Source organism: Tachyglossus aculeatus, chromosome 7 (assembly GCF_015852505.1).
Source record: "Tachyglossus aculeatus isolate mTacAcu1 chromosome 7, mTacAcu1.pri, whole genome shotgun sequence".
Classification (NCBI taxonomy): Eukaryota; Metazoa; Chordata; class Mammalia; order Monotremata; family Tachyglossidae; genus Tachyglossus; species Tachyglossus aculeatus.
In genome coordinates this window covers 35,455,047-35,687,334 of record NC_052072.1, presented here as the reverse complement: position 1 = coordinate 35,687,334, position 232,288 = coordinate 35,455,047, and the positions used below count along the sequence as shown (strand labels likewise).

At 43.9% G+C, this 232,288-nt stretch overlaps 2 protein-coding genes across 2 annotated transcripts; both read right to left on the bottom strand.

Annotated features, from left to right (window-relative positions):
* Nucleotides 1-20,778: 20,778 nt before the first annotated feature.
* On the bottom strand, nucleotides 20,779-26,102 carry FAM124B (family with sequence similarity 124 member B). Its single transcript, XM_038749826.1, has 2 exons — nucleotides 25,377-26,102; nucleotides 20,779-21,336 (listed from the first exon to the last, which is right to left on the bottom strand). The coding sequence occupies exons 1-2, from the start codon at nucleotides 26,100-26,102 to the stop codon at nucleotides 20,779-20,781; spliced, it is 1,284 nt and encodes a 427-aa protein (XP_038605754.1).
* A 78,735-nt stretch (nucleotides 26,103-104,837) lies between these two features.
* Nucleotides 104,838-220,384, bottom strand: CUL3 (cullin 3). Its single transcript, XM_038748868.1, has 16 exons — nucleotides 220,139-220,384; nucleotides 192,356-192,553; nucleotides 172,522-172,635; nucleotides 141,583-141,743; nucleotides 139,165-139,279; nucleotides 138,286-138,514; nucleotides 130,059-130,204; nucleotides 128,888-129,064; nucleotides 126,776-126,946; nucleotides 124,868-124,975; nucleotides 118,412-118,536; nucleotides 117,877-117,973; nucleotides 114,391-114,525; nucleotides 110,590-110,776; nucleotides 106,086-106,231; nucleotides 104,838-105,318 (listed from the first exon to the last, which is right to left on the bottom strand). The coding sequence occupies exons 1-16, from the start codon at nucleotides 220,202-220,204 to the stop codon at nucleotides 105,187-105,189; spliced, it is 2,307 nt and encodes a 768-aa protein (XP_038604796.1). The 5' UTR covers nucleotides 220,205-220,384; the 3' UTR covers nucleotides 104,838-105,186.
* Between the last annotated feature and the right edge of the window lie 11,904 nt (nucleotides 220,385-232,288).

The following is a 232,288-nucleotide window of genomic DNA, read 5'->3' as shown; positions in this document are numbered from 1 at the left end:
GAAAATATTAGAACACCAGACTAGGATTCTTCGGGAAATGCTGTTTCTGATCAGAAGATGGAGGTAGAGTCTTTTTTAGGAACTGGTTTTGGACGCCGCGTTGGATGATAATTTTGAAAGTTTGCAGACAACAGATGGTGCAGAAAATAAGGGGGGGAAAGGGAGGGAGAAGAGAGAGGGGAGGAAGGAGGTAGAGTTGGGGCTAATTTTGCATTCAAAACTTGAATTGATTGATCAATTCTTTAGATTCTTTGTTTATGGTATTTGCTAAGCACTTACTATGCGCCAGGCACTGTACTAAGCGCCAGGGTAGATACAAGATAACCAGTTTGGACACAGTCCCTGTCCCTCATGGGGCTCACAGTCTTAATCCTCATTTACAGATGAGGCAGCTGAGGCTCAGAGAAGTGAAATGACTTGTCCAAGGTCACAGGGCAGACATGAGAAGCAGCACGGCTCCGTGGAAAGAGCCCGGGCTTTGGAGTCAGCGGTCATGGGTTCAAATCCCGGCTCCGCCAATTGTCAGCTGGGTGACTTTGGTTAAGTCATTTCACTTCTCTGGCCTCAGTTCCCTCATCTGTAAAATGGGGGTTAAGACTGTGAGCCCCCCGTGGGACAACCTGATCACCTTGTAACCTCCCCAGCGCTTGGAACAGTGCTTTGCATATAGTAAGCGCTTAATAAATGCCATCATATTATTATTATTATAAGTGGTGGAGTGGGATTAGAACCCAGGTCCTCTGGCTCCGAAATCCAGGCTCTTCCCACTAAGCCCAAACTTTTAGACTGTGAGCTCGCTGTTGGGTAGGGACTGTCTCTACATGTTGCCAACTTGGACTTCCCAAGCGCTTAGTACAGTGCTATGCACACAGTAAGCGCTCAATAAATATGATTGATTGATTGATTAAGCCACGCTGCTTGTCTTTGGGGCCCCACTGGATGAACGAAGTTGCCCGGAAATGTAAGAAGACTGGTCTCTGTCCTAAAGGAGTTTATAATCGCTCAGGAGGAACTGACATGGAGCATATTCATGAGATTTTAAATAACCTAGGGGTTTTTCTATCCCCTGCAGCTTTCTAGATTGTGAACTAGTGGTGGGCAGGGAATTCATTAATTCATTCATTCAATCGTATTTATTGAGCGCTTACCGTGTGCAGAGCACTGTACTAAGCGCTTGGGAAGTACAAGTTGGGAATGTGTCTTATGTTGTTGTGTTAATAATAATAATAATAATAATAATAATGGCATTTGTTAAGCGCTTACTATGTGCAGAGCACTGTTCTAAGCGCTTGGGAAGTACAAGTTGGGAATGTGTCTATTATGTTGTTGTGTTGTTAATAATAATAATAATAATGGCATTCGTTAAGCGCTTAGTATGTGCAGAGCACTGTTCTAAGCGCTGGGGGGGTTACAAGATGATCAAGTTGTCCCACTTGGGGCTCACAGTCTTAATCCCCATTTTACAGATGAGGTAACTGAGGCTCAGAGAAGTTAAGTGACTTGCCCAAGGTCACAGCAGACATTCACCTCCTCCAGGAGGCCTTCCCAGACTGAGCCCCCTCCTTCCTCTCCCCCTCCTCCCCCTCTCCATCCCCCGCCTTACCTCCTTCCCCTCCCCACAGCACCTGTATATATGTATATGTGTTTGTATATATTTATTACTCTTTATTTTACTTGTACATATCTATTCTATTTATTTTATTTTGTTAATATGTTTGGTTTTGTTCTCTGTCTCCCCCTTCTAGACTGTGAGCCCGCTGTTGGGTAGGGACCGTCTCTCTATGTTGCCAACTTGGACTTCCCAAGCGCTTAGTCCAGTGCTCCGCACACAGTAAGCGCTCAATAAATACGATTGAATGAATGAATGGATGTGGTGGAGTCGGGATTCGAACCCATGACCTCTGACTCCAAAGCCCGGGCTCTTTCCACTGAGCCACGCTGCTCCTCCTTGTTCCCTCCCCAGCACTCTTTGCACACCATAAGCGCCCAATAAAGACGAGTGAACGATTGAATGAATTCTTCCTTACACACTTCTGGGTGAATATTAATTCATTCATTCACTCGAGCGCTTACTGTGTGCAGAGCACTGTACTAAGCGCTTGGGAAGTGCAAATCGGCAACATCTAGAGACGGTCCCTACCCAACAACGGGCTCACAGGCTAGAAAGGGGAGACAGACAACAAAACAAAACAAGTAGACAGATGCATATGGTATTTGCTATCTACTCATCAATTAATCAATCAATCAATCATATTTATTGAGCGCTTACTGTGTGCAGAGCACTGTACTAAGCGCTTGGGAAGGACAAGTTGGCAACATATAGAGACAGTCCCTACCCAACAGTGAGCTGGTGTATCTATGCTTACTTTTTCATTTACTGTGCACTGTTTGCCTCACTGATCTCCCCCATTAGACCCTTAGCTCCGTAATAATCATCAATCGTATTTATTGAGCGCTTACTGTGTGCGGAGCACTGTACTAAGCGCTTGGGAAGTACAAGTTGGCAACACATAGAGACGGTCCCTACCCAACAGTGGGCTCACAGTCTAAAAGTAATAATGATAGTATTTGTTAAGCGCTTACTATGTGCAAAGCACTGTTTTAAGCGCTGGGGCGGTTCCAAGGTGATCAGGTTGTCCCACGGGGGGCTCACAGTTTTCATCCCCATTTTACAAGTGAGGGAACTGAGGCCCAGAGAAGTGAAGTGACTTGCCCAAGGTCACCCAGCTGACAGCTGGCGGAGTCGGGATTTGAACCCATGACCTCTGACTCCAAAGCCTGGGCTCTTTCCACTGAGCCACGCTGCTATGAAGGCTGGGCCTCCCATGAATAGTCTAACGACCTAGTCCAGTGCTCCACACCCAATAAAACTTCACAGTTGCTGCTACTGATGATGCTGCTGATACCAGAGAATCAATCAATCAATCAATCGTATTTATTGAGCGCTTCCTGTGTGCAGAGCACTGTACTAAGCGCTTGGGAAGTCCAAGCTGGCAACATATAGAGACGGTCCCTACCCAACAGTAGGCTCACAGTCTAAAAGGGGGAGACGGAGAACAAAACCAAACATACTAACAAAATAAAATAAATAGAATAGATATGTACAAGTAAAACCCAACCAGTCTAAGTTTCGCAAGCCTGAATAAATAAATAATAAATAATAATGGCATTTATTAAGCGCTTACTAGGTGAAAAGCACTGTCCTAAGCGCTGGGGAGGTTACAAGGCGATCAGGTTGTCCCGACGGGGGTTCACAGTCTTCATCCCCATTTTGCAGATGAGGGAACTGAGGCACAGAGAAGTGAAGTGACTTGCCCAAGGTCACACAGCTGACAATTGGCAGAGCAGGGATTTGAACCCATGACCTCTGACTCCAAAACCCGGGCTCTTTCCACTGAGCCACTGAAGATTTTTTGAATTGCAGTTATGGGGGTTAAGACTGTGAGCCTCACGTGGGACAACCTGATCATCTTGTATCCCCCCAAGCGCTTAGAACAGTGCTTCGCACATAGTAAGCACTTAACAAACTGTTAACAACCTGTATATCAATCAATCAATCGTAATTATTGAGCGCTTACTGTGTGCAGAGCACTGTACTAAATGCTTGGGAAGTACAAGTTGGCAACATATAGAGACAGTCCCTACCCAACAGTGGGTTCACAGTCTAAAAGGGGGAGACAGAGAACAAAACCAAACATACTAACAAAATAAAATAAATAGAATAGATATGTACAAGTAAAATAAATAGAGTAATAAATCTGTACAAACATATATACATATATACAGTTGCTGTGGGGAAGGGAAGGAGGTAAGATGAGAGGGATGGAGAGGGGGACGAGGGGTAGAGGAAGGAAGGGGCTCAGTCAGGGAAGGCCTCCTGGAGGAGGTGAGCTCTCAGTAGGGCCTTGAAGGGAAGTATATATGTTTGTACGTATTTATTGCTCTATTTATTTTATTTGTACATTTTTATTCTATTTATTTTATTTTGTTAATATGTTTTGTCTTGTTGTCCGTCTCCCCCTTCTAGACTGTGAGCCCACTAGTGGGTAGGGACCGTCTCTAGATGTTGCCAACTTCCCAAGCGCTTAGTACAGTGCTCTGCACACAGTAAGCGCTCAATAAATACGATTGAATGAATGAATGTGGGGGGGAAAAACATCAGTTTGACCACCTGGTTAATGTCACTCAGGTGCTTTGCTCAATCGATCAATCATCGTACTCTTTAACGAGCACTTACAGTGTGCAGGGCACTGCATTAAATCCTTGGGACGAGCACTTACTGGGTGCAGGGCACTGTATTAAACCCTTGGGAGTGTGCAATACAACAGAATTGGTACACACTTTCCCTGGCCACAGGAAGCTTATGGTTTAAAGAGGGAGGCAGGCATTGAAATAAATAGTACGGGGCTCTGCACACAGTGAACAAGTAGATACAAGCTCATCAGGTTGGACGCAGTCTCTGTCCCGCATGGGACTCACAGTCTTTTAATCCCTGTTTTACAGAGGTGGAAACTGAAGCACAGAGAAGTGAAGTGACTTGCCCAGGGTCATGCAGCCGACAAGCTGTGGGGCTGGGATTAGAACCCAGGTCCTTCTGAAAGAAAGTGTTTCTCTAAAAGAAAGTGTCACAGAACAGGTGTTCTGTGGGAGCTACGGCTGTGGGAGTGGAGATGGGGCTGCCTTGACCATATGATTCATTCATTCATCCATTCAATAGTATTTATTATTAATTAATAAATTAATTTAGCATCAATTTAATTACCAATTAATTTAGTATTTATTGGGCACTTACTGTGTGCAGAGCACTGTACTAAGCACTTGGGAAGCACAAATCGGCAACCTACAGAGACGGTCCCTCCCCAACAAGAAGCGGTAGTCAAGGCGGGATAGGATAAATAATAATAATAATGCTGGCATTTATTAAGCGCTTACTATGTGCAAAGCACTGTTCTAAGCGCTGGGGAGATTACAAGGCGATCAGGTTGTCCCACGGGGCGGGCTCACAGTCTTCATCCCCACTGTCCAGATGAGGTAACTGAGGCACAGAGAAGTTAAGAGAGTTGCCCAAAGCCACACAGCTAAGGGGCAGAGCAGGGATTAGAACCCGTGACCTCTGACTCCAAAGCCCGGGCTCTTACCAATGAGCCACGCTGCTTCTCTCGAGCCACGCTGCTTCTCTAAAGGGTTGGCAGTTGTACTAGAAAAAAAGTAAAGAGTGGCAATGCTGATTCGCACTCAGCTAGCGATCAGGGCTGATGAGCGCTTAGTCGTCATCATCATCAATCGTATTTATTGAGCGCTTACTATGTGCAGAGCACTGTACTAAGCGCTTGGGAAGTCCAAATTGGCAACATATAGAGACGGTCCCTACCCAACAGTGGGCTCACGGTCTAAAAGGGGGAGACAGAGAACAAAACCCAACATACTAACAAAATAAAATAAATAGGATAGATATGTACAAGTAAAATAAATAAATAAATAGAGTAATAAATATTTACAAACATATATACAGGTGCTGTGGGGAAGGGAAGGAGGTAAGATGGGGGGGATGGAGAGGGGGGACGAGGGGGAGAGGAAGGAAGGGGCTCAGTCTGGGAAGGCCTCCTGGAGGAGGTGAGCTCTCAGCAGGGCCTCACTCCTCGCTTCCTCTTGCTTTAGCCCCCATCCCTGCCACCCCAAAGAGCCCCGGCCTTCCGAGCCGGAGGTCCTGGGTTCAGTCAGTCAGTCGTATTTGTTTTATTAATAAAATATTAATAAATATTAATAATATTTATTAATATTAATAACATAACCATAATGATAATGATGGCATTTATTGAGCGCTTGCTATGTGCCAGGCTCTGTTCTGGGCGCTGGGGAGGTTGCCAGGTGATCGGCTTGTCCCTAGTCCGGTGCTCTGCACACGGTAAGCGCTCAATAAATACGTTTGATGATGAATTAAAGGCTTTTCAATTTGCCTGATGTCATTATATCATGCTGCGCCCACCGTATCCCGCCTCCCTCTCCTTCCCAAAGTTGCAGCTAGATCCTCCTTACTGCCGTCCTGCTCTCACCCTCCCCACCGCGTGGCTCAGTGGAAAGAGCCCGGGCTTTGGAGTCAGAGGTCATGGGTTCGAATCCCGGCTCTGCCAATTGTCAGCTGGGTGACTTTGGGCAAGTCGCTTAACTTCTCTGTGCCTCAGTTACCCCATCTGTAAAATGGGGATTAATACTGGGAGCCTCATGTGGGACAACCTGATCACCTTGTAACCTCCCCAGCGCTTAGAACAGTGTAAGCGCTTAACAAATACCAACATCATCATCATCATCACTCCACTTGCTCCCGGTGGTCTCTGTCAGAAACCACAGGAAGCAGGGCACCCCTCAGCACCAATCAATCGTATTTATTGAGCGCTTACTGTGTGCAGAGCACTGTCCTAAGCGCTTGGGAAGTCCAAGTTGGCAACATATAGAGACGGTCCCTACCCAACAGTGGGCTCACAGTCTAAAAGGGGGAGACAGAGAACAAAACCAAACACACTAACAAAATAAAATAAATAGACTAGGGAACCCACTGGACATCGCAAATTCTCCAGCCGAGCATCCAAGTCTACTCCGCCACCCTAATCAATCAATCAATCAGTCGTATTTATTGAGCGCTTACTGTGTGCAGAGCACTGGACTAAGCGCTTGGGAAGTCCAAGTTGGCAACATATAGAGACGGTCCCTACCCAACAGTGGGCTCACAGTCTAAAAGGGGGAGACAGAGAACAAAACCAAACATACTAACAAAATAAAATAAATAGAATAGGGAACCCACAGGACATCGCAAATTCTCCAGCCGAGCATCCAAGTCTACTCCGCCACCCTAATCAATCAATCGTATTTATTGAGCGCTTACTGTGTGCAGAGCACTGTACTAAGCACTTGGGAAGTCCAAGTTGGCAACATATAGAGACGGTCCCTACCCAACAGTGGGCTCACAGTCTAAAACGGGGAGACAGAGAACAAAACCAAACATACTAACAAAATAAAATAAATAGAATAGGGAACCCACTGGACATTGCAAATTCTCCAGCCGAGCATCCAAGTCTACTCTGCCACCCTAATCAATCAATCAGTCGTATTTATTGAGCGCTTACTGTGTGCAGAGCACTGTACTAAGCGCTTGGGAAGTCCAAGTTGGCAACATATAGAGACGGTCCCTACCCAACAGTGGGCTCACAGTCTAAAAGGGGGAGACAGAGAACAAAACCAAACATACTAACAAAATAAAATAAATAGAATAGGGAACCCACAGGACATCGCAAATTCTCCAGCCGAGCATCCAAGTCTACTCCGCCACCCTAATCAATCAATCGTATTTATTGAGCGCTTACTGTGTGCAGAGCACTGTACTAAGCGCTTGGGAAGTCCAAGTTGGCAACATATAGAGACGGTCCCTACCCAACAGTGGGCTCACAGTCTAAAAGGGGGAGACAGAGAACAAAACCAAACATACTAACAAAATAAAATAAATAGAATAGGGAACCCACTGGACATCGCAAATTCTCCAGCCGAGCATCCAAGTCTACTCCGCCACCCTAATCAATCAATCAATCAGTCGTATTTATTGAGCGCTTACTGTGTGCAGAGCACTGGACTAAGCGCTTGGGAAGTTCAAGTCGGCAACACATAGAGACAGTCCCTACCCAACAGTGGGCTCACAGTCTAAAAGGGGGAGACAGAGAACAAAACCAAACATACTAACAAAATAAAATAAATAGACTAGGGAACCCACTGGACATCGCAAATTCTCCAGCCGAGCATCCAAGTCTACTCCGCCACCCTAATCAATCAATCAATCGTATTTATTGAGTGCTTACTGTGTGCAGAGCACTGTACTAAGCGCTTGGGAAGTACAAGTTGGCAATATATCATCATCATCATCATCAATTGTATTTATTGAGCGCTTACTGTGTGCAGAGCACTGTACTAAGCGTTTGGGAAGTCCAAGTTGGCAACATATAGAGACAGTCCCTACCCAACAGTGGGCTCACAGTCTAAAAGGGGGAGACAGAGAACAAAACCACACATACTAACAAAATAAAATAAATAGAATAGACATGTACAAGTAAAATAAATAAATAAATAGAGTAATAAATATGTACACCCTACCTCCTCTCCCCGCTGGCTCTCCAGAGCGACCTTCCCCCTCGCCCAGTGGAGAGGAGCGCTTTGATCATCACCACCCTTTGGCTGGTTGGGGTGTCTTCACGAAGAACGGGAGCAACACGGACGTGAAAGGAAAGGCTTTGATGTCGGTAGTCATCAGTGGACAAGACTTTCGCCGGTGGGTGAAATACCGAATTCCACATTTACCTAAGGTCGAAGAATGTGGATGTGTTGCGGGAGAGAGAGAGACACATGCCTGCCCGTCTCCCCCACCCCCAAACCACTTCAACCTCCTAACTCTCCTCTTTTTGTAAATTAATCAGTAACTAAGGGGGAGGCAAAGGTTGAGAACCAATCAATCAATCGTATTTATTGAGCGCTTACTATGTGCAGAGCACTGTACTAAGCGCTTGGGAAGTACAAATTGGCAACACATAGAGACAGTCCCTACCCAACAGTGGGCTCACAGTCTAAAAGGGCTCACATCAACCAACATGTCCTAGTTGATAGAGCATGGGCGTGGGACTCAGAAGGACCTGGGTTCTAATCCCGTCTCCGCCACTTGTCTGCTGCGTGACCTTGGGCAAGTCACTTCGCTTCTAGACGGTGAGCCCACTGTTGGGTAGGGACCGTCTCTCTATGTTGCCAACTTGTACTTCCCGAGAGCTTAGTACAGTGCTCTGCACACAGTAGGCGCTTAATAATAATAATAATGATGATGGCATTTATTAAGGGCTTACTATGTGCAAAGCACTGTTCTAAGCGCTGGGGGGAGACAAGGTGATCAGGTTGTCCCACGTGGGGCTCACAGTCTTAATCCCATTTTACAGATGAGGGAACTGAGGCACAGAGAAGTTAAGTGGCTTGCCCAAGGTCCCACAGCTGACAAGTGGCGGAGCCGGGATTCGAACCCATGACCTCTGACTCCAAAGCCCGGGCTCTTTCCACTGAGCCACGCTGCTTCTCCGTATGAGAGAATCAATAAATATGATTGATTGATTGATTGACTGGGGACCTTAGCCATCCTTGATACTATTTATTTTATTTTGTTAGTATGTTTGGTTTTGTTCTCTGTCTCCCCCTTCTAGACTGTGAGCCCACTGTTGGGTAGGGACTGTCCCTATATGTTGCCAACTTGTACTTCCCAAGTGCTTAGTACAGTGCTCTGCACACAGTAAGCGCTCAATAAATACGATTGATTGATACACCTGAATCGCACAGGCTTGCTAAATTCATTCATTCATTCATTCATATTTATTGAGCACTTACTGTGTGCAGAGCACTGTACTAAGCGCTTGGGAAGTCCAAGTTGGAAACATATAGAGACGGTCCCTACCCAACAATGGGCTCACAGTCTAGAAGGGGGAGATGGACAACAAAGCAAAACATGCAGACAGCTCATCTGTAAAATGGGGATGAAGACTGTGAGCCCCCCGTGGGACAAGCTGATCACCTGGCAACCTCCCCAGCGCCCAGAACAGAGCCTGGCACATAGCAAGCGCTCAATAAATGCCATCATTATCATTATGGTTATTAATAAATACGACTGACTGACTGAACCCAGGACCTCCGGCTCGGAAGGCCGGGGCTCTTTGGGGTGGCAGGGATGGGGGCTAAAGCAAGAGGAAGTGAGGAGTGAGGCCCTGCTGAGAGCTCACCTCCTCCAGGAGGCCTTCCCAGACTGAGCCCCTTCCTTCCTCTCCCCCTCGTCCCCCTCTCCATTCCCCCATCTTACCTCCTTCCCTTCCCCACAGCACCTGTATATATGTATAGATGTTTGTACATATTTATTACTCTATTTATTTATTTTACTTGTACATATCTATCCTATTTATTTTATTTTGTCAGTATGTTTGGTTTTGTTCTCTGTCTCCCCCTTTTAGACCGTGAGCCCACTGTTGGGTAGGGACTGTCTCAGTATGTTGCCAATTTGTACTTCCCAAGCGCTTAGTACAGTGCTCAATAAATACGATTGATGATGATGATGATGATGAGCAGCAGTGGCGGTAACGCCTACAGGCCTGGGCTGATCCCTGACCTCACCCCCCAACACAGTTCCTCACATCAGTCGAGAAATTAAAAATGGTTTCTGCACATTTGCAGCAACAGGGGGGCAGCGGGTAGGTCCGGCAGCGGGGACAGTGGCTGCCCCATTCCCTCCGACTCCGTGGAATTGTGGCAACCATCTTAGGAACATCCCAAGCAGTTCTCTTGGCGGGAGGACCAGGAAGGTGCACGATCAATCAATCAATCAATCAATCAATCAATCGTATTTATTGAGCGCTTACTATGTGCAGAGCACTGTACTAAGCGCTTGGGAAGTACAAATTGGCAACACATAGAGACAGTCCCTACCCAACAGTGGGCTCATCGGAAGTCGCGGGGGCTAGAGTCACACGTCCCCTCCGCCAGCCCCTGGGTTACTCCAGCCCTACTTGAGTCACAGTGTTTGATTTTTCTCCCAAAAGGCTCTATTTCGCACTTGCCCATGCTGTAGCTTTCTATTCCGTGGTAGGAAAGTTGAAAGTATTGCAAGCATGGCCTTAACCTCCTCAAGAAAATGTATATATTCCACTTACATTTCTTCCCTGGAGGAGCGGTTATTGGCTCTTCGAGACAAGGTGCCTGAATTTCATCCATTCATTCGAATCCCGACTCCACCACATGTCTGCTGTGTGACTTTGGGCAAGTCACTGAACTTCTCTGGGCCTGTTACCTCATCTGTAAAATGGGGATTAAGACTGTGAGCCCCACGGGGGACAACCTGATCACCCTGTATCCTCCCCAGCGCTTAGAACAGTGCTTTGCACATAGTAAGCGCTTAACAAATGCCAATTATTGTTATTATTATTATATCCTGGGTCTGATGCCAATCATTCCTGGGCAGCGAGTCCAGTAGCTCCTTGGACACCATATCTAAGACGCTAAGGATACCACATATTTCTCCATGGCATTCCCCTCCGCGGCTTCAGCCAACACTATTCCCCTATTTTCACACAAAACATAAAGTGTTGGTTTTGTGGCCAGGGGCCAGTGAAACCAACAACACTAACAGCCCTCATGGAGTGAACTCTGAGCCGTGTTCCTCTTTCCCTGGGCTGATTATTTTGATTTTGTTCTTCTCCCAGCTAGACTTTTCCCTTCTTCTGTCTCTGGGATTTCCCCCGGGGACCCTCAGTGAAAAATTGTGCTGAACGGAATAACTGCCCAGACTTGGTTATTCTTCAGGCTTAATTTAGTGCTGGCAGTGTCACAACTTTGTGCATTAGCAGGGCTCCGTAATGAGAAAGTCAGTCAGTCGACAAGTATTCCTTGGCTGGGTTATGTGGAGCAGAGGGCTTGTGGGCGGTATTTTTTTTTTTCCCTCAGAAAATGTCTATTGTGACCTATATCTGCATGGAGCAAATCTTAAGTTTCCTACCAATAAGAACATAAATAATTTCAGAATGATAAATACTGCCTTTGGGCTAAAAAATGCCCTAGAACAGCGACATTTTCAATGTATTAAGAACAAAAGAAGTATATTTTAGCTCCACTACCATTCATTTCCGGAGAGGAATGTGATGGGGGACGGGGAAGATTGGAAGTTATGAAGTTCAATCAGGCAGACTTTCAGGTCATCAGACGTTAAGCAGGAATGCATAATTATACACAGTTTTTTTTTAAAAAAAATCACATCCACCCAGGTGGAACTCAGTGGTTTCGAGCCAAGCCTGCTGAAACCAAGCCCAAGTTGGTATACCAAGATTCACCATTTCTCTTTGGTTTATGGCTTCTTCCCTGCTGCTTTCAAACATGCCCATGTCTCCACCATCCTAAAAAAAAACACCTCCCTTGATTCCAAGGCTCTGTCCAGTTACCACCCCATCTTTTTCCTACCATTCTTCTACCAACACCTTGAATGAGCTGTCTATAACTGCTGCCTCCACTTCCTCGCCTCCATTTCTGTTCTTCACCCCCTCCCATCTGGGTTCCATCCCCTTCATTCCAAGGAAAAATATTTCATTCATCCATTCACTGAATCGTATTTATCGAGCGCTTACTGTGTGCAGAGCACTGTACTAAGCGCTTGGGAAGTACAAGTTGGCAACATATAGAGACAACGGGCTCACAGTCTAGAAGGGGGGGACGGACAACAAAACATGTGGACGGGTGTCAAGTCGTCAGAACAAATAGAATTAAAGCTAGATGCACATCATTAACAAAATAAATAGAATAGTATGTATGTACAAGTAAAATAAATAGATAGGAGACTGGTAAAATAAATAGGCAAAGCACAGAAATAAGCCCAGAATAATTACAAGAAAATATCAACAAAAGTCCATCCTTGGCTTTAAGGGACTCACCATCTGAATGGTTGAGGGCAGATACGGAACAACAGAGTGAGCGGACACTGAGTGAAATCAAGGTGCAATTCAACTATACAGATATCAAGAATTGAAATGATGATCATCAAAGAGTATTTTCATTCAATCATATTTATTGAGCGCTCACTGTGTGTAAAAGCACCGTACTAAGTGCTTGGGAGAGTACGATGTAACATTGAACAGACAATTTCCCTGCCCACAAAGAGCTTACAGTCTAGAAATGAGCTTACGTTCCAGAGACCAGCGTGGAGTAGACGGTCTTAAGATACCTCACGGCACCAGTTGAACGGTTCTCCATCACTAAGCCCAGAAGAGTTCTCAAAACCCAAATGGCAGTGCAGACCTGCTTTGGGGGCAAGAGGCTGTTCTGTCTGCAGGCTCCCATTCATTCATTGAATCGTATTTACTGAGCGTTTACTGTGTGCAGAGCACTGTACTAAGCACTTGGGAAGTCCAAGTTGGCAACATAGAGAGATGGTCCCTACCCAACAGTGGGCTCACAGTGTAGAAGGCTCCCAGAGCCTGCAGCGTGGCTCAGTGGAAAGAGCACTGGTTTGGGAGTCAGAGGTCATGGGTTCTTATCCGGGCTCTGCCACTTGTCAGCTGTGTGACTTTGGGCAAGTCACTTCACTTCTCTGGGCCTCAGTTTCCTCATCTGTAAAATGGGGATTAAGACTGTGAGCCCCACATGGGACAACATTGATTATCTTGTATCCCCCCCAGTGCTTAGAACAGTGCTTGGCACATAGCAAGCACTTAACAGATACCAACATTATTATTATTATTATTATTATTATTACAGCCCCCTTGGCCTGGGGCTATAGCCACATGGCTCACCCCATTCAACTCTCAGCTCCCCTCTCCCAGCCCCTCAGCACTTATGTACATATCTGCAATTTATTTATTTATATTCAGTGCTTAGAACAGTGCTCGGCACTTAGAACAGTGCTTTGCACATAGTAAGCGCTTAAATACCAACATTATTTATTATTTATATTAATGTCTGTCCCCCCCTCTAGACTGTAAGCTCGCTGTGGGCGGGGAATGTGTCGGTTTATTGTTGTATTGTACTCTCCCAAGTGCTTAGTACAGTGCTCTGCACACAATAAGCACTCAATAAATACAACTGACTGACTGCTGTCGACAGCCCAAGAATTTCAGTCTATTTTAATTTAGATTCAATGTCTCCAAGTCCCCCAAAAATCTGTACCTAATGATAGTAACGTGGCGTAGTGGGCATAGCGGGGCTTGGGAATCAGAAGGTTATGGGTTCTAATTCTGGCTCCACCACTTGTCGGCTGCGTGACCTTGGGCAAGTCACTTCATTTCTTTGTGCCTCGGTTACCTCATCTGTAAAATGGGGATTGAGACTGTGAGCCCCCCATGGGACAAGGACTGTGCCCAACATAATTAGCTAGCATCCACCCCAGCGCTTACTGCAGTGCCTGGCACATAGCAATTGCTTAACAAATACCACAATTATTATTATTATTAATAATTAAAACTGTGGTATTTGGTAAGTGCTTACTACATGCCAAGCACTGTATCAGCCACTAGCCACATGGGGCTTAATATGGGGGAGGGAGAATGGATACTGAATCTCTGTTTTACAGATGAGGGTAGGGACCGTCTCTATACGTTGCCAACTTGTACTTCCCAAGCGCTCAGTACAGTGCTCTGCACACCGTAAGCGCTCAATAAATACGATTGAATGAATGAACTCCCATGTTGCTGTAACTCAATAAAAGACACAGTGAGCGTGGGATCGGGGCTGCTTGTCACTCGTCCCTCTCCCGGGAGGTGAACGGGCAGGTGGCCACTTTCCCTCTTTGCTGCTCTATCTGAACTCACGTCTCCGAGTCATTTTTCCTATCCGCGTCACCACCCTGGGCACGAGAACCCCGCGGCCGATTTACGCCGAGTTAACCTGTTTTGCACCCTGCTTGTCGATAACAGAGGAAACTGAGGCACAGAAAAGTTAAGTGACTTACCCAAGGTCACACAGCCGGCAAGTGGCAGAGCCGGGTTTGGAAGCCAGGCCCTCTGACACCCAGATCTGTCCTCTGGACACTAGATCACGTCGCCCGCTGTTGCTTCTGGATGTAGAGGAAGGTCGGAGAGGTGCAACTGAGGCAGTGGCGATGGGAGTGAATGTCATGTAGATTTCCTCAATTTTGTAGGGTTTACAGGTTTTACCATCAAGGCAGAATCTTCCAATATCCGTGACAATGTTCCGCGATTACAACAGGCCTAAAACATGGATCTCCTTGTGTTGCCGACTTGTACTTCCCAAGCGCTTAGTCCAGTGCTCTGCACACAGTAAGCGCTCAATAAATACGATTGATTGATTGATTGATTGACGACTGTGTTCACTCTCGGAACATGGCGGTAGGGTGGGACAGGAGAGAAAGCGGGCGGCGGGGTGAGGGGGAAGCCTGCATTTGCGACGTAGGACACTTTTTGGTTGCAAAGCCTCAACACAACTTACATGAAAGCATTTGCTTACCCTGACTTGCTACCACTCCCCCGAGTCAATCAATCAATCAATCGTATTTATTGAGCGCTTACTGTGTGCAGAGCACTGTACTAGGCGCTTGGGAAGTACAAGTTGGCAACATATAGAGATAATCCCTACCCAACAGTGGGCTCACACTCTAAAAGGGGGAGAGAGTCATGTTTCAACCCGAGGAAAATTTCAATCTCCATGAAGGAGCCTTCGTTTACCGCATGGCTCTTCTTTAATTTGCCAAACTGCTAATAGTCACCAAGTCAAATTACGGGTTCAGTTACTTCAAATCAAGGAAACCGCAGGGGTGCCCGCTGCAAAAAGAATCTGCCTCACTAATGTAGAGCAAAAACTGGTGAGGGGAAAAATAACTAGGTGATTTACTTACTAATTACTTTGCTCTTCGCACAGACCTGCTCCCAGATTCACCTTCATTTTTTTGCTTTCTGGTTTATCTTTCAGAAGGTAACTTCCTGCAAAAAAAAAAAAAGTCACATGTTCCTGCAGTGTGGGGAAGAAAATTCACGTATCTGCAGGATCCTTTGAAAGTTCTGCTTATTTAGAGCGGCACGTAGTCGGAACGGAGTTCTGGTAGCAGCTTAATTTACATTTCGAGATCACGGGCCTTTCAAAGAAAGCTACGCTGATTCATTATGGTCTGCAGGAGAGAGGTCCTGAATTTTGCAAACACTGAATATGTGCCTGCAACTGTATATGTGCACAAGCAAAGCAGTTTGGGGAATTTACTGTTTTAATTTGATCACCCTTATAGTAGTGAAGGATTTCAGTGCCAGGGTAATACTACTTCTAAAGAGGTGTGGCAGAGTGAAGAGTCAGCTACAAAGGTAGCAGACTCCTGTCTCAATTATTACTTTTATCAGATTTAAGACCACCTAAAAGCATTTTTAGGGTTATACCCTCCAATGTAATTAGAAAGTACTATCAATTTCTCTTTAATACTTCTACCTTTAACTGCTGGGACCCTTTTTTTTTTGCCCTCTGTGACACGGCCTGCCTGGAGGCAGAGGGTTGGATCAAATGACTTTTGAGGTCATTTCCCGTTCCCTCTACTAAAGCTGTGAACCCCTAGTCATGGCTCCACATTTTAGCATCATGTCCCTCTCAACTTGATAGACAGTGTCCTCATAAAGCCCTGTGTGACCTTAGGTGAGTCACTTAACTTCTTTGTGTCTCAGTTACCTCATCTGTAAAATGAGGATTATGACTATGAGCCCCATGTGGGACAGGGACCGTGTCCAACCTGATCAGCTTGTACACGAAGCAGTGTTTAGTTCAGTGCTTGGTTCATAGTAAGCACTTAACAAATACCACAATTATTATTTCCTGCTTTACTGTACTGTAATTGGTAGCTGAATCTCTACTATCATCAATCGTATTTATTGAGCGCTTACTGTGTGCAGAGCACTGTACTAAGCGCTTACTATGTAATGAGAAAATGCTTGTGGGAAGGGGAGGAGTAGAACCTGTGCTATCGAATATTCCCCGGTAAACCCTGGCTATTACCTATTATTCTCATTTATTTCAGTATTTGTTCCTAAGCCTTAAAGAATGCCCCTCTGGGGGATAACTTTGTCACATCGAAGAAACATTCCCTGGGGCTGATGATTCATGTAGCAGGGCTGTCCAAGTTCACAACTTCAGAGTAACTTTATCTCCAACTAAGAGCCAGAAGACACTCAGTAGCAAACAATTTTTCTTATTTCAGGCTTTGAACTTCAAGCTCCTTCCATTCCCCTTCCCCCAGCACACACTCCTATCACCTCCTATTTATTCCTTTTTCCTCCTCTTTCACATTTAGTCATACAGAGATACACGAGGCATCTGTCACACATATACACACAGTTACTCTCCCTTCTGTTAAGATATTTTCTCTATTACATACTCCAACTCTCTGACCCATGTGTCCATGTCAGTCACACAAGCACACACACACAAACACACAACACTGGATGCACTGGGAGACAGCTGCACAACGCTCATGCCGATCCAGGCAAACGAGCCCAGGCTCTCTCACACGCACACAAACACGATTGTGGCTTAGTGGGCCTGGAGCGTTATTGAAGACACATCTCCCCCAAGAAGTCTTCCTTAAGCCCTCTTTTCCTTTTCTTCAACTCCCTTCTGCATCACCCTGTCTCGCTCCTTTTATTTCCAGTCCCCAACACTAGGCACACAACTGCAATTTATTTATTTATATTGATGTATTTCTCCCTCTCTAGACTGTAAGCTCATTGGGGGCAGGGAATGTCTGTTATATTGCTACATTGTACTCTCCCAAGCGCTTAATACGGTGCTCTGCACACAGTCAGCGCTCACTAAATACGATTGACTGAATCGGAGGACCTCGGTTCTAATCCCCGCTCCAGTGACCGTGGGTAAGTTACTTAACTTCTCTGTGCCTCAGTTACCTCATCTGTAAAATGGGGATTCAATCCCTGTTCTCCCTCCCCTTTAGACTGTGAGGTCTTTGTGGGACCTTATCTTGTGTCTACCTCGGCGATTAGTACAGCGCTTGCCACATAGAAAGGGTCTCTGACTCCAAAGCCCGGGCTCTTTCCACTGAGCCACGCTGCTTCTATAGATGTATAGATGTTTGTACGTTGTATGTTTATGTTGCCACCTTGTACTTCCCAAGCGCTTAGTACAGTGCTCTGCACACAGTAAGCGCTTAGTACAGTGCTCTGCACATAGTAAGCACTCAATAAATACGACTGATGATGAGTAAGCGCTCAATAAATACGATTGATGATGAGTAAGCGCTCAATAAATACGATTGAATGAATGAATGAATGAACAAATACTACAGTTATTACCGTTATACTCACTCAGATCTCTCCATGCTTGTCCACAGTGAAACAGCGGTGCCGCTTCTGCTGCCACAGATTCTTCAGGGCTGTTTAATGCTTTCTCCCAGCTGGTATCCCAAATGCCCACCTTCCTCCCCTGCCACCGGAATCCCGCCGGGAGCCTTTGAAGAACCGGAGAGGAGCTTCTGTTTCACCTCACGATGTAGGCCGGACAGGTGATCCCAGCTGAGAGGATTTCCCAGAAGCCGAGCATTTTGATGTTGAGCCAACAGGTGAATGTGCTTGTTTTTTGTTACATCGTATTCTCCCAAGTGCTTAGTACAGTGCTCTGTACAAGGTAAGTGCTCAATAAATGTGATTGAGTGAATGAATGAATGAGGTGGATGTATCTCCTCAGTTCTGCAGGCTCAAACAGAACTTCTGCCTGAAGGGAGCCACAGCGGTGACTCCCCCCGAATCACTCCTACACGGTGAAAAAGCAACATGTGGCTCAGCAGCCGCAAACTGGCCAACCCTAGACTTCAGTGACCCCAGAGGCCTCTGTATGTAGTATTTCTTTACGACCAGATACAACAATGTGAGAGAAAGTGGTCAGATTTTACCCCTCCCATTCGACAGACGGGGAAAGTGCTGCTTAGAGAGGTTCAAGAACACGCTCAGGGACCCGAATCTCAAATCCAGTGAGACTCCAATCTCATCAATCAATCAATCATATTTATTGAGTGCTTACTGTGTGCAGAGCACTGTACTAAGTGCTTGGGAAGTACAAGTTGGCAACATATGGAGACAGGCCCTACCCAACAGGGACCGTCTCTATATGTTGCCAACTTGTACTTCCCAAGCGCTTAGTACAGTGCTCTGCACACAGTAAGCACTCAATAAATACGACTGACTGATTGATTTAGGGTATATATTTAAGCACTTACTATGTCCCAGGAACTTACTTAGCATTGGGGTGGATGCAAGTTAATCAGGATGAGCACAGTCTATGTCCCACATGGAGCTCACAGTCTTGATCTCCATTTTACAGATAAGGTAACTGAGGCACAGAGAAGTGAAGTGACTTGCCCAAGATCCCACAGCAGACAAGTAGCAGAGCCGGGATAAGAGCCCAGGTTCTTCTGACTCCCATTCATGAGTCCCATTCCCATGCTCCATTCATTCAATTGTATTTATTAAGCATTTACTGTGTGTAGAATCAATCAATCAATCAATCGTATTTATTGAGTGCTTACTGTGTGCAGAGCACTGTACTAAGCGCTTGGGAAGTACAAGTTGGCAACACATAAAGACAGTCCCTTCCCAACAGTGGGCTCACAGTCTAAAAGGGGGAGACAGAAAACAAAACCAAACATGCTCACAAAATAAAATAAATAGAATAGATATGTACAAGTAAAATAAATAAATAGAGTAATAAATATGTACAAGCATATATATAGACAGGTGCTGTGGGGAAGGGAAGGAGGTAAGATGGGGGGATGGAGAGGGGGACGAGAGGGAGAGGAAGGAAGGGGCTCAGTGTGGGAAGGCCTCTTGGAGGAGGTGAGCTCTCAGTAGGGCCTTGAAGGGAGGAAGAGAGCTAGCTTGGCTAATATATATTAATATATTAATATATATTTTTGATTCTATTAATTGACTTTGTTCTTTTGCAACGATCATTCTCCCCACCTTCAAAGCCTTATTGAAGGCACCTATCCATGAGGCCTTCCCCTACTAGGACCTTATTTGCTCTTCTCCCTTCTGCATCGCCCTTGCATTTGGATTTGCACCCTTTATTCGCCCTCCCTCAGCCCCACACTACTTATCCATATTTACGTATTTACATTACTGTCTGTCTCACCCTCTCGACTGTAAGCTTGCCGTGGGGAGGACATGTCAACCAATTCTTGGGTACTGTACTCTCCCAAGAGCTTAGTACAGTGCTTTGCACACCGAAAGCCCCCTCGTCCCCCTCTCCATCCCTCCCATCTTACCTCCTTCCCTTCCCCGCAGCACCTGTATATATGTATATATGTTTGTATGTATTTATTACTCCATTTATTTATTTATTTTACTTGTACATATCTGCATCGCCCTTGCATGTGGATTTGCACCCTTTATTCACCCTCCCTCAGCCCCACACTCCTTATCCATATTTACGTATTTACATTACTGTCTGTCTCACCCTCTTGACTGTAAGCTTGCCGTGGGGAGGACATGTCAACCAATTCTTGGGTACTGTACTCTCCCAAGAGCTTAGCACAGTGCTTTGCACACCGAAAGCCCCCTCGTCCCCCTCTCCATCCCTCCCATCTTACCTCCTTCCCTTCCCCGCAGCACCTGTATATATGTATATATGTTTGTATGTATTTATTACTCCATTTATTTATTTATTTTACTTGTACATATCTGCATCGCCCTTGCATTTGGATTTGCACCCTTTATTCGCCCTCCCTCAGCCCCACACTACTTTTCCATATTTACGTATTTACATTACTGTCTGTCTCACCCTCTCGACTGTAAGCTTGCTGTGGGAAAGGAACATGTCAACCAATTCTTGGGTACTGTACTCTTCCAAGAACTTAGTACAGTGCTTTGCACACCGAAAGCCCCCTCGCCCCCCTCTCCATCCCCCATCTTACCTCCTTCCCTTCCCCACAGCACCTGTATATATGTTTGTACATATTTATTACCCTATTTATTTTACTTGTACATATCTATTCTATTTTATTTTGTTAGTATGTTTGGTTTTGTTCTCCGTCTCCCCTTTTTAGACTGTGAGCCCACTGTTGGGTAGGGACCGTCTCTATATGTTGCCAACTTGGACTTCCCAAGCGCTTAGTCCAGTGCTCTGCATACAGTAAGCGCTCAATAAATATGATTGAGTGAGTGCTCTGCATACAGTAAGCGCTCAATAAATACGACTGATTGAAAGCACTCAATAAATACGACGGATTGTGACCCACTATAAGAAGAACTCCTCCTCCTCTTCGTTTCCGCTCGGTGCTTCTGAGAGCTGCAGATGAAATTCCGAGGCCGCTTTCCCTACCCTCCCGTGCCCCTGGTCAGCAAACGACAACGGCAGGCCTCTCGAGGGCAGGCTGCCCTGCACGTCCCGCGGCAACGTGGTCGGGGATGTGCGTCCGCGGCCTGGACCGACGACCGCGAATGCCGTGTCGACATCCACCTCCTCCTCGGGCTCTGGAAACCCGCTTCCCAGGCTGAGGTGGGGGGAGGATCCATCCCTCTGGGGGCCTGCTGCCGGGATGCTCGGGGAGCAAGAGCTGCTTCGTGGGCTGCTGCAGGGGCTTTCGGAAGTCAAGCTGCCCCGCGGTTCCTCGGACGTCGGGGAGCTGGCCTTTCCTCTCATGGACAGGCCTCGCTCCGGCCTTGGCTCGGCCATCCTCTGTGGGAAGCTGAGTGGCCGGGGGGTCTCGCGCAGGACATTCCCGGCCCCCGCGCTGCTCCTTTCCCGGGGAGCGAGCTTATCGTTTCTTCCACCGGCTCCTGGCTTTGCCTGCACCTGTTCGCGAAGGAAAGGACCAGAGTTGAGGCTGTTTTGGCGACTTATAATCAGCACCGAGAACTGAAAAATTCAGGGCCCGACTGGAGCCTACTTCTCCCTCTAAAAGGCAACACCCTCTGGGAAGCGGCAAGGCGCGGGGGATAGAGCGGAGATCTGGGATTCGGAAGGTCATGGGCTCTAATCCAAGCTCCGCCTTGGGCAAGTCACTTCTCTTATCATCATCATCATCATCATCATCAATCGTATTTATTGAGCGCTTACTATGTGCAGAGCACTGTATTAAGCGCTTGGGAGGTACAAATTGGCAACATATAGAGACAGTCCCTACCCCACAGTGGGCTCACAGTCTAAAAGGGGGAGACAGAGAACAAAACCAAACATACTAACAAAATAAAATAAATAGAATAGATATGTACAAATAAATTCAATAGAGTAAAAAAAATATGTACAAACATATATACATATATACAGGTGCTGTGGGGAAGGGAGGGAGATAAGATGGGGGGATGGAGAGGGGGACGAGGGGGAGAGGAGAGGAGAAGGCTGATGCAGTAGTTCAGATGGGATAGGATGAGAGCTTGAATGAGCAGGGTAGCGGTTGGGATGGAGAGGAAAGGGCGGATCTTGGCAATGTTGCGGAGCTGAGACCGGCAGGTTTTGGTCACGGCTTGGATGTGAGGGGTGAAGGAGAGAGCGGAGTCGAGGATGACACCAAGGTTGCGGGCTTGTGAGACGGGAAGGATGGTAGTGCCGTCAACAGAGATGGGAAAGTCAGGGAGAGGGCAAGGTTTGGGAGGGAAGACAAGGAGTTCTCTTATGTTGCCAACTTGTACTTCCCAAGCGCTTAGTACAGTGCTCTGCACACAGTAAGCGCTCAATAAATACGATTGATTGATTGATGGATTCTCTGGGCCTCATCTGTAAAATGTGGATTAAGACTAGACTATGAATCCCATGCGGGGCAGGGACTGTGACCATCGGTTTGCTTGTATTCACCCCAGCGCCTGGCACAGTGCCACAATACCACAATTATTATTAGTTATTGCTCACCACGATGGGATTATTGAATTGGAAGTTGCTGAGAACACTCTGCCTGCGCTCGGTAAATACTGACTGATTAGGACTTGCGTGATGTGCGACAAGGGAGTCACTTTCCCTGGGGGAGGCCACGTGCCCTAATGACAAAGGCACAGGTTTGGGGGGCTAAGAGATCTGGGTTCCAGCTCTGACCATTGTGGGATTTTAGGGATTTTTCCACACACCTCTGCTTCCAAACTGAGAATAAAATGGGACGACGGAGATGAGAACAAAGTACCGGGCCAATTCAAGGTATTATTTTTATCATCACAGCCAGTAGACTGATCTGGGCTTTGCCCAGGGTTAGCAAGAAATAGACAGGAGTTGGAAGTGAGCGCGGGAGACACAAACCACCCTCTCAGTCACGTAAACACTCTCACTCAGTGACCCTCGCCTCCGAAAAGATACACGTTCAACGTCTCCATCCTTCTTGGAGAATAGAGCTGCTAAGGATATCAAACATTCAGGGGCATTTACTGAGCGCTGAGCTAAGCGCTTGGGAGAGTACAATGTAATAGATTAGGCAGATACATTCCCTGCCCATGACGAGCTTACAGTTTAGAGGATAGAAACTAGAGCGGCTGTCCCAGCTCAAGTCTCCTTGGAGTTCCCACCACGGCTTCCCGGTGCTGGCAAAGGAAGAATCCCACACAGCTAGCAACTGTGGCTTCTAATATATCCATACGTGTATATATAATGGCATTTATTAAGCGCTTACTATGGGCAAAGCACTGTTCTAAGCATTGGGGAGGTTACATATTTATTACTCTATTTATTTATTTATTTTACTTGTACATATCTATTCCATTTATTTTATTTTGTTAGTATGTTTGGTTTTGTTCTCTGTCTTCCCCTTTTAGACTGTGAGCCCACTGTTGGGTAGGGACTGTCTCTATATGTTGCCAATTTGTACTTCCCAAGCGCTTAGTACAGTGCTCTGCACATAGTAAGTGCTCAATAAATACGATTGATTGATTGATTGATTACAAGGTGATCAGGTTGTCCCACGTGGGGCTCACAGTCTTAATCCCCATTTTCCAGATGAGGGAACTGAGGCCCAGAGAAGTGAAGTGACTTGCCCAAAGTCACACAGCTGACAAGGGGCAGAGCTGGGATTTGAACCCATGACCCATGACTCCAAAGCCCGGGCTCTTTCCACTGAGCCATGCTGCTTCTCTCGTTGCTGCTTCTCTTTCTGTTACTACCCCACTTCTTGTTGGGGAAGCAGTGTGGCTTAGTGGAAAGAGAGTCAGAGGATCAGGTTCTAACCCTGGTTCCACCACTTGCTTGCTGCGTGAGCCTGGGCAAGTGGCTTAACATCTCTGTGCCTCAGTTTTTTCATCTGTAAAATGGGGCTTCGATCCCTGTCCCCCACCCCCAAAACTAAACTGTGAGGCCCACATGGGAAGAGATTGGGGCTGAGTGGGTTATTTGACATCTGCCCCTGGATTAGTGCAATGCTGGGAACGTAGTATGTGCTTTAAAAATACCATAATTATTATTAATATTATGACTGTTGCCACCATTGCTGCCACGATTGAAAGCTGGAGATAGGCCGGAGTTGCCAGAGGTGACGCGGTTGGCAAAGAAATTCCAGTCAGTGATTTTACAAGGCATGAATGGGACCTATCAATCAATCAATCAATTGTATTTATTGAGCGCTTACTATATATATAGTATATAGTATACTATAGCTTAGTAGCTTAGTATATAGTAGCTTAGTATAGTATAGCTTAGTATATAGTATACTATATACTATAGTAGTATATAGTATAGTAGTAGTAGTAGTATAGTAGTATACTATAGTACTATAGTATACTATAGCTTAGTAGCTTAGTATATAGTAGCTTAGTATAGTATAGCTTAGTATATAGTATACTATATACTATATACCTATATACTGCCCACGTCCGTGTAAGGCCCAAAAAGATAATAACAATAATGATGGCATTTGTTAAGCGCTTACTATGTGCCAAGCACTGTTCTAAGAGCTGGGGGGGGGGATATGAGGTAATCAGGTTGTCCCACGTGGGGCGCACAGTCTTAATCCCCATTTTCTAGATGAGGTAACTGAGGCCCATAGAAGTTAAGTGACTTGCCCAAAGTGACTTGTCACACAGTTGACAAGTGGCGGAGTCATTCATTCATTCATTCAATAGTATTTATTGAGCGCTTACTGTGTGCAGAGCACTGTACTAAGTGCTTGGAAAGTACAAGTTGGCAACATATAGAGACGGTCCCTACCCAACAATGAGTTCAAAGTTTAGAAGGGGGAGACAGACAACAAAACATGTGGACAGGAGTCAAGTCATCAGAATAAATAGAAGTAAAGCTAGATGTGCATCATTAGCAAAATAAATAGAATAGTAAATATGTACAAGTAAAATAAATAGAGTAATAAATCTGTACAAACATATATACAGGTGCTGTGGGGAGGGGAAGGAGGTAGGGTGGGGGGGATGGGGAGGAGAGGAAAAAGGGGGCTCAGTCTGGGAAGGCTTCTTGGAGGAGGTGAGTTCTCAGTAGGGCTTTGAAGGGAGGAAGAGAGCTAGCTTGGAGGATGTGCGGAGGGAGGGCGTTCCGGGCCAGGGGGAGGACGGGGGCCGGGGGTCGACGGCGGGACGGGCGAGAATGAGGCACGGTGAGGAGGTTAGTGACAGAGGAGCGGAGGGTGCGGGCTGGGCTGGAGAAGGAGAGAAGGGAGGTGAAGTAGGAGGGGGCGAGGGGATGGACAGCCTTGAAGCCCAGGGTGAGGAGTTTTTGCCTGATGTGTAGGTTGACTGGTAGCCGCCGGAGATGTTTGAGGAGGGGAGTAACATGCCCAGAGCATTCCTGCACAAAGACGATCCGGGCAGCAGCGTGAAGTCAGGATTAGAACTGACTCTCGGGCTCTCTCCGCTACACCACGACATGGGTGTACGTGTGCCTGTGCTTGTGGAGAAGGAGAGCAAAAGCGATACCTGAAGTAGAATTGTGTTCCCGTCATAGTCTTGAGTTTGCCACCTGGTGCTGCTTATGGGGACACAGGGATTAGGCAGCAGAGGCACCAGCTGGCCAATCTCCTGCACCTTAAACTGCAGGACTGCAGACTCCTTCAGGTCGACAGCCGTCCCCAGGGGCAACTGCTTCAAGGACAACTGGACCGTGAAGGTCCGCGTCGAATGCAGCACGAAGCAGCAGAAGTTGCTCTTCTGCAGGGTGACCGCCTTCCGCAAGATCATCTCGTACAGTCGGACCGCGTCTTCATAGTTGTCAAAGCTACAGTACAAGGTCACCCGCAGGATCTCGGCGCCGTAGTGGACCCGCCTCACCCCCCAGACGGGCATGTGGTTATCCAGGCCGTAGAATTCCTGCCCGGCGGGGGCGGGAGCCCTTCCCGGAGCGCTCCGGGTTTGGTGGTGCTTCCACGGGGGGTGTTGGAAGGAGTCCAGGACCCGGAAGATGCGCTCCGGGCCCAGACCCTCGTGGAGGAACAGCAGAACCGACGTCCCCGGAAACCCCAACCTCTTCGGACGCTGTCTTTCACGGGACGTGACCGGAGCGGCCCGCTCTGACACCAGGAAGAGGCGAATATCGGGAAAAATCCACTCCAAGAGATGATCCAGAGTTCGCTGCAAGGGCAGGGAGTGCCCGGCGTTTGCCAGGAGATGAACGGTCAGGACCAGAGCATCCTGCCTCTCCTCCATCGTAAGACTGCCTTGAAAAGAAAGAGAAGGAAATCAACCAATCGGTTGTATTTATTGAACGCTTTCTGCATGCCTCGTTCTTTTAGACTGTGAGCCCAGTGCTGGGTAGGGACCGTCTCTGTGTGTTGCCAACTTGTACTTCCCGAGTGCTTAGTACAGTGCCCTGCACACAGTAAGCGCTCAATAAATACGACTGATTGATTGATTGCATGCACAGCACTGCGCTAAACACCTAGGAGAGCACAATACAATTACGTCGATAGAGACTACCCCCGTTCACAAGGCACTTACAGACTAGATGGGGAGACAGACATTAAGATACATCAGCAGCGTGGCTCAGTGGAAAGAGCCCGGGCTTGGGAGTTGGCGGTCATGGGTTCTAATCCCGGCACCGCCACATGTCTGCTGTGTGACTGTGGGCAAGTCACTTCACTTCTCTGAGCCTCGGTTACCTCATCTGTAAAATGGGGATTAAGACTGTGAGCCCCACGTGGGACAACCTGATCACCTTGTATCCCCCGCCAGTGCTTAGAACAGTGCTTCACACATAGTGATTAACAAAAGCCATCATTATTATTATTATTATTATTATTAATTGCTTGGAACTGAAACTTTCTGCTATACCTTTCACGTAAAAAACTTTTATTGTCTGCAAGTTCCTGGACCTGATAAGATTTTAGGATATTTATGAAATGGGTACCTAGATAGGTGAGGTTTGCGAAATTGCAATGAATCTAGATGTAGGAATTTTCATTTTCATTATTGTAAAATCTGCCCCAACACAGCATTTGATACTTGGCAAGATCAGTGGGTTCCAACCTGTTGCCTTTCAGGAGGAGCTGAAGCCATCCCAAGAACTTTCAGGGATCAAATCTGGGCCTGTGGATGCCAAATTGCTTCTTCCTTATTTCCCATTTCAAGCCTTACCAAAATTAATGTTTCATAATATGTACTGATAAACAGCATGTGATTTGGGTGGTTTTTCTCCCTCCTTGGTTCTTCTTGCTTCCCTATTTCTCCATTACCTGGTCTGTCCCCCTCTCTCCTGTTCCCTGCCCTGCACAATCACATAGTAAGTGCTTAACAAATGCCATTATTATTATTATTATTATTACAGACGGATATGGACATAAGTGAGATAGCTGTGGGCAAGGAATGTGCCTGTTTGTTGTTGCGCTGCACCCTCCCAAGTGCTTAATTCAGTGCTTTGCAATCAATCAATCAATCAATTGTATTTATTGAGCGCTTACTGTGTGCAGAGCACTGTACTAAGCGCTTGGGAAGTACAAGTTGGCAACATATAGAGACAGTCCCTACCCAACAGTGGGCTCACAGTCTAGAAGGGGGAGACAGAGAACAAAACCAAACGTACTAACAAAATAAAATAAATAGGATAGGTACAAGTAAAATAGAGTAATAAATAAATAGAGTAATAAATGCACACACTAAGCGCTCAATAAATACGACTGGATAAATGCCGAGGCTGGAAGAGGGGTGAATATCAAAGCACTTAAGGGGTACAGACCCAAGCGCATAGGTGAGACAGAAGTGAGGCCAAACAGGGGAAGTTTGAGCACTTACTGTGTGCAAAGTGAGGACTTAGGGAAGGCTTCTTGGAGGAGATGTTACCTCTGCCACCTGTCTGCTGTGTGACCTTGGGCAAGTCACTTAACTTCTCTGAGCCTCAGTTCCCTCACCTGTAAAATGGGGATTAAGCCTGGGAGCCCCACGTGGGACAACCTGATCACCTCGTATCCCCCCCAGCGCTTAGAACGGTGCTTTGCACGTAGTAAGTGCTTAACAAATACCATCATTATTATTATTATTATTATTAGGAGGGTTTTGAGGATAGGAGGAGAGGGGCTCAGAAATGAAGGAGGAGGGAGAAGGAGGGAATTCCAGGTCAGATGGAAGAGAGGGGCTGGGGCTCGGCGGCAAGAAAGAGGAAATGGAGGTTGAAGTTAGAGGCAAGGTGTGTGGGTTGGGTTGTAGAAGTAAATCAGTGAGGTAAGATGGGAAGTAGGAAGCAGCATGGCCTGGTGGGAGGTACCTAGGACTGTGACCAAAGGAAGGGACAGTAGTCTGGCTGCTCCCCCCTTCCACACATCTCTGACCGCGCCAGAGACGAGGGTCCCCAATCACCCCGGCACCCATTTGGGGGAAGCAGCGTGACTCGGTGGAAAGAGCCTGGGCTTTGGAGTCATCATCATCATCATCAATTGTATTTATTGAGCGCTTACTGTGTGCAGAGCACTGTACTAAGCGCTTGGGAAGTACAAATTGGCAACATATAGAGACAGTCCCTACCCAACAGTGGGCTCACAGTCTAAAAGGGGGAGACAGAGAACAAAACCAAACATACCAACGAAATAAAATAGAATAGATATGTACAAGTAAAATAAATAGAGTAATAAATATGTACAAACATATATACATATATACAGGTGCTGTGGGGAGGGGAAGGAGGTAAGATGGGGGGATGGAGAGGGGGACGAGGGGGAGAGGAAGGAAGGGGCTCAGTCTGGGAAGGCCTCCTGGAGGAGGTGAGCTCTCAGTAGGGCCTTGAAGGGAGGAAGAGAGCGAGCTTGGCGGATGGGTGGAGGGAGGGCATTCCAGGCCCGGGGGAGGACGTGGGCCGGGGGTCGATGGCGGGACAGGCGAGAACAAGGCACGGTGAGGAGATTGGAGGCAAAGGAGCGGAGGGTGCGGGCTGGGCTGGAGAAGGACAGAAGGGAAGTGAGGTAGGAGGGGGCGAGGGGATAGACAGCCTGGAAGCCCAGGGTGAGGAGTTTCTGCCTGATACGCAGATTGATTGGTAGCCACTGAGTCAGAGTTCAGGGGTTCAAATCCCGGCTCTGCCACGTGTCAGCTCTGTGAGTTTGGGCGAGTCATTTTACTTCTCTGTGCCTCAGTTACCTCATCTGTAAAATGGGGATTAAGATTGTGAGCCCCACATGGGACAACCTGATCACCTTGTATTCTTCCCAGCACTTAGAACAGGGCGTTGCACATAGAAAGCGGTTAACAAATACCAAGATTATTATTAAATTATTATTTGCCCACCCTCTGCTCCTCATCCACCCGGGGACCTAGAATCGCTCCAGGGTGAGGGACACTGAGCGTCCCGGCTCCTCCCCGTCTCGGCAGAGGCCGAGGATCATGCCGGAGAGGAAGGCCTCCGACCACCCACTCAGAAAGGCAGGGGCCATCAGCTGAGGCAGGGCGAGGGTCTCTGCCACCCTGCCACCACAGGATCATCATCATCATCAATCGTATTTATTGAGTGCTTACTGTGTGCAGAGCACTGTACTAAGCACTTGGGAAGTACAAGTTGGCAACATATAGAGACAGTCCCTACCCAACAGTGGGCTCACAGTCTAAAAGGCTCCAGAGGGAAGGGAAGTCCAGCCCTCCAGCCCCTCTCCTCACACGGAAGGCTTGGGATCACGCCTGAGGGAAGGGTCTGTTCATGGGTGCCTGAGGACTAAGCAAAGGGGAAGGTCATAATAATAATAATGATGATGGCATTTATTAAGCGCTTGCTATGTGCAAAGCACTGTTCTAAGCGCTAGGGAGATTACAAGTTGTCCCCCGGGGGGCTCACGGTCTTAATCCCCATGATTCAGATGAGGTAACTGAGGCCCAGAGAAGTTAAGTGACTTGCCCGAAGTCACCCAGCTAATTGTCGGAGTCTGGATTTGAACCCATGACCTCTGACTCCAGAGAACATGCTCTTTCCACTGAGCCACGCTGCTTCTCTCCCCCCAGCCCTGCCCACTGGAGGCCTGGGACTACCCAGAGGAAAGAGACCCCTGCCCCATGGACACTGCAGACCACCTCCTTCTTGAGACTTTATCCAACCGTGGCTTCTCTATCACTGTCCTCTCTTGGTTCTCTTCCTATCTCTGACCTATGTTGCCAATTTGTACTTCCCAAGCGCTTAGTACAGTGCTCTGCACACAGTAAGCGCTCAATAAATACGATTGATGATGATGACCCCTCCTTCTCTGTTTCTTTTGCTAGCTCCTCCTCTGCCTCCCACCCTCTAACAGTGGGAGGTCCCTCAGGGCTCAGTTCTCTGTCCCCTTTTATTCTCCATCTACATCCACTCCCTTGGAGAACTCATTTGCTCCCATGACTTAATAATAATAATAATAATAATAATGGCATTTATTAAGCGCTTACTATGTGCAAAGCACTGTTCTAAGCACTGGGGGGGGGGTTACAAGGTGATCAGGTTGTCCCATGGGGGGCTCACAGTCTTCATCCCCATTTTACAGATGAGGGAACTGAGGCACTGAGAAGTGAAGTGACTTGCCCAAAGTCACACAGCTGACAATTGGCGGAGCCGGGATTTGAACCCATGACTTCTGACTCCAAAGCCCGGGCTCCTTCCACTTAGCCACGCTGCTTCTCCAACTACCAACTTCAGGCCTTCCCAGACTGAGCCCCCTTCTTCCTCTCCCTCCCCTTACCTCCTTCCCCTCCCCACAGCACCTGTATATATGTATAGATATTTATATGTATTTATTACTCTATTTATGTATTTAATTTGTACATATTTATTCTATTTATTTTATTTTGTTAATATGTTTTGTTCTCTGTCTCCCCCTTCTAGACCGTGAGCCCACTGTTGGGTAGGGACCGTCTCTATATGTTGCCAACTTGGACTTCCCAAGTGCTTAGTACAGTGCTCTGCACACAGTAAGTTCTCAATAAATATGATTGAATGAACGAGTGAATGAACTTCAACTACCATCTCTATGCAGATGACTTCCAAATCTCCATCTCCAGCCCTGACCTCTCTCGCAATTCTTCCTGCCTTTAGGACATCTCCACCTGGATGTTCCGCCAACACCTCAAACTAAACACATCCCAAACTGAACTCCTTATCTTCCCTACCTACCTATTCTTCCTGTCACTATAGATAATTCCGTTAATCCTCCCTACCTGATCAACCCATAACTTTGGGGTTGGCCTCCACTCCGCTCTCATTCCACCCATATATTCAATCTTTCACCAAATCTGACTGGTTCTGCATTTACAACAATGGTAAAATCGCACTTTCCTCTCAACGAAACTGCTACCATGCTGATCCAAGCAATTATCCTATCCCGCCTTGCCAATTCCATCTGCCTTGTCGCTGACCTCCCGTTCTCGGGTCTCCCCCAACTCTGGTCCACTCTCCTGCAAGGATCATTTTTCTGAAAAAACGTTCAGTCCATGTCCCCTCTCCTCAAACACCTTCAGTGGATGCCTATCCACCTCCACACCAAACAAAATCTCCTTGCCATCGGCATTAAAGCTCTCAATTAGCTTGCCCCATCCTATCTCACCTCACTGATCTACTACAGTCCAGCCCGCACACTTCACTCCTTTAGTGCCAGCTTATTTACCGTGCCCTGCTCTCATCTATATTATCACCGATCCCTTTCCCACATCCTCCCTGGAACTGGAACTCCCTCCCCCTCCATATAGGCCAGACCACACGCTCCCCAGCTTCAAAGCATTACTGAGGTCACGTCTCCTTCCCCGATTAAGTCCTTTTTCCCCCAGCTCGGACTCCCTTCTCATCATCTATGCACTTGGACCTATGATCTATGGGCATTTGATATTTGCCCCACCCTCAAGCCCACACCACTTATGCATACATCTTTAAACTATATTTTATGAATTATTTGTATTGACGCCTGTCTCCCCTTCTAGACTGTAAACTCATTAAGGGCAGGGAACGTGCCTAATTCTGTTGTACTTTTCCAAGCACTTAGTCGAGTGCTCTGCATATAGTAAGCACTTAGTAAACTCTCACCCCTTAACAGCCATCTTCAAAAGTTCACTCTCCAATGGCTTCTTCCCCAGTGCCTTCAAACATGCCCACGCCTCCCCTATCCTAAAAAAAACCCTACCTCGATCCCACAGCTCCCTCCAGTTATCGCCCCATCTCTCTCCTACCTTTCCTCCCCAAACTCCTTGAACGAGCCATCTACACCCGCTGTCTCAAATTCCTCTCCTCCAACTCTCTCCTGGGCCCCCTCCAATCTGGCTTCCGTTCCCTTCACTCCACTGAAACCGCCCTCTCAAAGGTCACCAATGATCTCTTTCTTGCCAAATCCAACGGCTCCTACTCCATCCTAATCCTCCTCGACCTCTCAGCTGCTTTCAACACTGTGGACCACCCCCTTCTCCTCGATACCTCATCCAACCTTGGCTTCAGTGACTCTGTCCTTTCCTGGTTCTCCTCTTATCTCTCTGGCCATTCATTCTCAGTCTCCTTCACGGGCTCCTCCTCTCCCTATCTCACAAGGTTCAGTTCTTGGCTTCACTTCCCTCTTCTGCAAAATGAGGATTCAATACTTACATTCTCCTACTTAGAATCGAAGTGCCATGTGGAACCTGATTATCTTTTACCTACCCCAGCACTTTGTATGGTGCTTGGCACATAGCAAGTCTTTAGCAAATACTATTATTATTATTTCTACCAACTCTGTCATACCGAACTTTCCTAAGCACTGATTACAGTGCTCTGCACACAGTAAACACTCAATAAATAACACTGATCAGGCAACTGATTGCCCATTCCTCTCTGCATCCAGCAGAAACTCCTCACCATTGGCTTTAAGACACTAAACCACTCTTCTCTCACTCCACTCCAGTTCACACTTTCCATTTCTCTAAAGTGAACATACCCACTGCACTTTGTTTCCATCTTTTCCGCCACAATCCTCTTGCGTGTGCCCTCCCTCCTTCCTGGTGTTTCCTTCCACTTCAAAATCAACAGACCACAGACCTTTTTGCCATTTTCAAAGCCCTTCTGCAATCACATCTCCTCTGGGAGACCTTTCCTGTCTCTCATATCTCCTACTTACATCCCCCCTACTACCTGTTCAGCATTTCTGCACCACTTAAAAAATACTCCCAACCTCCTGCACACTAGTGCATCTTCCATAGGTTATTACTTAAGCATTAACTCATCTACGGTTCTCCGAATTCCTTCTTCCTCCTCTCTGTAATTTATTTCCGTGTCTGTCTACTCAGATTATCAATTTGAAGGTAGTGTATTGTACTATTATACCTTCTCAAGCAGGTGATCAAGAAATACTACTGATTGACGGCCAGGAAAACGCACGTAGATCGAGAACAGAAGGGGACCAAGAACTGACCCTTGAGGAACCCCTACAGTAAGGGGATGGGACGGGGAGGAGGAGCCCGCAAAAGAGACTGAGAATGAATGACCAGAGAGATAAGAGGAGAACCAGGAGAGGATGGAGTCTGTGAAGCCAATGTCGGATAGCGTGTTGAGGAGAAGGGGGTGGTCCACAGTGTCGAAGGCAGCTGAGAGGTCGAGGAGGATTAGGACAGAGTAGGAGCCATTGGATTTGGCAAGCAGGAGGTCATTGGTGACCTTTGAGAGGGCAGTTTCCGTGGAATGAAGGGGACAGAAGCCAGACTGGAGGGGGTCGAGGAGAGAGTTGTTGTTGAGGAATTCTAGGCAGCGCGTGTAGATGACTCGTTCGAGGAGTTTGGAAAGGAATGGTAGGAGGGAGATGGGGCAATAACTAGAAGGTAAAGTGGGGTCAAGAGGGTTTTTTTAGGATGGGAGAGACATGGGCATGTTTGAAGGCAGAGGGGAAGGAGCCAGTGGAGAGTGAGCGGTTGAAGACAGAAGTTAAGGAGGGGAGAAGGGACGGAGCGAGAGATTTCATGAGAATCACCTCGTCTCACTGCCTAGCTTTGGTAGGTTTATATAGTTCCCCTGTGATGCACTATTAGTATGACATAGTAAGCTTGGGTTTAATTGGGGTTCTGAAAACAAAAATGTAGAGTACAGCATATAAAAATGAGCCCATTGACTCTGACTCAGACAGCCAGCTCCCTTTCGTGGCGTCAAGCAGGTCAGGATCCTTATTGAGCACCCTCAGGGAGCAGAACACGCCCCTCAACGGGGGAGTGTTTACTGGATGCCCATGGCAGCCCAACGTCATTCATCAGTTCCCTCATCTGTCAAATGGGGAGGAAGACTGTGAGTCCCCCGTGGGACAACGCTTGTAACCTCCCCAGCGCTTAGAACAGTGCTTGGCACATAGTGAGCGCTTAATAAATGCTACCATCATTATTATTATTATAATAGTCCCTGTCCCACATGGAACTCACAGTATTAAGTCCCATTTTACAAGAGGAGGCAACTGAGGCACAGAGAAGTGATGGAACTTGCCCAAGATCACACAGCAGACAGGTGGTGGAGCTAGAATGAGAACCCAGGTCCTTCTGACTCCTAAGCCTGTGCTCTGTTCCCTAGGCCAAGCTGCTTCTCCTAAGAGCTTAGTACAGAGCTCTGCACAAAGTATGGGATCAATCAATACCATTGATTGATCGGTTCCCAATTGCAGGCTTATAACCTGGCTTCCCTGCCTCCTTGGGGGTGGTGGGGAGAAGAGAGGGAGGGAGGGAGGGATACAACACCTGTCTCCATGTTTTGTTTTGTTGTCTGTCTCCCCCTTCTAGACCGGGAGCCCATTGTTGGGTAGGGACCGTCGCTATATGTTGCCAACTTGGACTTCCCAAGCACTTAGTACAGCGCTCTGCACACAGTAAGCGCTCAATAAATACGACTGAATGAATGAATGAATCTGGGCAATAGCTCCTTGTAGGGAGGGAACGTGTTTACCAACTCCGTTATTTTGTACTCTCCCAATGGGTAGTACAGTGCTCTGCACACAGTAAGCACTCAAATACAGCTGATTGATTGTGCAGGGCAGGGAACAGGAGAGAGGGGGACAGACCAGGTAATGGAGAAATAGGGAAGCAAGAAGAACCGAGGAGGGAAAAAAACACCCCAATCACATGCTGTTTATCAGTACGTATTATCATCAATCGTATTTATTGAGCGCTTACTATGTGCAGAGCACTGTACTAAGCGCTTGGGAAGTACAAATTGGCAACATATAGAGACAGTCCCTACCCAACAGTGGGCTCACAGTCTAAAAGGGGGAGACAGAGAACAAATATTATGAAACATTAATTTTGATTAGGCTTGAAATGGGAAATAAGGAAGAAGCAATTTGGCATCCACAGGCCCAGATTTGATCCCTGAAAGTTCTTGGGATGGCTTCAGCTCCTCCTGAAAGGCAACAGGTTGGAACCCACTGATCTTGCCAAGTATCAAATGCTGTGTTCCGGCAGATTTTACAGTAATGAAAATGAAAATTCTTACATCTAGACTCATTATAATTTTGCAAACCTCACCTACCTAGGTGCCCATTTTATAAATATCCTAAAATCTTATCAGGTCCAGCAACTTGCAGACAATAAAAGATTTTTATGTGAAAGGTGTAGCAGAAAGTTTCAGTTCCAAGCAATTAATAATAATAATAATAATAATGGCATTTGTTAATCACTTACTATGTGTGAAGCACTGTTCTAAGCACTGGGGGGATACAAGGAGATCAGGTTGTCCCATGTGGGGCTCACAGTCTTGCTCTCCATTTTACAGATGAGGTAACTGAGGCTCAGAGAAGTTAAGTGACTTGCCCAAGGTCACACAGCAGACATGTGGCGGTGCCGGGATTAGAACCCATGACCTCTGACTCCCAAGCCTGGGCTCTTTCCAATAAGTCACGCTGCTTCTCAGCCATGCTGCTTCTCTTCTAATAACATTTACTGTTATCTTTTAGACTGTGAGCCCACTGTTGGGTAGGGACTGTCTCTATATGTTGCCAATTTGTACTTCCCAAGCACTTAGTACAGTGCTCTGCACACAGTAAGTGCTCAATAAATACGATTGATGATTTACTGAGCACCTACTTCAGACAGAACACTATATTAAGCACTGGGAGAGTTTAACAGAACCATCACCAGTGGATTTCTTTAAAAAAAAATATTGCATTTGTTAAGCACTTACTGGGTGCCAAGCACTGCACTAAGCGCTGGAGTAGATACGAGATAGTCAGGTCTCACATGGGGCTCACATTCTAAGTAGGAGGGAGAACAGGGTTTGAATCCCCATTTTGCAGATGAGTGAACCGAGACCCAATCAAGTTATGCAACTTGCCCACATAACAGGTTCGTGGCAGAGCCGGGATTAGAACCCAGATCCTCTGATTCCCGGGTCCATGTTCTTTCCACTAGGCCATGCTGCTTCTCTGAGTTAACTCATTTCTCAGTCGAAAGCACTGAGAAATGCAAAAGATTTAAACGTGATTTATTCAGTGGATTGACGGGCACCTGAAATAGCTTTAATTCCATTTGTTCTGACGATTTGGACACCTGTCTACATGTTTTGTTGTCTGTCTCCCCCTTCTAGACTGTGAGCCCGTTGTTGGGTAGGGACCGTCTCTCTATGTTGCCAACTTGTACTTCCCAAGCGCTTAGCACAGTGTTCTGCGTATAGTAAGCGCTCAATAAATATGATTGAATGAATGAATGAGAAGCAGGTGTTCAGAAAAAAAATGACATTTTTGAACACGGCTCCAGCATGTGTTTCAGAAATACTGGTTTAAATCAGCCCCGAGCTTGCAGACAGAGTTTAATGCTCACACTGCAAGAACTTCTTACCCAGCAAATCTTTAAACTGTTAAGGTTTGCTGAGCACTCTGCTGACAGGCCCCGAGAGAGTCTGACAGAGACTAGCAAGTCCAAACCCATCACGCTTAAAGAGCGTGTGGCTTTGCCATCCTCAAACAAACACTCTTCCACTCCCTATCCTCACAAGGTTTGAAACCCATTTTATTTTCCATTTACACCCAAGCTGCTGTCAGTTGAAGGCCCCGTAAAACTCCTTAGAAAAAATTACGGGCAGGGAAAGTGTCTGCTTATTCTCTTCCACTGTCCTCTCCCAAGAGCGGAGAACGGTGCTCCGCACGTAGTAAATGCTCAATAAATACCACCAACTGATTGATAAAAGGCAGCTATCTCCTCTAAAGGTCAGTCTTGTAAAATACAGTTTCCATTTCTGAATTAAACAATCAGGGAGATTCCAATCTGTGAAAGAATAAGAATTTGGTCCTCTGTTGCATGTAATAAAACTCGCCTACGTTTCTAACCTGTTGCAATAATGTGGTCTAACAAGGAGGTGTTTTCAATCAATCAATTAATGACATTTACCTCCTCCACGAGGCCTTCCCTGACTAAGCCCTCATTTCCTCATTTTCCCACTCCCTTCTACATTGCCTTGACTTGCTCCCTTTATTCACCACCCCTAGCACAAAACTGTACATTCGTACATATCTGTAACTATTTCTTTATATTAATGTCTGTCTCCCCCCCTAGCTCGTTGTGGGCAGGGAGTGTGTCTGATATATTGTTGTGCTGTCCTCTCCCAAACGCTTAGTACAGTGCAATGATTGATTTATTAATCAAACACTGTGTGGAAGGTATTTGTATTAAGTGCTTGGGAGAGCATAATACAATAGAGTTGGTAGCCATGATTACTGTCTCCAAGGAGCTAACAATCTAGCGGGGAGTCAGACATTAAAATCAATTACAGTGAGGGAAAGCAGTAGAATATAAGACTTCTGGGGATGGAATGAATATGAAAGTGCTTAGGGATTATGGACCCAAGTGCACAAGCAATACAGAAGGGAGGGAGGGGAGCAGAAAGATTAGTCAGGGAAGGCTTCCTGGAGGAGCTTTGATTTTAGAAGATGTGGAGGGTGGTGGTTTGTCAGTTGTGAAGGGAGAGGGAGGATGTGAGCAAGAGGTGAGTATGAGAGATGAGATCAATGTAGAGTAAAAAGGTTGGTGCTAGAGGAGAGAAGTGGGTGCGATGCGTTGTTTGTGGAGAGGAGCCAAGTTAGGAGGTGGAGTGCTGATTGAATGCCTTAAAGCTGATGGTAAGATGTTTCTGATTCATTCAATCGTATTTATTGAGCGCTTACTGTGTGCAGAGCACTGTACTAAGCGCTTGGGAAGGACAATTCGGCCACAGATAGAGACAATCTCTACCCCACAATGGGCTCCCAGTCTAGAAGGGGAAAACAGACAACAAAACAAAACATGTAGACAGGCATCCACACCATCAGAATAAATAGAATTAGAGATAAATTGGAAAGAGGAGAGGGAGGCGGATGGGAGGGAGAGGAGGGAGAAGACGCGGAGAAAGCCTCTCGGGGGGCGGAGGGGAGGGGGGCAAAGAAACATGATCCACTCCGCAGCCCAGAAACTCACATTCAGCCACGGCTCACCATCTGTCCAGGGAAAAAAAGGGCGGGGGGGGGGGGAAAAACACAGAAAAAAAACAAAACAAAGTCCGATTCGTTCAGCGAGGCTCAAGTTGAAAATGTGTCATCTCTGAAACTTGAAAAGGATGATAATAATGACGATAGTATTTGTTAGGCGCTTACTATGTGCCCAGCCCTGTTCTAAGCACTTGGAGGAAATGTTGGGTGCCAGCTGGTCCAAAGCTCCAGGGCGGCTCAGCGGAGGCTACTGGAGGTTTCTGAGTCAAGACACACGTGGAGAACAGCTTTTTTTAGAAAATGGATCCGGGCAGCAGAGTAAAGCATGGCTTGGAGTGGGGAGAGATTGGAGGCGGGTGAGTCAGAAAGGAGATGCTTCAGTAGTCCAGCTGGAATATTATGACCAGCTTGGTAGCAGTTTGGATGGAGAGGAAGGGGTGGATTCTAGAGGTGAGGTGAAGTTAGAACTGACAGGATTTGGTGATGGATCGAATACGCGGGTTGACAGAGATGATTTGATGACCATGTCAAGGTTATGGGCTTGTGAAACAGGTAGGATGGTGATAATGAACTTCAGGTATGGGAAAGCCGGGAGGAGAAGAGTGTTTAGGTGGGAAGGTGAGGATTTCTTTCTTGGAAGAGTTAAGTGTGAGATATCATCATCATCATCATCAATCGTATTTATTGAGCGCTTACTGTGTGCAGAGCACTGTACTAAGCGCTTGGGAAGTACAAGTTGGCAACATATAGAGACAGTCCCTACCCAACAGCGGGCTTACAGTCTAAAAGGGGGAGACAGAGAACAAAACCAAACATACTAACAAAATAAATAGAATAGATATGTACAAGTAAAATAAATAAATAAATAGAGTAATAAATATGTACAAACATATATACATATATACAGGTGCTGTGGGGAAGGGAAGGAGGTAAGATGGGGGGATGGAGAGGGGGACGAGGGGGAGAGGAAGGAAGGGGCTCAGTCTGGGAAGGCCTCCTGGAGGAGGTGAGCTCTCAGTAGGGCCTTGAAGGGAGGAAGAGAGCTAGCTTGGCGGATGGGCAGAGGGAGGGCATTCCAGGCCCGGGGGATGACGTGGGCCGGGGGTCGATGGCGGGACAGGCGAGAACAAGGTACGGTGAGGAGATTAGCAGCAGAGGAGTGGAGGGTGCGGGGTGGGCTGTAGAGGGAGAGAAGGGAGGTGAGGTAGGAGGGGGCGAGGTGATGGACAGCCTTGAAGCCCAGCGTGAGGAGTTTCTGCCTGATGCGCAGATTGATTGGTAGCCACTGGAGATTTTTGAGGAGGGGAGTAATATGCCCAGAGCGTTTCTGGACAAAGATAATCCGGGCAGCAGCATGAAGTATGGATTGAAGTGGGGAGAGACACGAGGATGGGAGATCAGAGAGAAGGCTGATGCAGTAGTCCAGACGGGATAGGATGAGAGCTTGAATAAGCAGGGTAGCGGTATGGATGGAGAGGAAAGGGCGGATCTTGGCAATGTTGCGGAGCTGAGACTGGCAGGTTTTGGTGACGGCTTGGATGTGAGGGGTGAATGAGAGAGCGGAGTCGAGGATGACACCAAGGTTGCGGGCTTGTGAGACGGGAAGGATGGTAGTGCCGTCAACAGAGATGGGAAAGTCAGGGAGAGGGCAGGGTTTGGGAGGGAAGACAAGGAGTTCAGTCTTCGACATGTTGAGCTTTAGGTGGCGGGCAGACGTCCAGATGGAGATGTCCTGAAGGCAGGAGGAGATGCGAGCCTGGAGAGAGGGGGAGAGAGCAGGGGCAGAGATGTAGATCTGGGTGTCATCAGCGTAGAGATGATAGTTGAAGCCGTGGGCGCGAATGAGGTCACCAAGGGAGTGCGTGTAGATCGAGAACAGAAGGGGACCAAGCACTGAACCTTGGGGAACCCCCACAGTAAGAGGATGGGAGGGGGAGGAGGAGCCTGCAAAAGAGACTGAGAAAGAACGACCGGAGAGATAAGAGGAGAACCAGGAGAGGACGGAGTCTGTGAAGCCAAGGTCAGATAGCGTGTTGAGGAGAAGGGGGTGGTCCACAGTGTCGAAGGCAGCTGAGAGGTCGAGGAGGATTAGGACAGAGTATGAGCCGTTGGATTTGGCAAGCAGGAGGTCATTGGTGACCTTTGAGGGCAGTTTCCGTCACGATCTCGTCACGACTCCATTAACTACTATGGTAGCTCAAGCTGCAGTCCAGTGAGACAGGCTGCAGAGGAGGAGGCCTCTGCTTCCCATAAAGAAGAGCTGAAGATGGTCTTTGGAATGGACTTAAACTTTCGGGTAGCGTCTTGCCTTGCCTCTGCCGCCCCTCACCTCAGACTTTGCTCAGGCATCCAAGAGTCTCCCTGGGCCCCAAATCTACAGAGGAGCTGTTGAGGGACTTTGAACCGGCTGAAGACAACTGAGCAGGTGTGGGACAGGGTCACGCCAGGGCCGTTGGGTGGGGAAAGGGCAGGTGTCCAATGATAAGAAGTTAATTGGCGTGGGGCTGCTGTGCAGGGGATAGCCCCCTACCCCTGCAGGAAGCTAGTCTAGCTGTTCTATGCGAACAGGGGCAGGGGTAGAGTGGGGAAGACTCAACCAGAGTCTCTGACCCACAGGCCTCACCTGGCAATGCTGGCAGGGTAGGGTTGGGGAAATATGGGGAGAAAAGGTGGCACAGGTTTTGCAGGGAGGGTGGGAGGGTAGTGTCAATTGTGGCTTCTTCAAAATAGCTGTACCTCAGCATCCTCTATTTCCAGCCGCAGAAGGGATGGAAGGCTGAATTAGAATGGGGCCATGTCCAGCAAAGGTGGCTGAGGGGCCTTAATCTACTAGCCTTCGAGAAGCTGGGGAGGAAGCAGCAACCATGGACAGCTTTGCTGTGGGGCTGTTTCCTAGGGAGAAGGAGCAGTAGCCTGGCTGGCAGAGTCCCTCAAAGCTAGTAGCCGCTACCCACATTAACAGGAAAAGGTGGGTGGGGCTGCCTCCCTCTGCCTAGCCCACAGAAAGAGATGCTTCCAAGGTCGGCAAGAGACCCAAGTTTAAGGCTGAGGGCTTCTCGGTCCCAAAGGGAGAGATGGGACCCTAAGTGAAGGACGGCAGCAGCCCACCGGCCGCTCTTGGACCTGGCCCCCCATCTGCCAGGAAGGGCAGACCCAAGGCTCCCTGTGCCCATTGCCACCACTCAGCCATCCCTCAGATGCCCAGGCTGCGCTGTTCAGCGCCGAAGCAAGGCACAAGGTGGAGGAGGCAGAAGGAAATCCGATGTTTTGGTTTTTCTTTAATTTACACGTGCACACGGACAACGCAGGCTCCGAGGTTTGGAGGCAGCAGTTTCTGGGATCTGGGGCCTCGGGTGACAGCCCCTCACTCCCAGGTAGCACATGTATCGCTGGGATGGGGACGACAGCTGTGGGGGCCAGAAGGGCGAGGGGGCTAAGGGGGTGGGGGGCTGCTCCACTCGTCCACGCTGCTCCAAGGAAGCCCTACAAACCAGCGATTCAGTGTTTCAACCACCTGTGTAGATTGCTTGGGTCTCTGCTTCTCGCCTCTCTCCATGTAGTGGGAGGTGGGGGGGAGGGAGAAGAGGGAGCAGGGAGGGGAGGAGAAAGAGGATGTGTGCTGGAACTGGGAAGTTCTGCATGTGCTTGGCTCCCCCAACAGTGGGGCGGCTAGAGGAACAGAGGGAGGGAGGGAGGGTCGAGTAGAGGTTTTGATGGAAGGCTGAAACTCCTGGCGGGCTCAATGGTGGCTCTGTGCTGCTCAATGGGTTCGGCGAGTGACCCCTTTCACTGCTGCTTGGACTTCAGGGAGAGTCTCTGCATGGTCTTATATAGGACACCAAAGTGCTGGACTGCAAGGTAGATATCAGTGGGACATCAGAGTAGAGATGTCCCGAAGGCAGAAGAATATGTGAGACTGCAGAGAAGGAGTGAGGTAAGGGCTGGAGATACAAATTTGGGAATCATCCACACAGAGATGATAGTTGAGGCCATGGGAGTGAGTGAATTCTCCAAGGAGGTAGGTTTAGTTGGAGAATAGAAAGGGAGCCAGAACTGTATCTTAAGGGGCTCCCACAGTTAGGAGGCGGGAGGCAGTAGGGAGGGAACGTTTCTACCAGCTCTCTTATTATATACTCTCCCAAACGTTTAAAACAGTATTCTGCACACAATAAGTGCTCAATAAATATGATTGTTTGAGCCAGCAAGAGAGACTGAGAAGGAGCGGCCAGAGAGATCAAAAGATATTCAGGAGAGGACGGCATCAGTGAAGGTTAGACAGCAATGCGTCTACCCAGCACTTAGAACAGTGCTTTGCGCATAGTAAGTGCTTAAAAAATACCATCATCATTATTATTATTACCAACTCTAGTTTATTCTCCAGTAGAGCTTAGAACAGTGCTCTGATGGACTTGTGTGGCCATTATAATAATAATGATGGCATTTATTAAGCACTTACTATGTGCAAAGCACCATTCTAAGCGCTGAATGGCAGTTGTTTTTGAGCTGCTTCTTGCTGGGCTCCCTGATGAGGCAAGAATTGCAGGTAGCCAAGCAAAAAGCCCAGGAGGAATGGAAAAAGAGAAATTCCTCCTCCTGCTGTTAATTCTTTGGCATTTTTGCCTCTGTTGAGAACAGCAAAGGAAGCCCCTGCTATGAATGTCACTGCCCTCTGCCTCAGGGGGTGTGTGTGCGTGTTTATTTTTTTTAAATGGTATTTTTTAAGCACTATGTGCCAGGCACTGTAGTAAGTGCTAGGGTAGACACAAGATAATCTGGTTGGATGCAGTCCCTGTCCCACGTGGGGCTCACAGTTCTTCCTCCCCATTTTACAGATGAGGTAACTGAGGCACGGATAAGTAAATTGTCTTGCCCTAGGGCTCACAGCAGACAGGTGGCTGAGTCAGAATTAGAAACCATATCCTATGAGTCCCAGGCCCTTTCCACTAGGCCGTTCTGCTTCTCTGATTTTGGGTGGGGGCGACGGGATAGGAAGAGGAAGAGAGAGGAAGAATGTTGGGGGTCTGGTGTGACAGAGAGGTACTTCTGGTGAATTCCTGAGATGACAAGCATTAAGTTTCTTAAAAAAAAAGTTGAAAACCCCTAATCTAGCATATCAAAGTCCAGAACTCGTTAGCTCATCAATCAACAGAGCTCACAAGCTCTAGTCTCCGCTTAAGGAATCAATTAATGGTATTTATTGAGCGCTTAATATTTGCAGAGCACTGAACTATGCACTTGGGAGAGTACAACCCAACAGAGTTGTTTTTTTTTAAAGGTACTTGTTAAGCTCTTACTATGTGCAAAGCACTGTTCTAAGTGCTGGGGGGACACAAGGTGATCAGGTTGTCCCACGTGGGGCTCACAGCCTTCATCCTCTTTTTGCAGATGAGGTAACTGAGGCACAGAGCAGTGAAGTGACTTGCCCAAAGTCACACAGCTGACAAGTGGCGGAGCCGGCATTAGAACCCAAGACCTCTGACTCCCAAGCCCGGGCTCTTTCCACTGAGCCACGCTGCTTCTCAGAGTTGGTAGATGTGTTCCCTAACCACACCGAGCTTACAGTCTAGACGGACAGACAGACATTAATGTAAATTAAATAATTTATAATATATAATTTAAAGGTATTTACATATAAGCGCTGTGGGGTTGAGGCTGGGGAGAATATCTAATAATAATAATAATAATGGCATTTATTAAGCGCTTAGTATGTGCAAAGCACTGTTCTAAGCGCTGGGGAGGTTACAAGGTGATCAGGTTGTCCCACGGGGGGCTCACAGTCTTAATCTCCATTGCACAGACGCCCGAAGGTCACAGATCCAAGCGATCAGACACTCAACAGCTAGTAAGCCAGCTGCTTTCCCTGCTCTTCTGTTTCCGAGGCTATAAAACAGGAATGACTTTAAAAGCTTCTAGAACTTCTTTAATATAATTACCCACCTACTCCTGATTGGGGTGAGAGAAGTCACAAAGTCAAGGCCATACTGTGGCTCTGCGCTGGAGGAGTCCTTTCCTGATGCTCAAATAATAATAATAATAATGATGGCATTTATTAAGCGCTTACTATGTGCAAAGCACTGTTCTAAGCGCTGGGAAGGTTACAAGGTGATCAGGTTGTCCCACGGGGGGCTCACAGTCTTAATCTCCATTGCACAGATGCCCGAAGGTCACAGATCCAAGCGATCAGACACTCAACAGCTAGTAAGCCAGCTTTCTCTTCTGTTTCCCAGGCTATAAAACAGGAATGACTTTAAAAGCTCCTAGAACTTCTTTAATATAATTACCCACCTGCTCCTGACTGGGGTGAGAGAAGTCACAAAGTCAGGGCCATACTGTGGCTCTGCGCCGGAGGAGTCCTTTCCTGATGCTCAAATAATAATAATAATAATGATGGCATTTATTAAGCGCTTACTATGTACAAAGCACTGTTCTAAGCGCTGCGGAGGTTACAAGGTGATGAGGTTGTCCCCCGGGGTCTCACCGTCTTCAACCCCATTTTACAGATGAGGTAACGGAGGCACAGAGAAGTGAAGTGACTTGCCCAAAGTCACACAGCTGACAAGTGGCAGAGCCGGGATTTGAACCCACGACCTCTGACTCCAAAGCCCAGGCTCTTCCGCCTGAGCCACGCTGCTTGGGAAGGTTTCAAACTTAGTTTCTAGAACGGTGAGGAGAGAGGGAACTTACGATTTTGTGCCAATGAGTTACATACTCTATAAATAACCAGATTCACTGACGAGTTTCAAGAGAAGCAGCGTGGCCTAAAGGATAGAGAACGGGCCTGGGAGTGAGTTGGACCTGGGTTCTCATCCTAGCTCCACCACTCGTCTGCTGTGTGACCTTGGGCAAGTCACAACTTCTCTGGACCTCGGCTACCTCATCTATAAAACGGGGATTAAGACTGTGAGCCCCAAGTGGAACGTGGATTGTGTCCACCCTGATTAGTACAGTGCCTGGCACACAGTAAACACTTAAATGCCATAAAAAAGGGAACTGTCAAATAGATTAAAATAATACATAGCTCAGGCAAGGCACCTATCCCTTTAAGACCACTCCTTCGCCAGAGAGAAAAAGGTGACACATAATTTGTCAGACGACTTGGTCTTCTGGGCTCTTTCCAAACTCAGACTGAAGGTATGGAGTTGCGAGGAAGATGCCCAGGGCAGCTGAGAGAGAGGAAGCAGGCTGAAGCCCAAGATCAGTTTGGCTCGTTTCGGGATTAAAAGCGGGGTTGACCACTACGGCAAAACCTAGAGGATGCGGAGGAGATAATAATAATAATAATAATGGCATTTATTAAGCGCATACTATGTGCACAGCACTGTTCTAAGCGCTGATAATATTAATTGCATTTATTAAGCACTTACTATGTGCAAAGCACTGTTCTAAGTGCTGGGGAGGTTACGAGGTGATCAAGTTGTCCCCCAGGGGGCTCACAATCTTACTCCCCATTTTCCAGATGAGGTAACTGAGGCCCAGAGAAGTGAAGTGACTTACCCAAGGTCACCCAGCTGAGAGTTGGCAGAGCCTGGATTCAAACCCATGACCTCTGACTCCAAAGCCCACGCTCTTTTCCACTGAGCCACGCTGCTTCTCAGCAAGGCCCAGAGAAAAAGCAGCAGGCAAACAGAAGACGTGGAGCTAAGGAAGGCCTAGATGCCATTACCATTTCTGCATTTGTCTATGGTGTTTCTTGTTGCTACTGCCTAGGTCGGTGGAGCTTCTGCTGCTGTAGTAGGTGACTCTCACAGGATTGAGGCAAACACAGCCCTCTGAAGGGGGTTTCAGACAAGATTGGGACTAGAACTATGTCCCTACCCAACAGTGAGCGCCTTCCACCCCCACGCCGAGTGACCAGCCCCCTTGATTTGATCTCTTCAAATCCCCAACTCCTCAAAGCCTCTCCAGGTTTTGCCCCACTCAAAGGGAAAAGTTGGCATCTGTGGCTTACCCTCACGCAGAGACACTGTATCCCGGCAGAGAGCAGAAAAGTGATTTTTCCCCTTTCGTAAAACAACATTTTTCCCCTTTCGTAAAACAACGGACGAGACTCCTTGGATCCCTCTGTGAGTTGGGGTGGCTCATTCTCCCTCCTGGAGTGGGGAAGAGAGTTGGGACTCATTAGATCATCTGCCTTCATAACGATTCTGAGATGGAAGTGGCTAGGTATTAAATGTGGATGAAAGCAGAAGGATTAAAACGTCGTTAGCCATTTATAATTAAAAATTAAGTTTAAATGTTACAGGTGGGCCTCCCAGTTCTCTACGTAGGACAGACTGCTTCCAACCTAGAATAAAAGGCATGGTGGAAAGGCTAGGAGCCAGGTAATAGTAATTGCACTATTTAATAATAGACTGTGAGCCCACTGTTGGGTAGGGACCACCTCTATATGTTGCCAACTTGTGCTTCCCAAGCGCTTAGTACAGTGCTCTGCACACCGTAAGCGCTCAATACGATTGAATGAATGAATAATAATAATGATGATAGCATTTGTTAAGCGCTTACCATGTGCTAAGCGCTGTTCTAAGTGGTAAGGGAGATACAAGGCTATCAGGTTGTCCCATGTGGGGCTCATACTCTTATTCCCCATTTTCCAGATGAGGTAACTGAGGCACAGAGAAGTGACTTGCCCAAAGTCACACAGCTGACGAGTGGTGGTGCTGGGACTAGAACCCATGACTTCTGATTCCCCAGCCCATGCTCTTTCCACTAAAGCCACACTGCTTCTCTGAATTTGTTAAGCATTTTCTATGTGCCAAGTATTGTTCTAAGCGGTAAGGGAGATACAAGGCTATCAGGTTGTCCCATGTGGGGCTCGTACTCTTATTCCCCATTTTTCAGATGAGGTAACTGAGGCACAGAGAAGTGACTTGCCCAAAGTCACACAGCTGACGAGTGGCGGTGCTGGGACTAGAACCCATGACTTCTGATTCCCCAGCCCATGCTCTTTCCACTAAAGCCACACTGCTTCTCTGAATTTGTTAAGCATTTTCTATGTGCCAAGTATTGTACTACACGCTGAGGTAGCTATAGTAATAATAATAATAATGGCATTTATTAAACGCTTACTATGTGCAAAGCGCTGTTCTAAACGCTGGGGAGATTACAAGGTGATCAGATTGTCCCATGGGGGCTCACAGTCTTAATCCCCATTTTCCAGATGAGGTAACTGAGGCACAGAGAAGTGAAATGACTTGCCCAAAGTCACCCAGCAGACAATTGGCAGAGCTGGGATTTGAACCCATGACCTCTGACTCCAAAGCCCGGGCTCTTTCCACTGAGCCATGCTGCTTCTACTGTGTGCCAAGCACTGTTTTAAAAGCTGGGGTAGATACAAGGTCATCAGGTTGTCCCACGTGGGGCTCACGGTCTTCATCCCCATTTTACAGATGAGGAAACTGAGGCCCAGAGAAGTGAAGTGACTTGCCCAAAGTCACACAGCGGACAATTGGCGGATCTGGGATACGAGGTAACCAGACCTCACATGGGGACCTCAATCTAAATAGGAGGGAGAACAGGTATTGAGTCCCCATTTTGCAGATGAGGGAACTGAGGGACAGAAAAGTTGGGACTTGCCCATGGTTGCACAGCAGCTAAATAATAATAATAATGATCATCATCATCATCATCAATCGTATTTATTGAGCGCTTACTATGTGCAGAGCACTGTACTAAGCGCTTGGGAAGTACAAATTGGCAACAAATAGAGACAGTCCCTACCCGACAGTGGGCTCACAGTCTAAAAGGGGGAGACAGAGAACAAAACCAAACATACCAACAAAATAAAATAAATAGATATGTACAAATAAAATAAATAAATAGAGTAAAAAATATGTACAAACATATATACATATATACAGGTATATATGATGGCATTTATTAAGCGCTTACTATGTGCAAAGCACTGTTCTAAGCGCTGGGGAGGGTACAAGGTGATTAGGTTGCCCCACGGGGGGCTCACAGTCTTAATCCCCATTTCACAGATGAGGTAACTGAGGCACAGAGAAGTGAAGTGACTTGCCCAAAGTCACACAGCTGACAACTGGTGGACCTGGGATTTGAGCCCCTGACCCCTGGCTCCAAAGCCCGGGCTCTTTCCACTAAGCCACGCTGCTTCTAAATGGTGAAGGCGGCATTTGAACTCAGGTCCTCTGAGTCCCAGGCCCGTGCTCCTTCCACTAGGTCACGCTGCTTTCCAAGTAAATCAATCCATCAATCGATGGCGCTTTTTGAGTACGTACTGCGTGGACAGAACTGTACTAAGCGCTTGGGAGAGTGCGATGCAAGAGAGCTGGTAGACCTGATCCCTGCCCACAGGGAGCTTACCTTCTACAGGGGATCCATCTGTGAGTCCCATCACCCTGTATCAGAGGGGAGGGCCAGGGGATATGGATTAACAGAAATCTCAGTAACCAATGGAAGAGTCCTAGTGTTGGGGCAGCGTGGCTCAGAGAAGCAGCGTGGCTCAATGGAAAGAGCCCGGGCTTGGGAGTCAGAGGTCATGGGTTCAAATCCCGGCTCTGCCCATAGTCAGCTGTGTGGCTTTGGGCAAGTCACTTCACTCCTCTGGGCCTCAGTTCCCTCGTCTGTAAAGTGGGGATGAAGGAGGCCTTCCCAGACTGAGCCCCTTCCTTCCTCTCCCCCTCGTCCCCCTCTCCATCCCCCCCATCTTACCTCCTTCCCTTCCCCACAGCACCTGTATATATGTTTGTACAGATTTATAACTCTATTTTACTTGTACATATCTATTCTATTTATTTTATTCTGTTAATATGTTTTGTTTTGTTCTCTGTCTCCCCCTTCTAGACTGCGAGCCCACTGTTGGGTAGGGACTGTCTCTATATGTTGCCAACTTGTACTTCCCAAGTGCTTAGTACAGTGCTCTACACACAGTAAGTGCTCAATAAATGATTGACTGATTGATTGAAGGCTGTGAGCCCCACGTGGGACAACCTGATCACCTTGTATCTTCCCCAGTGCTTAGAACCGTGCTTTGCACATAGTAAGCGCATAACAAATGCCATTATTATTATTATTATGAGAGATTGGGACTCATGCCATTCTATATGTTGCCAGCTTGTATTTCCCAAGCGCTTAGTACAGTGCTCTGCACACAGTAAGCGCTCAATAAATACGATTGATTGATTGATTCTTTAGGCTAAGGAGCTTAAGTTTGTCCACCTGAACGCTCGTGCCGTCACCCAGAGTTTTTTCAAGGAGAATTCGGAAACAATTTTTCGAAATCAAGACAGAGATTATTTTCTTATTTTAAATAAATCCACCTCCCCAGGGTGAGGAATGGGTTCATTCCTTCCTTTCTCTCCCGCCTCTCCGGGCTCCAGGCACCCCGCCTGGAAATTTTCAGGCCAACAGGGAGATGAGACTAATGCCATAGCCACCTGTTAGCCACAGCCCAAATAAATTCATTGTTTGCAGCTACAAGCTTCTGAGATCCAAGCGAAAGCTTCAAGAACAGATAAGCTGAAGGAGGAAATTACGAAGGTCATTCAGAGGAACTATTGTCTCAACTGGTGTTTTAGAAATAGCCTCGCTAAAGAAGTCACACCACCACCATTATTCAGCACATTACAAGAGAAGCAGCATGGCTCGGTGGAAATAATAATAATAATAATGATGGCATTTATTAAGCGCTTACTATGTGCAAGAGCACGGGCTTGGGAGTCAGAGGTCATGGGTTCGAATCCAGGCTCCATCACTCGTCAGCTCTGTGACCTTGGGCAAGCCACTTAACTTCTCTGTGCCTCAGCTACCTCATCTGTAAAATGGGGGTGAAGACTGTGAGCGCCCCGTGGGACAACCCGATCACACTGTAACCTCCCCAGTGCTTAGAACAGTGCTTTGCACCTAGTAAGCGCTTAATAAATGCCATCATTAGTGAGAATTATAATAATAATAGTGATAATAACCAATGCACAGGTCTTACTAAATGAGTAATAATAATGTTGGTATTTGTTAAGCGCTCAGCGGAAAGAGCCCGGCCTTTGGAGTCAGAGGTCCTGGGTTCAAATCCCGCCTCCTTCACTTGTCAGCTGTGGGACTTTGGGCAAGTCACGTCTCTGGGCCTCAGTTCTCTCATCTGGAAAATAGGGATTAAAACTGAGCCACCCGTGGGACAATCTGATCACCTTTTCATTCATTCATTCAATCGTATTTATTGAGCGCTTACTGTGGGCAGAGCACTGTACTAAGCGCTTGGGAAGTACAAGTCGGCAACATATAGAGACGGTCCCTACCCAACAACGGGCTCCCAGTCTAGAAGGGGGAGGCTGATGACAAAACAAAACGGCGCTTAGAACAGTGCTTTGCATATAGTAAGCGCTTAATAATGCCATTATTATTATTATTATTACTACAAGAGCTAAAACGGGTGTCTAGGGGAGTGATTTTAGAAGACACAAAAAATGCTTACCAAAAAACTTCTTAGTGCACATCCCCAGAACCATCCTCAATACAGTTAGGCTCTTTCCTCCAATGGTTCTTTGGGTTCCCTCTCAGGATCCTGAAAATCCAGATCCCAATTCCAAAGGGATATTAATTAATCTGTCTGCTGCAATAAAGCTGAGAGGACTGTTCATTCATTCATTCATTCAATCGTATTTATTGAGCGCTTACTATGTGCACAGCACTGTACTAAGCGCTTGGGAAGTACAAGTTGGCAACGTATAGCGACGGTCCCTCCCCAACAGCGGGCTCCCAGTCTAGAAGGGGGAGACAGACAACGAAACAAAACATATTAACAAAATAAAATAAATAGAATAAATATGTACAAGTAAAATACAGTAATAAATATGTACAAACCTATATACATATATATATATATTCATTCATTCATATTTAGTGGGGCAAAGCACAAGCCCCCACCTTCCTCTCACCCTCCTCCCCATAATAATAATAATAATGATGGTGTTCGTTAAGTGCTTACTATGTGCAAAGACTGTTCTGTACATCAGAGCTGCCTACTTGCCTATTTGGAACACCAGTTGAGCGACAGTAATCTAATATTCCCCAGCTGGGGATAAGGGAGGAGGACCAGGGCTGGAAGAGGAAGGAAGAGGGAAATGGGAAGAAAGAAGCAGCCTCCGGTAGCAGGAGAAAAGCAGCCTGGAAAAAGGCAACAGGAGGAGAACGGCCTGTGACGGGGTTGGTCAGGGTGTGAAATGGGAGCTCGGTTTTAAATAATAGTAAAAAGGGGAGGTTTTAGAAACTGTTGCCAGAGAAGGAGTGTGACAGTGGATGGGGCGAGGGCCTGACAGTCGGAAAGACCTGGGTTCTAATCCCCGCTCCGCCGCTTGTCTGCTGGGTGAACTTGGCCAAGTGACTTCACCTCTCTGTACCTCGGTTACCTCTCATCTGTAAAGCAGGGATTAAGACTGTAAGCCCCTTGTGGGACATGGACTGCGTCCAATATGGCTAGCTTGCATCTTCCCCGGCATTTGGTCTAGTGTGCCTGGCACAAGCACCTAATAACTGGAAGCAAGCCAGCCCACAAAAAACCTTAGCACATAGTAAGCACTTAATAAATACCTGAAAACAAGCCAACAAAAATCCTTAGCCTCTCTCTCGATGCATTCATTCATTCAATCATATTTATTGAGCGCTTACTGTGTGTGATTGGTAGTAGTACTCTTAGTGGCTTGGGAGTCAGAGGACGAGGGTCCTAATCCCGCCCCTGCCACACATCTGCTGTGTGACCTTGGGCAAGTTACTAACTTCTCTGTGCCTCAGTTACCCCATCTGTAAAATGGGGATTAAAAGTGTGAGCCCCACGTGGGACAACGTGATTACCCTGTGTCTACCCCAGTGCTTGGCACTTAGTAAACGCTTACCAAATACCATAGTTACTATTATTATACATCAAGACAACCTCAATGGCAGCAAAGGCATTTCTAACCAAAGTAGAACCAGGGAAATAGTCACAGGGAAATGCAGAAGCAGAGAAGCAGAGGCCCGGGAGACAGAAGGACCTGGGTTCTAATCCTGACTCTGCCACTTGTCTGCTGCGTGACCTTGGGTAAGTCACAACTTCTCTGTGCCTCAGTTTCCACATCTATAAAATCATCATCATCATCATCAATCGTATTTATTGAGCGCTTACTACGTGCAGCGCACTGTACTAAGCGCTTGGGAAGTACAAATTGGCAACATATAGAGACGGTCCCTACCCAACAGTGGGCTCACAGTCTAAAAGGGGGAGACAGAGAACAAAACCAAACATACTAACAAAATAAAATAAATAGAATAGACATGTACAAATAAAATAGAGTAATAAATATGTACAAACATATGTATACATATGTATAAAATGGGGATGAAGACTGTGAGCCCCATGTGGGATAGACACTGTGTTCAACCCGATTTGCTTGCATCAAGCCCAGGGCTTAATACAGTGACTGGCACATAGTAAGTACTTAAAAAAATAAAAATAAAAAGCAGAAGGATAGACTTAGCAGTTAGTTCCTTCCAAGATTGTTTGTCTCCCTCTTTTCCCTCCAGCTCCTGCTGAGGACGGCTCTCCAGCCTCAGATGTCCAGCTCAGATCCTATCCGGTTGGATCTTGGGTCAGGGTAATAAGCGAAAATATAGCGGTGATGTGAATTTAGGACATCTCTACCCCATTATTTTTCCTCCTGTTTCCACTCTTTATCAATCATTTCTGTAAGTCTTCCCCCTTAGGCTGTAAACTCTTTGAAGTCAGAGGACATATGTTTTGAGTCTGTTTTGCTCTCCCAAGCATTTAGTACAGTCCTCTTCACTCTGTAAGTGCTCGATAAATACCACCGACCGATCAATCAATCAATCAATCAATCGTATTAATTGAGCGCTTACTGTGTGCACAGCACTGGACTAAGCGCTTGGGAAGTACAAGTTGGCAACATATTAAGACAGTCCCTACCCAACAGTGGGCTCACAGTCTAGAAGGGGGGAGACAGAGAACAAAACCAAACATATTAACAAAATAAAATAAATAGAATAGATATGTACAAGTAAAATAAATAGAGTAATAAATATGTACAAACATATATACATATATGTATATATATCAATCAATCGTATTTATTGAGCGCTTACTGTGTGCACAGCACTGGACTAAGCGCTTGGGAAGTACAAGTTGGCAACATATAAAGACAGTCCCTACCCAACAGTGGGCTCACAGTCTAGAAGGGGGGAGACAGAGAACAAAACCAAACATATTAACAAAATAAAATAAATAGAATAGATATGTACAAGTAAAATAGAGTAATAAATATGTACAAACATATATACATATATGTATATATATCAATCATATTTATTAAATAAATAAATAGAGTAATAAATATGTACAAACATATATACATATATGTATATATAGCAATCAATCAATCGTATTTATTGAGCACTTACTGTGTGCAGAGCACTGTACTAAGGACCGATAACTCATAAAGCTGACTGGTACTCTGCAAAATATGGGGGGAAAAAGTGCATGAAGTTCAGGCAAAGAAAGCAACTGCCCCTTTGGCAAAAAAACAATGATTAGATTGAGGCTGCCTGATAAAACGTGAAAATTGATCTTATTTAGATTACATTCCACTGCAGCAAAATAACTGTAGAAGGCTGGGTCTACGGACAGAGTAGGGGGAGGGAGGTAAACCTAAAGGCAGGTTGAAAAGATGCGGGAAATTTCACCGGCACTCACGACTACTGACTCGACGGCCAGAAAAGTTAGGGAGACTTGATATTAGTACTCTTTAACAACAATTTAGGAGATCAGGCAGATAGGGTTTTGGTTTGGTTTGTTTTCATCACCATCATCATCAATCGTATTTATTGAGCGCTTACTGTGTGCAGAGCACTGTACTAAGTGCTTGGGAAGTACAAATTGGCAACACATAGAGACAGTTCCCTACCCAACAGTGGGCTCACAGTCTAAAAGGGGGAGACAAAACCAAACATACTAACAAAATAAAATAAATAGAATAGATATGTACAAGTAAAATAGAGTAATAAATATGTACAAACATATATACATATATATAGGTGCTGTGGGGAAGGGAAGGAGGTAAGATGGGGGGATGGAGAGGGGGACGAGGGGGAGAGGAAGGAAGGGGCTCAGTCTGGGAAGGCCTCCTAGAGGAGGTGAGCTCTCAGTGTCCTCATATGTCTCATGGTTGGCTCAGGAGTCTCACCAAACAACTGTTGCTGCCCAGAGAACTGGGTGAATTACCTTCGCCCTTTCACCAGCGCTTAGAACAGTGCTTTGCACATAGTAAGCGCTTAATAAATGCCATCATCATCTTGGCATCAACCAGTCTGGACTCAGAACCCTCCCTCTCTTTCACTCCCCTCTATCCCCAAGGGTAGCTAGCGACAGATCATAATATCATCATCATCGTATTTATTGAGCGCTTCCTGTGTGCAGAGCACTGTACTAAGCGCTTGGGAAGTACAAACTGGCAACATACAGAGACAGTCCCTGCCCAACAGCGGGCTCACAGTCTAAAAGGGGGAGACAGAGAACAAAACCATACATACTAACAAAATAAAATAAATATAAATAATATAATAAATAATATAATATAATAATATGACACCAGGAGCTGGAAAACTTCAAAATGCAGATCGTCAATCAGGCAAACATTCTGAATAAGAAATTGGGTGAAAGATTTGGACACGGATTTCCCCTCCTTCCCCCCCACCCCAACAATAGCCCTTGCTACTCCTCCAAAGCCACTCCTAAAGGGGAACTTTAATCCAAACAAATCTCCAATAATCCTTTGTGGGTCCAAGCCCCCATTTCTAATTTTCTCGTGATTAAAAAAAGGAACCAAAAAGTATGAAAAAAAGGTTTCGTTGAAAATGACCGCCCCACAAAAGAATGCTCATTGTCTGGCAGTTCCACGTACTGAAAAAATAATCACATGAAAGTTCACCTCCCGCATTGTTCAGAGCCTTCCTCTGAGGAAGAACTCGGTTTCAAAATTGACGTGGCTCGTTCCTGTAGTAATTACTCGCTTCCTCTGGAGTCAGGGCTGGCAGCTATTTTGTTAGTATGTTTGGTTATGTTCTCTGTCTCCCCCTTCTAGACTGTGAGCCCACTGTTGGGTAGGGACCGTCTCTATATGTTGCCAACTTGGACTTCCCAAGCGCTTAGTACAGTGCTCTGCACACAGTAAGCGCTCAATAAATACGATTGATGATTGATTGATTGTCTCCCCCTTATAGACTGTGAGCCCACTGTTGGGTAGGGACCGTCTCTATATGTTGCCAACTTGTACTTCCCAAGCGCTTAGGCCAGTGCTCTGCACACAGTAAGCGCTCAATAAATACAATTGATTGACTGATTGATTGACTTAGGGCAGCTATTTTGTTAGTATGCTTGGTTTTGTTCTCTGTCTCCCCCTTCTAGACTGTGAGCCCACTGTTGGGTAGGGACCGTCTCTATATGTTGCCAATTTGGACTTCCCAAGCGCTTAGTACAGTGCTCTGCACACAGTAAGCGCTCAATAAATACGATTGATTGATTGATTGACTTAGGGCAGCTATTTTGTTAGTATGTTTGGTTTTGTTGTCTGTCTCCCCCTTCTAGACTGTGAGCCCGCTGTTGGGTAGGGACCGTCTCTATATGTTGCCGACTTGTACTTCCCAAGCGCTTAGTACAGTGCTCTGCACACAGTAAGCGCTCAATAAATATGATTGATTGACTGATTGATTGACTTAGGGCAGCTATTTTGTTAGTATGTTTGGTTTTGTTCTCTGTCTCCCCCCTTCTAGACTGTGAGCCCACTGTTGGGTAGGGACCGTCTCTATATGTTGCCAACTTGTACTTCCCAAGCGCTTAGTACAGTGCTCTGCACACAGTAAGCGCTCAATAAATACGATCGATTGATTGATTGATTGTCTCCCCCTTATAGACTGTGAGCCCACTGTTGGGTAGGGACCGTCTCTATATGTTGCCAACTTGTACTTCCCAAGCGCTTAGGCCAGTGCTCTGCACACAGTAAGCGCTCAATAAATACAATTGATTGACTGATTGATTGACTTAGGGCAGCTATTTTGTTAGTATGTTTGGTTTTGTTCTCTGTCTCCCCCTTCTAGACTGTGAGCCCACTGTTGGGTAGGGACCGTCTCTATATGTTGCCAATTTGGACTTCCCAAGCGCTTAGTACAGTGCTCTGCACACAGTAAGCGCTCAATAAATACGATTGATTGATTGATTGACTTAGGGCAGCTATTTTGTTAGTATGTTTGGTTTTGTTGTCTGTCTCCCCCTTCTAGACTGTGAGCCCGCTGTTGGGTAGGGACCGTCTCTATATGTTGCCGACTTGTACTTCCCAAGCGCTTAGTACAGTGCTCTGCACACAGTAAGCGCTCAATAAATATGATTGATTGACTGATTGATTGACTTAGGGCAGCTATTTTGTTAGTATGTTTGGTTTTGTTCTCTGTCTCCCCCTTCTAGACTGTGAGCCCACTGTTGGGTAGGGACTGTCTCTAGATGTTGCCAACTGGTACTTCCCAAGCGCTTAGTACAGTGCTCTGCACACAGTAAGCGCTCAATAAATACGATTGATTGACTTAGGGCAGCTATTTTGTTAGTATGTTTGGTTTTGTTCTCTATCTCCCCCTTCTAGACTGTGAGCCCACTGTTGGGTAGGGACCATCTCTATATGTTGCCAATTTGTACTTCCCAAGCGCTTTGTCCAGTGCTCTGCACACAGTAAGTGCTCAATAAATATGACTGATTGACTGATTGATTGACTTAGGGCAGCTATTTTGTTAGTATGTTTGGTTTTGTGCTCTGTCTCCCCCTTCTAGACTGTGAGCCCACTGTTGGGTAGGGACTGTCTCTATATGTTGCCAACTTGTACTTCCCAAGCGCTTAGTCCAGTGCTCTGCACACAGTAAGCGCTCAATAAATACGATTGATTGATTGATTGACTTAGGGGAAACCACCATTTCACAGAGGGTGAAAGCGGGGAATTACTTGAGGCTGGTTCAGTTCTAGTCCTTAAGATGCAAAGGGAGGAAAGGGCAGTCTGCCCCGGCTTGGCGGCCCCTAAAACCAGCCCTAACTGGAGCCGGAGGAACAATCGGCAGCTAAAAACTCTGAATTCCTGAAGCACGGAAAGGAACGACTCCGAAATACGAAATTCAGCAATCTTTGTTGGAGCTGAAGAAATCGCCAGCTCCATCCAGGGTAAAGAGTAAGGAGCGAAAAGGAACAGAGGCGCAGAAACCCGAGAGAAGAATAGCGTCGTAGAACATTGGATAAGTGTCCCGTTGTTGGGTGGGGACCGTCTCTATATGTGGCCTTGTACTTCTCAAGCGCTTAGTACAGTGCTCTGCACACAGTAAGCCCTCAATAAATACGACTGAATGAATATATTTATACATACATGCATAAATACATCCATCCACATATACAGGTGCCATACTTACACCTTCGTTGAGGCTTTACTGTCTAGCTGAGAAGCAGCGTGGCTCAGTGGAAAGAGCCCGGGCTTTGGAGTCCGAGGTCATGGGTTCGAATCCCGGCTCCGCCAACTGTCAGCTGTGTGACTGTGGGCAAGTCACTTCACTGGGCCTCAGTTCCCTCATCTGTAAAATGGGGATGAAGACTGTGAGCCCCCCGTGGGACAGCCTGATCACCCTGTAACCCCCCAGCGCTTAGAACAGTGCTTTGCACGTAGTAAGCGCTTAGTAAATGCTATCATTATTATTATTATTAGCTCTATGCTCTAATCAATCAATCATGGTACATATCTATTCTATTTATTTTACTTTGTTAGTATGTTTGTTAGTGTGTTTGGTTTTGTTCTCTGTCTCCCCCTTTTAGACTGTGAGCCCACTGTTGGGTAGGGACTGTCTCTATATGTTGCCAATTTGTACTTCCCAAGCGCTTAGTACAGTGCTCTGCACATAGTAAGCACTCAATAAATACGATTGATTGATTGATGGTATTTACTGAGCACTTTCTGGTGCACTGGAGCACTGACAGTACAATAGAGGAGGTAAACACTATCTCTACCCACCAGGAGCTTACAGACTAGAAGGAGTCTAGTCTCTAATTAGATTTCTAATTCCCGCTCTGCAGTGTAACCTTGGGAAAGTCACTCAACTTCTCAGTTGCCTCATCTGCCAAATGGGGATTGAGCACCAGTCCTCCTCGCTACCTGGACTGAGCCCTATAGGGGACAGGGACAGGTTCCCACCTGATTTTAGACTGTGAGCCCAATGTTGGGTAGGGACTGTCTCTATATGTTGCCAATTTGTACTTCCCAAGTGCTTAGTACAGTGCTCTGCACATAGTAAGCGCTCAATAAATATGATTGATTGATTGACTTGGATTTATTCCAGCCCTTAGAACAGTGCACTTACATGCCATTTAAAAAAAAAAACTAGACTGTAATTACAACTGGGAATATAGCCAGCGTACGTGACACCGTAAGGGGGAATGAGACCCGAGGCAGCATCTGTCAGCTGTCCCAGATTTGAACAGTCTGGAATGGTCCGACTTGGATAAACGAACCATTCGGGAAAACCTCCGGGCATTTTCCCGTTGCCCTGTGACCGATGCAGGCTGTACTCGGAGAGTGGAGGGGGCAGCGGCAGTTGGCAGAGCCTCAGTTTCCCGTTCTGTAGCCGTGACGGCCCCGGCCTTGGCCTGCCCTGGCTTCGGGATCGGTGAGCAGCCCTGGACCCGAAGCGACCCTGGGTTGCGTCGGAAAAGGGCAAATCAATCAATCAATCAATTGTATTCACTGAGCGCTTACTGTGTGCAGAGCACTGTACTAAGCGCTTGGGAAGCCCAAGTTGGCAACATATAGAGACGGTCCCTACCCAACAGTGGGCTCACAGTCTAGAAGGGGGAGGCAAATGTTAAGGAAACTCGTGTCCCGCAAAACCTAAACAAGACAGATCTGTGCACAAAACAGCCAACGGGAGGAACGGTCGGATAAGCGGCGTGGCTCACTGGAAAGAGCCCGGGCTTTGGAGTCGGAGGTCCTGGGTTCAAATCCCCGCTCCGCCAACTGTCAGCTGTGTGACTTTGGGCAAGTCACAACTTCTCTGTGCTTCAGTTACCTCATCTGTAAAATGGGGATTAAAACTGCAGGCCCCCCGTGGGACAACCTGATCACCTTGTAACCTCCCCGGCGCTTAGAACAGTGCTTTGCACGTAGTAAGCGCTTAACAAATGCCATCATTATCATAGGGAGGGTAATGTGTATGGTGGGAGAGGGGTGATGGGTTAGCAAGGGGTTACGTGTCCATATGTTTCTCCCTCCTTAAGCAGGGGAGGTTGAGGTGGGAAAAGAGGAGGGAAATAGAGACGGCTTGTAACCACTACCCAAGGACTTGCAGCTGCAACTGCCCAGGAAGCTACAATCAATCAATCATATTTATTGAGCACTTACTGTGTGCAGAGCACTGTACTAAGCACTTGGGAAGTACAAGTTGAAGAAGTTGAAGTTCAGACCCACAGTAACTAGATAGGCCAGTGTTGCCATCACCAACCAAGCGTGGCTCAGTGGAAAGAGCCCGGGCTTTGGAGTCAGAGGTCATGGGTTCGAATCCCGCCTCCCCCACACGTCTGCTGTGTGACCTTGGGCAAGTCACTTAACTTCTCTGAGCCTCAGTTCCCTCTTCTGTAAAATGGGGATTAAGACTGTGAGCCCCACGTGGGACAAACTGATCATCTTGTATCCCCCCCAGCGCTTAGAACAGTGCTTTGCACAAAGTAAGCACTTAAATGCCATCATTATTATTATTATTAAGTCAACTGGCCCCTCCTAGGCAGAGGGGCCAAGGGGATGTGGTGGAGGAAGCAGAGATGTGTACTGCCCTCTCCCCACTGCTCCTCCACTTCTCTCCCATTGCCCCCTTAGCCTCTGCTCTTCAATCAATCACATCACCTGTATATATGTTTGTACATATTTATTACTCTATTTATTTTACTTGTACATATTTATTCTACTTATTTTATTTTGTTAATATGTTTTCTTTTGTTCTCTGTCTCCCCCTTCTAGACAGTGAGCCCACTGTTGGGTAGGGACCGTCTCTAGATGTTGCCAACTTGGACTTCCCAAGCGCTTAGTAAGTGCTCTGCACACCGTAAGCGCTCAATAAATACGATTGAATGAATCTATCGAGTGCTTACTGTGTGAAGAGCACTGTACTGAGCGCTTGGGAGAATACACTATAACAGAGTTGGCAGTCACGTTCCCACCTTACTTCCCCCAACTTACACCTCTGCCCGCCCTCAACCCCCAGTTTTCCCAATCCCTTTTAACCCTTAAACTTTTTCCTCTAACTACCACCTCCTCTGTCCTACCCCCTTTTATAGCTCATGGCACCCAATAAATGCTCAATAACTACCACTGATTGATTGATTCCAGTGCTTAGAACAGTGCTTGGCATATAGTAAGCACCTAATGAATACCACCATCATCATCCTTTGGGCCAGCCTCCATCCCACCCAAGGCTCCAAACCATTCACTTTACTTCCAGCCCTGCTTACAACCTAATAATAATAATAATAATGGCATTTATCAAGCGCTTACTATGTGCAAAGCACTGTTCTAAGCGCTGGGGAGGTTACAAGGTGATCAGGTTGTCCCACCGGGGGCTCACAGTCTTCATCCCCATTTTACAGATGAGGTAACTGAGGCCCAGAGAAGTTAAGTGACTTGCCCAAAGTCACACAGCTGACAATTGGCAGAGCCGGGACTTAATCTCTTTACTTCTTGTCTTGTCTCATGCCGTCAAGTCGTTTCCGATCCACAGCGCCCATATGGACACATCTCTCCCAGAACGCCTCGCTCTCATCATCATCAATCATATTTATTGAGCGCTTACTATGTGCAGAGCACTGTACTAAGCGCTTGGGAAGTACAGATTGGCAACATATAGAGACGGTCCCTACCCAACAGTGGGCTCACGCTGGTAGCGTATCCGTAGAGTTTTCTTGGTAAAAAAAATATGGAAGTGGTTTACCATTGCCTCCCGGTTATAATCCTATTTGAAACTTTTGCTTGTCCATGCTATATAGTCCGCCCCAAATCTCATCTGGGTTCAAAATCAACTGAATTTCTACCACATTCTCTAGAACTGCACTACTGTGAACTGTTTCTACGGACTTCAAACGCGCTAGCTCTACCTGAAGGATTTAATTTTCGGTTTTTATTAGATGGTTCTTAGTCCCTCGAATATCCCCCAAAATAAAAGTTCATCATCGCAAGTTAGAATTTGTTTTCTGAATCTAAAATCTCAGTTTCCTGGATCAATCAATCAATCAATCGTATTTATTGAGCGCTTACTATATGCAGAGCACTGTACTAAGCGCTTGGGAAGTACAAATTGGCAACACATAGAGACAGTCCCTACCCAACAGTGGGCTCACAGTCTAAAAGGGGGAGACAGAGAACAGAACCAAACATACCAACAAAATAGGATAAATAGGATAGAAATGTACAAGTAAAATAAATAAATAAATAAATAAATAGAGTAATAAATATGTACAACCATATATACATATATACAGGTGCTGTGGGGAAGGGAAGGAGGTAAGATGGGGGGATGGAGAGGGGGACGAGGGGGAGAGGAAGGAAGGGGCTCAGGATATGGTGCAAGCTCCACACCAATTGTTCCTAACAATTAGAGTACTTCAGTTTCCTAATTTGAGGCATCGTTTGTGGTAACAGGAGTTTCCAGTGATTTCCTGGTTCTTTCCCTATCAAAGCTGGACAGCAAATAGCGCAAAAAAGACGTGAAAAATAAATTCATTTTTGAAGCCTGGACCAAAGGAGTTTTCATTTTATGCTTGTGTAATTCTGGGTGGATTCTCTGGAATTTCGTTTCTTCTTAATCCACTTGAATTATAATCATCCAGTTGATTATAACATTCATTCATTCAATCAATCGTATTTATCGAGCGCTTTCTGTGTGCAGAGCACTGTACTAAGTGCTTGCAAAATACAAATCGGCAACAAATAGAGACGGTCCCTACCCAACAACGGGCTCACAGTCTAGAAGGGGGAGACAGACAACAAAACAAAACAACTTGGTATACAATGCCGTTCCCCACTGCCTCGATTCTATTGCAAATTAAACTCTTTTAATTTCTTTTTCTTAATTTCCATTAAGAAATGGTTCATTTCCTGCAATTCTACTGTAAATTAAACTCTTCTAAATTCTTTTTCTTAACTTCCATTACTGCCCTGACAATGGTTCATTTCCTGAATAAAAAAGTAAAGAAGTGTATATTTCTTATTTTTCCATGGTTTGATCAGGCTCACACTGCAACACAGTACTTCCATTTGGCCTTTAGGAAACAAGAGTGGTTATTTGTCGGCAATACAGAAAGGTAATGAAAAAATAATCCGCCGTTTTGTGCTTCTGGAGCCACTTTTCCATCTAACCTAAGAAGTTTTCCAATTCCGAACAGTTTGGCCTTACAAGGTTCCGCACAGTAACGGGTCTTCAACTTAACATTTTTGATGAGTCTTCAAACCAATTCCCTCCCTCTCTCCTTAGGAAACTTTAATTGATTTCTCTCATCTGGCATTTGGTTTCACAGTTCCTGATGGAGAATCCTGGGTTCTAATCCTGGCTCCGCCACTTGTCTGCTGTGTGACCTAGGGCAAGCCACTTAACTTCTCTGTGCCTCAGTTACCTCATCGGTCAAATGAGGATTAAGACTGTGAGCCCCAAGTGGGACAACGTGATGACCTTCAGCGCTCAGAACAGTGCCTTGCACATAGTAAGTGCTTAATAAATGCCATTATTATTATTATTATTATTGCATCTACCCCAGTACTTAGAATAGTGCTTGGCACATAGTAAGTGCTTAACAAATACCATTATTATTATTATTATTAAAGAGGTACGGGAAGCTTTAAAAACACACAAGTGGAAATAGAAAATCATCACTGCAGGATTTTTTGTGATTTTTTTTCTAAGTCAAAGGACAAATTTCTCCAATACCCATGTTAAGGAGAAGAAGAAGAAGGGTCACAGTTCCTTCTTGGCACATAATAATGATAATGATGATCAATCGTATTTATTGAGCGCTTACTGTGTGCAGAGCACTGTACTAAGCGCTTGGGAAGTCCAAGTTGGCAACATATAGAGACGGTCCCTACCCAACAGTGGGCTCACAGTCTAAAAGGGGGAGACGGAGAACAAAACCAAACATACTAACAAAATAAAATAAATAGAATGGATATGTACAAGTAAAATAGAGTAATCATCATCATCATCAATCGTATTTATTGAGCACTTACTGTGTGCAGAGCACTGTACTAAGCGCTTGGGAAGTCCAAGTTGGCAACATATCGAGACAGTCCCTACCCAACAGTGGGCTCACAGTCTAAAAGGGGGAGACGGAGAACAAAACCAAACATACTAACAAAATAAAATAAATAGAATAGATATGTACAAGTAAAATAAACAGAGTAATAAATATGTACAAACATATATCTGTTAAGCATTTACTATGTGCCAAGCACTGTTCTAAGTGCTGAGAAGTGCTTAAAAATACCATCATTATTATTCTGAGGAAGAAAAAAAATCACTTTGTCGGTTGTCAGAATGGTTCCAGCGCTTAGAACAGTGCTGGACGCACAGTAAGCGCTTAACAAATACCATCATCATCATCATCATCATCATTATTTCAGGAGGAAGAGGGAAAATGGGAAAAGGCGAATGTCCACTTGAAGATAAAGTGACTTTTTTTCATGAAGAATGAAAGGGGAAGGGCGAAATGAAGCCTCAGTTGCAGAACGCAGAGACCTTCAAACGCCGGTGTGAGGGAATCGTATTCTTTCAATCGTATTTATTGAGCACTTACTGTGCACAGAGCACTGTACTAAGCGCTTGGAAAGTACAATTCGGGAGCAGATATTCTTTCAATCGTATTTATTGAGCACTTTCTGTGCGCAGAGCACTGTACTGAGTGCTTGAAAAGTACAATTCGGGAGCAGATATTCTTTCAGTCGTATTTACTGAGCACTTTCTGTGCGCAGAGCGCTGTACTAAGCGCTTGGAAAGTACAATTCGGGAGCAGATATTCTTTCAATCGTATTTACTGAGCACTTTCTGTGCGCACAGCGCTGTACTAAGCGCTTGGAAAGTACAATTCGGGAGCAGATAGTCTTTCAGTCGTATTTATTGAGCACTTTCTGTGCGCAGAGCGCTGTACTAAGCGCTTGGAAAGTACAATTCGGGAGCAGATATTCTTTCAATCGTATTTACTGAGCACTTTCTGTGCGCAGAGCGCTGTACTAAGCGCTTGGAAAGTACAATTCGGGAGCAGATAGGGACAATCCCTACCCAACAACGGGCTCACAGTCTAGAAGGGGGAGACAGACAACAAAACAAGTAGACAGGCGTCAATACCATCAAAATAAACAGAATTGTAGCTATATACACATCATTAATAACATAAATAGAGTAATAAATAGATACAACTCTACACAAATGCTGTGGGGAAGGGAAGGGGGGTAGGAGGAGGAGAGGGAAAAGGAGGTTCATTTTGGGAAGGCCTCCTGGAGGAGGTGAGCTCTCAGTAGGGATTTATATGTATATATGTATTTATATATATGTATATATATATATACATATATACATATAAATATATATATATATATTTATATGTATATATGTATATATGGTTGTACATATTTATTACTCTATTTATTTATTTATTTATTTTACTTGTACATTTCTATCCTACTTATTTTATTTTGTTGGTATGTTTGGTTCTGTTCTCTGTCTCCCCCTTTTAGACTGTGAGCCCACTGTTGGGTAGGGACTGTCTCTATGTGATGCCAATTTGTACTTCCCAAGCGCTTAGTACAGTGCTCTGCACATAGTAAGCGCTCAATAAATACGATTGATTGATTGATTGATGATTGATTGATTTGAAGGGAGGAAGAGAGCTAGTTTGGAGGATGTGAGGAGGGAGGGAATTCCAGGCCAGGGGGAGGATCATGGAAGATGAGAGAAATGGAGAGAGCTACAGGGATGCAGTCATTTATTCATTCAATCGTAAGAATTGGGTGCTTACTGTGTGCAGAGCACTATACTAAGCGCATGGGAGAGCACACTATAACAGAGTTGGTATTCATTCAATCGTATTTATTGAACCCTCCCCAGAGCACCTGTATATATGTTGTACATATTACGCCATTTATTTTACTTGTACATATTTATTCTATTTATTTTATTTTGTTAATATGTTTTGTTTTGTAGTCTGTCTCCCCCTTCTAGACTGTGAGCCCACGTTGGGTAGGGACCGTCTCTATATGTTGCCAACTTGGACTTCCAAAGCGCTCAGTACAGTGCTCTGCACACAGGAAGCGCTCAATAAATACGATTGAATGAATGAACGCTTACAGTGTGCAGAACACTGTGCTCTGCACACAGGAAGCACTCAATAAATACGATTGAATGAATGAACGCATACAGTGTGCAGAACACTGGACTAAGCGCATGAGAGAGCACAATATAACAGAGTTGGTATTCATTCAGTCGTATTTATCGAACGCTTACTGTGTGCGGTACACTGTACTAAACACATGGGAGAACTCAATATAACAGAGTTGGTATTCATTCATTCACTCAATCGTATTTCATGCTCACGGTGGGCAGAGCACTGTACTAAGCGCATGGGAGAGCACAATATAACAGAGTTGGTATTCATTCATTCAATCGTATGTATTTCGCGCTTACAGTGTGCAGAGCACTGTACTAAGCGCTTGGGAGAGCACGATATAACAGAGCCGTCTCTATATGTTGCCAACTTTACTTCCCAAGCGCTTAGTACGGTGCTCTGCACACAGTAAGCGCTCAATAAATACGACTGAATGAATGAATGAACAGAGTTGATATCATGAATGAATGAACAGAGTTGATATTCATTCATGAATGAATATCAACTCTCATATGGTGCTCTCCCTAGCACATAGTACAGTGCTCTGCACACCATAAGCGCTCAATATGACTGAATGAATATCAACTCTGTTCATTCAGTCGTATTTATTGAGCGCTTACGGTGTGCAGAGCACTGTACTAAGCGCTTGGGAGAGCACGCTATAACAGAGTTGATATTCATTCAATCATATTTATTGAGCGCTTACGGTGTGCAGAGCACTGGACTAAGCGCGTGGGAGAGCACGCTATAACAGAGTTGATATTCATTCATTCAATCGTATTTATTGAGCTGTTACTGAGTGCAGAGCACTGTAGTAAGCGCTTGGGAGAGCCACAATATAACAGAGTTGATATTCATTCATTCAATTGTATTTATTGAGTGCTTACGTTGTGCAGAGCACTGTAGTAAGCGCTTGGGAGAGCCACAATATAACAGAGTTGATATTCATTCATTCAATTGTATTTATTGAGTGCTTACGTTGTGCAGAGCACTGGACTAAGCGCTTGGGAGAGCACGCTATAACAGAGTTGATATTCTTTCATTCATTCAATCGTATTTATTGAGCTGTTACTGAGTGCAGAGCACTGTAGTAAGCGCTTGGGAGAGCCACAATATAACAGAGTTGATATTCATTCATTCAATTGTATTTATTGAGCGCTTACGTTGTGCAGAGCACTGTAGTAAGCGCTTGGGAGAGCCACAATATAACAGAGTTGATATTCATTCATTCAATTGTATTTATTGAGTGCTTACGTTGTGCAGAGCACTGGACTAAGCGCTTGGGAGAGCACGCTATAACAGAGTTGATATTCTTTCATTCATTCAATCGTATTTATTGAGCTGTTACTGAGTGCAGAGGACTGTACTAAGCGCTTGGGAGAGCCACAATATAACAGAGTTGATATTCATTCATTCAATTGTATTTATTGAGCGCTTACGGTGTGCAGAGCACTGGACTAAGCGCTTGGGAGAGCACGATATGAGAGTTGATATTCATTCATTCATTCATTCAATCGCACTTATGGAGCGCTTATGGTGTGCAGAGCACTGGACTAAGCGCTTGGGAGAGCACGCTATAACCGAGTTGATGTTCATTCATTCATTCAATCGTATTTATTGAGCTGTTACTGAGTGCAGAGCACTGGACTAAGCGCTTGGGAGAGCACGATATAACAGAGTTGATATTCATTCATTCAATCGTATTTATGGAGCGCTTACGGTGCGCAGAGCACTGGACTAAGCGGTTGGGAGAGCCACAATATAACAGAGTTGATATTCATTCATTCATTCAATCGTATGTATTGAGCGCTTAGGGTGTGCTGAGCACTGTAGTAAGCGCTTGGGAGAGCACGCTATAACAGTTGGTATTCATTCATTCAATCGTATTTATTGAGCGCTTACGGTGTGCAGAGCACTGGACTAAGCGCTTGGGAGAGCACGATATGAGAGTTGCTATTCATTCAATCGTATTTATTGAGCGCTTACGGTGTGCAGAGCACTGTACTAAGCGCTTGGAATAGCATAATATAACAGAGTTGATATGTATTCATTCACTCAATCGTATTTATTGAGCGCTTACGGTGTGCAGAGCACTGGACCAAGCGCTTGGGAGAGCACGCTATAACAGAGTTGATATTCATTCATTCATTCAATCGTATTTATTGAGCTGTTACTGAGTGCAGAGCACTGTAGTAAGCGCTTGGGAGAGCCACAATATAACAGAGTTGATATTCATTCATTCATTCAATCGTATTTATTGAGCTGTTACTGTGTGCAGAGCACTGGACTAGGCGCTTGGGAGAGCACGCTATAACAGAGTTGATATTCATTCATTCAATCGCATTTATTGAGCGCTTACGCTGTGCAGAGCACTGGACTAAGCGCTTGGGACAGCATGATATGAGAGTTGATATTCATTCACTCAATCGTATTTATTGAGCGCTTACGAGGTGCAGAGCACTGGACTAAGCGCTTGGGAGAGCACGATATGAGAGTTGCTATTCATTCAATCGTATTTATTGAGCGCTGACGGTGTGCAGAGCACTGGACTAAGCGCTTGGGAGAGCACGCTATAACAGAGTTGATATTCATTCATTCATTCAATCGTATTTATTGAGCGCTTTTACGTTTTGCAGAGCACTGTACTAAGCGCTTGGGAGAGCACGATATAACAGAGTTGATATTCATTCATTCATTCATTCAATCGTATTTATTGAGCTGTTACTGAGTGCAGAGCACTGTAGTAAGCGCTTGGGAGAGCACGATATAACAGAGTTGATATTCATTCATTCAGTCGTATTTATTGAGCGCTTACGGTGTGCAGAGCACTGGACTAAGCGCTTGGGAGAGCACGCTATAACAGAGTTGCTGTTCATTCATTCATTCATTCAATCGTATTTATTGAGCGCTTTCGGTGTGCAGAGCACTGGACTAAGCGCTTGGGAGAGCACGATATGAGAGTTGCTATTCATTCAATCGTATTTATTGAGCGCTGACAGTGTGCAGAGCACTGGACTAAGCGCTTGGGAGAGCACGCTATAACAGAGTTGATATTCTTTCATTCATTCAATCGTATTTATTGAGCTGTTACTGAGTGCAGAGCACTGTAGTAAGCGCTTGGGAGAGCCACAATATAACAGAGTTGATATTCATTCATTCAATTGTGTTTATTAAGCGCTTACGGTGTGCAGAGCACTGGACTAAGCGCTTGGGACAGCACGATTTGAGAGTTGACATTCATTCAATTGTATTTATTGAGCATTTACGGTGTGCAGAGCACTGGACTAAGCGGTTGGGAGAGCACGCTATAACAGAGTTGACATTCATTCATTCAATCGTATTTATTGAGCGCTTACGGTGTGCAGAGCACTGGACTAAGCGCGTGGGAGAGCACGCTACAACAGAGTTGATATTCATTCATTCAATCGTATGTATTGAGCGCTTAGGGTGTGCTGAGCACTGTAGTAAGCGCTTGGGAGAGCACGCTATAACAGTTGATATTCATTCATTCAATCGTATTTATTGAGCGCTTACGAGGTGCAGAGCACTGGACTAAGCGCTTGGGAGAGCACGATATGAGAGTTGCTATTCATTCAATCGTATTTATTGAGCGCTTACGGTGTGCAGAGCACTGTACTAAGCGCTTGGAATAGCATAATATAACAGAGTTGATATGTATTCATTCACTCAATCGTATTTATTGAGCGCTTACGGTGTGCAGAGCACTGGACCAAGCGCTTGGGAGAGCACGCTATAACCGAGTTGATGTTCATTCATTCATTCAATCGTATTTATTGAGCTGTTACTGAGTGCAGAGCACTGGACTAAGCGCTTGGGAGAGCCACAATATAACAGAGTTGATATTCATTCATTCAGTCGTATTTATTGAGCGCTTACGGTGTGCAGAGCACTGGACTAGGCGCTTGGGAGAGCACGATATAACAGAGTTGATATTCATTCATTCAATCGTATTTATTGAACGCTTACGGTGTGCAGAGCACTGGACTAAGCGCTTGGGACAGCATGATATGAGAGTTGATATTCATTCACTCAATCGTATTTATTGAGCGCTTACGAGGTGCAGAGCACTGGACTAAGCGCTTGGGAGAGCATGATATGAGAGTTGATATTCATTCACTCAATCGTATTTATTGAGCGCTTACGGTGTGCAGAGCACTGGGCTAAGCGCTTGGGAGAGCACGATATAACCGAGTTGATGTTCATTCATTCATTCAATCGCATTTATGGAGCGCTGACGGTGTGCAGAGCACTGGACTAAGCGCTTGGGAGAGCCACAATATAACAGAGTTGATATTCATTCATTCATTCATTCATTCAATCGTATTTATTGAGCTGTTACTGTGTGCAGAGGACTGTACTAAGCGCTTGGGATAGCACACTATAACAGAGTTGATATTCATTCATTCAATCGTATTTATTGAGCGCTTACGGTGTGCAGAACACTGTACTAAGCGCTTGGGAGAGCACGACATAATAGAGTTGATATTCATTCATTCATTCAATCGTATTTATGGAGCGCTGACGGTGTGCAGAGCACTGGACTAAGCGCTTGGGAGAGCACGCTATAACAGAGTTGATATTCATTCATTCATCCAATCGTATTTATTGAGCTGTTACTGAGTGCAGAGCACTGTAGTAAGCGCTTGGGAGAGCCACAATATAACAGAGTTGATATTCATTCATTCAATCGTATTTATTGAGCACTTACTGTGTGCAGAGCACTGGACTAAGCGCTTGGGATAGCCACAATATAACAGAGTTGACATTCATTCATTCAATCGTATTTATTGAGTGCTTACGGTGTGCAGAGCACTGGGCTAAGCGCTTGGGACAGCACGCTATAACAGAGTTGATATTCATTCATTCATTCATATTTATTGAGCTGTTACTGAGTGCAGAGCACTGGACTAAGCGCTTGGGAGAGCCACAATATAACAGAGTTGATATGCATTCATTCAATCGTATTTATTGAGCTGTTACTGTGTGCAGAGCACTGGACTAAGCGCTTGGGAGAGCACGCTATAACCGAGTTGATATTCATTCATTCATTCAATCGTATTTATTGAGCTGTCACTGAGTGCAGAGCACTGTAGTAAGCGCTTGGGAGAGCACGATATAACAGAGTTGATATTCATTCATTCAGTCGTATTTATTGAGCGCTTACGGTGTGCAGAGCACTGGACTAAGCGCTTGGGACGGCACGCTATGAGAGTTGATATTCATTCAATCGTATTTATTGAGCGCTTACGGTGTGCAGAGCACTGTACTAAGCGCTTCGGAGAGCACGCTATAACCGAGTTGATGTTCATTCATTCATTCAATCGCATTTATGGAGCGCTGACGGTGTGCAGAGCACTGGACTAAGCGCTTGGGAGAAAACGATATAACAGAGTTGATATTCATTCATTCATTCAATCGTATTTATTGAGCTGTCACTGAGTGCAGAGCACTGGACTAAGCGCCTGGGACAGCCACAATATAACAGAGTTGACATTCATTCATTCAATCGTATTTATTGAGCACTTACTGTGCGCAGAGCACTGTAGTAAGCGCCTGGGATAGCCACAATATAACAGAGTTGACATTCATTCATTCAATCGTATTTATTGAGCACTTACTGTGCGCAGAGCACTGTAGTAAGCGCCTGGGATAGCCACAATATAACAGAGTTGACATTCATTCATTCAATCGTATTTATTGAGCGCTTACTGAGTGCAGAGCACTGGACTAAGCGCCTGGGAAGTCCAAATCGGTAACATATAGAGACGGTCCCTGCCCAACAACGGGCTCCCAGTCTCGAAGGGGGAGACAAGCCAACAAAATAAAACCAAATAGGGCAGGCGTCCATACCATCAGAGGAGAGAGAAATCGAGATAAATTGGAAAGAGGAGGGGGAGAGGGAAATCGAGATAAACTGGGAAGAGGAGAGGGAGAGGAGGGAGAAGATGCGGAGAAGAGCCTCCCGAGGGGCGGAGGGCAAAGAAACACGATCCCCTCCGCGGCCCACAGACTCACATTCAGCCCCGGCTCACCATCTGTCCGGGAAAATAAAAAAAAAGGAGGCGGGGGGGAGAATAAAAGAAAAAAAAAAACCCTTAGTCCGATGCGTTCAGCGAGGCTCTAGTTGAAAAACTGTCATGTTGAAGAGTTGAGAAGGATGATCATAATGAGGCTGGTATTGGTTAGGCGCTTACTACGTGCTGGAGGAAACGGTGTGTCCATGCCCGGGAGCCCCGCTCCGACGGACAGACGGGGCAGACACACTGGAGCTCCGCCCCCCTCCACCCACGACGGGCTTCTCATGAGCCGCCTCCAAGCACCGCCCTTCATAAGCCCCGCCTCTCCCGCCCCGACGCGCTCATTGGCTGCCTCCAATCCCCGCCCATTTAGACCACGCCCCTCTCCAGCCCGATGCGCTGCTCATTGGCCGCCACCAAGCCCCGCCCCTCCCGCACCGATGTTCTCATTGGCTGCCTCCAAGCCCCGCCCCTTATAAGCCCCGCCCCTCCCGGACTAAGGAGCGAGTTTGCCGCCTCTAAGCACCGCCCACTTTAGACCACGCCCCTTTCCCCAGCCCGCTGTGCTGCTCGTTGGCCGCCTCCAAGCCCCGCCCCTTATAAGCCCCGCCCCTCCGAACCAACGAGCTCATTGGCTGCCTCCAGGTCACGCCCATTTAGACCACGCCCTCTCCGGCCCGTTGCGCTGCTCATTGGCCGCCTCCAAGTCCCGCCCCTCCTGCCCTGATGTTCTCATTGGCTGCCTCCAAGCCTCGCCCCTTATAAGCCCCGCCCCTCCCGGACTAATGAGCGCGTTGGCCGCCTCTAAGCATCGCCCACTTTAGACCACGCCCCTTTCCAGCAGGAGGCGCTGCTCATTGGCTGCCTCCAAGCCCCGCCCATTTTAGACCACGCCCCTTTCCAGCCCGGTGCGCTGCTCGTTGGCCGCCTCCAAGCCCCGCCCCTCCCTCCCCGATGTTCTCATTGGCTGCCTCCAAGCCACGCCCCTTTATAATCGCCGCCCCTCCCGGCCTAATGAACGCGTCAGTTGCCTCTAAGCCCCGCCCACTTTAGACCGCGCCCCCTTTCAGCCCGAAGTGCTGCTCATTGGCTGCCTCCAGGCCCCGCCCATTTAGACCACGCCCATTTCCAGCCCGGTGCGCTGCTCATTGGCCGCTTCCAAACCCCTCCCCTCGTAAGCCCCGCCCCTCCCGGCCCGATGTGCTCATTGGCTGCCTATAAGTCCCGCCCATTTTAGTCCACGCCCCCATTTCAGCCCGATTCGCTGCTCATTGGCCTCCTCCAAGCCCCGCTCCTTATAAGCCCCGCCTCTGCCGCCCCGATGTGCTCATTGGCTGTCTCTAAAGCCCCGCCCACTTTAGACCACACCCATTCCAGCCCAATGCGCTGCTCATTGGTCGCCTCCAAGCCCCGCCCCGTATAAGCCCCGCCCCTCCTGGCCCGGTGAGCTCATTGGCTGCCTCCAAGCCCCGCCTCCTGCAATACTAATAATGACGGCATTTATTAAGCGCTTACTATGTGCCAAGCACTGTTCTAAGCCCTGGGGAGGTTCCAAGGTGATCAGGTTGTCCCACGGGGGGGGCTCACAGTCTTCATCCCCATTTTACAGATGAGGGAACTGAGGCCCAGAGAAGTGAAGTGACTTGCCCAAAGTCACACAGCTGACAACTGGCAGAGACACGATTTGAACCCATGACCTCTGACTCCAAAGCCCGGGCTCTTTCCACTGAGCCACGCTGCTTCTCTATAATAATGATGGTATTTGTTAAGCGCATACTGTGTAGCAAGCACTGTTCTAAGCGCTGGGGTAGATACAGTAATAATAATAATAATAATAATGGTGGTATTTGTTAAGTGCTTACTGTGTAGCAAGCACTGTTCTAAGCACTGGGGTAGATACAATAATAATAATAATAATAATAATAATAATGGTGGTATTTGTTAAGCGCTTACTGTGTAGCAAGCACTGTTCTAAGAACTGGGGTAGATACAATAATAATAATAATAATAATAATGGCATTTATCAAGTGCTTACTATGTGCAAAGCACTGTTCTAAGCACTGGGGAAGTTACAAGGTGATCAGGTTGTCCCACAGGGGGCTCACAGTCTTAATCCCCATTTTACAGATGAGGTAACTGAGGCCCAGAGATGTGAAATGACTTGCCCAAAGTCTTACAGCTGACAATTGGCAGAGCCGGTATTTGAACCTGCGACTTGGAGGAGATGGGCCTTCAATAAGGCTTTGAAGGGGGTGACCCCCACCTCAGATCTCTATTACGGCAACAGCTTAATCAATCAATGGTATTTACTGAGTATTTCCTGGGTGGGGAGATCTGTGCTACCTGGAAAAGTTGGTTAGAGAAGCAGCGTAGCTTAGTGGAAAGAGCCTAGGGTTGGGAGTCAGAGGTCATGGGTTCGAATCCTGACTCCGCCACTAGTCAGCTGGGTGATGTTAGGCCTTCCCAGACTGTGCCCCCGCCTTCCTCTCCGCCTCCTCATCCCTCCCCATCTTACCTCCTTCCCTTCCCCACAGCACCTGTATATATGTATATATGTTTGTACATGTTTATTACTCTATTTATTTATTTATTTATTTTACTTGTAAATATCTATTCTATTTATTTTATTTTGTTAGTATGTTTGGTTTTGTTCTCTGTCTCCCCCTTTTAGACTGTGAGCCCGTTGTTGGGTAGGGACTGTCTCTATATGTTGCCAACTTGTGCTTCCCAAGCGCTTAGTAGAGTGCTCTGCACACAGTAAGCGCTCAATAAATACAATTGATTGATTGATTGATTGTCTCCCCCTTTTAGACTGTGAGCCCACTGTTGGGTAGAGACCGTCTCTATATGTTGCCAACTTGGACTTCCCAAGCGCTTAGTACAGTGCTCTGCACACAGTAAGCACTCAATAAATACGATTGATTGATTGATTGACTGTCTCCCCCTTTTCGACTGTGAGCCCACTGTTGGGTAGGGACCGTCTCTATATGTTGCCAACTTGTACTTCCCAAGCGCTTAGTACAGTGCTCTGCACACAGTAAGCGCTCAATAAATATGATTGATTGATTGTCTCCCCCTTTTAGGCTGTGAGCCCACTGTTGGGTAGGGACCGTCTCTATATGTTGCCAACTTGGACTTCCCAAGCGCTTAGTACAGTGCTCTGCACACAGTAAGCGCTCAATAAATACGATTGATGAGGATGCCTCAGTTACCTCATCTGTAAAATGGGGATTAAGACTGTGAGCCCCCTGGTTACCTTGTATCCCCCTCGGCGCTTAGAACAGTGCTCGGCACAAAGTGCTGAACAAATGCCATCATCATCATCATCATCATCAATCGTATTTATTGAGTGCTTACTGTGTGCAGACCACTGTACTAAGCGCTTGGGAAGTCCAAGTTGGCAACATATAGAGACGGTCCCTACCCAACAGTGGGCTCACAGTCTATGGTGATCCTCCGGGAGCAGAGGGTTACCAGGTTGCCTAAGGAGGGGTGAACCTTCTAGACTGTGAGCCCGCTGTTGGGTAGGGACCGTCTCTATATGCTGCCGACTTGGACTTCCCAAGCGCTTAGTACAGTGCTCTGCACACACTAAGTGTTTAAAAGTGCTCAATACGATTGAATGAATGAATGAATCTGGGTTCTAATCCCCATTCTGCCACGTAGCTGCTGTGTGACCTCAGGCAAGTCACTTCACTTCTCTGTGCTTCAGGTACCTCATTCATTCGTTCATTCAATGGTATTTATTGAGCGCTTACTGTGTGCAGAACACTGGACTAAGCGCTTGGGAAGTGCAAGTTGGCAACATATAGAGACGGTCCCTACCCAACAACAGGCTCACAGGCTAGAAGGGGGCTGAAGAAATAAAGCTAGATTCATTCATTCATTCATTCAATTGTATTTATTGAGCGCTTACTGTGTGCAGAGCACTGTGCTAAGCACTTGGGAAGTACTAGTTGGCAACATAGAGAGATGGTCCCTACCCAACAACGGGCTCACAGTCTAGAAGGGGGAGACAGATGACAAAACAAAACATGTGGACAGGTGTCAAGTCATCAGAATAAATAGAAATAAAGCTAGATTCATTCATTCATTCATTCAATTGTATTTATTGAGTGCTTACTGTGTGCAGAGCACTGTGCTAAGCGCTTGGGAAGTACAAGTTGGCAACATATAGAGACGGTCCGTACCCAACAACGGGCTCACAGTCTAGAAGGGGGAGACGGACAATAAAACAAAACTTGTGGACAGGTGTCAAGTCATCAGAATAAACAGAAATAAAGCTAGATTCATTCATTAAATCACATTTATTGAGCGCTTACTGTGTGCAGAGCACTGGACTCAGCGCTTGGGAAGTACAAGTTAGCAACATATAGAGACAGTCCCTACCCAACAACGGGCTCACAGGCTAGAAGGGGGAGACAGACGACAAAACAGAACATGTGGACAGGTGTCAAGTCATCAGAATAAATAGAAATAAAGCTAGATTAATTCATTCATTCAATTGTATTTATTGAGCGCTTACTGTGTGCAGAGCACTGTACTAAGCGCTTGGGAAGTACAAGTTGGCGACATATAGAGACGGTCCCCACCCAACACAACGGGCTCCCAGTCTAGAAGGGGGAGACAGACGACAAAACAGAACATGTGGACAGGTGTCAAGTCATCAGAATAAATAGAAATAAAGCTAGATGCACATTATTGACAAAATAAATAGCAAATATGTACAAGTAAAATAGAGTAATAAATCTGTACAAACGTATATACAGGTGCTGTGGGGAGGGGAAGGAGGTAGGGCGGGGGGGATGGGGAGGAGGAGAGGCAAAAGGGGGCTCAGTGTGGGAAGGCCTCCTGGAGGAGGTGAGCTCTCAGTAGGGCTTTGAAGGGAGGAAGAGAGCTAGCTTGGCGGATGTGCGGAGGGAGGGCATTCCAGGCCCGGGGGGAAGACGTGGGCCGGGGATCGACGGCGGGACAGGAGAGAACGAGGTACCGTGAGGGGCTTGAGACTGTGCGCCCCATTTGGGAATGGGACTATGTCCAACCTGATTTGCTTGGATCAACAGGGTTGAATGAGAAAGATAAGTTGAGGTTAATGCCAAGGCTATGGGCTTCTGAAACTGGGTGGATGGTGGTGGTGCCTACAGTGATGGGAAAGTCCTGAGGGGATTTAGGTGGGAAGATGAGGAGTTATGTTTCGGACGTATTAAGTTGGAGGTGTTAGTGGAACACTCAAGTAGAAAGAAATGTAAGGCTGGAACTGAAGGAGGTCAGGACTGGAGAGGTAAATTTGGGAATCAACTGGGTAGAGATGGTAGTCGAAGTCCTCAGAGCTTTACAAAGGAGTGGGCAGAGATGAAGAATTGAAGTTTACCCAGAACTGAGCCTTGAGGGACTCCCACAGAAGTTTAATGGCTCAGCCTGTGAGCCCTACATGGGACAGGAACTGTTTATGACCTAATTAACTTGGACCTACCCCCAGTGCTTTAGAAGAGTGTTGGACACTTAGTAAGTGCTTAACGAATACCATAAAAAAAGTTCCAGGCCAGAGGGAGGATGTGTTCAAGAGGTTGGCGGTGAGACTGATGAGATTGAGGTAAAATGAGAAGATTGGCAATAAAGTGAAGTGTGTAGGCTGGGTGGTAATAGGGGGTAGGTAAGGTAGGAGGGGGAAGATGGATTGAGTGTCTGAAAGTTGAGGGTGAGGAGTTCCTGTTTGATGCCGAGTTGGATGTTCATGGATGGAAGCGTTAGAGGAATGGGGAGATGCAGAATGAGCTTTTTTTAAGAAAAGTGATCCAGGCAGCAGAGTTGAAGAATATATTGGAGAGGGAAGGTACAGGAGGCAGGAAGGACAGCGAGGCAGTTAAGGCAGCTGCACTTCTGAAGGCTGCTGCTGCTGATTATCAATCGTATTTATTGAGCGCTTACTGTGTGCAGAGCACTGTACTAAGTGCTTGGGAAGGACAAATTGGCAACATATAGAGACAGTCCCTACCCAACAGTGGGCTTACAGTCTAAAATAATAATAATAATTGTGGCATATGATAAGCAGTGGCAAACACTGTCCTTAAGTGCTGGGGTAGATACAAGAGAATCAGGTCCCTCATGGAGCTGACAATCTAGGTAGGAGGGAGAACAGATATTGAATTCCCTTTCGCAAATGGAGAAACGGAGACATAAAGAAGTTAAGTGACTTACCCAAAGTCACACAGCAGGTAAGTGGCAGAGACAGAATTAGAAACCAGGCCGCTCCTCTTTCCATTTGGCCACGCTGCCTGCCTTGGCACATTTCGCTGCTGTCTTTGCTCTCCTCCCCTCTCCATAGTCCTTCAATCTTCATCCCCTACATTCATTTATTCATTCAATCGTATTTATTGAGCGCTTACTGTGTGCAGAGCACTGTACTAAGCGCTTGGGAAGTACAAGTTGGCAACATATAGAGACGGTCCCTACCCAACAGCGGGCGAGATGTGACTTTTATAAGGCTTTAAAGGTGGGGAGATTGGTGGTCTGGAGTATATGGACAGGGAGGAAGTTCCAGGGAGTTCCACTGTCACTAGACGTCATCAACTAAATTAACATTAATTTTAAGGACCAAACACTTCCCTGCCGGCCACACTGCACCTTACCCAAAGCTTTCTGGAGCCCCCTTGCCCCTTCTCCATATAGAAAAGGAAATCCAGTGAACCTCAGGGGAGCAGCAGTCATCATCATCATCATCAATCGTATTTATTGAGCGCTTACTATGTGCAGAGCACTGTACTAATCAATCAATCAATCAATCGTATTTATTGAGCGCTTACTATGTGCAGAGCACTGTACTAAGCGCTTGGGAAGTACAAATTGGCAACACACAGAGACAGCCCCTACCCAGCAGTGGGCTCACAGTCTAAAAGGGGGAGACGGAGAACAGAACCAAACATACTAACAAAATAAAATAAATAGGATAGATATGTACAAGTAAAATAAATAAATAAATAAATAGAGTAATAAATATGTACAAACATATATACATATATACAGGTGCTGTGGGGAAGGGAAGGAGGTAAGATGGGGGGGATGGAGAGGGGGACGAGGGGGAAAGGAAGGAAGGGGCTCAGTCTGGGAAGGCCTCCTGGAGAAGGTGAGCTTAGATAAACTAGAAACTCCTATCTACACCCCGTGCTGAAGACAGTGCTTCTTGATGCTATTTGTTAAGTGCTCTTTTATGTGCCAAACACTGTTCTAAGCGCCGGGGTGGGTGTGAGTGAATCAGGTTGGACACAGCCCCCGTCCCGCGTGTGGCTCAGTCTAACCGGGGGGCAAACCAGTAGCGAATCCATTTTCCAGTTGAAGAAACTGAGACCCAGAGAAGTTAGGTGACTTGCCCAAGGTCTCACCCAGCAGGCAGGTGACGGAGCCGAGACTGGGACCCGGGTCCTCGGGCTCCCGGGCCCGTGCTCTTTCCGCTGGGCCATGCTGCTTCTCGCATAGTCAGTCGCTTCCAGGTCTCGTCCTTTGGAGGATGCTACAGCCTCAGCATCGATCCCAGTTTGAAAGTCGAGGAAGCGGTTTTTTTGTTGTCGTTCTAGCGGGAGAAAGCAATAAAAGTGAGAGTGGCAGAGTTGGAATCAGAACTGACAAGTGCGTGTTTGCCTCCTAATTACCTGGTTTGTATTCCCGGGCCCACTTTCTTGGCAGCACTAACCTGGCCTCTGCAAGCACCTGCCTGGCTCTTGCGTCTTTTAGACTGTGAGCCCGCTGTTGGGTAGGGACTGTCTCTATGTGTTGCCAATTTGTACTTCCCAAGCGCTTAGTACAGTGCTCTGCACATAGTAAGCGCTCAATAAATATGATTGATTGATTGATTGATTGCGTGGAGGGAACAGGTGGCTGGGACTCCCCCGGGGGGCCCTCGTGCTAGTTTTCATCGCCACCCCATTGGAAAAGCAACAAAACAAGACCTGCAGCTTTAAGCACCCAATATTTGAAGTCTGAGGTGAGAAGAGGGAAATTCTCTCTCCTCCCCAAGCCCACTAATTAGGGGTTTTCGCGAATCTCAAGATCTCTGAACACTGCACACCTGGAAGGGCCGGCCGGCCCTCGGAGGCTTTTCCTGAGAAACCGCTGCTGTTAACAAGCAGGATAAACCGGAACGTTATATTAAGTTACAAACTTGTCTCCTACAAAGCTTTAGTTATTAAAATAAACCGTAATGACCATGACTACTTTCGAACATAAATACCATATTGGGTCATTCTAGTGAGTCTTCCAGCTCAGAATTCCTCCTCCGACAATGGATGTCCTCTCCCTTTCACTCGCTTATCCCTTCAGGTTCCATCAGCATCATCATCAATCGTATTTATTGAGCGCTTACTATGTTCAGAGCACTGTACTAAGCGCTTGGGAAGTACAAATTGGCAACACATAGAGACAGTCCCTACCCAACGGTGGGCTCACAGTCTAAAAGGGGGAGACAGAGAACAAAACCAAACATACTAACGAAATAAAATAAATATTATAGATATGTACAAATAAAATAGAGTAAAAAAAAATATGTACAAACATATATACATATATACAGGTGCTGTGGGGAATGTGTTCCAGGATTTCAAGACCTCAGACAGCTGGGTTCCCCATTTTTCTCCAGGTTCAGGTGGACACCCCAAGTTTCCTCCCCCTAAATAAAGCACTCTGAGCCCAACAGCTCTCCACTTGCCTCCTCTTCAAGCAGATACTCCTTACCATTTGCTTGGGGGCTTTTTGTCAGGTTTCTAACATAGCAACTCTGTTCTCTTGCCACATTCCAGCTTCCACTCTTAGCTTATCCCAAAGCTCACCTTGTAACTATCTACCTCATTTCACCTTTTCGCTCGAGACTTTCTCCTGCCTGGAGTTCTCTCCCACTCTCCATTCCCCGTCAAACCGGAGCTCATCCCATCTTCACGGTCAGCCCGAATGAAACCCCATCTCGAAGCCTTTCGCAATTCATTTACAGCAATTCCAAAATTGTGTCAACCCTACAGTCACCCTAGCGTGGATGTATTTGAAGCCCATCCTGAGCATTTACGTTCTGGGGCTTATTCAATTATATTCATCTATTTCATCCTGATTTATTTATGCCGTTACAGCCTGGTTCTTCCTCTTGTTCCCACTCTTGGTAAATTTTATGTCTGCCTCTCTCCTCCGTAATATTATTAACTCCTTGAGGGCAGGGACAGCATTTTCAAATTACTGTATTCTCCCAAGTGCTTAGTGCAATGCTTTGTAATCAATCAATGGCATTTATTGAGCACTTTGGGCTTGGAAGATTACAATACAATCAATCAATCGTATTTATTGAGCACTTACTGTGTGCAGAGCACTGTACTAACCTCTTGGGAAGTACAAGTTGGCAACATATAGAGACAGTCTCTACCCAACAGTGGGCTCACAGTCTAAAAGGGGGAGACAGAGAACAAAACCAAACATACTAACAAAATAAAATAAATAAAATAGATATGTACAAGTAAAAAAATAAATAGAGTAATAAATATGTACAAACATATATACATATATACAGGTGCTGTGGGGAAGGGAAGGAGGTAAGATGGGGGGGATGGAGAGGGGGACGAGGGGCAGACATGTCTACAGTTGGCAGACATGATCTCTGCCTTCAGGGAACTTGCCGTCTAGTGGACTAAAAGCACTACAAAATACCACTGACTGATGAACTTCGGTGTGAACAAATGTAAGGGAAAATACGTAGGGAAAAATAGTCAAACTGCAATGATGTGAAACAGAGTCTGTCATGATTCAGCTAATCACCAGTCCAAGAGGTGATGGAAACCCAAAGCACACACTGTTGGACACCGACTGGAAGGACAATCCCAATGAAAGAAGAAGGTGGGATTAGGGGGTGTAAAGAAATTAAAGACAAAAACATTATACTTACGGGGTCAGACCAATGGTCCATTCAGCCCAATATTCTGTCTCTGGCTCAGCTTCCCCTCTCTTCTGTTCCAGACTGATCTCCTTAGGGAAATACCACTCTGATATCAGAAATCTAATGACTATGATGATGATGATAATAATAATAGAGAGTGAGTGGTGAAGAACTCTGAGGACCTCTCCAACCCCAACTCCCAGGACCAAAATTGGGAGAGAGTGATGCAGCCCTCAGGGAGGGCCAGCCCCCAGACCTGGCTTCCCGTGAGCCAAGCAGCTTCTGAAAGTGGCACGGGGAACACCTGCAAGTCCAGCCCATGGTTCCTGTGCTGGGGAAGACACATCGGCATGAGAAGTTTCCCAACTCCCTTTTTCAGAATTGGCCTATTTCCTTGAGAGCCTGAAGCTCCCAGAAGTGGAAGAAGGCCACGTGCAGCCTGCAGGCCATTCATCCATTCATTCAATCGTTTTAATAAAATAATAATAATAATAATAATAATAATGGCATTTGTTAAGCACTTACTACCAGGCAGAAACTCCTCACCCTGGGCTTCCAGGCCGTCCATCCCCTCGCCCCCTCCTACCTCACCTCCCTTCTCTCCTTCTCCAGCCCAGCCCGCACCCTCCGCTCCTCTGCCACTAATCTCCTCACCATACCTCGTTCTCGCCTGTCCCGTCATCGACCCCCGGCCCACGTCCTCCCCCGGACCTGGAATGCCCTCCCTCTGCCCATCCGCCAAGCTAGCTCTCTTCCCCCCTTCAAGGCCCTACTGAGAGCTCACCTCCTCCAGGAGGCCTTCCCACACTGAGCCCCCTCCTTCCTCTCCCCCTCCTCCCCCCGCTCCATCCCCCCATCTTACCTCCTTCCCTTCCCCACAGCACCTGTATATATGTATATATGTTTGTACATATTTATTACTCTATTTATTTATTTATTTTACTTGTACATATCTATTCTATTTATTTTATTTTGTTAGTAAGTTTGGTTTTGTTCTCTGTCTCCCCCTTTTAGACTGTGAGCCCACTGTTGGGTAGGGACTGTCTCTATATGTTGCCAATTTGTACTTCCCAAGTGCTTAGTACAGTGCTCTGCACACAGTAAGCGCTCAATAAATACGATTGATGATGATGATGCAAAGCACTGTTCTAAGCGCTGGGGGGGATACAATGTGATCAAGTTGTCCCACGTGGGGCTCACAGTCTTAATCCCCATTTTTACAGATGAGGTAACTGAGGCTCAGAGAAGTGAAGTGACTTGCCCGAGGTCACACAGCAGACTTGTGGTGGAGCCGGGATTTGAACCCATGACCTCTGACTCCAAAGCCCGTGCTCTTTCCACTGAGCCACACTGCTTTTATTGAGCACGTACTGTGTGCAGAGCACTGTACTAAGCGCTTGGGAAGTACAAGTCGGCAACGTATAGAGACGGTCCCTACCCAACAACGGGCTCACAGTCTAGAAGGGGGAGACAGGGAACAAAACAAAACATGTGGACAGGTGTCAAGTCATCAGACTGGGGATAACACTTAAGCCATAACTTTTTGGTGGCTTGTCAGATTCAAAGTGCATTTTTGCTGGTGACTTTTCCCTTAATAATAATAATGATGGCATTTGTTAAGCGCTTACTATGTGCAAAGCACTGTTCTAAGCGCTTGGTGATACAAGGAGATCAGGTTGTCCCACGTGGGGCTCACAGTCTTAATCCCCATTTTACAGATGAGGTAACTGAAGCACAGAGAAGTGAAGTGACTTGCCCAAAGTCACACAGCTAAGTGGCGGAGTAGTCGTGATTAGAACCCATGACCTCTGACTCCCAAGACCATGCTCTTTCCACTGAGCCATGCTGCTTCTCCTAAGCACAGGCTTTGGAGTCAGAGGTCATGGGTTCAAATCCCAGCTCCACCAATTGTCAGCTGTGTGACTTTGGGCAAGTCACTTATCTTCTCTGGGCCTCAGTTACCTCATCTGTAAAATGGGGATTAAGACTGTGAGCCCCCTGTGGGACAACCTGATCACCTTGTAACCTCCCCAGAGCTTAGAACAGTGTGTTGCACATAGTAAGCACTTAATAAATGCCATTACTATTATCATTATGTTTTAAGCTATGTACATCTAGGAAAATTTTGCCTTCCCTTTTCTGATTCATTGGGCTTTTTAAAAATTAATGGTATCTGTTAAGCACTTAAGAGTTGCCAGGCACTGTACTAAGTGCTGGGGTAGATACAAGTTAGTCAGGTTGGTCACAGTCCCCGTCCCACCTGGGGCTCACAGTCTTAATCCCCATTTTTCACATGCGGTAACTGAGGCACAGAGAAGTTAAGTGTCTTGCCCAGGGTCACACAGCAGACAAGTGGAGGAGGTGGGATTAGAACCCAGATCCTTTTGAGTTTCAGGCCCACGCTCTATCCACTAGGCGAAGATGCTTCTGCTTATCAAATTGTCTCTGGATGTCACAGAACCCTTCCCTATTCTTTCCTTCTCAAACAAAAACGAGGGCGATTTTCACAGCCTTGAGAGCCAGTGGCCATCCTCCCCAAGCCCCTCGGCCCTTAATTTTTTTATATTTAGATTAAAGGGTGTGAAAACTTATTGCAGAAATGGAAAAGAACTCTTCAATGGTTCAAATGGTTTCCAACTTTAGTGAACTGAAAAAAGGAACTCGGCTTTTCGTTAAGATCAGTCATACTACAGATTTTTTTCTCACTTTTCTACAGTCAGTGTTGCTCCTTTCAATGTTTTCTCATCTGTCAAAAAAGTAATTCAACACTGGATGTGTCACAACACTCAACAGTCCCTATCATCTAGAAACACTATGATCGTACATTAATATAACAATTTGATAGCACTTGTCAGGTATAGCTTCTTTAGTGTCACAACTAGCTTTGGGGGAAAAAAAGTGCACGTAAAGGAAGAGAGGTGATTTCTTTAAAGCAGAGTGACTATCCCGTTCGTTTATTCCTGCACACAAAAATCAAACTAAAAATGTTCCCAGTGATCTGACTCTAAAGTGGATGATAGCGTCAGTCGGGGGCTCCCTCCAGATCACGTAATCCTTAGAGAATCCGCTCTGATCCCAGGTCATCCCCGCTCCAAGGCCAGACCTTGGGTTTGGTTTCAGTCTGGGAAAATTGAGAGGTAACGTTCCCTCCATTTATTCAATTGTATTTATTGAGCACTTACGGCTTTTGGGTGAGTACAATACAGCAATAAACAGCGGAGAAAACTATGGGCTCCATAGGCGTCACCCTAGAATGGACTAGAAGACCCGCTCCCGGTTTGATCCCAATTCTGCTCTGGCTTTTTCCATATTGGAAATGATTATCTGGGAATAGACTGGATTCCCAGGGGAGCCTCCAGAGAAGGTAGATTCCACTCTGTATGCTAAATTGGACTCATTGGACTAGTTTGGAACTCAACTGTCTTCTAGGCCTGGTGGGTGGTAGGATTAAGAAGAATATACACCTTTGTCAACTGTTGGTTTCAGGCTGGGGAAACTGAGAGGTAAAGTTCCCTCCATTCATTCAATTGTATTTATTGAGCACTTACGGCTTTTGGGTGAGTACAATACAGCAATAAACAGTGGAGAAAACTATGGGCTCCACAGGAGTCACCCTAGAATGGACTAGAAGACCCGCTCCCGGTTTGATCCCAATTCTGCTCTGGCTTTTTCCATATTGGAAATGATGATCTGGGAATAGACTGGATTCCCAGGGGAGCCTCCAGAGAAGGTAGATTCCACTCTGTATGCTAAATTGGACTCATTGGACTAGTTTGGAACTCAACTGTCTTCTAGGCCTGGTGGGTGGTAGGATTAAGAAGAATATACACCTTTGTCAACTGTTGGTTTCAGGCTGGGGAAACTGAGAGGTAAAGTTCCCTCCATTCATTCAATTGTATTTATTGAGCACTTACGGCTTTTGGGTGAGTACAATACAGCAATAAACAGTGGAGAAAACTATGGGCTCCACAGGAGTCACCCTAGAATGGACTAGAAGACCCGCTCCCGGTTTGATCCCAATTCTGCTCTGGCTTTTTCCATATTAGGAATGATGATCTGGGAATAGACTGGATTCCCAGGGGAGCCTCCAGAGAAGGTAGATTCCACTCTGTATGCTAAACTGCACTCATTGGACTAGTTTGGAACTCAACTGTCTTCTAGGCCTGGTGGGTGTTAGGATTAAGAAGAATGTACACCTTTGTCAACTGTTTGTTTCAGTCTGGGGAAATTGAGAGGTAAAGTTCCCTCCATTCATTCAATTGTATTTATTGAGCACTTATGGCTTTTGGGTGAGTACAACGCAGCGATAAACAGCAGAGAAAACTATGGGCTCCATAGGAGTCACCCTAGAATGGACTAGAAGACCCGCTCCCGGTTTGATCCCAATTCTGCTCTGGCTTTTTCCGTACTGGAAGTGATGATCTGGGAATAGACCAGATTCCCTGGGGAGCCTCCAGAGAAGGTAGATTCCACTCTGTATGCTAAACTGGACTCATTGGACTAGTTTGGAACTCAACTGTCTTCTAGGCCTGGTGGGTGGTAGGATTAAGACAAATATACACCTTTGTCGACTGCTATCACTTATCCTACGAAAAAAAAGCCTGTGCACTTCTTTAAGAGAGAGGGTCTAGAGATGGTAAAGGGCAGGGAGATGCTGAAGTCTCAGAATACCCCAGTGGAAAGAGGGCATAAGAGTTATCCCAATTAAGAGGATTGAGGGGATTATAAATTGAGTCAAATAGTTTCATAATGGAAAAACTCAAGGGGGTACTCTGAGGGGAAAATTGTGAGGAGGAAGGAAGAGGCAGGTCTTTAAGGACTGTGCGAAGGGACAGTAAGTCCTCCACATTTTTTGAAGAAGGAAAAGAAAAAGGAATCCACAAAAATTTGGTTCTACAGGAACCAAGGAGTGTGGTTGACTGGGGCCAGACTCCTTGCGGGAAGTGCATTCAGACTTTAGTTCCCTGGACCCATTTCATTTAGGATCCACATCCCTGGGCCGAACCTGGTCCAACATCAGCTTGAATGAAAAACTGCTATAAGTAGCTGTTCCATTAGAAACGAAGAGATTAAAATAGAACCAAAGCTACAACGACAGATTTGCAAGGCTATTTGTAAAACGAATGAGGTGACAAAATAACGTACATTTATTCAGATGGCAAATTGAAACGGGTACGTGAATCACACGCAAACTACCGTACACCTGGTTGAAATGGAACTAGAACAAGGGAAATACACTTAGCTATTGAAGATAGCAAGTGTGTGTAGGACTGTAAGAGAACTGAAACTATATATATAAGAGTTCTGAAACTAGTTCTGACTTGTTTTTTAGTACCAAGGTAAAGGAGTAGATTGATCAATCAATAGTATTTATTGAATTATTGGGCACTGTACTAAGTGCTTTGGAGAGTATAGTACAATACAGTACTTCTCAACTTCTTTGTGCCTCAGTCACCTCATCTGTAAAATGAGGATTAAGACTCTGAGCCCCACGTGGGACAACCTGATTACCTTGTATCTACCCCAGTGCTTAGAACAGTGCTTGGCACATAGTAAGTGCTTAACAAATACCATAATTATTATTATTATTACAACAGAATTAGGAGAAACAATCCCTGCCCATAATGAGCTTACCAAGACTGAAACCCTACTGAGATCTCACCTTCTCCAGGAGGCCTTCCCAGACTGAGCCCCCTCCTTCCTCTCCCCCTCCTCATCTCCCCCATCTTACCTCCTTCCCTTCCCCACAGCACCTATATATATATATGTTTGTATGGATTTATTACTCTATTTTATTTGTACATATTCTATTTATTTTATTAATCTGTTTTGTTTTGTTCTCTGTCTCCCCCTTCTAGACTGTGCGCCTGCTGTTGGGTAGGGACCGTCTCTATATGTTGCCAACTTGGACTTCCCCAAGTGCTTAGTACAGTGCCCTGCACACAGTAAGCACTCAATAAATACAATTAAATGAATGAATGAATTGAAGCAACAATTCCTGCAGCAATGACTTGATCCCCCCGGAACCCATGCCTCCATTGCTGGGGCCTGGAAGCCCCTGGGGGGCACCTCATGTTCAGGACAGCCTTTCCCTTCCCCCTGAGAACAGGAAACAAAGCTCCATCCCACCACAGCAGTGGTACTTCCCAAGCGCTTAGTACAGTGCTCTGCACACAGTAAGCGCTCAATAAATACGATTGATGATGATGATGGAGAGCAGACAAGGAGCCACCTGTTCAGTTTTAAGAGTTGGAAAATCCGGGGCACATTAGCCAGAAGAATTAGGTCCTCAAGCAAACGGCACATCTCGGAAGAAAGAGCACGGTCCTGGAAGTAGGAAGACCCGGGTTTTCATCCCAGCTTTGCTACTTGGCCTGCTCTGTGAACTTGGGTAAGTCGCTCAACTTCTCTATGCCTCGGTTTCCTCATCTGTAAAATCAAGACTGAATTCCCGTTCTCCCTCCCCCTTCAATTGTGTACCCTGTGTGAGTCAGAAACTGGGTCCAATCTGAATAATTTTTATTAACCCCAGTGCTTAGTAGAGTGCTGGACACATAGTAATGATAATAATAATAATAATTTATAATTATGGTAATGATGATGGCATTTATTAAGCGCTTACTATGTGCAAAGCACTCTTCTAAGCACTGGGGAGGTTACAAGGTGATCGGGTTGTCCCACGGGGGGCTCACAGTCTTAATCCCCGTTTTACAGATGAGGTAACTGAGGCACAGAGAAGTTAAGTGACTTGCCCAAAGTCACATAGCTGGCAGTTGGTGGAGCCGGGATCTGAACCCATGACCTCTGACTCCAGAGCCCGTGCTCTTTCCACTGAGCCACGCTGCTTCTCTAAGAGCACTTCTTTAAGAGAGAGACTTGGTACTTGTTCATTCATTCATTCAATCATATTTATTGAGCGCTTACTGTGAGCAGAGCACTGTACTAAGCGCTTGGGAAGTACAAGTTGGCAACATATAGAGACGGTCCCTACCCAACAGTGGGCTCACAGTCTAGAAGGACTCGTTAAGTGCTTACTATGTGCCAAGCACTGTTCTAAGCATTGGGGCAGATTCGAGATACTCAGGTTGGACCAAGTCCTTGTCCCACATAGGGCTCACACTCTTAATGCTCATTTTACAGATAAGGTAACTGAGAAGTGAAGTGACTCGCCCAAGGTCACACAGCAGGCATGTGGTGGAGCTGGGATTAGAACCCATGACCTTCTGACTCCAGGCCTGTGCTCTATCCACAAAGTCACACTGCTTCTCCTAAGCACTTAATACCAATTATTATTATTGTTGTTGTTAAATTAGCAAGGCAGCACCCCCCAAATTTGCCTCCTCTGAATGTTTAAGCTTACACATTTTTATCGCTGCTACATTTATATTGTTGAATTTTACCTTTCCCCGATAGTTTTCGTTATGTTCTTTTTTCTGCCTCCTCAGCTTAAATTCTAGCGCTCATCTTGCAATGCAAAGGCTTAGTAAAGGTTAGTCATTGCTAATCCCACATTTGTATAAATTCCGAACTGGAATAAACTGGTTAAAATAAGGGCGCGGTCTCACATTGTGTGTAGATGACTCTCAAATTCACCTCAATGGCATTTACTGAGCACTTGATGTGTGCAAAGCATTGTACTAAACATTTGAGAAAGTAGAATGCAACATAGCCAGTAGACACAATCCTCGCCCACAGTGAGTTTACACCTTAACTCTAACCTTCCTCTTCGGCAATCTTGCATTTCCTGCTTTCAGAACATCTCTACAAGGATGACCTGCCATGTCCTTCTAAATTATTTATTTATAATAATAATAACATTAATGGTATTTGTTACGCACTTACTATGTGCCAAGCAATGTTCTAAGTTAATATCCGTCTCCCTCTCTAGACTGTAAGCTCACTGTGGGCAGGGAAATTGTCTGACAACTCTGTTGTATTGTACTCTCCCAAGTGCTTAGTACATTGCTCTGCACTTAGTGAGTGCTCGATGACTCACTCAAAAATATCCTGACGATATTGACGATATATTGACGATATACTGGCGATATACTGACGATATCCTCAAAAATAACGCCTAAAAAAAAAATCTTAATTTTCCCTTCCAAATCCTCTCCTCCGCCTAACTTTCCAGTGACAGTTGACCCCACCACTACCCTCCCTCTCAAACCCATAACTTTGGCATTATCCCTTGATTCAGTGAATGAATGAATGGTATTTACCTGTATATATGTATATACCTGTATATATGTATATATGGTTGTACATATTTATTACTCTATTTATTTATTTATTTTACTTGTACATTTCTATCCTATTTATTTTATTTTGTTGGTATGTTTGGTTCTGTTCTCTGTCTCCCCCTTTTAGACTGTGAGCCCACTGTTGGGTAGGGACTGTCTCTATGTGTTGCCCATTTGTACTTCCCAAGCGCTTAGTACAGTGCTCTGCACATAGTAAGCGCTCAATAAATACGATTGATTGATGATTGATTGATTTACTGTACATCTACTGCGTACAGAGCATTGTAGTAAGTTCTTGGGAGAGCACAACACAGTAGGTTGGCACGTTCCCTGTCCTTGAGCAGCATATAGTTTTCTTTCAACTTGTCAGTCTGTCGCCAAATAATAATAATAATGATGGCATTTGTTAAGCGCTTACCATGTGCAAAGCACTGTTCTAAGCACTGAAGCCAAAGCCCGTTGATACTTCCTCCACGTTTCCAGAATCTCTCCCTGCCGCAAGCTGCCACTTGGCTAGCCCTGGCAGTTCCTATATCCCGACTCGACTATTGTAGCAGCTTCTTGCTGATTTCCCTGTCTCCATTCTCTCATCATCATCATCATCATCATCATCATCAATCGTATTTATTGAGCGCTTACTATGTGCAGAGCACTGTACTAAGTGCTTGGGAAGTACAAATTGTTAACATATAGAGACAGTCCCTACCCAACATTGGGCTCACAGTCTAAAAGGATAATAATAATGGCATTTAGTAAGCGCTTACTATGTGCAAAGCACTGTTCTAAGCGCTGGGGAGGTTACAAAGTGATCAGGTTGTCCCACGTGGGGCTCACAGTCTTAATCCCCATTTAACAGATGAGGTAACTGAGGCCCGGAGAAGTGAAGCGACTTGCCCAAAGTCACCCAGCTGACAATTGGCAGAGCTGGGATTTGAACCCATGACCTCGGACTCCAAAGCCCGCGCTCTTTCCATTGAGCCACGGACAGCGACTGTGTTCAACCCGTCCACACTTCTTCACACCGCTGCCCACACTATTTTAAAAACACTGTTCCGCGCATATCTCCCCGCTCCTCAAAATCTTCCAATGGCCGCTAATCCCTCTCTGCATGAAGCAGAAAGTCCTGGCCATGGTCACTTTGATACTCACCCAAGCCCCACATCATTTATGTAAATATTCTTATACCCTACTATTTCCTGGCTATGTAATTCATTTTAATTCATTCATTCATTCAATCATATTTATTGAGCGCTTACTGTGTGCAGAGCACTGTACTAAGCGCTTGGGAAGTACAAGTTGGCAACATACAGAGACGGTCCCTACCCAACAGCGGGCTCACAGTCTAGAAGGGGGAGACAGAGAACAAAACAAAACATATTAACAAAATAAAATACATAGAATAAGTATGTACAAATAAAATAGAATAATATGTACAAACATATATACATATATACAGGTGCTGTGGGGAGGGGAAGGAGGTAAGGCGGGGGGGATGGGGAGAGGAAGGAGGGGGCTCAGTGTGGGAAGGCCTCCTGGAGGAGGTGAGCTCTCAGTAGGGCTTTGAAGGGAGGAAGAGAGCTAGCTTGGCGGATGAGCAGAGGGAGGGCATTCCAGGCCCGGGGGAGGACGTGGGCCGGGGGTTGATGGCGGGACAGGTGAGAACGAGGCACGGTGAGGAGGTGAGCGGCAGAGGAGCGGAGGGTGCGGGCTGGGCTGGAGAAGGAGAAAAGGGAGGTGAGGTAGGAGGGGGCGAGGTGATGGACAGCCTTGAAGCCCAGGGTGAAGAGTTTTTGCCTGATGCGTAGGTTGATTGGTAGCCACTGGAGTGGCTCTATTTAATGGCATTATTTAATGTCTGTCTCCACCATAGACTGTAAGCTCCCACTGCTGTATTAAATTGTACCTTCCCAAATGCTTAGAACAAGCGCTCAATAAATACCACTCTTTGGCTTTAAGACGCTCAAATGGCTCTCCCATACTGATCCTCACTCCACTTCCACTACACCCCAGCTTGAACACTTCATTCCTAACCAACCTGCTCACCATGTTTTGTTCGCTCCTTCTGCCAACCTCTCTCTCATACCTATTCTCTTGCCTGGAATGCCCTCCCATTTCATATCCGTTAGACCACTACTTTCACCTTCAAAGCCCTTCTGTAATCACATCCCCCTCAGAAGACTTTCCCTGATTAATCTCTCATCCCCACATTCCGCATCGCCCTTCTTCACCGCAACTGCCTCTTCATCACTTACCTGTCACCCAAGCACTTCTTTACTCACACTTGAAACCCTTAAACCCAATTTTTCCCTCATCTGTAATTAGTGCCTGTTTCCTAATTTGTACGTTACTTTGAGGGCAGGAATCACACGTATGTGACTCCTGATTCTATTATACTCTTCTCAAACACTTATTTTAGTACTCTGCACAGAGAAGACACTAAAACACTATTTATTACTATTGATTGATTGCAGTCCTTCAGTGAAAGGAGGAATGAAGTTTTCTCACCTCATGGAGGGGCTGGGAGGCTTCATTTATTTTGGGGAAGTGAATTCTCCCGTCCACACTTCACACTGCTGCCCAGATCACTATATTAAAAACACTGTTTTGTGCATATCTCCCTGCTCCTCAAAATCTTCCAATGGCTGCTAATCCCTCTCTGCATGAAGCAGAAAGTCCTGGCCATGGTCACTTTGCTACTCACCCAAGCCCATCATTTATGTAAATATTCTTATACCCTACTATTTCCTGGGTATGTAATTCATTTTAATGTCTGTCTTCCCCATAGACTGTAAGCTCTACAGTCTTTAAAATTGTCTTCAGCAATTGAATTGCAAGTATTCCCTTCAGATACGGGAGTAGATGTCTGTGCTTAAATATCCAACATACTGCCCTCTAAATATTGGGGAATGAAAGGGTGAAGATTGAGGTACCTCTGGAAGCTGGGTTTGCATTTCCAAGGTAACCAGTTCCCCAAGGTAACAGCAGTAAAGAGAATTATGTGCAAAGCTCAAAGGTTGCCTCGAGACGATGCAGGAGCGACTTGGGGGTGCCAGTTGCAAAGTGACCAGGGGCCCCACTGTGATATAGTGGAAACTGACCATCTAAAAGTTGACCTGTGGCCTCACCCTGATTACCAAACACGCACACTGGCAAAGATGACTGCTTTTACGTTGTAAGACACTGATTTGAATGGTTATGCCAAGTGTTTGTAAAACACAAACACACTGAGCCTGCACAGTAGACTGTGTGGGTGGGAAAGGAAATAATAATAATCATAATGATGGCATTTATTAAGCATTTACTATGTGCAAAGCACTGTTCTAAGCGCTGGGGAGGTGATCAGGTTGTCCCACGGGGGGCTCACAGTCTTAATCCCCATTTTACAGATGAGGGAACCGAGGCACAGGGAAGTTAAGTGACTTACCCAAAGTCTCACAGCTGACAGTTGGTGGAGCCGGGATTTGAACCCATGACTTCTGACTCCAAAGCCTGGGCTCTTTCCACTGAGCCATTCTGCTGACCAATACTACTTGACCTTGCTCACAGCGCTGACGTGAACCACGGGCCAGAAGAATGTGAGCCCAACTGAAGAGGTTGGGAGAGAGTAGTCTGCTAGGGAGCCAGGGAAGAAACTCAACTCTGTACCAACAACCAATAACTACACCCGTCCCACATTCGGATCAAAATCACAGGCATCACTTGCTAACGGAGAAGCGGGAGAGGAGCTGCTTTGGATTCGGAATCCTTTACTGCCGTCGATTCTCAGCAAGAAGTCTATTAACATGAGCTGCCTTATCGCTGAGGCTCCAGGGGCTGCATGGACTACATGATAGTCCATGTTAGATACGGGACTTTTAGACTGTGAGCCCACTGTTGGGTAGGGACTGTCTCTATATGTTGCCAATTTGTACTTCCCAAGCGCTTAGTACAGTGCTCTGCACATAGTAAGAGCTCAATAAATACGATTGATGATGATGATGATGATAATATTTTTTAAGCGCTTCTGTGCCAGGCATTGTACGAAGTGCTGCGGTAGATACAAGCAAATCAGGTTGGATACAGTCCCTGTCCCACATGGGGCTCACGGTCTTAGTCCCCAGATTATAGATAAGGCAACTGAGGCCCAGAGAAATTGTGACTTGCCCAAAGTCACACAGCAGACAAGCGGCAGAACCAGGATGACAACCCAAGTCCTTCCGACCCCCAGGCCCGTGCTCTATATTTGGGCAAGACCTCAACTCTCTTTCATTCCCCAACGTTTAGTGGGAAGTGTGTTAATACTGAAGCCTTTGAGGGGTGAAAACTCTTCAGGGAAGAGTTCTCCCTTCCAACTATCACCCCTCAAAAGGAGCAGCACAGTGGGCAGAATACCCTGTGCAACGTTTACAAATAGGATTGAGTTGTGATTTTTCCAACAGGGCTGTACAGTCTTGTGGCATTTTTCTATTAGAATCGTTCGGCTCTGCTATTTTTTGAATTTCCCCACTTTCACTTTGTTGAAGCTTCTCCGTGTCTGCAGCTTCCCTGTTGCTCTCTTTGGCATTTGAAACCTTGTGGGCCAGGATAATAATAGTAATAATAATGGTATACCTGTATATATGTATATATGTTTGTACATATTTATTACTCATTTATTTTACCTGTACATATCTATTCTATTTATTTTATTTTGTTAGTATGTTTGGTTTTGTTCTCTGTCTCCCCCTTTTAGACTGTGAGCCCACTGTTCGGTAGGGACCGTCTCTATATGTTGCCAACTTGTACTTCCCAAGCGCTTAGTACAGTGCTCTGCACACAGTAAGCGCTCAGTAAATACGATTGATTGATTGATTGGTATTTGTTAAGCGCTTACTATGTGCCAGGCACTGCACTAAGTGCCGGGGTGGGTACAAGCAAATCGGTTGGACACAGCCCCTGTCCCATGTGGGGCTCACAGTCTCAATCATCATTTTAGAGAGGAGGGAACTGAGGCCCAGAGAAGTGAAGTGACTCGCTCAAGGTCACACAGCAGACACGTGGTAGAGCCGGGATTAGAACTCATGACCTTCTGACTCCTAGGCCTGGGCTCTATTGATTCAAACGCAGGATTCACATTCTCGGCGTGGCTCTGCGGAAAGAGCCCGGGCTTTGGAGTCAGAGTTCATGGGTTCAAATCCTGGCTCCGCCAATTGTCAGCTGTGTGACTTTGGGCAAGTCACTTCACTTCTCTGGGCCTCAGTTCCCTCATCTGTAAAATGGGGATGAAGACTGTGAGCTCCCCGTGGGACAACCTGATCACCTTGTGACCTCCCCAGTGCTTAGAACAGTGCATTGCACATAGTAAGCGCTTAATAAATGCCATTATTATTATTATTCTCCCCAGTGGTTAGTTTGGTGCTCCGGTCTCTGTAAGCACTTACTAAATAGGATTCCCTCAAATTGGTCATTGTTACGCATCCATGGTGCAAGTGACTTCACTAGGTTTAGTTCTTTGCCTGGAGGTGGGTGAATAACAATAACGACAGTATCTGGTAAGTGCTTACTTTGCGCCAGACACTGTGCTAAGCGCTGGAGTGGAAACAAGCAGAGGTTGACTCACTATAAGCAAGAACGAATGGACCAAACATCAAAAAGGTCTACCCGAGAAAACAGCTGAGGGCAAGGAACGTCTCTACCAACTCTTTTTAAATGAACTCTTCCAAGCACTTAATACAGTGCTCTGGACATGGTAAGCGGTCAATAAATATAACTGATAGTCGCTATCATCATCATCATCAATCGTATTTATTGAGCGCTTACTATGTGCAGAGCACTGTACTAAGCGCTTGGGAAGTACAAATTGGCAACATATAGAGACAGTCCCTACCCAACAGTGGGCTCACAGTCTAAAAGGGGGAGACAGAGAACAAAACCAAACATACTAACAAAATAAAATAGATATGTACAAATAAATTAAATAAATAGAGTAAAAAAAATATGTACAAACATATATACATATATACAGGTGCTGTGGGGAAGGGAGGGAGGTAAGATGGGGGTATGGAGAGGAGGACGAGGGGGAGAGGAAGGAAGGGGCTCAGTCTGGGGGTTTAGAATAGAAGATATCTTTACAAGCTTTCCAGTTTCAGGAGATTGTGAAGCAAAGAGAACACAAAGTACTTAATAGAAATAAATCACTTGAATACCCTGAGATACTTAAGGGGTCTAAACAAAGAGTCTGAGCTTCAGGACCCTTATCTTGGTTTTGTCCCTAAGTTATTTTAACTGTGCAGATCTTTGAATCCCCCACCACCCCAGCTATCAGTAAGAATTATAATACTGACATTTAATGGGGACAGCTTGAAACATCTGTTTGCGATGTAAGAGCTAATTATCATTCACGGGGAAGTGAAAATGTGGCGCTAGCAGGTATAAAACAATCCGATTTTTATTGCAAAGGACAAATGAAGCAAGCGGCTATTTAAAGTGAAGCAACCTGTCTTAAATTAAGGTGACAACAGTAAACAGCGTTGACAGCCAAAGAGAGGTTTGGTTCAAAAACCAGCTTTGATGACAGCCTACAAATTGGATACGATTGCCTTGAAGACCACAGAATTTTCATATCTTAATTCCAAAAGATCCAAATTTGAGAACTGCTTCGTTAGGGAGCATCTCAAAGGATCCGGTTCTTCAGCAAATCTGCCTCCCCTGCCACCCACAAAAAAAAAGTGAAATAAAAATCAGATTTTCTAGGCTTGTGTAGCTTGGCATGAAGACATTTTCCATTTGCAATGCAGCACTCCCAAGAGATAATGCTGGTTGGAGGGGAAAATCTGGATCTTTTGATGTAGAGCTGAAAGCACAGCTGTACTTCAAGACAGGTTGGGAAATCAAATGCTACTGAACTAGGGCACAGCTAGTGTGGCAGGTGGTGTTCTGCTTTGGAAATGGAAGCAAACAGGACAATATGGACAAGACCTAGAGGAGGGGAGGGATGGGTAGGAATGGAAGACAGACCACAAAGAATGAAAATCTAAACAGGATAGTGAAATAATGAGAAATGAAGTAAAGGTGAAATTTAAACGGAAACATCTCAAAGGACAACAAGGAACGTTTTAAGTTGAAAATGTTTCAATTCACCCGATGCAAAAGGCCATCGAAAACGTCCAGTAAGCGGATCGTCAGTGTACAATGTTTTTAGCCATCATTTTTGAGACACTGTGCCTGGAGTTCTTACTGGTTTACCACGCAGCTACTATCCTGATTGCTCCCAGCCCAGATGTATCTTCCCGCCTCAGCCATCTCTCCTGACCACGACCAAAGCCGTCAGGGACCTTCTCACCTCATGGCTCCCCACCATGTTCACTTCTCCCTGCACTTAGAACAAAAAAAAAATACGGGTGACAATAGTGCAGTCCCTCCTACCCACCAAAACCCCCTGACAACACCCTGAAGATTAATTCCCTGACTTACCCTCAAAAGATTTTACGTATTTAAGTCCTTACTATGTGTCAGGCACTGTACTAAGTTGAATACAGCCCCTGGTCCACGCAGGACTCACAGTCTTAATCCCCATTTTACAGATGGGGTAACCGAGGGGCTGAGAAATTGACTTGGCCCCAAGGTCACACAGCAGTCAAGTGGAGCAGGCTGGATTAGAACCCAGATCCCCCGACTCCCACGCCTGAGCTCTTTCCCCCTTTCAGACTGTGAGCCCACTGTTGGGTAGGGACTGTCTCTGTATGTTGCCAACTTGTACTTCCCAAGCGCTTAGTACAGTGCTCTGCACACAGTAAGCGCTCAATAAATACGATTGATTGATTGATTGATTTCCACTAGGCCACGTTGCTTCTTGTGGCCTAGACTGGGAAGACTGCTTCTGATGTTAGTGATAAAATATTTATTTTTCCCCTGGCCATTCCCCAAAGCACGTGGAAAACAGATGCTTTGCTCCACCTGAGCAATTTAGGCCCTCTTGTAAAGAGCAAGACCATCCTTTCCCCCTTCTAGACTGTGAGCCCGTTGTTGGGTATGGACCATCTGTATATGTTGCCAACTTGTACTTCCCAAGCGCTTAGTACAGTGCTCTGCACACAGTAAGTGCTCAATAAATATGATTGAATGAATGAATGAATCCTGGTTGGGTCTGTTTCTTGATAATTCTTCAAGAATCAAGAAGGATCAGGACAGTCCAGTCAAAAGGGAAGGTACATATGAGATTTGTCTCCCCCTTTTAGACCGTGAGCCCACTGTTGGGTAGGGACTGTCCCTATATGTTGCCAATTTGTACTTCCCAAGCGCTTAGTACAGTGCTCTGCACAGAGTAAGCGCTCAATAAATACGATGATGATGATGATGAGATTCACTCTTCTGGTATTTATTTCTGCCGTACCAAACTTGTAAATCATCTGGCCAGGAGTAATCCTCCTGGGCCTTCTACTGCGGTATATATACTCTTCACTACAAATCGCCAAAGACATGACTTGCCCAGGCTTGATTCAAACCAGTTTCAGGTCCCTTTCTTCATTACTAATCTCATCATCAGGTTCTCTGTGCCACACTTCTTAATGGCAGAAAGTCAAATTATACTAGCTTGCAGAGAAAAACCAAGAAGCTTAAGCAGTATTTGCCATGGAGCTACTACAGTCCACAACACTGCGGTATATATACTCTTCACTACAAATCGCCGAAGAGATGACTTGCCCAGGCTTGATCCAAACCAGTTTCAGGTCCCTTTCTTCATTACTAATCCCATCATCAGGTTCTCCGTGCCACGCTTCTTAATGGCAGAAAGTCAAATTATACTAGCTTGCAGAGAAAAACCAAGAGGCTTAAGCAGTATTTGCCATGGAGCTACTACAGTCCACAACACTGCGGTATATATACTCTTCACTACAAATCGCCAAAGAGATGACTTGCCCAGGCTTCATTCAAACCAGTTTCAGGTCCCTTTCTTCATTACTAATCCCATCATCAGGTTCTCCGTGCCACACTTCTTAACGGCAGAAAGTCAAATTATACTAGCTTTCAGGGAAAAACCAAGAACTTAAGCAGTATTTGCCATGGAGCTACTACAGTCCACAACACTGCGGTATATATACTCTTCACTACAAATCGCCGAAGAGATGACTTGCCCAAGCTTCATTCAAACCAGTTTCAGGTCCCTTTCTTCATTACTAATCCCATCATCAGGTTCTCCGTGCCACACTTCTTAACGGCAGAAAGTCAAATTATACTAGCTTGCAGAGAAAAACCAAGAAGCTTAAGCAGTATTTGCCATGGAGCTACTACAGTCCACAACACTGCGGTATATATACTCTTCACTACAAATCTCCGAAGAGATGACTTGCCCAGGCTTCATTCAAACCAGTTTCAGGTCCCTTTCTTCATTACTAATCCCATCATCAGGTTCTCCGTGCCACACTTCTTAACGGCAAAAAGTCAAATTATACTAGCTTGCGGAGAAAAACCAAGAAGCTTAAGCAGTATTTGCCATGGAGCTACTACAGTCCACAACACTGCGGTATATATACTCTTCACTACAAATCGCCGAAGAGATGACTTGCCCAGGCTTCATTCAAACCAGTTTCAGGTCCCTTTCTTCATTACTAATCCCACCATCAAGTTCTCCGTGCCACACTTCTTAACGGCAGAAAGTCAAATTATACTAGCTTGCGGAGAAAAACCAAGAAGCTTAAGCAGTATTTGCCATGGAGCTACTACAGTCCACAACACTGCGGTATATATACTCTTCACTACAAATCGCCGAAGACATGACTTGCCCAGGCTTGATTCAAACCAGTTTCAGGTCCCTTTCTTCATTACTAATCCCATCATCAGGTTCTCCATGCCACACTTCTTAACGGCAGAAAGTCAAATTATACTAGCTTGCGGAGAAAAACCAAGAGGCTTAAGCAGTATTTGCCATGGAGCTACTACAGTCCACAACACTGCGTTATATATATACTCTTCACTACAAATCGCCGAAGAGATGACTTGCCCAAGCTTCATTCAAACCAGTTTCAGGTCCCTTTCTTCATTACTAATCCCATCATCAGGTTCTCTGTGCCACACTTCTTAACGGCAGAAAGTCAAATCATACTAGCTTTCAGAGAAAAACCAAGAAGACTAAGCAGTATTTGCTATGGAGCTACTATAGTCCACCACTCTAAAGTTCAAAATAAGTGTGTTATTTTGCATTACAGATGCCAAGGCACTTGGATCTTTGAAATTTGGGCTGTAAACGTTAAGATTTAACCATTAGTGCAGCAACAGATGTCTTGTTTAGCGAATACAGTATGACATTGAAAATCCCAACTATCAAAAATCCACCTGTCTATATGTTTTGTTTTGTTGTCTGTCTCCCCCTATTACTCTACTTATTTTACTTGTACATATCTATTCTATTTATTTTATTTTGTTAGTATGTTTGGTTTTGTTCTCTGTCTCCCCCTTTTAGACTGTGAGGCCACTGTTGGGTAGGGACTGACTCTATATGTTGCCGACTTGTACTTCCCAAGCGCTTAGTGCAGTGCCCTGCACACAGTAAGCGCTCAATAAATACGATTGAATGAACAAATGAATGCGGTCTTTCGCCCATCGAACACAAGATTGCACGGGTTGACTGGCATACTTCTTGCCTCAGTGCATCAGTTAGAGCAGGAGGAAGGGAAGCAGGAAGTAACTACACAGTAAGCGCTCAATAAATACGATTGAATGAATGAACTAGAGCACAGCGTAACTAACCTTTTCCTGACCACATTTTGGAGGGCTGAAGTAGCTAACTACATTAACATCAAGTCCTGCCACAACAGGCAGAGGCAGATATTAGAGAAGCAGCATGGCTCAGTGGAAAATCAATCAATCAATCGTATTTATTGAGCGCTTACTGCGTGCAGAGCACTGTACTAAGCGCTTGGGAAGTCCAAGTTGGCAACATATAGAGACAGTCCCTACCCAACAGTGGGCTCACAGTCTAAAAGGGGGAGACAGAGAATCAATCAATCGTATTTAATCAATCAATCAATCGTATTTATTGAGCGCTTACTATGTGCAGAGCACTGTACTAAGCACTTGGGAAGTACAAACTGGCAACACATAGAGACAGTCCCTACCCAACAGTGGGCTCACAGTCTAAGAGAACAAAACCAAACATACTAACAAAATAAATAGAATAGATATGTACAAGTAAAATAATAAATATGGAAAGGGCACGGGCTTCAGAGTCAGAGGTCACGGGTTCAAATCCCAGCTCCGCCAACTGTCAGCTGTGTGACTTTGGGCAAGTCACTTCTCTGTGCCTCAGTTACCTCATCTGTAAAATGGGGATTAAGACTGAGCGCCCCCTGTGGGACAACCTCATCACCTTGTAACCTCCCCAGTGCTTAGAACAGTGCTTTGCATGTAGTAAGCGCTTAATAAATGCCATTATTATTATTATTTTTATTATACCAGCTGCACTCAGTGGGTCTGGAGCCTTTTCCCCAGGCCTGTCAGAAACACAAGAGTTGAGAGTAAATAAGCAGCCTAGGCCTCAATGCATGCACGCAGTGCGTGTGTATTGTGTGCATGTGTGAACACATGTGTGAGTTGAGTTTGGAGATAACTACATACGTAGCCAAAACAATACTCAGAAATCTAGAAAGGGAGTCCTTCTAGAACGGGCCAGATCTCAAGCACTCTAGATTTTGAGAGAATATTGCCTCAGTAATTTAATTTTCCATTTTATAGACTCAAATAATTACCTCAGTTTTTAAAACACAAGCAGAACAGAAGTACTGTACATAACATTTTAATAAGAAGGGATCCAAATTTATTTGAAGTCATTGAGAATCTAAAACTAAAATAAGGCCTTAGGCTTCGTCGAGCCAGTAGAATTACGGACTTACAACTTGGAGACCACATTAAATGCGCATAACATAGGCTAGATCATTTAATGAGTCAGTCTTACTCAAATTCAAAACCGATATGTTCCCTGCAATCACTGAAGTCTCTATAATCTATTGCATATTCTGCATTTCACTATTGATATAATTAAGGAACTCAAAAGAGACAAATCCCACTAGATACAAATATACTGGAGTAGTAAAACACATTACAGAAACCAATTTCAAGAGCAGAAAGAAAAAAGAGTACAGTGTATCTACCTTTGGAAAACCCTTGATTCGGTTGGTAACTTCACGTAAAAACATTAAACCCTCAAATTATCAATAAACTAACTAGTCCAATGCCAGTCTAGCTATTTGGATATTCTGGATAACAGAGTTAGTTACATTTATCGTGTCACTTAAAAGTCGGGTGTCATACAAAATTGAGGATCTGGAAAATATTTTATAATATTTCATTAGACACTTTAGAGAAGAGCTGCGTATTTTCTAGGGTCCATTTTATGTCACTGAACTCCACTCTTCCTTATGGTATATTCATTTGCACCTGTCGCCTCTCAAAATAACCAATTTTTCAGGCCTCCTAAATAGATTTAAAATCTAGGTTCTGCTCTTGGAAAGGTCTGGGCAACTGAGTTTTCTGAGGTAATCCAAGCCCAAGGTTTAACTAGCAGTATTTACCCATGTAATTAGCTTTTGTTTCAATGGCGGGCAGCCTGCTTTCTTCATACTTATTGAAATCTATCGATGATTCCCTGTTGGAGGAAACAAATGTAGCTCTCGCATTCGGCTAGAAGGTGAAATTTGCTTTATAAATGTCTTCTGTCCTCCAGGGCCATTTGTCAGGCCACCTCTGGGTCCCCACCATCTTCCTAATTTGCCCCCTTTCTTCCTGAGTGGCACAAAGGGGTATTATGAGCATGGATGGAATACAGAATGGCAGGTTGGGAAATAAAGGAGCAGAAAAGACAATTGTAGGAACTGCGCAGAACCCTGGAATGGGGTTAAATAGGAAGCAGTAGCTGAACTGGCATGACAAAAACAAAAAAAAATTGTGATGCCTCTAAAATTTCTGGCCCAAATCCACGCAACTTGGAATTCTTTCTAAGATAACTTGCTTATTGTTACATGCCTCCAATGCAAGAACCTTGCACCCAAAGGATGCTCACAATGCCTCATTTTGATGCTATACAAACTTTAGAAAACCACCGGCAAACAGGATGGAAAAAAGGCACAACCATTTCTGATTTGCTTTTCCCCTGTGAACTCCAAGAAATGCAACGGTGGCTCGTTTTACTGCCATGGTAAAAGATAACTGACTCATAAAACCACCAGAAAGATAGTATTAAAATATTTCACAAGTAGACTGATCTTGGACATTTTCTTCTACAAATGAGTTTCCATCTCCATCTAATTATGGTTAGAGAACCTGACTCTGGTGAAGTAAAACTCAGTCGCCTTTATACACACTATATTTAACTGAGAGTGCTAAACTGTAAATGAAAAAAAAAAATACCCTGAAAAATTGAGGGAGGCTAAATGCGTAACTTCTTCCTGAAATTCAAATTACATAAAATGTCAACCTAAAAATTTTCAGCTCTCTCTAGAATACAAAAATTGACCCAAGAAAGGCATTTCAAATCTGGAGGTAGCTGGGGTAGAAATCTCCCCAAGCAGAGATGCACATGCTATTTTTGCCCTCTCGAGTTGTACTTCGGCATGAAAAGTGCAAAATGTTAAGTATACAATGGGACTCAACAAAATGGTTTTAAGTATGTACTGTGCGTGCAAACAAAAATACACCCAATAAGAGAAGGAAAATTATTAGCCAAGACGCATGGGAAAACTATTCGTGGAATTTTTAATCTCAATTAAAATTCAACCGCTAAACTTTACTATAAATAATATGAACAAAACTTATCTTCTGAGACATACATTCTAATAAATGTATCATCTGTACTTAATACTCAATGAAATGTCAGTTACTTGAACTTGTTAGTTACAATCGAGTCTTCCACCCAAACATGAATCGATAGTGGTTTGTACCTATTACGTGTTTGAAACATTGCCCGATGAAAGACAAAACAAAGACAAAAAACGAACGGAAAAATGCTTCAAAGATAAGGGAAAGGAAACCATTGTACTTAATAGGTAAGTTGGGAGAAAAAAAGAACATTTGTGACTATTCCAAGTAGGGGACATCTGAGGAAAACTTCAGCTTAAAGCACATCCTTGAAAAAAATGAAACTTTTCAAAGTATATATATAGGTGGTATATGTCCAGGAATCACTAATTCTGAAACATCATCACACTTATGTAAACAGATTGCTGGCTGTAAAAATGGAAGATTTCATTATAAAGATTAAAGTAATCTTATTTATTGCATTTTTAGACGGCATTGAAAAAGAGTAAATTAATAATGCGCAATGGCTTGCTTCACTTTGTGTCTCAAATGATGTATTTAAGGTGGAAAAATTCTATGGTTGCTAAAAAAAAAAAACAAACCCCAAAGACATTCATGAACTAATTATAGACTGGTGTGCTTTTTAAAGAGGCAGAATTAAGTATAGGGAACTGCCAATCTTGTGCTCTGACACACTTGAATTAGTGGGTATGTGTACACTAAATCCGTTTATTTTCAATTTGTCTACAATAAATGAAATAAAAACAATGCCCTGTACAATTCACTACCAGCAGTGAGTACAACAGCAAAATTATTATACAATTTATACACACTAAAATCTTTTTCTTTTTCTAGAAATAATCCAGAAGAAAGCTAATCAGTATCGCACTTAATTTGGAAGAACTCAAATTACATCAGGAAAGAAACCAAATTGCTGAATTATAATTGAGTTCCAAATCATATGCCTAGAATATCAGTGGCACCTGGAAGAGGGAAGCATGCGAAAATGGGAGTTCTGAAAGTTTGCACATTTATCTAATTGTAAAATTAAATATGACTAGGAAATTTCCCAAGCAGAGCAATATAACTGTGAATCCTGTCTTTTTAAACCTTTTTTTTTTTTAAAAAAAAACCAAGTTATACAATGCGCAAAGTGCTAAGCAACACTACAGAAACACATTTACATCAACACTGAAGACCTGGGGAAATGAAATTCCAACAATTTTTATTTTTTAATGAGCTGTATTTTCTAAATTGGTTTTATTTTTTTTTTTTCCCGTTTTCATACAGTATTGAAAACAAACGCGGCACATTCACATTTTCCCGAGGAGCTGTAAAGATGACCTTTACAGGAGCAATGTTGAAAAGCCTGAAGCTCAATCAAGTGATGTTGAAAACTCTCAAGGGAGTAAAAGGCTTGATCTGAATGGTCTAGAACACGTACTGTAATTTAACAGAAGAGATGGTCGTCTTAATATTTAATGATTTAAAAGAACTTCCCAGTTCATGCGAAGATTATAGTCCAAGAATAAATCAATTTGCCGAACGCATTTTTATGCTACGTAAGTGTACACTTTACGATCCTCAGGTGTTCGTGCCAAATATTCTCGCTCAATAAGTCCTTCAATACGTTTTTTAATAACAACGGGACTTGGTAGGAATCGGGCCTTCAGCTGTTGGGTTACCTAGAATGGTGGGAAAAGACATTTTAAATTACATTACGACGGAATAAAAGCTTACACCACCTCTCCTCCCCCCCAGCTCACAAAGTTAACAGTAACACCTTAGACCGCCTCTCATCCCAGGGCAGTTCCAAGGTAAGGAGGAGGGAATGCCCTTGCCAAAAACTTTCCCGATCACAATGCGGGAAAGTTCGCAGTAGAAAGTTGAGTTACAGGTTCCTTTCTTGGCAAGTCATCCCGTTGAAAAGTCTTCATTTGGTCACCTTCACGATCGGGGTGGAAGCCCTTCCTCTCGAAAGATGTTCTATTTTAGAGGAGACTGGGGTGTGCTACTCTTCGGATACGTGTTTACTCAAGTTAGAACCCCCTGCATTCAGGATCCAAATGCTTTAACTTTTAACTTTATTTTTTTTTTTTAATGGTATCTGTTAAGCGCTTACTGTGTGTCGAACACTGTCAAGCATTCAGGAACCAAATGCTTTAACTTTTAACTTTATTCTTTTTTTTATGGTACCTGTTTAGTGCTTACTGTGTGTCGAACACCGTCGTAAGCGTCGGGGTAGATACAAATTAATTCGGTTGGACACAGTCCCCATCCCACATGGGGCTCCCGATCGAAGCAGGAGGGAGGACAGGAAAACTGAGGCACAGAGCAGTTAACTGACTTGCCTAAGGTCACACAGCAAGCAAATAGCAGGGCCAGAATTAGAACCCAGGTTCTCTGATGCCCAACCCGCGCTCTTTCCGGAGGGCCATGGAATTTCTCTCACCTCTGCTACTAACACGTTGTGCTGCATCTTCTTTCTAGATTTCATTATCCTCACTATTGCGGCCTCAATCTCATGTTTTCTGTCATCATCTACTTTCTGCCTTGTTTCTTTTCTTTCTGGATCCGATTCCCCTTGTTTGGCCGCAACTAAAAAAAAAAATATTGTTCAACACACACAGTTGGATCAGAAAAGGATTTATACATTAAGCTTTAACCACAGAATGTCCATCTTCATTTGCCTTATTCTCGACAAATGGGAATTCAACTTTATAGGTGAACTGTTCACACTTAAGACAGTTGCCACATGTAGCTTAATACAACACAATTTTCATTTCCAGTGACACTGAGTTTTCTGGATAACTAAGGAAAATATCCTTAAATTAAATACTGGGTTCTCAAACAATCTAATTTTTCTTTGGCACTTAGTACAGTGTTCTGCACACAGTAAGTGTTCAATAAATACAAATGATTGATTGAGCTTTAACTGGAGCACCTACTGAATGTTCATTTATTCATTCATTCAATTGTACTTATTGAGAGATTACTGTGTGCAGAGCACTGTACTAAGCGCTTAGGAAGTACAAGTTGGCAACATATAGAGACGGTCCCTACCCAACAGCGGGCTCACAGTCTAGAAGGGGGAGACAGACAGCAAAACAAAACATATTAACAAAATAAAAAGAAGAGTAAATATGTACAAGTAAAATGAATCGAGTAATAAAGCTGTACAAACACATATACAGGTGCTGTGGGGAGGGGAAGGAGGTAGGGCAGGGGGATGGGGAGAGGGAGAGGAAGGAGGGGGCTCTGTGTGGGAAGGCCTCCTGGAGGAGGTGAGCTCTCAGTAGGGCTTTGAAGGGAGGAAGAGAGCTAGCTTGGCGGATGTGCGGAGGGAGGGCATTCCAGGCCCGGGGGAGGGTGTGGGCCGGGGGTCGACGGCGGGACAGGCGAGAGCGAGGTACAGTGCGGAGGTTAGCGGTGGCAGAGGAGCGGAGGGTGTGGGCTGGGCTGGAGAAGGAGAGAAGGGAGGTGGGGTAGCAGGGGGCGAGGTGATGGTGAGCCTTGAAGCCCAGGGTGAGGAGTTTCTGCCTGATGCGCAGACTGACTGGTAGCCTTTGGAGATTTTTGAGGAGGGGAGTAACATGCCCAGAGTGTTTCTGGACAAAGACAATCCGGGCAGCGGTGTGAAGTATGGATTGAAGTGGGGAGAGACATGAGGATGGGAGATCAGAGAGGAGGCTGATGCAGTAACCAGACGGGATAGGATGAGAGCTTGAATGAGCAGGGTAGCGGTTTGGATGGAGAGGAAAGGGCAGATCTTGGCAATGTTGCGGAGCTGAGACCGGCAGGTTTTGGTGACGGATTGGATGTGAGGGGTGAACGAGAGAGCGGAGTCAAGGATGACACCAAGGTTGTGGGCCTGTGAGACGGGAAGGATGGTAGTGCCGTCAACAGTGATGGGAAAGTCAGGAAGAGGGCAGGGTTTGGGAGGGAAGACAAGGAGTTCCGTCTTGGACATGTTGAGTTTTAGGTGGCGGGCAGACATCCAGATGGAGATGCCCTGAAGGCAGGAGAAGATACGAGTCTGGAGCGAGGGAGAGAGCAGGGGCAGAGATGTAGATTTCGGTGTCATCAGCGTAGAGATGATAGTTGAAGCCATGGGAGCGATTGAGTTCACCAAGGGAGTGAGTGTAGATGGAGAACAGAAGGGGACCAAGAACTGACCCTTGAGGAACCCCTACAGTAAGGGGATGGAAGGGGGAGGAGGAGCCCGCAAAAGAGACTGAGAATGAACGGCCGGAGAGATAAGAGGAGAACCAGGAGAGGACAGAGTCTGTGAAGCCAAGGTTGGATAGCATGTTGAGGAGAAGGGGATGGTCCACGGTGTCAAAGGCAGCTGAGAGGTCGAGGAGGATTAGGATAGAGTAGGAGTCGTTGGATTTGGCAAGCAGGAGGTCACTGGTGACCTTTGAGAGGGCAGTTTTGGAGGAATGTAGGGGACGGGACGGAAGCCAGATTGGAGGGGGTAGAGGAGAGAGTTGTTGTTGAGGAATTCGAGGCCGCAGGTGTACACGACTCGTTCGAGGAGTTTGGAAAGGAGTGGTAGGAGGGAGACAGAGCGATAACTAGAAGGTGAGGTGGGGTCAAAAGAGGGTTTTTTTAGGATGGGGGAGACGTGGGCACATTTGAAGGCAGAGGGGAAGGAACCAGTGGAGAGTGAGCGGTTGAAGATGGAAGTTAAGGAGGGGAGGAGGGACGGGGCGAGAGATTTCATAAGATGAAAGGGAATGGGGTCAGAAGCACAGGTGGCCGGAGTAGCACTTGAGAGGAGGGAGAAGAGCTCCTCTGAGGATACTGCTGGGAAGGATAGGAGAGTAGTGGAGAGGGTTGAGAGCAGGGGGGTTGGGGAGGGGGGAAGAGGGACTTTGGGGAGCACAGACCTGATGGAGTTAATTTTACTAATGAAATAGCAGGCCAGATCGTTGGGGGTGAGGGAAGGAGGAGGGGGAGGAATAGGGGGCCTGAGAAAGGAGTTAAATGTACAGAGGAGCTGCCGGGGATGATGGGCATGGGTGTCAATAAGGGAGGAGAAATGGTTTTGTCTGGCAGAGGAGAGGGCAGAGTTAAGGCAGGAAAGGATAAACTTGAAGTGAACGAGGTTGGCCTGGTGTTTAGACTTTCACCAGCAGCGTTCAGCAGCTCGAGCATAAGAGCGAAGGAGGTGGACAGTGGCAGTGATCCAGGGCTGTGGGTTAGTGGTGCGAGAGTGGCGAAGGGAGAGGGGAGCGAGCGAGTCGAGCTGAGTAGAGAGGGTAGAGTTGGGAGCAGTAATCTGATCATCAAGATTGGGCAGAGAGGAAAGGGGGGCGAGGTGGGGTGTGAGGGGCTCAGAAAGATGGATGGGGTCGAGAGAGCGGAGGTCTCTGTGAGGTAGTAATACAGATTTATAGGGGAGAGGAGTGTGAGTGAGGATGCAGGTGAGAAGGTTATGATCAGAGAGAGGGACTTCAGAGTTGGTGAGGGTGGAGATAGTGCAGCGGTAGGAGATGATGAGGTCAAGGGTGTGACCAACATCATGTTACTGAGAAACAAGACTTAGGTGCTTTGCCTTCAAGCCTACAATCTAATGGCGGACAACGAGGGGGAAACAGACGCAAAATTACTTATAGACAGTGAAAGGCTGAGGAAGAACAAGAGCAAGCAGGAAGCACTACAAACACATCAAGTCAAAGCAGCTGAAAAAAGGTCACTGCAAAAAATAAATACAAATAAAAACATACACACGTATCGAAGTGCTGAGGATATGATTAAAGTACAGAAATGTCAATAGTGGGCATCGATCTGATGCAACTGGGACATTATCAATTAAAACCAGGGCAGCCTTCCTAAAGTGGGATTTTCTGACCCCAATATTTACTCGTTCAAATTCACTTTCTCTAAAAGAGGAATAATCCTCACCTCTCCAATCCTCTTTCTTTGTTTAGAAGCATCTCCTCTTCCCTATATTTTAAATTCTATAATTCAAAAATTATGAAAAATTAAGAAACATTTCCTACTGATTCCAATCAAGAGGGAGTAATTTCATAGGATAAGGATGTCACTGTACTGCTACATGGGATTTGTGGTAAACCTTTAATCCAACAATAACACACCAAATGCTCATGGACACAAAATTATGGTTTAATTTATACTACTCCTCAAACTGAGTTAGCATCAGCATGAACAAGGACCCATTTGTGCTTAAGAAATATGCTAGCCAAAATACATAAGCCCCACCATAATTATCTCAATAATTTTAAATATGCTTTATGGGAAGGAGTGAAAATCAACTATTTGCACCCACTGAAATAGAGATTAAAACTTGCTCCAACAATTTTGTCATTGAATTTAAATGTGATGATGGCATCAAAGAAAAAATAATTTTATGAATAGAGAAAATGTAAAATAGTCATGTCAGAGTATATTGCCTAATTCTGAGGACCTGGTAGTTCAGATTATATCACGCAGGCCATAGTAAATGCTGGCTTAGTTTTTCAGTCAAAACTACTTTCTTGGACATGTCAGTTTACTTAATGTCTTCGCTCAATATTTTTCTGCCTCCCATTGCTTTATTTCCTAATTATATGTTAGATTAATAGGACAGTTCCTTTCACCACCCTATTCCTTCACTCATCAGAAGTACATTTGTTGAGTTCTGGTGATAGCTACTGTTAACAAAGGAGTTTTCCCCAATATGCCTAATGGAGTCATTTAAAAACAAAAGTGACACTAAAATTGCATTTGAAAAGAAACGAAAGAAATAAACTAAGGGAACAAGGGAAGTGTTTAGCTTTGCTTCAGGATTTAAGATGGTACCTTAACTATAATTTCTATCATTGATTACTTTGCATCTATTTGCCCTTAAGCCTGATGTATATATACAGCATTAGATCATTGATTTTTACGAAAAATGCAACAGATGAGAAATTTTAAGAAAAAAAAGGGGTAAATATAATTCCAGTTACCTGTTTGAATCTTGACTCTGTGCAGTTTGGATGTGAACTGATCATTAACCGTAAATATATGACCATTTTCTATTTCCTTGGACTTAGGCTCTTTAGTGAGAACCCGCTGTGTTGGTTTACCACACGCGAGGGACTGTAAGGCTCTAACAAGCTCTCTTTCAGGAATATCGGTCTCTTGTTGAATTTCCTGAAAAATCCATCATATTAATATTACATGTTTTGGAAAAGTTTAAGTTAGAGGTCATAGGTGTAGAGAAAGAAAGAATTCTCACTTTCTCAATTTATTACGGAGGACCAGGTGGAAAAGCTTGAATCTAACATTAAAGAAGATTAAAAAAACAAAAAAAACAACACACAGACTATGGAGTGGAATACAAATACCTACTAATTGGATAATTATGAAATGCAGAACAGAAATGCTTGAATGAATTAGTGGGTCCATCAACAGGGAAAAACGAAGAGAGGCATCTTTAAAACCATTCCCATTCCTCAACTTTCTGCACTTTCACCTGAATTCACTTGAAGCAATAAGAAAAGATTTCTTTCTTCCACCTAGTTTTCCAGCTCCTATGTGCTGCTGTACTTTGTCACTGATGTCCATTACAAAACCAGGCACATGTTAAGGAGTTCAGCTTCTTTCTACTCTACACAAATCCTAAAAACTTACACCAAAAGTCTGGTTTATACAATTGACCAGCCCTAACTGTATCACTTTCTAAAAAGCTGAGAATTTGTTGCTAAAACTTAGTTTGTCTTGGATTTGCCTGGTACTTATTAGGAAAGTATTATTCTGGGCAGAAGACCAGCTCTCCAGTGAACTGGGCATTTCTTTTTAATCACTTCAAAACTTCTTCCTCTGGATAGTTAAAATTGCTGGGAAGTCAACCCAGCTAAAGATTAGGCAGTTTTGACAAATGGAATATTTTGAGCCATAGCAAAAACAGGGGCATGAGTTTGTTACTATTTTTCTCTGTGATTTTCTAGGAGCGTTGAGGAAGCAGCATAGCCTAATGGATACAGCATATAGCTGGGGAGTTGGCAGGACCTGGGTTCTAAACCTGGTTCTGCCACTTGCCTGCTGTGTGAGCTTCGGAAAGTCACTTAACTTATCTTTGCTTCAGTTACCTTACTTATAAACCGGGGATTAAGACCGTGAGCCCCTCATTAGCTCTATCTGCCCCAGCACTTAGTTCAGTTTCTGGCACAAAGAAAGCGCTTAAATACGAAAAACAGCAAAAAAAAAAAAAAGAAAAAAAAGAAAGGCATTTTGTTTGGTTGCAACTTTTCTTAAGAATAATAATGGTTTTTGCTAAGGCACCTAAGCAAATAAGATCTTTAGAGAACTGAAAAATATAATTATCAATGAGATCACTTTGATATTATTTATTTCGTTCACAGCCTATGAGACCATGGTGGCTAAAGCTGCAACCAGCCCTAATGAATCCATATGGAAGTGGTGGGATTTCTCCACCAAAAACTATTTTTAAAAAGTTTAATTCTACTCCAACCCCATTTAAATTTTAAAATTCATTTCATTTTGTGACCATTCTCTGTTGACCATACTATATTACAAAGAATTTGTCAGAATGAATACCGAGCAGGTCTCACACCCTTTTCTAAAGCAGAGATGTGAACTCACACTATATAATATATAGGCATAATCGATAATGTACCCGGAATCATTTTATGACTGCTCACCAGATCATCAATACTTTCATGTTTATTACTTATTCATTATTATTAATGATGATAATAATAATAATAATAATGATGGTATTTGTTAAGCACTTACTATGTGTCAGGTACAAGCTAGTCGGGTTGGACACAGTCCCTGTCCCGCACAGAGCTCACAGTTTTAATCACCATTTTACAGATGAGGTAATGGGCACAGAGAAGTGAAGTGACCTGCCCAAGGCCACACAGCAGACAAGTGAAGGAGCTGGGATTAGAACCCATGACTTTCTGGTTCCCAGGCCCATGCTCTAGCCACTACACCATGCTGCTTCTCTATTCATTTCAGACATTAACAAATGAAGGAAAAACACTGTTAAGGAAATAGGCAGCAACAAGTGATTGAAGTTAAAACCTGGGTATTTCAAATCACTAGTAAGGGATAAGCAATTAATCATATGTCTTCTTTCTGTCAAAACACAGAATTAAGAACATACAACCAGCTGGAACTGAAGCATGAATTCTAATTTGAACAAAATTACAACTGTGAGTCTTAGACAATGAGCCCCATTTGAGATAGCGACTGTGTTCAGACCTGAGTATCTTGTATCTAACCCAGAGCTTAGAAGGGTGCCCTGGCACACTGTAAACACTTAAATGCCATTAAAAAAAAAAAAAAAAATCACAATTATTAACAAGGAGGTGTAACATACCTCAAATAACGAAAGGGACATTTTCTCAGGTTTAGGACAAGTATGTACGGAAATACATATACACACACTAAACCCCTTTCAGAAGCATATGGAAATACAACCGCATGTAACATCCAGCTTTTCTTAAAATAAACCCTCATTTGTAACGTTTATGTAAAAGTAATTTCTACGTAGACTGGAAGATATTGAACATAAACTGCCAGCAGTCCCTTCATTAATCATGTAAGTGGTGGTGGTAACAGTCCTGCTATACAGTGAACTAAAATTTTCCTATAATTTACCAAACCTAGCAATTAGAAGCTTGCACCATACAAACAAGACCAAGGCCTTCTGTTTTGACATTTCACCAACCAATCTGGAATAAGACTATAAAAGACTATTTACAGTAGACACAGAGATTAGGTAGCTTGAACTGCAACAAGATGACTCTATCCCTGAATTTTCTGCATAAAATCGGCACGGCATTCTTAATGCATTTTACGGCTGGTACATTTTCATGTGCTCCAGACCCAATTTTGCCCAGGATTTTTAGGTTCAAGAGTTTTTAGACTGGAAAGAAGAATTAAATCCTTGTAAGAACGAGTCAAATGTAAACCAGAGTGAAAAGTTGCAGTCAGCTGCTCGTTATTTCGAGGTAACTAACTTGTGAACTGGAGCCAATAAACTGACCACCAGCACAGCTTTGTGAAGTAAAACTGAGTCAGTTCAAGCATTACTACCGCTTCTAAAAGCTGTAGAAATCAGAGGAAAAATCAGTATCTAGACTGTAAGCTCGTGGTGGCCAGGGAACGTGTCTACCAACTCTTTATGTTGTTCTTTGTACAGCGCTCTGCCCACAGTAAGCACTCCATAAAACGACTGATTGATTCATCCATTGATGTCTAAGGAAAGACTTAGCATGAGACTTTGGGTGATTTTTCAGATGTGACTGGCCTTATAGAATTAAACCACACTCCTTTGGGGGTAAGGACTGCTATGATAAACTCGTTCTATTTTTCAGAATTTTTAGATACAAGAAATTCTCAATTTTCGGGGTCTAGCGGGCTCCTGAGAACCAGATGATGATTCTCACCATGAAGGTTTGAGGGTTTTCGACTCTGGAAGACCCCTGGTTCTGTTTGTTTGGCCCACCCGAGCCAAGAGATATTCAAGGCTCTGAGGCGTGGTTTTTGCACTGGAGTCTGGAGGTGTATTGCCTTCAGCATATCACGTCTTTTGAGAAGGTGCACCAGAGTTGAGGGGTTTGCCTTCAGCCCTTGCATTTAATAAAGGAGTTTTGATATCAGCCTAACGCATACATAAATCGGTGGCTTTAAGTATTTTGGGTTGGGTGTAAAGAGAAAAACCTATCAATTCTATAACATCGGACAAAACACGGCACGCTATTCATTTAAACATGAATAATTGAAATCCATACCTCAAACGTGTATTTTTCTCTGTTATTAAAGAGCATTAGTATAGTCATCTGAAAAGTGGAGACCTGTAGGATGTGTTTCCTTGTATTAGAACCGGTAACTTGGGCTCCTCCAACACCAACTTCTGATCCATCTTCCTGTTAAAATAAAAATGTAACATTTATACCCTACTGCATTTTTGAACATCTGCAATTTTTACTTTCAAACTTTCAAGATTCACAAAACTACAGTACTGTCTACATTAGTTTAGGTGTGTTTTTTAGTTTATTCTTCATTTTAAGACTGAGTCTGATCTTTAGTTTATCTTTTCAAGTCCTCTCAACTATTGGGACAATATTATTTTGCCCTCAACTGCTGAACAGGTGCGAAAATGCTTTATCAGCAGGATGAACCCTGAACCCAAGCTTCTGGGTGTCCAGGACTTGGCTAGTATAGCCAGTCGGCTAGACTCCGAAGACATATTAAACTTAGATTTTCTTCCATACGACCCTTACCGGCATGTGGAAGAAAAGCTCCCACTTGTCTTTTGATGTTCAGTGACAGAAGTTTTTGGTGCATTTATACCTCAAGGTCAACCCACACAATGGACAGGATGGTTGGAAGCAACATGCTGAGTAGAAGCCTTAGATGTTCTAAAGTTTCCTCTTGCGATACTAAAGATGCTTTGATTACAGCTAAAGCGACCAGTTGACTGAGAAGCACTGCCTCTCCATATTCGTAAGCCTCTCTCGTCTGAGGTGCCGCCAGGAGCTTTAGCTGAAGTACTCTTTTTGCTAAAAGTAGACTTTAAATCTCAAACTTCTGCATCGAACCCGCCGCAAACATCACTTAGTTGTGCCCAATGTCGGTTGATGGCTGCCTACTAATAATAATTGCGGTATTTGTTAAGCGCTTACTATGTGCCAGGCACTGTACTACGCGCTGGGGTGGATACATGCAACTGAGTAATGCCCATTTGCTGTTTAAGTTGGAGATTGTGAATGGAGTTCCTTCTTTCAACAGGGAGGCCGGAATGTTACTGCAAAGCTCTTTACGGGTGGCTTTGTCCTCCGGGAGCCTATCATTTAGGCTCCTGATCCTCCTCGACTTCTCAGCTGCATTTGGCACTGTGGACCACCCCCTTTTCCTCAACACACTATCCAACCGTGGATTCACAGACTGTCCTCTCCTGGTTCTCCTCTTATCTCTCCGGCAATTCATTCTCAGTTTCTTTTGCGGGCTCCTCCTCCCCCTCCCATCCCCTTACTGTAGGAGTTCCTCAAGGGTCAGTTCTCGGTCCCCTTCTGTTCTCTATCTACACTCACTCCCTTGGTGACCTCATTCGCTCCCACGGCTTCATCTATCATCTCTAAGCCGATGACACCCAAATCTACATCTCCGCCCCTGCTCTCTCTCCCTCCCGCCAGGCTCGTATCTCCTCCTGCCTTCAGGACATCTCCACCTGGATGTCTGCCCGACCTCTAAAACTCAGCATGTCCAAGACTGAACTCCTTGTCTTCCCTCCCAAACCCTGCCCTCTCCCTGACTTTCCCATCACTGTTGACGGCACTACCACCCTTCCCGTCTCACAGGCCCGCAACCTTGGTGTCATCCTCGACTCCGCTCTCTCGTTCACCCCTCACATCCACTCCGTCACCAAATCCTGCCGGTCTCACCTCCACAGCATCGCCAAGATCCACCCTTTCCTCTCCATCCAAACCGCTAACCCTACTCATTCAATCTATCATCCTATCCCGACTGGATTACTGCATCAGGCTCCTCTCCGATCTCCCATCCTCCTGTCTCTCCCCACTTCAATCCATACTTCACGCTGCTGCCCGGATCGTCTGTGCAGAAACGCTCTGGGCATGTTACTCCCCTCCTCAAAAATCTCCAGTGGCTACCAATCAACCTACGCATCAGGCAGAAACTCCTCACCCTCAGCTTCAAGGCTGTCCATCCATCTCCTCGCCCCCTCCTACGTCTCACCTCCCTTCTCTCCTTCTCCAGCCCAGCCCGCACCCTCCGCTCCTCTGCCACTAATCTCCTCACCGGGCCTCATTCTCGCCTGTCCCGCTGTCGACCCCTGGCCCACGTCCTCCCCCTGGCCTGGAATGCCCTCCCTCTGCCCTTCCGCCAAGCTAGCTCTCTTCCTCCCTTCAAAGCCCTACTGAGAGCTCACCTCCTCCAGGAGGCCTTCCCAGACTGAGCCCCCTCCTTCCTCTCCCCCTACTCTCCCTCCCCATCCCCCGCCTTACCTCCTTCCCCTCCCCACAGCACCTGTATATATGTATATACGTTTGTCCATACTTATTACTCCATTTTACTTGTACATATTTATTCTATTTATTTTATTTGGTTTATATGTTTTGTTTTGTTGTCTGTCTCCCCCTTCTAGGCTCTGAGTCCGCTGTTGGGTAGGGACCGTCTCTATATGTTGCCAACTTGTACTTCCCAAGTGTTTAGTACACTGCTCTGCACACAGTAAGCGCTCAATAAATACGATTGAATGAATGAATTTAATTGTCTTGATGGCTTAGCAGTCATTTTGCGATTAGAGTCAGTCAGTACAAGCTTGGAGCCTATCTGATGATGGTGATCCACCCACACATATGCGCTAACATTTGCCTGACCTGCATATCTTCGAGGTCCTTTGGCAATACTGTGCTAGTTTACATCAGATGCCACTCTTTTTAGATCGTGGGTGGATGTTTTCCTTCTGTCTGTATGTCAGAAATTGGCGTGGTCAATCACAAGGTAGTGCTTGGCACAGTCACTGAGTAAAATTACCACTGTTCTAATTTGCCAATCCTGTGCAGTCCAACAACTTACTTTCCAATTTAAATAATAGAATGCAACCATTAAACAACAATTCAACCAAAATGTTGGCAACCAGGAAAATGAAATGGAAACATATTGCCTTAAGATAATTCACTAATATTTCTCTCCCTGCTCAAAATACACTCGGTTTTTGGCAACCTTTCTTAACGTTCTTTTTCTTAATTTTTTGTTAAGATTTTTATACTGCTCTCAGTTCAAGATAAAGAACAATCCTGTTTTGAGCTCTGCAACCACAAAATAACTAAAACAAATTAATTTTAGCCTTACAATCTAGGATATAAACTAATTACTTTGATAATGAAGATATCATATTCAAGTACTTCCAATTTTTCTACATATTGCAATTTTAATTAATTACATTATTCTGGACATGCCTAAAAAATCCCAGGGAGGATCACTGGCAAAGAATGTGAGATTTTAAAGAAGATGTTGGATAAGGGAATGGGAAGAGAGCCAAATAGTTTATCCCTTTGTTAGCATAATATCTGTCAGGGAAATATTTAAAAAATGGAAATAATCTGCAAATTTTAAGCATCATGTCTACAAGCATTAGCCTTAAAACTTCAGCGTCACAAATTTAACATAAAACACCTTCTAGGTATACTACAATTTTAAGTTATCCATGACAGTATTTAATATGAACAACTGCTTAACTTCTTCACATTTACCTTTTTCACTGGTCCATAAAAAGTGGCATTGAGATCTGCAGAACCCATGTGATGTTGGAGTGTCAGCTGTCGCCCACTGTGTTTGGCTAAATAAAATCTAGAAAATGATAAAAGTTGCTTTTATGTATATAGGTATGCATATTTATCCAGTATTCATGTTTTAAAATTAAATCTACCTTTCTAGTAAATCTCAAAAGGTGGATTTGGCTGTAATTTGACAGTGGGTAACAAACTATAGACTGTCTCACCAAAATACTGTAGATTTTCTCACCTTCCCCTGCTCAAATATCCTTAGAGCACTATAGAATCTTTATTAAAAGGTACTGTATCAAATGTATCCAACAGATATTGCTCAGAGCTGACTGTCACAGCTGTGAGTTACATTTGGGGAAAAAAAGTAGAAAGAGATACGGCTTCAATTGGATAATGTAAACAAAAGAGTAAAAACAGTGAAATCTTGGTAAACTTGTTTCAAGTAAAATCCGAATTTTTTTTTTTTTTTGAATAATGTTCCTGAACTTGGTTCATTATTTACCTCCTAAATATCTCAAAAGCGTGTCTCGGTGCTGGTGGGATGTTGCACTTTGGTGTAGCTGACTGTGTGGGCCAGTATCCTGTTGTGAGGACTCGCACGGTAAGATCTACACCACCTAATGACACCTGCAAAATGAAATCAGGAAGAGAAAGCCCAAAATTTTACACAGGATGTAGTCTATGTTCTACGGAGTGTACTTTTATTATATTTTCAAATGAGCATTAACCTAATCTTTAATACAATCCCCAGCTGTGTCCCCACTTTTGATGGGAAAAGTGACTTTCTTTGAATAATTGCAACAGGAAGCATATGAGGTACATGAAATAATCACAACAAAGCAAACGAAACATTCCTGCTGGGGTGAGAAGGCCAAAACGTACCACCACAGGGATACTTCATTTTAGAAAAGGAATTATGATAGAGTGAAAATGACAATTAAGAAAAAGTCAAAAGACAAGCCCAAAAAAACCCAAACTACTAACACAAAATCTGGAGGCATATCCAATATTAATCAATCATAAAAAATATATTCTACAGAGTAAAGAGACTGACATTGACTAATGGCCAATCGGCAAAGTAAAAGAGGCCAACAAAGGAAAAAATTGTCTTAAAAATGAACAAACAACAATAAACTTGCCTAAATAGCAAAGCCTAAATAAGGACAGGCAACTTCCTTGCCACCCCAAAAGTAGCTGGGTCACAAAAGACTCCAGGTGCAAAAAGATGTAAATTAAAGCCATTATAAGAGAGGGTTGGTTGGTCACTAATCAAACACCCGTATATAGTAGTAATTGTATTTATTAAGAGCTTACTGTGTGCAGAGCACTGTACTAAGCGCTGGGAAAGAAAACACAAGTATGAATTAGACATGGTCCCTATTCTTTGGGGGGGCTCACAATCTGAGCAAAAAGAATCAACGGATTTAACACGTAGATTTTTCAGAGGACACAGTAACATTTTAACCGAGGGTCTTTTTTAAAAACATAGATAAGAATTACCGAAGGCGTCAATGTTCTGTTGGGGTTATAATGGACACAAATCAGGAATCAAGGATTAGGAATAATTGTTCACTTTTCTGAATGAGTCCTCCTCTAGGGATCAGTTCTAGAATTTTTTAAATTCAAAATGCTCATTATTGATCTGGAGGTAATGGAGTAAAATCCACAGATCCACTTGGTGCAGAGGTGCACTTATAAGATTCCGGGGAATTGGCCTAAAGTTGTTTCTGGCGGGCCTGGTATCCAGTGGTACCATAGGAAAGCTGCAAAGATGCAGAACAAGGAATGAAAACTCCAAACTGGAGCTTCAGCTGCCTTTCAGAACGAAATAGCAGACTTTCCCTATAAGCAGCAGCAAGAATGCTTTTTTTCCTACTTCTTCCCTCTTACTCATCTGCCCCCACCCAAGCTTTCAGTACTCTCAACCCACTTAATTCTTCCTTTCAGTCACTGGCTTCAATTGCTCTCATGACTCCCACATTTCACTTTCGTCCTTCCCGCTCAAATCCTCAGTAAAAGACAATGACAAAAGAAAAAAAACAAACGACTAGAAAAACTGCCTGCTGTTAATTTTGGCTCATCTATTATTTCTGAAGGGAGAGATTCCCCCTATCTTTATCTATTTTCTCTCTCCTGACCTTCCTTACTCTGTGACTTCCACTTTATAACCTTGATCCTCCTATCTTCTTCACTCTGCTTGACTCATTTCTCTTCTTCCTCAGAAGACCAATAGGGAGCATTTACCATACTACGAAAACCTCCAGCTTTTGTAACGAAAAAACCTGTTCTTGCTCTTAAAAGAGAGACGATAACTAAGCTTAATTTTCCTCTTCATTTTTTCACAGAAAAATGGTTCAATAAATACAACAGCTTTCAATGCTAGGTTACTTCTAAATTCCTATATACAGTCCCTTTGAAACTTAAGGAAGATTAACCAACACTAAAGACTGGGGATTCCTGCTTGTGCTGCCGGGGAACCAAACGTATTTGGGACTACTAAAAAAAAAGCTCAGTTTATCTGGAAGGCAGACATTCTTGCTTTGCCCCGAACTGTGTAAGAACAGTTTCAGGGGATTTCTAGTCACCCAAATATGGCTAGGGGCTGTGGAAGAATCATCAGGAGTTCCAGTAAAGTTCAGGAGAAAGCACCTTGCTTTCTTCTTAAGATCTGCAGATTGGTGTTCTCCTAAGTGTCTGCACAACCACGGGATACCTAAACATGCTATTTCCTTTTCTGGACAATGTTTCGGAGAACAATGCTCTAAATACCATAAAACTGAGGACGCCAAGAAAAAATCTGACAAGCACATTCAGATTCTGTTCCTTCGAAGTTGAAAACTAATAGCTTGAAAACCCAAAAGCTGCAAGGCTTTCAACCTTCTTCCTAGTCATAGAGGAAATGGTAGATGGAGGATATGGATTAAGCCTTTGAAAAACACAATGCTATTCCTGCTTACAATGAGATAAGTAGGTATTTGGAAACAACTGGTGTTCTCATCAAGGTATTTTTGCTCCACATTTTAACAGCCACTGAGACGGCGTAAGGATAAATCCATAAAACTCATGCAGTGAATAAAGCACCATCCCAAAACTTGATGTCTTTCAGTCAAAATTAGGTAAGTGGAAGCGACGTACAGATCTTTCAATGAGCCAGAAATCACTGAGAAAAAGGATGGGTCTCTATGCTTCAAAATGGGCCACATAAATTTCCGAAAAAAGCTTTTTCCTTGTCTATGCTGCTACTGAGGTTCTGAATCTTAAAAATGACAATAGCATTTGTTAAGCACACCCTTTGTGCCAAGCACTCTGCTGAGTGCTGGGGCAGATTCAATGCAATGAGTTCAGATCCAGTTCCTCCCAGCAAGGGGCTTAGAAAAAGCAATCAAGGCCTGTGATGCCCCAAATCTGTAAGGTTCTCATCACACTAACTGCCAAGAGATACAAAGGCTGGGAAATACCCCAGGCAAAATGATGAAGTCATAAAATATGGAAGTTTCAGTTGGCTCAGCCTCCACACCTGCCTGCCTGGTATCGTAACACTAAGGGCTTATGAGTAATTCCATCAGCACTGGTTTCATCTGGAGAATGGTGCTGCCTAAAGATCCTGGCTATTTCATAAAGACTAGAAACAAAGGAGCACAAGGGAAGGAAATGAAATTTATTGCGCCATTGTGTTTAGGGATCAAGCACTTTAAATAAGACTTCTGAGGAACAGGAGAGGAAAGGTAAGGATTTTTGGAGGTCAGAGAACTTCTACAGGACTGCTCCTTTCTTAAAATATAACTCCTGTTATAGCCATGGGGAACCTTTGGGATCAACGGTCAGAGGTATCTGGCTGCTGGTGAGACTATCTCAGACAGTCAAAATGGGTATTCAGGAGCGAGCCAAAATGGGAGTGTTCTCTCCTTGGCCACTCCTGAAATCAACCAATTAATGGTATTTACCGAGCACTGTGTGCACAGCACTGTACTAACATTGTTGCATTTTCTCGGAAGAATTGAGATCACTAAGTTTGGTCTTAATGTTATTCTGATTGAACACTACACTTTTGACTAAGGTGGCCCTTCAGAGCTAAAGGCACAACAACAGGTTCCTTGGAGGTCGGAACACAACCCAAGCCAAAATCCTGGGGCTTGGGCCAACGCATCGGTAGCAAGTGAAGGCTAATATTTGGCTCAATGCCTTTCTTTAGGCCAAGTCGAATTCCTCGGGGAAGAGTTGGGGAATGTTGAAGAAAATTTACAAATCTGACGCAATGCCCACACAACTCCACAGCAGCACAACTGGGGTTCTTTGGGGTGGCCATGTACACTCTGCATTTCTAAGATCTGATAGTAAATAAATACGATTGATTGATTGATAGGTGACAGCACAGTGGTCCAGGAGAAAGCAATTTCTGAGACGGCACTGACAACGGCAGTTTCCCTGGTGCTCTGGCAGAAATTTTTTCCCCTTTTGAGGACCAACTGGCCCTACACCCTCATGGGTCCCAAATCCCCAGATTAAGAACGTGGAATTTTCTGCACAGGCCGGCCAGCCTCTCTGAAGGTAAGCCCAACGTTCCTGCAACATCACGGTTCGTGGTAGAGGCCCTGCACACAGTAAGCGCTCAATAAATACGATTGATTGATTTTTGAAAACACCACACTTTGCAGCCCAGGCAGGACTGTGCGAAAGACGGACTTGGGCTGGGTTCAAGTCGCGGCCACAAGGATCTGGGCGGGAAATGCCATTATTATTAAGTACCATCTGAAGCACTGGGGAAACTGCCTGGTGTTGAGATGCACTTCAACCAAATGCTGCTTTTGAGGGAACCAGCTCTTGTATACTTTAGAAACAGCCTAAAGTCTCCTGAGGAAGACATGGGAAAGACGGAAAAGAGGTATGGGAAAACAATGATACTAACCTACTGCTCTCCTTTCTGAGCATATTTCTGAGCATATTCCTGCTCCCTTAAGGAGTTTGTATTGTACTCTCCCAAGTGTTTAGTACAGTGCTTTGCACACAGTAAGTGCTCAAAGAATATAACTGACTGATTGAAGGGCCTTTGCTACCTTGGCGAGGGACAGTTTGAGGTCCCTCGGGTTTACGTTAACCTTCTCTGAGGAGCCGGTCTATTGAAGGATGAAGCCTTTTTGGGCAGAGGAACTGTAATGTTCTAGGGAGGTTGGGAGAGGAGTCACAACGGCAGACAACAACAACAACAACAACAACAAATAGCCTGAAGCTCCGGTAGACAGCAAGAAGTGGGAAAGGTGGGTAAACAAACGACAAAAACATAAACAACTCCAGGAAAGTGTAGCTATGTGTGAATACAAAGTACATGCAAGATCTGTTCCTCATCCAAACTCCAGCTAGCTCAGCTAATGGGAATCTACAGTAAATTCTAATTTAGAATCACATCTCTAACTCTTGCAAATTCGAATATAATTTGCATCTTCTATTTACTTTACAAGAAGAGTCCTGGTTAGAAATTTTTTTTAGCAAGTTCGCACTCTTCATTCAGCATTAGCTGTTTTCTTCAAGAAAATCAGATGGCAAAAGAAAGGCTTTCCATGGATAACTTAAGCAATGGATAAATCTTTTTTTTTGGGGGGGGGGGGGGGTACCTAGAAAAGGGATAAAAACATTAGATTGGGGGCCAGGGGAGGAGACAAAATACAGCACCCAAGTTGGACCTGTTCTATCAACTAATTCCCTCTTGCCTCCAGAGTCCAGAAAAAATGAAGCCAGCCCTGGCACCTGTTTGTTCACAGCAATGAGGGCTCTGGAATGAAGGAATTACAGACCACATCCGATGGGGAATAAAGTTGTTAGCAGGCTTGGAGTAAATTAGGAGCTGCACCTAATGAAGGGACAACTGTTCTCGCCCCTCAAAACTGATCTTTTTCCTTTGGGTCCTGTGAAGCTGGGAGAAGCTTGAGCAGCAATGTAAAGGCTTCTGGCTTGGTGGCACTTATGTACATATCCATAATTTATATAATTATATTAACGCCTGCTTCCCCCTCTAGCCTGTAAGCTGGTTGTGGGCAGGGAAGACGTCTACTAACTTTGTTATATTGCACTCTCCCAAATCTTTAGTACAGCACTCTGTACATAGTAAGTGTTCAACAAATATGATTGATTGATAGTTCTCTGGCACCGCTCCTATTTAAAAGTGAAGTACAAAATGTTTTGTTTGGAGCCCCAGAGGCCAATCCAGCCCAGACTGGCCAGATCCCACTTTGATCCACATGCTTGGCTGCTGGAAGTCCAAGGAATAACTGTGAATCTACAAAACTGCTGTTCATGTGAGGTTCATGCTACGACACAGAAGCCTGAACCACTTCAGTGCAGCCCAGGCTCAGCTCTGGTCCTACAGTCCCCTGCACTGTTGCATTATAATCCAGCCAGTGCAAAATGGGGAGACAATCGAGGCATCAGAAATGCACGCAAACCTGACCAAACTTAAGCAGCTTTTATCAGCCCAGTCCCACGGGAGGGGTTCCTTCACGCTTAAAGATGGGTAAAGTGTTTTTTGTTTTTTTTTATGTGGCCTAGAGAAATGAGAACAGACCTGGGAGCCAGAGGACCTGGTCTCTGAACTCAGTTCTGCCACTACTCTGCTGTGTGACCTTGGGCGAGTCACTGAGCAACTCAGTGCCTCAGTTCCCTCATCTGTAAAACGGGGATTAAAAATACCTGCTCTCCCCTCCTTCATACTTTAGAGACCCATGTGAGAAGGGGCTGTGACCGACACAATGATCTTCAAGTTTAACCCGAAGCTTAGTACGGAGCTTGGCACACAGTATGTGCTTAACAGGTATCACCATTATTCTTATTATTATTCCTGTTGAAAAAAAATTTTTTTAAGCACACTGAAAGGGGTTAACGTCCATCATCTCCTTGAATAAAGATATTTTCCAAGAAAGAAGTGTTATTTTAGACTATGAATTAAATGTAAATAAATGTTGCTTACTCCTGTTGCCTGTAGATGTTGCCTGAATTCATCCATTGTTGTGTTTGAGATGCTCATATCCCTGAACATTCCTTCCAGTTTTGATGTAAACTGACATCCACATTCAGTCTGGGGTTAAAAAACAAAACAAAAAAACCACAAAATAACCCAAATAACTCTTATAATGCTTTAAAGAACAAATTCATGAACCCAAGTAGACCATCCATCCTTAAGTGTTAAGAAATTTTTTTTAGCACTAAATGCAGAACGGGATAAATTTTAAGTGTCTTTTCCTTTACATTTTTAGATCACGGAAAAAAAAAAAACTCACTTGCATGAGTAGGGAGAGCATTTATTATCAGAAAGTATAGGGCCAGGAGTCAGGAGACCTGAATTCTAGTACCAGCTCTTCCAAAGGCCTGTTGGGTGACCTTGCATAAATTGCTCAACTGGAAAATGGGGGAAAGGATACCCATTCCCCCTCCTCTTCCCAGCCACACATGCTAAGTTCCACAATTTCGAATGGTTCCTGTTATATAATTTTGTTTCTAATCTTCACTTCCCAGGCCTTCCGACTCCGAGCGTACAGTCAGTTCTCCAAAACATGGAGGTTTAAGAATTTCAGGTTAAGGAAACATACATGTCTTAATCAATGCCACACATCTCTTTCTTCCAACAATACATTGTACAGTACTCAAATATATGCTTGCTTTTGGAAGAACATGCCCTAATTCCCCAACAGCGTTCTATCCAAACAAATACTAAACACACATTACAGGAGAACAGGCTGTATTCACATGCATTATAAAAGGCCTTTTACACTTTGTGTTGATAAATAATTTCCTCCCTGCAGTAGTGCACCAACCCATTTTCATTATTACACTGAAACAGAAATACATTTTCAAAACAAAACCGTATCCACAGGAAATAGTTTCAATGCCATGGAAAGTCTCAGTGAGGAAGATGCTGCGGCTCCATAAACAGTGATGAACATTTTTAGCGCATTAAGGCAACTGGAAAAGGGTTGCCTATATTTCAAAAGGGAATGAGATGGCCAGCTCCCTACTGTGCAAAACCACATGGCAAGGCAGACAGCGCATGGACGGTAATACATATTTTGTCTTCTCTACCTTGGGAAATGAGTCCCAGCTTTTATAGGTATGGCAGAGGCGGCGGCAGCAGCAGCAGCTGAGTCTTCTATTTTTATCTGCTCCCGTTCCTCTGCTTCTCCCTGGGCTTCCTGAATTTTTCGCCTCCGTTGGGAGCCCAGTTAAGAGCAGAGCCGGGGCAGCAGCAGGACAGAATAAAACTCGCTGCCCCAGTCATTGCCTCAAAATCATCACGGGCCCTAGGTTCCAATGAGGGCAGCAGTTTCTATTTTGATGCGCTTCTTCTCTCAGTGTGAGAGCATCACCATAAAGATCTCCGGCTGGCCCTATTCCACTGCCCCAATCTGATCCTCTTCTCTCTTCCCTTTCCCTCCCCGATTTCCATCTCCCTAAAACACCCAATGCTCTCACCTTTTAAACTTTTAGAATCACTTTTAAACTTCTATTTAATAACACAAAACTCTTTGTATAAAATGTAAAAAAACTTCTACATTTCAGATACCAGCCTGAATCCTGGAGGCTTTTGTCTTCACAAAGGAAACAAAACAAAGGGATTTTTACTCAGAACAACCTAAAACCACTTTACTTTCGAACAAAAGGCTGCATTTTAAGAATAAGAAAGCATTTAACTACATATTTCTTCCACTAACAAAATTCAAGTTACCAAAACGTAGAACTAAAATGCCATCTTTTAATAGGAAATTTCATTTGAATGTCAGTCTAGTACCTTGGAATACTAATACAAACAGCAATAATTTAACTGTAATGCCTTCCCTTTAACTTGTGAGGTCTTACTGAACAAAAATCTCGTCTACCTTACCTTTAATTTAGATATCATATTTTTCTCAGAGTCATCAGAAACACTTTTGTTGGTAAGAAGTCTTCTAGCCAGATGTTGTTTATAATAACGTTCAAATACATCCTTCTCTTGCATAAACCTAAATAGGACCATTGCTTTGTCCAATATTGTCTCTACTTCTTGTTCTGTTAACTGCAAAATTAAGTGAAAGATAGTTTAAAAAATCTTTTTATAAGCGATAATATATATTGTTATAATCGTTATGTCGTTATAATCTTTTTATAAATTAAAAAATCATTTTATAAATGAGCTAACGGCTCGTTTATAAAAATCAGCATAACTAGGATCAAGAATAAGTAACATTAATGTATACATGCCTATAAAATAGTTTGGTGACGCATGCCTCAGTCCTCACACCGCACGGCCGCACAAACAGAGGCGTAGTGCAGTGAAGTGGAAAGAGCCCAAGTCGGGAGGAGGAAGAGGAACAGCTGGATTCTAGTCTAAGGAAAAGGCCAATCAGCCTTTCCATGCCTCGGTTTCCTCAATGGCAACAGGGATAATACTTACCTTTACCTAACAGGGATGTTGTGAGGACAAAAAAAAAAAGGGCTAAAAATGTGAATGGACTCTGTGAATAAAACCCAGGTATTTTATAGGGGAGGAGCAAAGGCTCTTGAGCCGAATCTCGATTAACACTGCTTTCCCATTTTTCATGAACTTCTCCATGAACACACACTACTTGATCAGTAGAACTTAGATTGAAAGCAGCTTAGGGGGAAGAACGGGGAAGGTTTCAGGTTCTCTTTCTTGAATTCTTTTTCCGGTATTTAGTACAGTGCTTTGAGTGCGGTAGCTGCTTAATAAATACTATTACCACAGAGAATCGATTACAGTCCATCTCCCAGACTGTAAGCTCGTTGTGGGCAGGGAATGGGGTCTGTTTATTGTATCTTACTCTCTCAAGCACTTAGGTCTGCACACAGTAAATGCTCTATAAACATGATAGAATGAATGAATGAAATAAATGCTCATTTCCTTTTCAATAAACCTCTTTTGTCATTTTGCGAATGACTCCTAGATCCCATTTCTACTGGAGCAGGTGGCAGTCAAGAATATAACACACATTTTTTGAAACGAGTAACAAGGTTTTTTTTTTTTTAATGGCATTTATTAAGCGCTCACTATGTGCAAAGCACTGTTCTAAGCGCTGGGGAGGTTACAAGGAGATCGGGTTGTCCCACGGGGGGCTCACAGTCTTAATCCCCATTTTGCGGATGAGGGAACTGAGGCACAGAGAAGTGAAGCGGCTTGCCTAAAGCCACACAGCTGACAACTGGCAGAGCCGGGATATGAACCCATGACCAACATTGATAGAAATCTAAAATATACTGATCAACTTATTCCTTCCCCCCAAAAAATTGACATTTGGATGTTTTCTTTCTTGCTAAGGAAAATCTAGTTCTCTGTTTGGGTTACTGCTATATTTAAACTGCTACATTACGCGCCATAAATTATTCCGTTCATCTCTCATGCTTCCAAAGACTCCCTCTACCACCTTGGCATAGTTCCGTTATTATGCTCTTAAAAATATGGCATCCCCTTTCTGATCAGCAGAGTTTGACCAATAATACTCCACAACATGAAAGGACTAGAGAAAAGGGCTGAAAGCTGTGACTCCAGGAATGTAACTAAACGGGGAAAAAAAGAATCAGCAGTTAAGCCATCAGTAGTAACTACTGGGTGCCTACTGTGTGCAGAGTAAGCACTTGGGAGAGCACTATACAACGGAGTTGGTATTCATTCATTCATTCAGTCGTATTTATTGAGTGCTTACTGTGTGCAGAGCACTGTAGTAAGTGCTTGGAAAGTACAATTCGGCAACAGATAGAGACAATCCCAGTAGACACACAGTCCCAGTAGACCCATAGTGAGCAGCAGGGGAAAGCGATCCCAGTCCGGGGAACAGTGGGCGATGACCCTCCGGCCCGACCCAAGAGCCTGCTGGAGACGGGTGTAACCTCGAAGGGAAAAAAAATCTTTGTCTAAAGGAAGCTGCGCTCTAATCATGTTAAGTCTGATTTTAACTTTGAGAGATTTAACAGGATAGCTCAACTGCATTCATGTACTTACTCCTTTGACTCCCTTTTTCAGCTTATCATCAATAAATAAGGAGAGGTATTCTGGGGACCTGGAGTTGAGGTTGAGAAAATACTCAAAGTCACCCGCAATTGTCTGTTTGAAGAGCCGGTCATTGTTGAATGATTCCTGAAGAAAGCGATCAAATCTACTCTTCAGATCCAATAAGCCCTAATTGAGGAAAAAGAAAATCGAAGGATCACATAATTTAAATGCTTGTATATATCTACAACAGCTCTAAAAAGCACTTCTTTTTATTCTTGTAAGTCAATTTTTGAGAAAGATGTTCTAACACCACTCAGGAGTGCCAGCTTTTAACTTTCAGGGTGAGGAGGGCAAATTTAGGGCAGTACTTGCAAGGGGGTAGGGGCTGGGCGCCCACGGCGCAATCCCCAAACAAGATTGGGGTCGGGAAGAGAGGCAGGGCCAAGAGTCTATCATCATCAATCGTATTTATTGAGCGCTTACTATGTGCAGAGCACTGTACTAAGCGCTTGGGAAGTACAAATTGGCAACATATAGAGACAGTCCCTACCCAACAGTGGGCTCACTATCCTTGCACAGGGTGCCTTGCACATAGTAAGCACTTAACCAATGCCATAATAATTATTATCATTATTATCCTGACTCCTGCTTCTGGCAACCATGGTTTCTACTGAGCCAGGTGGGGTAACTACCTCCAAAACTGTCGGGGTGAAGCAAATGGCTTTGCCTCCTGATCCCCATTCCATATGGGTGATAACTCTTTAGCACTACTGCTCCTTTCCGCCACTCAGAGGCCCCCAATTTAACCAAAATTTAAACAGAAAACCAAGTCAGAAGCGGTAGTGAGGAAAGTATTTTCTTTTATATAATTTTAAACTGAATAGGAACCCAACAACTGCATGTGCTGTCAAGACAAAATACTTTTAAAATAAACTTCTAAAGATATATTTGCTTTCACAGGGCATTTAATGACCTATTTTTCCATAGCATAGAGCACAACAGAACATCAAAAATGCACGCAATTGGTTTAGCCACTCTCTCTACCGACCTCTTTACCATTAGACCACAGTGAGAGACGGCCAAGAAACTGCTTTTTCCTCTCAAACATGCTCCTTGGGTGTTACCCTCTACGTAAAAGTAAAAAGAAACACTCCAGTGAAAAATGTAAATGCTTACTTACCTGGATATAATCGACAGGATTCTTTCCTTCTCCTTCCTCAGAAACAAGAGCTTTACCTTGTTCCCTCAGGTAGGAGCTCATACACTCACACATTGTTTTCAAACCATTTGGCACCCGGCTAAATAACTTGTACATGCAAGCAAGGTCTAAAATCAGAAAGCATAAAAAAAAATAGCTATATCAAATCTTATGAGAAGCAAAAGGTGTGCAAACGAACTTTACTAAATAGACATTCATGACTGACCCTACAGTGATTCAATTATGTTCTCTTTAAGCATTACTTTAGGGAATGCGCTTGTAAAACTAGAAAAAAAAAATTTAAAAGGTTTGTATATACTGCCCCCTCCAGCCCCCAAAACAGTAACAATCTCTCTCTCCCTCAAAATTATATATTTTTAAAACATTACTGACAGAAAAAGAAAAAAAAAAACTTTAAGGATGCTTTATTTTATATGGTTCTTACAAAAAAGTCAAAGAACAAAGATCCTTTTTAAAAAAACAGAAAGCAAAAACCCACAGTCTCACATGTATCAAATGGTGCCATGCAAAACTATGGAAAAGAAGTGTACTTAGTTTTTAACTTAAACCAAACCCTGTACTACTGACAATCTCACCTAATGCAGGATTCATTCATTCAATCGTATTTATTGAGCGCTTACTGTGTGCAGAGCACTGTACTAAGCACTTGGAAATTACAATTCGGCAACAAAGAGACAATCATTCATTCATTCATTCAATCGTATTTATTGAGCACTTACTGTGTGCAGAGCACTGTACTAAGCACTTGGAAATTACGATTTGGCAACAAAGAGACAATCATTCATTCATTCAATCGTATTTATTGAGCGCTTACTGTGTGCAGAGCACTGTACAAAGCACTTGGAAATTACAATTCGGCAACAAAGAGACAATCATTCATTCAATCGTATTTATTGAGTGCTTACTGTGTGCAGAGCACTGTACTAAGCACTTGAAAACTACAATTCGGCAACAAAGAGACAATCATTCATTCATTAATTCATTCAATCGAATTTATTGAGCGCTTACTGTGTGCAGAGCACTGTACTAAGCACTTGGAAATTACAATTCGGCAACAAAGAGACAATCATTCATTCATTCAATCGTATTTATTGAGCGCTTACTGTGTGCTAAGCACTGTACTAAGCGCTTGGGAAGTACAAGTTGGCAACATCTAGAGACGGTCCCTACCCAACAGCAGGCTCACAGTCTAGAAGTGGGGGAGACGGACAACAAAACAAAGCAAGTAGACAGGCACCTCTGCACACAGTAAGTGCTCAATAAATGATTGAATGAATGAATCAGTATTAATAGAATTATATATACACACATCAAGAATAATATGTACATATATACGTAAGTGCTGTGGGGTGGGGAGGCGGGGGAGAGCAGAGGGAAGGAGTCCAGGTGATTATTTATTTATTTATTTTACCTGTACATATCTATTCTATTTATTTTATTTTGTTAGTATGTTTGGTTTTGTTCTCTGTCTCCCCCTTTTAGACTGTGAGCCCACTGTTGGGTAGGGACCGTCTCTATATGTTGCCAATTTGTACTTCCCAAGCGCTTAGTACAGTGCTCTGCACATAGTAAGCGCTCAATAAATACGATTGATTGATTGATTGATGGGGGGCAGGGAGGAGGAGCAAAGGAAATAGGGGGGTAGGGGGCTCCGTCTGGGAAGGCCTGGGAAGGAGGTGAGCTTTCAGGATGACAGCCCCCGATCCCATTTCTCCTCCCCCTTCCTCATCTCCTCTCTCCTCACCAGCTGAAACTTTCAACAGCCCCCACATACAATATTGCCCCTACCAAAGTTAAATGTACATTATCTATTCTATTTATTTTATTCTGTTAATGTGTTTGGTTTTGTTCTCTGTCTCCCCCTTCTCGGCTGTGAGCCCACTGTTCGGTGGGGACCGTCTCTATATGTTGCCAACTTGGACTTCCCAGGCGCTTAGTACAGTGCTCTGCACACAGTAAGCGCTCAATAAATACGATTGATTGATTGATTGATTGATTGAAATGGGTCTTTGCTGAAGTAGCTGAAGGGGCGGGCTGGGCGGCTCATACAGAATGGGGCAGGAGACAAAAGATGGTAGGGGCAAACCCACGGTGGACTGTGTCTCTAGAAGCTGTCAAATCAATCAGGCCCACATGTGCCAATTTGTACTTCCCAAGCGCTTCGTACAGTGCTCTGCACATAGTAAGCGCTCAATAAATACGATTGATGATGAGGCCTCGGATTTAACCTCTACTTTCCCTATTTTTTTTTTTTTAAGAGGGTGGCCCCATGGGGCAGGACACTGGGATGAGGGAGTGAAGACAAAAGGACGGGGATGGGAGATATGATGATGATGATGGCATTTGTTAAGCGCTTACTATGTGCAAAGCACTGTTCTAAGCGCTGGGGAGGTTACAAGGTACTCAGGTTGTCCCACGGGGGGCTCACAGAAGAGAAGTGACTTGCCCAAAGTCACCCAGCTGACAATTGGCGGAGCCGGAATTTGAACCCATGACCTCTGACTCCAAAGCCCGGGCTCTTTCCATTGAGCCACGCTGCTTCTCTGCCGGGGGCAAAACTTGAAGAGGGATAAGATGTGTTCACAAATGATTCCACATGCTAAACCTGAGAGAGATAAACCACCTACATTTTTGCTTCGGTTGAAATGATATACAAAATCCTCCCACTCTTCTAGTAAAATACTCTCGCTGTTTAAGCTCCGATACATCTCTAAAACAAAATAGCCTAGCTATGGTTCTGCGGCACGTGTACACTTATATACTGCATTCTAATCTGTGAGCTCGCTATGGGCACGGAACGTGTCTGTCAACTCTATTACACTGTACTCTCCCCAAATGCTTAGTGTGTATATATATATATATATATATAATATATATAACAATAAAAACATAAAAAACAATAAAAACTTATACATATGTACAAACATATATACAGGTTATATATATATAATATGTACAAACATATATTACACACACACATATATATATATATATATATATATAACCTGTATATATCTTTGTACATATTTACTACTCTTTATTTTACTTGTACATATTTATTCTATTTAATTTTGTTAATATGTTTTGTTTTGTTGTATGTCTCCCCCTTCTAGACTGTGAGCCCGCTGCTGGGCAGGGACCGTCTCCAGATGTTGCCAACTTGGACTTCCCAAGCACTTAGTCCAGTGCTCTGCACACAGTAAGCGCTCAATAAATACGATTGAATGAATGCATAGTACAGTGGGCTGCACACAACTCGTTGTGTGAAGGTAATGTGTCTGCTTACTGTTGTATTGTACTCTCCCAAGTGCTTAGTACAGTGCTTTGCATACAGTAAGCACTTAATAAATACAACTGAATGAATGAATACGACTGACATACCCCCCCACACCCCAGATACATGTGATAGTCTGTACACCTCTACAGATTTTTTAAAACAATTATTGTTTTCTAAAGGTAATTGTTAAGCACAGAAGCAGCGTGGCTCAGTGGAAAGAGCCCGGGCTTTGGAGTCAGAGGTCATGGGTTCAAATCCCGGCTTCGCCAACTGTCAGCCGTGTGACTTTGGGCAAGTCACGCAACTTTTCTGTGCCTCAGTCACCTCATCTGTAAAATGTGGATTAAGACTGTGAGACCCCATGGGACAACCTGATCACCCTGTAACCTCCCCAGTGCTTAGAACAGTGCTTGGCACATAGTAAATGCTTAATAAATGTCATCATTATTATTATTATTATTATTATTAAGTGTTTACTATGTGCCAGGCACTGCACAAACAGCTAAGGGCAGATACAAGGCAATCAGGTTGGACACAGCCCCTGTCCCACATGTGGCTCACTGTCTTAATCGCCATTTTCCAGATGAGGTAACTGAGGCACAGAGAAGTTAAGTGACTTGTCCAAGGCCACACGGCAGACTGACATCCTGATTAGAATCCAGATCCTTTTGACTCCCAGGCTGTGCCCTAGCCACAGATTATACTGTTTCTACAGCACGGTAGTACAGTTGACCCTCTCCCCCAACCTTCCACACTCTCCTCCTTGGTTCCATGCTGATGACAGGGCCTGGCTGGGACCAGACAGATGGATGACTACAACTTTCCTGTTGCTCACAACACTAGAGAATCACTACTCTCCTGAAACTGAGAACCTGAGACTGCTCCAGTGAGCCAGATGGCTAATTAATTCATTAATGATGGCATTTATTAAGCGCTTACTATGTGCAAAGCACTGTTCTAAGCGCTGGGGAGGTTACAAGGTGATCAGGTTGTCCCACGGGGGGCTCACAGTTTTAACCCCCATTTTACAGATGAGGTAACTGAGGCACAGAGGACTTGCCCAAAGTCACACAGCTGACAACTGGCAGAGCCGGGATTTGAACCCGTGACCTCTGTCTCCAAAGCCCGGGCTCTTTCCACTGAGCCACACTGCTTCTCGTGGTTCGGGCCAGCTGTACCTGATGTTTGGACGAATCATGCTTGGACCCAAGTGTACTATTCCAGTCAGTTTTTCTGCTTCGAAAATATTGTACTGAAAGGAGACGATATAATATCCTCTTGATTATCTGACTGGGAACGTGTCTACCAACCTGTTGTACTGTTCTTTCCCCAGCGTTTAGTATCGTGCTCAATAAATACCGCAAGAAGTGCTCAATGATGATGATGATGGAATCTATTAAGCACTCACTACATGCAAAGCACTGTTCTAAGCACGGGGGAGGATACAAGGTGATTAGGTTGTCCCATCGGGGGCTCACAGTCTTAATCCCCATTTTACAGATGAGGGAACTGATGCACAGAGAAGTGAAGTGACTTGCCCAAAGTCACACAGCAGACAAGCGGCAGAGCCGGGATTTGAATCCATCACCTCTGATTCCAAAGCCCGAGCTCTTTCCACTGAGCCATGCTGCTTCTCCAATAAATACCATGGATTGGTTTAGCTACACTGCAGTTTTTCTGATAAGATCACTATCAAATGAATGTATCTACCCTATTTTTACTTTATAACAACAACAAGAACAGTATTAGTTAAATGCTTTATTACGTGCTAAGCACTAAGAGTCAGATGATGTAATCAGATTGGTCACAGGTGCTGTCCCCAACAGGGCTCACAGATTAAGTGGGAGGGGGCGCAGGTATTTTATTCCCATTTTAAAGGTCAGGAAAGTGTTACACAGCAAACTTAAATGACTTGCCCAAGGTCACACAGCAGGGAAGTGCTGGGGACTCCTGATTCCCTGTCCCATGGGCTCTCCCTAGGCCACGACTAAATCAATAAACTTGCAGAAGAAACGGTTAAGATATCAGCACTTTGAAACTAAAATGGTATACATAACCCAAACTTGGCCCCGATCCATGCTTTTCAATGATCAAAGTTTAGTTTTCTCGTGAGGGATGGTCATCTGGGCCAGCTAAATTGTATAAAGACTTTTCTGTATATCAGAATTGTAACTTCGAAAATCAAGAAAAGAGTACCTATATGTTGCATGTATTTAGAAAATTGTTCACTTATTTCAAAATGGAAAATTGGCTGACAATTTTACAACATTAAAAATTTAAACCCTAGGCAATTTATCTATAAAACAAAACTATGCACTTGGGCAAATTATTAATTTGACATTTTTTTCCCTTCAGGCACTCAGGAACTAGCTTTCCACACTTAAAAAAAAGGTATTTCATGTCCTACATCAATTTATGTATATGAGTTTATGTATATGAGTCCTTCTAGACTGTGAGCCCACTGTCAGGGTAGGGACTGTCTCTATATGTTGCCAGCTTGTACTTCCCAAGCGCTTAGTACAGTGCTCTGCACACAGTAAGCGCTCAATAAATACGATTGATTGATTGATGAGTTAAATCAATTTGTTATATTAAATTTTTCCAGCAAACCAGTAGCAAATTTAATTTGCCCAGGTGTTCTCTGTTGTATTTTTTATTGCCAAAAAGTATGAAAGAACACATCTCACCTTGAAGTAATGCCACCGTACAGAAAAATCAAAATGAGGAGTACACTCTTAAATGACCATTTTTAGTACCCAAAAAGGGCTGATTTTAAATTAATCTAAGCAAGTTTACTTGAAACATTTTGAAAATTGAGACCATTTCGTTACTCCTCAGCACTGCTGGATGGGTAACTGGTGTTACAGCTGCAAGTGCTGAAGGAGTAAAAACTCAGTTGTTTTTGTACTTTTCCCTATGCTCTGTACCCTGAACCTCTCTGTGACAGAATCTCTTTTAGTTCTTGCAACAGTGCCTTAGTTTTTCACACACCAATATGTACCTCTCTAGCCCCAATGTCATTTTTACTTTTTCCTGAAAGGCAGGACTGAAATCATGGGTCTGGGAGGGGAGGGTTTCATAGAGAGAATAGACTGGAAAGCTTATTCGCTCTATAGATCGGAAAGCCTCCATTTTGGGTCTTTTCAACCTCAACTGGAAATTTACAATTCTTCTTTGGACTTCTGTATATATCCACCTGTATTTGATTTCACTGTCTTGTCTCCCCCTCTAGACTGTAACCTACAAACTCTGTTGTATTCTTCGAAGTACTTAATATAGTGATCTGCACACTGTTTAATGGCAGTGTTCACCACTTACTATGTGGCATGCGCTGTACTAAGCGCTGGGATTGATACAATCTGACTAGATTGGATACAGCCTATGTCCCACGTGGGGTTCGTGGTCTTAATCCCTATTTTTCAGATGAGGTAACTGAGGTGGGTGAGTGCTATGCATCGGTATTTTCCCAATAATGTGGTAGAGTTGCCCTGTGCTCTTCAGGCAGTCAATAAAGCGCATGAATTGATTTGGTAAGTCGGTATTGCAAAACATTTTTTTACAGAAGAAATGAATTCATTAAATACTTGTTATCTCTCCCATTCTCTGGCTCAGGACAACCGCAGTTGCAATTTACTAGGTGGGACAGTGCTGCCATTTAATCTCTTTAATCTTTTAATCCCTTCAGTGCCAAATAATCCTAAAGAAACAGGAGCCCTAAGGAAAGGTCTTTCCCCTGCTTTACGATCAATTACTCCAAGAGGATTGGTCAAGATCATGCACACACTAATTTAGTAGGCCACATCTGCAAAACTAAATTGACTGAATTTAAGATTAGTTTACCTTCTATAAATCTCCCTTTAGACAAACTTTTTTTTACAGTTGCTGAAACTGGATACGGATGAAGGCTCACCATCTGCTTTGAAGAATTTAATCAGCTCTCTCCTTCCTATCTACCCGCGCTTCACTTCCACTACAACTCAGCCTGTGCATTTCACTCCTCGAACACCTGTGCCTTAAATTTCATTTCTCTCACCACTGTCCTCTTCTCACACCCTTCCTCCTGCCTGAAACTTCCTACCCCTTCATTTCTGGCAGATCACATCTCTTCTAAAATTACTTCTCCTCTAGGAAGTTTTTCTGACTACTCTTCTCATCTCCCCACCCTATTCTCTCTCCCTTCTGCATCACCTCTGCACTTAAATTCCCCTAGTTAAGACTCATCTCCCTCCAAGAGCATTTATGTGCATATCTGTACTACCCGCCCCTCCCTGCACCCTGCAAAATCCTTCATGGCTGGAGCTGTGTCTAGTTACTCTATTATACCCTCTCAAATGCTTAATACAGTGCTCTGCATGCACTGATAAATATCACTGATTTATTTGTCCATAAAAAGGGGATATGAGGGAAAATGAAGCACTGAACTGCAAAATACACAATTTACACATAAAATCTATGTTCCCCCAAAGTATGTATCTGTACCAGTTCATGCTTACATTATAGCTGAACTGATGATCACCCTCTCCTTATGATCGAATATGGTGCCAGCTTTTGTGGAAGACTAGCACTTCCTGAAAGCCCAGGGAGAAAAAGTTCCTGCCCCAGGAGGGATTACAAACTGCACTGCAATTTCCTTTCCTAGCCTACATTTCCCGATTTCTTACTATAAAATATGCTTCATATTTTAGAAACATCTTATCATGGAGGCCGCTGCTCATTCATTCAATCGTATTTATTGAGCACTTACTGTGTGCAGAGCACTGTACTAAGCACTTGGGAAGTACAAGCTGGCAACATATAGAGTGTTCCCTTTTTGGAAACACTTTTATCTTTACATCAGGTTTTTTCACCAATGTTAAATAGCAAAACTCATTTCGGAGCGTGTGGATTTAATTCTGTCAATCAAAAACTTACCTTCTGTCTTTCCATTTTTCAACATATGTACTAGCCCAGAATTCTCCATTTCTACTATGGTCTTCATATGCTTGGAAATGAGCTCCCTCTCAACCACCTTCACAATTGGCTCTTCTGTTGACTTGTCAAGGCAGTGCATCACCCGTTCTATTTCTTCATTAATTCTAGCTTCTACTTTCTTTATATATACTGAAGCACTGTTTTCGGCTAAAAACTTCTGACTTTCCATCTGTAATTAAGAGATACACATCGTTTACATCTTTCCACCAAATAAGAGAAAAATCTGGCATTTTGCTGTGACCTTAATTTTGGTTTTTACGCTAGGGGTTTTAAACGAACACATTCCTTAAGAATAGGTCATTACTGATTTGCATGGGTTCAGAATAGAGGAATGGCAACAGAACTCCCACTCCTATACTTTACCACTGTACCTGCTCCACTACTAACCTGTATGACTGTACCATCTGTTGAATCAGAAAAACTAAAAATTAAAACAAAAACCTAAAACACCAGGTAGGTAACTACACAGAACTATTTAAGTTCCTTCCTGAACTGCTATATGCTGATAGGCTCAAAGCATTATCATCCCAAAATATTAATTTAAAAAATTCCTAACCTTAGTGAAACAATAATCTCTTCCACCCTTAGTAAAACAATCACTTTTGACCCAGTTTTATATTATAAAATATAGCTCAATGTTGTTTGCAATCACATTTACTGCAAACAAGCAGCTTGTTCAATTGATGCTTTCACTAGCGGAAACATCACAAGTTCCAGTGGCTATTTCTGTACCCAAAATATCTTATTTCTAGATGGATGAACATATATAAACATAAATCCATTCCCTAGCAGAATTTACTTACAGAAAAAATGGCTTACCTGAAAGAATTCTGCAGACATTTCCAAGAAAGGAGCTTCAAAATCTTCTTCATAGACTGATCTTCCTTCAAGACCTAGAATCATTAACATCTGGCAAGCATTTCTTATTGCACCTCTGTCAAGAGAAGATTAACAACTTAAAATACTTTCATACTTTCTTCACAAAAATTTCAGTCTGAGACAAATATACTACGATTTTAATATAAGTGAATTATTTCTTGCAAGTAACCTTTAGAATAGTCTTAGGGGTATATTAGTAAACTTCATTTTTACAAACACACAACTCTATCGGTTGTTTTAAAGTTACACTTGGCCAACATATAATGATAATAATAATAATAATAATACTTGTTAAGCTGTATATGCCAGGCACTACACTAAGTGATGGGGTAGATACAAGCACATCAGGCTGGATACAGTCCCTGTCCCACATAGGGCTCACAGTTTCCATCCCCACCTTACAGACGAGGGAACTGAGGCACAGGGATGTGAAGTGACTTGCCCAAGGTCACACAGCAGACAAGTGGCAGTGCTGGAATCAGAACCATGACCTGACTCCAAGGCCTGCAGGCTACCCAACATATCATGGTGCTTCTCATTAAAATGAGCCACATAATTTGCAGAAAATCTGTCTTCAAAAAAATAGGGGTTATTTAATAATACCCCAACTAATTGATGATGACGTAGCTCTGAATATCTGACAAGTGTAAAAATTTCTCACTCTTCTCCAAATCCCCAGAACAATACCTGCTTTTTGGCACTCCAAGGCCTGCCTAATTAGGACCCCAATCTGTAGAATCTGAATCCATTTGATTGACTGATGATAGTATTTTAGTGCTCAGTACATTCTGAGCACTGCATTAAGTGCTAGGGAAGATACAAATAAATAGTTCACACCCAACAAGACCCAACAAGTCCTGTCCAACAAGACACTCGTATGACAATTTTTTTTATGGTATTTGTTAAGCACTCATTATGTCTCATTCATTCATTCAATCGTATTTATTGAGCGCTTACTGTGTGCAGAGCACTGTACTAAGTGTCAAGCACTGTTCTAAGAGCTGGGATAGATACAGGATAATCAGGTCAGATCCAGCCTGTGTCCCACATGGGGCTCACAGTCTAAGTAAAAGGGAGACCAGGTATTGAATCCCCACTTTGCAGTGGAGGAAAGTGAGGCCCAGAAAAGATTAAGTGTCTTGCCCAAAGCCACACAGCAGGCCAACAATAACCTCTTTCTCGGACTGCAGCGACGGGGCCAACAAAGTTTTGGTTAGGTAGCAATTATTTCCCTTGTTTGAAATCTATCACAGCAGTTTTGAAGTTCTGTGCTCAAAGGAACTAATGGAGAATCCATCATCGATGATCAAATGTGGTTCCTAACTGACCTTTACACAGGAATATTTAGGTCCTCCAAAGGAAAAAAAAAGATCAAGCCATCACTTTCTCAGATAAAACGAAAAAAAAAAGTCTTTAGGGGCAAGTGTATTGGAACTTTTAAAAAAATCAAATGGCTTCTGGACAATCTACCAGAGAACTGCAGTTGAAGTAGCGTGAACTTTATACACCCGCACATCAAACAGCAGCTCTGAAATTTGAGAAATTAATCTTGTAAGTTTCAGGCCACTTGAAGTACAGCACCAAGTGTGGAAATGAACTCAACATGTTAGAAAAATAAGAAATAGACCTGATAAGAGAATGGAAACTTCAAAAATTTTTGGTTGCTTTAAAACCAGTTCAGGCTACCTCCACCAGCTGTCCTCCCAATGGGTATTTTCCAAGAACAAGAATTAATGGATCAGAATAGATAACCTAAATACTCTCAGTCCTCCTAGAATGAGGGTTACACTTGGTTAAGTTTTCTGAATTAAGGAAAACTCATGTTCCGGGACTTGTTTGGTGTCCAAAACGATACACTGGAACATGACTCTTCCTCCCGACACCGTGTCAAGTTGTACCCAGGGACGCGTCGTCAGAAGCAGGTTCCCTAATTCTACTCAAAACACATAGGGAAGACAGCTTCTAGCAGAACTGAACCCATGAAAAATAATTCTAAAAAGGACATGAAGACAACCTTAAAACATCTGCAAATACAGTTAAGAAATATTAAATAGTGGAGGGGGTGAATAAATACATAAATTATTTTGTTGATAAACAATTTTTGCTCTCTTGCTCTCAGAAATACTGAGTATTTTATAAGCAGGCAAACATTTGGGATGGCTGTAAATGGAAAAAATACAATATGGAAAACTATTATTAGACCTGCTAAAATGTATCAGAATTACAATTTACATTTTTCGAGCAAAATGTTTACTGGAGAACTGATTCATTAGATTTCCTGTGAATCTTGGTCTTCCTCAGAGCCTCTTTTTTTTTTTTAAAAGAAGTCATAACATTAAAAAACACAGATGGTCATACCTGTCTACAACTTCTCCTTTTCGCTCTCTTGCGATCATGTCCAACAGAGTTTGCCGTAGGTGATCTCGAATACACCCATAACGCACAACTTGATCTCGAAAAATTATTAAGCCCAAATTGTAGACATTCTCCACGTTATTTTGTTGTACATATACTCGGTCCTGCGATTGAAGGAGAAAAATATGCATAAGTATACATCCTTATATTTTCTAGATGCATTTTATAAGATAATCCATTTTTCAAATTGTCACAGTATAAGCATATTTAAAACTGCAACACCTTTGGGCCAAACACCATTAAGTATTTTTTAGTGAAATTATGAAGTTGTGAAAATATAAGAGCCTTTTTTAAAGCAATTTACTGAGCTCAAAGAAAAGCTACAACATTTTAATAGGACAAATTCAAAAAGTTGTCATGGTCCTGCCCCTGGATACAAAAATTAAACAACTCATTCATTCATTCAATCGTATTTATTGAGCGCTTACTGTGTGCAGAGCACTGTACTAAGCGCATGGGAAGTACAAGTTGGCAACATATAGAGACAGTCCCTACCCAACAGTGGGCTCACAGTCAATCAATCAATCGTATTTATTGAGCGCTTACTGTGTGCAGAGCACTGTACTAAGCGCTTGGGAAGTACAAGTTGGCAACATGTAGAGACAGTCCCTACCCAACAGTGGGCTCACAGTCTAGAAGGGGGAGACAGAGAACAAAACCAAACAGTCCTCTCCTGACCCCAAATCATCATCATCATCAATCGTATTTATTGAGTGCTTATTGTGTGCAGAGCACTGTACTAAACGCTTGGGAATTACAAGTTGGCAACAAATAGAGACAGTCCCTACCCAACAGTGGGCTCACAGTCTAGAAGGGGGAGACAGAGAACAAAACCAAACAGTCCTCTCCTGACCCCAAATGAAACACATACAAAACTCCACAACGGAAGAAAAAGCAAATTCATCCCGCCCATTTTGAGCATCTCCTTCTGCCAAACTGGGTTTTCACCGTGTGCTTGGGCTAGAATAGTGTTAAGGAGCTAGGGAGCACTTGTGAGTTGTGATGAATAATGGTTTCGTGTTTCTATATTTACACCATTTTGGGTCTGCAGCGGAGTTTTTGATTTTGACGACACCAATCTTGAAAGATAGGTAAACTTTGCTTCATTCCTTGCCCCATCCTCTCGCCCCCCGCTCAGTCCTCTTCATCCTGAAGCTCTCTTGTCCTGTCTACCCAGTCCCTCCCATCTCCCCCCAATCTCTCTCTCTCTCTCCCCCGGCCCCACAAACCTTTTTGCTGGGACCCTGTCAAGCCTCAGCCCTCAGGGGCTACAAGGCCAGGGAATTAGAGTGAAATGGAGGGAGGGCCGGCAATGGCAGCACCAGAGGGCTGCCCCTTCAGACAGCCTCCCCCAGGCCACTCACTGTCATCCCAAGACAGGAACCGATGTGGGCAGCAGAGAAATGTAGGAAGGGAAGAAAATGTATGGGGATAGGGAAGTAGAGGACAGTTTTGGGGCCAGGACACAAAACAAAACAAAACAAAACACTGTGCTGACTGGTAACCAATCTGGAACTCTCCTACCCCTCTGTTTACTACACTAGCTCTGCCATAACACCGTGTCAGTGAATAACCAATCCATCACTGGTACTGTCTGAGTGCTAACTGCATGTAAAGTACTGGGGAAGCAGCGTGGCTCAGTGGAAAGAGCCCGGGCTTTGGAGTCAGAGGTCATGGGTTCAAATCCCGGCTCCGCCACTTGTCAGCTGGGTGACTTGGGGCAAGTCACTTCACTTCTCTGCGCCTCAGTTCCCTCATCTGTAAAATGGGGATGAAGACTGTGAGCCCCCTGAGGGACAACCTGATCACCTTGTAACCTCCCCAGCGCTTAGAACAGTGATTGGCACATAGTAAGTGCTTAATAAATGCCATTATTATTATTATTACGGCTCAGCCCATATACTTGGCTCCTCTAGCGCCAATTTTGTCCACTGTGTCCCGATTTTATCTCTCCACCACCCCCTTTCCCATGTCCTCCCTCTGGCCTGGAACTCCCTTCCCCTCCATGTATGCCAGACTACCACGCTCCCCACCCGAAAGCCTTAAGGTCACCTCTCCTCCAAGAAGCCTTCTCCGATTCAGCCCTTTTCCCCCCAGCTCCCTCTCCCTTCTGTGTCACCCTGGCCCTTGCACCTGTAACCTTTGGACAATTGATATTTGCTTCAGCCCCACAGCATATGTGTACAAATCTATAAATTACACATTATAAATTATTTATTTTTAAGGTCTGTCTCCCCATCTGGATTGTATATCTGGGGGGCAGGGGAGAGACGAGCAAGAGATTTAGCACGGTTTAGGGGATAGAGCATGAGCCTGAGAGTCAGAAGGGCGTGGGTTCTAATCCACCACATGTCTGCTGTGTGACCGTGGGTGAGTCACTTCACTTCTCTGGACCTTAGTTACCTCATCTGTAAAATAGGGATTAAGGCGGTGAGGGGCTATGTCCAATCCCCTCAGCCCCTGCAGACTGTGAGCTGGCTGTGGGCAGGGATTGTCACTTTATTACTGTATTGTACTTCCCCAAGCACTTAGAACAGAGCTTTGCACATAGTAAGTGCTTAACAAATACCATCATCATTATTATTAATAAATACAATTGAATGAATGAACTTGTATCTACCTCAGAGCTTAAAACGGTGCTTGGTACATAGTTAAGTGCTTAACAAGTACCATAAATATTATTAATTATTATATTGAGATTATCCCAAAGGAGCTATTCCTCTACCAGCGACAGGGATTGATGAAAAGCCATATATACACAACAGCATCCCTACTGTGATCCATTTGGCTTGAAACCTTTCAACTCGGGGTGGGAGTTGCAGGTAACAGAGAGGCTACATGGACCTTGTCCAATTTTTACTGAGTCTAGCGTATGCCAGGCCAATCTAACTCAATGGGCGAGGCCCAGTCTGGGCAGGGCTGGAAGCACAAATGCAATCACAGGGCAAGGCAAAATAGAGCAAAGTTAACTGAAAAAGAGATGCTAATAGACAAAAGTAGGAACTGCAAAAAAAAAAAATACACAACCCAGCTCTGAAAAAATTCAGAAAAAAACCCTTTCTCCCTCAAATGCACGCATTATACGGTATGGTTTGTTTTATAAGTGTGAAAAAGTTTATGTAAAAAGTAACAGGTGTGTATGGTGAAATTACTTAAGGTCTCAAATAACAGAAACACAAAAGAATAATGATTCTGGTTGCTGTAGTGATTATTGGGATTAAAGTCAAAGAGTCCTGTTGTGAAGAAGGTGAATTTTTTTTAGAACTTTGAATTCGCGAAAGGAACCCAGTTTAGTCAAGAGGAAGGAGGTCATCATGCCAGACAGAGGTAATGGCCAATGCAAAGGCCCGGAGATGAATGTCAAGAGTGTGATGACAACAGTGAATAGATTTGTTTGGCAACAAGGGAGGCAGTAGGCTACATCTAACAGGAAATGTGGGTGGATAGATAAGGGTCAGAGAATTGGAGCAGCTCCTTAAATTCCACTCCCAGGGGTTTTGAGCTGAGTCTAAGCTGCACTTGACAGTGTGAAGCCTGGATATTACTTCACGGAGAGACTGGAGATAGGCTCGTTGTGGGCAGGGGATGTGTTTCCCGACTCTGTGGTAATCAATCAATCAATCGTATTTATTGAGCGCTTACTGTGTGCAGAGCACTGTACTAAGCGCTTGGGAAGTACAAGTCGGCAACATATAGAGACAGTCCCTACCCAACAGTGGGCTCACAGTCTAAAAGGGGGAGATGGAGAACATAACCAAACATACTAACAAAATAAAACAAATAGAATAGATATGTACAAGTAAAATGGAGTAATAAATATATACAAACATATATACATATATACAGGTCATGGGTTCTAATCCCGGCTCTGCCACTTGTCAGCCATGTGACTGAGAAAGTCACTTCATCAACATCATTCGTATTTATTGAGTGCTTACTATGTGCAGAGCACTGTACTAAGCACTTGGGAAGTACAAATTGGCAACACATAGAGACAGTCCCTACCCAACAGTGGGCTCACAGTCTAAAAGGGGGAGACAGAGAACAAAACCAAACATACCAACAAAATAAAATAAATAGGATAGATATGTACTTAACTTCTCTGTGCCTCAGTTACCTCATCTGCAAAATGGGGATTAAGATTGTGAGGTAATGAGCTCTCCGAAGCACTTAGCACAGTGCTCTGCACTCACTATATACAACTATTTGATTGACTGATAGGAGAAGGATTTTAAGAAGGGTTGCAATAATCCTCTATGTACCGAACTAAAGAAAACACAAAGAATCAATGAAGCTGGCAATTTCTCTTGGCTGATTTATTTAAATAGTACAGTAACAACCTCAGTGTTTGTAGTGCTGCAAAAGACCATGGATGTGGTCCCAAAACACAGTCATATTTAACAGAGTTAAATTAGTCACCTAGTAAAAGTGGAGAAATCTGCAGAAGGTGACTTTTTTTTTTATTCGAAGACCACCTGCTGAAAGGGCTGAATTTTCTGCGAACATATGTTAATTTACTTTGAATCTCATTCCTGATTTTCTGCCTCATATACTGGCACAGGCAGCTCAAAGGAGTACAGTACGTTGAAATGACCCCTTCTCCAGACTTTTATAGAAAATAAAATCCTTAAAAAGACTATTTTGGCTGCTGGGATTCAAGTACGGGACTGAAACATATAATTATGGCCTTGTTAATGATTCCAGTAGCACGCCTTTTAGCGCCAAATTGAATTTTCTGGTACTAACTACTGGGGAACTGGCTGACCTCACGAGGGTGGTGGATTTAACTCAAGTAACTCTAAGATATGTGCAGTGCCAGTCTTTGGAGCAACCAGCCACACAAACTGGGGCAACAAAGTCTCGAGTTGCATTGCCCTAAATTATCAACTGATAGTGAGCTCACGGCAGAGTGTAAAACATTTGGCTGTGCGATTCAATACGGAACCCCAAAATGGCAGTTAACAAGATGTGAAGTGCTACTACTTGAAACTTGGCTGGCAAATCTGTATTGTCGCGCAAATCGTTGACAAAATATTTTTCAACACAGTAAGAAGCAAATGTAACCATTCTAAAGAATAAAAAGCTGGTTAAAAGAATATGAAGAAAAGAGTCAGAAGCAATTTCGAAAGTCAAGCATTTTAGGCAAGTGCTTAAGCAAATATACCTGCGTTTGGGCTAAAAACTAGCACCGGCTAGCTTTTATATATAAAAGATGATTTGACCAAGTAGTGGAGAGCCTAAAAAAAGATCGAAATCTTACAAACATTAAGTTTTGCTGTGGAGAGTGTTGATGGCCAGTGAAAAGTAGTGATGTCAACCTGGACACAGCAGTAACCCAAAATGAAAAGTCATTTTCCCTTCTTGAAAAAAGAGTTGGCTGTTTAAGATACCTTTGTCTCACTATCAATCAATCGTATTTAATCACTAGAGAGTTTAGGCTGTGATCACAAAGTAAATAAGAGAAGAGCCTGGGAATCAAAAGGACCTGGGCTCTAATTCCGTTTGACCATTTGTCTGCTGTGTGACCATGGACAAGTCATTTTACTTCTCTGTGCTTCAGTTACCTCATCTGTAAAACAGGGATTACGACTGCGAGGCCCACGTGGAACATGGACCGTGTCCAACCTGCTGGGCTTCTATCTACCCTAGCGCTTAGTACAGTGTCTGGCACATAGTAAGAGTTGAACAAATACCATAAAAAGTAAATTCTACAGGTACCACAACACAGGAGGAAGTTTGACTACTGAAAAAGAGATGGTAGGCAACTCCTGAAATGACTCTCCCGGAATAAACTCACGCAGATGATGATAACCACTGATGGGGATCGAGCAAGACAACTTGGCTGATAGCCTCCAATAGGAATAAGTTAATGTTTCTCCTTGTAGCATCATTTCCATGAAATGCCTCCCCACAATAGCCACACGCTTTGTTTTCATGGGCTAGAAAATCCAACCATTTTTCTTTTCCTTACTCCTTCACCAACTGCTTACACCCCTCTACGTTTACAAGCCATGATTATGGGAGTCAAAACCAGGAGAAAAAAGTGTAGCCTGGCTCCTGATAGTCTGAAGCCCAGCCCGAGCTTGTCTGGGTACAGCTCAATGCTGAACTGGAAGAAATGGTTGTGCACACGGCGTGGAATCGGACATGGTGATTAATTTTTCTGTGTCTCAGTTACGTCATCTGTAAAATGGGGATTGAGAAAGTGAGCCCCATGTGGGATCGAGACTGTGCCCAAACTGATTAGTTTGCACCTACTCCAGCAGTTAGAACAGTGCTTGACACCTACTAAGCTTTTAACATATACTATTATTATTATTTATTATTATTATTATTATTATTACTGCACACAAGTTTCCCTTGATGCAGGGCTCCTGGAGAATACAACTCCCGTGTTTTATGAAAACTGGCTGTATGGCCACGTGAAGCGATAGTGCTACAAAAATACAAGACCACTGAACGAGTCTCATGCTAGCATACAGGTTTTGCCCTAGTAGGACAATATTTTATTCCATTTTTTTTTTTTTGCCCAGAAGCAAAAACTGGCAGGCTTAGTCAAAGAAAGTTTGCATCTGTGTTCCAGTGGGCAGATGTCCAGATTATGTAGTGCCAATCTTAGCACACCTGAGTTACTGTATGGACGAGGGTAATGAATGATTCAAAGTAATCTGTGCCTGGTGCCCAACATGGGTAGTTGTGCCAACTATACAAATGGGTAATTTGCCACAGAGAGGAAGCTGCAATTTGGAAAAAAAAGTGCACTTAAATATGCTATGTCTCAGCCTTCCCAAAAGTCCTCTGGACAACTGGTCAAACCTGTGTAGCACACAAAAGGGCAAGCGTATGAACCAGAGAGACATACTAATTAATCAGTCGTATTTACTGAGCGCTTACTGTGTGCAGAGCACTGAACTAAGCAGTTGGGGAGACTACACTCTAACAGAGTTGGTAGACATGTTCTCTGCCCACGATGACCTTACAGTCTAGAGGGGGAGACAGTTATTAATATGAATAAGTAAATTAAGGATATATTCGTAAGTGCTGTGGGGCTGAAAGAGGGGTGAATAAAGGGAGTAAATCCAACTGCAACTAGTATGAGATTGCACAGCCGTGCAAGGGCTTATGTTCAAACTAAGGGTCAACGCCGCTATGTACTGGCTCCAAGTCTAACTCCTCACATGGCTGAAGTGACCTGTGACTGTAAATATACTAATCATGGCAGGGATTGTCTCTTTATTGCTGAATTGTACTTTCCAAGCACTTAGCACAGTGCTCTGCACACAGTAAAGCACTCAATAAATACGACTGAATGAACTTGCTCTGCACACAGTAAAGCACTCAATAAATACGACTGAATGAACTTCTAGACTGTGAGCACATTGTTGGGTAGGGACCGTCTCTATATGTTGCCAACTTGTACTTCCCAAGCGCTTAGCACAGTGCTCTGCACACAGTAAAGCGCTCAATAAATACAACTGAATGAATACATGTAATACTATGTGAACAATCAAATTGTGCAGAATTACCAATTATTACTATGGTATTCGTCAAGCGCTTACCATGTGCCAAGTACTGTTTAAAGTACTGGGGTAGATATACGTTAATTAGGTCGGTCACAGTCCCTGTCCCACATGGGGCTCATGGTCTAAGCAGGAGGGTGAAGAGACATTAAATCCCTATTTTACAGATGAGGAAACTGAGGCCCAGAGAAGGTAAGTGACTTGACCAAGATCATAGAGCAGGCGACAGGCAGCCTCGGACTCCTAGGTGCGGGCTCTTTTCACTAGGCCACACCGTACTGTATGGGATGTACCAATAAGCACAAACTGTGTCTTTAAGAGGGCTAGCGACTTACAGAAATTTGTGATTCCCGCGTCGATCCTGATGGCTGCCAAATTCTTGCAAGCTGATGAATTTTTGAGCATAGAGTATACAAGCACCTAGTTGATGCCTACTACCATGATGAGAAGCAAGCGTGGCTATGAGAAGCAGCGTGGCTCAGTGGAAAGAGCACGGGCTTTGGAGTCAGAGGCCATGGGTTCGAATCCCAGCTCCGCCACATGTCTGCCGTGTGACCTTGGGCAAGTCACTTTACTTCTCTGAGCCTCAGTTACCTCATCTGTAAAATGGGGATTAAGACTGGGAGCCCCCCTTGGGACAACCTGATCATCTTGTATCCCCCCAGTGCTTAGAACAGTGCTTTGCACATAGTAAGTGCTTAACAAATGCCATTATTATTATTATTATTATTATTATTATTATTATTATTGTTATTACCAGGCTTGTTTTTTTTAAATGGTATTTGTAAAGCACTTTATATGCCATACACGGTACTAAGTGCTGACGTAGATACGAGACAATCGGGTTGGACTGGTTCAACCAATCAATCAATCGTATTTATTGAGCGCTTACTGTGTGCAGAGCATGCACTAAGTGCTTGGGAAGTAGAAGTTGGCAACATATAGAGACGGTCCCTACCCAACAGTGGGCTGACAGTCTAGAAGCAGTCAATGTTTTAGGCTGCAATACAAGGCAGAGAAGTACAGTCAGTTCTCCAACAGTGCAAGGGCTGGCTACATTCTTGACAAAACTCGGCAAAGACTTGAGAGACCTATGCTATTACACATCATCATCATCATCAATCGTAGTTATTGAGTGCTTACTATGTGCAGAGCACTGTAGTAAGCGCTTGGGAAGTACAAATTGGCAACACATAGAGACAGTCCCTACCCAACAGTGGGCTCACAGTCTAAAAGGTCCTCAGTGATGCTGCATACACGTGCACAGTGCTCTCTTGCGATCTCGTGTTGAGCTCTATCCAGGCTCATACGTTACCAGAAGAACAATCTCCACTTCCCCAGCATTCTAGCCAAAATTTATACTGAAAACACGTGGCTCGGAATTAAATGCGGGCAGAAATGTAAAGGCACGGTAAAGACTTTTAAACTTAGATGGCCCTGCTCAGGCCCGACTGCCAACATTTAGAAATGTACCCCCAAAACTAAAAACTGAATGCTTAATTATGGCAAGGAGCAAACCTTAAGTATAATACAGGATATGGCAAGCCTCAAGAATAAGCAACTGAAATGCACAAAGCTACGGGAGCCCTGTATGGTGCAATCTATGAAGATAAACAGACTCAAAAGAAATACAAGACCCTTACGTTCTAATGGGGAAGATAGACATAGAAATATTTACCAACAGTAGAATCAGAATAAACAAACTGAATGTTCAGTCAAAATATACACAAACTCACAAAGACGGAGGATGGGTATAAATATAACCTTAAGTGCAAGGGGTGGTTGTAAATTCAGTCGGGGTGCCGTTACCCTGCATCAGACAAGTTTTTAAAAAATTAACAGTTTGGGGCTTATATCATTATCAGTGATATTTATTGAACGCTTACTATGTGCAGAGCACTGTACTAAGCACTTGGGAGAGTACTACAGAGCTGGTAGACACGTTCCCTGCCCACAACGAGTTTACATTTTCCAGCAACAGATTTAATTTAGCGCTTAGTACAGTCCTCTGCACACAGTAAGCGCTCAATAAATACAATTGAATGTATGAATGAATGAATTTAGGTAACGGTAACCTGATCTGAATTGGTTCAAAACATTTATTTCATTTTATTTTTATAAGATAAATGAAAAGCTCATAAAGTTTTGAGAACTGCCCATTTCCACCACTTTTCCAAAAATCAGTAAGTCTGAAAGAAATACAACCCTTACTTGGGCATCCTTCATTTTGGAAGTATTCTTAAATTGAGATAACTGGATATTAGAAACCTTGAGGGTGTTTTCTCAAAGCTGTTGCAAAAGACTATATTCTCCTTTTCAGTGGCTGGAAATGAGGATACGAAAGGTTATATCTCTCTTGAGCTTTCAAGTATCACTGACCTTTATGCTGTACGCAAATATTATAGAGCTCCCACTAAACACTCATTTGCTCTGCTCTCACTCTCTTCTGCATCACCCCTGCACTTGCATTTACTCTTTACTCACCCCTCCCTCAGCCCTACAGCACTTATGTACATTTCCGCTATTTTTTTATTAACAGTTACGTCGGTCTCCCCCTCTGGACCGCAAGCTGTGATTTCATTCTTTCCTAAGCATCATCATCATCAATCGTATTTATTGAGCGCTTACTATGTGCAGAGCACTGTACTAAGCGCTTTGGAAGTACAAATTGGCAACATATAGAGACAGTCCCTACCCAACAGTGGGCTCACAGTCTAAAAGCACATGCTCTGCACAGAGTAAGCGCTCAATAAATATGATTATTGGATTGATCTTTCCAGAATTGCTAACGAAGCATTGCCACGATGAAAAATTTCTCAAATCTGGCACCTAAATTTTGTTCTCTTCCAAAACTTCCAAATGCTAGAGTTCTCTACAGTCAAAGCAGCATCAACTCGGCACAATATTATTGCGCCTCAAAAGTCTATCACAAATTATTTCCATCAATCAATGGTATTTATTAAGTGCATGGTGTATGCAGAGCACTGTACTAAGTGCTTGGGGAAAGTACAAAACAGTAGGGTTGGTAGACGAGATCTCTGCCCACAAGGTGCTCACAGTCTGCAGGCATCAAAATAAATTACAGATGGGGGAATAGTAGAGTATATGGATATGTACCTATGTGCTGTAAATGTTAAATGGTGGTAGTACACAGCCACATGCGTACGAGTCTTTTGAACAGCATAAACAGTTTGAAATTGTTCTTGTTTGCCAACAAGCAGCATTCAGTAGGGGGTCCGTTCTGCATTTGTGCACTGATCTTGCGGATGACTTTAATGAAATGTGACAAAGTGCACAAAGCGCTGCATCATCAGTACTGCACTGATGCAGATGGGAACATGCTCTCAGACAGGGCTGAAGGACAAGGGAAGCTAACAACCGACTGAAGGCTCATCTCCCCTGCCCTGACTGCCACCTCCCCCGCCTAAAAAAAAAATAAGAATCCCTCCCTTCCATGCTTGAACAAGTAGAAGGGAGTACCCCAGATCCTCGTTACTCAGGATATGCCTCTGCTCCAATAATCAGGATGGTCTGAACTACGGACCATTAGAAGAGCAGCGTGGCTCAGTGGAAAGAGCACGGGCTTGGGAGTCAGGTCATGGATTCAAATCTCAGCTCCGCCACTTGTCAGCTGTGTGACTTTGGGCAAGTCACTTCACTGCTCTGTGCCTCAGTTACCTCATCTGTAAAATGGGGATTAAGACTGTGAGCCCCACATGGGACAACTTGATCACCTTGTATCGTCCCCAGCACTTAGAACAGTGCTTTGCACATAGTAAGCGCCTAACAAATACCAAAATTTATTATTATTATTACAACAGAGTCATCTACTTGGTAGTTCTCCATCACATTTTAAACTGTTTTTTTGTGATGGCAACACTCACAACATAGCCAGCATGAGGATAACGTCTGATAAGGCTTTCTTCTGTGCAATACCTAACTGGCTTTTCCTTCTTACAACTGGAAAACCAATGAAGCCTGATACCTTCTTTTTACTGCAAAGGTTTTCTGCAAAAGTTGACTCAAAAAAATGAAACACACTGAATGGTATTTTACACACAATCAGAGCACTGTTCTTTTTGTACAGGGGAAGTTTGAATATACGTCGGGTAGACAGAACCCATGTGTGTCGAAAACCCTAGGACTTTTCCTCTCCTTTTCGTATCAACTCTAAAGGTGCACTGCCTATTTTTAATCAATTATATATGAAGGAAGAAAATGTAACAAAGTGGATTGAAAGAAAAAGAACCAAATAATAAGTCTCTAGGCATGTGGACCTTCAAACCGTGCCCTGAGAACCCAAGGCTAGAGATATTTACATCGATTAACTGCTGCTACATCCTGTAAGAGAGCCCAAACAGACATTTCACAGAAATACTAGGAATTTTTAACTTGAGACATTTTATAATGAGGAAAAATTCAACTGAATGATACAAGTATTAACAATAACTTTGGGCACATATTGGCTTGTGGAATTTGCTTTGGTGGCAATTACTAAACAGCTTAAATTTAGCGTCTTCACTTTAAGATCTAATAGCAAGAAAGATGACTAAAGAAAACGCCAGTTCAATGTAGTAGCATAATCAAAAGTAAAATTTCAAAGATTTTAGAGCACCAACATTCTTTCCAATTTATGTAAATAAGACGGTATAGTCACATAGAAGAATTGCAAACTTAAGTCCACATAATCCTATAAAATGAAACAAAATGGCATATTTACATTAATAACATATAACTGACTACATGTTTGTGTCTGTATGTACAAATGAGCCAAGAAAAAAAACAAGTTTATGTACATGAGCTTCTATATACTTAACAGTAACACCAGTGTTACTTTTTAATTGCTCGCTTTGTGCCAAGCACTTTACTAAACACTGCAGTAGATACAATAGTCAGATCAGCACCAGTCCGGTCCTACATGGGACTCACAATGCATGCGGAGAGAGAACAGGTATTTATTTCCTACTTTACAGATGAGGAAAGAGGCACAGAAAGGTTGAATGACTTGCCCAAAAGTCACCCAGCAGTGGGGATTGTGCTTCTTCATGACTTTCCAAAAATCTGCGGAGTCTACAAAATGCTGCTAGAGTGTAAAAAACTTCCAAATGCTAGAGTTCTCTACAGTTGTCAAAGCAGCACCAACTCGGCACAATATTATTGCACCTCAAAAGTCTATCACAAATTATTTCCATCAATCAATGGTATTTATTAAGTGCATGGTGTATGCAGAGCACCGTACTAAGTGCTTGGGGAAAGTACAAAACAGTAGGGTTGGTAGACGAGATCTCTGCCCACAAGGCGGTCACAGTCTGCAGACATCAAAATAAATTACAGATGGGGGAATAGTAGAGTATATGGATATGTACCTATGTGCTGTAAATGTTAAATGGTGGTAGTACACAGCCACATGCAGTCGATGACGCTGGGAGGGCGATTAAGGGAAATGACCGCAGAGGCAGGGAAGGCCTCTCGGAGATGTGATTTTAGGAAGGTTTCGAAGTTGGGGAGAGTGGTGGACTGTTGGATATGAAAAGAGAAGGAGTGGTGGACTCTTGGATGTGAAAGGCGGAGTCCTAATCAGTGGTATCTATTGAGCATTTACTCAGTTCCAGAGCACTGTTCTAAGCACTTAGGAGAGTACAATCCAACAGAATTAGTAGACATGTTCCTTGCCCATACTGAGTTTACAGGCACAGGGAAGATGTGGGCAAGGGGAAACTGAAGTACAGAGAGTAGGGACTGTCTCTATGTGGTGCCAACTTGTACTTCCCAAGCGCTTAGTACAGTGCTCTGCACACAGTAAGTGCTCAATAAATGCATAATAATATCATGAATATCATATTCATAATAAATGAATGAATGAGTGAACAACATTTCAATAAATACGACTGAATGAACTGGGGGAGTGGAGGGCGCATACTGGTTTGTAGTAGGAGATTCACGAGGTACGGTAGGAGGGAGAGAGCTGATTGAGTGCCTTTAACGGTTAGGTCATAGAAGTGGATGGGCATCCATTGGAGGCTTTTGAAAAGTGGGGAGACGTGGACTGAACAGTTTTCCTGAAAAATGATTTGGGCAGCAGAGTGAAGTATGGACTGGAAAGGGGAGAGACAGGAAGCAGGGAGGTCAGCAAGGAGGCTGAGGCAGCAGTCAAGGTGGGAATGACAAGTGCTTGGATCGGTATGGTAACAGTTTGGATGAGCGAAATGGGCCAATTCTAGAAATGCTGTGAAGGGAGAACCAATGGGATTTCGTGACAGACTGAATGTGAGGGTTACTTCTAATTATCATTCAAGATGTGCTCCTCTGAAACAAAAATAACATGGTTGAGATAAAAATAAAAATGTTTTACTTCATTTCTTTTTATCTTATTAAATATTTCAGAGATAAACTGTTTGAATTGAAACAGTTTTCTAGTTTATCCTCTATTTATAGAAAGCTTACATACAAAAATATTTCTAAGAATAAGTGGATAAACTGAACAGTGGGGCCTTTAGCCACTCAAAAATACAGTTCGAAGCCCAACAAAAGAAAAGGAAGTCTACAAAACAAATAAATGCTGCAAATTTTAATTAAGGTAAGTATGCAGCACAAGTTTTTCCTTTTAAGAAAGCATGTAAAATGTTGGCAATTTTGGTCAGCTAAAAGAAAAAGAATCAAATGGTTACCTTTAGCATGGCCTAATGGATAGAGTACAGGCCCAGGAGTCAGAAGGACCTGGGTTCTAATTCAGAAGGCCATGTGCCTTCTGTGGGACCTTGGGCAAGTCATTTAACTTCTCCGTACCTCAGTTACCTCATCTGTAAAATGGGGATTAAGTCTGTGAGCCCCACATGGAACATGGACTGCGCCCCACCTGATTACTTTGTATCTACCCCAGCATTTAGAACAGTGTCTTTAGAACAGTGTCTGACATGTAGTAAGTATTTAATGAATACCATAAAAAAGTTATAATTCCTAATAGAGTTTGGGGTCTCTCTGTATATTCACCCTAGCTGTAGAAGTTTTATATTTAGATTTGAATTAGTTTCAAAGAAACTTATACTTCTATGGAAATGATTTTTAACAAAAAACATTTCAATTGAAATCTGACCTGGAACACATTGAAGCAAAGTAATTCAAACTGACAAAATCCCAGAACTAATGATAACGCTAAAATTTAACATAGTAAGAGTTCAGAGAAACTGAACATCCCAAGCATGGCAATTTACTTAAAACAAAATGTGTTTCCACAAGGTAAGTCCATACTTTTAAAAAAAACAAAACCCACAGAAAATATACCACTCACTATAAAAAAATGTCAAAACTCTACTACATGGTCTAAATTCTCATATTTATTCCATTCTAACAATGAACACATTTGCTACAGGGCATAATCATCATCATCATCATCAGTCGTATTTATTGAGTGCTTACTGTGTGCAGAGCACTGTACTAAGCGCTTGGGAAGTACAAGTTGGCAACATATAGAGACAGTCCCTACCCAACAGTGGGCTCACAGTCTAAAAGAATAATAAGAAACTTAAATCCAACTAAAGATACTGGGGTCAGAAAAACAAACAAATCCTCAAACCAAATCCTCTCAACATCTAAAAATCAAGAGATTTAACACCAACACCCTTGTTCAAATACTTTAACAGTATTCAAGGATGGTAAGAACTGTACACTAAATTAGATGCAAAATAAAAACTTTGGGCAACTAGTTATATTTATTGGTGGGAGATCTGCTTTTATACAAATGTATTTGCTTCAACTCATTTGATTAATATTTCAATAACTGTCAAGCATTAAACTACCACAACCTCTTTATCACTTTAGCATCTTTATTAGAGCATCAGCTGTTTCAGGAGTGCCTTCCAATACTGGTTCATTCCGTTTTTTCTACTCAGACAACTCATAATAAAAGCGGTCATTAAAAAAGCTTTGCAAAGGGTGCTTGTTTAAAATAAATGGAAAATCTAATAATGGGTGGCAAACTAAATCTCATTCTGACCACTCAGGCTTTTTAAATGACTACGTGGTGCTTTAGTGTGAGTATTATTAAAATACAAAGAATATTCCTATAATTAAAAACAATGATTGATTTGGGTTAACTGGCCAAGAGTTGTCAAACACAAACTATAATGAAAATTTTACCTCGGAGCTAAAAGTAACAAAACAAAACTATCAATAAACAGCTCTAACGCCACTTAATACAGTTCACTTTCTATCTTTTCAGGCACATGATCAATAATACAAATGGACTTTCAGCCAACAGGTAACAGATCCATGAACACACTTCACTTTAACACTGGGGCTTCTTGACTTTACAGCTGACGGCCTCAGCTTTGAGACGATAAATTCGAAGTGGGCTCGTATAACCAATTGAAGGAGTTCACACAGGAAAGCGACAGCAAGAAGGTAGAAAATTGTAAGCGGCATATTGAGGATTTTGGGCTTCAGGACTGGGGAAACTGGATACCTGCCTCATGGGGACAGGAACTTTCACTGGTCCCAGGTTTGAGGGGTGCTACAACTGAGGGAGTGCTCAGTACTGTCTTCCAAAACAGGGGAGCCTTAGCTAAGGGTTTACCCATTTTCTTGTTCCAAGGGAATGGGGAAAGAGGGGAAATTATTCTCCCCCACTCCTCTGATCGTTATAATAATAGTAATGGCATTTATTAAGCGCTTACTATGTGCAAAGCACTGTTCTAAGTTATGCCAAGATGGGCAATACACTGGTCTAAGCATTCGTCATATCCCATCTTCATCACTGCACCCGCCTCCTCGCTGTCCTCCTTGCCTCCAGCCTCCCCACCTCCAGTCCATACTTCACTTTGCTGATAGGATTATTTTTCTAAAATAGTTATTCTGCCCAAGTCTCCCCGCTCCTCCAAAAGCTTCCAGTGGTTGCTCAACTATTGCTGCATCAAGCCCAAACCGCTCACCATCAGCTTTAAGACATCAGATGTCTGCCACCTACCTACCTTCACTCCTCTCCCACCCACAACCCAGTCTCCACACTTCACGCCTCCAACACCAGCCTACTTACCGTGTGGCTCCGTCTCATTTCTCTTGGCCTCTCTCCTGCCTGGAATACCCCCCAACTTCATATCCGAAAGACTCCCACTCTCCAACTTTAAAGCCCTACCAAAATCATATTGGCTTCAGAAAACCTTTCCGGATTAATCTCTCATCTCCTGGCCCTATCTTCCTATCATTTATACATTTAAGTCTGTACCCCCGCTAAGCACTTTGATACTCACCCCACCCCCAAGGAACTTATACACATCCATTTCTCTGTTCCTTCCCCCGCTCTATTCCTCTCCCCCTGCTAAATTAGAGTTGTGGGCCAGGAACGTGCCCACCAGCACAATTGTACTGTACACTCCCAAGCGCTTAGTACAGAGTTCCGCACACAGTAAGCCCTCAAGTACCACTGATGATGATGATAAAGTCCTTGAGGGTAGGAATTGTGCCTACTTACTCTACTGAACTCTCCCAAGTGTTTAGTCCAGTAGGGACCGTCTCTATATGTTGCCGACTTGTACTTCCCAAGCGCTTAGTACAGTGCTGTGCACACAGTAAGCGCTCAATAAATATGATTGACTGATTGATTGGTCAATAAATAATAATAATAATAATAATAATAATTGGCATTTGTTAAGCACTTACTATGTGCAAAGCACTGTTCTAAGCACTGGGGAGGATACAGGGTGATCAGGTTGTCCCACGTGGGGCTCACAGTCTTAATCCCCATTTTACAGATGAGGTAACTGAGGCCCAGAGAAGTTAAGTGACTTGCCCAAGATCACACAGCAGACATGTGGCGGAGTCGGAATTCGAACCCATGACCTCTGACTCCAAAGCCCGGGCTCTTTCCACTGAGCCATGCTGAGTGGTTGCTAACAAGGGCTCTGTGCCTTTCTACTGTTGTTTTCTGAAGGGGTGGTCGTGTCCGTTCATTTTATAAGAGCCATCCAACAAAAATCACCCAGTGTTAGGCCTCTGAACAATGATCTGCTCCAGGATGATACCACCACGGGTTGGAATGGCGCTAGGCCTCCGATTTCCCAAGATTCCAATGAAACTTTTCTGAATTTATCATAATCTTGAGGAAGAGTGGAAAACGGAGCCTGGAACCACTCCAGATCCCCTAGACGTTCCCAAACCTCATCTCATCCCAGGTTCCTCTTCCTCCCACAGGTCGGCCCAGGCTGAACTTCTAACAAAGAGCATGCGGTAGATTATACCTCAGACTATGAAAAAAATAAAGTTCACAACTAATAAATGCTATAGGAAGTAGCTTCACACTCCGGCACAGCACGTTTGAACCTGCTTTCCCAAGCTCAACATCCAGACAAGTTGCCACCAACAAGTAATAAACTCAAGTGTTTTTATTAAGAGTTCACTTTTAATCATGAAATAAAAACATACTAATGAAGAATTACAATGCAGTCATGGAATGGAAAGGAGAGGACCCATTCGGAGTAAACGCCAATTAAGATGCAAGTTAAACCCATCTCAATAGTCACTGGAATCAAGCATACAGAATTTTCCCCCTCATAAAGAACTGCCTCAACATGTTCTATATTCCTTCATACAGTGGATGTGGAAAGCTTTGTTGCAATTACAGAAAGGGCATAATGAATGCCGCAAGACCACACATATGCAGACTACAATGCACACTTGCTTCCCAAAGTTCACCAAAACAGCCAGTCACCACAAAATTTACTATTGACGGCTGATTATTTTGGGATCACTCTCTGGAAAATGTTAGCAGTAACTTCCAAATCATGATTATAAGTGGTTTTTCAAATGCCACAGGACAGTAAATATTATTTATTAACCCTGGAAACTGAACACTTCAGCCTAACCAGCAAACTAGACTTAGCCAAAAATGCAAAGTTTTGCATTCAGTATTAAATGCTTGGATTTTCATCACATTTTTCAGCACAAATCAAATTTGACTTTAACTATGCTCCTACTATTTAGTGCCTTCAGTTCTGCTTTAATTGCCATAGTCTATAATGATGTCACTCCTGTGATTTTGTTTTTTGTTTTTTTACTAAGAAGCATTTTTTAAAATGTTAGGGTTTCTGGCTTCTTTAAAGCTTGGGGTATAAAGAAATAGTCACGTGAAATACCAGTATTCATGAAAAATAAAATTGTGCCCTAGTGGAAAGAATTGTATTCTTGGCCTTGGAGTCAGTATAATACTGGGGTTCTGCAACTTGCCTGTTATGTAAGCTTGGGTGAGTCACTTAAATTCAGTGTCTCAGCTGTAAAATGGGGATTCAACACTGGTTCCCTCGACTAGACTGTAAGACCCAATTTGGGACAGGTACCATGTCCCATATGATTACCTTGTTTGTAGTAGTGGTAGTAATAGTATTTATTAAGCGTTTACTGCATGTAGAACACTGTATTAAGCACTGAAACATTATACCCAGGACAGAATTAGAGAGTCTCAAATCATCAGGGCTTGTATCTTCTCCAGTGCCTTAGTACAGTGCTTGGCACATAAGTGCTGAACAAACACCACAATTTTTATTACTATGTTCTAGTGGGCAACCACTACACCTGGCAAAGATCCCAGGGACTTGGCTTAGATAATTCCAAAACATTTTTTTAAAGCAAGCAAAGCTGAATGGAGTGGAATCCTAATACCAATAATCCGAATAGCATTGATATGATGCCACAGAAACATACCGATAAAAGACAAATTTTATTTTCAAAAAGGCTCAGGGCAGGCGGTGGAGGCAAACTAAGGGAATTCTGTTACGAGATAAATGTACAGAAACTTCTTGACACCTGTTCTTGCTGAAATTCTTCCCAACCCTTCTGTAAGTGTCTGTGTGGGCTGAAAAAGAAGAGAGTTGGGCAGGGTGGGGGGGGGGGGGGGAAGGGAGGAGAAGGGGAAAGTGAGGTGGATCAAGATGAGATAAGGTGTAGGGAAAGGGTGCTTCAGGTGTCACGTTGAGATACTTTCTAAAAAAGTTAACAAGCCATGACTTGAGGATGTCTTGATTTCCTTCTATTCCCTGACAGGCTGACAGCACATGAGCTGTTATTCAATTCTAGGAAATTGGAAGGAAATTCTGGGAACCCAGAGGAAATAGGTAAAGTAGAAGATCCTTTTCTCAGCTTCTCCAGGCACCAAACTACAGAGGAGGTAGAAAGAATTTCCCAATTTTCCATGATTCCGGTCTCTTCCCTAATCCCCAGCACCTGCCTGAGCATCCGTGCAGCCAGTCAACCAGGACGGATAACATGGGAAGGATGAATTCATGGGGGCCCTGAGATCAACTTTCTCTTTACTCTCAGGTTCAAACTGACCAGACCCTTGAATATATTTATATATAATCAACCAGTAAAACAGATCATTAAGCCCTATATCCTTATCCACAGAGCAAAAGAAAATTAACCATGTTGCATGGAGGAAAAAAGAACTGTTACAGGAAGAGCTGATTTGCTTATACCCTTTGCTTATAATGACGTATGAGAAAATGATCAAATTTGGGTAGGAGATTTTGATTTTAAAATTTCCTGAAGACATACTCCTTGACTGACAGTACTGTTAAATCAACCCTCAACGAAGAGGAGAAACTATCCCCAGAAATAAAGTTTCCAAGGGGGTCCCCCTTTTTTGGGAACCCTTAGGTAAAGCAAATAAATCCTCCCTTCTGGCTACTGAGGGGAAAGAAAGCTTTAAGAAAAGAAAGCACCTGCTGGAAATTGAGCATGCAGAAGGAAGCCCCCCTCCCACAAAGGGTGCTCTTGCATGAAAGACCCTCCTCCTCTGAGGGTCAGGGCCAGGCAGAAACGGGCGATGGGAGTGAAAGACCTGATCACTCGGCCTGACGGAAGAATTGGCGGTATTTTAAAGAAGCCCAAGGTGGCACCCCTGTTGTGAAGGGAGCAGATCTCATGAGATGCTTGTCAGAAGAAGCTGAGGGAGCCAGGGGTCATGTTGCCACTAATGGCAGTCAGTAAGGAGGTTTTGGAGGGCCCATTTAGACTGCTAACCCCATGACGGAAAACCAGGCCTTGTGCGGTAGCATTCTCTGAAATGCTGCCAGTTCCAGACACAATGCTCAAGAAGCAGGCAGAGAGCCAGACATTCAACGCATGCGGGAGGCAATGTTGCAAAGAGGCGGAGTTCCGATATACCAGTAAATGGGGATTTGGGGGACAGGTGGAACTGGTACCTGAGGGATGAGAACTACCTGAATCTAAATGCAATCAGGCCACTGGCACTAAAAGGGGAAAAAGGGGGTAGACCAATGTTTAAACCAAAATAAAGGGATGTGCTGAAAAGCACCGAGACCGAGATTAATGGCCAGGTCCCTCTTTTCACTGCAGGTGGGAAGGTGGAGCAAGAACGCTGTGGGTGGGCTTTGAGGTCTAGGAGGAAGGCAGATTGTTGATTAAAACAGAAAAATTGCCATGCGTGAAAGCCGTCAAAGAGAGGCAAAGCCAAAATATCAACCAACACCAGTTTTAACAGTCTAAAAGGAAATTGGTGAGCTGCAATACGTGGAAGCCAGTAGAATCCTGAGATAAATTTAGCATTCCCAAAACGTGGTGTGGGGAGGAAAAATCAATTGGAAACAGCCTTGTCTGGTTATAAAATTCAAAACTAAAATGCCCCAGCCTCCAACACTGCGAAACCGAAGCTCAGCCTTAAACAACCTGACAGGTGGGTTATTCAAAGTCTACTGTGGCAGACGGACCAGCCTGGCAGGAAATAAACAGGAGAGGAGTTACTCTTCTTGAGAAAAGGCTTCGCAAAGATAGGGTGACCAAAGAGCGAACTGGAACGTAGAAACAGACCCTGGTTCGGAAAAACGCATTTGAGCGGCAAGGAACTACCTTCATTTGGACTGGAATGGTGTGGTCATGCGACCATTTTGATTTTTTTCAGCCACACTAGCATGAATGAACAGGGCCTGATTTGTCATCTCTGAAAATGAAGGACAGCTCTCTCTACATAAGTAAAATAGAGGGACAACAGACATTAATAATAGAAAAATCTTACCAGATAAGGTGAGTACCAATGGAATCTCTGTGGGTAGAAATTCCACACTTGAACAAAAAAAATTGTAGTAGGATTTTTCTTTTAACCACCTGACCAGGAGGAGTAAAGTGAGAAGAAAATGTTAGATAAGATTGGGGAAGCTGAAAAATGAAGGTTGGCAATAATAGTGGGAGTTAACCACATATATTTTGGCTGATTAGAACCAGGAAGAGAAAGTTTGGAAGTATGATACATTACTTTTGGAGCAAACTACCCCTAAGGAAAAGATTAAATACTGGATGAATCTTAGTACTTCAAAGTAGCTGGTGAGGGAGTTTACATGAGAATACCATTCTGTAACAGTAATTACTAATACAATTAAATTTAACATTCTTAAATGTTAGAGAAGGCCAAAAGTAAAATTTAAAAAGACTCCATTTTAGAAAAGATCACTGTAAGGTTGAAAGATGGTTAAAAAAAAACCAGTCAAAAAGTAAAGTGGGAACTACATAAAAGCATCCCCGAGTGGGAAGCAAGAGCTATGCTGGTGGTAGAGTTCCAGGTAAAATGCTTGAATATGAACAAAGAGAGACAAAAAAATCAAACAGAAATTGTGTTTACGCAAGTGGCAAAGATCATTCTAAGTATCCTAATTTTGAAATAGAAAATTACTAATGATGAAAAGGATGCTAATGCTAATCTTAAAATATGCTTCATACTTAGCAAAAGGATGCCAGCCAGAAGTGCCACATGATAACTATGCAAAATGGGTACCAAGGGAAGAAAAGGAGGATCAATGAATTCTTTAGTCCAGCTTCCACTGAAAGATATTAAGTAGAGTCCCCTACCCAAATTGATATGTAGCAGAAATGTTAGACAAACTGGGTCAAACTGTAGTAGTACACAACTTTAATTCAAACTGAAAATTTAGAAAGAAATCCTTGAGGGCAGGAATTGCTTCCTTTACTCTTTCAAACTTAATACAGTGTCCAGCACATAACTAGTGACTGAAGAGATAAAAATAAACTCAGGATGAGTTGGCATTCGCACAAGAGGTCAGAAAGAACTACCAGGGGTAAGCTGTACTCATTCTGGCAATAATGGGTAACCGGCTACTGCTTTACTGGTTGACTGCCAGTATAAGAGCAATTCATCAGAAGGGCTCCAGAAAACACCTAGGGAATTTACCTGGAAAACTAAGATTAGACACAGATAAACACAATTTTTTAAAGCAAAGATAATGCAATTTTTGTAGGGGTAGACTATCATCAATGGAATAAACTGAGCACCTATTATGTAAAGTTACTGTACTAAAGGCTTGGAAGAGTATCAAAGAAGAGATACATTTCTCATCTTTTGGAATCTTGAATCTAATGGGGAACAAACGTTAAGGGGAAAAGGCTACTTTTCAGGAAAAAGAAGTGAAGTAGGTAAGTACTGAAAACAGGGTAAGCACACTGAAATCTTCAAATCTGTTGACATTAAGCTGTCCTGGGTGGAGAAATGCCATAAAGATGACCACAAATGCCAGAAAGACTTAAAGCTGAGGAAGAACTGGACTTCAACATGAACTTTAAAGTAGCCAAGCCAAAAAGGGCAGGCACCACCAGGAAAAATATAGGAAACAAAAGACAATTTTGTCAGAACACAAACCTTTGTACACCCATACTGGGAATACCGCCTGTAACTCTGGTTAGTCACACCACACTCTAGGAATTCTATAATAAAGCTGGAACAGGTACAGAAAATGACAACCAAGAAGATCTTGACAGAGACTCTGAAAGATTAGGACGCTTTAGTCTAGAAAGACAAAAGCTGAGAAGGGCATTGATTAAAGTCTGCAAATTAGAGGTAAGGAAAGGGTGAAAAAGTTACTGCTGTTAGCCAAATCCCTACAATACCATGATTAGGGCACACCAGTCTAAGCTTGAAGGTGACTAATTCACTGCACTGTATTGTCAATCAATTGCTCAATAGCATTAACTGAGTGCTTACTGTGTGCGGCTCTACACTGTACTAAGTGCTGAAAAAAATGCAGTGTGCAGTGGGTAGACAGGATTTCTGCTCTCAAGGAGCCTCTCCAAAGGTCCTACATGATGGACTCATTAAGTGTTAATGAATGAAGGGTGTGGATAAAACCAGATTCATAAACTGGCTTCTATAGGGAAGTTTGGGATGTTAGAGGAAAAGTTAAGATGGCTTAAACACAAAGTGTTTAGACAGATCGATTTGTGGATAGGTCCTTAAAAGAGTATTAGTCGGAGAAGTTTAGGGATATTAGAAGGAAAAGCCCTAACCACTCATTGGTCACACTGGAAAACCAACAAAAAAAAAGAAGGCTGCTCTTGTTTAGCTCTTAATTTGTGGTAATGGAGTCAAGTCTCCTCAAGTCAACCACCATAACCACAAGAAAGTTATAATAAAAGCACTCAAAGTGATTTTTTGATGATGTGATGTAAGGAAAATCAGCTGGACATTGCAACTGTCCCAAAACTTGTGTTGATCACCTGTGATCAATCTGTGATCAGATTAACATGTCCAAATGTACATTACAGTGCTTGACACATAGCGCTTAACAAATACTGTTATTATTGTCATTGTTAACTCATGGAAAGGCATGGACAACTCTATCTAAAAACCCAGTAAGCTAATGGCAGAAAAAAAAATACACTCCTTTGGTCAAGATACTGCACTACTGCACTGTTATACCTACTCTGGTTCTTGAAATCAAAATCATTAACTGAAGTAACTTGATTAGAGCCCTGTGTCAAAGAGTTGAAAAACCAATGCCCTTAAGTCAACTGTCAACAAATCAATAACTTAATGATCACCTGTCACTCCAACTGCCAAGAAAATTAAAATAACAGTGGGTCATCACCTAGACCTACTGAGGCTATGAGATGATTCTGATGTTTGGAAATTCTGATCATCAGAATTTGTTTATGGTTGGGCTTCAGGTGCTTGGTTTTAAGTACTTTCACTCTTACGAATTTGCAAAATTCACCAATTGTGTTAATTAAATTGGATGTCTATAGACACACACAAAATTCAATTGTTTATAGCTTCTAAGCACTCTTACTAGCTTAAGGATACTCCCAGGCAGAAGGTGGTTTTGAGGGCTCAGTTTTTGATCTTACTCCTCAATGAAATGCTTACTTCACCCCTCTCGTATAGCCCTGCCTCACTGAAGGGAGAGTCTGTAGTGAAAAATGACCCAGAGGGAGAGATTACTACTGATTTTCCTCTTCCTCCCATTCACTGTTGTCAAACCTTGCCTCACATAAAAGCAGGAAAACAGGCTAAAATTCAGGAAGATCACTACCCATCTTGGCCTCTCCTCCTGAAAAAGCGGGACCCTGAAGCGGCCAAAGTCAGACCTTTAAAACTGCCCCACTTCAAGCCACAGAGACAGGAATCTCCTAACATCCATTTCCCTTCCTCTACTTCACCCACACTTGCCCAAAGCACAAATCCATCTGTGAATTGTATGTTAAGCCAAGATGCATGCAAAGATAACTCAAGACTGAGGATATTCACTATCAATCAATGCCCTAACATCCATTTCCCTCCCTCTACTTCACCCACACTTGCCCAAAGCACAAATCCATCTGTGAATTGTCTGTTAAGCCAAGATGCATGCAAAGATAACTTGATTAAGGATATTCATTATCAATCAATGGTATTTATTAAGTGCTTACTGTGTGCAGAGCACTGTTATAAGCACTTAGGAGAGTATAGCACAGTTGGCAGACACAATCCCTTCCCAGAAGGACTTTACAGTCTACAGGGGGAGGGAGACATTAAAATAAATTACAGATAAGAGAGTTAGTAGAGTATAGGGATATGTACAAGTGTGCTGTGGGGTTGGGGTAAGTATCAAAAGTGTTTAAGGGGCACACAGCCAAGGACACAATACATTTTGGATTATAGCAATCATAATTAAGGTATTTATTACACAATATATGCCTAAGCACTGTGCTCAGTGCTGGGGAGGTAAAAGAGAAACAAGACACAAAACCCAACCTTTTAAAACTTGCATTAAACTAAGCAAGAACTAGAACATGGTTGAAGTCCTATTCAGAATGCTATGGAAAATCCATGTTTAGTAGTCAGCTGTTTCGGCAAGGACCATAAAATACTTTCTTCCAATAATGTGGCAAGTCAAGCCCAGCCTTGGATGGACAGTGGAAGAATGTTCCTTGATTTCCTAATATCATTCCAGCCAAACTATGCTGGGGAAAGTATGTGCTGTGCTGTGGCAGTACTGAGTGTATGAGTTAATGCAGTTCAATGGAATTAAAAACAAAGATTTTGTTTAGATGGCTAGCCATTTCATGAGTCTATACTCCAGGGATGATGAAGGTTAAAGGAAAGGAGAAGCTGGCTTAATCACCATATAAAATGATTTTTTTGACAACCTCCTTAAAATACCTGCTGTTTCTTATGTTTGCTAATTACAAAAAGGTTTAGGAGGTAGTCACAACCTTGATTTTTCACTCATTACTAATTAGTAGACTGTTTACTGAACTGCATAAAAGGCCATTAATTTCCTCTCAACTGGATGGGGCTGTTAGCGATAAGATGAAAGCATCCTGAAAGAGGAAAAAGAAACCCAAAATAAAAACCAAAAACAATAACCCCCAAGGTACTCTCTGTACTTGTCAGAAAAATCAAGAGAGAAAAAAGGGAAAATTTAAGACCATGCCTAAGAAATGGAAAACAAGGATGGGGGGGGGGGGACGGACCTCCCCCAAACTTACTGTACTTGTTTCTAATTTTTTTTTATAATAATGATTGCATTTATTAAGCCGCTTACTATGTGCAAAGCACTGTTCTAAGCACTGGGGAGGTTATAAGGTGATCAAGTTGTCCGACGGGGGCTCACAGTCTTAATCCCCATTTTACAGATGAGGTAACTGAGGCACAAAGAAGTTAAGTGACTTGCCCAAAGTCACACGGCCGGCAACTGGCAGTGCTGGCATTTGAACCCATGACCTCTGACTCCAAAGCCTGTGCCCTTTTCCACTAAGCCATGCTGCTTCTTCATTCATTCAATCGTATTTATTGCGCGCTTACTGTGTGCAGAGCACTGTACTAAGCGCTTGGGAAGTACAAGTTGGCAACATATAGAGATGGTCGCTACGCAACAGCGGGCTCACAGTCTAGAAGGGGGAGACAGAGAACAAAACAAAACATATTAACAAAATAAAATACATAGAATAAATATGTACAAATAAAATAGAGTAATAAATACGTACAAATATACATATATACAGGTGCTGTGGGGAGGGGAAGGAGGTAAGGCAGGGGGGATGGAGAGGGGGAGGAAGGAGGGGGCTCAGTCTGCATTAGTGGCACTGCACCAGGGCATGAGTTACCTCCAAAACTCTGAGGGTCAGGAGTACTGAGGCCTGGGATAAGTAAGGGGCATTGGACTCCAATTGCCCTTCAGACCCTGAGATGGGAGACACATTTTGGGATGGAAGGAAAGTCCACTAATAATACGAACAATGTCTGAATTTATCAAGGGCTCCCTATATGCCAATCACTGTGGGAAATATAGGATAAGTTGAACCAACACGGCTCCTACCCTACATGGGGCTCACAGTCTAAGAGAGAGGGAGGGTTAGTAGGTATTCAATCCCCATTTTCCAGATGAGGCAACTGAGGTACAGAGGAGTAACTTGCCCAAGGTCACACAGCAGCCAAGTGGTAGAGCTGGATTAGACTCCAGTCCTGTGCTTTTTCTACCAGGCCATACTGCCTCCCACTCTCTCCATGTGGTTTCCTGTTCTCTACACCCTCAGGATTCAGCATGTTTCTCCTATCTAGGAGTTGTGAGGAAAACACTCTACAAATCAGGTTCCTTTCCACAATTTTGGGGGAGCCACTCTCTTCCCAGAACTGCCGAACCGCATCCCTGATAAGATGTAAGCTGAGGAGAGGAAAATTCAACGCAAGCCATGATCCCACTGGCTCTCCGTAACCAGATTCATCCCAGAGGGGTTAGGAGTTGGGAGAGAAAGTGGTGATGAGATAAAATTAGGAAACCTCCACCCCACCACTGCCCCTGATCTGAGATTGGTGCCACAATTAGGGGAAGAACACGTCCGGGATAGTCAAGGATCACGAGCTCCACATCCACCTTCTTCCACTCACAGTTCACTGCTTTTTGGATTCCTTCTCTGCCTGGAAACACCAGTGGTAAGGCAGGAGAGTCACATCCCATTCTTTCCCTTGATACCCAGTATTTTCAGACCACTTCTCTCCCAGGTAGCACTGGGAATGACCGATATGCACACAACACCCAACTTAAAAAATATTATTATTATTATTATTGTATTTGTTAAGCACTTACTATTATCAAATACTGTTTTAAGTGCTGGGGTAGACACAAGGTAATCAGGTTGGATATAGTCCCTGTCCCACATGGGGCTCACAGTCTAAATAGGAAGGAGAACAGGCACTGAATCTCTGTTTTATGGGTAAGGAGGCTAAAGCACTGAGAAGTTAGTAGACTTGCCCAAGATCACAAAGCAGGCAGGTGGTAGGGTCAGGATTAGAACCCAGGTCCTCTGATTCCCAGGCTGGTGCTCATTCCACTGGCCACACTGCTCCTCATAAAACATCTCCTGGAACTTGGTGCTCCCAGGGAGGGGACTATCTGATAGCATCAGGGGAACAGAGCAGGGTATGAGGTCGGGAAAGGGAAAAAGGAAGGGAGCTTTCCTGGACTTAAATGGGGCAGTAATGGCAGAGCTGCTGTGTTAAAATAGGCCGGCTTACTTGAGAATGAATAAACTGCCTACCCCTGCACTGTTTCTTTTACTCTAGATGACCTCTTCCTCAATCCCAAGCCACGACCACCTCTGCTTAGCTATTTTGTTCAGACTAGGGTTGTCAGAGTTTCCAGTTTGCCATCCAAAAGGCAGTTCTATGCTCCTTAATATAAGGTAAACGGTCACCTTGGTTTGAAGGGCAGAAACACAGAAGCGATGGGAGGGGAACAGAGATTTGCTGCATATTATGCTGAGGCATTAGGCTCCGAGCTTGAGCCCTGGGAGGCAGCAAGGAAACCAGATCTTTGTAGGGAATAATTAGGGCAACAAAAGGATGATGGAAGGCAGGGCCGGCTCTACAGTCTAGGAAAATTCAAATTAGGAGTGTCTTTTTTTCCCCTTTCCAACTGCCAATTCTTGCCTCATGTTCTAGTTGCCCTCTGCGTCCCCTTCCTTTTGCCTTGGGTGCCAAAAGGAAAGCGTCCTTGACGCATACAGAAAAGCGTCAAGTGAGACTGTGAAGGAGCAAAGGACAAGATATCTGTCCTTGAAACACCTACAGCATGGCTCAGTGGAAAGAGCACAGGCTTGGGAGTCAGAGATCACGGGTTCGAATCCCAGCTCTGCCACTTAGCAGCCGTATGACCTTGGGCAAGCCACTTAACTTCTCTGTGCCTCAGTTCCCTCATCTGTAAAATGGGGATTAGGACTGTGTGCCCCACGTGGGACAACTTGATCACCTTGTAGCCCCCCAGTGATTACAACAGTGCTTTGCACATAGTAAGCGCTTAACTAATACCATTATTATTACCTCTCCTCTCCCTTTATCTTCTTCCTTTCTGCAGTTTTTGGACGGTCACTATCGCTGGGCGCCTCTCCTTTTCTCACCCCTTTCCTCTAAAAAATTTCAAACACTTTAAGCCGGGTCCCACAGTTGCTCTCCTCGCCTGCTGGAAGAGAGTAACAGGGAAGGGAACACGGGCAAGGAGATGCTGGGAGTCCCTACACTTTTGAATGGACTGAAGTGAGGGGACCGGAAAAACTAGATAGAGCTTCTGGGTTTTAAAAACTCATTCAAGCACCTTTCTTAAATTCTAAAGCCAGCTGCAGGGTGAGCCGGGAGAGAGAAACCTGACAAGCCAGAAGCAGGTGGAGCTGGGTTGGGAGTGTCCACGGTAGCACAAGCATTTGCAGGGGAGGCCTGGGGGGGGAGGACATCTAATTAGAATTACCGTGGTGTCGCAGATATACGCTGTGAGGTTCCCCTATTTGGAATACCCATTTGCCCACAAGATTCAGTCATATTTTCAAGGAAAATAACCTGGCTGTATTATTGGGCATGCCTACGGTACACATTAACTAACCTTAGCAAGTTCTTTCCCCGCCCACCGCTCCCTCCCCCACAAACACGATATTTGTTAAGCACTTATTATGTGCCAGGCACTGTTCTAAGCACTGGGGTAGATACAAGCAAATCAGGTTGGACACAGTCCCTGTCCCATGTGGGGCTCACAGTCTTAATCCCCATTTTACAGATGAGGATACTGAAGCACAGAGAAGTGACTCGCCCAAGGTCACACGGCGGACAAGTGGTGGATCCAGGATTAGAACCCAGGCCCACGCTCTAACCACTACACCACACTGCTCTCCAAAATTTTCTTCAAAAATCCCAGCCTTTTTATAAAGAGTACCTGTTGAGGTAGCAGAGACTGACATATCCTGTCAACAAAATGGCACCTTTAGATAGGAGATTAACCAGATAAAATCATTTACAATGACCCTGATACCTCCATACTAACTGTAATGCCTGGCAGAATGGTCCGGCATATGTCACCTTAGAGTATGCCAGCCAACCACTACCTGGCACGCACAGCAGTCTGGAATTTGCAGGTCTGTACTGTCGATGAATAAAAACCACCTTAAAAGGCACAAACCTACTTTCATAGCATTCTCTGACGATCGATCGCGACTACACCCTTGATCCAAAAAAATGAACAGTACTACTCTACATAAATACAAATTCCCATTAGAGATGGCAGCCACCACACTGTGTCTATAAACACGAGAAAGCCATACAGATTCACATAATAGCCCAAATCATTCCTATAAGGAAAAACCTCCTTTGGAGAAAAGATGACAACAACCACCTGAAGACTCAGTTTCTTCCTGTTTGTCCCTCAGCCAGTCCCACTCACACAAACACACACATACCACATAAAATGCATGAGGTGAAGCACCGACCCTTACCTTTTTGCAAACTTTTTCAAAGCATTTTCCATCTCTGAAGCACAAGTGATAGCAAGAAACAAAGAGGTGAACAACACTTTCAGTCTTCCATTCCGATCATCAAGAAGTAAAATGGCAAAACATGACCAATTTACCATTTGCTTACTGACACGGCCTCTCTATAAGCGTAGTGTTTGGAGATGAAATACTTCTTCATATGCATATTTCACCTTGATTATTTCACAAGTAGACTACCCAGATACATTCAACAGAAAGAGGAGGGTTCCCATTCTAATAACATATGACATAACCTTCACCTCTTGCAGGAAGAAAATGAAAAGCTGCAATTTTTACCTACCATATACATTAGAATGTCTCTAATCATCACCATGGCTGTCTGATGATCATTCCAAGCTTGATTTAGCGTTTGAAGAAAGTTGTTATTCAATGAATTTAGCACATCTTCTCGCACCTGCAATAAAATAGACTAATTTCAGTCTGTGCTCTATTCATTCATTCAATCGTATTTATTGAGCGCTTACTGTGTGTAGAGCACTGTACTAAGTGCTTGGGAAGTACAAGTTGACAACATATAGAGACGGTCCCTACCCAACAGCGGGCTCACAGTCTAGAAGGGGGAGATAGACAACAAACCATATTAACAAAATAAAATAAATAGAATAGTAAATATGTACAAGTAAAATAGAGTAATAAATATGTACAAACATATATACAGGTGCTGTGGGGAGGGGAAGGAGGTAGGGATGTGGGGAGGGGAAGGAGGGTGAGAGGAAGGAGGAGGCTCAGTCTGCTCTATGTACATGAATTATAAGTTAACAGATTTGTCCTAAAGGATCTCACTTGTAATTATTTGGAAAAAAGAACAAAAAAACCTGGACTGGGAGAGAAGAGGTGGAGGGAATGAAGGGGCTGGGTAGATGAAATTAAACCATTCTTTTCACAAACGAGTCGGACAAGTCACTTAACCTCTGTGCCTCAGCTGCCTCAGCTGCAAAATGGGGATTCGATACCTGTCCTCTCCCCTAAACTGTGTGCCCTATGAGAGAACTGATTACCTTTTAACAACCTCACGCTTAGTTTGGTGCTTGGTGTACAGCACTTACCCAACACCACAGTCATCATCAAACAACATCCAGTGATCTCTAATACTATGTTTGTCTTTGCATAGTACAGTCAACTTCACCTCAAATACTTTTGGAATGAAGTTTTAAAATAATCTAAAATTCTCCCTCTCATACAGAATGGAATCAATAAAGAGCAAATTATTTTACACTTATAGCACACTACAAAATTTGAAATTCAAGAAAATGTTGACTAAACAAGTGAATGACTTTGTCAACGCAATATATTGGTTGATTGATTAATTCTGATGAAGTTCAAAGGGCTGGAGCTGAAAGCGCTGGTAGGGGGGTAGACTTTGAGGAAGTGGGAGACCTTTTGATCTACTGTTGGGAAGGATGGAAGGAAGAGTTCAAGAGGGGAAGGAGGAGGGTGGGACTGGAGAGAGGCAACGGATATTTTACGGAGATCAAGCCTGCTTCAATTTTATCCGTGAAATATGTGGCCAGGTCATACAGGTCATGGGACTGGGGAGTCGGGGGGAAGGGGGACTTGAAAAGGGAGTTCAATGTCTGAAAGAGCTGGCACATGCAATGGTAATAGAGAAGAACTGTTGCCAGATGGCGAGGACAGAGCCCAAGCAAGTGAGGAGAGCTTGAGATGGATGAGGTCGGCCTGGTGCCTGGATACTGGTGGTACGAGAGCAACGGAGGGATAGGGGAGTGAAGGAGTTGAGTGGAGAGGGCACTGCCGAAGGGGTGGATTTGTGCTTTAAGAAAAGGTAAGTTGGGCAAGGAAACCAAATGGAGCACGATGACTTCATAATATTGGAAGAGGCTGAAAGATCAGAGGTCTCTGTGGGGACAGACAGACAGATTTGGGGGTGGGTGGGAAGATGGTACGTAAGGAGGTTGTGGTTACAGTGGAATCTCAGAAGTTACGAACGGTATGAAAGTTTGATAATAAAGCCGATACAAAGGTTGTGGTAGAACAGTAAGAATTACTGGTTTTAAAAAGTGTGATTCTAAGACAATAACTAATTTAGGGGAGTCTAAAGGAATTTAGGGGCGGGGAATGTGAGGGCTTTGGAAAACCAAGAACAACTCTGCAAGAGATAAAAAAAGGCACCTTGGAATTCCAGAGCTCTTTTAGAATGGGAAAAACAGATGACAGACCGCCTTCCACATGTGATACTTCAGCATCTTTCTTGGATTAAAATAATCAATGATATTTATTGAGAGCTTATTGCGTGCACAGCACTGTACTAAATGCTTGGGAGAGTTCAATATGTTGGTAAACACATTCCCTGCCCACAAGGAGCTTATGGTCTAGGGGAAAAATGGTATATAAACTAGATAATTGCTGAAGGCAGCACATTTACAAAGAATTGTTGTAGCAAAATAAAATTCCAAACAATATTCAAATGTCAACTCAACCACTTGAGACCAAGTTCAATCCCTAACAATACTCTGTTGAATGAAAAATATCAGTTTTGACCACTCATATTGACAGATTCCACACACATCCACCCAGAATTAAAAAAAAACAAACAAACCCCAAAACTGTGGACTTTTACAAGTACATTCTCATTAGGCAGCCCAGATGAGGAGACATTGTATTGGAGTACTCTAAGCTTGAACACCATTACACATGCACACACAACTATGACGATGATGATAATGGCATTTTTTAAGCGCTTACTATGTGCCAAGTACTGTTTTAAGGACTGGGATAGATAGAAGCTAATACGGTTGTCCCACATGGGGCTCGCAGTCTTAATCCCCATTTTACAGGTGAGGTAACTGAGGCACAGGGAAGTTAAGTGACTCGCCCAGGGTCACACAGCAGACAAGTGGTGGAGCCAGATTTAGAACCCATGTCCTCTGATTCCCAAGCCTCTTGCCACTAGGCAATGCCACCCAACTGCATCCTATCCAGTCAGACTCACCTTGTTGGAAGAACATTCCCTAATTCCTCAGTGGCATTCCTTTCAAAACATGTATTGAACACATGCACTGTGCCCCAACACTGTTGAATACTTCAGCTGAAACATACTGGATGGTCACAGAACAAAAATTTGAGTTGTAACACGGAACTACATATTACTTCGGGAGACAACGTCAGAATTTATACATTTATATTGATGTCTATCTCTTCCTCTAGACTGTAAACTCCTTCTAGGTAGGGAATGTGTTGCACTCCCCCAAATCCCCAGAACATTGTTCAGCACACACTAAGCACTCAACAAAATAGCACTGACTGACTAATGAGGGGAATCAATCAATCAATCGTATTTATTGAGCGCTTACTGTGTGCAGAGCGCTGTACTAAGCACTTGGGAAGTACAAGTTGGCAACATATAGAGACAGTCCCTACCCAACAGTGGGCTCACAGTCTAGAAGGGGGAGATAGAGAACAAAACCAAACATACTAACAAAATAAAATAGAATAGATATGTACAAGTAAAATACAGTAATAAATATGTACAAACATATATACATATATACAGGTGCTGTGGGGAAGGGAAGGAGGTAAGACGGGGGGATGGAAGGGGGACGAGGGGGAGAGGAAAGAGGGGGCTCAGTCTGGGAAGAAAGTCATATTTTATCCATTTAGTATTCCTAAGTATAGGTACAACTTTTCATTTTTAGAATGGGGATGGCGGGGGGGGGGCGGCGAGGGGTTAAGAAGATCCGGGGACTAGTAGAGTATTCAGGTCAAAGACCATTTGGGTCTTTTCTCCAGTCTTGTCAGAGACCTGGGGTGAGCAAGCTTGGGAGTCCAGGCTCAAAAAACTAATCTCCCCCACAGACTGGGTAGCTATGCTCACTCTTAAATCCTTCCAAAGAAAAGTCTGAAACTGGACTACAGCCTATAAAAAGGGGGGAAATTGAAATGTTTTTACACTCTTCAATTATCTGAAGCTTCAGAAAGCCTTTGAACTAAAACCTTAAATGTTAAATGTTAATTTGATAAGAATATTCAAATTACGGTTTCAAAAGATAATCACTAATTTGCCAAATTGTATGTAATGCAACAAACCTTTACTGTAACATATGCTTTTTATTCTTAGCTTATTTCAATTTTCTAATGAAGGAGAGACAAAGGCAGGTACAAACTGGAATGGATTTTAATTGCATCTAAATGTTAACAGCAAGTTGATACACAAGCTTTTTAAATAGAAAGCAACCAAAGCAGAATCATGTTAAGCCCAATCTACTCAAATTCAAGCAACAATTAAATGGGGATTATGAGAAGGCACTAGCTCCTGCCACAAAAATACATTCAATCAATCAATCAATCGTATTTATTGAGTGCTTACTGTGTGCAGAGCACTGTACTAAGCGCTTGGGAAGTACAAGTTGGCAGCATCTATGCTTTCCAAACTCCCAGAAACCATAAAAATGCATTCTAACAGATCTGAGAGGTAGCTCAACTGCTGAGATTTATTATTAACCGACTTCCATGAACTGCTGTATCACAGTACGTTCCAATGCAACACCTGTCATTATTATTAAACCTCAATTTGTGAACACAATTTCTGCATTGCTGGTATTAGAAATACAGACATTGTGAAATGCTATGATCATCTGCGCTCAAGTAATTAAGTATGGATAAATAAAATTACTGGCTCCAAATGTGCTCTTTAAAATACTTAGGTCAGACACAGAACTTAACTATCTTGTATCTATCCCAGTGCTTAGCGGAGTGTTTGGCATGTAGTGAGAACTCAAGAAATGTCATAGTTATCGCCACTGTTGTTATCTCTCCCCCTCTGTGAAGCAGGCTGGAGGGGCAGAAACCTGAAGGGGGCTGGACAGGATGAGTGACTCAGCAAGCCACATATGGCTTTTAGGCTCATAGTCATATAAACATGCTGAATTAACCTTTCAATTTGATGCTAAAAAGATCACCAGGAAGAGGAAGGATCAAAAGCAAGAAGATAATCACTAGAAAGAAATGATGATGTGAAAAATAAAAATAAAAACCACCCAATGATACTAAAATTAAAATGCCTCAAATTCCATCTACAAATAGTTCTAATGGTCCAAAAGGAAAACGATCAACAGCTGTCCTTCCCCTAAAATTTCCACATCTTATGTTAACTTCATCTCCGCTCACCAACTGAAAATCCCATTTGCGACATTTACCAGTTTTTTTCTCCCCTTCCAGTAAACATATACAAGTAACTCCCAAAGTCATCCCCGAATCCTAACTTCCTTTCTCCGCTCATCACCTCATTTCCTTTTACATATAAATTCATTACTGTTTATTCCCACTCTACTGTTTATTCCTCTCCTTAATCCTCTATTGACATTTTCAGCTTCACATTTCCATAGACACTGCCTTTGAAAGGTGACATGTCCTCGAGGCCAAACTAAAAAGCCTCAGCTCAGCTCCATTTTTAAGCTTCATTTTTTAGCAATCAATATCATCATGGAGTACCTTCTCCAGGGTATCCATCCCTCCCAGACTTTGTTCTTGAAGATACCAGCAAATCTTGGTTACCCTTTTGTCTTTCCCTCAGATTCCTCTTCTGCCCATCACTTTTCATTGTTGATGCCCCTAAACTTTGTCTCTAAGTGATCCACCACTTTCATTGATTTCTTCAACCAATTCTAGCCAAATACACCTCCCTCCAATCAATTGATATTATGATAATACGATTGAAGGAATAATAATCGGTATTATCCTCATGAGCAGTGGTATTTATAGAGAACTTATACTGTTCTCTATAACAGAACAGTATAAGTGCAGAGCACTCTATTAAGCACTTGGGAAAGTATAACACATCAGAGCTGGCAGAAGCAATCCCTGCCCATAACGAGCTTACAATCTACAGGACTCTCCACCACTAGATCTCTCACTGACTTTAGGACATTTCCGAGGATCCCCATATATCCTCCATCCTACTGGCCCCATTATTCATCCCTCTTCATTTCTGTTATTATCTCTTGATGCGCTGGTCTTGTCTCCCTAGCTGAACTCTATTATAATGCCTTGATACACTGCTTTCATACAGGTTCTTGAGAATATAAATTCACTGACTAAAATGAAAGTGGAAACCAAGTTTACTAATGAAAGCTTACAGAAATATGGATAACCCAGCAAATGCCCTGCTATTGAAAATAAAGAGGCCCTTTCTACTTGAATACTTAGCATTCATGAAGCAATGGCTAAAAATCTCATCTTAAAGGGGCAACAATTCTTGACAAAAAATAAAGTCTCAAAAGGAGAATACAGGACGCTGGGCATTCCAAAGAGAAAAATAAAATTTACACTGTTATTCAAAGTGACAAATAAAAAGACTTTGGGAATGGGGTCTAAAACTGATGCCAGCAAATACTTACATAATGCCTTTGGATTTCCAAAACAACTGAATCATGCAAATTCTGAAGCAAAGGTAATAGGAACTATTTGAAATAACAACTTTTTTCCAGAATTTAAAGTGCATGCCAAGGATAATGATAATGCCATTTCCCAAAGGTTTCTAAAAGTAGGCTCAAAATAAGACACTGCACATCAGAAAAAAATGTTACCACAAAAAAATCCTAGCAAAATAACAAAAACATCTTTCTGAAATAAGCTAAGATATTGAGATCAATGAGCAGCCTGGTCTATTGGAAAGTCATGGCTGGGAGTTATGGGATGTGGATTTTAATTCTGGCTCTGCCACTTGCCTGCTGTGTGACCTTGGGCAAAGTCATTTAACTTCCCTGAACCTCAGTGTCCTCATCTGTAAAATGGGGGATCAACACCTGTTCTCCCTCAGATAGACTGAGTCCCATGTAGTACACAGATTTTAAATTGTTTATAATTAATGTCTCCCCCTCTAGACTGCAAATTCGCTTTGGTCAGGGAATGTGTCTGTTTCTTGTTATACTGTACTCTCCCAAGAGTTAATACAGTGCTTTGCCCACAGTAAGCACAATAAATAAAAGACTGTACTGACCAGATTATCTTGTATTTACCCCCAGCACTTAAAGTGCTAGGCACATACTAAGTGCTTAAATACCATTATTACTATTATACAATTCTTTTTGTAATCAAGATTTTCGGATTCACATAGGAGAAAATAAATCTATGTTCAATTTCGGATTAAGACTTTTTTGGACTGTCTTCATTTTGCTGAGTCATTCAATCATTTCTACATAAAAATTAAGGAAACAGCTGCAAAACCGAATGATAGTTTGTTATCGACAATTCTGTAGTTAAATTTTAACCCGCTTTTATTTATCTCTGGATTATAGTCTTACAGTTCCATGCATCTGCCAGCCCCCACTGTAAACCCCTTGTGGGCCATAGAGTACATTTCTGCATTTTCAATAATAGTGTACATTCCATTACACTATGATTATTATGGTATTCGTTAGGCACTTACTATGTGGCAAGCACTGTGTTAAAAACTGGGGTAGATAAAAGTTAATCAGGTCAGACTCAGTCCCTGTCCCAAATGAGACTCACATCTGAAGCAGCGTGGCTCAGTGGAAACAGCACGGGCTCTGGAGTCAGAGGTCATGGGTTCAAATCCCAGCTCCGCCAATTGTCAGCTGTGTGACCTTGGGCAAGTCACTTAGCTTCTCTGTGCCTCAGTGACCTCATCTGTAAAATGGGGATTAAGACTGTGAGCCCCACACGGGACAATCTGATCACCTTGGATCCTCCCCAGCGCCTAGAACAGTGCTTTGCACATAGTAAGCGCTTAACAAATGTCATTATTATTATTATTATTATTATAGGAGGTAGTACAGATATTTAATCCTCACTTTACAGTTGAAGAAAATGAGGCATAGAGCAGTTAAGTCACTTGCCCAGGGTGGTCACACAGCAAGTAACTGGCAGAGGCAGGATTAGAACTCAGGTGCTCTGACTCCCTGGGCCATGTATAACAAAATTATCAATAGTGTTTTTATATCCTCAAGTAAAATTCTATTTGACTTCTATTAACACCCCTCAAAGAATCAGAATATCTCTATATGTCAAATATCCCCATGATAACGAATGTCCGTCTCTTCACCGCAACTCCTCATTGTGGGTAAGGAATGTGACTGTTTACTGTTATATTGTAGTCTCCCAAGCGCTTAGTACAGTGCTCTGCTTACTAAATACAACTGTATGAATAAACTCCTGCTAGCAAAGAAAAGGAAGAGAAGAAAACAAGCAAGGGGAAGTGGAAGTTAGGGTTATTACTAAAGAAAAATCCTCATGTGTCCTTTTCTAAATATTTCAGCAGAAATGGAAATTAAAATCTTGACTAATGTCTTTCAGAGCCAAAGCAGCTCAGGTAAATATTAGGAAGCTGGTGCGCTAATAGAAACATAAAACAGTGCACAGCAACGTAACCATTAGTTCTTTCATCCTCATAAACCACTAAACAAAGCAAACACTGGGAACCAGAGTTATATAGGATCTTACATTTTTCCCACAGAAAACTAATGAAATAAAGGCCATGAGAGCACAGGGTCAAGAATTTTGAATAATAAGTTTTTTTATGGTATTTGTTAAGTGCTTACTCTGTGTCAAGCAGTTCTAAGCGCTCAAGTAGATACAAGTTAGTCAGGTTGGACACGGTTCCCGTCCCACGTTGGGGCGACCGGTCCAAGTAGGAGGGAGAACAGGTTTTGAATCCCCATTTTACAGTTGAGGAAACTGAAGCACAGAGAAGTGAAGTGACTTGCCCAATGTCACACAGCAGGCAACCGGCAGAGCTGGGATTAAAACCCCAGACCTCCGACACCCAGAACCGTGCTCTTTCCAAGAGGTCACGCTGCTTCCTGGGTTCAAAACCTGCCTTGGTACGTGCTAAGCACCAACCTAATGTTAGTGGCATTGCGCTTGTCTACATGGCCCAAAGGAGGCTCATAGTAAATTCCACTCAACAGGACAAAAATCCTAAACTCAGTTCCTAACACTGGATTTACTACGCATTTCAGACGCTTTCACCTCTCTAGCTGTGTTCCTCGGCCTTTCTGCCCTACCCAATAATCTCAGGGCAACCCTCAGAGTACAAGTAGGTGGGCAGCTGGGTGAGGAAATGAAGGCCTTGTGCCCTTTGGGGAAGGCAGTTGTCAATCAGAAGGATTTCTGGGCCAATTAAAATCCAAGGACAAGAACACCTGCTCACAGGGGGAGATTCCATCATCTAAAAGTGCAAAGATGCTGGTCTCAACAGCTGCCCTAAAGAAGAATCGGGAACAATGCCCGACAAAGATGCAATTCTTAATTTTGAGTCGCATTCTTAGAGCATAAGGAAATAGCTCCACCCAGTAACCTTACAGTGGAAGAATGTGAGTTAAGGAATCAACCAGAAACCTCCAACTCCCTCTTTTTAAACATCTATAATCCAGTTTCCACCCTCACTCCACTGACCACTCTCTCCAAGGTCACTGATTACTTCCTGCTACCCAAACCTAACCATTCTCCGCTTATCCCAATTCTCCTAGCTCACTCCCTTGTTCCAGAAACACTAAGTTTGGTTTTCCTAGCAAATTAACTCCAGGTTCTCTGTTTACTTCTCTTTCTATTCAGTGAAGTAAGAAGAAATGATTTGGGTTGTCTTTGGATAGCACTGCACCAGTGGGTAGTCAACCTCCTTGAAGGCTGCAGTCTAGAATGCCCACCTATTCATTTAATGGTTTGTTATATGTAGTATTCTTATGGTCTTGGTTCTTTATTCATTTTTTTTTGTTTTACAAGTCATACTGTTGACACTAATATGTTAAAGACAATGGCTTTGAAAGGTGTCTGGAAACTGGTTAACCACTGAGTGCTTCCTTCTCAAGATTCATCGTCCCAGTGAAGAACTCCATTAACCAATCCTTGGGTTCAGGCTTGGAGAGAGGGCAACTGCCAGGGAGCATCATAGTCTTTGCCCTCAATGCCCCCTCTCCACCTATAGTTTTCTAAATAATAATCATAATAATCGTCATATTTGTTAAGAGCTTATATGTTCCACACACTGTATTAAGCCTGGAGTAGATACAAGATAGGCTTCCTACATGGCTCCCAAGCCTAAATGGGAAGGAGAATAGGTATTGAATCCCTGTTTACAGGTGAGGAACTGAGGCACAAAAAAGTTAAGTGACTTGCCCAAGGTCACACAGCACACAAATGACAGAACTGGGATTAAATCCCAGATCCTCATTCTTTCTACTAGGCCACACTGTTTCTCAAAGCATACTGCAATAAAACACTTCTGGTCTAATATTTCATGTATTATGGTCTCGAGTCTAAGGGGAACTTCAAGTTAGGCTTAATTTAAAACTGAAGATATATTTTCTACGTAAACAGAATTCCCTACATTTCCTTCATCCACAAATCCACAGAAATTTAACTAGCACCACAGAAAAGGGAAAAGTAGTGTTAACAATCTGTCTTCTATGTTAGCATAAAATCCTAATGAGTAAGGAATGTGTCACTTTATTTTGTAACTCCCAAGTACTTAGTGAAGGCGCAAATACTATTACTACTACTATTTTCGGGGTGATCCTCCCAGTCTCATTCGTCAGCTCTTCATTTGCTTTCCACCCATTAATTGTGGGTTTTACTCAAGGTTTTATTTTGGGACTTTATCTCACTTTACACTCACTCTCTCAAGGAGTTCATCCACTCTAATTCCTGCAACTACCACCTCAATGAAAATGACTCCCGATTAACGTTGTTACCCCATCCCCTCCTCTGCAATCTTGCATTTCCACTTGCCTCCACGACAGCTATGCTTTAATGTACTGCTGAGCACACTAAGCTCAGTAATATCCCAAACTGAACTTTCCACTAACCTCCTCAACACAGCTGACTACATCACCAATCAATCATTTATTGAGCGCTTACTGTGTGCAGAGCACTGCACTAAGCGCTTGGGAAGTACAACTTGTCAACATATAGAGATGGTCCCTACCCAACAGTGGGCTCACCATCCTCCCCATCTGAGACCTTCACATTATCCTTGACTCCTAGCTCTCTTTCCACCTCCATACAGAGTTAATCAATCAATGGTATTTTTTTAATGGCATTTCTTAAGCTCTTACTGTGTGCAAAGCACTATTCTAAACGCTGGGGAGGTTACAAGGTGATCAGGTTGTCCCACGTGGGGCTCAGTCTTAATCCCCATTTTACAGATGAGGTAACTGAGGCACAGAGAAGTTAAGTGACTTGCCCAAAGTCACACAGCTGACAAGTGGCAGAGCTGGGATTTGAACCCATGACCTCTGACTCCAAAGCCTGGGCTCTTTCCACTGAGCCATGCTGCTTCTCTGACTTACTGGCTGCTGACTGTGTTCATTGAACTAAACACTTGCAAGCTGTCACCAAATTCTGTCCGTTTTTCCTCCTGACAATTCCAGGTTCTTTTCCTCGCTGTCCATCCAAATAACCACTGTGCTAGCTGAGGTGCCTGTCATACGCATGGGATATAGGACAGGCCAAGAGTCAGGAGGACCTGGGGTCTAATCCCGGTTCTGCCACTTGTCTGCCGCGTGACCTTGGGCAAGTCACTTAATTTCTCCTTGCCTCAGTGACCTCATCTGTAAAATGGGGATCAAGATCATGAGCTTTTAGACTGTGAGCCCACTGCTGGGTAGGGACTGTCTCTATATGTTACCAACTTGTACTTCCCAAGCGCTTAGTACAGTGCTCTGCACACAGTAAGCGCTCAATAAATATGATTGATGATGATGATGATGATGAGCCCCACATGGGATAGAGATTATGTCCAAACTGTATCTACCCCAGCCCTTAGAACAGTGCTTAACATAGTAAGCGCTTAACAAATACCATCATTAGCTTCTCCACTGGTCTCTTTCTCTGCCCCAATCTCTCCATTCTCCAGTCCATACTTCATTCTCTTGCCCAGGTCATTTTTCTAAAACATCACTTGGCACAAAACTCCCCACTCCTCAAAAACTTAATATGGTTGCCGATTCCTCTCGGTATTAAATGTTAACACTTGACCAGTGACTTCAATCAGCTCTCCCCTACTTAATCCACTCTTCTCCCACTACACTCCAGTTCCCAGTTCATTCCTTTTAAGATAACCTACTCACTGCACCTCAACCTCATCTCTCCAGTTTCAGCCCTTCCCCCTGCCTGGAACTCATTTCCCCCTTCATATCTGACAAATTACACCTCTGTTTTCAAAATCCCAGTCAGATTTCCTTGAAAAAGTCTTCTCAGATTAATTTCTAATATTCCCTGGTTTTATACACCACAACCATCACTTCAGCAGCTCTGTTCCATCAAGACCCTTAAGAACCCAAACTTCCCGTAGCACTTTTAGACATATCTTACACACCCTAAGCACAAACTCATGTGCGTATTTCCTCTGCCTTCCTCATCTCAAATTTAGTTTAGTGTCTGTTTCCCTGCAAACTCTTCGGGGGCAAAGACCTTGTCCACTAATTCTATTGTATGGTCCCAAAAGTTTAATATAGTACTCTGCACACAGTAGACAAACCATAAATACAGTTGTCTGGCCAAAATTTGACTGCACTCAATCTGGGAAAGTATGTAGGGACCTTCTCTTTGGGATTTAGTCAAACTATAAAATTCACAAAAGCATCATGAGGAGTAATGGTATTTTATTGAGTGCAATGCATTATGCATTTGGGAGGTACAACAGAAGCACAAGTTACCAGTCCACAAGGAGCGTACACTCTAACTGAGGAGACGGACACAGCAATACCAAATATGCATACATACACACATGTGCTGAGTATGAAAGCAAATAAGGGCATGAAGGGGCTGAAAGCTTACTAAGAATTAGGATACGGGTTGTTGGAAGTGAGGTTCCTAGAGGACTTTGAAAGTGGGGAGGACTGAGGCCTAACAGATATGGGAATGTGTGTATGGGGGGGGGGGGGGGGGGTTCCAAATCCAGGGATCCACATGAGGAAGGGGTGAGTGTAGGCTTGGGAAGAACACAGAGTACGGGAATGGCAGCATGGGTAGAGATAAATATTAAGGTGGACCATTTAAACATCTCAACTGGATTTTTTCTGTGGTACTTAAATTCTGCATCCAGAAAAGCAGCGTAGCCTAGCGGATAGAGCACAGGCCGGGAAGTTGGAAGGACCTGAGTTCTAATTCTGGCTTTACCAGATGTCTGCTGTGACTTTGGGCAAGTCACTTAACTTTTCCATGCCCCAGTCACTTCATCTGTAAAATATGGATTAGGACTGAGAGCCCCATGTGGGACATGGACTGTGTCCAACCTGATTAACTGGTATCTACCCCAGCACACAGTACAATGCCTAGAACATAGTAAGCACTTAAACACCATAAAAATACCGGCTTTATTTGGACTTGAGGTTTTTTTTAAGTATGCCAAAAAAGATCACAAGAGAAGCTTTCAAGAGAAGTATAATGCATGACAAATTTATAACAACCAAAAAGAGCTATCAGTAAAGTTAACAGAACACTCCAGTTTTCTGAAATTTCAATGTATTTGAAATCATTTTGCTTTTTGGAAATTTTAAAAGTAAATGGACCTCCATTCACCTTAGATGACCTAAGTAATACTCTTGCCTGGAAACAGGGATGCTGGACCAAAAATCTTCTAAAAGTAGATGTGTGAGCCAACCAACATCACTGGCTGAAATGGTCAGGTACTGCTTAGGCATCCACTGCAAGGCACTCTATTAGTTATGGTAGGAATAATAAAGGACACACAAGACACTGACCCTAATCCTCAAAGAGCTTATAACCGAATGGGGTACGACAGGAAACACAAGTAGAGGAGCAACATGGCCTAACAGAAAAAACACAGGCTTGGGAGTCAAAGGACTTGGATTCTAATCCTGACTGCCACTCAATCATATTACCTTGGGCAAGTCACTTAAATTATCCGTGCCTCAGTTACCTCATTTGTAAAATGGAGTCAATACCTGTTCTCCCTCCCACTTAGACTGTAAACCCCACGTGGGACAGATACTAGGTCCACTCTGATTAATCTGTACCCAATACTGATATTTATTTATATCTTTGTCTATCTCTCCCACTAGACTGTAAGCTCCTTGTGGGCAGGGAACATGTCTACCAACTCTGTTACACTGTAATAATAATAATAATGGCAGCATTTATTAAGTGCTTACTATGTGCAAAGCACTGTTCTAAGCGCTGGGGAGGTTACAAGGTGATCAGGTTGTCCCACGTGGGGCTCACAGTCTTCATCCCCATTTTACAGATGAGGTAACTGAGGCACAGAGAAGTTAAGTGACTTGCCCAAAGTCACACAGCTAATTGGCAGAGTCGGGATTTGAACCCATGACCTCTGACTCCAAAGCCCGCACTCTTTCCACTGAGCCACGCTGCTTCTCTAACTGTACTCTCCCAAGCGCTTAGTACAGTGCATGGCACATAGTAAGCCCTTAACTAATACCATTAAAAAAAACAACAAAATTCACAGGACCCAAATGACAAACATATTCCATAATACATACAAATGTTTATATACATTACCTATAATTATTACATTATACAAATGCTGAGTTACTAGAATGGTAAGGACTAAGCGCTTTAAGTGGTACGTGCTTAGTTCAGTGCTCTGCACACAGTAAGCATTCAAATATGATTGAATGAATGACTAGTTATGTAGTTTCACAGGGCTTTGAAGGAATAACCAACTACTTCTCATGACTTTCTTTTTGAGTAACGAATGCCCAATCAGTAGTATTTGAGTACTTATTGTGTGCAGAGCAGTGTACTGAGCACTTGGGAGAGTTCAATGGAGTTAGTAGATAGTATCCCCACCCTCTAAGGACCTTAAAGTCTTGTGGGAGAGGCAAGCCTCTTGTGAGGTCGCTAAAGACCCCTCTACATTTCCTAGTTCTGCTCTGTGCATTTTTCTTGTAACTTTAGTGGGAAAGATCATGTCAGAAGAACTGTGTCAAAATTAAAAAAAAAAACTTTGCGGGAAATACTTTTTCCTTCAGCTGTCAGATTACTACCTCTGTGACTAGAACCTTTTCATCAGTGATCAGGAGAGATATCCTAAAATGATAATTACATGAGGCCCATTCGGGAAATAGTTTTTCCTTCAGCTGTCAGATTACTACCTCTGTGAGTAAAACCTTTTCATCAGTGATCAGGAGAGATATCCTAAAATGATAATTACATGAGGCCCAACTGTCCCCTTTCCCATTCAAATTGACATGCACCTATATCTCCTATAGCATGCCCCATTTCCAGATTTTTCACAGTAGATCGCGTACGCTTTTTGGTGAGCGTGGGCCCGCCATCATCATCATGCCATCTGAATTAGCAATCTTTCCACTGAAGGTTGTTTTTTTAGGTTTTAACACTTCAATCAATGGTATTTACTGAGTGCTTACTGTGTGCAGAGCACTGTACTGTTTGGGAAAATATGATATAACTATATAAATAAATGAATAGACACGTTCCCTGGCCACATGCTTACAGTCTAGAGAACCAATTTAAAGTCTAAAGGAGTTTCCACTCTAGAGGTACAATTGGAAGAATGCAAGGTGTTTAATTGTAAGTGTACAATCCTCTACACTTATAACTATTAAAGATTACTGATAGCAACTGAAATGAGCGGTTACTATGATAGTGCACGGAAAAAGGCAAAACTTAGTTCTGAGTGAAAAGATACACCCTAAGAACACTCCTTTAAGTTTTTTTTTTATATAAAAACATTCTTTGGTTGTTTCCAGTAATATTCCAAGTTTGAGAATAATCTCCCAAGGACAGAATTTCCTAGTAATGGTAACTTATGAACTATTCTAGCAAAAAACAAATTGACAAGATCCAAGGCAGGATAAAAACCATAATTTGGTAGAGTCGGAGAGAATCATTAAGCACATGGCAAACCTGAGAAACCTGTTAGCCATCATAAATTGAGATAATGAAGTTTCTATTAAGATCAAAGAAAGTTTCTCCCCTTAAAAAAGATAATTAAGGTATTAAAACAGTCTGACTCCAAACCTGTATTTTCGTAGTAAAAATAAACCTCAAACTGAGAAAACTAGATGCAGCCTAAAAGCTCAACAAAAACAAGTGATTTCCTGTCTATTATTTCATTTATCAATCCCAACATCTTGATGAAAGAAGTTTATGGAAGGCCTAAGGAAGAACAGAGGTAATTAAAAGGTCTGCCCAGGGCCAAAGCCAATGGAGGAGCCGGGAGTCTTTTGTTTTGCTTTGTTTTATGGTATTTGTTAAGTGCTATGTGTCAAACACTGTTCTAGGTGCTGGGGTAGATACAAATTAATTAGGTTGGACACAGTCCCTGCCCCACGCGGGGCTCAAGCAGGAGAACTGAGGCACAGAGAAGCTACCTGATTTGCCCAAGGTAACACAGCCAGCAACGCTGGGATTAGAACCCAGGCCCTTGCTCTTTCCACTAGGCCACGCCGCTCTCTTAAAACTTTGCCCAAATTGCCCAAATTGAGAAGCAGCGTGGCTCAGTGGGAAAGAGCACGGGCTTTGGAGTCAGAGGTCATGGGTTCAAATCCCGGCTCCGCCACTTGTCAGCTGTGTGACTTTGGGCAAGTCACTTCACTTCTCTGTGCCTCCAGTTCCCTCATCTGTAAAATGGGGATGAAGACTGTGAGCCCCACGTGGGACAACCTCATCACCTTGTATCCCCCCAGCGCTTAGAACTGTGCTTTGCACATAGTAAGTGCTTAATAAATGCCACCATCATTATTATTATTATTGTACTATACAGGGTGGCCACCAGATCAAACTTTGGAATCACTGTGGGCAGGGAACGTGTCTGCCACTTCTGTTCCGTGGTACTCTCCCAAGTACTTAGTATAGTGCTCTGCACGCAGTAAGGACTCAATAAATACCACTGATTGATATGGGATGAATTCCATTTGAGCTCTGGTCTCTAGATCACTTACGGCCCCTCTTTTGGTCTGGAGCAGCAGACAGGATTCTCTCTGTTCAGGCGGGTGATGCCCTTCCGTGCCTGGGGCTTATCTGAACCCCTTCCCAGGAGACCCCACTTTTCTCTGTCTGCTGATGAGGATGAACCTCCATTTCCCTCAATAGGATTCAAAATGAGAATTTCTCATGAACCCAAAGTGAGCTATGCACAAAAAACATTGTGACTAGATTTATTTAATGATAATAATAATGGTATTTGTCAAGCACTTACTATGTGCCAAGCACTGTTCCAAGCGCTGGGGTAGATACAAGGTAATCAGGTTGTCCCACATAGGGCTCACAGTTTTAATCCCCATTTTACAGATGGGGTAACTGAGGCCCAGAGAAGCCAAGCGGCTTACCCAAGCTCACACAGCAGGCAAGTGGTGGAGCCAGGATTAGAACCCACGTCTTCTGACTCCCAAGCCCGTGCTCTTTCCACTAAGCCATGCTGCTTCTCTGACTTTAAATCTACACTTCTAGAGAACAGGATTTTTCAGGTCGATTAGCCCCTTTATTTCAACCGGGAAAGGATTTCGTATTTTAAAATCACTTAAAAGATGAACAGGATGAAAGAAACTCTGAAGTATTTTTATCCTTTCTTCTTGTGCTAAGTCACTGACAGACACCACAAAAATTACAGGAAGATAGAGTCAAAAAATAACACGGGCTCTGCCACTAACTCACTGGGGAGCCTTGGGCAATTCATTTAAGCATCCTGAGACTCAGTTTCTCCCAGCTGTCAAATGGGGATGGCACCACTTGTCTTATTTCTGAAGAAACAACGAATACAAAGAGAAACAATACAAGGTACCATAAAAATTGAAATAACATTCATGCAGACATAGAAAGAAGACTTTCAGGGTCACAGATCAGGCCTAAAATGCACCCACTCTTCCTATCCCTCGTCTTACAGCCATTCCTCATGTTGCTGGAAGTGAGGGGGAAGAAGAGATGCAACCTCCCACCTCCCTAGTGAGGGTCAGGTATCAGCAGTTGGCCTGTGTGTGTGTGTAGGGCCTGGGAGATGGGACTGCCCTTCAATCATCATCGTCATCAATCATATTTATTGAGCGCTTACTGTGTGCAGAGCACTGTATTAAGCGCTTGGGAAGTACAAATTGGCAACATATAGAGACAGTCCCTACCCAACAGTGGGCTCACAGTCTAAAAGGGGGGAGACAAAACCAAACATACTAACAAAATAAAATAAATAGAATAGATATGTACAAGTAAAATAAATAGAGTAATAAATATGTACAAACATATATACATATAATGTTAGGGGACTTGCCCTATTGCTACAAAAAAGGCCTGGGGCTGATTTTCCAAGGTCCACGGGGAACCTGGCCCTTCTCCCCAAATGGCTCCACACAACACTCAGCTCATTAATTAGCTGTTTGCCAGAAGGGCTTCTTAAAAATATTCAGGCTTGAGTCTGGCACAGCCCAGGTTAAACTTTTTGCTGAGGCAGAGGCATCGGTGCCACTCAATCGTACCCTTAGTGGGGGAGCAATGCTCACACAAGATGTCAAGGTGCCAGACAGAGTGCGCTTCGTGGCATCTGAATGGGCAAGCAATCTCGCTCAATGCTTACTCTTCTGGTGGATACAATCCTCACCTTCAGCAGCACTGTCGTCACACTGAACAGTTTTACCGGTACCACTTACCAGACAATGCTTTCTCCAAACTACGGCTGCAATTCTCTTTGTCAAGTCAGGGCTGGGCATCCTGACTCAGTAAAACCCCTACTTAATAGTACGGCTCTAATTATTCTGTTGCGTTTATCAACCCCGGACTTGAAAAATGCCATAAACACATATCTGTTCTGAGGACTTAGTTATTCACCTGTCTGGATGCAGGACATAGAATAAATAAAATAAATAAATAATGGCATTTACTAAGCGCTTACTATGTGCAAAGCACTGTTCTAAGCGCTGGGGAGGTTACAAGGTGATCAGGTTGTCCCTCGGGGAGCTCACCGTCTTAATCCCCATTTTACAGATGAGGTAACTGAGGCACAGGGAAGTTAAGTGACTTGCTCGAAGTCACACAGCTGACAATTGGCAGAGCCGGGGTTTGAACCCATGACCTCTGACTCCAAAGCCCATGCTCTTTCCACTGAGCCAGAAGCCCCTCGGAACACAGATACAGATGGGGTAACTGAGGCCCAGAGAAGCCAAGCGGCTTACCCAAGCTCACACAGCAGACGAGTGGTGGAGCCAGGATTAGAACCCATGTCTTCTGACTCCCAAGCCCGTGCTCCTTCCACTAAGCCATGCTGCTTCTCTGACTTTAAATCTACACTTGTGGAGAACAGGATTTTTCAGGTCGATTAGCCCCTTTATTTCAACCGGGAAAGGGTTTCATTTTTTTAAATCAGTTAAAAGATGAACAGGATGAAAGAAACTCTGAAGTATTTTTATCCTTTCTTCTTGGGCTAAGTCTGGTAAGTGGAAGAAGGCAATGCGAATACAAGAGTCAAGGCTTGGTTGCGGGCAGACTCTGAGGTCTTGTCAGCAAGTTGTTACCACTTTAAGTCATCTGGAGATTTTCAGCTGCAAAATACAGAACCCTGACTGAGGAAACAGGGCTTTAAGACAGAACTTGTGTAGTCCTAAATTTGAGAGTACGACCCAGGCCAGCCCAAGGACATGAAATTTCAAATAACTTGCCTACATATCAGGCTTGGGTCATAGAGGCTCAGGTCAGGACTCTACTGTGGGGCTAAATGTCTTCCTTCTCTTTATATTCCCCCTGAGCGCTGGGACTAGAGGAGGGGAGAGGATAGACCACTACGAGGAGATTAACCGCAATAGGGCAAGCTCCGAAATTCTCACACAAGCCGGAGAATTCCAACTCCCTCTCTGGAACTGGGAGATCTCACGGGAGCAGTGGTGACACCTATCCAGTAGGAATTCTCATCCTGCTTCAAGGAAACCCAGAGTTCTCGAACCTCTCCTCCCTTGACTGGACCCTAACTGAAGGTGTTTTTGATGCCTGGGTGGTCTTCTTACAGGACTGCATTTAGAAGACGAGGTACCACAAGTACGGTTACATGAGGAGCAGGAAAATGAATGCAAAATATTAATAATTTAATATTTCCAGAAGCTAGAATCCGAAATTTTGAAGAATTCAAAGGAAACTTCATGGGGGTTACATTTTTTTCTCCATTATGTAGAACGAAAAACAGTTAATTTAAAGTTATATATCAAGATATATACCTTATTTATGAGATGCTCAGTAACAACTTCTCTCAGTCCAGTGTAGAGCTTTTCTCCGTGTTTATGTAAAACCATCGTATATGCATTTCTATACAGTTCCTCGAAGCTGAGACCACTGTTATTCTTACGCTGGATCTCTTGGATTGCATTTTTCAGAAGATCCCAAATGCTGTTTACGTATTTTTCATCCATAGTCATCTGTGCAATATCAAAAAGAGAGAGAGACAATTAGCTTTGTCCAAAACCAAGTGACAACCCTGCGAAAAAACACGGCCAGTAGTAGTAAATTACTGGAAAAGCTTTCATTGTTTGCTAATGTGCAGCGAAGAGCATCGTGGCCTAGGAATGAGCAAGGGCCCCCGAAGTCACAGGACCTGGATTCTAATCCAGCTCCACCATATGCCAGCTGCGTAACCTTGAGTAAGTCACTTAGCTTTTCACTGTCTTTTTCCTCATCTCCAAAATGGAGAGGAAATACGTATTCTCCCCTCTATTTAGATGGTGAACTCCAAGTAGGACCTCGTGTATCGACCCCAGCCCTTAGTACAGTACTTGGCATATAGTCAGCACTTAAATACCACAGTTGCATGCGAGAAGAAATTGCTTATCAATTTTAGGTCACTCTACTGATACAGATCACCGGAATCTACTTGATAAAGTGGTATGAAAAGTTTGAAACTAGGAAGAAGTTAAAACACAACAAAAGAGTTAGAAATACAGCTTTTGCACTTCCTTCCCCAGATCCTAATTCCAGAGAGTATGGCCAACTAGGTATGCAATGGAATCCTTTTCAATACCTGAGAGCCAGTTCTAGGGAAGATATAAATGAAGTGAGTGCCAGAGGGAAATGTATTCTTTAATGGTATTTTTTGTGAAACTGGCCATATACTTGTACATATTTACTATTTTATTTATTTTATTTTGTTAATATGCTTTGTTTTATTGTCCGTCTCCCCCTTCTAGACTGTGAGCCCACTGTTGGGTAGGGACCATCTCTATATATTGCCAACATATACTTCCCAAGCACTTAGTACAGTGCTCTGCACACAGTAAGCGCTCAATAAATACAATTGAATGAATGAATGAATATACAGGCCAGTTTATTTATCCCTTTGTTCTTCCCCTTCTTCCAGCTCCAGAGCACTTACATACATATCTGCAATTTTATTTATTTGTACTGATGTCTGTCTCTCCAACTCTAGACAGTGAGCTCGTTATGGGGAGGGAATGTCACTGTTTACTGCTGTACTGTATTTTCCCAAGTGCTTAGTACAGTGCTCTTCACACAGTAAGCGCTCAATAAATATGACAATGAAATACAGGCAAAACTACTGAAACTAGAGGTGTCTTTCTGATAATAATAATAATAATAATAATGGCATTTGTTAAGCGCTTACTATGTGCAAAGCACTGTTCTGATAGCAAGCACTGTTCGAGTCTGTAGTACTTTTATTTTAAAGGATGACAGTCAAGTTCACAGAAGCTACAGCACAGGGACTCCACCTTAAAATAGTCACTGCAGACTCCAAGAGGCATCTCAATGAATCAACCTCAAGACATTCAGTATTCCCACCATTAGTTTCAATAAGATGGCCCAAAAATGAAACTCACTGGGCACTGGCCTGCAGTCATGTGAAACACAGGGGAGAGGACAAGTCTCTCATTCTACTGTGGTCACAAGTCTGTTGGTACACAAATTAGTTTCTACTTGGATTCCATTCCCAAGAATGCCTGTCCCTCATATGGAGGCTAAAAGGGGACAAAGAATAGGAACGGGAGGCTGGTCCTCCCAAGAAACTTACTTTACATTTTCACCCGCAGGAAGAAAAAATGTACATGCAGCTAGTAATAGCAAGAATGCAAAAAAAAAAAGTAAATGGAGTACAAAAATCAATATACGCACTCAGTTTTGCCATAACATGTGCCTTCCATATGCTTTTTGCCTAGAACTGAAGAATTCTTCAATTCCTTCATCAGCGTGTGCCTGTTTGGGCTTGAGATACACCATTCTTGAAGAAACTGCTTGTGCACAAGTCCTTCCTCAATCGATAATAATAATAACAACAACAATATTGACATTTGTTAAGCACTTACTATGTGCCAAGCATTACCCTAAGTGCTAGGGTAGATAGAAGAAAATCAGGGCCCACATGAGCCTCAACAGTCTAAGTAGGAGGGAGGACAGGCATTGAATCCCCATTTTTGCAGATGAAGAAACTGAGTCCCAGGGAAGTTAAGTGTCTTGCCCAAGATCACACAGCAGGCAAGTGTGACTTAAAATAGTCTTCTAGACTGTGAGCCCGCTGCTGGGTAGGGACCGTCTCTATATGTTGCCAACTTGTACTTCCCAAGCGCTTAGTACAGTGCTCTGCACACAGTAAGCACTCAATAAATACGACTGAATGAATTGAATGAATGAATGGAAGTGGCAGAGTTGGGATAGGAACGCAGGCCCTCTGATTCCCAGGCCCACACTCTTTCCACTAGGCCACGATGCTTCAATACATCGATGGTATTTATTGAGCACTGCGAGCATGCACTGCACTAAACGCTAGGGAGAGTACAACAAGAATTGGCAGACACGTTTACAGCTAGAGGAGGAATTTACAGTCAAGAGGTTCATGTCGGAGTGGGTGCATGCCACCCTGGCTTCATAGGAGAACTGGGTGTTTGTGTGCACTCTAAATAGTCATATGTAGTTGAGAACTAAGGGTGCTTGTAATGACATGTCCGGGGCGGTGGAAATCAGTTGGGGAAGGCCTCTGGAGGGTTTTGAAGATGTGGAGTGAGGTGCGCTCCACAAGCAGAGAAGTAAGGACGTGAGCACTGGGTTAGAGGCAAGAGAGTCAAGCGTGAGCTACACTAAGAAACTGATTTTGGAAGGAATAAATTGTGTGTTGGGGTCCAGGGAAATGAAGACAGTAGTTATGTAAGAAAGAGATTGTTGGTAGACTGGTAGAGCACCTTCAAGCCAACAGTCAGCAGCTTTTATTTCAACTGGAGGACGATAGGTAGTCTTTTGGAGTTTCTGAAATGTGGACTGATGTGTTTGGAACAGTATTTCTGAAAGAGTATCCAGTACGAGGAAGTGGCTGTAGGCAGGGGGGAGCACGGAGAAGCCGATGCTGTAGTCTAGTTGGAAGATGACATGAGCTTGAACCAGGGTGGTGGCCATTTACAAGAAAAAGGTGGGATGTATTGTGGACTGTCTGGACCTACCTGTCCAATGTGAGGTCTGTGCTGTGACAAAGTAACAATTACCTTTCTCCTTTGAATTTTTTTTTGCTTCTCATCTGTAAAATGGGGACGAAATACCTGTTCTCCTTCCCCCTGAGACTGTAAATCCAATGTGGAAAAGGGACTGGGCCTGACCCGACTATACTGCATTCACAGCAGCGCTTAGTACAGTGCTTAGCACATGGTAGGTGCTTAAAAATATCACAATTGTTATAACTATTTTTCTTATTCACAAGGGGAAGAGGTTGGGAGGCGTTTGGAGTTTCTTAGGACATATAAGGCACAGGCCTTCCCTGCAAGAGTGGAGACCTATCGAATTAGGTCGGGATGGTGCACCTAATCTATTAGATGTTTAATCTAATAAAAGTAACCTGTCCTGAACCATGATCCAGTGTGTGGTCCCTGAGGTAATGACTATTAAAGTGAGGCAGTTTCCCATGACCTGAGGGGTCAGCGAGACAGGTTAGATGAGGTGGGGGAGAAAGTGTAGGAGGAGAAAAGATTGAAGAAAATCTAAATCAAAGGAAACATTTAGTTTCACAGAATGGCAGCAGCATAGGGCTAATGAGCTATACGGGAAAGCATTTAGTTACACTTGGAAGATGGTCCTTAGGAATACTGCCAAACTCTGCAACACAGCTGGGTTACTGGCTGTTTTTATTATTATTAGTAATGATAATAGTATTTTTTCAGTACTCACTATGTGCCAGGCATTGTACTAAGCACTGGGGTGGAGACAAGCAAATCGGGTTGGAGACGGTCCCTGTCCCGTGTGGAGCTCACACTCAATTCCCATTTTACAGATGAGGTACAGACACAGAGAAGTGAAGTGGCTTGCCCAGGGTCACACAGCAGTCAAGTGGGGTAGCCAGCATTAGAACCCAAATAACATAACTCCCAGGCCCATGGTCCATCCACTAGGCCATGCTGCTTCTCCAACTTTTCCCAGACACGTACTTGTAATTCCTCAAGTTCAAAGCTCTGGGCATGTTACTCCCCTCCTCAAAAATCTCCAGTGGCTACCAATCAACCTATGAATCAGGCAAAAACTCCTCACTCTCGGCTTCAAGGCTGTCCATCACCTCGCCCCCTCCTACCTCACCTCCCTTCTTTCCTTCTCCAGCCCAGCCCGCACCCTCCGCTCCTCTGCCACTATCTTCTCACTGTACCTCATTCTTGCCTGTCCCGCTGTCAACCCCCGGCCCACGTCCTTCCTCTGGCCCGAAATGCCCTCCCTCCGCACATCCGCCAAGCTAGCTCTCTTCCTCCCTTCAAAGCCCTACTGAGACCTCACCTCCTCCAGGAGGCCTTCCCAGCCCGAGCCCCCCCATTCCTCTCCCCCTCCCCGTCCCCCCGGCCCTACCTCCTTCCCCTCCCCACAGCACCTGTATATATGTTTGTACAGATTTATTACTCTATTTTACTTGTACATATTTACTATTCTATTTATTTTATTTTGTTAATATGTTTCGTTTTGTGGTCTGTCTCCCCCTTCTAGACTGTGAGCCCGCTGTTGGGTAGGGACCGTCTCTGTATGTTGCCAACTTGTACTTCCCAAAAGCTTAGTACAGTACTCTGCACACAGTAAGTGCTCAATAAATACAAATGAATGAATGAATGAGCCCGCTGTTGGGTAGGGACCGTCTCTATATGTTGCCAACTTGTACTTCCCAAGACCTTAGTACAGTGCACTGCGCACAGTAAGCACTCAATAAATACGACTGAATGAATGAACGAATGAATGAATTCCAGGGCCAGCCCCAACATGACATCTGTGCCCCTCTGCACCCCAGACTCAGCCAAATCCTCCAATCCCCCCAAACCCCCCTGCTTCACTGTTGTTTCTGAAGCACTGTTCATCGAAACAACTGATGCTGACAGTTCAACTACCACTGTCCCGCTCCCCTTACCTTCCTCACTTGCCCACAACTCTGAGCATGCCTATACGAAGCAGAGCACTGGGGACATAGTGCGCGCTCCCAAGGGTAGTAGTCAGGGTAACACAGCTACAGCTAGTCAAGAACAATTTACCATACACAATGGTGAATAATCCTGCAAAACCCAAGTAATCAGGCCATTCTAGTATAATCCCAGCAAGCCTATTACCACAGAATAATGTCTTGTTAACTCCCACGGTGACTAGGCGATCCACTGAACATGACTAAGTTTTCTATCTGGAATATAGAAATGCAATTAAAAGAATCCTTGAGGAGACTGAATGCTGTACAAGATACGTTTGGTTGCCAAGTTAGAAGAACCATCTGCCACAGAACCCAAGGCCTGTTTTACAACCTGATTAAATACCAGTTTAGTAAAAATATATGTTAAGATTACGGTTCAGTTAAGTGCAAATCAGTAATATGAGACAACAATATTCTTCTAGATTGAAGTTAAATGTCCACAGGTGAATCAAACGAACCTTTTTCACTTTTTACTACTGCTACAACAAGCAATTCATAATTTTAAGGAAATATAAGACAGTGAAAACTTATTTGGTTCATAAAAAAAGGACTGCCCTTTAATTTACTTTTATGTGGGGGAAAAAAGCACAAATACTTTCTATGTAACATCTCCAATTTACATTTCAGAATCAAATTTGCTGAAACCACATATTCAAAATATTTTAATTTTAGGTGGTAATAAAATATTGACACGGATTAAAATACTCTAATGATGAATTACAGAAGGCCAACTGGAATTTATTTATTTTCAGTGTCCAAATCAAGCATAGCTAGTGACAATAAAATCAAGTGACAGTGTAGAAATTACATCAAAAGGCCTAGTCACTTTGGCTACACTCCACTGGAGTCTATGCTACCTTGTGGACAGACAGAATTTCACTTTTTAATTCTGTACTTATGTGCCCACTTCAATGTACTGCACCAAACAGGAGCTCAATCAAGAGACACAGTGCAGTCTAGTGGATAGAGCATGGGGAGTCAGACGGATCTGGGTTCTAATCCCCGCTCTGCCCCTTCTGCTGTGTGACTTTGGGCAAGACACTTCACTTCTCTGTGCCTCAGTTCCCTCATCTGTAAAATGGGAATTAATACGGTGAGTCCCACATGGGACATGGGCTGTGTGCAACCCGATTATCTTGTTCTACCTCAGGGCTTAGTACAGTGCTCGGCACAAAGTAAGCACTTCAATGCTACAGGGGAAAAAAAAAGAATTTTACTTCCACTACTATTTTAGTGTTGGCTTTGTAACTTGCTATCTTCTTCCCATTTATTGCTACATCTGTTTAGAGTATTTGCTGAACACCACCATACCAGCCCCAGCACCTAACACAGTGTTTAAATATCATTGCTTCAAAAAGTAATTTTTCTTCCCAGAATTTTTGATTTGTTCCAAGGCCCAAATTAGTGGCACTGGTAATAGTATTTACTGAGCAGCCACTGGGTGCAACGTTTAAGTACAACAGTAGCATGAAACACATTCCCTGCTCACAGTAAGTTTACACTCTAATGTGTGTGTGTGTGGGGGGGGGGGGGGGGGAACCAGAGGGAAGAGAGTGACAAATATTTACAAAAAGAGGAATCAGAATAACTGACTGCATGACTTATTGCTTGAATATATACGCAAATGCAATTGATGGGTAGAAATACAAAAATTTGCTAAAAGTGGCCTCAACTCATTTTTGTCGAATGGACACATGGCAACAGTGGTACCACAAATGGCAATAAATGAAACTCCTTCAATAGTAAACCTGTTTTGCACCTAAGATTGAGTTAATCACTTTATCAATCAATGGTATTTATTGAGCGCTTACTGTGTGCAGAACACCGTACTAAGCGCTTGGGAGAGTTACTTTTCTTCAATCCTCATTACAGAACAGCACTGCTGAAAGTTAAACTTACTGAATACTAAGGCCCTGATGTAGTACAGCTATCTTCTGTTTAAAGATGCCATTGCTGAGATCCTGAAGAAGGCCAAAGTACACACTTTGCAATGGCTCTTAGCCCAACAAAAGCCCTGCAACGTCAAAGAACACTCAGGCTGTCCCTTGACAACGCGGTTACAATCTTGATCAATTCCGCCTTTTGGGAGGTTCACGTTTCAGCATGTTGCGGCACGCTGACCAACCACACATGCATACGCACAACCATCTCTTCTAACATTGCATCGTCCTAAAATATGTGCCAGGTCGGAAGAATGTTCCCCAAAGAGCGGTATATCCCCTTAGAAAGACATTCAATAAGGATCTTGGAAGATCCAAGCCCAAGAGCCATATTCTCAAAACATGAGATTGGTAACAGCTTCAAATTAATTTCACAGGACATTATAGCTCAAAAATAATGACTCTGCACAAACTAGGTGTCTACTTCAGACTAATGTAAAAATTATTTTAAACCAATGAAAAATCAAATTTGAGTTGCCCTTTTTGGGGAAAAACAATGTTTTCTTCTTCAAGTAAGCATGACTCTACTTACACACTGTATTTATATAGTCTTTTCTCCAGGAAGCTAAAACTTGTCAGAAAAATATAAATTAACTTCTCTGAAGCAAAAATATAAGCTACAACAAAATACCAGGCCCACTTAATCAATCAGAGAGTTAACAACCTATTCAAATTTTTAACATAATGTTTGAAACCACTAATAGATCCACCAGAAATTAAAACCATAATTTTCAAATTATACATCTAAAATGTGATTCCCTTAATTCTCTGAAGTCAGAATGAATTTTATTCTAAAAAGCATTCTAACAAAAAATAGGCATATTATTTATCTTTTGGGAACCATCCCTAAATTATCACACACTATTAAACCAGTTGGTATAAACTATATAACGCAGCTAGTCTAAGAAACCCCAATTTCATATACTGCAATATTCTTACATATTTGAAGGCATTACCATTACAAAGAGTTTGAAAGAAGGATGCACTGATATTTATATGCAAAGTATTGTGCTCTTTGTTTTTACAGTAAACAAAGGACAAGAGGCCTTTATTTCCATGAATGATTTGTTGCAGTAAGAAACTTAGAAGGGGGTGGATGAGGAAAGAGTGAAACTTTCAGATTCCAGGCAATTCAGAATGACACGGCAAGAAACTCCTGAAAGCAAAGAAGGAAAATTAATGCTTAATTCCAAACCCTCAGGCCCAATGCAGTTATTTCAGTAAATATGAAGAATGGCAATATTTTGATTTGTCCCAGCAGCATATATGGCCACTAGATGCCATAATAGGTATTTACTGCATGGGTGGAGAGTACAGCAGAAGCAAGACATCCAATTGCTCCCCTCCAGTAATGCCCTGCTTGTTGGTCCCAAGGAACGAGCTCTGTTCTGAGAAGCAGGAGACCTAACTTCTAGTCTTCCACTCTACCAAAGAGCCACCCAAGGCATTCTGTGAGTTGGAAGGGCCCAGCAGGAATCCTAAAAAATAAGTGGCCACCTACGAAGGGGGCATTCTGCTGGATGATGTAGCGATGGCACAACGGTGGGTGGGGACCGTCTCTATATGTTGCCGACTTGTACTTCCCAAGCACTTAGTACAGTGCTTTGCACACAGTAAGTGCTCAATAAATACGACTGAATGAATTGGCACTCTGCTATGGTCACTTCAGCCATCATTGGATCCTTCACTCAAAAAAACCCTAAACATGCACTTCACAATACGCTCTACCTTTACCCATCAGCTTGCTCAACCAGGAGGGTCACTTTGCTTTCTTGACAGTGAATAAGGTGATTTTCATCTCACAAAATTTTTAAAGTACCCCAAACTATAGGTATTGCGGTCTGTTTAAATTCTTTGCTCTAAGTCCCTGAGCATTCATTCTTTAATTAAAACCGCAAAGAAAATAGTTGAACCTTTCTTCTCCTAAAGAAACTCGATGGACTAACACTTTAAAACTAGATTGGAATCCAATGTCATTTGCACAAATACACATGCACAAACTGCAGGGGGCTTACATGCTCCATGTCCCTCTCCCCCCCACCCCCGAAAAGAAGATTAAATTTTCCAACATACTCCCGTCAAACTGGAAGTTGCACAATGATTTGGGAGTTCTGGATTAAGAATCTGAGGGACTCAGATTTAGTTTTATGGAAAAATGGTTCTCGTTAGTTTTCAAATACACTTAATCACATAGCAGCATTAATATTAATCCCAGGTGGTCACACTTCTATCTAGCTTCTTTCTATGAGTTTTCAGAAATGGAAACTGATTCATATCAGAGCAATAGAAAGCTTACCTTGAATCAACTAGTAAAACGATGGCAAGTTAAATTAACTCAGCCCTACTGGACACATCCATAAGAAATGCTGCTTTTATAAAAATCGAACTAGCGACATTTAGCAACACTGAAACAACATGAAAAGGAAGGTAGGGACCTGATTTGCCCCTAGCAATTCATATTAATCAATAGTGAATCTCCACTGTGTGCAGAACAAAGTCTTACAATCTTAGTAGAGTATAACAGAATTAAGTTCCCTAACCTCAAAGATCTTATCTAGATGGGGAGACGGACTCCATAATCTAATAGAGGATCAAATAGGAAGAAATAACTGAATAGTAAGATATCAAATAATGGTATTTATTGAGCTCTTACTGCGTGAAAAGCACGATGCTAAGCATTTGGAAGGGTACAACACAGCAAAGTTGGTCCCTGCTTGTAACGAAGTTAAAGTGTAGAGAAAGAAAATCAGGTTGGACATAGTCCCTGTCCCACATGGGGCTCGGTCTAAGGGGGAAAGAGAACAGGCATTGAATCCCTACTTGACAGAAGAAGAAACTGAGGCCCAGAGAAGTTAAGTGACTTGCCCAAGGTCACATAGCAAGCAAATGGCAGAGCCAGGATCAGAGCCAAAGTTCTTCGACTCTCAGGCCCATCTTGTTTCACTAAGCCTAAGCCATGCTGCTTCTCTATGTACATAAATGCTACAGAGGGAGTGAAATGGGGGGTGGGTACTCAAATGCTTATTAGTTGAGGGGATTTGAGAAATTAATCAGGGGAGATCTCCTGGAGATGGGACCTCAGAAGACTTGCCTTCAAGAACTGAGGGGGAGACAGACCTAGGTGGGAGAGAGGGTGTGAGCAAAAAGTTAGGTGGCAGGAGTGGCGAGAACAAAGCACAGTGCATTAGCTAAGATTTAAGGGAATAAAGCTGGAGATCTGGGGTATAGCAGGTGAATGTCTTAAAGCCAATGGTCAAGAGCTTCTTCTTGAAGTGGAGGGGAATGGACAACCATTGGAAGCATTAGATGACTGGGGAGTGATAAGTGCACCAAATGACATTTTAGAAAAATGATCCAGGCAGCAGAATCAAGTAATGCAACTTAATGCCTGTCTCCCCTGATCTGGGCTGTAAGCTCATTGTGAGCAGGAAATGTGTCTATTTATTGTTGTATTGTACTCTCCTAGTATAGTATGCTAGCACAGAGTAAGCGCTCAATAAATACGACAATGAATGAAGCATTGACTAGAGAGTGGAGACTCCAGAAGTTCAGAAGGGAGGCTCGTGTAGTAATCGAGTTGAGTTTTGACAAGTGCCTGATCTAAATCAGAGTCACTCTTTTAGAGGAGACAGTTGAAGCACTGGGAGTGGATGAGGCCCCAAGGGAGTGAGTTTAGATGAAGGGAACAGAATCTTGAGGGACCCCACAATTAAGAAGTGGGAGGCAGAGGAAGAGCTGGCAAAAGGAACTTGGAAGGTTAACTAGAGAGAAGAACCGAGGTCAAACAGTGTTTCTACTAGAAAGGAATGATCTGCACTGTTGAAAGTACATGGGAAATTAGGGCAAGTGGAGGCCACACGACTTGACAAGACACTTGACCTAGGACAGAGCCAACTTGCTGGAGTCAAGGGGGAAGAACTGGAAATGTAGAGTCAAGAAGGGAGTTGGAGGAGAAGACATGGTGACGGTGTACACTGTTCTGGGGACTTGGACAGAAATGTGATAAGATGGGCAATAGCTGAATATCACTTACTCTGAGTTTTGCCATAATGTCTCCTGTCACTATGCCTTTTTTTTTTTTTTGCTAGAAAACTGTTTAAGAGTCAGAAAATGTTTGTCATACCAGAGGATTTGGAGATACAGCACAACATGGTTTTGGAAAAAGCAGTTTGTATGAATGTATGCAAGGCAGACAGTTTGTACAATGCAAGTTTCCCTTAACTTGGGGTTCTACATGAATGCAACCCTTTCGTTATAGAACTGGGTACATTACAGATGTCAAAACCCTCATAATTTCCTTACAACCTCTCTATCCTCTGATTAGTTAACTGAATTTCTCTAGTTCCTCAATAACATTTGCTTTGTGATCCAGAATAATGTTGTTGAAAGAATCTTTTTGGAATTCCCAAACGTGTCTGTCTGAAGGAGGCCTTAATATATATAAAACCTTGAATTTGTATTGTGCTTTTATTTAAACTAAGTGCTTTATCTGAAAGTGCTTTGTGTATGCATATATCTATCTGGCTATAGAGATACATATATATTCATTATACTGATGAGGAAACAGGTACAGAAATGTTGATGTGCCCAAGGAAAGACAGTATACTTGAGGCAGAGCTGGGAGTAGAATTAAGGTGCCTGGAGTTCAGGAGTTCCAGAGTCCCAGATTAATGATCTTTCTACTAGCCCACAGCTGCCCGTCACCTAATTATTCAGTAACAACAATTACAGGAGGTAAGGTATCCTTACCTGGAAGTGGAGACTGTGAGCCCCATGTGGGACAGGGACCGTGTCCAACCTGATAAACGTGAATCTACCCCTGCGCTAATAAGAGTGCCTGACACATAATCAGGGCTTAACAAACACCATTAAAGAAAAAAACTTTCAGAGTTTACCCAAAACACACCGAAACAGCTCAAATGTCAGTTGGCTGAAAATAATTACGGATTTAATTTTTAACAAGTACAATTTTCTGAGTATTAAATATTTCTGTGGATCTTAGATTATCTCTTTATCCTAACTTCATTTTTTATTTTCTTTAAAAAAAATTTAAACACCTAGACAACTGTCAATGATTAACAACCAAGGATCTACTTTTCCTCTATTTTTTTGGCTTGGCATAAACTTCCTTGAAAAAGCCAACTATTAGTGAATTCATTTTGAATTAAGAGACTGCTCTTTGTAACTTCATTTCTGGTCAGCATTAACACCAAGCAGAAAAATATTTAGGCAACAGCATATGCATTTGGGGGAGAAAACAAAATTGATGTTTTAAAAATTGTTCCTCTAAAAAATTACCTGAAATAATGTCAACATTACTCAAAGTCAGAAGTATAATCTGCCAATCATATCAAATTAATAGTTTCTATTCAACTGTGATACTACCATACTACACCATACCATGCCTAAGATAATACACCTGCATCAGTTTATGATTTTCTCTACTGAAAAAGTAGTTATTCAAACTTTGCTGAAAAACAAATATGAAATGTGAAGATTTTCCTTAGTTTGTGTTTTTATTATCAAGTTTGCCTGCACCGCTATCTCCGGATAGAATTTCAACTTACTAGTAGATGGAAAAAAATCAGTATTTCAGCATCTAGTAAAAATTGAACAAGTGATGGAATTGCTCGAGAGCAGCTTTCATTCTAATGAGCAAGGTTCAACGAATATAATTCCTCACCTGTTAGCAAAAGTTGGGGAAAAAGTCATGGTAGAAAGGTAACTGCTACATTAATTCCATGCACAGCCAGCAATAACAGCATAAGACATAGGGGAACTAAGAAGTACCAAATAATGGAGGTAAACAGGTAAGCCAAAGACAGCCAGATCATATTTCTAAAAACATAATTCAGCACACCTCTCTCCAGGCCTTAAAAAACTTACTTATGGCAGTTAGCATTCCAACTTCACATCAAACCCCTTACCAATGGCTATTAAGGCACTCAATTCCTCTCCTACTTACCTCGCTCATCTCCCACTACAACCCAGCCACCATGCCCCAACTTAACTTTCCTCAATCCCGCTTCTCTCAGCCAACCTCCCACTTCATATCCAACGGATCACCACCCTCCCCATCTTCGAAGCAGTACTAAAACCACATCTCCTCCAAGAATTCCCTTCCGAGTAATCACTCTTGCCCTTCTTAGGCATCATTTATGCAGTTGGGCCTGTCCTCCTTTAAGCACTCTGTTACCTCATCCCATGCCCCTCAACATCAATGAACATATCCTTTGCTTCCCTTTCCGTAATTTATTTTAAAGTCTGCTCCCTCCACTACCCCAATTACACTACATGCTCCCTGTGGGCAGGGATCGGGGCGACCAACTCTATTGTAGTTTACTCTCCCAAGTTCTTAGTACAGTGCTCTGCACCTTGAAGGCACTCAATAAATACCACCGATTGACTAAGGAAAAAGACAACATCCCAACGGTGGCAATTACTTGATGGCTGAAATAATCAATGGTATTTATTGAGTCCTTACTATGTGCAGATCACTGTAAGCCAACATTCTTTGAGCCCTTCTAATAAAAACTTCCAACATGAAGAGCATGGAAGTTTTTCTAGGTTTATCCGGTTCTTCAATATTCTTTGAAATGTAAAATATGTTGTCCCCAAACATCTTTAATGGTTGACAAGAGACAACATCTTTATTAGGGAAAACAAACAAAAAAAGAATCCCCCTAGCCCTTAGAAAACAAACCAAAAATCCTTAAAATCCTGTGACTTATTTTCTAATAGGAGTCTTCAAAAATGGTGCATTTTACCAAATGCACGCTTGGCACTCACGATTAATCAGGGTAAAGATACATTTTACGCTACTCTAAAAAACCTTTTAAGAGAAAGTCAACCCAGCTCTCTAACCATTCATTTAGTGTATAACCTTTTCGTGTGAAACCAGTAAGCAAAAGCAACACTGTGGAAAAAAATTCAACATTCAACTAAATTCCTCTATGACTTCAAGGAGGCAGAAGGCAATTTCCAAATTGGAATTCTGCCAGCAGACCAGATTTACCCCTTCCTATGAGAATTCCAAGTGACTGAATATCTCTAACAGCATAAAAGGCTTTGCTACCATCCTGTGGCATCAATTCACTGCTCACACTGAGTTATCACTTTACTACGATTGTGTTAAGAGAACTAGCACCTTCTTGGACTGCTTTTTGATATTAGAAAGCAATTCTTAGTCAAATGAATTTGTAGACATATCTTGAAAAGAATGCATTACCGAGGTATGCATACACGTACGAAGGCTATTAAGTGGTCTGCCAGATTCATGGGTTGTCGTCCCCCTGCTCCACATCCCTTCACTACTTCCTCCTCCCCTCAGTTGCCCCACCAAACTATCTGCTGTCTTGGGGGGAGGCCAGTCATAAGCAGCTGAACTCTGGTCTCTGAGGATCACCACATATTTTAAACACTGGGTGCTGCCAGTTCACCCAAATCTCGTGCATAGTCATCTATCTCCAAACACACACATGTACACTTAGTCTCAAATGTGACTGTCCATGTCAAAGATGATGCTGATGGTGAAGCTGTTACCATCTGTCGGTCAATGGACCAATGGAAGGCATTCCCTTCTGCACTATTTGCACACAAATGAGTCTATGCTGTTCTGTAGCATTTACTTTTTACAGTCCCAAATGTTTCCAGTTCTGCCTCAGCTGGAAAATTCTCTGTAAGCACAACTCCATTCTCATTGCTACAGGTCGGGCTGGTCCCGGGGCCAGGTGCCAGTTTACTAGCAGCACCCCATAACCAAGCCTCAAAGTATGAAGTTGGGTTTAAAACAATTCTTCTGCCCTCTTCACTTTCTGTGACCTGACAGCAGGGACTTGGCGTTGACATGTACTTTCCTCTTCCAAAACAAAAAGTGGTGTGCCAATAAACATTGTTTCAGCCATGGTAGGTTGATGGGAGTAACAGCACCTTATCCCTGGACTTTGTGGTTTATGACCTTGCCTCACCATTTGATATTAACTGGGGCAGGCAGGAGGTGGAAGGAACTGTTCAACAAATACGTGGGGGGGGGAAGGGGCATGTGAGGCAAATTGGGCCTACTTCACTGCCCCCACCAAACAGTTGCTTAAAGCTCTGCACACTACTAGTTTCCATTTACCTCCTCAAACTCCCCCCCACCCCACCCCACACAACTATACTGGGGTTTTTAATCCCTAAAATTTGAGGAACTCAAAACAAAGCCACTTTGGCAAAGAGACAAGAAAACGTAATGGCAACTAATACTCAAAAAATATCGTAGTAACTTTATGGAAACCATAATTAGCCCAATTCTCCCAGTACCTAAGATTACTTTTTGGCAGTTAGGCACTTTAGGAACAAACTGAAGACCATTAGAATACTATTAAGTAGTGGATATCTGTTCTGTATACTCAGTGTACGCAGGGATGCGCTAACCCTAAACATCTCCCCATTAGCCTGAGTTAATGCTCCTCTCAAAAGTTTTCAACATTACCAGGAAGTAAACACAGCCCTCAGGATTGGGTTTACTGAAATTGATTTAAAAAAAAAAATCATGTATAACCTTGGATAGTTGGGCCTTATTTTCCAAAGACTTTGGTGGCACAACATTCAGTTGGTATAATTCTACATTTTTCTCTTTTCACCAGCTATAAAATTCAACATAAAAACAGAGGGGTAACTTTTCAGGGAGACGTCCTTTTTTTATTTACAGCTATTCCATAGTAGTAACAGCATTTACTGAGGGTCCCCTGGGTGCAATGAACTATGTTAACCACCTGGAAAATTCAAAACAAAGTAGTAGTGACACATTCTCTGTCCACAAAAAAAACTTACACTCTTGGGATCTACTGAGATAATGTTTTGTACTTAGCTGGTTCTCAATAAGGTTCTGCTTTTCAGGGGACTGAAGGATAAAATCAGATTAAGACAGAAGTTACAAATGTATTTATCACATTTTTACCCCTCACAATTCACGACAGCAAATTTTCAGAATTTATAGATCTTTCAGGACTGGAGAGAATCAAGTTGCAGAGAATTAGGAACTGTGGTTCCATATGAGGAAACACAGCATGTCCACCTACAAATCTGAACGGCTGTTATAATTTACCATATTTTAATCCCACAATTTTTCTCCAGGCATTTCATATGCTTTCAAGACTTCTAGTATTCATGAAGCCAAGATTACTTCTAAGTTTTGGGTTTTTTTGCACAGAACATTCAAGGGAAAGTTGTAGACAATTATTGTTTCAATGGCACATACATAGGCAAAAATCAGTCCTTAGCTGAAGTAAGCATTAGGTTCCAAAAGGAAATGTGGTGATCCCCCAAACATTTCAAGAAATGTGAAATTTGAAAACCTATGAAGAATTTTCAAGCTGTATTGAAACAATTTGCAGATGATAGTTCCTCACTTGCAGCTCAGTAAATCCAGTTTTTTGCATGTAAAAGGGTAGCTCAAAATTCAAATCAGGCACCAAGTTTTAGCGTTAGCTATTTTTATGCCATAACCACTAAAAGAAAATTTATGTGAGAGCTAAAAACACCTGATTAAAGTCTTAGTAATACAGCATGGTAGTACTAACCTGGAAGATAGGAAAATTGTTATACACTCACATATGCTCAAGATATTAAACAGGCTGCCACACATTTTCAAAAACCTACAAAGCAGTTGGAAAATTTTCTTTATGTATTGCGGTTACATCTGAATTTTAGAAAACTAGAAAGACTATCAGCTGGAACCCAGTGATTAAAATAAGAGTTTTCCATTTCCCAGATGAAACCCAAATTTTTATTGATTTCCAATGGGTCAGTAGAAAAGTTTGAATGAAAGATTGACTCAAGTTGTAGAAAATGCTCGTCAGTTAACTAGAACTAGCAACCAATTTCAGATCAATAGACTGTAAACTCTGTGAGGTTGAGGACTGTGCCCAACTGTATTGTTTTCTCCCAAGCACTTAGTACAGTGCTTTACACAAAGTGCTCAATAAATGCCACTGGTTGATTCCAGGGGCCCAAGCAGTCAAAGATGGGGTTCTTTATAATGAAGACCATCAAACACAATGAGTCATTGCATACTAGAAGATGAGTGCAATGAAGGACATTATGGTGGAGGTATGTTACTAATATGTTGTCAAAGGCCTCAAAATAGAGTGTAAGTGAAATAAACATTAAAAGACAAAAGGGCCCGTTTTAAACCAGAATGCTTCTGAATTAACTACACTAGAGACAACTTTAATACTGTTTAGAGAGTACTGCTATGACAGAGCCTACATTTAAGAAGGCACCAGTTAACTATCACACAATATTAAAAATTGATCACTGGTCACCTTAAAACTGCCATTATTAAAAAAACCCCAAAACTAAGGTGGCCAGACACACTTGCCTAGAACTTAACAAAACTGTTCCGGCAATATGTCAAAAATCTTAACTTGTCACAAAAGTTAGCTATACATTCAGCTATTCCATTGCCTGAAGACTGTTATGTGTAAAGTAGATCAAGGAAGTAGAGGAACTATAACCAAATTGGAAAATAAGCAGCAATAATACAAACTACTCTCTTTGCCATGGCACTATTCAACAACAACTAACAGGAGTTCCTTGCATTCAAAAATTAGATGTAGCCCCAGGAAAATATGAATTCTCTGGAGATGCTTTTTTTTTTTTTACAAATTATACATTAAATGGCTAAAACTGAGCTCTTAAACATAAAACACAACTATGATAGCAACACCAATTTATCAGTTGCTTTTTAACAGGTTATGTTAACTTATCAAGTGTTCTAAAATTAATACCCTGGCTGGGCCTCTGTCTTAAAAATCTACCTAGTGTAAATCTTATCAAGTCGCTATTACTTTGAGGGAGGTGTGATAGTACTCCTCCAGGGTTGTGGGACTTTTCTTCCCCTTCAAATGATTTTCACAGACTCCCTGAAACATGCTGCCCTCAATTACATGCCAAACGTCAATTTGGCATAAGCTGCTAAATTTCTATCCACGAATCCCGTTAAATGATACCTCATTTCTGAATTTGAGATGTTACTCTTAGGATAAAACCCTGTTTTCAAATATAATTTTTGGAGTTTTTAAGTTCTTTGCTTTCACTCATTCATACCATTTCATTTCCTGCCAGTTCCGAAACAAACTAATTATTTATGGTTTGCTTATGAACTCAGTATTAAAACAATTCTGTCATAGTACCCCAAGTTTTCTTCCCTTAAAAAAGGCATTAAATATGACTCAGAACACAACTTATCCCTGCCACTCACTATATAACTGATCTGAAAACATTGATTTCAAAAGGAAAATTCTCTACATTTTTAATTTTTTAAACTTCCACTTCACTGGTATGGATTTGGGTTAATAGAAGTCCTCATGTATAACCTTGGATAGTTGGGCCTTATTTTCCAAAGACTTTGGTGGCACAACATTCAGTTGGTATAATTCTACATTTTTCTCTTTTCACCAGCTATAAAATTCAACATAAAAACAGAGGGGTAACTTTTCAGGGAGACGTCCTTTTTTTATTTATTTTTAATTTTTTAAACTTCCACTTCACTGGTATGGATTTGGGTTAATAGAAGTCCTCCATGTTGCTTTGCAACTGTATTTGATGTGAGCAAGTCTGTCCAGTTTCTTTGTATTGCATTAACATTTTAATTGCTTGCCATTGGCTATCTGAATCAGGTATGACATCAAAAAGCTACAGATACTAAACCCTCTAAGCCAGTGACTCAACTGCTCCCCGAGAGGAAAAAAATAAAAAATGAAACCTGTTAGAGAACAAGTTTCCACAAAAACTTTGGATATGACGAAGAACTCATAGAAGTGCTTCTCCCTCAAAAACTCTGGATATTAAGAAGAACTCAGGGAAGTGCCTTTCTTTGTCCTGCAGGTTGTCGTCCTAGTGGGGTTCTTCTCCTTGTTCCTCCCCTCCACCCCAGGTTGGAGAGGTTACAAAAGTGATCCTCGCACCAAATTCGTCCAGGGTTTTGGAAACCCTTTGAAAGGGACGGAAGATGCTACGTACCCACGGTGTGCTTACTACGGTCTCATCGAGCATTAACCTGGACCAACTGTCACAGCGTCTGAGGCAGGTTTATGGCCATGTAACTCTCGATGTTTGGGGGCGGAACCGTTCCCTTCATCATCCCGAGGGCTTGGCCACCTTTTCAACTGACTTGATTATGGTTTTAAACGGTGGGGGAAAATAAAAAAAAGAGGCACCCTTTGAAAGTCCTGGAGGCCGCCCCAAACCTGCGGGACTTACGTCAACCTCGCAGCTACACGAACGCTCTCTTTTAAAGTGGAGAGGGGGAGAGAAGTAACTGGGAAGGGGGCTTTCAAGGGAAATTAATGGAGATGGGGGGCGGCTGCCTGTCTCCTGGAAGCCACCCCAAACCTGCGGGGCTTACGATCAACCTCGCAGCGACACCGTCTCCTTTAAAGAGGAGAGGGGGGACAGAAGGCAGTGGGCCTTTAGGGGAGATTAATTGTGTGGGGTGGGGAGGCCCTGTCCTGCGAGGTTTACCATCAACATCACAGTGCCACAAACAGCCTCCTTCAAAGAGGGGCATGTGGGGGGGGGGGATGGACAGAAGTAGCCCAGGAGCCCCTCCTAGACTGTAGAGCCCGTTGTTGGGTAGGGACTGTATTTGTTTCTGAACTGTACTTCCCAAGCGCTTAGTCCAGTGCTCTGCACCCAGTCGGCGCTCAATAAATTCATTCATTCACTCATTCAATCGCATTTACTGGAAGCTTACTGGGTGCGGAGCACTGGACTAAGCACTTGGGAAGTACAAGTCGGCAACCTATAGAGACGGTCCCTACCCAACGACGGGCTCCCAATCTAGAAGGGGGGCGCGAACGAAGTCATTCAATCGTATTTATCGAGCGCTTACTGTGTGCAGAGCACTGTACAGTGCAAGCGCTTAGTACAGTGCTCTGCACACAGTAAGCGCTCGATAAATACGATTGAATGAATACTAAGCGCTTGGGAAGTACAAGTTGGCAACATATAGAGACAGTCCCAACCCAACAGCGGGCTCACAGTCTGGAACGGGGAGACAGACAATAAAACAAAATATATTAATGAAATAAAACAGAATAGTTAATACGTACAAGTAAAATAAATGAATGGATGAATGACGGCCTCTATCTGTGGCCGAAATGGACTTTTCCAAGCGCTTAGTCCAGTGCTCTGCGCACCGGAGGCGCTCGATAAGGACGACTGAATGGATGGATACCTCGGAATGGGGCCTTCGAGGTGAATTAATTCATTCATTCGCATTTATTGAGCGCTTACTGTGTGCAGAGCACTGTACTCAGCGCTCGGGAAGTACAAGTTGGCAACATATGGAGACGGTCCCTTCCCAACAATGGGCTCACAGTCTAGAAGGGGGAGACAGACAACAAAACAAAACATTAATGGGGCGGGGGGGTTGTATGTCTCGTGGAAGCCGCCCCAAAAACTGTGGGGTTTACGATCAACCTCGCAGGGACACTGTTTCTTTTAAAGGGGAGGGGAGGGAAGTCGGATGTTAATTTTTTTGGGGGGGTGAGGCGATGGGAGAGAAACCAAGTGTTTGAGATTCCTCCAACATCCATCCCCACCCCCTCACCCCCACCCCGGGGACAAGCGTGCATGCACACAATCTCCCTCATTCTCCCTCTCTCCAAATACACACCTCTCCGCTGCAAAATGGGAATTTCCTCCAAGGAGCAGAGGCCCAAGGAGGGCTAACAATGGGGCGACGGTACCCGTGGGGGACGGAGACTTACTATTAATTATTACTACTCCTAATAACATTAGCATTATTATTCAGAGAGAAGCAGCGTGGCTCAGTGGAAAGGGCATGGACTTTGGAGTCAGAGGTCATGGGTTCAAATCCCAGCTCCGCCAGTTGCCAGCCGGGTGACTTTGGGCAAGTCACTTAACTTCTCTGGGCCCCAGTGACCTCATCTGTAAAATGGGGATGAAGGCTGTGAGCCCCCCGTGGGACCACCTGGTCACCTTGTAACCTCCCAGCACTTAGAACAGTGCTTTGCACATAGTAAGCACTTAATAAATGCCATTATTATTATTATTATTATTATTATTATTACTGCTAATAACGTTGGTACCAATATGTTGGTGGAGAAGCAGCGTGGCTCAGTAGAAAGGGCTCGGGCTATGGAGTCGGAGGTCAGGGGTTCAAATCCCGGCTCCGCCAATTGTCAGCTGGGTGACTTTGGGCAAGTCACATCACTTCTCTGGGCCTCAGTTCCCTCCTCTGGAAAATGGGGATGAAGATTGTGAGCCCCCCGTGGGACAACCTGATGACTTTGTAACCACCCCAGCGGAGAGACCAGTGCTTGGCACATAGTAGGGGCTTAATAAATGCCACCATTATTATTATTGTTATTATTATTAGTTAAGCGCTTACTATGTGCCAAGCACTGGTCTCAGCGCTGGGCTAGAGACAAGGTGATGTGCGCCCGTAGGGGAAGAAGCGTGGCTCAGTGGAAAGGGCGCGGGCTTGGAAGTCGGAGGTCATGGGTTTGAATCTCAGCTCTGCCACTTGTCAGCTATGTGACCTCGGGCAAGCCACTTAACTTCTCTGTGCCTCAGTTCCCTCATCTGTAAAATGGGGATTAAGACTGTGAGCCCCAAGTGGGACAACCTCATCACCTTGTATCCCCCCACAGCGCTTAGAACAGTGCTTTGCACATAGTAAGTGCTTAACAAATACCACCACCATTATTAGGGACCGTCTCTGTTGCCTTGTCCTTCCCAAGCGCTTAGTCCAACGCTCTGACACAGTGAGCGCTCCATTAATACTGTGTGACTTTGGGCCAGTCACTTCACTTCTCTGTGCCTCAGTTCCCTCATCTGTAAAATGGGGATGAAGACTGAGCCCCACGTGGGACAACCTCATCACCTTGTAACCTTCCCAGCGCTTAGAACAGTGCTTTGCACATAGTAAGCGCTTAATAAATGCCATTATCATTATTATTATTAATATGACGGAATGAATCAGGCTGTCCAGCGTGGGGCTCCCCGCCTTCGCCCCCCTTTTCCGGATGGGGGAACCGAGGCTGTTGGGTAGGGGCCGTCTCTCTATGCTGCCAACTTGTACTTCCCAGGCGCTTAGTACAGTGCTCTGCACACAGTAAGCACTCAATAAATACGACAATGTATGTTGCCAGCTTGCGCTTCCCAAGCAATTAGTACAGTGCTCTGCACTGTACTTGTATCCCCTTCCTCTTCCCCTCCCCACAGCACCTGTATATATGTATGTTTGTGCGTATTTATTACTCTATTTTATTTGTACATATTTACTCTATTTACTTTATTTTGTTAATATGTTTTGTTTTGTTCTCTGTCTCCCCCTTCTAGACTGTGAGCCCGCTGTTGGGTAGAGACCGCCTCTATATGTTGCCAACTTGTACTGCCCAAGGGCTTACAGTGCTCCGCACACAGTAAGCGCTCAATAAATACGATTGAATGAATGAATGTTGGGTAGGGACCGTCCCTATATGTTGCCAACTTGTACTGCCCAAGCACTTAGTACCGTGCACTGCACACAGTAAGCGCTTGATAAATACAATTGAATAAATGAATGAATGAATAAATACGACTGAATGAATGAATGAGGCCCAGGGAAGGAAAGCGGCTCGCCCCATGCCGCACAGCTGACATGGGGGGGTTCCCTTCTAGACGGTGAGCCCACTGTTGGGTAGGGACCGTCTCTATATATTGCCAACTTGCACTGCCCAAGCACTTAGTACAGTGCTCTGCACACACTACACGCTCAATAAATACGATTGAATGAATGAATGTTGCTGGGACCGTCTCTCTCTGTTGCCGACTTGTACTGCCCAAGCGCTTAGTACAGTGCTCTGCACACACTACGCGCTCAATAAATACGATTGAATGAATGAATGTTGCTGGGACCGTCTCTCTATGTTGCCGACTTGTACTGCCCAAGCGTAGTCCAGTGCTCTGCACACAGTAAGGGCTCAATAAATATGATTGAACGAATGAATGAATAGGGACCATCTCTTGATGCTGCTGACTTGTACTTCCCAGGTGCTTACTATGGTGCTCAGCACACAGTAGGTGCTCAATAAATATGATTGAATGAATGAATGAATGATTCAAACCCACGACCTTACTCTATTTTATTTGTACATATTTATTCTATTTGTTTTACTTCGTTAATATGTTTTGTTTTGTTCTCTGTCTCCCCCTTCTATACTGTGAGCCCGATGTTGGGTAGGGACTGTCTATATGTTGCCAACTTGTACTTCCCAAGCGCTTAGTACAGTGCTCTGCACACAGTAAGCCCTCGAGAAATATGATTGAATGAATGAATGATTCGAAAACACAACCTTACTCTATTTTATTTGTACATATTTATCCTATTTATTTTACTTTGTTAATTTGTTTTGTTCTCTGTCTCCCCCTTCTAGACTGTGAGCCCGCTGTTGGGTAGGGACCATCTCTATATGTTGCCGACTTGTATTTCCCAAGCGCTTAGTACAGCGCTCTGCACACAGTAAGCGCTCAATAAATATGACTGAATGAATGAATGCACACAGTAAGCGCTCAATAAACACGACTGAATGAATAAGGCCCAGTGAATGAATGAAGGAATAAATACGACTGAATGAATGAATGAAGCCCAGGGAAGGGAAGCGGCTCGCCCCAAGCCAAACGGCTGCGGGGGGGGGGGGGGGGGGGGGGGGGGGGGGGGGGAACAAATACGACTGAATGAATGAGGCCCAGTGAATGAATGAATGAATGAATAAACACGACTGAGTGAATGAATGAATGAATGAAGCCCAGGGAGGGAAGCTGCTCGCCCCAAGCTGCACGGCTGGGGGTGGGGGTTAAATACGACTGAATGAATGAATGAGGCCTAGTGAATGAATGAACAAGACAATGAATGAATGAAGCCCAGGGAAGGGAAGCGGCTCGCCCCAAGCCGAACGGCTGAGGAGGTGAGGAGGGGGGGAACAAATACGACTGAATGAATGAATGAGGCCCAGTGAATGAATGAATGAACACGACTGAGTGAATGAATGAATGAATGAAGCCCAGGGAGGGAAGCTGCTCGCCCCAAGCTGCACGGCTGGGGGGGGGGGGGGGGGGGGGGGTGGGGGGGGGTTTAAATACGACTGAATGAATGAATGAGGCCTAGTGAATGAATGAATAAACAAGGCAATGAATGAATAAAGCCCAGGGAAGGGAAGCGGCTCGCCCCAGGCCGCACGGCCAACGAGGGGGGCCTAAATACGACTGAATGAATGAATGAACACGACTGAATGAATGAGGCCCGTGAACGAATGAATAAACACGAATGAATGAATGAAGCCCAGGGAAGGGAAACGGCTCGCCCCAAGCCGCACGGCTGGGGGGGGGGGGGGGAGGGAATAAATACGACTGAATGAATGAATGAGGCCTAGTGAATGAATGAATAAACAAGACAGTGTATGAATGAAGCCCAGGGAAGGGAAGCGGCTCGCCCCAAGCCGCACGGCTGAGGAGGGGGAGAGTAAATACGACTGACTGAATGACTGAATGAGACCCAGTGAATGAATGAATCAACCCCAGGGAAGGGAAGCGGTTCGCCCCAAGCCGCACGGCTGTGGGGGGAAAATAAATACGACTGAATGAATGAATGAGGCCCAGCGAATAAATGAATAAACACGACTGAATGAATGAATGAGGCCCAGTGAATGAATGAATGAATACCACTGAATGAATGAATGAATGAAGCCCAGGGAGGGAAGTGGCTCGCCCCAAGCTACACGGATGAGGGAGGAATAAATACGACTGATTGAATGAATGAACACGACTGAATGAGTGAATGGAGCCCAGTTAATGAATGAATAAATACGACTGAATGAATGAATACGACCGAATGAATGAATGAGGCCTAGTGAATGAATGAACAAACACGACTGACTGAATGAATGAAGCCCAGGGTAGGGAAGCGGCTCGCCCCAAGCCGCACGGCTGAGGAGGGGGGACTAAATACGACAATGAATGAATGAACACGAAACTCCTCACCCTGGGCTTCAAGGCTGTCCATCCCCTCGCCCCCTCCTACCTCACCTCCCTTCTCTCCTTCTCCAGCCCAGCCCGCACCCTCCGCTCCTCCACCACTAATCTCCTCACTGTACCTCGCTCTCGCCTGTCCCGCCATCGACCCCCGGCCCACGTCCTCCCCCGGGCCTGGAATGCCCTCCCTCTGCCCCTCCGCCAAGCTAGCTCTCTTCCTCCCTTCAAGGCCCTGCTGAGAGCTCACCTCCTCCAGGAGGCCTTCCCAGACTGAGCCCCTTCTTTCCTCTCCCCCTCGTCCCCCTCTCCATCCCCCCGTCTTACCTCCTTCCCTTCCCCACAGCACCTGTATATATGTATATGTGGTTGTACGTATTTATTACTCTATTTATTTATTTATTTATTTATTTTACTTGTACATTTCTATCCTACTTATTTTATTTTGTTGGTATGTTTGGTTCTGTTCTCTGTCTCCCCCTTTTAGACTGTGAGCCCACTGTTGGGTAGGGACTGTCTCGATGTGATGCCAATTTGTACTTCCCAAGCGCTTAGTACAGTGCTCTGCACATAGTAAGCGCTCAATAAATATGATTGATTGATTGATTGACTGAATGAATGAATGAGGCCCAGTGAATGAATGAACACGGCTGAATGAATGAAGCCCAGGGAAGGGAAGCGGCTCCCCCCAAGCCGCACGGCTGAAGAGGGGGGGAATAAATACGACTGACTGAATTAGACCCAGTGAATGAATGAATCAACCCCAGGGAAGGGAAGCGGTTCGCCCCAAGCCGCACGGCTGGGGGGGGGGGGGGGGAATAAATACGACTGAATGAATGAATGAGGCCCAGCGAATGAATGAATAAACACGACTGAATGAATGAATGAGGCCCAGTGAATGAATGAATAAACACGACTGACTGAATGAATGAAGCCCAGGGAAGGGAAGCGGCTCGCCCCAAGCCGCATGGCTGAGGAGGGAGAGAATAAATACGACTGACTGAATGACTGAATTAGACCCAGTGAATGAATGAACAAACCCCAGGGAAGGGAAGTGGTTCGCCCCAAGCCGCACGGCCGGGGGGGGGGGAATAAATACGACTGAATGAATGAATGAGGCCCAGCGAATGAATGAACATGACTGAATGAATGAATGAGGCCTAGTGAATGAATGAATAAACACGACTGAATGAATGAGTGAGGCCCAGGGAGGGAAGCGGCTCGCCCCAAGCTACACGGATGAGGGAGGAATAAATACGACTGACTGAATGAATAAACACGACTGAATGAATGAATGAGGCCCAGTGAATGAATGAATGAATAAATACCACTGAATGAATGAATGAATGAACGAAGCCCAGGGAGGGAAGTGGCTCGCCCCAACCTACACGGAGGAGGGAGGAATAAATACGACTGACTGAATGAATGAATAAACACGACTGAACGAATGAATGGAGCCCAGTTAATGGACGAATGAATACCACTGAATGAATGAATGAACGAAGCCCAGGGAGGGAAGCGGCTCGCCCCAACCTACACGGATGAGGGAGGAATAAATACGACTGACTGACTGAATGAATAAACACGACTGAATGAATGAATGAGGCCCAGCGAATGAATGAATAAATACCACTGAATGAATGAATGAATGAACGAAGCCCAGGGAGGGAAGTGGCTCGCCCCAACCTACACGGATGAGGGAGGAATAAATACGACTGACTGAATGAATGAACGCGACTGAATGAATGAATGGAGCCCAGTTAATGAATGAGTAAATACCACTGAATGAATGAATGAACGAAGCCCAGGGAGGGAAGTGGCTCGCCCCAAGCTACACGGATGAGGGAGGAATAAATACGACTGACTGAATGAATGAACGCGACTGAATGAATGAATGAGGCCCAGCGAATGAATGAATAAATACCACTGAATGAATGAATGAACGAAGCCCAGGGAGGGAAGCGGCTCGCCCCAACCTACACGGAGGAGGGAGGAATAAATACGACTGACTGACTGAATGAATAAACACGACTGAATGAATGAATGAGGCCCAGCGAATGAATGAATAAATACCACCGAATGAATGAATGAATGAACGAAGCCCAGGGAGGGAAGTGGCTCGCCCCAACCTACACGGAGGAGGGAGGAATAAATACGACTGACTGACTGAATGACTAAACGCGACTGAATGAATGACTGAGGCCCAGTGAATGAATGAATAAATACCACTGAATGAATGAATGAACGAAACCCAGGGAGGGAAGCGGCTCGCCCCAAGCTACACGGATGAGGGAGGAATAAATACGACTGACTGAATGAATGAATAAACACGACTGAATGAATGAATGAGGCCCCGTGAATGAACGAATAAGTACGACTGAATGAATGAATGAGGCCCAGGGAAGGGAAGCGGCGGCTGACGAGGGGGGATTCGAACCCACCACCTTCCACCGGGGGCAGGCACGAGCGGGGGCGCGCGCCCCCCCCCCCGCTACATCCGGGACCTGACGGAGGGAAAAAAGGGGGGGGGGCGGGAGGCCCCCCCCCCCCGCTACATCCGGGACCTGAGGGAGAAAAGTGGGGGGGAAAGGAGCCCCCCCCCCCCCGCCCCGCGTCCGACTCACCGGAAAGGCCCGGATCCGCATCTTGGTGTCCTTCCGGCTGCCCGTCCCCTTGCTCAGGTTCGACATGGTGGGCCCCCCCCGCTCCGGGCGGCTAACGGCGGCTCGGGGCCCGCCGATGGCTCATGGAAGGCCGGGGGCCGTTCGGCGGGCGGACGGACGGACGGGACGGGACGGGACGGGAGGGCCCCCTCAGGCCAGGGCCGCCCGCGGGCTCCCCGGCCCCGCTACCGCGCTCCTCCGCGATGGCGGCGGCGGCGGACGACGGGCATCGCACTGCGCGGGCCGCACCACCTCCTCCTCCTCCGCCTCCTCCTCCGCCGCCGCCTCAGCGAGACGAGATCCGGCGCGGGGCGGGGGGAAGTCCGGCCTGAGGGCCGAGGGGACGGAAGGACGTGGGGGGGGCGAAAACCAGCTGCGCGCGCGCTCTTCTCGCGAGAGCAGCCGCGGGCGGGCGGGCGGCTTGGCGCGGCGCTGATTGGCCGAGCGGCCGGTCACGTGGGCGGGGGGGGCGGGAGGGAGGGGGCGGCCGTTGGCGGCTGAGGCGAGGCCGTCAGTCCGGCCGTCGGTCCGGCAGGCGGGCGGTCGCACTTACTGAGCGCCTCCCCGCTGCGCGGCGCCGTACTAAGCGCTTTGGGGAGCCCCGCCCCACGAAAGGCTTCCAGTCTAGAAGGGGGGGACGGGCCACAAAACAAAGCGCGGAGACGGGGGTCAAAGTCGTCGGAACAAATGCAATTAAATAATAATCATCATCATCCTCATCAATCGTATTTATTTATTTTTTTTTTTTAAATGGCATTTATCAAGCGCTTACTATGTGCAGAGCACTGTTCTAAGCGCTGGGGAATTTACAAGGTGATCAGGCTGTCCCACGGGGGGCTCACAGTCTTCATCCCCATTTTACAGATGAGGGAACTGAGGCCCAGAGAAGTTAAGTGACTTGCCCAAAGTCACACAGTTGACAAGTGTTTATTGAGCGCTTACTCTGTGCAGAGCGCTGTACTAAGCGCTTGGGCAGTCCAAATTGGCAACACATACAGTTCCTACCCAACAGTGGGCTCACAGTCTAAAAGGGGGAGGCAGAGAACAAAACCAAACATACTAACAAAATAGAATAGATATGTACAAGTAAAATAAATAGAGTAATAAATAGGTACAAACATAATCAATCAATCATATTTGTTGAGCGCTTACTATGTGCAGAGCACTGTACTAAGCGCTTGGGAAGTACAAGTTGGCAACATAGAGAGACGGCCCCTACCCAACAGTGGGCTTACCGTCTAAAAGGGGGAGGCGGAGAACAAAACCAAACATACTAACAAAATAGAATAGATATGTACAAGTAAAATAAATAAATAGAGTAATAAATAGGTACAAACATATCAATCAATCATATTTATTGAGCGCTTACTATGTGCAGAGCACTGGACTAAGCGCTTGGGAAGTCCAAATTGGCAACATCTAGAGACAGTCCCTACCCAACAGTGGGCTCACCGTCTAAAAGGGGGAGGCGGAGAACAAAACCAAACATACTAACAAAATGGAATAGATAATGTACAAGTAAAATAAATAAATAGAGTAATAAATAGGTACAAACATATCAATCAATCGTATTTATTGAGCGCTTACTATGTGCAGAGCACTGGACTAAGCGCTTGGGAAGTACAAGTTGGCAACATAGAGAGACAGCCCCTACCCAACAGTGGGCTCACTGTCTAAAAGGGGGAGGCGGAGAACAAAACCAAACATACTAACAAAATAGAATAGATATGTATAAGTAAAATAAATAAATAGAGTAATAAATAGGTACAAACATCAATCAATCGTATTTATTGAGCGCTTACTATGTGCAGAGCACTGGACTAAGCGCTTGGGAAGTACAAATTGGCAACAGATAGAGACGGTCCCTACCCAACAGCGGGCTCACCGTCTAAAAGGGGGAGGCAGAGAACAAAACCAAACATACTAACAAAATAGAATAGATATGTACAAGTAAAATAAATAAATAGAGTAATAAATAGGTACAAACATATCAATCAATCAATCGTATTTATTGAGCGCTTACTATGTGCAGAGCACTGGACTAAGCGCTTGGGAAGTACAAATTGGCAACACATACAGTTCCTACCCAACAGCGGGCTCACCGTCTAAAAGGGGGAGGCGGAGAACAAAACCAAACATACTAACAAAATAGAATAGATATGTACAAGTAAAATAAATAAATAGAGTAATAAATAGGTACAAACATATCAATCAATCAATCGTATTTATTGAGCGCTTACTATGTGCAGAGCGCTGTACTAAGCGCTTGGGAAGTACAAATTGGCAACAGATAGAGACGGTCCCTACCCAACAGCGGGCTCACCGTCTAAAAGGGGGAGGCAGAGAACAAAACCAAACATACTAACAAAATAGAATAGATATGTACAAGTAAAATAAATAAATAGAGTAATAAATAGGTACAAACATATCAATCAATCAATCGTATTTATTGAGCGCTTACTATGTGCAGAGCACTGGACTAAGCGCTTGGGAAGTACAAATTGGCAACACATACAGTTCCTACCCAACAGCGGGCTCACCGTCTAAAAGGGGGAGGCGGAGAACAAAACCAAACATACTAACAAAATAGAATAGATATGTACAAGTAAAATAAATAAATAGAGTAATAAATAGGTACAAACATATCAATCAATCAATCGTATTTATTGAGCGCTTACTATGTGCAGAGCGCTGTACTAAGCGCTTGGGAAGTACAAATTGGCAACAGATAGAGACGGTCCCTACCCAACAGCGGGCTCACCGTCTAAAAGGGGGAGGCAGAGAACAAAACCAAACATACTAACAAAATAGAATAGATATGTACAAGTAAAATAGAGTAATAAATACGTACAAACATATACATACTAACAAAAGAAAATAAATAGAATAGTTATGTACAAGTAAAATAAATAAATAAATAGAGTAATAAATATGTACAAACATATATACATATGTACAGGTGCTGTGGGGAACGGAAGGAGGTAAGACGGGGGGATGGAGAGGGGGACGAGGGGGAGAGGAAGGAAGGGGCTCAGTCTGGGAAGGCCTCCTGGAGGAGGTAAGCTCTCAGCAGGGCCTAATAATGATGGCATTTATTAAGCGCTTACTATGGGCAAAGCACTGTCCTAAGCTCTGGGGTAGATACAAGGTAATCAAGTCGCCCCACGTGGGGCTCACAGGCTTCATCCCCATTTTCCAGCCGAGGGAACTGAGGCCCGGAGAAGTGAAGTGACTTGCCCAAAGTCACACAGCTGACAAGTGGCGGAGTCGTCATCATCATCATCATCAATCGTATTTATTGAGCGCTTACTATGTGCAGAGCACTGGACTAAGCGCTTGGGAAGTACAAGTTGGCAACATATAGAGACAGTCCCTACCCAACAGTGGGCTCACAGTCTAAAAGGGGGAGGCAGAGAACAAAACCAAACATACTAACAAAATAGAATAGATATGTACAAGTAAAATAAATAAATAAATAGAGTAATAAATATGTACAAACATATATACACATATACATACTATCAAAAGAAAATAAATAGAATAGATAGGTACAAGTAAAATCAATAAATAGAGTAATAAATATGTACAAACATATATACATATATACTGGAGGAGGTGAGCTCTCAGCAGGGCCTAATAATGATGGCATTTACTAAGCGCTTACTGTGTGCAAAGCACTGTCCTAAGCGCTGGGGTAGATACAAGGTAATCAAGTCGCCCCACGTGGGGCTCACAGGCTTCATCCCCATTTTCCAGCTGAGGGAACTGAGGCCCGGAGAAGTGAAGTGACTTGCCCAAAGTCACACAGATGACAAGTGGCGGAGTCATCATCATCGTCATCATCAATCGTATTTATTGAGCGCTTACTATGTGCAGAGCACTGGACTAAGCGCTTGGGAAGTACAAGTTGGCAACATATAGAGACAGTCCCTACCCAACAGTGGGCTCACAGTCTAAAAGGGGGAGGCAGAGAACAAAACCAAACATACTAACAAAATAAAATAAATAGAACAGATATGTACAAGTAAAATAAATAGAGTAATAAATCTGTACAAACATATATACATATAGACAGGTGCTGTGGGGAAGGGAAGGAGGTAAGATGGGGGGGATGGAGAGGGGGACGAGGGGGAGAGGAAGGAAGGGGCTCAGTCTGGGAAGGCCTCCTGGAGGAGGTGAGCTCTCAGCAGGACCTAATAATGATGGCATTTATTAAGCGCTTACTATGGGCAAAGCACTGTTCTAAGCGCCGGGGTAGATACAAGGTAATCAAGTCACCCCACGTGGGGCTCACAGGCTTAATCCCCATTTTCCAGCCGAGGGAACTGAGGCCCGGAGAAGTGAAGTGACTTGCCCAAAGTCACACAGCTGACAAGTGGCCGAGTCGGGATTTGAACCTATGACCTCTGACTCCAAAGCCCGAGCTCTTTCCACTGAGCCACGCTGCTTCTCTAATGAAAGCTCTATGCACATTCATTCAATCATATTTATTGAGCGCTTACTGTGCGCAGAGCTGCACATTCATTCATTCGTATTTATTGAGCGCTTACTGTGTGCAGAACACTGAAGGAGGGGGAGACAGAGAACAAAACAAAACATGGACACGGGTCAAAGTCGTCAGAACAAGTAGAATTAAAGTTCTATGCACATTCATTCATTCGAATTTATTGAGCGCTTACTGTGTGCAGAACTGCACATTCATTCATTCATATTTATTGAGCGCTTACTGTGTGCAGAGCTGTACATTCATTCGTATTGAGCGCTTACTGTGCGCAGAGCACTGTACTAAGCGCTTTGGGGAGTCCAACTGGGCCACCTGTAGAGGCGGGCCCAACCCCACGAAAGGCTCCCAGGCTACAAGGGGGGAACGGACAACAAAACAAAACGTGGAGACGGGGGGGTCAAAGTTGTCAGAACAAATACAATTAAAGTTCTATGCACATTCATTCATTCGAATTTATTGAGCGCTTACCGTGTGGAGAGCAGTGTACTGAGCGCTTGGGGAGTCCAAGTTGGCAACATATAAAGACGGTCCCTACCCAACAGCGGGCTCACAGTCTAGAAGGGGGAGACAGACAACAAAACAAAACATGGAGACGGGTGTCAAAGTCGTCGGAACAAATAGAATTAAAGCTCTATGCACAGTCATTCATTCATTCAATCGTATTTATTGAGCGCTTACTGTGTGCAGAGCTGCACATTCATTCATTCGTATTTATTGAGCGCTTACTGTGGGCAGAACACTGTACTAAGCGTTTGGGGAGTCCAAGTGGGCCACCTGTAGAGGTGGTCCCTACCCCACGAAAGGCTCCCAGGCTACAAGGGGGAGATGGACAACAAAACAAAACATGGAGACAGGTGTCAAAATCAACAGAACAAACAGAATTAAAGTTCTATGCACATTCATTCATTTGAATTTATTGAGCGCTTACTGTGTGCAGAAGACCGTACTAAGCGCTTGGGGAGTTCAACTGGGCGACCTGTAGAAGCGGTCCCTACCCCACAAAAGGCTCCCAGGCTACAAGGGGGGGACGGACAACAAAACAAAACATGGAGACGGGGGTCAAAGTCGTCAGAACAAATAGAATTAAAGTTCTATGCACATTCATTCATTCAATCGTATTTATTGAGCGCTTACTGTGTGCAGAGCTGCACATTCATTCATTCGTATTTATTGAGCGCTTACTGTGTGCAGAGCACTGTACTAAGCGCTTGGGGAGTCCAAGTGGGCCACCTGTAGAGGCGGGCCCTACCCCACGAAAGGCTCCTAGGCTACAAGGGGGGGACGGACAACAAAAGAAAACGTGGAGACGGGGGTCAAAGTTGTCAGAACAAATAGAATTAAAGGTCTGTGCACATTCATTCATTCATTCAATCGTATTTATTGAGCGCTTACTGTGTGCAGAGCACCGTACTAAGCGCTTGGGGAGTCCAAATGTTCCACCTGTAGAGGCGGGCCCAACCCCATGAAAGGCTTCCAGGCTAGAAAGGGGGGATGGACAACAAAACCTGGAGAAGGTGGTCAAAGTTGTCAGAACAAATACAATTAAAGCTCAATGCACATTCATTCATTCAATCGTATTTATTGAGTGCTTACTGTGCGCAGAGCTGCACATTCATTCAGTCGTATTTATTGAGCGCTTACTGTGTGCAGAACACTGTACTAAGCGCTTGGGAAGTACAAGGTGGCAACATATAGAGACGGTCCCTACCCAACAGTGGGTTCACAGTCTAAAAGGGGGAGACAGAGAACAAAACAAAACATGGATGCAGGGGTCAAAGACGTCAGAACAAATAGAATTAAAGTTCTATGCACATTCATTCATTCGAATTTATTGAGCGTTTACTGTGTGCAGAGCTGCACATTCATTCATTCGTGTTTATTGAGCGCTTACTGTGTGCAGAACACTGTACTAAGCGCTTGGGGAGTCCAAGTGGGCCACCTGTAGAGGCGGGCCCTACCCCACGAAAGGCTCCTAGGCTACAAGGGGGGACGGACAACAAAACAAAACGTGGAGACGGGGGTCAAAGTCGTCAGAACAAATAGAATTAAAGTTCTATGCACATTCATTCATTCATTCATTCAATTGTATTTATTGAGCGCTTACTGTGTGCAGAGCTGCACATCCATTCATTCGTATTTATTGAGCGCTTACTGTGTGCAGAGCTGCACATTCATTCATTCGTATTCATTGAGGGCTTACTGTGTGCAGAACACTGTACTAAGTGGCTGGGGAGTCCAGCTGGGCCACCTGTAGAGGTGAGCCCTACCCCACGAAAGGCTCCCAGACTAGAAGGGGGGACGGACCACAAAACAAAACGTGGAGACGGGGGGCAAAGTCGTCAGAACAAAAAGAATTAAAGTTCTATGCACATTCATTCATTCATTCATTCAATCGTATTTATTGAGCGCTTACTGTGTGCAGAGCACTGTACTAAGTGCTTGGGGAGTCCAAGTGGGCCACCTGTAGAGGCGGGCCCAACCCCATGAAAGGCTCCCAGGCTACAAGGGGGGGACAGACAACAAAACGAAACATGGAGATGGGGGTCAAAGTCGTCAGAACAAATACAATTAAAGCTCTTGCACATTCATTCATTCAATCGTATTTATTGAGCGCTTACTATGTGCAGAGCTGCACAGTCATTCATTCGTATTTATTGAGCGCTTACTGTGTGCAGAACACTGTACTAAGCGCTTGGGAAGTACAAGGTGGCAACATATAGAGACGGTCCCTACCCAACAGTGGGCTCCCAGTCTAGGACGGGGAGACAGACAACAAAACAAAACATGGAGACCGGGGTCAAAGTCGTCAGAACAAATAGAATTTAAGTTCTATGCACATTCATTCATTCAAATTTATTGAGCGCTTACTGTGTGCAGAGCTGCACGTTCATTCATTCGTATTTATTGAGCGCTTTCTGTGTGCAGAGCACTATACTAAGCGCTTGCGGAATCCAAGTGGGCCACCTGTAGAGGCGGGCCCTACCCCACGAAAGGCTCCCAGGCTACAAGGCGGGGACGGACAACAAAACAAAACGTGGAGACAGGGGTCAAAGTCGTCAGAATAAATAGAATTAAAGCTCTATGCACATTCATTCAATCGTATTTATTGAGCGCTTACCGTGTGCAGAGCTGCACATTCATTCATTCGTATTTATTGAGCGCTTACTGTGTGCAGAGCTGCACATCCATTCATTCGTATTTATTGAGCGCTTCCTGTGTGCAGAGCACTGTACTAAGCACTTGGGGAGTCCAAGTGGGCCACCTGTAGAGGTGGGCCCTACCCCACGAAAGGCTCCCAGGCTAGAAGTGGGGGACGGCAACAAAACAAAACATGGAGACGGGGGTCAAAGTCGTCAGAACAAATACAATTAAAGCTCTAGGCACATTCAGTCATTCATTCAATCGCATTTATTGACCGCTTACTGTGTGCAGAACACTGTACTAAGCGCTTGGGCAGTGCAAGTCGGCAGCATAGAGAGACGGTCCCTACTCAACAGTCATTCATTCATTCAATCGTATTTATTGAGCGCTTCCCGTGTGCAGAGCACCGTACTAAGCGCTTGCGAAGTACAAGTTGGCAACATCTAGAGACGGTCCCTACCCAACAGCGGGCTCACAGTCTAGGAGGGGGAGACAGAGAACAAAACAAAACATGGAGAAGGGTGTCAAAGTTGTCAGAACAAATAGAATTAAAGCTCTATGCACATTCATTCATTCATTCAATCGAATTTATTGAGTGCTTACTGTGTGCAGAGCACCGTACTAAGCGCTTGGGAAGTACAAGTTGGCAACATATAGAGACAGTCCCTACGCAACAGCGGGCTCACGGTCTAAAAGGGGGAGACAGAGAACAAAACCAAGCACAAGTTGGCAACATACAGAGACAGTCCCTACCCAACAGCGGGCTCACAGTCTAGGAGGGGGAAACAGAGGACAAAACAAAACATATAATCCAAATAAAATAAATAGAATAAATATGTACAAGTAAAAGAAATAAATAAATAGAGCAATAAATATATACAAACATATATACATATATACAGGTGCTGTGGGGAGGGGAAGGGGGTACAAATACTATTATTATTATTATTATTATTATTATGCCCCTCCCCACCCCTCCTTCATACTCCCTCTCCCATTCTGCATGCTCCTCCACCCCACATGCTCCTTCCCTCCCTTCGGCATGTTTCCCCATTTCTGTACGCTCCTCCCTCCTCCTGCACGCTTCCCTTCCTGCAGAGAGGCAGCGTGGCTCAGTGGAAAGAGCCCGGGCTTTGGAGTCAGAGGTCATGGGTTCGAATCCCGGCTCCGCCACGTGTCCGCTGTGTTACCTCGGGCAGGTCCCTTCACTTCTCCGAGCCTCAGTTCCCTCATCTGTAAAATGGGGATGTAGACTGTGAGCCCCCCGTGGGACAACCTGATCACCTTGTTTCTCCCTCTGCGCTTAGAACAGCGCTTTGCACATAGTAAGCGCTTAACAAATATCATTATTGTTATTAAAGCAGGGGAATGGGCAGGGGGAGTGGGGGGAGAGGAAGGGGGGCATGTCATTCACAAAATAAATAGAATAGTAAATATGTACAAGGAAAATTGAGTAATAAATCTGTACAGATATATATATATATATATATATATATATATATATATATATATATATATATATATATATATATATATACAAGGGCTGTGGGGAGGGGAAGGAGGAGAGGAAAAAGGGGGCAGATGGGAGGTGGGTGGAAACCTTCCCCTTTTAGACTGTGAGCCCACTGTTGGGTAGGGACTGTCTCTGTGTGTTGCCAACTTGTACTTCCCAAGCGCTTAGTACAGTGCTCTGCACACAGTAAGCGCTCAATAAATACAATTGATTGATTGATTGATTGATTGAAACCACCAAGTTGGAGGAGGGCCTTAAGATGAAGACACCTGCTCTGTTCAGGCCGGACGTGCCATCCTTTCCCTCACACTTCCGCGTCTGATGTTGCCCTCCTCAGCCCTCAAGAAGAAACCTCCAATCTCCTCCATAGTAGAGGTGTCCCAGGAAACCGCCTCAGGCCTCAAGAATATCTAAATATCTGGCCTTACAACAATTCATTCATTCAATCGTATTTATTGAGCGCTTCCTGTGTGCACAGTACACTGCAAGAAGAAACCTCCAATTTCCTCCTGTGAGCCCCTTTTAGACTGTGAGCCCCTTTTAGACTTTGAGCCCACTGTCTTTTAGACCGTGAGCCCACTGTTGGGTAGGGACTGTCTCTAGATGTTGCCAACTTGTACTTCCCAAGCACTTAGTACAGTGCTCTGCACACAGTAAGCGCTCAATAAATACGATTGATTGATTGATTGGTAGAGGTGTCCCCGGAAACCTCTTCAAGCCTCAAGAATATCTAAATATCTGGCCTTACAACAATTCATTCATTCAATTGTATTTATTGAGCGCTTCCTGTGTGCAGAGCACTGCATTAAGCGCTTGGGAAGTCCAAGTGGGCAACGTACAGAGACGGTCCCTACCCAACAATGGGTTCACAGTCTAGAAGGGGGAGAGAGACAACAAAACAAAACATGGAGACCGGTGTCAAAACTGTCAGAATAAATAGAATTAAAGCTCTATGCATATCATTAACAAAATAAATAGAATAGTAAGTATGTGCAAGGAAAATCGAGTAATGAATTTGTACAGATATATATATATATAAGTGATGTGGGGAGGGGAAGAAGGAGAGGAAAAAGGGGGCAGATGGGAGGTGGGTGGAAACCTTCCCCTTTTAGACTGTGAGCCCACTGTTGGGTAGGGACTGTCTCTGTATGTTGCCAACTTGTACTTCCCAAGCGCTTAGTACAGTGCTCTGCACCTAGTAAGCGCTCAATAAATACAATCGATTTATTGATTGATTGATTGAAACCACCAAGTTGGAGGAAGGCCTTAAGCTGAAGACACCTGCTCTGTTCCCGCCGGAGGTGCCAGCCTTTCCCTCACACTTCCACGTCGGATGTTGCCCTCCTCAGCCCTCAAGAAGAACCCTCCAATCTCCTCCATAGTAGAGGTGTCCCAGGAAACTGCTTCAGGCCTCAAGAATATCTAAATATCTGGTCTTACAACAATTCATTCATTCAATCGTGTTTATTGAGCGCTTCCTATGTGTACAGCACTGCACTAAGCGCTTGGGAAGTCCAAGTGGGCAACCTATAGAGACGGTCCCTACCCAACAATGGGTTCACAGTCTAGAAGGGGGAGACGGACAACAAAACAAAACATGGAGACAGGTGTCAAAACTGTCAGAATAAATAGAATTAAAGCTCTAGGCATGTCATCAACAAAATAAATAGAATAGTATATATGTACAAGGAAAATAAATAAAGTAATAAATCTATACAGTTTATATATATATATATGTGCTGTGGGGAGGGGAAGGAGGTAGGGCAGGGGGGATGGGAAGGAGGAGGAGGGAGAGAGGAAGGAGGGGAGGAACAACATTAACAAAATAGAATAGTAAGTATGTACAAGGAAAATAGAGTAATAAATCTGTACAGACTTATATATATATACTTATATATATATATACACACAAGTGCTGTGGGGAGGAGAAGGAGGAGAGGAAAAAGGAGGCAGATGGGAGGTGGGTGGAAACCACCAAGTTGGAGGAGGACCTTAAGCAGAAGGCACCTGCTCCGTTCCAGCCGGAGGTGCCACCCTTTCCCTCACATTTATGTTGCCAACTTGTACTTCCCAAGCGCTTAGTACAGTGCTCTGCACACAGTAAGCGCTCAATAAATACGACTGATTGATTGATTGATTTACGCGCTGGATGTTGCCCTCCTCAGCCCTCAAGAAAACCCTCCAATCGAGGTGTCCCAGGAAACCTCTTCAGGCCTCAAGACTATCTAAATATCTGGCCTTACAACAATCATTATTATGCCAAGAGGTTATCAGAAAGGGGGACCCTCCCCCCTCAAAAATGCATATTATGAGAGCCTACCCTCACATCCCTTTTAGACTGTGAGCCCACTGTTGGGTAGGGACTGTCTCTATATGTTGCCAAGTGGTACTTCCCAAGCGCTTAGTACAGTGCTCTGCACACAGTAAGCACTCAATAAATACAATTGATGATGATGATGATCTCTTTCACTTATTAAAAACCTTCCTCAAATTCCTAAAACGTTTAATGTTGGTGCAAATTTGTATTTTGTGCCTCGGGTAACCCGTAAAAGGACTCATTTGTTAGTCTTACTATGTGTTAGTCTGTTAAGAGAAGCAGCGTGGCTCAGTGGAAAGAGCCCGGGCCTTAGAGTCAGAGGTCATGGGTTCAAATTCCGGCTCTGCCAATAGTCAGCTGTGTGACTTTGGGCAAGTCACTTGACTTCTCTGGGCCTCAGTTACCTCCTCTGTCAAATGGGGATTGACTGAGCCCCACCCGGGACACCCTGATCACCTTGTAACCTCCCCAGCGCTTACTTAGAACAGTGCTTTGCACATAGTGAGCGATTAAATAAATGCCATCATTATTATTCAACTTTCTAGACCGTGAGCCCGTTGTTGGGTAGGGACTGTCTCTATATGTTGCCAAATTTTACTTTCCAAGCACTTAGTACAGTGCTCTACACACAGTAAA

Coding starts and splice junctions, on each gene's coding strand:
- CUL3 (XM_038748868.1), bottom strand. CDS start 220,204: ATGTCGAACCTGAGCAAGGGGACGGGCAGCCGGAAGGACACCAAGATG. Junction 192,554..220,138: donor TGCGGATCCGGGCCTTTCCG/GTGAGTCGGACG, acceptor GATATTGCACAG/ATGACTATGGATGAAAAATA. Junction 114,526..117,876: donor TTTATGGACCAGTGAAAAAG/GTAAATGTGAAG, acceptor TTATTTTAACAG/GAAGATGGATCAGAAGTTGG.
- FAM124B (XM_038749826.1), bottom strand. CDS start 26,102: ATGGAGGAGAGGCAGGATGCTCTGGTCCTGACCGTTCATCTCCTGGCA. Junction 21,337..25,376: donor GGAACACAATTCTACTTCAG/GTATCGCTTTTG, acceptor CTTCGCGAACAG/GTGCAGGCAAAGCCAGGAGC.